At 37.5% G+C, this 232935-nt stretch overlaps 7 protein-coding genes across 13 annotated transcripts; 6 read left to right on the top strand and 1 right to left on the bottom strand.

Moving 5' to 3' along the window:
• The first annotated feature begins 16740 nt into the window (after nt 1–16740).
• Nucleotides 16741–82556, top strand: frmd4ba (FERM domain containing 4Ba). Of its 5 annotated transcripts, none has more exons than XM_069189355.1 (24): nt 40376–40869; nt 47907–47972; nt 48408–48502; nt 49518–49610; nt 50505–50589; nt 55245–55301; nt 55831–55853; nt 60830–60913; nt 62854–62919; nt 63473–63530; nt 64646–64732; nt 70346–70422; nt 70997–71135; nt 71793–71934; nt 72612–72745; nt 72878–72994; nt 73238–73466; nt 75667–75723; nt 76178–76322; nt 77125–77292; nt 77620–78404; nt 78660–78798; nt 79713–79940; nt 80924–81012. In XM_069189355.1, coding segments are annotated over exons 1-24 (3237 nt in total). In that variant the 5' UTR covers nt 40376–40707; the 3' UTR covers nt 80925–81012. The 5 variants fall into 5 exon arrangements, with proteins under 5 accessions (XP_015202756.2, XP_069045456.1, XP_015202755.2 ...); XM_015347269.2 differs by lacking the exon at nt 79713–79940 and adding an exon at nt 80250–80392 and having other exon boundaries at nt 40377–40869; XM_015347270.2 differs by lacking the exons at nt 40376–40869; nt 80924–81012 and adding an exon at nt 16741–17019 and having other exon boundaries at nt 79713–80341.
• A 2538-nt stretch (nt 82557–85094) lies between these two features.
• Nucleotides 85095–88369, top strand: lmod3 (leiomodin 3 (fetal)). Its single transcript, XM_015347109.2, has 3 exons — nt 85095–85556; nt 85907–87331; nt 87950–88369. Exons 1-3 carry the CDS (start codon nt 85266–85268, stop codon nt 87995–87997), a joined length of 1764 nt encoding a protein of 587 aa, XP_015202595.2. The 5' UTR covers nt 85095–85265; the 3' UTR covers nt 87998–88369.
• An 843-nt stretch (nt 88370–89212) lies between these two features.
• arl6ip5a (ADP-ribosylation factor-like 6 interacting protein 5a) lies at nt 89213–98463 on the bottom strand. Its single transcript, XM_006630617.3, has 3 exons — nt 98234–98463; nt 92345–92562; nt 89213–91601 (listed from the first exon to the last, which is right to left on the bottom strand). Exons 1-3 carry the CDS (start codon nt 98410–98412, stop codon nt 91426–91428), a joined length of 573 nt encoding a protein of 190 aa, XP_006630680.2. The 5' UTR covers nt 98413–98463; the 3' UTR covers nt 89213–91425.
• Nucleotides 98464–100319: 1856 nt separating this feature from the next.
• Nucleotides 100320–109122, top strand: uba3 (ubiquitin-like modifier activating enzyme 3). Of its 2 annotated transcripts, XM_006630618.3 has the most exons (18): nt 100358–100411; nt 100530–100568; nt 101715–101835; nt 102400–102480; nt 103092–103174; nt 104042–104122; nt 104317–104360; nt 104690–104754; nt 105310–105465; nt 105660–105762; nt 105995–106108; nt 106391–106444; nt 106784–106820; nt 107175–107256; nt 107636–107736; nt 107848–107911; nt 108296–108350; nt 108506–109122. In XM_006630618.3, the coding sequence occupies exons 1-18, from the start codon at nt 100392–100394 to the stop codon at nt 108592–108594; spliced, it is 1389 nt and encodes a 462-aa protein (XP_006630681.1). In that variant the 5' UTR covers nt 100358–100391; the 3' UTR covers nt 108595–109122. The 2 variants fall into 2 exon arrangements, with proteins under 2 accessions (XP_006630682.1, XP_006630681.1); XM_006630619.3 differs by lacking the exon at nt 100530–100568 and having other exon boundaries at nt 100320–100411.
• Nucleotides 109123–110599: 1477 nt separating this feature from the next.
• Nucleotides 110600–129561, top strand: tmf1 (TATA element modulatory factor 1). The gene is made up of 17 exons (XM_006630620.3): nt 110600–111078; nt 112393–113726; nt 114319–114422; nt 115204–115330; nt 116012–116117; nt 116686–116828; nt 120610–120776; nt 121967–122123; nt 122213–122305; nt 122565–122721; nt 124645–124837; nt 125222–125291; nt 125382–125474; nt 126571–126693; nt 126858–127010; nt 127588–127713; nt 127804–129561. The coding sequence occupies exons 1-17, from the start codon at nt 110943–110945 to the stop codon at nt 127942–127944; spliced, it is 3423 nt and encodes a 1140-aa protein (XP_006630683.2). The 5' UTR covers nt 110600–110942; the 3' UTR covers nt 127945–129561.
• Nucleotides 129562–131254: 1693 nt separating this feature from the next.
• eogt (EGF domain-specific O-linked N-acetylglucosamine (GlcNAc) transferase) lies at nt 131255–148403 on the top strand. The gene is made up of 16 exons (XM_006630647.3): nt 131255–131371; nt 132550–132815; nt 134016–134116; nt 134375–134483; nt 135019–135113; nt 135842–135946; nt 136143–136249; nt 136965–137068; nt 138708–138800; nt 138896–138967; nt 139793–139879; nt 140852–140920; nt 142152–142213; nt 143070–143189; nt 143466–143568; nt 143894–148403. Exons 2-16 carry the CDS (start codon nt 132612–132614, stop codon nt 144038–144040), a joined length of 1578 nt encoding a protein of 525 aa, XP_006630710.1. The 5' UTR covers nt 131255–131371; nt 132550–132611; the 3' UTR covers nt 144041–148403.
• An 8497-nt stretch (nt 148404–156900) lies between these two features.
• tafa4b (TAFA chemokine like family member 4b) lies at nt 156901–208610 on the top strand. 2 transcript variants are annotated; one of them, XM_069189354.1, is made up of 5 exons: nt 156901–157448; nt 171893–172022; nt 191487–191531; nt 204720–204844; nt 207810–208610. In XM_069189354.1, exons 2-5 carry the CDS (start codon nt 171908–171910, stop codon nt 207819–207821), a joined length of 297 nt encoding a protein of 98 aa, XP_069045455.1. In that variant the 5' UTR covers nt 156901–157448; nt 171893–171907; the 3' UTR covers nt 207822–208610. The 2 variants fall into 2 exon arrangements, with proteins under 2 accessions (XP_069045455.1, XP_015202582.1); XM_015347096.2 differs by having other exon boundaries at nt 191376–191531.
• Nucleotides 208611–232935: the final 24325 nt, after the last annotated feature.

Raw genomic sequence — 232935 nt, 5'->3', positions numbered from 1 at the left:
CAGATAATTTCGTTGTCAACCCGAACTGTTACTCGGGTACTGTTACGGTAATTAACCCTTGTTGTCTGAGGCTGTCTAATATCGTGTTAGCAAAGATTTTAGCATTTTGCATTAATTCTACCATTTGGCAAATTCAGAAACCCTGCCATGCTATATGTGCTGAAAGTGACAACCCGTGAAACGGTGAAAATCGTCATCGTCATCATAATCGTTCTTATTGGGCTGTTTGTGTGCTTGGACTACCATTAAAGTTCAGTGAAACAGAACTTTCACATTCCAGTTTAAGTAGATTTATTTTCAGTCCTCTGAATCCACTGCTCGAAGTGGGTCATGACCGCAAAACTGCGACTATCCAAAGCTTTAAGAAGTTCTTTATCTTCACAAATAATTATCATCTAATTACTTCATATTATTTTCAGACACATTTCATTTAAAAAAGGTTTCGTGATTATAGGATTGTTACTTATTTCGTTGTGTAGCTGCTGGCGGTGATAATTTTCCAAGTGCAGCAGGAGAAAACAGTATAACCACGTAAATATTACGAATGTAATAATTGAAAAAATAAAAAATAGGATATTTTACAGAAGTTAAAAACTTCAAAAGATAATTGAAATCAAGCAGAATATACTGTACGATTCTCTGGAATAGCTTTCCTTAATGGACTTACTAGTATGATTTAAGTGAGGTCGTACTTTACTTGCATTGAATAAGCAAAGTATAGCTGTCCTGAATGCTTCTGTTTATCCAATATATTATAGCCAAGGGGGAAAGGTAAATGTTAAATCTAAATGTAAATACCTGAAAATGTATTTAACATAACGTGAATTGCTATACTCAAAACCCTGCCGCCTACTGGTTTGACACGAAAACCAACTTCGATCTTTATGGGTTCTCTTCGGGTCAGATCGTGTAATATTCTATCCCTGCCAGAGGGTGGCATTACAACGCTTCTAAAAGGACTTCGACCTTTACAACCGCAAAACTAGTTATGGAGTGTTTTATATCGGCATGAGAAGAAATTAATTATTGGACTTTTATACAATACACAATTTGGGTAGAGGGTCAGCATTAATTTATCAAGTGCGAAAAATAAAGTCGTTCTAACACTTTTGTTTAATAAGATGTTTTTTCGGGACAAGAAAGAGCATGGTGAAATGTGATCCATAAATATAAGAAATATTACTAATTAAAAGGATGAACTTCTTTTATTGAGAAGGTTAAATCCAAGATATAAAAAAATATTTTTAAATATCGTGTAGGCAGACATTTTATAGTAAAACGGGGATTATTTGGTGTTTTGTGAGGTGTTATAGCTCATACAATATTGCATGTTGTTCTCATCCTTCAGTAGATAAATGTTTTTACTGTGGGCATCGAGCCACCTTCAATTCCCATCTTCAATTTCTTTCTGTGGAAACGCTGCCTAAGCGTTGGAGCTTAACCAGGATGTTAAACAGAGTCAGTGTTTATTTTCAGATTAAGTGTGTTACACCAAGCCTCCAGCAGTCTTTTCACTAATTCCATTTATGCAGCTGAGCCCTTGCCTGGAATGCTTTGTCTACATGTCCATCTACAGTAGTCTAGTCCTTGACCAGTCTTTGGTCAGTTGTGTTGATTACTTAGCACATAAAACATCTTTTTGGATTGTACACAAGAAACTAATTGCTGCATGCTCCATAGTTATGGTTATTTTAGTGTGTGCAGTATCTCATAGGCTTCTTGTTATTGTTGTTAATAAACCTTTGAGTTCTTCTGCGTAGTTCTGAGTTCTGGGTTGTTCCTGAGTTCATGTTCAATTGTACCATTTTAACAAGGTCATGAAAAACTGAATGTGAAGGTAAAGAAATGTAGATTTCTTTATCCAAAGAGTTTAACAGGGAAATTTTAATTTCTCATTCTTCTCCGGTGTTCTGCTCTGTTAACGAGTATGTGCTAACATGTGTTCCACAAAAGAGTGAGTTTGCTGAACATTATCCCAACAGCTCACAGCCTTTGTAAGCTGTAATTAACTCTGCTGTCAATACAACAGCACAATGCGTGAAGGTGAATAGCTATCATTCAGAACAAAATGTATTGACAAACCACAAGCTTGTCATTACACAGCTTGTATGCTGAGTTGAACTGTTTTGAATTGAAAATGAACATCAGAAAGGATTTATTATGAAGCGGTTACATTTTAAGAAATACTCAGTTGTTTGAAGTGCATATGAAAGGTTACAAATAAGAGATGGTCTGTCAGTACAACTTGCTTGTTTGGGTGCTAGAAGTTTAATATTCTGTCTATCTATAAGATGTGCATATACAGTATATTGTTTCATTAGATACATATAATTAGCAATTTTATACATTTTTCACTTTTATACACTTTTTGGGTGAGACAAATTCACATAATAGTGATGCAGCTACAATCAATCAGGAGTTCAATTAAAAAGATATTTACTGTATGTTTTGCCATACTCAATAAAACACTTCTTTCTTTCAATTAAACCAATGGAAAACTCTGCAGAGTGTGCACCTTGAATATGGCCAATATTTAATTTTTTTAATTGCACACAATTCAAATCTGACTCTCAGAGAGTCTGATTAACTCTGGCTGATGTCCACTTTGATTCTGCAGTCCAATGTCTTTTGACATGACTGTGCAGTCCAGCCAGGCTAGAAACTCAGATTCAGAGCTCATAGACTTTCTACTGGGCTCTAAAGAGGCCATAAAGAGTAAAAAAAATCCATGGTGCCACCTTCAATCACATGACATGGGAGCTGGTTCCAGACTCCCATAATTCTTTGTTACCTGTTTTAAGTCTTAAAATGACCTTAAAAATAATTTCTGTTCACGTTCTTGGTCCTCGTGTTGCCACCTCTTTGTGTGAAGTGTATTGTATTGTTGGTTGTTTCTGTTTTTACACCAAGACACCATATTACACTCCTTGTACTTGGCAAATAAAATGTTTCTAATTCTGCTGGTGCCCAGTGATGACTTAGTCAATAGCATTCAGGAATTTGAAGACCTTGTTAAAGTTTACAGAATCCTCTCTGTTCAAATCCAAAAAGATTCAATTAATACAGTCCTTTGATTAAGCCAGGTCCAACTTTATTGTTGTAAATCTTTATACAATGTATTTCCAGCACATCAACCTCATTGTGTGATGTAATAAAGCATTAAGTGTTTCAATTAAATGTAAATTTAAATCAACAAAGACCAAGAAAAGAAGTGGAAAAAATTATTAGTGTTGCATGGGTTACATTTAATGTGTAATCTTGAACAAATTCTAAATTATCTTTATGCAATCTGTAAAATTACACCAGATGGATTCTTACAACATCCATCCATGTATTTTCTAACCTCTTCTTCCAATTCAGGGTTATCCCGGCAAGTAACAGGTGCAAGGCAGGGAACACACTGGACGTTTACAGTGTAATAGAGAGGAAAGTGTTCTGGTTAAGTTGACAATGCATCATGTCACTGCTGACTTACAAGAACCGGAAACTGTTGTCTACAGGGTCAGTCTATCTCAGACCTAATATACATCGGGAAATGTGCCGATTTAAAGTTAAAGGACTCCAGTAGTGTTTTTTAATTCACTCTTTTTTACCTAATTCCAAACAAGCTTGAGAAAGTCCCTGGAATATTGGTTAGCTTGGCTCTTCTCAGCTCCTGAAGCTTTAGTACAGAGAAACAAAACAATAGGTCCATACACCAAACCCAGGGGTACAGAGCTGATTTGGAAATCATAATCTGTAAAAGAAGGATACTGGGATTTGTAGGCTTGACTCCAATATAAGCAGTCAGAGCATGCTGCTAGGGGTGACCAGTGCTTGCATTGAAAATGCTTTACAATAGAGCTCAGGGGTCTTGCTTTGACTTTTCCACAGCCAAGTGAAGCCCAAGAAATCTCTTATGAAGTTTGTAAAAGCACCCCAGTGAGCCATTTGTAATCAGAAGTGATAAGAGAAGAAAAATTAAGGCATCTCCAGTATGCATGTATCATGCGTGTAGTCACCTCAGCTGGACCCTTTCTCTTTATTTATTGGTGTTAAGTCCTGTTGGTGTTATTGGTGTTAAGTTTTTTCTCATTAGCAGTGTTTTTCTGGGTCCTGAGACCTTAACGATATTCGTCCAATATTTTAAGAAAATGAATAAAACTTCAGTTTTCAAATAAACTAAACTTGTTTTTCACCAGGTATGATAAAGAAGACACCCTCTAATAATTGTCTAAGCATTGTAAAGTCAATTTCACTTAGCAGTTCAGACAGGGTTATCATGAATGTAGAACAAGTAATATACTTTTCAGTGGACAAAAGTTTATAAGACAATTGGTCCTGATAATATAAGTGCATTAATCTACAACAAGAGAATTAGTTCCAACCAATTTTCTAGGTGTTTGTTGACTTGCATTCTATTCCTGTAGTTTAGAAAACCTCCCATATTATACCCATCCCTTAGAAAATCTGACCAAGAGAACACAATGATTTCAGCCCAGTTGCTCTTGTCAGTTTTAACTACATCATTGGAGAGGATCTTGGTTCAGAATCTCAGTCGGTCAGTGAATGGTTAACTTGATCCATATCAGTCTTATTATAAACAAGGGCAAAGCACAGAAGATACTGTAGTTACCCTCACTCACCTTATTTCAAAGTGTCTGCAAAACATACATATGCTACAGTAAGGTACTTTTCCTTAACTTTCCTTCTGCTTTTAACATAATCTGACAGGACATTTAATTAACAAAAATAATTCAATTACAGATTTATGATATTTTGGTACAATATATTCTTTACAAGAGGATTGCTGTGGGATAAACTTAATAATAAACTGTATTCTGAGGTAATAACTATGGAGCACACCAGGGATGTGTGAGTTCACCACTTCTCTTCACTGCTTATTCAAATGATTGTGTTGCCAGTGGACCAAGCCATTTCCTAATCAAATGTTCTGATGATTCCACTTTGCTTTCTCTGATGAATAATAATGATGACCCAACCCCAACTTGTATCAGTCTAAGTGCAGACCGTTTGGTTACATGGTGGGGCCAGAATGCCTTGATTTTAAAGAATAAACTGTCTTTGGACTTGAACAGGATGAATATCCTTCCCCAGTCATAATTCTTAATTAATAGATTAAGCACATTCCAGCCTATAAATATCGGAGAATATAGATGCTAATCTGTCTTGGACAGCACAGGTTGACTTTATTTATGATAAGCTACAACAGTGAATTTACTGTACTTTCTTTGCAGGTTTTGGGTTTGTGGTTCCAGTAGTCGGGATCTGTCCATGTTTTTAATTTCTGTACAAAATGTCATGCAGTGTGGAATAACCATGTGGTATAACAGTCTTTCTGTGCAACAAGAAGCCAAGATATCCAGACTCTTTATGATGTGTTCTAAGATAGTGAGGCAGCTACTCGTGCAAAACTTTCAAATTGCTTACATTAAGAGTCTGTCGAGACTAACTGTATCTCTGATCCCTCATGTGTTCTGCATGAAGAATACCAAATGATGCCTTCAACAGATGTTTTGAGAGTCCCTCCATCCAGACATAATAAAGTGATGAATTCCTTTATCCCACATTCAATCAAACTACTCAATAAAAGATTTAACAATAAAGGAGTAGTTATTAGTGGTTACATGCAAAAATGAAAGGGTGTTGTATAATAATAGGGGTTTAGGGTGATTATGGAGAAGTAAACTTTCAATTTCTGGTAATCTGTGTGGTGCATAATGACTATGTAAGGGTTGATGTATTTTATGTAATGTTATATCTTTAATGTAATGTTTATATGTACTGTTTGTATGTTTTAATAGGATTCTCTGTGTGTAAAACGTAGCTGCATGGATACAAAATATATTTCTGACAAATTAGACAATAAAGTGTTATCATATTGTATCTTATCTCCTTTTCCTTTCTGAATTCATTTGTTTGAAAACAACACTCCTTCCTTATTAGTGTAGTGCCGCATCCTTACGCCAAAGGTGACTGTGGGGGGAGATTCAGGTCAGATTCTAAATGCTTGGGCTGGAGGAGTTTCGGAGGTTCCTGGAGAAATGTGAGTGCTGAGGTCTGAGTTTGCTGGAGAAGCTCAAAGACAGAAAGGGTCGGAGCTCATGAGAGAGGCTCGAAGGTTGAAGGCACGACCTGTTGAGGGGTAGTTGGGATGGTGGTGGTGGACTGGACTGAAAGTGACCACTGCAGTCGGTCGTTGACCTTACACGATCAGGCACAGCTATAGCAGTCTTGCTGTGGACCAGCAAAGCTGAGGCAATAGCGGCAGAGATGGGCTTTTTGGCTTGCTTTTGGACCAGTGGAGCTGAAGTAGCCGCAGCACAGATGGGCTGCTGACTGTTAGTTGACTGCTGAGCTGTTGAGGTCTCTGTTTAACTGATGCAGAGACAGGTTGCTGGTGTGTTGTGGAGCAGTGGAGCTATAGAGGTCACCACAGGGTGTTGCGAAGATGACCTGCTGGCTTGCAGCTGACCGGCGGTGCTGTTGAATCCTTGGCAGACTGTGATCCTGTGGAGAACGCAGCAGGCCAGGGCGGGGATGGAAAATGGGTTGGACCCTGCTGTCCATGGGGACTGAGGAGACTTCTGGGGGGCCGACAGGCAGGCTGACAGCTGGCTTGCTGCAGACCAGTGTTGCTGTGAGAGCTGTGGCAGGCTGTGAAGCTGAAGAAACCACAGTAGACTGGTAAAGTTGAATAGACCACAGCAGGTAGATTCAGGAGAGACCGTTGTAATCATAGCTGAAGCAGACTGTCAGTGGGGGCAGCGACTGATCAACAGCCATCGACAGAGGCTGGCTACCGACTGGAGTAGTGACACTGGCAATCGCAGCAGAGGTTTGCTGCCAAGTGGGGTAGCGTCTGATGCAGTCATGGTGGAGGCTGGCTGTCGACTAGGGTTAATGACACTGGAAAAACACTCGATGTCTGAGGCGTAAACTAGTTCTGGGATCTGCAACACGTCCAACGGTGATTGTGCCAGTGTCGGTACTGCCACTGGTAGCCAAATGACCTTAATGACACTTCAAGATTAAATAGCCGATGAATGAATGAGTGATTGACTTCTTGAGTGGTAGAGTGAGCAGCTGCCCAAAAGGTGGCCCGACATCATACTTTGAGCCACGGGACAACAGTGGTTCCTTATGGGAATGTACCTGTCTCCTGCGGCAACCAGATTGCAAGCCTCTGTAGGCCCGGAATTATGCAATTTGATTCCCAAACTGTGGTATGCCAACCTCAGAATAACAATGCACCCACAATAATAGAAAGATACTCAGTTCTCCTTGCACCTTATATATCCTGAGCACATTCCCTCACTAACAGCACTTGTGCTCAATTAACTCAGGGCACACATCCCATTGTTCCCATTGAGGTCCATTGTTGCCTCACAGTGCCTGGGCCCTGGGTTCAATTCCTGGGGTGCTGTGGAGTTTGTACGATCTCTCCTTATTTGTGTGGTTTTCCTCTGTGTGCTCTGGTTTCCTCCCACAGCCTTTTACTCCCAAAGACATACTGATAGGTTAATTCGCTGCTGTAAAAAGTTGCCCTCATGTATGTGTTGATGTCTGTGTGTGCCCTGCAATGGACTGGTGTCCCTTACAGGGTGTATAACGCCTTGCACCCGGTACTTGTTGAAATAGGCTCTGGCCTTCCCCTGCAACTCTGTACTGGATAAAGCCATTTATGTAGATGTGCTGATAATGTTTTACTTTCTTATCATTACCATTAGTAACCTTTATCGATTGTCTACTAAATGAATGTCCTCTAAGATTCTCCTACATACTCTTAATATACCATATATGTTTCTGTAACAGTGTATTTTGTAAATGTCATGTCATGGATGCTGCACATTGGTGGTGGTGGAGGGGAGTTCCCATTACCTGTAAAGCGCTTTTAATGGAGTGTCCAGAAAAAGCGCTATATAAGTGTAAGCAATTCTTCTTCTTCTTCTTCTTCTTCTTCTTCTTCTTCTTCTTCTTCTTATAATTATTTGCCAAACCACTTTATACCATACAGTGTCATGGGAACCTGGAGCCCACCAGGCAAGCAACGAGCACAAGGCAGGGTACACCCTGGACGGGGCGCCAGTCCATCGCAGGGCAAGTCCAAGCCAATCATACATGGGGACAATCTGGGGGCCACTGTAAAGGGCAAGGGGGGGAATTTAGCCCAGACTCGGGATAACTTTCTACTCTTATCGTGAAATGCCCGGGGATCTTTAATGACCACTGAGAGTAAGGACCTCAGCTTAACTTCTCATCCAAAAGACGACGCCCACTACAATATAGTGTCCCTGCAACTATACTGGGGCATTAGGACCCACATAGACCACAAGGTGGGAACCCCCCATTGATCCCAATGACACCACTTCCAGCAGCATAGCCATAGCTTCCCAGGAGGTCTCCCATCCAGGTACTGACCAGACTCAACCCTGCTTACCTTTAACAGGTAGCCAGTTGAGAGCAGGGTGATATGGGTGCTGGCTTTTGTAAATGTAAAATATGAAATATAATCCCATGATGAAATGTATTGATATCAGTATAATTTATATATGTAATTATATTTAATTTTTTTCAAGGGTTTTGAAATTAACTTTATTTAACTGTTTATTCTCTGGTGTTTTGAAATTCTTGAGCATCAATGTCAGAATTAGAACAAAACAAGATTCACTTTAGTAGTAAAATATATGCTTACAGGAAAACAGGAATTTACTCAGAATGTTATCCTTTCTCCTCACGAAATGCTAACAAGGACAAAACTGTCTTCCATTCCTTTTTAGTTCCTTTTCAAGCATTAGTTCACTAAATCAGTACCTCCAGGCGCATTTTATGTTTGGCCTGTGGTCTCTTTTGTCTGAAAGATTTCTTATTGAAATTTTTTAAAAATATCTAGTCAACAAAGCAATAAAAGAGTGCACGCAACATTTTTTCTCTTCTATGACCCAGAAAAAAAAAACAAGGGCAACAACATAATTCTGGGAAGATTGACTACATACCCTACTGTAGCTACACCAAAATAGCAAAACTGGTCCTACAGTACCAATACAAATATCACTGAACAGTAATGAGTGCTTTCCACTGTATTAGACATTTAACAAAATGACCTATATTTTATGTCCAAACATAATGTTTTTCTGTGTACAAATCATACAGGTATTGTACAAAATAGAGAACAACATTTCCACTAAATGCTGTGTTTAAAACTTGTTGTATTTAGTAAAAAATAAGAATAGATTTTTACTGTACTGCATTTCAGTTCAGCTAGACAGCAGTAACAGCCTTGATGGTTTTCACAAGCTTTTGTTCTGAAAAAAAGATCATTTGCTACGTAACAATTACTTCTTAAAAATGGAAATGTCTTGTCTTAAATGGGAATAGTTACCCTTTTAAAAATAAAGCAGCTGTGAAAATGAAGGCAGAGATGGATGGATATTTACTTTTTTCATTTGCTCTGATGAAAACAAATTTCACAATGAGCTATGCAATTTTCAGACTTTCTACTGCATGAGGAAACAAATTGTTGCAGAAGAGGCATGGGTGTTTTTCATTTCCATCAAAAAAAGTGGAAGAGCTTTTTTATAATTGTAAAAAAAACATGCTTACTTTAAGACAGCAGCTCTTCTGATTCTTCTTTAAATGAAGATTGTCTTTTTCAGGCTGTTTATTGCAGCAATGATAAGACTCCTTTGTGTGTGCTATCATGAATGACTGTCATCTTTTCAAATTCTATGAATGTTTGAAGTTGATTTATGTGAAAATTCAATGCCTTCATTATATAGCAGTATATTAAAAAAATATGTTGCTATTTAAATGAAGTGCGCAAATTTCCTTTTGAGAAGAAAATAAGATATAAAACACAATTACTGAACACCACAGCGATTGGCAGGGTAGTTAAAGTTCTTATGGGAATTTGGTTACCATTCATGTCAGTTTCAGGAGGGATACACATTGACAGTAATCCACGACATCTGAAACTGAGCTGTAATTATCCTTTTCTGACAAGGAAGCGCTTGTCACTTTATCATAAGCTATGTTTCTGAAGATACAGTAACTCCTTGGTTTCTATCATTTTTACGCTATTCCCCATAATTCTTATTACAAAATCAACAAACTGTTACAATGGTAGATTTGACCAAATCTGTTTTCGCAGGTTTTGTACAGGCGTGCAGCAGTTTTCAAATAACTTGAAAATTGTATCTCAAAGCCTCAGAGTCTTCATTCATGTTTGATCATCTTTTCATTTTAATTTGGGGATAATTAAAATAATCAAACAAAAATAACAATACTCATTTTCACCCACATTCCCCTCCCCATATCCTCAAACCCTTTCCAGGTAGAAACATCCTCTGTGCACAATAGAGAAGACTCTAAGAATCAGCATCAAACAGCAGTAGTTAGGGGAATCATACTGTATTATCTTAAACAAGGTATTGAATGTGTTACACCTGTGCTGTCAGTAATGCCTACTTAAATTTCATTATATAATTTAAGATATAAAGACAATAATGTGCTAAAACTACCTTTTTATATAATGACAAAATATGTGCTGTGATGCTTTAGGTTACATTGTTCAGAGGCTGATTATAATAAGACTGTCATTAAATTCACTTAATATTTAAGTACAAAATATTTTACTTAATTAAAATCTAACAAAGTACAGCAGAAATATCTCTATATTGAAAGTTAAAAAAATATGAAACAGCACAATAACATTCATATAACACAATGATAAAAGCATTATAATACATTGTTTTTTAAATACATCATCATCTTAAGCATATGTTACATATTGTATATACTGTAACAAGTGTTGAACAAATGAAACTTAATCTACAATATCTAGTTGACCATGTTGGGTAATTGTTTTAGACATTTGAGGGGATATACTGTGTGTAACAGAAAAGTCTGGAATAAAGCATACCAATATCTGAGTGTCTTTCAGATTTCATTTGTTGAAACCTATACTAGATTAAAGTGAGACTTATTTTAACCTCTAGCAGAATTGCTTAATAATTTTAATTGCTGCTTTAAGCAGTATCTACTTAATGTATATTTAATCAGCTTTTTGGGAGACAAAGTCTGCAAGGCTGGTTTTAGGACAATATTAGTCATTATTCTCCTAGCACTCACTGAAGCTTTGCACTGGCACATTGATAAATCACCCAGTGAGTCTTTATCTGTTAACATGGATGTATTTTCCCTTGGGTTTGCTTGTCTGTGAAACACATACTTCACAAAGAGATTGTTTTTGTCTTCACAAATGCAAAACACAAGCGAAATCAAGAGCTAGTTCACAACATTTTAAATGTAATGTAAATCAGAATTTCTTTTTTTCTGAAAGACAGAAAATAAAAAAAACTATATTTCAAATGATATTAATTAATCCAAATATGATTTCAATATATTATTTGGTACTCCGTTAATGCAAATACATTCTTTTTAACATTTAAGACCTTTCTTAAAGTACTGTACCTCTATTAAATGTTATTGCAAATGTACTTTTAAATCAATAAGTGCGACCTAATTGATTGATATTAACGACAATCATTTTAACTGTTGTGTAGATTTTGCAGTCTGGGGAACTTCAGATGTATTGCGTCCAAGTTATTTTATGAATTGTGTATTTAAAGTGTCTGCTTTGGTCAAAACTGTATAAATCTATACATAATTTAGAAAACCTTTTAAAAAACAGTCTTTTAAAAGCAGACTGTTTAAAATTAACATATATATATATGTATCCTATACAATCTTAATTGTTTTGTGTTATATTTCAAATATTATTATATTAGATTATATAATTAGAGTAAATAAAATACTATACAGCGCTTTATTTTATCTTGACTTTGCTTCAAGTGCAAATTTAAATCTCCTACAGAGGAAGCAGAAATCCTTTCACAAAAGAAATTAAAAGCAAGCAAAAACAATTTTTAATACAAACCCTGAAAAAATTATCCAAGGCAGTGAAGGATTGACAAAGCTTTTTCCGATTTCCAACAGACTCAAAGCAAGATACTTAATATACAGTCTGTTTTGGGGAAGCCTGATGAGACATTCATTTATGGTTGGTGACAGAGACACCAGGAGCAGTGGGGGAGGGGATCATTCCCTTGGGTGAATCACTTAAGCTTTGAAGATGCCTTGGTGCTCCAAAAGCACCAAGCAGAATCCAACAATAACCTTCCATTTTGGTCTGAAATATCAAAACGGGCCTCCATTACAGTGGTTGGGAATTGTTTCAGATGGTATTTATTTAATTACTATATATTTAGAAATCATTCCACTGCCCAGCTTCTTGTTCCTTTGCCTTTCAAATGCTTTCTATTGTTCGGTCTATCTGCACTGAAAAGGGAACTCCCTTCCTTCCACTTTATTCTTTCCAGAACTTGGTTTATGAGATTTGCCCTGTTTTTTTTTAAAAAAAAACATCACTTACCTTTGAGAACACGCACAACCCCAAAACAGGGGTCTTAAATGAAACCTTTAGTAAGTATTTAAAAATTTCAGATGATGCTCTTAAACCAATTTAACTAATCTACATTTTGTGGGATGAAGGTTAATTTCTTCTGTACTATTACGGTACCTGGAGCAAATACTCTGTATAAACTATTGTCAAATACTTCAATTTGTGGCATTTAATTGTGTCTGGAATCTGATGCTTGAAAGTTCTTCTTTTTAAATTGATTTCTATTGCTCATGAAAAGCTTCTACCTGATTCTCATTAAGCAGAATATTAGTATTTAACACACGTCTGTTCATAACTCATGAATAAGTATCATATGTAGGAGATAGCAATTATCAATTCAGTGCCTGTCATTACCTTCCAATTGCAAGATCAGAAACAGAAATACATTAAAGATGGGCTAGGCACTGCACTGAAGCACCTCAAATTCAAGACAGCTGCCATTAGGATCTTTAGCTCTTTAAAAGAATTTGACAGTGATGAATAGATTAGGACTCCATCCTTATTGGTGTCAGTAAATACTGTATGTACAGGTATGTGGGAAATCTCAGGAAATATGATGGGTGTTCATTTACAAAAATATTGGCTATACTTTTTTAGAAAGACCAGTTTGGAGTCAGAAACAGGTACCGTATACATCATGCACTGGAACTGCACCTTTGATGTTTACATTTGCTGCCTAATCATTTTAAATCTCCAAGTAGGGGAGGAAGGCAGATATCAAAATGGAGAGTGAATATACATTGTGCTGTAAATTGCAAATGCAAAAGGGATTCGTTACTAACTCCCAGTTTTAGCAGCAAAAGCCACATCTTGGAAAATTGGAAAAAAAAACAACTGTGCATGTTACAATTTTCATTTATTTGGTGAATTGTAATTTTTAGATACAGTAATACAAATGTACGTTTGCACAACATACCAATTCTCCCTTTTAACTTCATAGAATATTTTACCTTTCAGACATCCCTTCTTCCTTCTTTGGGTTCTGTAGTTTTATAATGGTTCCTGATGGAATAACACCACAACTACAACCTGCCTTGCTGCTCATTCATGTGAAAAGTTGATTCATTCTAGCAAGAGGATCTCATTAATGCCATTCCAGCCTATAAATGAAGTAACAGCCATTTTATTGCCTTTGCAGTCTATAAGCAGCCTTTTGAAAATATTGATTGTAGAACCTGTTTCTTATTCCACATTTGTCTTGCCACACACTTCTGCTTTTTCTCGTAAAACTCTGCTTTGTCATGGGCATTCATACTCTCCAGTGTTTCATTTATCTACGTAGATGCTACACAGCTTCAACCACTTTGTCTTTTATGACAATGTAGAAGAAGGATTAAGGTGAAAACAAGCAAAAAATTGAATTCCAGTGCCGCGACTCAACAATTATAGAAGTCAGAGGGAAGAAGGCTTTCCTGAGTGCTCTGGTTTGTCACAGATTTTAATGCTCTAAATCAACATACATGAACATACAACCTGAAACTGAATCCATGTGAAGCTAGGCAGGTACTGGTACTGTATGTGCTTTGTGTTAGAAACGGTTATACTTGACCACTGCTCCTTCAACTGCTTATGTTTCATGATTGTATTTCTGATTAGGCTATATATTAATTTTCCATGTGTCTTATTAGAAATTCAGTGATCTCAGCATTGAACTCCGTGCTCATTTATTATCAGTCTCAGTGCAGAAAATAAATAGCTGCTTTCATCACACCTTTCCAGCTAGTAAGAACGGCACAAGCCTAGATAACGAGAATGGCTGAGATTGGCTACTCTTTCCTAGCAAGGCTTCTACCCAAACAATATCCTCAAAACATGTCAGCCAGTGCAGAATCCTTGTACTGTAGGTCAAAACAGTCTAGTCAGATCTATTTTCATGTTGCAAACAGGCCAATCAGATACAGTCTAGAAGGGAGGAAAAGACAGCTACACAAAGACCTCACCCACAAGGGTTACGAGAGGTAATGGAAGGCCTGAACAATGAGCTCGGGATTGACAACAAAGAAAACCAGTCTTTTGATTTGATTACCAATGGGCTGGGACATACTGTACTGTATGTGAAAAGCGAGGTAACAATGCAGAGGCAGATGTGAAGTGTGTAATCTGCATCTAACTGTTTTGTTTTTAAATGAATTGGACAGCAGTAGGTCTTTTCTGTATATATGCTTAGATGGGCCAGCACACACTATCGTTTTTCTCCAGATAAAGACACCCTGACATCAAAACATTAGTTACAAAATAACAAGGCATAGCTGGAAAACATTGCTGAGGAGGGTAAACCACTGCAAAGGAAAAGCAAAATGATGCATTCTTTGACACCAGCTGGGTCCTGATATGACTGCGGAAGCAGCAGATTTAAATTATACTCATTTGAGGTGGCAGAGTGGCATGTTGGCTCAGTGGTTGGCATCCTGGCCTCACAGCACCGGAGTCCTGGTTTCAGTTCTGGACCTGGAGTGCTATCTGGGGGGAGTTTGTATGTTCTCCAGTGTGTGTGTGTGTGTGTGTGTGTGTGGATGGGGGGGGGGGATTTCTCTGGGTGTTCTGGTTTTCTCCTACAGTCCAGATTCATACTGGTAAGCTTGGCTGTTAAACTTGCCCTAGTGTGAGTGTGTGTGCCCTGCAAAAGATTGTATCCTGCCTTGTTCCCATTGCTTGCTGAGATATGCTCCAGCTCACCCACGACTCTGTATTGGATGAAGTAGATAGATAATGAATGGATATACTGATTTGCCATCAATGTTGTGAAATAAATAATCCAACAACATCATGTTCATTTCACAGCACATTAGGATACAGAGCTGGGAGTAACACATGTTTGGTGAATCATTCAATCCCAATGAAAATGTCAGGTAATTGTTGTGTCAATCATTTTAAAATCTTACAAGTAATAGGTTTATTAAAATCTTGTTTGTTGTTATTAAAGGAAGTGGATAAGACAGCCTCAAGCTCAAATACATTCTTCATGTCATATGGCTCAAAACATGTGACCACAGTTCTACTGAAAATTAACCACAAGTCCCATTTGAATTCGGTAACAAAGAGACATCTGGAAGATGCAGATCTTCCTTGAAATCATTCTCAGCAGAGCCTTTGGGTGTAAATTATTTAAGACAAACAAGTTTCAATTTAAACACCAGTTTCACAGGTTGTGAACCATGGTGTAAAATGAATAGTACTAAGCATCTCTGATCTCTCAGGTCAGCGCTTGTAAGTTTTAAAAAGCCATCACTTAAATAGTAAACATATACTGTATCTAGAAAGGGCTATATTTTATTGTGAACTATATTTTAAAAATAAGGTGAGATAGTTGAAAAAATGAATATACTGTACATAAATTTAATGTATTGCATACACAAGCTGGAATTCAGAAAGAAAAACAAAACTTTTGACTTTTAACATTAAAAACGTTTCTAATTGTTATTTTTCTTTTGAAGAGGAAACGTGTCTGATCTTCAAGACTTCCTCTCAAAGCAGTGTTATCGACGGCAGCTCTGTGGATTCAGATAAACCTTCTCACGCTTTCTTTCACCAATAAAGAACCTTCAGTTTAAGAAAAAGATATCCTGGGGTTTTGACCATCCTGTAGGGCAGTGCGTCCCAGAACTGGTCCCAGGGGACCGCTGTGTCTGCTGGTTTTTTCTCCAGATGAGCTCCAATCTCCATCACTAATTGATGCCTTTAATTGATCTGCTAGCTTGTTTAGACTTTTGGTTAACTTGGTTCGACATTGAGTCCTGAGGTTTCACAATGACCTCACGTACAAGCGCGTTTCCATCTCCTTCACCTTAAAGAAATGTAAGTTGCCCGTCCTTAATTTATTTTCCAGTATTTCTGATAATGTAATAAAAGTTCTATTATTAATTATTTCCGACTAATTATCTATTAATAGGTGCCCACTTGGTGAACCCACTACACAATGTAGCGATTTTTTTTTTGCGCAGAGGTATATTTTGTTGCATTTCAGCCAACCTATTTTAACGAGGAGAGCGCACAAACCCAATAAATGGTACTGATATCAGTTTTAAAGCCCATTCAGCGTTTTAAGAGCCGAAGATAAACAGAAAACTGAAATCGATTATCCCGCGATAAGAACTCGGCTGACACACAAAAAACACAGTAATCCCCTCCGGTACCAGGCTTGGTAACCAGTGTTCCAGGTGCCCCATTTCCTTGTGTTCGTATTCACCAGCAGCCGGTTCATTGTGCAATAAGTGCGTTTTGGCACTGCCGACGGTGTCAGTAGTAGTAAAGTCACATTGGCAGCAGCAGCTGCAGAGGGAAATTGAATGATTCAGTAGTAGCTTGCAGGGAAGGAGCGAGGCGAAGGCGTGGTGCGATGCATGGCAGTGTGAGAGACTAGGCTATGCGGGCACAGACAGCTTCCTGACACAACAACAGACTCTCACCCTGGCTGGCCCGTGAGGAGGAGGTTTGCCTGGAGGGAAGGAGGAAGCACAGAAAGGGATTTGATAGGGTTTCACGGTGCGGGGAAAGACCTGCTGGAGACAGAAGAAAGACGAGAGCTTAAGTAAAGACAACGTCGGTGGTAAAGAAAGGTGAGGTTATAATGTTTATTCATACGTTTTAGCGGTGTTGCTCATTAAGTTACTACAAAAGACAAAAAATACACCGAGAAATCGCTGAAGGTGAGACGCTGGGGTAAGGCAGAATTGATTGAAATTGAAACAAATGCTCAATTTACTCATTTTTATTTTACAATATCTGTATTTTACTTTAATTAATCTTCTCCAGATTCCGCCTTGCACGTTTTGTACGGCAAATGTCCCGGAAGCCTGTATTTTATTGTTTTAAACAAAGAGGTCTAAAGTATCAATTCCGTCTCTACCCAGCAGCGTGAACTGATGCTGGTATACCGGTAGTGGTTTTTGACATTTCTAATTTATTTTTGGATCTATTCCGAACGTATCGAAGTTTGATATAATATTATTGCAATTTGATGCAGAATTTATTTTTGTGATTTCCTAAGAGCTGTTTTCCGTCATGTGCATTTCGTTATATTGAAAGACAAGATAGTACAAAGCAAAAGGATGTTATTGTATTAAAACTCCATAATACATGTACTGAATGTAGGATGTAGGGTATTTTATCGGTTAGGCTTTTATCCAAACAATCTCGAGTTTCAGCAGAACAGGTAGTTTGTGTATTAAGATGTGGTAGATCGATTGAACGTTAGGTATCTCATTTCTGGGTGGAGCAACTGTGGACTAATCCCACAGTATAGCATGTGCAAGACCTCCTGTCAGAGATCTCAAGTCCTGCTAATAAAAATGACACAGTAACATAGTTACCTCGTGTGCTCCGCGTTCATGTGTCGCAAGAGCAGCAAGGAGTAATCTTCCTACAGAACCAACAGTTTGCATTTAGAAATAAATAAATGTCGGTTGTCACCCAATACTGCCCTGTAGCTCTATTCCCTTGTCACCTTGTCAAGACTTTGGAGTCCAACCCAGATGTTGTTTCATAGGTTTGTTGTTGATGACGCACGAAAACTATTCTGACAGTTTTGTTTTTAATTTAGAAAATTATAAAATACTTTAGTAGCCATGAGGATATTAATTTGCGTTCCTCTCTAGGTCTCCGGAGGTGATCCTATTAATAAAAGACAAAGGAGTTAACTCGCTCTTAGCTAGGTCAGACATCAGACACGTTTCTATTCCCAGGCAAACTATACTCATTATTTATTTATCAAATTCGTCTACATGCATTAATTTAGACTTTTAATCAAAATATAAAAGTTCTTATTATATAAAAATATTATGTAAATAAAAAACCAAAATATTTACATACAGGTATGAGGTTATTGTCCAGCTTTTTCCCCTGTTTGGTGGCAACCACATTTTGATTTGAAGGTTTCATGCACGCATCTTTTGCCCCTGTTGAATTACAAAATGCTTATTTATTTAATTAATAATTAAATTGTATTTCCTAAATGTGAAAACACAATGCATAACAATGTAGCATGAAGACACAGTTAAATGGAGGAGAGGAACCCTAACAGATAAAGATCAGGATATATTGTATAGTCGTCTGCATTAAAACACTTCAGGCTCTGTGCATACCTGTATGTTGTTGTAATTAATATACCAGCTATGCTAGGCACACTATAGCTTAAAGAGAAGAAGAAACGGTATTATTTGTTTTGTAAAAGAAAACAATAGAAGTGCACTGTGGCAAAATAAGGACTGTGTTTACAAAAACAATACTGGTATTAGTCTCTGTCACTGATTATGTGTATTATACAACAGTGAAAATAGTTTGTTTTTAGGGCTGCTGGTCACAGGACGTGAGTTTACGCATGTGTGTTTCCCTTTAGGCACAGGTGATAAGTGTGGATTGGACACGTTAATTTAAGGATATAAGGACAAAATAAACACATTGTGGACATCTTTAAAATATCCGCAAAGTAAAACCAACTAAAAAACAAACAAACAATCTGCCCTCTGTCTGCCCAGCGTGATCTTACATCTGACTGTTAACATCCTGTTTCCTGGGGAAAACAAGCAAGTTAAGTCAAAAAGCAATTGAAAAGGACACTGAATATAACCCTCCCACGTTTCAGGTTATCAAATTGCATATTATTAACAGTTAATGTGACACCAACTTGGGGAATGTTGTGTAGATGGTGCAGACCTGCAATTAGGACAGTGGTGTAAAAACTGCCAGCACTCATATGTCCCACAGCTAACAACACTTCATCAAAATAAGACGCAGGTTAAACATTAAAATGTTGTGAAGTGTTAACTAAGGAAGCCCATTTGGAATGTTAATGCCTGTGAAATCCTATTAGACTTAATTTTGTAGCATTTGAAATAGTTGCAATATACAACTCTATACACATTTCCCAGTTATTTATATATGATTAAAATACAATGTAGTCCCATGGTGATTTTACCAGATTTGAATGCATAAAAAGAGACAGACACCCACAAAATTGATTTTAAAAAAGAAAAGAAAAGGCATCTCTGAAACTCAGTATTGTGTCGACTTTAGTCTGGGATGTTCACATGCTTTTAATGGGTCAGCAGTTCCAATTCAATAAAGCTCTTAACTGTCACAGAAAATTCCATCACTGGTATTCAACCAGCGTAAATGCAAGTTATTTGCCAATCACAGGACATTAATGGCTTTATCAATACAGTATGTTTTTTGAATCCAGCTAGTAATCTCTAGATACCTTGTCACCCATATAAAAATCACTATAATGTAGGACTAGCCTTTGTTCATTTCTGTAATAGTTCAAGACAATTGTTTTCAATGTTCTACGTTAAGTCTAATCAATTGCAGTCTACAACATTTGCTGTATAACTATATATAATAAAGCAATTTTATTTGGCAAAGATGATTTTTCTTTATATGTCTGTATTATAGGACTACAGGTCTGCATATACTGTATCTGTATTGGTCCTTTCAGGAGAGTTGGTCATTAAGAATTTGCATTTGGTGCTTTGCATATTGTTCCTTGATTCTGAAACAGAGATATCTATATTCCTGGTGTAAGAAACATGCAGGGTCCCTTTCAGTTCAGATTTCCCAATGACAGAATCAGGGCTGATGTAACTAAATGGAAGCTGTTCACACAACATCCTGAGACTTTAATGACAAAACACTGTGGGGGGAAAAAAACAACTTAAAAAACACCCCACAGCTCTTGAATTCAATGACCCAGTTCTTTTTTTCTAATTTTGTAACTTCTGGACTCAAAAAGGACTTTGTGGACTAGGCTATTTAAGTAATAGACACTTTTAAACCTTTTATTATTAAATTACAGTCTTGTGACATGTCTGATATGTTGGTGCTTCGTTAATTCATGTTTAACTTTCACAGACATCATTCCCAGGCCCTGACATTGCTTGTCTGTCCAGCAGTGACCGTCAATAATTGTGGGTCATCAGCAACCTGTGGGTTTTGTAGTAGAAATCAATTGTTAGTTCATGCAATTCTCTTTAGTTTTATAAGTGCCTGAAGGACTGTTATACAAGATTAAAGTGCCATAGATTTGCTGAAGCATATTTCACAAAGAATGATAGATTTAAGATAAAGTAATTTATTATATCATTATGTGGTGTACCCTAGAGTGGAGAATTACAAGAAGACAATACTAGAGAAGAAATTGAAAGATAAGGTAATAAATAGTATGATTAAAAAACGACATGGAGGGTTATATCCAGTGTATTGATATCACACTGATCATATAAAAATCATTGTTAGAAAACTGAGAATTTAGAAAATTTTAGAAAACAATACTGCACTGCCCAGGAACATTGTGGTCCTGAAATTTATTTGGGGGGCGAGAAGTATCTGACGCAGGTTTGAGCTTTCTATTGTGTTGCACGTGTAAACAGGAACTTCTCTGTCTACATTCTGTTTGCTGACATGGAAGCAGAGATTTACTTCAGCTCCATGCCTTTTCCTTTTCACAGTTCTTGTAATTGCAAATGAAATATTCCAGATAAATATTGCTATTATTATTAAGGAGATGTTTTCTGACATTCTCAAATTCGACACAAGTCAGAAAGGAAACCTCGATTCACCGCTGTTCAAAGCAAACAAATTTAGTTCCTGCTGCAAGGCCCTGAAAACAATTGGATCTGCTTTGAATATTTTAATTGTTTAAACAGATATATGCATGAATTCAGTCTCAGTTTTGTTTCCAGCATCTTAATGTTCTGATAAGTGGATTTTTGATTTAATCAATTGTCTGTAACAAAGAGGGAACAGAAAAATACAGTGGATTCCAAGGAGCTCTTTGTGTTAGTACAGAGGTTATACTGAATTAAAGTATCTCTGTTAGTAAAGCAGTCATAGGATTTGTAGCATTTGTCACCATCCTAGACATCCTGTGGCGTAAGAGGGGTAAGATAATAGCCGGCAATGATTCCCATTTCCTCTTATTCTATAAATATGTCGAGCCCTTGGTTTATGGAGGAACTCTATCGGTAGATGCATAGACAGTTATTTCACTGCTAGTTCTTAAGAACATTATTGATGGGTACTATATATTAAAGAGACAGTGCATTACATGGCCAAAACATTCAGAACCCCGTGTATACTGCATATTAATGTTTAACAAGCTAAACTTCAGGCACTATGGCGCAATGGTGAGCATTGCTGCCTCACAGGGCTGGGGTCCTGGGTTTGGTTCCAGACCCGGATATCATCTGTGTGGAGACTGTATGTTCCTTGTTTGTGTGGGTTTTTGCCGGGTGCTCCAGTTTCCTCGTACAGTCCAAAGACATGCTGGTATTGTTGGTTAATTGCCTTCTGGGAAAATTGGCCCTGCTACCCATCCAGGGTGCATCCTGCTCTGTGCCTGATAGGCTCCTGGTTCCCTGGCAACCCTGAATTGCATGAAGTGGTTAGAAAATGGATGGATGTTGAACTGCTGAATGCAACAGGAATGACCAGGATGTGGAAAGAATTTCACAAGATTCTGAAGCATTTGCAGCTCAGCCCAATTTAATTTGTCTAGCAGGATCACCTCTACCACAGGCTGTTCAGGGGGTAATGGTGTGTGAGATTGAACTGAATATTCTCCCAATTTCTCTGCAGTTAGAGATTGGGTGATACTCTGGCCTAATTATGTGACTGGAGTCTGTCTACATTCCTTAAGCAAGTATTGTCTGCCACTGAGAGAAAATGACCATATGACTGGGGTTTCCTAATATTTTAGCGGGCGAGTTTAGAAAGTATTTTTGTAATGCCAAACCAATAACAATAATTGTTTTATACAGTTATTATTAAAGTAATGAATTGTAAGTATTGACATTGTCATTGAATAATAGCTTCATTAAATTATACTTAGTTCCAAACAAGGGTGAAAATACTTAGCTTTATTAGAAATGTTACAAGATATGTGAAGTGGTTATTATTTTGTATATGTTGGAGTAGTTTAGCGTTTTTCAAATAAACTGTATTTTGATGTAAGGGCCTTATTGTTTCAAGAATCTCAAGAGTTCAATAATCTATAAGAGATAATAGTCTATAAAAAGGTTATTTTTCTTTCAATACCCAAACCCACATTAATGATTGGGTTCTGGCAGGCAACCTCCTTGCCATTTCTATTGAAACTAGTTGTAAAATATTTATAGCAGTAGGCTGCTTTTAACTCAGGCAGAGATAATTGCTCAAGCTGTCTGAGCAGTAGACCAGACTGGATCCTAGTGGAATAAGCTTTGCCAACAATAGGTGTGCAATTATTCATCTGCAGGTTGCTGTTACATCATCTCAACCGCCATTATTTCATGTGATACTGGAGCTTTTTCTTTCCAAGTGTGTTTCTGCCTTTCTGTATGTATCTGAAGCCTGCAAGATGGATTTAAAGTATTAGAATGTTGTGGCTCAGAAAAAGACAGACCTGTGCCAGCATGGCAGAGTTTTTTTAGTGTATCATCTATTATTAGTCTACAGTCGAAACGTAATTGAAAATTAGCCCCAAGTTAATTGCATAAAAATATATGCAGAGAAATATTTTGGCTTCTTTTGTGTTCGCCAAGCTTTTGCAGTTTTTACAAAGGAGGAGTACATATTTACTTGCAGCATTATTGTAAGAACCTTTTCATAAGTTAGATTTGTGAAACTTAAAAATGGGATAAAAATTCCTGTCACACCTACATTACAAGTCGACTTATTTCCGTATCCATTAGCATATTGTGTATTGAATTGTTTCTCAGCTAGTGCTTGGTTAAGTACATTCTGTTATGACTGAGCTTTTGAAAACTAAGAGCCATATTTCATTGTTCCATTTGTTTGCTGGCTCCAGTCGCTTTCCCATTTGCTGTATATCTCTCACGGATGATTAGACTTAATTTTCCCTTTACTATAGCTGAATGGGAATGCTAACTTTAACGAAATCTCCAAATTGCTACTTAAATGCTTCTATAGAACTAGAGAATAGTATTATGTCTTGTTGAAATACCATCTGTAAATTATACAGGGCTGAGAACACTTGTTCCCTTAGGTCTGGGAAATGTGAATAATCAATATTTCCGCATAGTTAAAACCTTGTGTGTTCTCTCAGAACCACAGATCAGACTGCATGGATCAGCCTTCCCAGATGCACTGGAAATGGCTTGCAGTGCGTCTGCTCACTGCAGCTGTTGCAGCATTGCAGGGGACTGAGCCAAAGCTCATTGTATCTCACTTTCTAGTAAAAAATACATTTGGATCACTTTCATTTTATGGATCACGTGTAGTGAGATCCTGTCCTCACTTGGCCTGAAAAAACAAAACAGTTTCAGCAGCATAGCTGTTCACATATTAAATAGGGTTTCACAACACTTTTTGTGATGATGTTCTCTGCTTTAAATTTACCTCTTAATTTTCATATGACCAATCTGCTTATTTCATTATTAATCCTAAAGTAATACACTAGGCTCATTTTGTCTGTCCTTGTATTTTGAATACTGCCATCACATCCTCTTATAATCTTCACCACTGAGAGTATTAAGTTCTTTGAGCTGTCAATCTTACAGACCTTTATGACCAAGAATTAATTTGTTTTTCAATAAAAGAGCATCGATATCCATTTGGTTGCATAGTAACCAGAAAGGCACACAATACTTCAAGACCTAAGAAGTGCAGTGTTGCAAGTGCCAATATACACAAGGGTAGAACTGTAACATAGCCCAGGATCTCAAATCTCCACTTTTCACTTTGTATACTTGTGGCTTATTTAATCACTCTTTCATGGCAAACCCTTCAGCTCAGCACTCACCCTTTGCATCAACATCTGCTCATTAGTACCTGTCCAGCCCTGAGGACTGCAGTGCTGGTGCTACAGGCTCCCTGCGGCTCTTAAAAAAAAAAAAAAAAAGTCAGCAGTCACCTTCAGCGGACATTGGAAATCCCTGTGTCCTGTGCTGTAAAAGGGAAGCATAAAGCAAAACCTTTTCTAAAAAACCATTAAAATCAGCTACTATTTATAAAAAGATTAAGATCACTTAAGTGGCCTTTCACGTTGTTACAGCCCAGTTTTGTGTTTTGTCATGTTAAGGTTGTATGGAATTCAACTCCTTTCAGTATCTGTTTAACCCAAGCAGAGCACTGGGCTCTTTACCTTTGCCTTTTTAATAGTTTCATTTATTCTGTGGAATTCCTTCGGTGGATGAATGTTAGATTAATGTGTCTGGATATAACATAGCCCTGCCTTTAAAAAGAATCCTAAATATATCAGCATACAGTACCTCCCTTGCTACCAGTGCCTCAAGGGAGAAAGTCTTTTCAGAATATTGCTTCTATTGAAGTTCTGCTAACAGGTGACCCTCATGGAATTTAAGACTGTATAGTATGATGCAGTTTTATTCCCCCAGAGAGACCTGTGGAAACAGTAGCATTAAGTGTTAAAAGTCTATGGTCTGTGGTTAATCCTGTAAGCAAAAGCTGCTTTGATAAGAAAAAAAAGAAATATGGATATTGTGGAGTGTTTAAATACTCAGCCACATTTAAATGTTTTCTGATGTTGACCATCTTGACAAAAACTATTACTGAATCTCATTGACATGAGATAGCAGGTATTACAGCAGGGTTAATACTTTCTTTAAGGAGGATGTGATGCACATTTCCTGGCAGGAAAGAGTCCTTCTCCCAGACCTCTCTCCCTTGAAGTTAATTTCCTCCTAAAGGTTTACTGGTTTTGAAACTTGTTCCTGCTTCTGGTACTCCAAAAAGTAGCGGTCCTTCTCTTGTTGTTCTCCTGTGTGTCCAGATTATTTGTAAGGACTACGATGAATCAGGAAGGATTTGTTTTGTTTGCTAGGAATGTTTTTTTTCCTCACTCGCTTGCAAGACTGCAACAAAAAATACAAAGGAAGTTCCCTTCATTCATTCATCCATTATGAGAAAAGTGCTTATTCCTGATTAGGTTTTTGACCACACAGCGCTTATTAAGTTCCTTTCTCCTACAATTTCATATTACACTCCCTGGAAATACAGTATGGAGAGGTTCTGTGTTGTGGTATTTTATAGCTCAGCAGAAATGAAGTACAGTATGTCACTCATACACAATAGGTATAATTTTATCTATTAAAGAAAAAATTGCACCAGGAACTCCATCGATCTCCAGCTTAATATTGAAGACCTACAGAAAGATGGAAAACAGCTTAGTATTTGAGAAATGGCCCCATATAAAGGTATTGCAGTATGTCATGTTCTAAGAGAATTGTATAGGTCACCACAGTGAAATCCTGGAAAATACATTGTAAAGCATAGAGTAGCTTGGAAAAGCATGAAAAAAAACTGCAGAAAAGGCTGGCAGAGCAGAGTAAATCATAGGAAAAAATATTTCTGGGGGAAAAACAGACACCCTTGGAAATGTGTTGTGGTAAACTTTCAATAGGGGTTGCACTGTCAAACAAGAAAGTAACATGAAGTTGGCTCTTGTTTTGTTTTCCGTGATGCTTCAGTGGGAACCTTTGTGAAGCTCAACAGAAGGATATTGGATTTTATCCAAAACAAATTCCAGGCTGCTTGTAAATCAGGCATGTGATGAACAGGTTTCTAGCACTTGTGTTGGATGACTGGAGCGTGGTGAGACAATGTCAACAGAAACAATGGACTGAGATCAATAAACCCATCTTGGTGGCAGATTAAAGCAAGTGTATTTGAGAAAACAATTATGCTAAGAACAGTCGCTTGGAAAACAAGTTCAGGGAGAGACATGCAAATTAGAAGGTGGGTCAATTCTGGACTTTTTTGCATATATTTCTTATGTTGATTTGGTTGTAAAAGCACTTGTACAAGACCGCTTGCTAGTCACACTGTTATGAAATATGAATTTAAGTTAATAAAAGAGTGCTTCTCTTTTCTTATTTACTTATATTGACACAATATATATTGACTGGCCAAATTATATCAAATGAAAAAACAAATGTGCTTTCTGTTTAAGAACATAAGAAAGGTTACAAATGAGAAGACGGCCTGTCTGGCCCCTTTAGTAGTTTGTAGCTTGTTGATCCAAAGATCTCATTTAGCCATTTTTTAAAGGAAACCAAAGTATCAGCATATCTTGTTCTGTACTCCAACAACACTTGGGTCTCTCCTATGCTCATTTTTAAAAGTACTTCCATGTGGTTTTCAGTTGTGTCCACTGGTTCGTGTTTCACTGTTTGTTTTGAAGATGAGCACTGCATTGACTTTTAAGGAGCTCCTAATGAAGGTTGAGGAAAAGGATAGATTCCTATACTTGCAAATCACCGGCTCTTTCAGATATAAAGATGGGCTTTAAACCAATGTTTCCCATCATTCATCATGGTAACATCTCCCAGTGCTTCCTTTCCAATGCAGCCTCTCTTTGAATTATTGTAAGACATGTCTGACATCCTTTTCTGGCCTAACTAACCAAGTGAATTAAAGACAAAGGTCTCAAATACATGCTCTTTCTCTATAAAAGTCTTCTTCTTTATTAGCCATATACAATTTCTTGCATTAGGAGTTTGTCTTTTCACATAACCCAGCTTGCTCTACATGAGACACACAAGCATACAGATGGGCAGAGAGAAGCTTGGGGTCAGAGCGCAGGGTCAGCCATTTATATGGCACACCTGGAGCAGTTGGGGTTAAGAATCTTGCTCAGGGGCTCAACAGAGTAGGATTCCTCTGCTGGTCACGGGACTTGAACCGGTAACCTTCCAGCCACAGGCACAGATCCTTAGCCACAGTGCCACCGCTCCGCCCTGTTGTTCTCATTATTGACTCTATTGTCTTTACAGTCTGGTCATAACCTTACTGTACACTTTAAACACAGGACCAGTGAGAGTTGCAGATTTTTCCATCATTTTTTTTTTAATCACATGTGGTAAAAGTTCAGCTTACTGTCTGTTATAATGTACTTAATGAAAAGTGGAACTTAAAGTCTCTGATTTCTTAAAACAGAACTGTTAGCTGCAAGAACTGGCGATCTCTCAGTGGAGCTCTGTGGAATCATTTAAGCTGCAGTTTTATTTATACTGTGTGCAAGATTCAGTAGGCTTTAAATTTGCAAATTACAAAAGCCCTAAACCTTGCATTCTTTGCAAAGCTTATTTCAAAGGGACAGATTTTGTGCAAATAATAAGTGATGTGTTTTTGAAGTTGTGTGCATTTGTTTCCTTTGAGGTACAGCTGTTGCATATGCTGTATACATTGTCTTTTCCTGTCCACAGGCTGGCTGAAGGCTAAAAGTGGTGACATATGTACAATCAGCTCTAATTTTCAATCCCAGCCTTAATTGATAGTTAAAAGGGGAAGCATTTTCCCTTTGTTTTACTTAATTATGTCTGTTTCACAGAGCTTGACAGACAACTGCTTGAGAGTCAGATCCCTTTACTTCTTTTCCTCTGGATCTGTGTTTTTGTGTGACCCCAGCAGGGATGAATTGTGCACTTAATAATCCCTCCATCAATTTTCTAACCACTTAATCCAATACAGGGCTTCAGGGGAGAACAGTTCCTTACCTTGGCAAGCAACAGGCACAAAGCAGAATACACTCTCATTGGAATGCCGGTCCATCTCAGACACACACAACCTCAAGCAATTTTTCAGAAGCCAACTATCCTAGCAGTATGTCTTTGGACTGTAGGAGGAAACCTACAGGAGAAAAACCCATGTGAACACAGGGAAAACATACAAATACCACGCCTGTCCTTTGTTTTTTTTAGGTTCTGTCAATAATTTGATAAGCAATCTGAAACTATCTCCTCTTCCGCCGTTTTACTTCTTTCTTCTCCTAAGGCTGGTAGGCATTGCTGTAGTGCCATACAGGGAACAGGAAGACCGAGAGGAATTGGGAAGGTGAGTCGGCTTTGAAGAAGACTGCTCAGTTAGCACTGCTTGTTTTATTTTTAGCACTTGGACTTATTGTTTAAAGAAATATGGCACAAAAAATGAAAGCTACGGAGAAATATCTGGATAATTAATGGATTATGTGAAGTTGTTTTATTGTCGCCATTAAGCGATATCTGAGATACCAACATGTAAAAAGCCAAATCCATTATATTTGTAGTTGCTGTCCACAGAATAAATCTTACACAAAGGGAAAAAATGACTTTGAAAAACAAGGACAATTCTCCCAAGTAAGGTCATTTTACAGTTCTGCTATGAAGCCTTTCCTGCAATAGTGTGCTTTCTTACTTGTTAAATGTCCTAATAATATTAATGTTCTATGTATTTGTCCAAAGAAATTAAAGTATTGTTTTTAATATATCTTTTTAATATTGAAAATAAGCAGTTTAGAATTGAAGTGGCTTTTGAATTTGTCCACATACCTTTTACTGACCACTGCCCATCTTGCTCAGATTAGAAAGCATTCCATTTTCAGTAATTGGCTTTATCAATATGGAATGGCAGGCATGGGGAGACTACTAGAATAAAAACCACAAGTGAGAGCCTAACATTGCAGCCGCTACCCTATAACATTTCAGGGCTGTCAGCAGGCAACAGAAGACATGCTTCTCCAAACAGCTGCTTCCCTGTCACTTCCAAACCCAATATGGTGCTGAAGTTCTTTATCACTGTGCCAGTAAATGTAATGTTTTTTTGTGTGCATAGAAGTGTCATAATATTCTGTCAGTGCTTTGATACAGAGATGCGGGATTCTGACAGGATGACCGTTCTATATAATGTATGTTTATGCAAAGAAATAACTGCTTTGCTGTAAGACTCTCTGACTCAATTCCTGAAAAGCCTTGTCATCTTTGGTTTTTGTTCAACCTGAGTGCTCAGTTACGTAGTCTACTAAATTAACTGCATATTGTAATGCTTCTAGCCAAGCTCCAAGGTGTTTTATAGATCACTTTACTTTATTCAAAATATTCACTTTTTTACTTAAATTATCTTAAGTAAAATCCAATATATTCTTGAGAAAATAATTCAATAATTTACTATTTATGCATAAGAATAATAACAAAATCCTCATCATATACAGTATTATCCAAAGCTGACTTTCACATTGTGCAGACTACATCAATATGAGTTCAAGGTGTTGTATTTAAGGCAACAGGAATATGTAACAAAGTCCTATAAATAATTTATTAAGGAAAACGTTTAGCAGCAGCAATGATAATATCAATGCAACTGGTTCCAAGAATTTAAAATGCTGCACGTTTATATCTTTAATGCAACAGAAGCAATTTTTTATTCATGTTTTCTGTCTACATGAAATTAATGTAAATGTAATGCTCCTGGGATTGAAAGCAAGGGAGATTGTAACCTGAGGTAACAGACTATTTTTATGGGTTATCAAGTGTTTAACACATTGCATTAAAGGAGACATACAGTATGTGTATAATGTTCTGTATAAATGTAAAAGAAAATTGCTGGCATCTCTCCTTTATCATCGTCCTTGCAACATGAAACAAGCAAAACAGCGTTCATGTATTCTGAATCCATTTCATGTTCTCTTAGGGATATTTTACACACGCAGAAGATAATTCTCTTTTGTTTGTTAACTTTATGGTCGCTAGGTGGTGCAGTGGTTAGCAATGCTGTCTCGTAGTGCTGGGGCTCTGGGTTCGATTCCTGGGGTTAGGCTTATGTTTGTATGTTTTTCTCCTATCTGCTTGGGTTTTCCTCGGGGGCTCCAGTTTCCTCCTTCTAAACACAGTCAAGACATACTGGTAGGTTAATTGGCTTCTGGGAAAAAATACTGTGAGAGTGTGTGTTTGTGTGTGCCCTGCAGTGGACTGGCATTTCATCCAGGGTGTATCCTGCCTTGTACCAGTTGCTTGCTTGGATAGACACTGGCTGCCCTGCGACCCTGTATTGAATAAAGCAGTTACAAAATGGATAATAAATGTTAGCATGAACAATTGCGTAAGTGTTTTTATCATAAAAAAACAGTAACAACAGACAAAAACTGTACGGGAGCACATTGTTTTAGAAGTGATAAAAAGCATTAAACTAAGCTGGATAAAAATTGTGATTTCCTTTTAATTGTAACAGTGAAATACACTTCCCCCTAGTGGTACTTACTTAGAAATCACAAAGAGGGCTGTAGTTCATCTGAATTCTGTATAAAGTCTATCTTCTGTCACTGTCTTCCGTGCAAAGAAATTGCTAGTCTTAATTTCATTTGTCCTCATTTAAAATGCTTGTTTTGAGCATTTTGCATCTAAAAGGTTTTAGGTTCTACCTCTTTATACACAATGATTGTGTTTAAAAAATCAGTTACAGCGTTTTTCAATAACTATTCCAGTACATCAGTTGTTATTTTTACAAAAATCACAGGAACCATGAAATCAATTAAACTGCTTTCTTAGAGTTTTCTAAAAGAATCGGTGTAATTTAGCTGCATTTCAGAAATAATTTCATAAACAGAAATGTGTTCTTTTTGTAGTTTTTCTATGTTAGCTAGTATAGAATGCAAAAGAAAGCAGTAACAAAAAGTTGGGCAATTTAGCTCAGATTCTTCATACATTTTTTTACTTCAGGGGAAAAAAATATTTTTCACCTCAAAATGCAAAATCAGGATAATTTCCAATGTGGAGTTTGGAAACATTTGGAATAATGTGACACATTGTCCCAATACATTTGCAGTACATTTTCATCCTACTGATGGGGGGAAAAAAGAAACGCAAAACCTCTTCCTCCACACTCTGGCCCTCCCGTCTGCGTGGAACAGGCTGAAGAGTGACTCATCTGTGAAGGGGACCTGACGCCACTGCTGATGAATCCATCGCAGCCTCTGTCTGGCCCAGGCCAGTCGGGTGTGATGACTAGGACCTCTGACAGGTTGCCTTGCTCTAAGACCAGCAGCATGGAGCCTTACTCTCCTGTCACTGATGCGGGCATTGTGTCTGCCGGCAGTTTCGGCAGCAGTACAGGTGGCCGATCTGAAACGATCTCTCAGATGGACCAGTCTGATGTGTATGGTCCCTGCTCTGGTGTGGTCACTGGAAGGTGACCGGATCTTGGACGGTCATCTATCCTGCCGGTCTGCTGAAACCTTCTCTGCAGTTGGGACACAGTGGAGTGGCTTACTCCATAGTGTCTGGCAATGCTGGCACATGACATACCTGCCTGCAGCATGCTAATGGCCTACTCCCTTGCTTCTGGTGACATTCGAGGCATTATAGAAGGCACAGAAAATTGTGGCCTTTTTCCTGCAGTGACTTATGCTTTGAATTAAGGCCTTTTTAAAGGTGACCTGATCAGGCATTGTTTCACCTGGACCTCGTTGGGTAAAAGTGCACCTAACAAGCTTTCGTGTGATTGGCAAGTTGCAATGCCTCACTGCACAAGCTGTATTGCTGGTCAGAGGACTTAAAACAAATTGACAACATTTTGTGAAAGTACTTAAGCTATAACTATAGTATTCTCATTCCATAAAAAGTTGCCTTTCTTTTATCCATCAGTATAGTATCTTCTGTATAATGTTAGAGATCCTTGTCCCAAGAAAATAAATGTGTGCAGTTGAGATGACAAAGGGATGCAGGAGAGGAGGTGGACATTTCCCCAGAGATGACATCCCCTGCCAACACCCAGAATATGGAAAAAAAATTATCTTACCAACACACAGGTGTGAAAAAGACCTCCTTTCCCTTATAAGGGGAAAATAACCAAGAGACCCCTGGAAGCTGCCAGCTCTTTATACCTGTTCTGAGGAATGGAGTTCTAGTCATGGAAATTAAGGTGATTTCAGTTGGGGGCTCTGTGTTATTAACAGGATCTGGGACCTTTGCATCTATGACCCAGGGCTGTTGTATGTAGATTTCCCCTACATATGTTAAAGAATGTTGAATCTGAATGATACTTTTATTTCCTCCTTTCTTCTGGTGATAAAATGAGTATTAGTTATTTTGCTAGGCTTTCAAACTTTGGTTGTACTGTGGTTTATCAGAACTGATAAAAAACTATTCTGGATTGGGACTGTCGGGATGATTCTTCATCTTGTCGTCACACAGTAGAAAGAGAAATCAGATGTCTAGGTTTCCAAAAACTGAGTTGCTAAACCAACTGAAGATGACTGAAGACCAGTGTTAGAGGGGATCTGAAATTGTATATACCTGTTCATAAGCTTCATGTTTTATATATACCATATACTTAATTTCAAATTCAAGATATCAACATATTAACGATACTGGGCAATTTGTTCCTCATTTAAAGAGTATTGCTCTCTAATGCAAAGCAATGTGCATTGTAACTTAGTGAGTTACATGTGGTCTTGTTTTCAGTTTCATGTATATGTCCTAACCACAATATAAACTTTTCATGGTAGATAAACCACAAGGATCTTGTGGGTTAAATGAAGGTTTCACCCTATGCTGCTGAATGTATTCCAGCTGTGCCCCCTGGTGATTACATTCCTTCTTTCCTTTTCCAGCTGTGATTAAAAGGGCTCTGTTGGGTGAAAAAATGGATAGTTATCTCATTATAGGTTTGGATGTGGTGAAGATCATGTTCATGTTTGCTCAGCAGATCAAATAAAATGTGGGTTGCTTATACCTTAGAATTTTACTTCAAGTGTGAATCACCTAGAATAATAGAAAATATGCAGTATATAAGAAAGCAAAAAGCCAGTTCTGGCATTTGTCTTCTTGTGTGTCCTCAGCTGTGAAATGAAGCATTCTGTGCAATGTGGAAATATTCCACAAAATCCGATTTTCTCTTTACATTCGATTGATTATGAAATCTTTGGAATTAATGTTAGGAGTATAATTTAGAATACAGACTCGAATGTGAACTTAAGTTTTGTCATTGCTAGTATGGTCCTCATTAGTTTTATTACTTTTGTTTTTGCCATTTTTGTCATTTCCTCTACATCACTAGGAAAGCAAGTTCTTTCTTGCGTTTCTGCTCAATGCCTGAGAGCTTTTTACAGTAGAAAGGGTAACTCATGATGTCACGGTGAGATTTTAGAGATTTGCAACAGTGGCAACCGTCCGAGTGGCATCTGTCAGTTATTCATTAATATGTAAGCTTGTTGAATTGTCGACTGCCCTGCAGAGGGGTGAAGACCATTCATCCCCAATGTTGGGTTATGCTTGACATTTTTCTTTAGTAACAAATGAATAGACTACTCTTGGTGGAAAAACCTGTGAATGAAGAGAATTTTAGCGTATCCAATGTGCCTTCTCAAAAGCAAGGTTCATGGAGATATGTTCTTAAGATGATTTGTTTTCAACATTTTCCCTCAAATCTGATTAAATGACACCCGAAATGAAATCATGTGATGACAATAAAGGAAAATATATGCTAGGAATTGCCATTTGAAACCCTTTTTCAAAGATTTTCTGTATAATGAATATTTGCCTCAGTTTTATACATCATCCTCCACCTCACTCACATATCTTTTTTTACATTTCATTGACCAGAAATATTTTAACCTACACCATATAATGTGGAATGGTAACAACATGAATTCTGCATTTCATTGCCTTAACTTTTATATTTTAGTCTGGTTCAGGATTTAAAGCACATATTGAACTGGTCTGAAGACACTGTTGTTTTAATTCATATAAGTTACAACCTGGTACCTTTAGCTAATTTGTTCTTGGAGATCTTTTCACATATCAGAGTTTATAGTGCTTTCTAGGTTCTATTGATTAAAGTCAAGGTTATTATAGTCATTGGGTATTTGTTTTTTTCAAATGTCATTCTCTATATACTGTATAACCAATATCAATATAAACACAAGTGCTAATACTGATGTTGGTTATATTAAGTATATTGTATTGAGCCAATGAATATTTTCAGCCCTGCTATATTTAATATTTCATTTTCTATTAGCTTTAATTTCTCCTTTCCTTTGTGACCCAGTACAAGAAGTTATTTGTAGCCTGGATGCGTTCTTGAAGAAGCAGCTTGTTTCTGGCACGAGGAGCATCATGAAGGATTCCCATTATTGAATTTAAGCTCCATGTATGACCTTAGGAGTGCCTTGGGGCAATCTAATGTAGTTATTAGTTTCTGTGTCTCTCAAGTGCATTTAAACCTTGGACATAAATTGCATTAGTTCTGAAAGGTTGTATAGATTTTGTTAGCTGTAGTTTTTTTTAGCTCCATTGAGGAAATTATTAAAACACGATTACAGCCCCATGTTACTGGGGTAGCATTTTGAATTTTTATTTAGGCAGCATTTATATTCTAAAGATATAAAGGTAGCGCAGAAAGGTGGAGCCGTGATTAGCATTGCTGCGTAGCTCTGGGGTCTTGAGGTTCAATTCTGGACCTGGGGTGCTATCTTTGTAGAGTTCATATGTTCTCCCCTTGCCAGTGTGGTATTCCTCCAGGTGCTCCAGTTTCCTCCTGGAGTCCAAAACCATACTGGTACTGGCTTCTCTCATGAATGTGTGTGTCTGCATCCGGATTTTCGCCTGTTGTTTGCTGGGATAGGCTCCAGTCCCCCTTCGACCCTGAATTGCAAATGGATGGATTTTAGAAAATGGATGGAAATATGAAGGTATTTAAAATTTTTGTGGAAACATTTTCTTATTTTTTTCCCCACTAATTGTACTCTGGCAAATTTAATTAGCTTTCTATTGACGGGTATTTATGACCATAACCTGCTAGTGTCTCTCACAGCTGTTCTGGTTATTATTACTGCCCTGTAATTAAAGAAATTGTCTGTATGTCTGTACTGTACTGTAATGAGCAGTACTGTATATCTTAGCTTAGTTAAGATCTAATTTGTTTTTCTCTGAGGAGCTAAAATAAGAATTGCTGAATCTTTTGTTTTACCAGATAAGTCATTTGAGAACAAATTCTAATTTTCTTTGGCCCTTTTATACAGCAAGGCACTAAATGGATCAATCTGAGTGACATACTTTGTTCAAAAGCACCGCAGCACCTCATCCTAGATTTGAACCGATTACCTTCTGGGACAGAGTATTAACTGTTCCAAATTATAACTTTTAACTATGGTACTGTATTTATTGTAGTCTGTAATAATCATTGGGAAAGTATTAAATTATTATTAGTATTATATTCGTAAAGAACTAATGCCAATCTGTAGGTTGGTAAAGAATTTAGATTAGCTTATCAGCCTAGTTAATAATACGTTATTGTGGTTCACAAGGGTTGTTTGAGATCTGATTGTTTTTTTAAAACTACCATCTGTTAATGTTAGTGTTTAATACGGCTTCAGTGTATTCCTTTATCCTAAAAGGCAAATTTCATCATAAATAGGAAGTTGCGAACATCATCTACTAAGAAATCATGAACATTCAATTTTAGACTAATTCACAGCCTTTAAGTTATTTAAGTTAAAAGTTGTACCTAGTCATTTTCATTTTTGAAAAGCTCTTCTAGCAGCAGATTTGCACACAAAAATGGACCTGATGACATCACAAAAGTTTGCTTTTATGAAATTGTGCCGTACTATTGTAAATTTACACTGTTTTTGCCATGCCACTAACATTAAAGGTGGTAATTAGCTTCTGTGACATTCTTTAAAAGGGTATGCTTATTCTGAGTGATGACATGCTGTAAGATTTAATGCACACTGTTCCTGCTCTTCTGTAAACATGACAGGCATTCAATGCATCAGATGACTGTATGATTACACATACTCATGACTGATACATTTACAGTCATTGAATTCCCCAGGAGAGGCAAATGCTCTTGTTTCACGTTTGAAATGATCCCAATTTAATACACAGTGCACACTAGAAGATCTGCTTTCTTTTGTGTAAGAATGTAAATGCATGAAGGGTTTAACGTGCTGTCATTATTGCCCTTGTATATCATGAGAACATATTTAAGGACCGGAGTAGTCATTTCTAGTCCTGTAAGGATACATGCCTTCCACTTCAGCCCTAGGTTATTTCTGCTAGATACCAGCTTGACATTGTGATCTGAAGTTACCTACTGCGTCTGATGGATGGCAGCTTCCAAGCCTGGAGCTGTACACCTCTGGTGTTTGGCCCAGCCTTGGCTGCAGGCACATGACCTTAAGGACTCGGGTTTCGTTGATCTCAGATAAACTCAGAATTTGACTTTCAAAAAACAGAACTTTCTGTTCTAACACTTGTCACAAATTTGCCATCATGCATGAACAAAGGATACTTTTCGACGTTCATTCTAGCTTTAAAACTTTTTATAGCTTCTTAAGCACCAGGTGCAATTTGGAAACTTAAGGGATGTTTATAAGCAAATAGGACCTGACAATGACGAAAAGACAAAGTACAACCTTGGCAGACTGGGAGCCCAAGGGGAAGAGAAACAAGTGAATTTCCACAGTTCCTTTCTTAACCTTAACCTTATAAAAAATGGAGGCCTGGAATTAATCTTTTATGATGTGCTGCAGATTACGCAGGTTCTGAATGATTGTTTTCTTTGTAAACTCCCTGAGGTGGAATGCCTCTTCTATTTTAACTCTGCTTCTCACATGCACACTCTGTCGAGCAAACGTGCAATTATAGTGGCTCTGCAGGCACAAGAGTCATTTAGTTGCCATTGTAGATGTTCAGAGTTGTGGCCACCCCTTACTTCTTTTTCCCTTTCTAAGAAGAGAGTAGATCTTGTGGATCTAAGTCCTGCTTTGCTTAGCTCCTTTACATCAAAAAGTGCTGAGGTTGTGTTTTATTGTACATAAGCCATTACTTTCAACAAGAGCTGAAGAGCTTTTGGTGCAGCTGTCTACATGTATTGATCTAGCTGTCGTACCACAGCTAGGATTAACATTGATTTTTGACTTCAGGATGTCTGTTAAGAAAGTAAGGCCTTTTTCTGATATGGAATATTTTAAATATGTTAACTGTTTAGCCTCTTGCACTCCTTGTAACTGTTATTGTCAGTAATATAATTTTTATATTTTTGTATTTAATATAGTCACCCTGTATTTTAAAAAGTGATTAACACATATATACTGTTGTGGTTACAATTTTAATGGCTGTGCTTTATTTTTGTGAAGACATTTCGTTAGCATGTCAGTTTTGTCTTGTAAACACAAAACATACTTGTAACACAGTATTTTTACTCCATATGACATAAAACGAAATATGGCAATATAGATGAGTCAGGCACATGCCGAATTTTCTCACTTTTATGTGACTATTTAGGAACAGTATATCGACTGACAGTGAGAAAACTACTAATGTTTTTGTTATGAAATTGTCTGGTGAATGCAATCACTTAACAGTTTATGGGGTCTACAGTGCCAATAAAAAGATTGTGAACCCTCAAATTCTTATGGGAATTAAAATTTCTTACCCTTGTTTAATTACAGCCATGTCTTCTTAAGTAACCAAAGGGGTTTATATATAGGGTCAGGATAGACCTAAGAGGATTTAGGATTGCCAGGAGAATATTGTGTCTTAACTATTTCAATATACAAGCTACTTTTAAACTTGTTTTCTTTCTGAAAAACAGAGCATGTACTTTCCATTATTTTTCTTTTGTGTGTGCTTCAACTTTTTTATAACCTTTGGTGGAAAACCTGCCAACATATATAGAAAATGATCTAGATGAAGAGGCTATTCAGCTCATTCATGCTCGATAAGTTCCTGTAGTTAATCGATCTCTTCAACCTTATGTTGTAGGAGATATTTCTGTCTATGCATCAGTGAACTGTTGCATTAAAAAAAAACATCTAGTGTTGTTAAGTATAAATACACCTCACACTCTTTTGGGGGCAATGTCAGGGATTCTTTCTTTATTTAATAGAAGATTTAACTTGTGGCCCTTCAGAATGAATGGATTTCATTCTCTCTATTAGAGCTCTCAGTTTTTCAGCTTTTCAGTTTACACATACGTCCTCTCTTCCTGTACTATATTTGACTTCTATTCTTTGCATTCCTTTCAGAGTTTAGACTAGTTCAGACTTAGTGACAAACAACAGGATATTGTTTCCAGATGATACTGTATGTTGCCTAACATAACTATTGTAAGGCCTTGTTCTTGTTTTTTTTTTTTGCTCTCTCTCAATTGTTATTGTTGTTTTGTCCAATACGTTTTTTTGACAACGTGGCTTTCAGCGGAGCAGACGGAACTGTCTTTTCCGAAACCGTGACCTTGGGCGGAGTGTTTGCATACTCTCCTCCAACATCTTCCACATCACACTGTTTTCTCCATATGGATTTATGCAAAAAAGGCTGGAAAAATTTTTCAAACCAGGAATGTTTTCCTCATAAAATGGACTATAAAATGAACATAGTGAAATGCAAGATTTTTGCTTCCTTTTGTTGTATGTTTTTAACAATACAAGGAAGAGATCATTAAGAAAAGAAGAGAGGTTATAAATGAGAGGAGGACATTGGACCTGTTTGTCAGTTACTAGTTAATTGTTCCAAGGAGCTCATCTAGCTTTTACTTCAAAGAAGCCAGGGTATTAGCTTCAGTAACATGGCTGGGTAGCTTGTTCTATACACCCACAAGCCTTTGGGTAAAGAGGAACCTCCTCTTCTCAAATTTAAAAGTACTTCCACATAAATCCATTAGTGCCTGAGTGGAGCACAAATGCCATTAAAACATGTCACTTCTCATTTAACACCTTTCTGAAATATTTTTGCTGTTTACCCATACTGGGTGGGCTTATCCCTTCAAGCATCTCTGGGATCCTGACAAACAGTCACCTCGAAAATTGTGTGCTCAAAATATTTGTTTTATTAGCTTTGCCTTTAGGTTTGTTTCTTAATAATTGCTTCAGCAGATGTATTTTTGTGTAGTTCTTGCTGGTTGCCATATTCAAAGACAAAAATACTAAAACTGCATTTCGGACTCTTTTTAACAGGTTCGAGCTTTAACTCATTTTGAAATATATTTCTTTAAGCCAGTTATTTTTCTTGTGAATGTGATGACTAATCACTCTATCTTGTGGCACCTTGGTTGCAAAACCAATTCCTATAATTCGGAGTCTGCGGGCTATGCTGTGTACATTGCCTTTAGCCAGCTGTGACAGGTATTCCCTGACTGGCTGGATTGGGTTAACAATCTTTTGGTTGGGTAGCTCCCAACCATATTGCTGTTGCATACTGCCACAACTCTTTGTGAAAAGAATTACCTCCTGTTCTCGTTTTAAATGCATTTCTCTGTAGTTTCCACATTTGCCCTCTGGTTCATATGAATGCTCACAAGTTGCTTTAATATCACCAAATTATTATTTAGTTCTCAAAAATCTGAAAAAAAAACTAAAATCCCTGTAAATCTGACGGCCTGACAGTGCACTTCTCAGAGGATGAGAGTAAGTTGGCCTCATCTCTCCTCTTCTGCTGCAAGGGATGTAGCAGAGCATTAAGCTGATTAAGGGCTAGCGATTCCAAGCCGGGGAGGAGTGAAAGGCACAGAATAACATGTGATTAAAAATAAAAAATAACCCAACAAATTGTCATTAGTAACTGTTTTGCTATACTTTAGTTTTCCAGCAGTAACTGTTGACGTGGTGTCCCATTAGTCATAGAACTTCACCCTAAAGCCACAGACTTTCTGTTAATTAAAAGGGCCCTTATGTAGTTTTATAATGGAATAAGAAGGTTGGAGAGAAAAGCAGAAGCCACTCAGGAAACTACAAGCCTCAGAAGGAAAAAAAAACACACAAATTACCCTTCAAGACCAGACAATTATCAGCAGCCAGCTCAAATCTAAATCTTAGGAACAACAGATTTCTGGTTAAAATAGAGCAACTAAAGATTCCCCGAAGAATGAATGGAGACTGTGTACCACCTTTCTGCCTCATATCATTATTTTCAAGAAAAGAGACGTGGTATGCTTCAAACCTGTTTTGTATTGAGGATGTTTTAATTAAAACATATGGGATTTTTCTGTGGTGTCAGCAGTCGTACAGTCGATGAAACGATTAGGATTTTGTGAGCAAGATCCATTGATTGGAAGAAAAGACACAGGAGCAGTCTCCTTTCAGTCTCTTTGGAGGTAGTTATAAAATCTTTTCGAGAGCAGACCCTGCCTATATGCTGAGAGTTGGCAGGAAGCGGAGAAATTGCTGGGAATTAAATTGAAGGAGCCAGCAAGCTCGAAGCAGCACAGGCGGCAGCCAGAGCTGGGACTTTTGACAGAAGCTTGTGTTAAGTGGGCAGGGAGGACTGGAGCTCGACTGGGGACTACCGGACAGGGCTGAGCCCACAGCAGCGCTTGGCCAGCCTTCAGGCACGCTTAATGGGAGTGAGGGGGCCGTTTTTGGATGCGGCCCAGGAGGCATGCTGAAAGAGGAGTTTGTGTGACCCTGGCTTCATACACCACCCTGGCTTTCCCTTAAAAGAGATTCAGGCGGGCCGCTGCTGCAATTACATCAGCTGCGAGAGGAACCCCAGGTTTCTTTCTGGGAAGGCGATGGCAGTGTGAAAACTCCAAGACAAGCGATGGCCTCAGGTTTTATGTGTGGGGTCGAGGATTTGCTGATCAGCGGCAGCCAGTTTGTCTGGGACCTCACGATCACAACCCTGAGGAAATGGTACATGGAGAGAGTGAGGCGCTGCCAGCAGATTGTGCGGACGTGGTGCAGACTGGGGGAGGTTTACCAGGTATAACGACTGGCACGGGGTCCGTTTCTTTTACCTTGGGATGTTTCTCCCAATGCCAGTGGAGTGATGCTGGTAATGATGCTAGAGTACTTTGAGCCTTGCCATTAATTAACATTAATTAACCTTCCTAATTGCTCCATTTAGAATGAAATGTGGAATAGTCTTAACAACAGACTTTTTGAATATTGCTTGAAACAACTTGGATTTAAGATGAGAATATAGCCATTTTTTCTTACAAAGTTATAATGGGAAAGGCTACAAAGTATTAATTGCATTTAACCCTGGCTCTTTATACCTAAAGATATATGTGTTTAACCCATTCATTTCTGTATATTTTTGTGACTTTGAACTGGAACGGGTGCCTAATCTGAATGTGCCGTAGGTACCTTCTTCTTTCACCCCATGCTTGATCTCTTGCTTGTTTCCTGAGCTTGTGGAGTGTTCCTGGCGATCTTTTACGCCGTTCATTTTCCCTGAGAAAAATTCCAGCTGCAGCTTCTCGTGAAAAGGTCCCTTTGTGTCAGGAGAGTGGAGTCGAGGAAGGTGTATTAACACAGCACAAGCTCCTGTATTTGCCACTTCATGAGGGGTTCTGGGGGTGCCAAGGTACACCCCCCATGTCCGCTGTGTGGTGATTTGCTATGAATAGTCTTTCTGGAAGATATTCACTTTAGAATAAGTACCTAGTATGACAATGATGACAATCAAAGTGTAGCAGTTCTTTTTTTGTGAAGTGAGACTTTTAGAGAGACGTAATTCCCTGGGTTCAAATCCCTTAGTTTAGGGGGCAGTCTTTTGCCATTGGAGTTTTGTCTGAGACAGGGGTTCAAACTCTAGGTCTCACCACGGGTGCTACTGTGGTTCCACTGAGTGGATCAGTGCTAGTCAGTCACTTTGGGATGCTGATGAGTCAAAGATGTAAAGTGTAATAGTATCCATTGTGGTGAATGAGACCCCTCATGTTGACTTATCTCCCTTAGTCTCTCAGGACTGCTCCAATCTCTTCCTTCTATTGCAGTAGCTACAAAAAACAGATTAGCTGCATGGTTGATAGTTGACAACTTTTTCTTTACGTTTGTTGTGGCTTAAGTCAAGAGTTTAACACCTTGTCAATGCCTTGAGATAGTGCTATATGACTTTGTTATGGACGGTGAGGTTTGGCATCTTGGAGCTGTACCCGAGACCCAGGGTCTAAAAGCTTACACCAGGCAGGGACTAGAGCAACAGAGAAATCTGTCTAATTAACACAAGAAGATGTTCAATAGCTGGAGATCACCATTAACACAGATTACACACTTTGTTCTTCATCTGTGTCAGTGCGCAGTTCTGTGGATGACAAGCAGTAGTCATCCTAAATTAATTTTGAATCTAATTTTGTAATCATCGTCAAGTCTATTGCATCTTGGAGAGAGAAAAATGATCATGAAAGCTTGTAATGAAAAGATGCTTAGAGCTGAATCCAATACACTAGCCTATATTCTTCTTAATCCATTTCTGCTACAGAATATACTTCAGACACCACAAAATATATAATCCCATCAACTCCTGTAGTATGAATCTGTTTATTCAATCTTTATTCATTGCTTGTGCCACCGATGGGATTTCCATTGTGCCAAATACTGCAGCCTTTTCCTGCAGCCTTCAGTTCTTGAACACAGCACATTGCCTTCCCAGACAGGTTGTATGCTTAGTGCTGAAATGATCTAATAAGCACTGTACGTTTTAGTTCTGTACCTGATGCTGATAAACAGATAAACTGTTTTGCTTTTTCATTGGGCTCAGTCCATGTAGAAAGAGTTATTAAATGGACCCCTGTATAGTTAAATAAATAGTTTGCCTGTTTCAGTCCTGCTGTTTCCATATTGGTCACCTTGTGTCTGAAACTATTCTGATCAAATAGCCCATTTCAGGGCATGTCAGGAAGCCAGTTCAGCTTTACAGCTGCCAGTGGGGATCTGTACAGCAGGTATGATTTCCTCTGATCACCTAGACCTTTAGATCAGTCAATGTGGTACAATAGGTTTACTGCACGTCTTTCCTAGCCCAGGTGGGATTAAAAAAATAATTGTTATAAAAGCATAGAAATAGACAAAAATTAGAAGAACTGGACAGATTTAAGAGAACAGAAGCCACTTCAACATAAAAATGAATTTATGTTTTGTCTCAAACTGGAGAGGGTGTTTTCATATTAATCTTGTAAAAAACGCCTGGAACAGAAGGCGTTCTGTGACACATGGAACTCGTTAGTAAGCAGTTTGAGCAGCCTTTTGATCTGCACTCTTGTTTGGTTTGAAACAGAGCATGGAAATTGGGCTCCGTCAGAGATTTCAAAAAGACCAATGGGATGCTCAAAACAAATAACTCCCCGTACAAGGTTTTTTTTTCAGATTTTCACAGTATGTTTCTCTTGTCACTAGCTGTCTATTAGTGTTCGAGTGTCTTTCAAAGTGTTTTGTTCTGCTAGTGTGAAACTTTGTCCCATAGACAAAATTAAAAGGGAAACATTCTGTTTACTATGTCTTGATTTAGAAATGTCTTGACAGAAAGCAGTGTACATTGATGATTTGAAACATGATCTGTACCTCATCTGTACATGTGCCTAATGCACATGTACCTAATATCAAAATATCAAGAGGGAGCCTAATATCCTCAGGGTCAGAGAATTACGCAACTGTGTGCTATTGTCTAGAAAGGTTAATAACTAGACCCGATGCCAGTAAGTGACCTGTGTGGTGACACAGGAGCTCTCTGCTCCCTAGGTCACGTCTCAACAAGCATGGTGTTAAGAGAGACTACTTTTGAAGTGCATACTCTTTTTACAAACCTTTAAACCGATGCATTGTCTTCTCCATTGACTTTAAAGATCACATGGCACTATCTCAAAGCATTGACAGGGTGTTAAACTCTTGACTTAAGCCACAACAAACGTAAAGAAAAGTTGTCAACTATCAACCATGCAGCTAATCTGTTTTTGTAGCATGTAATCTTTTTTTCAGCTTATGAAATGACTTTGATAAATACACACATAGTGTATACTCATAACCTACTTCTAGCTTTACCTGGTTATTACATTCATAGTCTAAAAAGGTAGATTGCTGACAATTTTGATCCTCTTACAGTGCCAATGGCATTAGTAAAAGCCATTTGCTGTAAAATGCTTAAGAGGGATCAAGGCTCCTGTCTGCTTTTATTTATGGATTCTCAGTGTCTCTGGTTGTAGTTTTCTTTTTGCCCAAATGGCTTTGCTATTTTTTTAGACACACAAAATATTTCATTTTCTTGACCACACTGGAGAGATCTCAAACTGGAAATCATGTGAGAGGCCATATCAGAGCTGTTGATATGTGAAGATCGATACACATGCCACTTGTTCATTATACTACCGTATGTGTTGTGTAGGGAACAGATCACAGTTTAACAGGAGCTTTAACCCTCATTTGTATGGTGTAGAGTATAGCCAAGGTAGGGTAAGCTTTTAAAATGGAAATGGGCAACTTAAAAGTGTTTTTTAATAGGTAGGTTTAAAGAAGGTTAAGTTGCATAGTGACCTTGTGGCAGTTACTGTAGGTGATGGTGTTAGTGGCGTTGACCTAGTCAAAGGGCAATGCCTCTCAGTGGCAAATCAAATGCTGAACAGCTTAATGTGAACACAAACAAGGAACATCCTGGAGAGAGCTTTCCACATGTGGAAAATGTTACCATTGAGTGAAGGCACTGGTTCAAGCAGAATGTTTTGTTTTGAGAGATGCTGAGGGAAACAGTGAATGACGAGCAGAGAGGAGACAAGACCTTTAAGTCTAGTCTGTTGCTTTTTCCATAAGGAAAAGTCCATTTTTTTTCAAAAAAGCTGACCACCCCTAAATAATTCCCACAGCACATAAAATCAATGGAGGTTTCTATACAGTATACGTTATACTGTATGATTATGTTTGTGTAACAATGAAGCATTATGGGTTATGAACAGTACCACACGTAGAGAACCCCAAAATCTCTTTAGGAGTTACTATAGCAACTAATCCCTTTTTAGACTATGGATTTTGTGTAATTAACGAGTTCCAGTAATACTCTCTATTAAGAAGGATTAAATATAATCCAATGGATATACTTCTTTGTGCAGTTGCCCCAAGGTTAGTCGTGTAATTGCTTTTTTCATCAAAAGAGACCTTAAGTATGAGACTTTTTTATTTTATCTTGTATAGTAGTATTTCAAGAATTTATCAGTACAAAACCAAGAGTATCAGTACAAAAAACAACACTGATGCAGTTGTACTATTATTATAATGTTTCTGAATGTTCATTTTGGTAAAACGTATTGCTGTGTCCTAATTGCCACAATGACGCTAGCTTAATGTGAGACTGGAGTTTGCATCTGTTTACTTCTATAAATGTATAGTACATCAGGAGTCTGACAATCGACAATCTGGGTTTCTGATGTCAGTACCCATATATCCTTTGTTGTCAGGCTTTCTAATTTGGTATAAAATGCAACTGTGAAGAAAAAACAAAGACAATCACTATTAATGAGTTTGTCTGAGGAGGTCAGCTGGTATGATGAATGTGCTAAATTAAAGGCTGTTGGGAAAAGAATACAGTGATTAGATAAAAGGAATGGGTAGCTCAACGACTCTGCTCTTAATCAGATGCATTACTGTTCCTAAAGAGAAAAATACGCACATCCAATTAAATATCCCAGCATCTAATTTACTGTATATTCTGGAGCACACACACATCTGATGTGGTGTGCATTGTACATGACACACAGGCAGCAAAACAGTATGTTCTTCTGTCAAAATTAGGTCACTGTGCATTATACTTCAGCTACTCCAGATGGGTGTTTATTTCTGGATGGGGCCCCTGTACTGCTTTTTAAGGTCACCATAACGCTAAAACGTCTTTGTCTTGGATATGCACCTGGGAGGAAACTGGAGGAAAATGAGGAGAAACATTAAACACCACAAAGGGTTAGCTATACAGTATATGTGTAGGAGCTCACAAGCTTATTGAAATGGCAGGAAAAAATGAATGGTTATTGAATGAGTGGTTGCTGGAAGAATGGTTGTTTTAAATTATACTCCCAAGAATAGCGGGTGCATTGTGAACAAAATGCCATGCTTCATTCAGAAAAGAGTTTTTGTTTTAGTGTTTGTCTATTTTTACACACAACAATCTCTAAACATTTCTATTCATGTCATTGTTTTCCCATTGTTGTGTCGAAATTATTCAATGGTACAAATTGAATGTGTTGCAAAAAGACTGCAGTTCAGGCTAACTAACATGTCTGTTTGCTTATTAAATAAAGGAAGACGTTTTTGCAAATATTTCAGGGCAGTGCAGTTTCGTGACAGTAACAATAAACATCTTGTGGTTTACAGAAAGTTATAATTACATTAGTGGGTGAAAAATCCCAAAAACAAAATAAAAATTGTATTAAACTACAATTATATTATAGTTCTGGAGAAAGCAACAATGTTCCAGCACGTTGTTGTCAGCACACCCATAGTAGTTATTTTTATTATATAGTACAGTTGTAGCTGGTGTTCCGTAAGATAACTTTTTTTCATCGCTGCATAAGTATAGCCAGACCACTTGGCACTCAAATGCACTTTAATGTTTTCCATCAAGAAATGAAAATACACACTTTAAACCATGTTCCTGAGGAGCTCCTTGTGCATCAACATTCAATTCGTGAACTGCAGGCTTCATTTGAGAAATGAGAGCCTATTAAACAAAGGAATGAAAATGAGTCTGGGCTTCAGTAGGAAGAGAATTATTTTTATTCTTCCTACCACTTCCTCTTTGCGTTTGGCAAACTTTGCTTTTTAAAGTGCAAGATTAGTTTAAAACAGTGGTGTACTAATCCAGTAGTGTCTTTCATTAGGTTTTCATTTCTGCTGAGCTGGTCTACCTAATGATATTAATAAATGACATTAATTTAAGAGATCTAGTAAGATCTATCAAACTATAAATGCACACCTCTGGGAGCATAACAATACCTGTAAAAAGGTAAAGGTACAGTCCATACCAGAACCACAGGAGATCATCAGGCCAGAGATTTTCCTGGTTTCTGTAGTGTTAAAGAGACTAGAGAGCATGTAACTCTCCCCAGGACTGGACACTGGTACCTCACATTGATCACCCACAGCAATGCTGATTCTCATTTATCATTCCCATCTGGGTGGACTGGAGCAAATGGGTAAAGTCTGCGGTAGTGTAGTTTTTCATTCAAAGTTGGTTACATGAGGTGACACAGAAAAGTGAAGATCATTATGGCAACAACTGAAGACCTAAAAGCAATAATACAAAGTGAAAAACAAAAGACAAAAAATACTTGGTGTGGGCAAAAGAGTTGTGGAGTCAAGAAAAGCAAGAATATTCTCTGGAGGTGCTGTAAAAATGAGAGGTGTCAGCAGACAAAATATGAATGCAGTTAGTTAACATTAGCATGCTTTTTCATGAGTCAGAATTCTTCTAGAATTACTGGAACTCAAACTATTTTGAATAAATTGATCATCCTAAGTAGGAGCATTGATATACTGTATTAAGTGTCAAACAGTGTAATTTTCCCATTGTGGAGAAACAAAGGTGGATAAAGAGGTTGAAAATATTTTAGTGTCTTAAAACCAAAACCTTAAGAAATGTACGCTGTGTGTCTAGATTAACATGTAAGGTGTATGCCTGTTTCCACATAAAATTGTTAAAATTTGTCTTGGGTGTTGAAGAGAAGCAACAGACTGAAAACACAAACACACACCTGGTAAACTGATGACACTGCCAGCAGTTATCATTTCTGTTAGAGGCTTAAAAATCCATTTTCTTTATCTTGTGAGCTCAAGATGGAAGTAATTATTTTTACAGGAAGTGAAATGTGCAGATATATAGACTTTAGAAATTTATGAGCTTGAGGACAGGGGAGTCCTAATCATTCTCTATACGTTCATGGTTTTTTAATGTTCTGGTTGGTGAAATTCAATATTCTGAATATGCATAGAAAGCTCTATGAGTCACGCCCTTATTGACATGCTGCTCCTGTGTTGCAGATGACAGAAGGCAGGCTCTGCCAGGTACACCTCTTGGATGAGAGAAAGCTGGAATTGCTTGTTCAGGTGAGCTGTGCTGCCTGCCCTCACATTCCTCTGAGCATAAATGTTTCAGTAGTTACTTGCCTTGAACCTTGAGATTCTTACAGAGGGTATGTGCACACTTGTAATTACAATTAATTGCCACTGCATTTAAGAATATTGTTTGTGCATAACAGCCTGCTATAATAAAGGATTATCCTAAGATATCACACTTTCATTTGAAAATACATTAGTTCAACTGCTTGCAAATCCTAGGGAAAATGTCCTTAATTCAGCTTCTAAAATGCAAGAGTAAATTTTCAAATAAAGGTTTAAAATCTCAAGTGGTCAGCCTTACAAGGAGACTAGCAAATCAATTACCTGAAAATGTCAAAGAAAAAAAGTAGATTCAAGGGTCAGAGGTTTTCCATCTTCATAAGACCTTTCACATTTCAATTTGTGTTGCTCTTGTTTGTTCAGCCAAAGTTGTTGGCAAGGGAACTGCTGGATCTGGTTTCATCCCATTTTAACCTCAAGGAAAAGGAATACTTTGGAATAACCTATATTGATGACACGTAAGTAAACTGCTAAGAAAAACTGTGGACTTTGGTTAAGAATGTTGTTTATGTAAATAATATAGTTTGGCTTCTGAGAATGAGGTATAAAACTACTACAAAGGATTATACTATCTTGTCTTTACTCTAAAAGACAGACACAGTTATAAATTCCAAAATGGATGCCAGCGAGCAAATGCTTTTCTAAAATTGTAATCTTACTGCTTGAAATAGGGAACATAGTATATAGCTTGAAGAACATAGATGAACACTTTTTGTGGAGGACACACCTCCAGCTCTGGAAACAGGTTTGAAATATGCATGCACCTGGGGTTACTCATCATGCTCCAGAAACGCACAGAAAACGTGTCTGTTTCGCTTGAAACGGGTGGAGTGTTGTGCGGCTCCACGGTACAGCTCTGAAATCAGGCTGAAGCTGGTTTCGCAGGACTGCTCCTTTTCCGGTCTTCGGAACATTCTTTTCCTAGTAGTAATGATTTTGGCGAGGATTTTCTGTGTGGTACATTCTTACGTACAAAAATAGTACAGAAATGGTTTCCGACGGTTTTGGAAAAGGTGATTTTGTCATGCTGAAACCAGATGATTACAAAAAAAAATGTTTTTGCAATCCACAACTGCTATGTATTTATGTGTATGTACAATTAGATGTCCGACCTTGGCTTAAAATTGTGAAGGACAAAGAATTGTGTATAAACCTACAAATATTGAACAGGTGGACAGAAAGAATATAATATACAGAAATGTCTTTCAGTTGCTCTAGGGGATAGGTAAGGTGTAATCTGTGTTATACACCTATAGCAAAATATGGAACCCAGTCCTTGTGATCGTTTGTGATTGTTTATTGGTAGAACAAGTTTAAAAAAGTACTGACTGGGGCAACATATCCATATACATATCCCTGCTTTTACTGTAATAAACCTAATTTTTAACATGACTTAATAGTTTCTCCTTAACTTGATCCCCTACATAAAATGTAAGACTTCTGACAGGAAGTGTTTCCCTTCTCTTTTCCCAGTGGCCAATGTAACTGGCTGCAGCTGGATCGCAGAGTACTAGACCATGATTTTTCGAAGAAACCAGGGCCTGTTGCCTTGAAATTTCTGGTCAGGTAAGGGTTTCTGTCAGTTTCCTTAATTCCTTAAGTATGGTAGATCTCATTTCAAAGGTCAATTCAGATGGACTGACTTGTAAATGTTAAAATAGGAGCCCCCTGTAGGCAGGTCAGAGGTACAGTAAAAACAGTCCCAGACCCAAATAAAGATATCAGCAGTTTTAAGGCACATGTTAGTGTTAAAGGAACCCTCTTCCAGGTTACAGACCACTGATTGTATGTGATGTATTCTCCAGTGGGGTGCGCTAAAGAGTCAGTAGTCATCAAAATTCTGCGCTGGAAGTACTCCTTGAGAATCAACTTTCAGAAATTATATTTGAGCACTGCAGAAAGTCTGGAAGTGTCTAAGCTCTTTCATCTATCTATATATATATATGTCCTGGGAAGTTGACCCACGTAACGCTGAACAAACATTAGAGCAAACAGAAGGTGGCATTTTTCTCCCTTAACATTAAGAAATCAGAAATGGGAAAAATAGTGTAATCTTTTACTTCTCATACAGTCATGTTCTAAATGTACACAAGCAATTATGGAAGGTAAAGCTATGTAGGTAGAAATATACTTTTCTGTTCAAGTGGAGGTAAACCATAAGGAACAATTTATATTTTTACTAATAAAATTGAAGTGAATCAATAGAAATGGCATACACTTGTATTCATTAAACATTTGGTTGTTTCACACTTTTTAATATTATGGGTTTAGGTGATAATGGAAAAGCAAAGAAAATTTTATTTTGAGTAGCGTATGCAGGAAGAAAAGTAAAAATGCTTTCTGTTCAATTGGATTTAAGCTTGGACCTTTTCCAAGTTTAAGTCTGAAATTAAGCAGCAAAACTATTTTTTGGATCATTAAAATGGATCAAGTTAAAGTGCCTGTATGTTCTTTCTACAGGTTTTACATTGAGAGTATATCTTTCTTAAAAGAAAACATTACCGTCGAGTTATTTTTTCTGAACGCGAAATCATCCATCTGCAATGTAAGTATTTGGGTACTGTATATCAATATTACCATATTGTTTTATTTTGATTGAACCAGTTTAAACATTATTCTGCATACTAGAACTGATATGTTATTCCTGTTTGAAGGGGGTCAGTTGATATTATAAACACAGCATGTAGGAAAGACCATGATAAATAATTCTGTGACACATTTACTGTACGGGTTACATGGTGGCACAATAGTTACCATTACTGCCTTAAAGTGCTTGGGCCGTGTTTTCAATTCCTGAGGTGCTATCTGAGTGGAATATGTATGTTCTCCCTGTGTTTGCATGGGTTTCCTCTGGGTGTTCCTTCACACATTCCAGTAACATACTGGTAGGATAATTGTCTTCTGATTGTCCCTGGTTTGTGTGCTTGTCTGTATCTGTGTGCCCTGTGGTAGACTGGCATCTCATCCAGGTTGCTGCTCTGAACCCGTTACGTGCTGGGATAGGCTCTAGTTCTCCTGTGACCCTGCATTTGATAACGCAGTTGGATAACTTTATTAGAACACACTGTGGTGTGGACACAGTCAAGAGTAGTAAAGCACAATGAAAACATGTAAATGTTATAGGAAACCACAGCAAACCTTTGGTGAAACTAAGGTCAAAGAGTAAAATGCTGTAGTATGTTTGCAAAGGTAAACTTTAAGGATAGGCTGCAAACTAGATAAAAACATCTGCAATTTGCCTGCCAAAAGCAATTTTCAAATCCATATTAGATGGCAGCTTTACCCAGTGTTGTTTTTAAAATTGTTTAGATTTAGCAAAATTTGTTTTGCTAAAACAAAATTTTTTAGAGTTGCAAATGGAAAGATTTTGGTGTAAGGTACAGAATAGCAATGGACAAATTGAATGTTTTGCTTTTCATTGCGGAACAATCAAAAATTCCTAATATTAGTGAAATACACCAAATTATAGGCTCTACAAAAACCTCATGACCATGACTATTTTAAATCAGCTTTTATTGTTTCTAATTCTTCGACTTAGTCATTTATAAATTCAGGCTTGGTTGGTTCCAGTGTGGTTATGGTGTTTAATTAAGTGATTTTTGTGTTTTTACAGTGTCATGTAAACTGAAAGTTATATCTTGGTGAACTTTATGTACAAGATAAAGTTTAAAAATAGCATAGCAGGGCTGTGTTCTTAGTTGACCACTTGTTCCGTTCCATTCAAGTACTCTTGCAGTCACTACTCCGTCTAACTTATTCAACAACAGATATTTAGATAGATTATATAAAGTTTGGGTTTACTTGCAGAAAGAGAAACCATAAAGAAAGTATCCAAAGGTCGTTCTTGTGAGAGAGTTAGTTTTAATCAGACAAGTAGATCAGAACCGCTGTTGAAAGTTAAAAAGAAAATAACTTAAGGACAAAAATACTTTATGCTTTCCAGAGGTCAGATCCCTCCAAAAAAGGCATGTTATGCCAAAAACAGTTTGTGGTCGGAGAGCTCCTTTGTGCACATGGCATTTACAGAAGACAGCCGTTAAAAGCTAAAGAGCAGTTTTAGTTTGAAGACTGGCTGTCCTCCAGCTCTAACGGACTGCAAAGGCATTGCGGTGTGACTGTTTAAACTTCTGAAATCTTGCAAGAAAGTATCCTGATATTCGTTTGCACTTGAACTGGAAAAACACTGCATTACAATTATATTGGGACATCATTGAACAATCTGTTTGTTTCTTTATGTGCTGAAATTTTGTACCCTAAAATGTCAAGCAATGGCTACATTCTACCTATAAAATATATTACATTGTTTAGTCGAATGTTCAAAAATGTCTTCTGATTGACCTCTGGAACTTATTTAAAACAATGAAAGTGTTAACCGTAGCTATGAATTAACACTATGTACTAAAATTCAGAAATCTGTAATTCTGTCTTAAACTCTAGGTTTTTAGGAGTCCCCACAATTACGAGTCCCACCTCTAATACAATATTGTTGCATCTTTCCTGTTACTGAAAGTCAAGCTCAGGCTTCCAAATATGCACCCTAATTAAAACAGAAGGAAACTTGTCTCTTCTGAGGAAGCTATTCAGCTGTTATACTGTACACTTGGCTGTTTTCCTGTGGAACTCAATATAGACACCTGGAAAAGACATGCCTGGTAACACTTAATGGTAGCCATATGGAAACATGTACAGTGTGGCTGTTTTACGTAACTCACAAATGTCTGTTTTCCACGTTTTTTTTAATAGATTATAAAGCAGGAAAAATAATAAGCTCCAAACATCCTATAACTCTGATATATTATCTTTACACTGTCTTAGAGATTTTATTTTAACTGGGCTACAATGTTTCAAGTCCTATTGTAATCAGTTGTTGTAACATTACTTCCTGAAAAGATATGTGGGATTTAATTCGTCTTTATGTATTCACTTATGAATATTTCCAAAATCATTGGTTGCTACAGTTTAAGTCACATCTCTTTTAAATGCAATTTGAGCAGGAATGTGAAAAGAAACTAAAATAAAAATTGTAATGCTTGAAATTGAATGCATACTTTCAGAATATACTCACAAAGCCCAGTAATGTGATTGCTATGAAGACACAATTTATGGATGTGTTTGGCCTTTACCAGTATGGTTTGAGCGACAACTACTTGACCACATGGATGAGAGAATCAAACTGATGGAGGGTTAGGTGGAGTTGAAGGGTGTTCAATAATGGCCAGTAGCATTGTTACCACCTGTAAGCCTGATCTCATCAGTTTGCAGAAGCTAAATTAGTCTGGTCCTAGTCAGTATGGGATTTAAGACACTTTAAAAAATAGGTTGTTGTCATATGTATTGATAGACCAGTAGGGGCCACCCTCCCCTTTGGAGCAGATAATCTAAATGCCCCAGTATGGAGACACTTTCAGATGAGACTTGTTTTGTTACATTAAGACTACCTGATTGTTAAAGATCCAATGGCATTGTATGCATGAGTAGGGGTGTTAATACAGCCTTTTTTTTAAACAAGTGTTGGCATCAAGAATATTTTCTGGGTAACTTGTTCCAGACTCCAACAACTGTTTGTGTAATGAAACAACTTATGTTCTTGCACTTCCCCTTATTTTCCACGTTTCACTAATTCTGAAAAAATGCCTCCTGCCATTGTGTTTTTTTTAATACTTGAAATGGGTTGTCTCATAGTCCTCTTTGTTGAAGACTGTAGATATAGTAAATTTAGTCTATCAAGAGTAGCTTGCTCTTTGTCTTCTTTCAGATCAATATCTGTGTTGTGTCTTGGTAACCAAAATTTAAAATGTTCTAGTTGAGATCTTGCTAGTGTACAATTTTAATGTCTATTAATTTAAATTCTGTGCTTTAACTATATGTATATACTAATATTCTTTGTATTGCTTTCTCACGTTATCTAGAAGATAAAAATATCATAAAGATTTTTTTTAAAGATGTATCTTCTTCAGGCTCAGCGTTTTCCCATGTAATATTGGTACAGCAGTTCGTATTTTCTACCTGCATTTAAGTTATTTTATAGCAAACTTTTCTATTTCTATATTAGAGGGAACCGATAAACGGATTGGTTAGAAACTCCAAGAAATCTATATCCTAAGAACAATTAATCATAAAAAATAGTACTTTTATTGCCATGTTATATTAAACTGGATTAGAATGCCTTGAGAAACAGGCGAGTCATAGTCCATACTACTAGTTCAAATATGTTATTTTTTTATTGGACATAATTTTTTTAAAGCTATTTAAAATTAACTGGTCAACTTTGTAAAGCACGTTTATTTAAAAGGCAACATAAGTGCTCTATACGTAAAAATGGCAGCTCAGTTACAATTATTTTCAATTCTACATGCGTATTTTAAAATAATTCAACATAAAACGCGTTTATTTGAGGTAGTTAATGCTTAGTTGTATACGTATAGAATTGATGCAAAGTTAGGGAACTTTATTCGCCCCCATGGAAATACCGGTCACGTTTTTTTACATGTTTATCAGAGCCTACTCTCAGCAGGACTCCATGTCTATAGTCTCCGCTCCACTGTCAGGGTCTTTAGCCTGGTTAATGACCCCCCACAGACTTGACGCAGATGGTGAGGTCTGGGCGGTGTGGTGGCAGGACTCAGACGTCCATGAAATGACCTACGAAGTCCCTCGTTTTGAACTTCCCGCAAATAATAGAAATTCTCTTCAACAACAGATAGCTTGTAAAACATAAAATGCACGTAGATTAAAATTTCACAGCTGGAGCCTTCGCTCTTTAAAAAGATGCCAGTGTTGAAGTACGCAATGGCGATAAAGGGGAGGAATGTTATCTGGACTGCGCTTTGAGAGTGAGTGCTGCGAAACCTGCTAGGTTAGGACAAACCAAGTTGTAAACTAGTGGGGGATTATAGAGTCGGTAAAAAGAACTTGAACGTTTTCGTTAAAATGCTACTTCTCGATGCAATTTTGTAGCCATATTTGAATTGCCTTTTCAACACGTCGAGTGAAGCAGTGTCCTTTAAATTAAACACGGGCGCTCCCCCCCCCCCTGTTTTTGTGCTTATGGTAGGGTCTGAAGTGGAGTAGAACCTGTCGGTACGGGCTAAGTGACTGATTCAGGCTGTTCTGGAGTTGTGTTCTTAAACTTGGCACACCCAAAGTTTTCGCATTTTCTTCTAATTACTGATTTTTTCCCCACCTTCTAACGGTGCACAGGGAGACATAGAAGTGGAAAGTGAAGATGTTTTCAAATTAGCAGCTTACACCTTGCAGGTAAGTGCCCTGTTCCGTGTTTCATTCTTGAAATTATGTTGCTTAGACAGGAGGAGTCGTTAACTCCAGTTTCCAGCAAGTAATAGTATTGTGGATTTAAGAGATTTTAAATCCCCGAGAATTATTTTCTTGATTTTACTTGCATAGGTACTTTTTTTGGTTGCATTGTAGATTGACAATGTTTTCCTGCTTGAAAAAAGTTTTTTAACCGCTCGTAAATCACTAAATGGGTTAAAGTGGTTTTGCATTTTGTTGTATTCTCTTTATCAGACAGCATTTACTAAATCTCCATAATGCTGTTTGCACCGGCGAATTAATTTCAGAGGATAATCCTCTAGCAGTCTGGTGTGTTCTTTTTACAGCGGTGCTTAGAACATAGCTTCTCTGTTCTGTTCCAGCTTCTTTAACAATTATATACCATTATATAGGATTCTCAAACTGTGTGGAACCCTTGAAAGAAGTTGTAGTCTTAGAATCTATTGATTTTCTCATTGTATTTTCTGTAGTGACTTTTTTCTTCTTCTTGCAGGAAGCTAAAGGAGACTATACAAGGTAAGATTGTGATGTGTATTTAGTTTAAGTGAAGAGGAACTTGGCTCCAAGTTCTACAATTGTTGTAAGGGAGGGCTGGTTGGTGTGGGCGGTGATTAGTTGCTAATCATGTATGTGAAAGTGCAAACACCGCTAAGTGATTGTACGTGGTGTCCAGCTTGCGAAAGACCGGTTTTACAAGTGCGAGCGCTCGTGTTCTTGGGCTCGTTTTTGGAAAGTGGTGCCATGGCACAAGAAATGTTTCCGGCGTCATGCAATGAGATACTGACAGCTACAGTGTGACGGAACAAGTCAAGATTTATTCCAGGCTGAAAAGAAAAGAAACAATGTTTCGGAACACACCCGAAGAAGGCTCCACAGCCGAAACGTTGAGTTTCTTCTCTTTTCATCATGGAATGAAACTTTACTTGTTCCATTGCAGCCTACGCATGGTGACGCAGCTACCTACTTAACTGCTACAGTGTGAAAGTTGGTGTGGGGATTTGTACAGCCAGCGGCAGCCCCGCAAATGATCCAGTAATGTATGCAAAAGAAGATAAAAGTTTGTCAGCTGCTTGCTGCGGACATCAATGCGGTTCTTTCTTCTGTGGCTGCCCTTTCTGGGCCTCACCCTCCAATACATACACTTGACCTGACAGTTGAATTGAAGCCGGTGCGTGGGGGTATATGCAGCTAACCGCTGTTTAAATCGGCCTAAGCAGTCTGGAGACAGCACCAAGTTTTTTTTACCTTCATTTCTCTGCCGCCGCATGTTACACTGGGTCATTTTGTTTTCGAACCTGAGTAAATGAATTAAACAGTTCTTTTAAATGCAGGAAATGGGAAGAAAAAGTATTTAGTGTTGTGTAGTAGGGAGGATAGTACACTGTAAAACTTTTTTTTTTTCATTTTTCCACACGGAGGTTTCCTTGACAGTGTCTGACTGTTCTCTGAGGCTTACCTGGAAAGGGTTGATTTGTGAGGGTTGTTGTCTTTCATGTGGTTTAAGTGTTCATTTTTTTTCAGTAACGTAGATCAATTCTATCAGAGAACATCTCTCATCTCAAAAGACACAGCTCATGAAGTTACAGCAACAACCATTTATTCTACCCATATTTTAAAATGTGCACACAAATTCAGAATTTAATAATTGTCAACTGCCCTGCTGTACATCAGTGCGGTTAAGACACCTGCTGTGGATTCTGTGTTCTGTTCTTTTGACGCTATTTAAGTTAGTTTTCCACATGGAAAAATATGAGCTGTTATGGGGAAAAAAAACAAGACAGGTTTTTGACATCAGATGTGTGAAGGAATCCCAGGTTATTGGGGGAAGAAAGAAAATCTAGAAAAAAAAGTTGCTTGCTATTGATACTCATCAAATTATCATGTTAACAAATTACTGATAATTGTTCCTCCTTCTGATCAGTATTGCATGTACCTCCCTCACGCAAAATAGCACAAAAAAGCCAAGAATCCTGTAAGAAAATCTTTACATACCTAATGATTAATGGAAGGAAACCATGCAGTAGCAGTTTTCCCAAATTGCTGTTGCAATCTGAAAAAATAGAGATAATTTAAATGTTTTGTCACACAGAGAAGAAAAACAAATACATTTAACATGAAGGGTGTTAGCATATCTGTACCTTAAAGGTCACATGTGGTCTTTTGTGTTCTTTGAGGAGATAAACTTTACCTTTTAGTTGCAGAATCAGGATATTGTGTAATGTTGACCACAGGGCTTATACAGTAGATGGCCATTCATCTCTATTTTTCTCTGACCAATGGAGTTCACAAGTCTTGTAATAAATGTGTGATTGTTGGCACGCTCACTGGAAATGCACTGAAGTACAGAGATTAGGTGTGTGGGAGTTTGGATCATAGGATCCCAGCTATGTGCTGTAATTAAAAATCACAGTACCCTGGAAAGGGCTGTTACTTGCAGAATTCATTTGATTTTTTCCCATCAGAAGAGTTGTCTGTCTTGTTCTGAGTCAGTGGATAAGTGTTAGAGTTTGTTCTTTCCAACACACACATTATACCTTTTAAGATATATTTAAAGCACCCCTGATCTTCTTTATCTTAAGAACCTGCCATTTAAATCTATGTCCACTAATTATTCATTTGTTTGCTGCATTTATCCAAGGCTCTTAACGGGTACTGTATATCCATAAACAAAATAAAAGACAATATAGAAGTCAACTGAGGAAACCAGTTCATTAATATTCCAAGAATAAATGTATAATTTCTTACAAGAACCTTTATAAGGGAAAAGAAAACTATATGCAGTGGACTATGTATGTGACAAAATCTGGTAGCATTGTATATAAAATGTTATTGTTAAAATGATAACAAAACCAGCACTTTTAAGCTTTTAAAGCAGTTCTTTGATAGGGCATTTTATTTTATATTAGCATAAGATATTAGCATTGCCTTACTTAATAGTTCACCCACCAGACTGTGAGTATTTCATTAGGTCAAAGGACATAGACTTGCTACAGTAATATTCCACAGTGGGGGAGGCCTTTGTTGTAGTTAAATAGCTGACGCATTGCTTTCATACACTTGCCAGTGGGCTGAAAAGATAACCACAGGCAGCTGCAGCATAACGCAGATATGGTAATGAATTCCAGATAGCTGACAGGCAGACACTAAAAATGCCGCTGATCATCACAGAGTGGAGACACTCTGAAATTGTAAAATAAGGTTTACTTAATTGAACCCACTGAACTACAATAACAAATTCGTAAACCCTGTGCTAAACACTGAGAGGCAGTATAGGTAGTCAGTGATTAATTGAGATTATTTATACCATCTTCTGTCTTATGTACACAATTATAGTAGAAAACTTCAATTTTGAGGCTTAATAACTGAAGTTAAGGTTGCCTTACAAGCTATGAAACTCCTCTCACATTGTGATTGGATGTTACCTACTGTGCTTAATGAACTAAGTTACTTGTAAAGTTATGTTTATTTTCAAAATTGCAAAATGTCTATCTTTGCTGTTTATTGTGGTTTTCATTACTATTTTAATTCATAATTAATGTAATGAGTTAATAGGGAACTAAATGTTTACTCTGGTCTATCTGTTCTTCTTTATTGAAACACTTAATACATATTGACTGTTCCTGTCGTCAAAACAGTGGTTCCTTCCACTAAACAACGATGAAGAGTTTTATCCGAGCACAGTTGTGCTTTACATGTCTACAGTAGGCACTATCTGTGTGGTTGTTCTGTGTGCACACATCAGCAACAAAAACCCACTCACAGAAAGTCTATTTTTATTTTTTGCAGATATTATAAACACTTTTGATGGACACTTCACATTTTATTAAATTCAGTTCTCCACCAGGTGATAAGGTTTTCAGTCACATCTAGCTCTTTTATTCTATGCAAATTAAGCAAAATATACTCTTCAGATTATTACCATAGTTTCAGGCCTTTGTTGGGAAAATGTTCCAAGCTTTCAAAAGTTAAAACATACAGCAGAGCAATAGTTAAATCTTTTTGCTATAGGCGATATTGTGATTTATGACACCTTTTATCAGTCAGTGATTCTGAAGCTCTTTAGGTGGACTGTACCAATAAATCTGTGTTCTTTTTTTGATGGAAGACAAAAGCCACTTTACTTCCCTTTTATTCAGAAAGTCACTGTTAACTCATCTCAGATATTGACCTCTATTTATTTTGGTGTGATATTTGACTTGCAGTGTTTTAGCACTACCTGTTTATCTGACTTGTGCTTAGTATTGTGTTTACTGACATAATAAGTAATTGTTCATGTAGTTTGTAATGCAATGCAAATAAAAAGCTTAAAAAAATTAATTTAAATTAAAATATTTAAAGCTTAATGTCTAATATACAGAGGAATTACATTGTTTTTTGTGGTGTTTGAGTGCCAATTAACTAGTTTCTGAAATTCCCTGCCTTTTGTGGCAATGAGTGCATTTACAGTTTACTAGTAGAGCCCTGCAAAATGAAGAACTTTAGTTTTGCAAATGTAGCTGAAGGCTCTCGAGTAAAGCATCAACATGTTTAAGCAAATTAATTGTTGAGATGAAAATATCTAAAGATCTATGAAACAATGTTGGTAAGAGGTAAAAATGAACCGCAGACATTTCAACAAGAATCTACAAGATGAGGGATTAAGTCAGACGAAAGTTATGCTTTTTCCTTTCTATGTGTATTGTTGGTTTGCCCAGACTTAAGAAAGTTCCCCCCAAACCAGCTTTGCATTACCTAGTTTATATAACCACAGCTGTAGACATCAGTGTTGTGAATTCAATACACAATAGACTTCTGCATGCCAGGCGCAAACCACATTCTTGAGGTTTAGTAAGGTCCATATTTGATGTCTTTCTTCCTTGTGAAACAAATCATAATCCAGACAGTATATAATTGTATTTAAATAATTTAATAAGAATGTACATTTATTTTGATCACAATATTTTTAAATAGGTTAAAGCTTTTGTACACTTGCATTGTAAACAATTCTACAAATAAGTTAAAATCATTTTTGATTCTGTTGTGGTTACTTTCTTTATGGAAATTTGCATGTCACAGTGTAAAAAAGTCAGGCTTTGTTTAATGCAATTAATATGTCGTTAATGTTTTTGAGATCTTCTGTTGCTATTACATAAAATATAAGTGACAGGTTTAAGTTCCCAAAACAGGTGTGGGTGTAGTGGGTCCCAAACTGTATGCAGGGTGCTTTGGGTTGAAAAGAGCTTTATTCGAAATAGAAATTATTATTATTGCTGAGATCATTAATAATGATAATGTAATAATAAACATATATAAAACACTGTATAATTGTCTGATACAGGGGGTGGCCTATGTCAAACATCTGTGTTTTAGTTGCCAATTTTACCAGCTAGAATCAAATGCATGAAATGATAACTGTAAATGTCACAGTATTGTTGTTTCCCTAGGTATCGGCTTAATGAACAAGTCAGAGAGGTGTCTTTTTGTCCTTTCATCTGTTAATGTTTTAATTTCAGTGACGAATGTACAAGAACTGACCTCAAGAAACTCCCTACTCTGCCTACCAAAGTCCTTAAGGAACACCCTTCTCTTGCTTACTGGTAGGTACTGTACATTGTACAGGTTAAAGTTTCATTTTAGTATCTTATCTTTCTGCAATAAGGAACAGGTGACAAATGGGAGGAGGCCATTAAAGCTGAGTTAGCTGGGTTGCTTGAATAAAACATTCCTTCCAAATGGTTTATGCATTTGGTGCAAATATAGTGATATTCGGGAGCCCCTTAATTACTGGTTGCAACTAAGACACACTCAATGGTGAAAATATTATGAATCCTCCACAATATACTGTATTTACCTGACTATAATTCACCCCCAGAAATATGGTCTTTGGAAATTGAGAAAAGAACCTGATAAAGCACAAGTTGCTTTTTCTGAATAAAATGGTAGAAATGAAAAAAAATAGTTTTTAAATAAAGAAAAATGGTGAGGCATTTAAAAGATAAAATGTTATTGTCCGGCTAAACAGCATGCTTTCTTCCTCTAAAACTCTTGTTACTTCCCTTTTCAACCGAGAGTTCTTCCCTCATCCCTCTCTATCGTCTTATGCTCGTCCACTCCAGACTGCCATCGAGTATGATGATTCCCATGCTGTTCAGCACACAGGATCACCTCTTTCTTGAACACAAACGCATACTGTGATGTCTTGTTCATTTTGTATAACTAAAAATGAATCAAAGTTTTTTGTCTTTTCATCACAACATGCCTGACCTAAGCAAAATGGCAGTCTGTTACAGTAAACACACTTCAACACCATTCTCTCTCTGGCGGTAAATGTCAATAACTAGATTAACTTCTGAATCTTTTTTTAACTTGTATTCAGATATAAGCCACAGACTAACTATCACTTTGAAATTTGGTGTGTTTTATATTTAGGTAAATATGGTACCTTCTGTGAGCCCTTCTTCCCACACGATTGCCTTCAGTTGAGGTTTTGATAAGGATTAATGGTGTGTGGGACTGAACTTCACATTTCTGTCAGTTTCACCAGTCTTCAGCAGAAGAGACAGGGTTTTTTCTGGCCATGGAGGATCTGTCTACTGCACCTCAATCCAGCCACCTCTTGTCTGCCTCTAAGCGTATCTAGCTACAGTATTTGGCTGATGGTCCTAGTATTATGTGCAGTGAGTGTGTGCAAACATAAATGTTTGAAGTGAAGAAATTTCGTATGCTTTTACCAGTAGTCACAATTGAAAGTTTCACATGTATGTAAATAAAATAAGAAAATCTGTGAAAAAATACAATAGAGTAAATTTTCAGCATTTGCAAACAAAAGCTTTTCACATGGTGATTTCCCGTTACATAGAACCATGCTCATGAAACATCCTCATATTTGTTTTAAAAAGCAAGCTTTTAGATTTTTGGTTCCTCTGGGCTTATAGTGCCTTAACTTCACTAAATGTTACTGAATGTGAGCCTGCTTATCAAGAAAACTGCTGAATAGAGACAATGTGATTGATGTCCTGGCCTTACACGCTGAATAAAGTCACTCATAGAAGCACTATGTTTATTACAGATGATTCTATGATTTTTTTCTATGGTGTCTCTAGCTGTTAGGACACTGTTTGCATTATCTGCTCTGCCCTTCAGAGTTTATTAAAGAGGCTTCATGTGATACCGTTTTGCTGGTGAGCTAAATAGATGCACTCTGATTGTTATCTGTCTGATTCTCTGGAAATTAATATAGATCGAGCAGGATCGATAAGTAGTTTGGAACTGGGAGCTGATTTTATTTTTTCAATCAGCATCTGCAGGATGCGCATAGGCTGTGTTGTGGAAGAAAAGGAGGCAGAAGAACAGGCAAATATGATAAACTACTGGGATGGTGAGCCAGGCTGTGTTTTCTTGATGGTTAGGCATGAGAAGTATCTGTTAGGCAGAGTCTCTCATTAATCAAAATCTCCTTCTTTGTTACAGAAGTTATTTGGCATACTGCAGTTTTTTATCATGCTAGTTACTCTTTCTTTGTTCCATCTGTTTGCAGTGAAGACAGAGTGATAGAGCATTATAAGAAGCTGAAGGGTATCACTCGAGGACAAGCCATTGTGAAGTAAGTAAGAAAGTCTTAATGCAGTATTTATTGTATGGTTCTTGTTTTTTGTTATCACATATTTCAGTCAGATTCTTATTTGAGGCTCATATTTCCAACATTAAACCTGCAATAATTTTTGAATTACATGAATTATGCGATAGTCAATAATTTAGCAAATTGCTCTTGATCAAATTGCATTTGTTCTGGAAGAGTGTAGTTAGTGCAGCTTTCACATCTGTGAACAGTAAAAATGGAAAGTATTGCTATGGAAAGATAGCACCCGATTTGCAATTATACTAGCAAAGGTTGAACAGGGGTCAAAAGGGCTTATAAACTTTGATCTTGAAGTAATAGACAGTCACATCCTCTGCGCTACACCATAAAATATAAATTCTGTTGCTGTTACCAATGGTGAGCAGATGCATTCAAATGAAGACCATGCACATATAATTCACTTCATATAGGTGCCACACATGTTTACTTAATGCACAGTTAAATTCTGTATTATGTTAATTCAGTATCAAATTCTTTAACTATGAAAACATTAATATTTGTCCTCTGTTTTTACAAGGTATTTAACTCTAGTGGAATCTCTTCCTACATATGGTGTTCATTATTATGAAGTAAAGGTAAGATTACGTTGTACATTTTGTTGGTAGGTTTAAAGTGCAGTGTTGGAGAAGCCGGGTTTAACGATTTCAGTTTTCTTAATTAAATCCATACATGTTAAAATGGCCTAGAATAAATACCTATTAAATAAGAAGCTTCAAGCTCATTCTTTCCTGTTGACATCTTATGTTCATAACCTCTGGCTAAATTTCCACTCATATGTGTTAAAGCAAGTTAACAAATTCTTGCTTGTAAGGTTAAAGATATCTTAAAGCAACAGAATAGTTTCAGCAACATTCTTTGTTTTGGGAACTGTGTTCTAGATCTCATACTGCCTTATCGTTCACTATAATGATCAAATCATCTCTATGGACCCAGTCTTTTTCTGTGCATTTATCCCCCTCTGAGACAATGTTCATTGGTCCTCAAGGACTTGCATTGCTCAGCATTTCATTCTTCTTTAAACTAAGTTGCCCTCAAAAGTGGCTCCATTAAAGACGCCTTGAAGAAATATATGGGTCAGTGGAATTGTGCCCTTCATCTGTCTCCGCAGAATATATTGCTCAAAGCAAGGCAGTAGAAAAGGGAGATACACTGAGTTTCCTAATGTCTTCTGGACATGCCTCCTCATTGAGCTAAGCTATACTTCTGCATACTTCTAGAAGGAGCAGGTGATAGATCTAGTTAGCAGTCAATTTGTGCGCATTTGGGGGTGGGGGAACAAAACATGTGCCTTAATACCCTTTATCTACTCCAGGGGTGAGCCTTGCTGGCTCTGGAATGCTGGTAGGGCTGCACATTTTCTAGGTCTTTTCAAAGCAGCAGCACCTGAAGAGCTTAGAGAAGCTGTTGAACTGGTCCCATTAAGCCTAGTGATGAGCTGCATTGGAATGAAAACCCAGAGAGACACCGGCCCTCCAGGATCAGAATTATTCACCCCTGATCTACTCTATGAGCAATAGTCAGTTGTTCTGCGTTTTGACATAACATTATTCTAAAGTGATGACATGGGAAAGACTGAATTTTATTTTATAACCTATACAGATGGTTTGTTTTCTCCGATCTTCCAGACTTTATGTACTTTCTTGCTTAAAGTTATGTGGGAGTTACTGAAAACGGAGTCTTTGTTTCATAGGACAAACAGGGAATTCCTTGGTGGCTTGGAATCAGTTACAAAGGAATAGGCCAATACGACTTGCAGGACAAAGTCAAACCAAGAAAGGTAAAACCATTAACTTTTTCTTTGTACTTTTTGTGTGCTGTTTGCTTATACATATTATATTTGATACTTGAATATGAATGTGTATATTTTTTCCATATATTGGGAAGAACATGATAAATATCACAAAATATTGCACTCTTTTTTAGCAATTCTTGTAATTGAAGTATCAAGTGTAGCTTTTATAATCCTCTATCTCTTCATGAAATTCTTTAAGACAAGAATGATGGATCGTAAGTGTAACATTTTAAAATTTTTAGTGATAATCTTAAACAATTTGAATTAATAATGCTCCTTCTATCTGCAACTGTATAAACAGTTGTCATCTGATGAATAGTTATACTCATTTCTTTTCCTGCAAAGCTCACAAGGCCTGTATGTAGTAGATTTCTCTGCCTTGCACTCAGTGTGCTAATTTAATTATGCAACGCTGTATGTCACTCTGTGTGGATTTCTCACGGAGAAGAAACAACTGATCAGGTAATAAAACACAATTATGTTGACAGGGAGCTGAAAGGTGGGGTGGAGAACTAGAAGCTGTTCATGATTGTCTGCATTCTCAAGTTGTCTTTTGTATGAATGACATCTGAACTCGAATGTGGGTGCAGTCTTTTCAGTGTATTTTGATGAGTACTGCATGTTATCCATTGTATGAAATGATGACTTGAAATTTTAAGTTTTGGAACAATGGAATAATGACTCCTACTATATTTGAAAGTGTTTTTTTTTAAGTATAACGCTACACAAATTAAAGTTAAATATTCTATTAACTGCTGAAACTTTACTTAGTTTGATTACATTTGTGGGTCTTTGGAACTAAACAGGCAGCAATGTGAGACTGTGTTTATTTTGGACATTTAAAACTGCAGTGCATTGCAGGGTTTTTTCCTAGTGTTGCTGCACGAAAGTTACATGGTTGCTGAAATTACCGGTGTAGGGACTTGACAGCATAGTTGTAATACTGGCATTGAGGAAACATTCATACATGAATGAATCATTGGAAGACGCTTACTGATTCGTGTTGTAATCTGTTCCCTTTCTGTCAGGGTTCCCCCTCTGCCACTCCGTCAGGTGTGTCTCTGTCATACTTCCCTGTTTGACATATCGAATGTCAACAGTGTCCTTTAAGGTGGTTTTGTTACTAGTGGGTAACATTAGCTTAGTCATTTTTTTCCAGTAGCCATTTACCGTATATCCTGCTTGAAGCCCAAAGAGTTTTTTTTTTCCTGTCTGCACGTGTTGCCGATGAGGTGATACCTACAGATAAGTGAAGAGTTCTTTATTATTGCCCTGTCAATTCAGTACTACCTTAAACGTTTTTCTGCTAATACTGTACAAGTATTGCGTCATCAGCAGATACAGGAGGCCTCCTTGCCTTTTTATAGGCAGCAGGTACTTTCACAGCGGGGACAGGAGGGCAAAGGAATTTAACCCTCCTAACCGTCTCTCCCAGCTCCTGTACAGTAGGTTGGCCCTGCTCTGGATTAAACTGCTGAAACGGTGCATCTCATTCCTGAGATGTATGATGTTGTGTTTTCTTCTTCTCATTTAATTGGCTCCCGATCCTTTTTCTTCAATCAGCAGTTAACAGTGATAAAGCAAACCTGAAGTCTTAAAATATTCTTTTACATTCTCCTTCTATTGGTGCATTTGAAAAAGCTTTAGGTTTAACAAATTTAATGTCACATTGCTTAAAAAGAATTGAAATGCAACATAAACATTTGATTGGCTGATACAGGGGTTGAATAATACAATAAATGATTAAAGGTCCTTCATTTCCTTTATACATATTGGAGCTTTCACAATGAAAAGATGTTTTATGGTGTATGACATAAACAGATGGAAGACCCCATCTTGACCGTAGTTTTCAGTGAACTGTGTAGTTACAGACACGGTTCTGTGAGTAACTTGAGGTTGGGTGAATACCCAACTTAGGTGTAGCAGACTTTTGAGTCACCGCCTTTCACAGACATCCTGTGCTCTGTGATTGCTCACTGAATCAATAATAACTACAACTGGAGTTGAAAAAGCACAGCTTGTACAGGCACCTGTACTGAGCAGGAGTAATACTGTATTTTGTAAAACCCTCAGGTCTTGTTCATGTTCAAAAAGTTCATGTTTTGAAGTTATTTTTATGGAAATGTTCAGAAACATGTAACGTAAAATTTATTTTTAAGCAGTATATTTCTTTCCCTTATCCTTTTGAACTTATATTAGCATTTATGTAAGAGAAGACTGTGTAACTATAATTACTGGAAAAACCCATGAAATAAAAATATTCAGTTCCTTTAGTATAATTGAATTGTGCAGCTTCCTGGTTGAGGTCTTTGGTGTAGAAAGTGTCTTTGTTCATTAAGCTCTTTCATCCAGCTAAGACACCTTTTCCCAGTTTTAGTGTGCTCTTGTGGTGGGAGATATGACACCTCCAGGTTCTTTAGTCTGCTGGTGAATCTTTAATCATCCACTGGCTGCTGATTCTCCTCAGACTTGCTGAAGGAGTCTTTATGGCTTTGAATACTTGAGGTATTCAAACAAAGGTAAACAGTCAGCCAGCTGGAGATAAGTGTCATGTTACACCACATTTACTTTGTATATGCTGCTTACTGGGAATTTACCTTTTTCTTAAACTGACAGAAATATGTTTGGCTTCTGCTCCGTTTTATTTTAAACAGATGTTAGTGGTAAGATTGAGGGCTTCCTTCCATCATTGCCCTTTTGTTACTGTACTGTACACTGTTAAGGTTGACTCAGACTTGAACTGCCTTGCGGTTTGAAACGGCAGCACTGGTCAGGCAGAAAGTGTTCCAACTTCAGTTCACCTTTTTTCATTTCATTTCCATGTTGTTGGGTTCTGGGAAAAATCATGCTTCTAAAAATAAATTGCTAGTCTTCTTTACTGCTATCAAAAATGAGTACTAATTGGCATTCTGAACAATAATTATAATGGTCCCAAATTTTTGAATTCACTCAAAAGACAGTTCAGGTTCAAATGGATTGTCGTTGTCATTCATGTCCATAACAGATATGTCAAGTAGTTTATACTTGAAAACGAAGACTGAATAGTAGTCACACAGTCTTATGAAATTTATCATGAATTTCTTAATCAAATAATATAATCTAAACAGATGAACCGTGAAGAATATATAGATTATATGCTGTATATAAAATATTTTAATATATGTAATATTGCTCGAGTTTGGATCCTAACAGTAAATGATCCATATCCATGGAAAATTATTATTTTATAAGCATTCCATTAATATTTAGTGTTTAAATGTGTATTGGTGAAATGATCTTCACAATTACCCATTCTCATTTCTTGTCCTTTTATTTAATTGTGATGTGCTTTTCTGCAGCACCTGGACTATTTTTGTCCCTTCCAGTCTGCTACTTGCAACCAGTATCAATAATCAATATTTTGATCCTGTTGTCAATTATAAAATTGGGGAGCTGATTGACAAATACATTTGCTGCAGAATGGATAGAATACCCCAGGTTGAAGGGTTAATGGAAGGTTTGAGTGTTGTATTTTATCGGATTCCTCAAAGATCAGTTCTATTGTCCTTTTGCACATGACTGGAAACAGACAAAAGTTTCCATTTGACAATAATTAAGCAATATGTAGTTTGAGACCTGCACTCCTTTAAGAACTGATTTGCCCAGTGGGCTCCTGATTAATGATTACTCAGAAGTAGTAGATGCCAGAAATATTTGTGTTGTGAGGTAGAGGACGGGTTGAACAACATGGGGTATTGAGCCATCCTTAAAAAAACAAGGAAATAATCAAAGCATACCTGGGCTGAGAACACAAAAAAGAAAACTATATAATGGAAAAGAAAAAGTACACAGTTTTTTTTTATCTAGAGACAATATAAAAGAAACCTGCATCGAGCCTGACCTGTTCTTCTTGTTTGCTGGTGACAGAAGTATGTGAGAGCTGAAGGTTTGGAGCCACATTAAGTTTGTACGATTTGTTTTTCACATATGTTAAAAAATAGTTTATTTCCTGCAATTAAGTGGACATTTTGGTAGCCGGTCGGCTGAGATTTTTATTCTAGTGTGGCCAAGGTTGGTTAGAGCAGGGCAGGCCTATTTGTGGTGTCTGATGTCAGAGACAGTAGGCAGTGGGCAGGACTACAGCAGCGGAGTGAAACTTCTGCTGCACCTTTAGGCTGTCTGAAACCAGACAAGGGAGTATTGTTTGAGGAAGCCACGCTCCTGTGGGAAACTATTCTGTGGATTTTAATCTGTCCTTGCTGTTACACTCAGGACATGGTAGGCAGAAAAATTGGATTTGGTAAGTAGCTGGATAAACGCATTTGCATTTATGTTTGCAAATTTATCTAAAACTGTGGCTTGGACATGTTTTCAATATTATAAAAATATATAGATAAGTGGGAAATGTTTTATTGTGTTTTGAGATATTAATGACTGTGGGTAGTACTTGTAGTATATATAGTGTACATAGTTTTTATTTATCTAAGCAAAGTGAAACAGTTAAAATGGAAAATTGCCTGAAAAAGAAACCTACACGATTTTGGGTTAGTGTGACAGGTGTTGTGTGTGTATATATATAATAAGGAATGCAGAAATTAAAACTTTCATAAATAATTGCTTTTTTTGCATTTTAAAGAAATTAAATCCAGTGCAGTAAACCAGGGAAAGGAATATACTGGATTTCTTAGTAATTATTATTTTAAAAGAAAAAACATAATGTTCTCTGTATTTAATGACTGAGCTCTACTTAATGTTAGGTTGGTTTGAAGAATGACTTGTCCATTCAGTACACTTCTCATCTTTTTAACCTCTAGTTTCACCTTTGGAACTGTGTTATTGTTGCAGTGTATACAGCACTGAGCGTTTTGGTAAAACTTCTTAACCATTTTCTTAGGTAATCGAAGATGTGATCTGTTTGTACATTTGAAAAATGTTTTCTCAGTGAGGAAATGATTTAACTGGTGCTGTGAAAGAGGCTAAAAACTAGCCTTATTATTATGTATTGGACAGCTTTCTCACCTCATTATTTGCATTGTCCCTCCAGGCGAAATGTAATGAGGGTGACATATTAGCACACAGGAGTTCTAGATTTGACAGAGGTTTAGTTTAGTTTCACAGCGATTTTAGAAAATGGGAACTGTGCTGTTTAAGCTCCTCTGTTCTTTTAGAAATTAGATGATGGTGTGGGTTGACAAACAGTATTTTTTTTATCAAAGTTTGAGAATCATCCAACCACTTGATCGTTCATTTGAAATTACTTATGCGGCAGGCTGCGCAGTGTGTCAAATGCAGAGTGCCTCAAGGACGTATTGGTTTGAGATGTGTCTGATATCCCGAAGATACAGTACACCTAAGTTTTCTTCTAATACCGGAGGACCAAAAGGGAGCGGAATGTTCTCTTCTGCTTTTCCAGTGGATAGAAGGGATTTTTGCGCTTTTTTCTTATCCTGAAAAGGCCTTGCTGATAAAGAGTCATCTCTTCGAAGGATTTGGTAGGAAATGGAAATAAGATATCACATTTTTCTAGGCAGTTCCAAAACAGCAGGCAGTGTCAGTATTGCTGTTAATGATTCAAGTCACCTAATTGTGTCATTCCATGTCTTGTTTTCTGTCTCATAGTTGTACCAGTGGAAGCAACTAGAGAACCTGTACTTTCGTGAAAAGAAATTTGCCGTTGAGGTTAACGACCCCCATAGGTAAGACCAAGTATGGTGATGAACATTAGACGAGACTTTATCACGGACACCCACTTGAACATTTATGTGGAAAGCTTTCGAAATCAATAAACCTAGTTTTATGTTCCTCATGATTTGCTGGCTAGACATATTCCAGTACTACATAAAAATAATATAAATGCAGAAGGGTAGGAACTTCTCAGGCTGCCGCTAGCTGTTTATTCTTGCAACAAGAATCTAATGTTTTGACCAAATGTATTGTGCTGACTGGTCACAAATATACTACATTTTTTTCTTTCCCCATGTCCAGGGAACATTATGAATGAACAGCATGTTCACATATCAGTAAATTGAGCTTGTGAAAATAGAGAACACATGAGGACTTGTAAATCTTCCACTGCTCTATTGATGTAGTTAGTTCCTCTTTGTGAATTAGATCCTTCAGATGACTACAATTGTGCACAGTTTTTTTACTGTAAAACTGGATTATACTCTTCCTGGATTCCACTGTTTGTTTTTAAAAGACTTTGCTGGGTAAAAATGCTGTTAGTTAAATTTACAGCTTGAGCAAGTTTTTTTTCTTCTTTTCCTTCAGAAGAACAGTTTCTAAACGTACTTTTGGACAGACAGGACTGGTGATCCACACATGGTATGCAAGCCATTCTGTGATTAAGACCATCTGGGTGATGGCAATCAGTCAACATCAGTTTTACTTGGACAGAAAGCAGAGCAAAGTAAGTTACCAAACCCTTGGGCTTATCTAGTCTCACGACTAATACAAAGGGTTTCATTTTAAAGGATAAAGAATTTTCACAGATATATCCTCATAGACAGCATCTGGGCATTTCCATCTCTTTTTAAATCTATCCATTTATTTAAGTTATTTATATTCTGTGTTTTTTTTAGTTGCAAATATTGGAAAGTTAGGAGTTTGGTTTCATATGCTAATACGGTAAATTGGGACTGCTTATGCTGGTCCAGATGGGCTGGGGTGTCTGCAGATTTTCCAGGTCTCTGAATGATCACATTAGGAGCTGGGTTACAATGAAAACTTGTAAATACTGGCCATTCATGACCAGGATTGCACAGCCACGCTATTAATGCTTCAGACTCCCCTTTCTAACACATTTTGTTTTAGAAATTTGATATCTTACATGAATCATACATTTTTGGACCTGATAGACTGTACTGGGAAACAGGTAGTATGTAAGGGCTCTACCAAGAATGCGTAGCATGTAGAAAAGTGAGATTATGAAAATTCCAGCAATCGTTTTGAAAATATTCCAGTAAAATGATACTATTGAGATAGGAGGAGGCTGAAGTGGGCTATCCTAGTTTAAGATATTCCCATGAGTGAAATTTGATGGTAAGTTTACTTTTTCTTGTAAAAGGCAAAAATACCAACAGCAAGAAGTTTGGGGGATATTGCCATGGACCTGACTGACACAGGAGCACCAAAGATGTCAAAACTAGGACACATTGAAGGCAAAAATCCACTCATCATGGCCAGCAATGGGAGTCTTGTGTCCTCAGGTAGCTGTCTTTCTGTACTATTAACACAGCTAAAATTAAAAATTCTCATGACAAATTAATGTTCTTTGGGACATTGTTTTAACAAGACAACTCAACAGCTTTGTCTGAAACATCATAAAAATCTAAACTGCAGTGGGAAGCATTCTAGAATTTGTGAGATCAGTCATTTGTTTTCTCTTTCCTTTTGGTTGGAATGGAATGTTAATCTTTCGAAAAATAAAATGTCTGTATGATATGCCTGAATTACTGTTAATTCTTTAACTGCTGCTGTGCTTTTCCACATTTACATGAATCATTCATATAGTGTTTAATTATATGATGTAGAAGGTACATACAGAGTATGAGTCATTATGTGTTATTTGAACATGTCCTATGTTCTGCTGCGGTGAATCTTTCTGGCTTTATGTGGAATCTTAGATAATTCTGATCCCCTTCGTGACTAAACATCACTTTTGCAAGTAACTGAACCCAAGCTTCAGGAAAACCATTTCGAGCCTAGATTTAAACTCATGCATTTTAAGCTGCCTTAAGAAACATTTCAACGAATGCGAAACAGTAACTGGAGACTGAAAGGAGTGTGAAAACAGTAATGAATTCTTAAGTAGTCATGTGCTAAATGAATGATTCCTGAAAATTAAAACAAAATCATGCTGAGAAAAGCTAAATTTATGTTTCAGGGTCTCAGGACTCCGAGGTCAGTGAAGACCAAAAGAAAGAGAAGATATGCGAGCTGAAAAAGAAAGAGAAAGATTTACAGGATGTGCTGGCTCAGAAATTAGAAGAATTGAAGAAGATATGCTTGAGAGAAGCTGTAAGTATACATATAAGCTTTTTAAATACATATTTGATGCAGACAAATATAAGATGACAATCTGGATAATATTTGAAGGTGATTAAAGGAAATCTTGAATTGGTGAAGTTGACTTTTAAATGTTTCTTTAAGGAACTGACTGGCAGGCTGCCGAAAGAGTACCCCTTATCTGCGGGGGAAAAGGCCCCCCGTGTACGAAGAAGAGTGGGCACGGCTTTCAAACTGGACGACCTTTTTCCTTATGATGAGGTTTGTGCAGAATGTAACAGGAGATGTAAAATATCTCAGGTCCTGATTCATGTCAAGATATCTACAATGTTTTTGTTTGGTATGGTCTTGAGTATGTGGGCTGGGGGAGAAGAGTATTCTCTCTCCATTTCTTGTGGAAACCCGGATCCTTAAAAGAATGTTTGCAATTAAGAGGTGGCGAGTGAATTTCTTAAGTCAACTGTGTGTTTACTTTAAATTCACTCGAGACGCTGGTGCTTTCAGGATCCCTATCTGCAGAACCTGGAGAGCAGGTTTGCCCTGCAGCAGAAGATTGTAGAAGCTGCCAAGAAGCTGGCCAGTGAGACCGAACTATGCAAAACTGTGAAGAAAAAGAGAAAACAAAACTGTCTCGATGCACTGAGAAGACTGCAGGAGATAGAAGATGAAATCAATGATTACAGAATCAAAAGTGGCAAGAGGCCTACGCATAGAGCATCTCTGGTCATGGCAGGTAAGAGTGGCTGCACACACTCTGGGAGAACATTAGTTTATGCCATTGGGTTAACATGAAAGGCTTTATCTCTGTTTTAAATAATTTTTAAGTCAGAAGTTGTTGTGTTCTGTTTTGCCTGAACTTGTCATGACAGTAAGCTTTAAGTTTTTTTTTTAAATTGGGATTTGCCTCCCAATCCCAGATCTCCTAGATCCCTCCTATATCCGTCAATTTACATCCACCATGCTTTGTACTTAAACATGCAAATTCTGTCTTCACGGGTTACTTGTTGGAGGATGTTGGTGTAATTTCTCCTCCTTTGGCCTTCATGATAGTTGCTACCTTTTTTGCTAAGGTTTAACAGGGTATTGAGATTATTAGTTTTGGGCTCTGAATGAAAAATTACCATGGTACCATCAATGATCCTGAAGTTTATTATGTTTTATCTACTTTTAAATTAGAACTCAGAATTCTACTCAGACGTATTAGCTGTTAATAAGTAGTGTGACACACCTTTACGGCTGGAAAAATAAATTGAGCTAGTCTTCACAATAAATTTAATATACTGGTAGTATTTTAGATATTTCAGTACTCATGCACATGCCTGCTATTATCCTTGATAACTGAAATTTTACAACATCAAATAATAAATGCATTCTTATTAAGTTTGTGTATTCATTTTCAGATGAATACATATTCATTTTATGAAAGCTGCCATGTTTTTTTAATTAGTAATATATGGGGCTACAGGGGAATACTATTTAGAAACCAAGACTAATCTTTTTTTTTTTTTACTGGTGTAAGCTGTGAAAACACCTTTTTAAGTGTGAACTCACCATTCACTACTGCCACCATTCTTAGTTTAAGTGCTTCAGAATATGTTTTTGTAATTTATTAAAATGATAAAATAAAGTTGCATATCTTACATTTTAGGAGTATTTTAAAACATGCAGTAGAAATTGACAGGTTCAGATTTCCCTTTCACATTTCCTTTTAGAACACGTTAATTTATATTAATATATTTTTGGATGTAAAATTTTTATATAAAATATAAACTACAGTATATGAAAAATCTACATGTCTATATCTGTTTATTGTGTATATACATTAAATATAAAATTCTGTGGTATCTACAGTACATGCAGCCTTTTAAATATGTGCTTCAGCAGTTATGTGATAGGTTTCCATTTATATAATAGTAGATTATATAAACATATTTATGACTTTACATTAATTTAAACCTTTTAAAAATATATCAGTTATACAAATTTTTTCTGTCTAGAAAAAACAGTTGCATTATAATGCTTTATAACTTTGGTATCAGGGTAGTGTAAAGAGCACATGGTAAGGGACTATCAAAGTGCACACCTCTTCAAGAGCAAATAATAATAATAAACTTTATTTTATATAGGGCCTTTAAAGGTGGCTTCTCAAAGCGCTTTACAGGATGACAATAACAATAAATAAGAAGACTACAACAATAAATAAGAAAATTTCACAAGACAGGACACAATTATAATTACAACAATACAACGATAACAATAGATAACAAATCTTGACCTACAGCTGATGTACTCATGGGCACATCTGGGTAGCTTACCTTAACCTGAATAACAGCTTAAAACCAGTCAGAGATCAGGAACTAGATCATAATGACAGTGACTCTGCTAAACAGCCTACATATACGGACAGTTTTTAGATTAATATTAAGAAGTGCTATCTGCAGGTGTGGATATTACAAGCTTATACTTTTTTATAAGGTGGTTTAGGCACTTATGTTCATTTTACACTGATGGTTCATATTACAGTTAATCATAGTTGTGCAAGAAAGCATTTTCTGGATAAAACCCAGAATGTGAACTGTCATATACTGTTTGCTTGAGTTGCCACTTGATATTTATATAGAGACTATTAACAAAGTTCAGTTTTTATGCTTCATTCAATTAATGTAGTTAGTTGAAAAGAAGAGTAGTCTATCAATTGAAATCAGTAATCCTACTGTATTTGGGTATTTAAAGGTCTACACAGTACATTGCTACTTGCAGACGTAGTTGAATATAAGCCCACGTACATGTAAATTTTCTTTTTTTAAATTACCTGTGCTTGGAGTTCTGGTTACGAAACAGGAAAAGGAGTTTTGAGTTTTGGAAGCATGCCCATCTAGCTTTGTATTGTGTATGTTTGCTATGCTCACAGTCTGTTTCCATTATTTTTTCAGATGATGTGATGCGTTCTGAGTGCAGTTCCTTGTCTGACAGCCTTACACTCGATGATGGTAATGTAGAAAAGCTTTTTTGTGTTTTTGTGGTACTTTGAACTTTCCAATAAATTAAGTACTGAATCGATCCTGAATTGCTCCATTAACCTTGGTGTTGAAAACTAAGTTTTTTGCTGGAGCAAAGACTTGCAGTGTCATAAAATCCAGAGACATCCCCTGCACTAGCCTGTACTGCTTACATTCCTGAAATCATATCCAGCCAACACCTACTACTGTACATCCTTAAAATCAAGACGTGTGCACAGAACATTGAAACTTCAGACAGTGAATAAAGATGACAAGCCAAAAAACTTTGTTTTCCTTGACCCTCAGATTTGATTAAGGATGAATGATTATGAGGAGTAACATATCGATCTAGGAAGTGCGCAGAGACACCTATCAGTATTGGTGCCTGTACCTCCAGTCTTTAGGACAGAATTTTCTGAAAGTGTTCTGCTTTGTTTTATGCCAGATGATTCTGCTGGGGCTCAGAGAGCCCGGTCATGCTCTGTTCAGTACTCACCCCGGCCCAGTCCCCCTCAGTCTCTGGGGATCGAATATGAGCCTGAGGGAAGAGCATCCTCCAGTGACCAACACCATGACAAAGGCACCACCAGGCAAGACCCTTTTCGTGGTTCAGGCACCTCCTGAGATATCACAATTTCTTTCAGGGAGAATAAAAACACTGTTTAGTTAGATGGGAATCTTTTTTTTTTTTTTAGCGCTGTAAAAACAGTGCTCAGTATGAGCCTATAAGGAATGGCACACCACCTTAGTGCCAGTTGTCTGACTTCTGCACAGCAAAAGAAAAACATACACCTGCTTTTTAGGTGTTTTAAAAAATGTTCCTGAAAATGGTTTGAGAATGTCTGACTTGAGACTTAATAGTAATGTTTTTTAACATTATTAAAAAAGCCTTGATTTCATTTGAGAACACAATAATGTGTTTAATCTCAAATTCTGCAAGTTAATCTTTTGCATTTAATGTTCTGTTTACTTAATAATACATCTTTTCTGCATATCTGCATCAGGACAGGTTCCAAATAGCTGTATAAATGTTTTATTCCAGGAATTGAATATCTAAAATACTATCTGCCATGTTTATTTTCAGGTGAAATCAGTATAACTTTGAGAAGAGTATGCATTAATCTCATGGCACTGCGTGAGTAGGGGCACTGGCCTTTTTAACCTGGCTATATTTCACATTGGGCCTCCCCAGACTTTGTACAAGTCAAAGCAATTGTGGATGAAAAGCGTGAGACAGAAAGATGTTATAACAGCAGCACGCTTAAAATGCATCTTACAAGAAAAACTACCTTATAAACATCTGTTTTTGTCTTTTGTTTGCTGATTAGTGTTGCCTGTAAGAAAATGGCCTGTCAGTGTGTAAATAGCCTGTATTTGTTGTATCGTTTGCAGGTTGAATTACAGTGACATCATTCAGGACTCCCTATCTTATGATCACAGAGAAGCCTTATCGACACACAGCAGCCCTTACAAAATTCCAGCAAGGCAGCCTCGTGACGCGAGGAGCATGCCACCAACACCAGTCATGACACGCAATGCCTACAGCAGCAGTCAGCTCAGGTGAGCAGCTCCAACACACCGATTTCCAAGTTTAAATAGGACGGGTAGTGGCAGAAAGGGTTCTGGAAGTATGGCACTTACACCTGTGAAATGCAGTCCACATTCTCATCCAAGAAGACAACAAAAAGGTTTTAATCTCAAGAAAATGTGGCTCAGCAGTATTGAAAAGTCACAACAAAGTCAGTTATTTTCTGTTAATAAGTTTCACAAAGTGAACTAGTATAAAAATAGTATTCTCAGAGCTACCTGAAATACTTCCATTTGCAGTTAGCCGGATAGGTATGTGGAAGACAAAGCAGTCAGTCCTGTTTTTTGTTCCCTTTTCAGGTCTGAAGGGACACCCCAGCACTTTAGGCAACGCAGTGGGAGCTTGGAATCTCAGACGCTCCTCCTTTCAGATGCCGAGCCGGAAAAGACGATATTTCCTCTCTCACCGGCCAAGAGGAGCAACAGCACCGAGGTCCTGGACGATGGGTCGTCGTACACCAGCCAGTCCAGTGTGGAGTACGGCACAAACAGCCAGCCACACCCGCAGTACCGCACAGTGGACTCTCGCACCAGGGACCGGCGGCGGCACAAGAAGCCCATCTATGCAAACACAGGGAGCATGCCCAATCTTGCCCAGAATGACTCCAGGTATTGCGGGTACCCAGCCCGACCGCATCCGACTTCCACCGCCTACTATGTCACGGGCTACCCAGCTTATACCGACCCTGACCCCTACTCCAACGGACCCTACATGTACGAGAACGAATCCGAGGGTCATTACAACGTGAATCCCTCGTACCGCATGTCGAACTATTGTGGACACGAAAGACAGTGCCGTTACTTTGAGGACGAGACGGACAGCCTCTCCCAAAACCCCTACGCAACCTTCAGACCTCCCAGGAGCAGACCAGGTGCTAAAAACGAACAAATAACTAAAAACATCCAGAAGGCACTGGTGGCCGAGCACCTCCGTGGTTGGTACCACCGTAACACTGGGCACAGGGACCAGGGACGCAGCCTGCTGGCAGGCTACGACTATGACAGAGGATCACAGCAAAGTCTAGGCTACCCCACTATGCATGTTCCTTTCTGCCACACCAGTAGGGCGCCATCATATTCTTCAGGTAAAGACCGTCTACCATTTATAGTCATTATAAGGGAAAGCTATTACATTCTCTTGCATTGCAGTGCTGTACCTTTTCATTTTTAACTGCCTAAAGGCTATGCTTGCCTTAACAAGCAAAGTTAAATGAGATTTGTTTTCAGTGGAAGATTAATAGCAGCACCTTTTAAAGTGCATATTTCTGAAGCCTGAATGTTTTAAACCAATGTTCCGCTGTTTGATTTTACCCCATTGTAAAATGTGTTTTTTATCGCAGTTTCTTCGGCTGCCAGCTCAGCAAACTGGCGCAGTCACCTGGCAGTAGGCCTCACTGAGAGTGATGCCCTGTTTTCTGATCGTCAGCCGTACCCCAGCTCTTACAGCACTGCCTGCACCCCCACCCCGACCCACAACAGGTGAGGAATGAGCACAGACACTGCTGTTCTTGATGTAAATTCAGAAAGAGAACCTCGTTCTAATCCTTGAAGCCTTTTAACCACTTTGTAATTTTCCACCCTTTTCTGGAACTACTTTAAAGCACCGTTTCTCAACCTGTGTACTGCAGAGATGTTTGGACTTTTCATTTTGGGGAATTCCCATCTGAGAAAAATAAAAAAGATTAAACTGTTTTTATATAACAGGTTTTGTGGAGTAACCAAAGCGTCAAGCTGCTCGTTCTGTGTACACATGTGAGACAGAAAACTGTTTACATGGGAAACGTGTGTGATGTTGAGTTTAGGTGTTCAAGTTTGACAGGCATACAAGACAAAAATATCTGAGAGAGACTGACCAAAAGCTCTGGGTTTCACTGTCATCAGTTCCTGTCAGGATAAGTCAACTTCTAGGCAAAGTCAAATTAAACATTGAAATAAAGTTTAATCATAATATTAAAAACACGCTCAGGCCTGTGATGTGATTGTGTGGAGGAAAGTGTGATACACATCTAGATTGTCGTTTCTGGAAGTGTACTATGGGATGGGTAGGGTTGAGAAACACTGGTTTAAAGTAACTCAGACCTTTAGATCTATGACCACTGAGATCTATTTCCTATGCCAACTCTGGGCGACCGCAACATTTCATCACCCAAACATCAATCCATATCAGCTTTCTTAAAAAAAAAAAACAGCCTGCTATGAGGGACACATGAAGTATCTCCAGTGTTCTGGATTCCACTGCACTTTCTGTGCCCTGTATTGAATTATAATCCAATCAACTCTTTTTACATCAGCTTTAATAAAAGGCTGAAGTGGAACCTATTTGTTTATGTAGCATATGAAATGTGTTCAGGCTGCTTCTTATGATGTTTTCTTTAATGCCCCTTTTCTTATAGCTCTAGATCCTGCCTCTACTCAGCTGGCTCTTATGGTGCTGAGCGACAGCAGTGCTGTTCCTTTGTCTGTGGTCCAGTTAGCCCCTCTTCCTCTTCCACCCTGTCATTCCTCTCTTCCTCCTCCGCATGCTATCAGACAGAGTCCCAGGTTTCTGTCCTTGAGCGGCAGCACATCTGCAGAAATGAGACCATTATTAAATACTCTCATGTTAAGTTTAACCACCAGTAGTAAGTAACATCATATGGTGTGTAGGGGGGGGGGGTGTTTGTGTGTGTGATTTTCTGGACTGTTTTTTTTAACCATGGGTTGCCTTCTGAAGTGAATAGGTGTGGTAAGTAGGAACTATAATGTTTTTCTCCCAGAAAATGAACTGTAACTGCACGTTTTTTTAGGTCTATATTATAAGACCTAAATATTCCACTACTATTTCCAAGGAAACATTCAGAGGTCACATTTCTTTTGTGTGCTTTGTACAAAGCAATACCTTATGGTATTTTACTCACTGTCAAACATAATTGTAAACTTCTTGCGTGCAGATATCCCGCTGTGTATATGTCAAGGAGATATGATAAGATGATGATGTGTGCTCCAGGATCAGTAGGGATGTTTGGTCCTGTTGCTTCCAGTTGTACTACAGAAGAGAATTAACAACTAATCAATAAGACTACATACACAAAGGGTGAGCCAAAACAGCAAAATGAACAGTGATTCTACAACAAAAAAAAAATGCTTTGGCTTGAATTGCTTTCAGTTTAAAAAAATGGTGGTGGGATTGCTTTCTAAGCAAGTGTTATTTTTTTTTAAATGCTGGGCATTTTTATCGTGAGGAAAAAATGTGACCCCTGCATATTTGATTGGACGAAGTGCTTGGCTTTTCGCAATGCAAAAGTGTGTACTGCATCTTTTTTAGTATGTAAATTTAACCTTGTGTTGCACAGAACACTGCACAAAACGGTTAAGCAACCGTCAAGCTTTTATGATAACATGTTTTAACTTGGCTGTTCTATTGTGTGAAATGTGCTGCATATTTCATTGTGTGTTCAACACCTTTTCATCCAAGAGGCTGACATTTTTTTAGTTATTGCAACATATGGTTAAATTTGAGGAAAGGAGTGTTCTTATGTTGAAAAAGGCATGCATGCTCTCTCTCCTGCCTTACAAGGAGATGGGATGATCTTGTTGTGATTGACTCTTCAGTGCTGTTTTTCAGATCCTACATAGATGTGAACCAAATGGAAAACGCCATGAGCAGCCAAATGGAAAACAGCTTAGATCCTGAAGACCAGATGTTGTACTGGCACGAGGATTCCAAGCCTGGAACAATAGTTTAGTCACCAGCAAGGAACTGTTTTGTGATCATGTTGGATGAAACTTCATGTGCCTTGGATGACTTTATTTTCCAACAAGGATTTCCAAAAAAGTATTCCAAGAGATGGGAGGTCTACCTGTGAAATGAGAAAGCTCTGCAAAGATATCTTACAAAATTCTTGCACAAGCATATCTTATGCAGATGTCCAGTAAGACATTGGCCCGAGAAAAGCTTGCTTTGGACTTGTGTATCAATGGCACTTGGTTTAAGTACAGAAGAGCACTCCAAAGATACTGTCATTATGTTGTAGTAAATGTGCTGTGAACAGCAACAAAATAACTATAGAAAATAAGGAATGATAACTTCCTTGTCAGTCAAGCGTACTGGAATCCTGAAGGAGCTTTTCTTACAATAGGTACTAAAAAAAATTCAGGACCCTGTTGAAATGAAGGATTGACTCTAACTGGAAATTAAGTTTTAGGATATTTTGTACCGATCTTTTGGTTATAAGAACTAAAGGAACTTTTATTAGAACTGAAATGCTGATGTAATTTTATACAGCTACTGAGGTGAATTGGGATTATTTTATTTTGGCAGTTACCAGTTTTAATGTGTACTCTGACTACATATGAGTTTTTAAAACTTTTGTGTATTAAAGTGCACAACATGAATGGTTACCTCAGTTTTCCACTGAATGGATGCATTGTACAATATTTTTTAAAACCATATTTTTGCAAAAATAAACATTTGCATCCTTTTTTGTTTGTCTGATGCACACAAGATTTCAACAAGTTGCAAGATTTTTGCATTATTACAAAAGCCATAGAGCTAAATACCAGTATTTTTAAAATTATATCCAAGAAAACGTGGTGTGTTTTGCTGAAGCAAAACATTGAGCCTTCCCCACTCGGTATTCGCAATAAATATTAAATATTATCATATATATATAATTATAATACTTACCTGGCAATAAATATCACCAGGTAACACCTTCTGAAAGAAATCCCTTTGCAACTGCAATCCAAGCCTTTTTTTCCAGATTATTTTGCTCATGAGGGCTATCCTACCTCTTTATTTTGAAGAAAGTATTCTTTCTTTGAACTTCAACTGGATATCCTAGTTCCTTAGCTTAAACAGTAATGAAACAACACTAGGCCTGTTTTTTTAAGCAGTTATTGCATTCCATGCTGGACTCCATGGACAGGTGCTCTACTTCCTCCCAAGAGAAGGAATGTGTACGTAATTGTCAATAACGTATATAGATTGTATTTGGTTTTCTTTATTTGTGAGCATTTTTATTATGTGGTTTACAAAGCATGTAATATATAGTAAGCCATCTAATTTGGTAAGCTGGTTCTTGGTTGTTTTAATAAAACCTGCATTTGAATTAAAAAATGGATCTTCAAAAGAATATGCCATTAATTTATTCTTTTGCATATTTGTACAGCATTCTTTTAAACACTTTGTCTACTTTTACCTGTTATATATGACCTGTTTTTGAACAGGATGTCAATAAAAAAAGTATGAAATGAAATCCTCATTGTTGTATGTCCCAGAAATGCACATGATCATAAATTGACATTTAAAAAAAACATTCCCTCAGTTATTTTCCGTTCTTACAAATTTAGCTGATCTACCTTCACTCTTGTTGCAACATGCTCAGTGTGTCAAAGTGCTATACCTGCTTTCTGTTAGAAGGAACTGTCAGTTTGGCGATGTTCTCTTTAATTGGGTTTTTTTCAAACATACATAAGTGACTTGAAGTACTGTTTTAGCCTTATCAATAATGCTGTGTATACAAGAGAGATTGTATCCATTTCCATGTGTTTGTGGTGGTAATGTAGGTAATCTTTAATTTCATTAGAAAATAATTTAGAACGAAAGCATTGATGGCTTTAAACCCCAACCAAATAAATTATGTCACCTATATTTGTCAACAATCCTCAAAGCAGTCTCTGGTAATTTGGGTGGACTCTTGACAAGTAAGAACAGTCAAATGAAGATTCCCACTGAATGCATTAGTTAAAATGTCTGTTTTGAGTGAGAAACTGAAATATCTATTACAGGTTTTTCAACCTTTTCTGGTTAGTGGATCCATTTTCAAGAAACATTCCCTCACATTAAACATTAAATCAAACTCAAACTTATTAGAATGTTAAAAATAATTTAAGAACAGATCTGCATGCTAAGAGTGACAGTAAGCTCTGTGAAAGTGTAGATTGTGCACTGTAGTACCATAAAATGGGGATAAAGCATTTGCCTTTCTCTGGAGACTCTTATATTGCCAGCAGCCATATCACTCTGCAAGTCAATACTGGCAACCCAGTGAAGCTAAGCGGGTGTGAGCCTGGTGAGTACCTGGATGGGAGACCTCCTGGGAAAAACTAAGGTTGCTGCTGGAAGAGGTGTGAGTGGGGCCAGCAGGGGGCACTCACCCTGCAGTCCATGTGGGTCCTAATACCCCAGTATAGTGACAGGGACACTATACTGTAAACAGGCACCGTCCTTTGGATGAGACGTAAAACGGAGGTCCTGATCTGTGGTCATTAAAAATCCCAAGGCGTTTCTTGAAAAGAGTAGGGGTGTAATTTCCCATTGGCCCTTACCAATCATGGCCTCCTAATAATCCCCTTCTATGAATTGGCTTCATTACTCTGCTCTCCTCCCCACTGATAGCTGATGTGTGGTGAGTGTTCTGGTGCACTATGGTTGCTGTCGCATCATCCAGGTGGATGCTGCACATTGGTGGTGGTGGAGGGGAGTCCTCATTACCTGTAAAGTGCTTTGAGTGGAGTGTCCAGAAAAGCGCTATATAAGTGTAAGCAATTATTATTATTATTATTATATTGCCTTATATTAGATAAATCTCTTTTGCAGATACACATGTACATAGTTTTCAGCCAGGAGTGCTGGACTCCCGGAGTTCTCCAGAGGGGATGTTTATTGCTTAGGTGTTTCACTCTTGCTCAAAATATACTGAAGGCCATTTGAAGCTTTCTTAAATATAGCTTTTTAAATTTTGTTCCCCCCATAAACTCAATCACCCTGCTCCTTTCCTTCATGTGCATGACCCCATTGTTTGTTGTTAGCTCATATTGCACATGGATGTCATGATTGAATGTAGTTCAGACCATTGTTTTGGGTTGCAGTGCTAAGATCAGGGAAGAGTGGCAGCTGTCCTGTGGGCAGTGTCAGTGCTGTTTCTCATCCGGGGGTGTTGCCCAGCCCATTTTCTTATCAATGGATTATTTTAGCCACCAAGTGGAAGCAACAGAGTCATAGAAAAGGTGCATTTGTAAATGTAATGGATCTCCAGTGTTCAGTTAGATTAACCCATTAATACTGATAGCAGCCCTTTGTCCTTCTTACAGACCTTAAACTCTGAAACTGCATAGTAAATGTCAAGGCATGTTTAAACCAGCTCAATTTGGATTATTCAGTCCCATGAAAGTCCATTTTCAGGGGGAAGCCCTGACAATTATTGTTTTGTAAGGTTAAATTGCACTCCTGAAAAGAGGCTTGGGAAAGATGTGATATTGATGCCGGAATGATGTGACGAGCTAGGCAGTCATGCAGAAGGGAAGCTTTTGGCCTGGTGAGTCAGAATGTTCTTTCCTTTCTTTTCCGTCATTTTTCCGAAACCAGCCAGGCAGATTTGCGGAGTAAACGGGACATCCCAGGATGCAGCATGACTCTCGCACCCACTTGGAGAGCTCTAGCTCATTTCCTCCTCATTAAAGTATGAATGGCCCACACAAGTTATTGACGAGTGTTTGGTCAAGTCACACTCAGACATTTTCTGCAGATCCAGACTGGTTACCATTTTCAGGATTATTAAAGAGACACAGCAGGATTATTTGAACATTTACAAGGCTTGTGCTCTGCAGCAACGCAAGTTGAAGTCTGCAGAGTTTTACAGGCTGGAGTCTGATCCAGATTTCCAAATGCACACCTGCTGCTATCAGTATTACTGCTTTGAACAGTCACAGCTGCTACAGAAATATCAAGAAGGCTGGTACAGCTGACACAAGCTTCTGAAAAAAGAATATGTTAGTAGCTCTCCTACATGTGGCATAAATACCTCCCACTGTCATTTCGAGGTTTAAATTAGAACAAGTGAGAAGTGGGGGGACGCTGCTCTCCCACTTGAACCTTGATTAAAACCAAATTAAAAATCTCTTGCTGTATTTTCTAGAGTTCCAGCTATTTAGCCACTCTTTCATAAATCCAAGCTGATCTCACAATGTCAGATCGCAACCAGAACTCTGACCAAGAGTCCTACGGAGGAGAAATTGATGAAGATGAGATCCTAGCTAATCTTTCTCCTGAAGAATTGAAACAGCTTCAGAATGAAATGGAAGTTATCGCTCCGGATGAAGAGGTACCAGTTGGGATGAGACAAAAGGACCAGACTGAGAAACCCCCAACTGGGTCCTTTGACCACAGGTCTCTAGTTGATTATTTGTACTGGCAGAAGGAGTCAAACCGAATGCTGGAGGAGGAAAGGGTGCCCACTACTCTTCTACCGAGCAAGGTGAGCTATTTTGTTAACAGTGATCATAGGATGACAAAGTATAATACTGTACTAAAAAGTCAGCAATAACTGCATTGTTAGACTCTTATCACCCAAATATCCTGTTCATTTAAGTATGATCTTGTGGAATCTAAGTTAAAATATGTATTTTTGCATGAGCCATAAAAATCACAAATGTCTATATTTTTAAATATACTTGCAGGCTAGAAGCTGGACCTGTTACGCGGCACATATAAGGTCTTACACATTCACACTATTTTTTTGCAAGAAAATATCGAAAATACATTATTTTGTGTGATGTCTTGATATGCTTACTAGTTGCATCATTATATCTATTTTTAAATTGTCAGAGAAATACAAGAGAAGACCATGACAATGAAGGTGTAGCAGATAAAAAAGAAATAGAGTGCTATAAAGAATATGTAAAAGTGTGTGACAAGGAAGAAGATGTTAATGATATTCACAAAGACATGCAGAGATGTTCAGTGAAACCTGGTGAAACGTCTGCCTGTGTTACTAATAAAGCTCAGGAAAATATGAAAAGCAAGAAACCAACAGCTCGGTCATCAGAGTGCCCTGTGGTAGGCAGAAAGACAGAGGATCAATGTTTCAAAACAAAGGAAAAAAGATCAGAAATATCCAAGAGTGTGCAAACCAATGGACTCCATTCCAATTCAGAGATTTCAGCCCCTGAGACAAAGTCAATGAAGAAGAGCAGTGAGGAAACAGGTACAGCAGATGAAGTCCCTGAGAAAGAAGAGAAGAAAATTTCCAAACTCAAAATCCCAAACAAGCTGACGGCCGGTGGTAATTTCATTAAGCTAACAGCCAGGCCTTCGGGAAATGAAACCAATTTGGAAAAAACCCTGGAGAAGATCCGAAAAAATAGCCCTGAGATCAAAGACGTCAATCTGAACAACATTGAAAACATTCCTAAAGAAATGCTTTTAGATTATGTCGATGCGCTGAAAAAGAACAAGCACGTTGTGACCTTCAGCATAGCCAATACCGGGGCCGATGAGAATGTGGCCTTTGCTTTGGCGAACATGATGCGTGAAAACAGGAGCATCACCACTCTCAACATTGAATCCAACTTCATCACAGGCAAAGGCATAATTGCCATCATGAGGTGCTTGCAGTTCAATGAAACGCTGACTGAGCTAAGGTTCCACAACCAGAGACACATGCTGGGTCACCATGCTGAGATGGAGATGTCCAGGCTACTCAAGGCAAACAACACTTTGCTTAAGATGGGCTATCATTTTGAGTTACCGGGCCCACGGATGGTGGTAACTAACCTGCTGACCAGGAATCTCGACCGGCAGCGTCAGAAAAGGATGGAAGAGCAAAGGCAGCAGCAGATGAAAGAGCAGGAGCAGACGATGTCTTTGTTTCAGAACAGTTTGGAGATCCCACCTGGCCTATGGGAGATGTTGGGAGGCTACCTTCCCACCGCTCCACCTACAGGTGCGTCTCCAGACCCACCCCAAGCACCCCTGCCCCTCCTGCAAATGAAGCGCAGACGTGAGTCCAACCCACAGACGCAGCACAACACCCAGCAGGCTAACCTGCTGCGGGAGGTGAAACTGAAAAAGACTCCGAAGCGGAGAGATGGAGCCCATGCACTGGACCTGAGCGAGAAAGCCAATCTTAAGGATGTGATAAAGACTCTGAAGCCTGTCCCCAGGAGACGGGAGCCCCCGAAGGTTGAACTAACGCCTCGAGATCAGCTACTTAACGACATTCGTCAGAGCAATGTGGCTTATCTCAAACCGGTAAGCTTACGGGGGGGTTCACTGATGAGCAAAGACGTGAATGACCAATCATTTTGTATAGCAGCTGAATTAATCATCTTTGTGAATAAAAAGCATAAAAGGGAAATATATAGAATAAAAAGGAACTTCTGAAATATTGGCATTGTTAGGTGTTCTCAAGCCAACCCTTTCAGCGGCTTTAATCACAGATACATGTACAAGTAACAGAATCAATGTTCAAATTGTGCCGAGATTCTTTTCAAATTGAACTAAATGGTACGCTTTAATAAATGTCATTTTTAAAGTATGCCTAGAAGCATGCATAGAGGAAATGTTAAAAAACAGTGATAAGAGAATATTTTAAATATTCGCCAGAAGTGAACAGGAAGTTTTGCATTTATTCCTGACAAATTTTAATTTTTTATGTTGAGTCCATTTCGATCACTTTAACAAAACAAAACATTCCAACTGCATTTTTCCCAAGCGATTTCTGAATGGTTGTGTTAAAACAGACTTTCATGACGTTGCATGCTGCGCGTTCACAGATAGCCGAGTCACCTTGGATAAGAATGGTGACTGAAGAAAGCTCCTATTTAAATCCACATTAATTATGTTTCCTTCTGGATTCTTCCTGCATAGGTCCCTTTACCTAAAGAACTGGAGTCACAAGAAACCATGCTTTTTTGAAGGAGCTACTGTTTATATCAGTGGTGAAGAGTGTGGGAACAAAGGTCTTCCAGTATCTGCACTGAACCCGTTGAAAGACTTTGACAATTATTGCCTGCAAATCCATGTATACGTTTTCATTTTGGATAGTGCAATTTGCCTTCTTATTCTTCAGGAATCAGTAAAGGAAAAATACTGCAAGAAACGTGTCCACTTTTAACAAAAGCTTAGGCAATGAACTTAACAGTGATGCTCCATGAAACATTGAATTTAGCATGCAAGTTTCTTTCATGCAAACATAAGAAAATGTTTCATTTTTTATGTTAATGCCTTTTGTAAAGTGTAAGGATTGAAATCCGATATAAAATGATATAAAATCTCTCTCTCCTTAAATGCCTAGTTTTCTTGGGGGGGTGAGAGGACATTTCATAGGTAAAGCAGAAACCTATGTTAAAACATTAAACACTTTGCAGGTCAAGAATTCCTGAAATATAAACTGGCGTCATGGGTTCGTGTCAGAGACTTACAGCACCTTCTAGTAGCACAATTTCCTAGAAGACGGTATAACTTCCAGGTCTGTCTTGCTTCTGTATTGCTAATTTGAAACTCTGTCCCTGGGTAGTAGTAGTCAGTAGTCTTTCACTTAACAAAGCTGTTGACCTCAACATGTTCAGCTGTTTTATGCAAACCCCTTAAACTTCAGGGATACTTAAAGAAAACAAAAACAGAAATTTGACTGGTGCTAAACATATCTGGGTACTGTTCTGTGGAATAAAGACTTAAAGACTTGGAGTTCCCCCACTGATCCAAATAGGGAATTAAGACATAGTAGCTAATACACATATTCTTCCTAAAATAAGTATCCATAAATCTGTTACACAGAGCACAAAAACAACCTCGGTTAAGTGTCTCATTCAAAGGGCAGCACAGTGCTTGCCGTTACATTTTGGCAAAGAAAAGGAAGAGTCCCTCTTAATGAATCATTAAGGGGCGTCTTTTCCAAGTACCATTAAGACAAAATGCTGATGCATGAATAAGCTCCCTTCACAACCCTCTACATCTGAAACAGATCTGAACTGTGTAATATTTCTGAATCCCTCTGTAAAACCTGCAAAAAAAGGTGGATTTTTTTTTACAAAGTAAAAAACAACCTGGAGACCACGCACACAGTGAAAATTTGATATCTGCGGTTGAAAATTTTGTTTTAAAAAAAAGCAGTGAACTTGAGCACATGGCATGATTTTAATTTTTATTAGCATGGAAAAATGAATGGATAGCTTTCCAGTTAATGCATTCCTTAATATTTAGTTAACAATTGAAATTAATTGCATAAAATCAAACTTCAAACTTCTTACTTTGACAAACCACTATGCTCTTGTCTATTTCAGCTTTCTCACTTCATTAAAGCAGCATGATGTACAGCTACATGACATACCCAGAGAATTTTCATATGAAGACAATTAGGCTGACATCCATAATACTGTTATTTGTGCTTCCGAGAAAGGAAAGTGTCTTGATAGCTGCAAATTGAAGCCTGTGTCTTTTACATAAGGTGCATTTACTTATTTGGTATGAACAGAAACGTGAATAGTACTCATGTGTACATGGATCATTTTTGAGAGATGACACCATTAGCTCCAAAAGGGAAGTGATGGAAACTAGACATTGGCCACTCTGACCTAACAACATAATAGCAATATGTACTTCAAAATATGTTTTCTTAAGATGATAAAAGATTAATAATGGAGGCAGTTGCAGACAGTGCAAAACAAGGACAAAGGTACCCAACAATGAACAACTATAATCTGCTCCTGAACTTTTAGAAACTATACAGAGAAATACAGCCTTGTATCCCCTCCTTAGATCACTAACCTTCCATGTTCACTTGGGGTTTGGGATTTGAAATTGTGCACCACCCATAAACTGGAATCAGATTTCTTCTGGTATTTGTCTGAAGACTAAACCTCCTCCCACCTGCCTACTAACAATAGAATAGACTAGCTGATGCCATTAGCTGAAGCCAATAAAGTTTATGAAAATGTGAGAGACAAAACATTTATAACTAAAGGAACAAGTAATAGGTTTATTCCATGGTGAAAAAAAGAAGAAAGAAAACAACATTTCAGGTGTGAGCACCTACCTGAAGAAGGCTCTATGGCCGAAACATTGCGTTTTCTTTCTTCTTTTTTCAGCATGGAATAAACCTATTACTTCTTCCTTTGCAGCCTACGCATGCTGACACAGCTACCCACCTGAACTACATTTAAAACTAAATATGTAGTTGCTATTATACATTTAAAAAAAAGGTCTTTATCTGTCTGACAGTGGTTTGGCCAATCCCTGCTGTAAACAGAGCCCTTAGGTTAAGTGAATTACAAAGACTGCAAAGTTGCAGACACTGATCAAACACTTCCATCATTTCAGTGAAGAAAAGAGAAATAAAGATTAACCGACATTTTTTCAAGCAATTGTGTTTTTATATTTTGGAGTTAGTTGTGATTTGATTTGGTACCTTTTATTTGGTGATGGGGCAAGTATGACGGAATCTTCCCCCCCCCCAATCTTTTAAACATTCAAACCTGAAAGCCCTGAATAAGATATACTCATTAAAAAATTATTGAACAACAGGAATAGAAAATGCTGCTTTTGGTGATATACTTGTCCCACTACATAGATATCATCGGAGACAGTAAGGCTGCTGTTTAATCTTTTTCAGGGTTTTAAACTAAAGTATTACTACAAGTGTTGTTTTGGAAAAATGCCCCAGCTGGAAATGTGGTGCTTCTGAGGTAGTGCATCAATGTAATTTTATCTCACTCAGGAAATACACAGCACGTATAGCTGTGAAAATTCTAAAAATAGCTACCGAATAAAGGAAAACTTCTAATAGTGCATTAAACAGGTACAAGTCAGGCATGTTGTGAATATTTCTGCTTAGATTTATTTCACACTAATGCATTTCCCTTCACTGATCTTTTTAGTCTTTTCCTTAACAGAACCTAGAGGACAAGGATTCAACCTTGACTGGTTTCTATTGCGCATGAGTTGATACTGTTGGTGTGGGTCTCCTGAAAGTGAGGATGCTGAATGCATCTTAATATTTTCCCTTCAAGTAAGCTTTTGAGAACGCTTCCCTTAAAAAAATATGAAACTGAGATGCACACAAAATACAGAGGATTGTTTTCCAAAATAAAGCCTTTTCCCTTTCTTCTTTTTACTTAAGGAAAATGGCGATATGAGGAATGTGGGTTTTTATCCACTTAAAAAAATACAAGGATTGCACATTGTTTTTTTACTTAGTTTTTCAGTCTATAGGAAAATAGTTTTTTTGGAGTATTTGGCTGTTCTAGTAATCACAGGCTACCACATAGCACTGTTTCCTCTTTGTTAGGGGACAGAGGGACAAGATAAGCAGTGCAGTGCTGTCTGGAACATATCAGGGGTTGGTTTTACTCTTTCACTTTGCTGGCCAGGAAATCCGTGATTTTGTTGAGGTTTTCTTCTTGTTGCCCCAGAGCGTCCAGAATAACCCCCATCGGTGACTTCTTCAGCCCCGCTCCTTCCAGCTTATTCTCTAGCTTATTCTTCACGTTGCGTAGTCTCAATGACGCGTGGACAAACATCACTGAAATAAGAGATTTTCAGTTGCTTTAATCAGGCAGGAGAATTTTCCACATGCAGAATTCCACTGTGAGGTCATGTTTGAAGAGGTGGAAACATTAAAAGCTGAATTAAAAAAACCCATTACTTTTTTTAGGAGTTTCAGACTGTACATACATTTAGAAAATGTATATACATACCATATGCACCATATATTTTTGGAATATAATACCCCTTGCATTAACACTCATGTTTAAAGTGTACAGAAGCCTGCTGGGCTATAGTTATTCTGCCTGATGCAGAAACAGCCTTTTCTGTGTTGTTGAGGTCGGCCTCCTTAGCAACCAGTAAACAAAAGCTTGCTATCATGCGGTTAACACCTTAGGAGGGGCTGAGGTAGCAGGGTTTAGTGTTCAACGGCACTATCAATTACTTCAGTCAGCCCTGGGTCCAGAGATATATTTGTTAAAGGCCTGTCCTTTTTCTAACAGGTACTGTAATTTCTGGAAAACAACTTTGTGTCTTCCAGGATGATAAATCTTCATCAAAACTGTGAATTGCGTGCATATTATAGAAGCCTTCGAGGCTTTAAATGACAGATGTAACCTTTTCCATGATATATTTATGGAACAATAGCAAAAACAATTATATATATCAGAGGAACTGGAAGATTAAGCCATGTAGGCAGTTATAACAAGAAAATATAAAAACCTTGGTGGATCAAAATGCATTCATTTGCCAGGAAATTATAAGGAGAGAGAAACTTACAGAGCAGGGGGAAAGTGATGCCGAAAATGAACACCATCACACCTCCGAAGAGGGATATGAGGAAATAGCTAGCGCCCAGTACGCCAATTACAAACAAAGATGGGTTCTGCTTCTTGAAGTTCTTGATCACGGCTCTGTTATCAGCTGCCCACACAGAACCAACGAATACCAAAGCCACTACCGCTCCTCCTAGGATCATGGACACAGGGTTCAGAAATCTGTATAACAAGACACAGCAAACAACAATCTCAGCAACAACTATAGAAAATCAACTTAACATATGAACTAGGCTGCATTCCTACAAACAGAGCCTAAACACACCTAAGTGCCACATTCCCTTTCAGTGACACAAAGGCAGGTGTTCTTTTCTTCTGTTTTTTTTTTTAATTCGTAGCTCCATCTGCTGACCAAACATTGCTAATACACTACAGATCAGGATGGAATGTTTTATTCCAGGCAACTGAGTTTTTCAAAGCTTTTGTTCTCAGTACTGTCCTGGTGATAATGCTTTAACCACATTTTAAACAAAGTTTCCCTTGCTGGCATTTACCAATGTCAGACATAAGCATCTTGCACACGGTGTGTTTTACAGTATTTTCTGTGGATATTCTGAACCTTGTTGTAATTAAACAATTGTTAGAAAATGAATTTCCCCACTACAGTAAAGTCAGACACGCAGTACTATCAGATATACAAGCATTGCTATTTTGCTATCCTAAACTAAAAAAACCCCCCCTCACTCTTCAACTACAAAAGATCACTGCATTTTCATGTACATAGAAGTGGCCAATTTTTTAACGACTTCATGTACATAGACCTTTTGTTCTGCTTTGAAGGTTCATCTCTCCAGACAGATGCCAAAATATAGCAGCACCTGTTACTTCTCCAAGGTAATCACATTTTATTTTATCTGCGGTAGCAGCTGATATAATTGGAGGCTGTACAGGACCCCTGCTGCCTGTGGCTACCATGTGTCATCACAACCCCACTGCCAAATTCTATATTTAGAGAAACTGACTCCAAGTTTCCAATCTGGAAAAAAAACAAACAATACTGCCACAGCTTGAACCGTACAGGCTGACTCACTTAAAATACACTGCATTTGCTTTCTCCATTCAAGCGATCTCCAGTGTCTGGAAGTGAATGCTCAACGACTAGACATGACAGCATCACTACTCAGCACCTCTGTATCTCAACAAGCTGGAGAAAGCCTTACAGTACATCTGCGAGTATAGTACAGAATGTCCTTACTGCGTGAACAATACAGAACAGTATTTAGTACAAAAAAAGATAAATGTAGAATTTTGGACAACACCTGTTTAGTCACCAGGCTGTTGTATGAGATTTTAAATGGTGGAACATCATGACTTGATGTCCAAATTTTAGTTTTGAAACACAAAGGTAATGATTAATGCTGCCACACCGAAACCTATAACACAGTATATACCGTACTTCACAGTAGAAATGAAACCAGGGATTTCATGTAAAGGACTACATTAGATATTTAGGGATTTTGTGGATATTTTAGGGACCAAGATATTTTATGGATTTCAAATTTAAATTCTTAGTTAAGTTTGAAGGGACAATGTGGAAAGTGATTTCCCATACTTACTCTACGCTTGCACAATTATAGTATGGGACAAAAAAGTAACAAAACTTGAATGCACAGCATGTTGTTTTCATCTTTATCATTTCAGCCAAACATTTTTATTAAGGGGCGATATATTAAATTTGTACATTGTACCAGTAAGACACATGTTTCATTTTGATCACCACAATAACAACTAAGATATTGCTGCTCTGTTATCCACCCAGAGAAGAGAAACAAGGTCCATTATCAGGCTCAAACCACACTGCCAGGCTAAAGGAACTACATATGTTTAGCTCTGAACAGAGACACTATAAGGGGACTAGATTCAAGTATTCAATGTCCTCTGAGACATAGGCAAAATCAACCCAGTGGACAGCCATGTTGCTGAAGGTGATACCCTACTTCAAATCCCTACCTCACATCAATTAGCTACAACCTACCAAACAGACCAGACAGACCACAGAACTTATCAATTGTAACATTTTTAAGTCATGTTTTTGAAAACCAAATGATTTAGACTTGCCTCTTGTTATCTGTGAACTTTATGTTCTTATTATACCAGCTGCTATATCTCTCTGCAATGGGAAAGCTAAGGTTGCTGCTGGAAGAGGTGTTAGTGAGGCCAGTAGGGGGCATTCACCCTGTGGTCCGTGTGGGTCCTAATGCCCCAGTATAGTGACGGGGACACTCTACTGTAAAAAGGGGCATCTCGGATGAGATGTAAAACATCTGTAAAAAATGGCCTCCTAATAATCCCCATCTATGTATTGGCTTCTGCTCTCTCCTCCCCACTGACAGCTGGTGTGTGGTGAGTGTACTGGTGTACTTAGGCTGCCGTTGCATCATTCAGGTGAGGGCTACACACTGGTGTTGTAGGGGAGTCCCCATTACAAGTGCTTTAAGGAATTTATTATTATTGCATAGTGGCACAGTAGTTAGCACTGCTGCCTTGGAGTGCTGGGGTTTGATTGCTAGGCTATCTCTGTGGAGTTTGTATGTTCTCCCTATGTGGGCTTCCTCTAGGTGCTCCAGTTTCCTCCCACAGTCCAATAAGATACTGGTACTGTAGGTTAATTAGCCTCTGGTAAAGCCGGCCCTGGTGCAAGTGTGTGCTTGTGCCAGCGAGTGCCCTGTAGGGGACTGGTGTCCTGTTCAGGGTGTATCCTGTCTTGTGCCTGCTGCTTGCAGGGATAGGCTCTGGCTCCACCAGGATCCTGGATTGGATAAAGCAGTTAGAAAATGGATGGATGTTCTAATTACAGTACATTATGAACACTTAAGTGTAATTTGATTAAATATTAAATGAATAGCTTTAAAATACATAGCACTGCTGTGAGGTTTGAACATTACTGTTACTTAAGGTTTCTTACATGTCTCTTTTGAACTACATTTCCATTAGTGTGTATAATTGATTTCAGGGTAAAGATGATATGATAAAGCTTGAGCAGTCTTGTACATTCTCAAAAGCATCTACAACCTTTTTTGGCTATTTTTTACTATTTATAATGTGTTGCGTTATATCACTAAATATTGGTATTTGGTTTTGGTGTTGTTTCAATTCATACGTACAGTGCAGTGTAAAAGTATCCCGATTTTCTCCATGTTTGCAAAATTTTTACACTGAATGTTTTCAGGTCTTCAACCAAAATCTAATATTAGATAAAGGGTACCTGAGTGAACAAATAACACATTTTTTTTTACTTATTTCGTTTATTTAATGAACAATGTTATCCAACACCAAATTTCACTGTGTGAAAAATTGCTCCCTAGTTAAATCAACCCAATTAAAGAGATAATTTAGAGTCGGCTGATTGAATACAGCCACTGTATAAACCTCACTTACTGTATTTTGAGTCTTACCATCAGAGTCAAGTTGCCAGCACAAAGATTCAATAAGCATATTATGCCACGATCAAAGGAAATTCCTGAAGACATCAGAAAAAAGTCTGGAAAGGGTTACAAAGCCATTTCTAAGGCTCTGGGACTTCACCGAACCACAGTGAGAGCTATAATCTCCAAATGGAGAACACCTGGAACAGTAGTGAGTCTTCCCAGGAGGGCAAGCCTGCCAAACCTTCTCCAAGGGCACAGCATAAAATCATCCAAGAAGTCTCAAGGGATCCTAAAAAAACATCCAAAGAACTGCAGGCATCTCTTGCCTCAGCTAAGTTCAGTGTTCAACACTCCACAATCAGAAAGAGACTGATTCAAAAATGGGCAAAATGGGCAAAAATGGGCTTCATGGGAGAGTAGCAAGGCAGAAACCGCTGCTAACCAAGAAGAACATAAATGCTCATCTCTCATTTGCCAAGAAGCACCTGGATGAGCCCCAAGCCTTTTAGGAGAATGTTCTATGGGCAGATGAGTCAAAAGTGGAACTTTTTGGACAACATGGGTCCCACTATGTCTGGCATAAAGCAAACACAGCATTCCACAGTACGAACATCATACCAACAGTCAAACATGGTGGTGCTAGTGTGATGGTGTGGGGATGCTTTGCTGCCTCAGGACCTGGACGACTTGCCATAATTAAAGAGAAGTGTGAATTCGGCTCTGTATCAGAAAATTCTTAAGGAGAATGTCCAGTCATCCGTCCGTGAACTGAAGCTGAAGTGTAGTTGGGTCATGTAACAAGACAATGATCCAAATACAAAAGCAAGTCCACATCAGAATGGTTCAAAAGAAACTAAATTAAAGTTTTGGAGTGGCCATCAAAGTCCAGACCTAATCCCAATAGAGATGCTGTGGCAGGACCTGAAACAGACAGTTGATGCTGAAAAAAACCTACCAATGTTTCTGAATTAAAACAGTTCTGTAAGGAAGAGTGGGCTAAAATTGCTCCACAGCAATGTGAATGACTGATATTGAATTATAGGAAGTGTTTGGTTGCAGTTATTGCAGCTAAAGGTGGTGCAACCAGTCATTATTTACTTTTTTACTCACACAGGGGATATGGGTGTTGGATAACTGTGTTTATTAAATGAATGAAATAATAATAAAAAAAATGTTACTTGTTCACTCAGGTTCCCTTGATCAAATATTAGATTTTGTCTAAAGATCTGAAAACATCTAGTGTGACAAATATACAATAATAGAGGAAATTGTGGATATTTTTTCACGGCATTGTATATATTTACCTTTAAGGAGTATGTCCCTCTTTCCAGTGAATTAACAGTAGTATGTTTGGCAAGATAAAGGTAAAAGGTCGGAGATGTGTTGTTGATAGTAGCGTTTAGCATCATAAAATTATTTTAAAAAGTACTTCATTTTTATAGAAAAGTTAAAGAGAAGCCCCCGCCACCCTGAAATGGAAGAAGCGGTTATAAAATGGGCGGGCGACAGTTAACAGTAGCAAATAACCCCCCACATCTGGCTATTTTTATCGAGACGGTGCCGTCTTCCTCCTGTTTTACTGATACTTGCGATTCCAAGTTCCACACGGGACGAAAACTTAAAACATCTATGTTCTGTATGTTAAAGGACAGACAGAACTGTATGTTAAAGTATGATAAAAATATCATATGATAAATATCATGTACAGTACATTGTGGAACGCCCACACATCGTCTATTTGTTAAAAGTACTATTACGTTTTATGCCCGCATTGACAGCAAAACATTTCTACACACACTGACACGTATACAGATCTCTCTAATACATAATTGCATGTCAAACTAGGAAAATGGCAACTTTTGAACAAGTTGCACTGTTAATATACTGTTATTAGAAACGACGTTTCCAGTTCTATTGCTTTGCCTCAGACCTCGCATTCCTGAGCGCAGCCCCTGAAATCGACTGTGCCTATTACAAGGCATCATATAAATTATTACAATACTACCATTACACACACCCCAGCACTCTGTATAATGGATTGCATCAACAACTCTGTTTGCACGTCGCAAACTTTGAGCAAGGTGCAGGGTGTTGGAGGAACTTAAGTATCTCGGATGTCCTTTTCTGGACGAGCTGCACAACATTGAATTCCGCATCAGAACACTACAATTTTAAAGTTGTCGCATGGCCCTAAATTCGCATCCGGTTTAACATTCAAACCTGTCAATCAGAAATAGAACGCGTTAACAAATTTAACAGGCTCACTAATGTACAGTACTGTAATTACTGAACGCTAAAAATGTTCATAAACATTAAATTAAGAAACGCCGTGAAACAACCGTCTCAATTACAGCTGGCATCATAAAGAATCGTGCACAGAAGAAAAAAATGCAGTTTTGGAAAAGGGTGGGGAGAATATGACTAACAGCGGACTAAGTGTTGCCAAGTCTTCAAAGGCTACTTACCCAACGATCAAAAACACGACAATGGCCATTGCAAAGTAATTGGTCTGATAGTAGAGCAAATTGCTGACGACTCTGTTGTTCCATTTTGCTAAGTTACCCACGTCAGGTTTTGCAAAGCGATCTGAACCGGGAAGAAAGTCGTCCCAGGGTCTGAGCGGTGCGAGCTCCATCCCAGCCATGATCGCAGCGGCGGTGGCTTGCAGGCTTCTGGGCTGGAGCGAGCATCAGCTGGTGCGCTAACGTCACGGGGCTGAGTGGGCAGGGTTGTCTGGTTCTCGCGATAAACAAACCTGTGCATCTCATCCAGAAGATACAAGATGCCCAGCTTCTCTGTAATAATAATAATAATAATAATAATAATAATAATAATAATAATAATAATAATGCAAAATATTTAAACTGGCGGTGGGTTTTAGACAGTGTACTGAAAACTGCATTAATGAAGCAGACGTTTACGTTACCCGGAATTAAAAAGTAAAGATCACAAAGAATTAGGGTAAATGGTCTTTTATCAAAGTTGCTATGTTCTGTGCTATTGCCCATCCTGTACATTCTGCATACTGACTGCTGTAGGTCTTTTGAGAAAAAAACAGGTGTTTAAGTCTGCTCCTAGACATGGGCCTGAAATGGAGTATTTTGTTGACTGGTGTAACAACTCCTGTCTTCAACTTAATGTATCAAAAACCAAAGGCATGATCATTGATTAAGAAAACAACCACCAGCTGCGAAACCAAAAGTTATCGAAGGTCTGAAACTGAATAGTCATATATTACTCTTATCTTGGCACTAGTGTTAATTACAAACTAACCTTTGAGAAAAACACATGCCATATGTAAGAAGACTCCACTCTATTAATTTGGGTGCTACAACTATCACTTTATCCCAAGGAACTTTCATTGAATTTGCCCTGTTCTCTGTGGTAGATTGATTTGGTAACCTTAATAAACACAATAAAATCAGACTGAGCAGGACAGTGTAGCTAAGGTAGCCAACAACATAATTGGTGGATGACAGCTACAGCTGTCAGACAACCAGGGACGGATTTTGTTGTTTGTAGGCTCTAGGCACTTTCACGCCGAAATGTGCAAAAAGAGGAGTATATGCCAATTGAATTACGTTGATTTACATGATGCACTTTAAACTATTCTAATGCTAAACCACGTGATTGATGGAGCGAGTTGAGCGACCATCACTCGATACTTCTAGTTTCTAGAACAGCCGCTAGATAGCGTAAGATTATTGATTGGGAGCACGTAGAGTCGATCACAAGCATATTGTTTCAGCTCATTTTTCATTAGTCACTAGTGTTTTCCACCTTCGTAGGCACTAAAAAGATTATAGGCCCCAGGTACTGTGCCTACAGTGCCTTGTGCGAAATGCGGCACTGCAGACATCTACATCAGACAAATAGTGTGTCTATCATGGACTGTCATTACTACCCCTTGTATAGTGAATTTGAGCTCCTTCCATCTGGGGACTGATTTAGACTCAAATGCAATAGAACTACATTATCTTTTAATCCAATGGCTAATAACTTGCTTAATTTGGACAATTGATTGTATATTTTATTTTACTTATATATATATTTTCTTATTTATTTATGAATTCATGTTGTATTACTGTACCTTGTTGTTTTTTACCAGACCATGAAGCAAATTTTCCATCTGGGGCAATAACAGTAAGTATCTCAAGAGTTCTGTATCTTAGATTTCTTCTTTTATTTAAGGTGATCTCAGATGTTTTCATATACTGTACATTGTAAGGAAAGGCAGGGTAAGACAAGGTGTGGTTGCTAGATCTTCTGGGTTTTATTCCACACTGGAGTGACTTTTGTGTGGAGTTTGGTTGTTCTCATACTTTTATTTTTCCAAGTGGGTTGCTTTCCTGTCACCTTCCAAAAAAAGCTGTCTAGGTTGACTGGCGTCTCTAAAATGTTCACAGAACGTTTTATGTCACGTATGATCGGGGTGACGCGAACATTGCCAGCAACAAAAATCTTTCTGATGCCGTATAAATCTTGAACTGGTTGGTTGGGGCTGGACTGTTGGCTTGAATTGGCTTGAAAAATCTTTCCATTGTGCTGTTTCAAATCTCCCTCCCTCAAACAGCTGCAGCTCCTAACCACCGCGGCATTGTGGGAGGAGACGGAGCAGGAAATATGGCGGATGTGGAGGAACCGTAAGTATCCGTGAAAGGAGAGGACAGAGAGATCTGCAAATTAGTGCTCATAATCTCATGTATTACCTGCTGAAAAAAAGAGAACACGATTGAACCTTCTTTTATTCTCTCTTTTTAGGGAGAAGAAAAGAAGGAGAGTAGAAGAGCAGACTGAGAAGTTAGTACTGAAATGCTAAAAATATATAAACTGCCAGCAGGTTTGAGGTTACACAGCGCACGGAGTAGTAGAGCATTAATGTGAAAATTCTTTTTTCCATTCGTTGACTGACACATTAATGTTTTGTCTATAAAAGGACGGAAAATTGAAATATTCTAAAATTTACAGTCGATTATAGTAAGGCCTCAGGCTGCTCAAATGTATCGCAGTTTATAGTCACGCTTATAGTAACTAGTTACATGTTTTTAATAACGTGTTCATAAGGAATTTTCACATCTTAATGTTGCGCTCGTTTCTTATTTCGACTGCTATTTAATTAACTCCATTCTTTTATAGAAACATTGCATATAAATTAAAATTATACAATAGCTGTAATACAGGCCTCTACCGATTTCTAATTGTGTTGTTTGGTTACATTGTTTTGTAAACTTTCAAAAGGGAATATATTAAACATAACGTGCTTGTTTTATCAGGATTGTGATAACGATGTTTAGGCTGGAATAGTAACTGTTACACCCCAACAGTTGTTATTGTGAATAGCATGTCAACCAGTAATATATCTGGAGAATTAATCAAAACGTACCAGACAGATAATTATTTCTATTAATTAAAAAGATTCTTAACCCTATTTATTGATAAACGTTCTTCTGGCAAATTTAGTTTCCTCTTGGTAACAGTAATGTCTTAAACAGACTTTATACATAATAAATAAGTTAAACAAGCGTAATTATGGTCAAATACCATCTTATTACAACCTCTGTTGTATTTTGCCAAAAAAAAAATGTACCTTAGGTGTGGTTACTGTGCGATTGGTCAATGTATGTAGGTACTTAAAGCTACATATTCTGAAGTTATTTGTGTCTGAAAGGATAATATATATTTTTATTTATGATATACCTACATTGACATTTGAAGTATTAAAAAAATGGTACAATAGTACAAATAAAGGTACAAGTTTAGATGTTTGACCAACAATGTACTGCGTACTCAAAAGCTAACAATACCAGTTAGCCTGTAAGTTAAAGTCTTTGCACACGCTGCCAACTTTGGTATTGTGTTTTCAAACTACAGGCATTGTGAGCACAGCAGACACGCAAGTTGTTTTCCAACTGATGTTTGTAGCTGAGTTCCTTGTGTTCTGTGCAGAATGGCTGTGGATGGTGGGTGTGGGGACAATGGAGACTGGGCAGGTCGCTGGAGCCATGTCAAGAAGTTTCTCGAGCGCTCAGGACCATTTACACACCCCGATTTTGAACCAAGCACTGACGTGAGACAACTCCACTTTCTCCAGTTGTGTTTTGTACTGGGGGGGAAAGGAAAGCACAGCAAACGAACCCCCACAAGCTTTAAAATGTTGAATGTTTTGAATTACATTTCTTAGAAAATGCAGTTGACAGTTTTGCATGATTTCCATCACATAGTTTTAGTTCCACCTATACACATAAATTCTACAAATGGCTTCATACTGTATTATAAATACGATGCCATGAATTTAATACAAAAATGTTTGCTAACTCGGTACCAATTGATCATATAGTTGATATCAGTTGAAAAGCAGCCATTTAATTTACTAATAAAATAGTAAAAATCCAGTACACATTGTGGTCTTTATTTCAGACTCTACTTCTGTTTTACAATGTAACATGTTTAACATGGTAAAGTTAAAAGAAATCAACACTTAAAAGTGATATTTCCATTTTCAGTTTTAAAATACATTTTTACTCTTTTAATTATGGTCAGGTACATATTGTCACCTGTTCTTTTTAGTTCTGTATGCCATTTGTGTGCGTATTCATAGTAACTCTTTTCTGGTTTTGTGTTTTAACTATAGTCACTCCAGTTTTTATTGGACACATGCAAGATACTAGTCATTGGAGCTGGAGGGCTTGGATGTGAACTTCTTAAAAATCTGGTATGATGCTGATTCTTTTTTTTAAAAAAAACTTTAGATCAGTGTAAACTGGTGTGAAGTTAAGATCTTGTGTGTTTCAATGGGCAGTCAAATGCTTTGCATTGTTCTTAGGGTGAAAAAATGCAGGGAGCTTTGAACGCTTTGAATTTTTTTCATGATGATTGTTTTCTCCTTGATGCTTCTGTTCATGAAATATTTCATCTGGGAGCACAAATGTTTTAGAATGACTTCCTGAACTGCGAAATGCACGTATTAAAATGCTTCTTGTACATTTTTTCCATTTCATGAAGTCTTTTGCATGAATGTTCTTCACTTATAACCGGAAATTATGTTAAAATTATATTTAGAGAATAGGAAAGAAAGTTGAACAAAATGTACCTAACATTCACATACTTCAAACAGTAATTGTCAAATATCTGTGTTTGATAGATTGTTTCTCTTTCAGTATGAATGTCCACGTGCAGGAAAGTTTGGATGAAAACTGTTGTTTTACAATTTAAGCATTGTTGATTGCACTGTACTTTTTTTTGGAATAAGTGACTACTTAAATAAAACGCTGTTGGCATTTGTAAACCTTTTATTCAGATCACTTTTTACCATTATGTTATCAGGCCCTGTCTGGCTTTCGCCATATTCATGTAGTTGACATGGATACCATCGATGTCTCAAATCTGAACAGGCAATTTTTATTCAGGTGAGCTGTGTTTGTTAAGAGCTCTTTTCAGTTCACTGATATAGTGTATTTTCACAGTTAAATAAATCACACATTCCAGACACTCTCTGCTCTTGCTGGCTTCTGCACACTGAAATTGGACATGAAATTCCCATAAAAATCAACAAAATATTGGGAGAGGTGTTCCTGTCCCAACAAAATCAACAAATTGTTGGGTTTTGTCCTGCTTTATTATGACAATATTCTGGTTATTGCTTTTAGGTCTTGCCCTTTTCATCTATATGTTATTTGTGAATCAAGTAATTTACAGAGAAAATGACAGGGGAAAGCTACAGAGGTGCGGACATGTGAGCCCTGAGTGATAAGTTAATAACAGTTAAGAAGATGGCTAAGTACAGACGTCTTACCGACACGTTTTAAATTTTAAGCAATTTTAACACCTCTGTAGGTTGTCCAACAACTTTTCTCACATCTACATAGATGTTTTGCAAATTCACTTTGTGGTAGCTGGGCAGTATCATGTATTCGCTCATTGATCTCATTCCTCTGAATCGCTTTGTATTTTTACTATTAAGCTGATTTGTCCAAGTCCTCTTACTGTCATCAGCGCCATGTGGTGCACCATCTGTGCTGGTCTGCTGTGGCTGATGGGCACAGTGTAACGAGCACAAGTGGTATTTTTGTTCTAAAGTTAAGCATATTTTGGGTAGCAGACTGCAACTGTGGTTATTGCTAATGTTTTTTGACATGATGAAACAGAATATTATTGATAGCATCAGGTGTCTTCTGTCAGTCTCCTCCCTTTCAACTAAGTTGATGTTAGTGTAAAAATTCAGATTCTGATAGTTTTCCTACCTGAACATTTTTTGCCTCCCAACATTTCCTCAGACCTAAAGATGTGGGGAGGCCGAAAGCAGAAGTGGCGGCAGAATTTATCAACAGTCGTATTCCAAGCTGTGGTGTTGTGCCGTATCCTTTACTTTCAGTTACAGTATGCCCTGAACAAAAGGAGCAGGGTGCACAGAACTCGATTATGGTAAAGAAAGGAAACATTAGTTAATGCAGGGTGATCCTGTAAATATCAGTAATAGCAAAAATGTCATTTTTGCATAGTGTGTAAAAAATTAACTCAAACCTGTTTCTAATTTCTTAACAACATGCAGATATTTTAAAAAAATACAAGATTTTGATGATTCATTTTACAGACGTAAGTCTTTCATTGTTTGAACACCTTAATAAAGCTGTTGCAGATTATATATAAGGAGGGTTGCAGTTTTAAATACTGAGGTTTATGCTCCAAAAACAATTTTGCCATCAAAACGCATTTTCCATCGACTGTTATACATAAGGTACATACAAAAAGAAGATTGCAAGTCATTGTTACAGCAGGGAAAACATTCCTTTTTGGAACTGGTCTTAATCCTCTTTGTAAAAGCTTGATCTGAGTTTTACATGTTTTTCAATTTGTGATACTGAGATATCGGGAAAATATAAAAAATTGAGTCTCACTTCCAATACTTATTTGTGTTTCCTCAGAATTTCATATAATTGTATGCGGCCTGGATTCAATCATTGCAAGGAGGTGGATAAATGGCATGCTGGTATTTGTCAATTTTTCATCATCATTGAAAACATTTTCATATTTTTAATATTCACAACATTTAGTTGTACCTAGTATTATACTTTTTTTTTCCTGTGAATTTTGATCTTCAATTTGACCTCATGAGTCAGATGTGATTTAATTTTGGAATTTTAATTAGGCAGGCGACAGTGCCGTAATGGTTATCATTGCTGCTTATCAGCGCTGGGGCCCAAGGTTCAATTCCTGGAATGCTATCTGCTTGATGTTTTTTATGTTCTCATGTTCACGTGGGTTTCCTCCGGGTGCTCTGGTTTCCTCCCATAGTCCAAAGACATACTGGTAGATTAATTGGCTTCTGGGAAAATTGGCCTTGGCATCCCATCCAGGATATTTCCTGCCTTGCACCTGTTGCTTGCTGGGATAGGCTCTTCTGTGACCCTGTAGAACCTGACTGGTTAGATAAATGGGTGGAAGGATTTTAATGAAGCACACTGGAACCAGTACATAGTAGTAAAGATCTAATAAGTGAGATCTGTAAGTTTCAGTTGCTCAAAACTGTTTACCTTCTCTTCAGATGTCACTCTTAAGCTATGAAGATGGTGTTCTGGATCCTAGCACCATTATCCCTCTTATTGATGGGGGAACAGAAGGCTTCAAAGGCAATGCGCGTGTGATATTACCTGGAATGACAGCATGTATTGATTGCACACTTGAACTTTATCCACCACAGGTACTCTCAATGGGTTTGTCCTTTTTAAAATTGCAAAGCAAATGCTGAGTAATTATGTTTTTCTTTTTAAAAATCAGTGTTTTGCATGAAGTTCAAGATCAAACTTTCTCAGACATGTAGAATGGAGGTGTCTGCTGTATTTGGTGCGAGGGTGGGATTTAATTGTTTTTCATTTTGTTTTTTTTCCTCCCCAGATCAATTTTCCCATGTGTACTATTGCAACCATGCCACGGTTACCAGAACATTGTATTGAATACGTCAGGATATTACAGTGGCCCAAAGACAAGCCATTTGGAGGTGAAGTTACGATTAACTTATTAAACTATCATCTATGTAAAAAAATTCCGTTCAGTGTTTTCTTTACTAATTATTAACTTGTAAATGCTTACCATTTTTTTTATTGTGTTTTGTTTTGTCCTGTTTAATATGAACAGCAACAACTCACTGGAAAATGTTGCTCACCTTATGAAAACTCTCCGTGTATTAATGCACAGTTGATGTGAACCGATTAAAAATGATTAATCTTTAGATGGAGTAGCTCTGGATGGTGATGACCCCGAACATATCCAGTGGGTGTTTCAGAAGTCTCTGGAAAGAGCAGCACAGTTTAATATTACTGGGGTTACATACAGACTTACACAAGGTAAGGACTGCTGGAGAGATTGGTACTCGGCTTGTCTTTAGTACAGTAACTAAAGTAGTGTGTAAGCTTAATACTATATTGTGTGTCCTGATTTCCTCAGCCCCCATTTCCACAACTTGAATATTTTATTTTGAGCATGGGGTATTGCTAAACAATAGGAGATTCATAAAATGTTTTAATATTCTCTTAAAACTTCATAAAACGTATTTTTTAAAACCATTCAGTGTAATTTTCTTTGATTTATGCAGTTCAGATGAAAGTTGCTCTTTTTTGTGTTTAAAGGTGTGGTGAAAAGAATCATCCCAGCTGTTGCCTCTACAAATGCTGTCATTGCTGGTAGGCATTGTGAAAATACTGACTGAAACTGTTTGCTTCAGTTACCGTGCATGGTTATATTATTAACTGAAGGCAATCTTAATTGTTTGAAGTGGAGTTCTTGTAACTGGAAGGTTGAGTTTTCAAATCTTGGCTGAGGCACTGCTGTTGGATACTTGAGGAATCTTCAGTAAAATGCCCAGCTGTATAAATGAGTACAGATATAAGACTTTTGATAAATAAATTCATCTAAATTAATATTTTGAGCATGTAAATAAACATGGTAATTTCAAAGAACTCAAATATAACTAATCTTTTGTATAGACTACTTTAAAGTAATGGAAACTTGTGTTGTTTCAGCTGCATGCGCTACTGAAGTTTTTAAAATAGCTTCCAGGTAAGCTTTTTCAAAGGTATTCTCATTTTATAGTCCCTAAAAATGAATAAATATGTATGTAGCTGTATTTCAACCATAAATATTTGATGCCGTTACTTTAATATTTGCTTTGTAAATAGTAGAGTGTTTCTACCATTTTAACTTAATTATTTTAAATATTAAATAAACATTATTTGCATTCTTCCCTACAATAGTAATGATTAATGTTTATATTGTATTATTAACAAGGATGGGTAAATGGAAGTTTTATTGTTAATAATAGAACCTTACAAAATCATCAATAATTCTGTTATTATAGCTGATAGTATTATTTTAAGACTTCTTGCATTTGACAATGTTTTTTCTTCATTATAGTGCATACATTCCTCTAAATAATTATCTGGTGTTTAATGATGTTGATGGTCTTTACACATACACTTTTGAAGCAGAAAGAAAGGTGAGCTTTTTTTTTTAATTCTTTTTCCTGTTTGTTTGGAGAAGGTTCAGAAAGCAGTAACCTGACTGAGCAGTGGAACAGCAGTGAGGCAGAATGGGAGAGAATGGGGAGGGCTTTAACAAATTGAGAGATTTGTGTTTCTGGATGGGCGTTATTCGTTATGAGCGTACTTACATGTTCTCAGAGGTGAAATGGCAGTTACATCCGATTTTCATGGTAATAGATTATTCAGACATACTTTGTTTTGTGCTACAGCTTCAGTGATACATTTAAGAATTAAAATAATCCTGTAAATGTTGCTGTACTGTAGATATTTTGTTTGTTTAAATATTGATGTGCTAATTATAATGTATAATGGAATTTTGTTAACCAAATCCAGGAAAACTGCTCAACCTGCAGCCTAGTGCCTCAGGAGCTGCTGTTCCCTTCATCTGCCAAGCTCCAGGAAGTGCTGGATTACCTGACTGAAAATGCATCTTTGTAAGTGAAGAGATACTGGTAGCGTGGTGCATATCTGTTGCTGTCAGTTGAGCAGTAATAGTGCACACGCTTACGACTGCTCTGATTTCTACTACTCTTGCAATGTTGTAGGCAAATGAAATCTCCAGCCATTACTGCAACTTTGGAAGGGAAGAACAAAACCCTTTATTTACAGGTGAGGTTTATGTTCCTGCATTTAAATGTGAGCCATGGAATCGCCTATTTTTATTTTCTCCATTTTATTTTTTACTATTTATTAGCAATAGTATTGTATTTGCTTCAACTGTTAAAATGTAAAAGCGAGAACTTGTATACTTTGAGAACTTGAGTGCCAGTCTTGCATTGCATCATGGCTGATCTTTGATCTGCCCTTAGATCTATTAGCTAAAGTATTAGAAGATGAAAGGTTGTAAACTAATTGATTGGATGTGTTGGATATTAAACAGGTTTAAATAAGCAATTTAACAGGAAAAAATCTGAGGAAATGTCTAGTATTTCTATCTGTAAATTAAATGAATATCTGTCTCTTTTTTTCAACACTTATGTTTTCTTGGTAAAGACTGTAGCCTCAATTGAAGAAAGGACAAGACCAAATCTTTCCAAGACGTTGAAAGGTGACGTAAAACCTTTTTTTATCATCATTAAATAAAGGCCTTTATCAGTGTGGTAGTCCTCCAACAACTTCAAACTGTGCAGTTTTATAATTCAGTAATTTATGGGTTTTTTTACGAAGTAATTGTGTTTTAACACTTTATTCATTTGTTCACAGAGTTGGGCCTGACTGATGGACAAGAGCTTGCTGTGGCAGATATCACCACCCCTCAAACAGTGTTATTTAAGCTACATTATACATCCTAATCAGGAACATGTAAGAGCTAAGAAACTAGTAAATAAGTGAATTTTAGAATAAATGTGAGAGAATCCGGCATATAACAGAGCAATTATCATTTTTAATAAGTGAAACTATTTAAGGCATTGCAAATTAATTTATGTAAATAAGCTAACTTTATAGTAGCTTCTAAAACAAAACCTTTTAAAAAGGATAATTTCAAGTTGGGTTCTAGATACAAGTTATAAGCCTAATTGATCAATTTTCTATATATGATGATTCTGATCTAACTCTGAGCAAGTTGTGGTTATTTTCTTTCTCATGTCTTAAAATATCCTCTGAAACTTGGCATTACCTAGTTGCAGCACTTATTTTATTCACTGTTGTCAAAAGAATGACCCTGTAACAGGACCAGGTTGGATAATAACATACCTATCACCTGCCTCCTTTACTTTTATGAGAACGTTGTGTATGTCATGTGTTTGTTGCGGTAATTTTGTTTTGGATGTATATTTATGGAAAATGTAATTAAAACATTTTGCTGAACAAATACTAAAGACATTGTTTCGAGATTCTTTAACTAAAACGTTTTTACTGTAAATGTGTTTGTGCTTTCCATCAAAAGTGCACATAGAAAATTATTTCCAGTCAAAATGGTGTGATTGTGCAAGATTCTGCCGTGCATTATTTTTAAGTGTGCATAACAAATGGGCTTGAGCACTATAGACTTGTGTGTGGTGTTACAAAGCCCAGTACTTTTTGTTACAGATTCTGCTGTTTTACAAGTTTCATAATTATACAGTATTTTTTATTATAATATCATATAATTATGAAATTATACATTTTTTATTTACTCCTGTGCTTGTTCAAACCAAAAAAATATCCATATACTATGGACTGTATAGCTAGATTTAAGTTGTTAATTTGGTATGGTATACACTGGTTCAATGAGCAGCAGACATTGATGTGCTGTACAGCACCATTTTTAATAGATGACACGCTATTCAGATTGTAATATACTGTAGGCCTACTCTCGTGGGTCTGAGAAAAGGATGTACCACTACAATACATGCTTTATTATGTTGTTCTTGAAAATAGATGAGAAATGTTCATCCTTATTACTATCATTAACAGATAATATTTTCTTTGAAGAGTTTTTTAGTGTATTTCTCAAATTTGTGCTGTTGAATTGGTCTTACCTACTGTATATGTGATGGTTAAAGCAACAAACATCATGCTAGTAAATGGGCTGGTATGATTTTAAATTTCAATATTCTTGGAAAAACTCACTTTTATTAAGTGAAGGATAAAAGAAATGCATGTAGGTATACCAAAGCTTAACTCTCGAGCTCCTTCATCTGTCTTCGACCTGAACTGCTGGAGAGAGGCCCCGTCTGAGGTGAAGGATGACAGACAAAAGAGGCAGCAAAAATGTTTAGTACTTGGAAAAGCTCCTGTATGTACTAGGGGATTGAGAAATGCACATATTGTATGCATGAGTTTGGGGGCATTGGAATATCCCATTTTCACCATCCCGTGTCTCTGAAGCATCGCTAACTGGTTCCTGTTGTTACATTACGCCAGTAAAATAACGTTCAATATTTTTTTCTTCCAGTGTTTTGTGTTTAACCTAAACGGTCCTCAAATGAGGAGGAAATAAGGGAGCTAGTTCGTGGTACAAAAAACCGCTAAGAAACACTGCTCTAGTGAAGCTCAAATCTCACCAAAGCCCTGTTAGCTCCGTATCAGATCTCAAAGATCCTCAGCTAAAACTGCACATACAACAGCTCCACCTAGACCGTCTTGTTACGAAAGCGATTTTGTTAATTACAATTTGTGATTTTGTATATATATGTACGTATTTAGCTTACGTAATTGTAAATTATACTCTTCTCTAAGCATCTGTGCAATTTTAAGATTTGTTATTACGGTTTCATTAACTCAGTTCTTACATATACAGAAAATAGGGCATACGTCTTCAGAAATTGGGGTAGGAAAGGAAATTACGTCTTTGACCGGCCGGATGCTGACGTCACCACAGGGTTTGTTTGGTGCTACGTGGAAAGGAAGTAGGAGTTGAAATTGTCAAAACAATTCGGTCATGCACTAATCAACGCATACCTTTCGAAAATATTGAATATTTATCTTGGGGTCTCACCACGGTTCTACTGAATTTGATCTTGGACATTGCATTTCGAAAATCCAAAGAATCAAACACAATGAGTATTTTCATGTATTTTCATGTTTAGCCTTTGGAGTTAGTGGAACGGCCTAGCTGTTGTAGAAGGCAAGAAAGTAAGTTGTTGTGATCCGTAGGGCTTCAAATCTGTAGGGTCGGGAGAGGGAGCATCTTACCGGGTTATAAATGTAGATAAATATGAGCTGGTTCAATGCCTCGCAGCTTTCCAGTTTTGCCAAACAGGCTCTGACAACAGCTCAGAAATCAATCGATCGGGTTTTGGACATCAAGGAGGAAGACCAGTGGGGGGACACTGTGCTGCCGTCCTACGATGGTAATTATGTTATCTTTTTTTTAATTTGTAGTGGTTGTTTATTCGTTTGCAGCAGCATCTGATGTAAGGTGAGAGAAATGTTAATCGATTCCCGTTCGAGAAGATTATTCCTAATGCATAATTCGTGCTAAGCGATTATGTAAATTATACAAGCGATGTATAGATTTTTAATTTCGGTGTTGACACTATGAGAAGTGGTTTTCGCGATCCCTGATTGTCGCGGATCCCTACTGCCCAATGTAATGTGTGTGCTGAAGCCTAGGACCTTTGCTAACAGTGGAACAGTTTTAGTATTGGGTGATGTCAATGACCAGGGTCACTGTAGTTGGGTCATTGTCATTAGATAAGACTGTTTCGTGGTTGAGAATTGACAATCGTCTCTCACTGAGAATATCGGAAGCAGTATTTCTGAAAACAAATGTTCTTTAGGCCAGTAAATACTTTAGAACGTTAAAAGATTTTCGTGAGTAAAAGCTAGGACAATTTATTTTTAGTGAACGCTGTGACACCCAAGCGTCCATTTAAACTATCTGGGGTTATTTGTGGTCCCAAGGCATTATGTTGAGTTTTCTAAAAACCTCTTGTGCTAGTTTCTTTTGTATTACTTGTGTTGTTGTCCTCCTGGGTTTCTTTTTGCATCTCTTTATGCAGTATAATGTTTAAGAGTTAGGACTAATTGCTCTGATTCAATGAACTATGAGAAATGGATGCTTCCTTAAGACAAATGTTAAGTTACAAATGAGATGAAACCAGTCGGCCCATCTTGCTTGGCTGGTAGGGTCTTATTGATCAGAGGTTCTTAACCAAACCTCTCTATCAGGATCCATGGTAGTCTGCTTGCTGTAATGTATTTGTTTTAGTCTCCCAATAAACCTCTGCATAAAGAGATGTTTTCAGTGCTACCTGCACATTCTCTTAATTTCCACAGGTCCTTTGACACATGTTTAGTCTTCTGATTGGCTTTGTCAATAAGAAACGTTTGCGTTTCAAATGCCTGTATCAAATATTGCTCCCTCTTTTCCTGATTAACGTGATTCGTTTAACCTTTCTGTGTGTGGTATTCCTTTATGGTCAAAGATGAACATTTTTGAGATATCATTTTTATTAATGTGGTGACCGAAATGACATTATATTGCAATTATATCATCAGTATATTTAACAATGTAAATACAACATCCCTTCTACAGTTTTCACCGTTTATCTGTAAAATCAGCATAGTTTCAGTGGCAAATAAATTAGCCAAGCAAAACAGAGGAAGGTCATTATCTTTTGGCATTTCATCAGACTGTTTTGTCGCTTGCACCCTTTTTCCAGATTTGCCTGGAAAGACATCTTTCTCCAGTGAGGGCTGGAGTACCTCGCAGTGGAATTCCCCGTTAGAAAAGTGCTCTCCGGCTGCTCCTGCATCCACAGAGGCCATCACCACTCCTGTCACGCGCACTGTAGTGGACGAATCTGAGAACTTCTTCAGTGCCTTTTTGCAACCAGCAGAGCCACAGAATGTGAAGAACAGCCAGGTCGTGTCCGTGCCTCCTGCCAAATCGCCCAGGCCCGAAGAAGAGAAGCCCAGGACTGTTGCGTCGAAGGAGAATTTAGATCCTCTCAAACCCGGTCCTGTTAAACCGGGGAAACTGGAAACAAAAAAGCCCGTAGCATCCAAACCTGTGAGCATCGAACTAGCAAAGCCTGCTGCGGCTGCTGATACTGGTGGTCACAAGCCAGATCCTGAAAGCTCTCTTCCGCAAAAGTCTACTCAAGAAACTGCTGTGTGTGTAACTGACGGAAAAAATCAAGTGGAGCTCTTAGATGGAACAGCTGCTGTTTCGGAAGTGACAAAGGCAGAGAAGTCTCCCTCCCTTTCGGGTGTCCCAGTTGAGGACGGTGTCGTCAATGGCAGCTGTGAGGGGACACCACCAGAAAGCCCTTCCAAACCTCACTTGCCTCCCTCAAAGGAGATGCTGTTGGAGTCGAAAGACCCCAAATCTGAAGACCGACAAAGCAATACACCTTCCCCCCCCGTGAGCACTTTCTCTTCGGGCACGTCGACCACCAGCGACATTGAAGTCCTGGACCACGAGAGCGTGCTTAGCGAAAGCTCTGCCAGCTCCAGGCAAGAGAACGCCGAGTCCAAAGCCGGCCTGCACCTGATGCAGACCTCCTTTCAGCTCCTGTCTGCTTCGGCCTGCGCCGACTTCCCGCGGCTCGACGACTACCAGAAGCTCACGGAGAGCTGCGGCTCTTCCGACGCCTTCGAGAGGATCGACTCGTTCAGCGTGCAGTCGCTCGACAGCCGGAGCGTCAGCGAGCTGAACTCGGACGACGAGCTGTCGGGTCGGGCCTGCACTCTGGCCTCCATTGCCACTGGGCCGGCTGCTCCACACGTGGCCCCGGCGGACCAGGACGAGCAGAGGAGTGAGGAAGAACTGATGGAAACCCCGAAGGACAAGTCGCTGGAAGACAGTGAAATGGAGGAGAGTGGCCGAAGCGCGACTCCGGTGAATTGTGAGCCGGCTGAAGAACTGGTGCACCCTGAAAGTGCTAGGGATGGCTCGTCCTCAGCGATGCACGTCAAAGAAACGGTCCCATTCCACCTGGCCAGCGAGGAAAAAAGTGAGGTTTCCAATTACCAGTTGCTCGAGCTGCAGAAGGTGATCATTTTATCTTCTTTGACCCTTAAATATGCAACCACGTCAGGCTTAACTTTTTGTTTAATTCCTCTGTTCATGCTGATATCTCAGTTCCTTAAAAAATAGCGTCTCCCTAAATTTTGAAAAATGGATGTTTGAGTTTTGAATAGAAAATAATTGTTGAACATCTGAGTTATATTTTGTTTCTCTCATCATCCATGATAAAAAAATGACCTTCTTTCTTGAGGCAGGAGAAAAGAGAGTCCAAATTTAGATAGCTTCCTCTTTCTTGTAGCTGTAAGATACTGGTGGCCAAAGGCCAGGTCCTGTAAGTTTTATTAAATGGTAATAATTGATTATAAAATCTAAAGTTTATATATTTTTTATAATTCATAATTAATATTTTGTGGACATTTCCTTTTTTAGATTATGAAATGGAATTGTGTTTTTGGTAACAAAATGAGCGTTAATCAGAGACCTAACTGCCTTGGTCCCAACATCATTTTCAGTTGGTTATAAACATCTCTCCAGTTTATTATAACTTTTATGTTTTATATGACAATAATACATACATATGTATTGGTACATTTAAGAAGTAGAAATCTCTTTTCAGACTATTGATGAGCTGACAAACAGACTTGAAAAGAGAGAAATCCAGCTGTTAGCTGTCAGTAAAGACAAAGCAAGATTGGAAGAGGAGCATGACAATCTTAAAGAGTAAGTGTTGATTTTCTTTAAATATTAGCTGTCTTTGGTCTTCTGCAGCGCAGATTTTGCCCTGAAGTTCAAACACGGCTCACTTTGTGCAGGTTTCAGGTTCAGGCAATTGTGCAGGTTTTGTCTGCACAATTGCAATTGCAATTTGCTGGGTGCTGCCAGTATTTGAGCTTGCCGGGTACTAGAATATTCTTAGACTATGAGCAGCAGTGCTCCCTGTCACTTGCTAGGGGGCAATGCTTGTGCAGTGATGTTACCAAGAGCTGTGTTACTCCTCCGATCAGTGGTGACTGTCTTGTAGGCACAAATAATTGCAGAGACAAGTCCATGGCCTGATTTCCCCTGTGCTGATAGAAGGCCTGTAATAATAATGCCAGGCTATATGAAAACTCTCAGTTTGGAGAGTATAAAGTAAAAAACATTAATCAACTAGGGGAAAAAATATTCTGTAATGCCTGATGTTGACAATGCATTAGGGAAGAAAATTAAATTTGGTAATGTTAACTACAAAATGTTTCAGCTTTTGAGTAATTTCTTTGAATCACAATAGAATTCAGCTAAGCAGGGAATTTCTAGGTTTGTTTGTGCTTTACAAGAAACTGAACATTTCTGGACAAAGGTCTTGTCAGTTTCCCCCTTTCCATTTACTATTGAAGGTGGTCAAAAAATATGCCAGCAATAACAATATGATTTTACCATTGTATTTAATGCCAGCGTTTAGAGAGCTGCTTGTCCCATCAGACATGTTCCAACAGCAGAGCCTTGCTGTCTGTGTTCACAGTGAAATGATCAGTCTGAAGGAAGAGAGCTCGGGCGTGCAGGCTCTGAAGGAAGAGTTCACTCAGCGGATTGCAGATGCAGAAAAGAAAGCGCAGTTAGCCTGTAAGGAACGAGATGCCATGAAAAAGGTAGAGGCATGAATGGACACCTGTTATAAAACCCCACTTTCTGCCATACTGTGGTTGCTGTAAATGAGACCATGGTGTTGCTTTTGCACAGGTTATACAGCATCGTGTAATCTGGCGTAAAATTGTGTTCTTAAATGACAGTAAATATTCTACACTGATATACTCGAGCTATATCGGCATAAATATGATAAATGCATAAATAAATGATTTGTAATAATTTATTCCATGCTGAAAAGAGAAGAAAGGAAACACAACATTTTGGCTGCTTACACCAGAGAAGAAGCACTTACATCCTCACAGCTGAAACGTTGTTTCCTTTCTTCTCTTTTCAGCATGGAATAAACCTATTACTTGTTCCTTTGCAGACTACGCATGCTGACACAGCTAGCCACCTAAATAAATGATTTATCAAGCTCAGATTGTGAAAAATGAATTCCCGCTGTTTTGAGTTTTGAGTGTCAATAGCTGAGGAATGGCTAGTTATTAACATTTGACAGTTCTATGCATTTTACAAATGTAAAGTTTAAAAACAATGTCTTTATGTTCCACATTCATTTGTGATGCATAGGATTCTGAAAGTACACTATTTGGTGTTAATATAATTCAGTTTACGGGCGCCAAGGGAATTGCAGATGTCATTCTCAAGAATCTGTCCTGCTTGTCTTGCAATTTCATAAACAGGACCTTAAAGCACTGAAAGAGGAACTGTCAATGAGACTGAACTCAAATGAGACTGCCGAGATAATGAGAGAAAAAGATGAACAAATCAAGGGCCTGCTAGAAGAAGGTGAGGTTCTCTAGAGGCAGACCTTATTTTGTGCGTGAACACCAGAAATTATGGTGGAATTTTAATTCCAGAACTCATGGGTATTGACCCATTGCACTGGCAGGTGAAGTGAGAGACGTCTCAATAGTGTGTTTGTAGGATGGAGAAAGGGGCAAAGTTTCATCCAGGGATGACATCAAAGCTCCTTTGTTTCACTGTAACCTCTAGCTTATTGAATAAGAATTGTTTAATTCTTGTGATTCCAAATTGTCTGCATATGGAAAGTAAAATACAATTAATAGTGATGGGCCATTCACATTAGAAATGCTGCTGTTGTTGTGTGTCTACATTCTAGAAGAATATACAGTGATATTTCATAACTTTTCATTATGCATGTTAACTAGTTTTTAAAGGTGACCTTCAATGTATTAGAAGCTAGATTGTATAAGTACATCCATCACATGAGAGCCAAAATTTTCATTTTGTGTGCAGGGCTTGTTTGCAGTAGCAGGTATTTGAAGTTATGTGCTTTGTGTTGATGTATTGTGAAGCATATAGAGAGAGACATCCAAACTGTCCCTGCTTTCAGGCGAAAAGCTTTCCAAGCAGCAGCTTCACAGCTCCAACATCATAAAGAAGCTGAGAACAAAGGAGAAGGAGAATGAAAACCTGACGATAAAGCAGAACAGAAGGATAAAGGAGCTCGAAGAGGAGCTGAGGCATCTACAGGAGGTTGGTAGGGTGGCGGCCAACATAGTGTTTTTGTTTTTACAACCATGGGGTGAACAAAAACATTTCACAAAGTGAATACAGCTCTTTGCAGCTTTAGGATTCCAGTAGAATTGGCTGCATCATGTACATTTCTAATTTTCTATTATTAGGATCAGGGGTGGGGAACGTCCGGCCCGCGAAATCATTTGGTCTGGCCCTGCCAAGGCAACCGCAGGTGTAAAGCCTGGCGATAAATCGATAATGATAATTATCGCGATATAATTTTCCTCGATATAATTTTAACAAAAGATCGATGAATGTTCATGCTTTACGCGTGGTACGTGCATGCGCACTACATAATACGTGAGTGCGCATACGTGTTGCAGACCGGGCAGCTAACAGATTTGTTTAATGTTTCTGCTGTTTGGCAAGTGATGTGTTCTTAAAATGAAGAGTTGTTTAATTCACCAATTAACTGTCTGGTTTCTTCAACTTTCACTCAGGAGAAAAAAATCTGCCTTTAAACTTGAAAGAAATAATGATTTGACATTTATCGTGATAATTATCGATATCAACTGATATGACATTTTTTATCGTGATAATGTTTTTGGCCATATCGCCCAGCCCTACGCAGGCGGGACTTGAAATTCAATAAATCTAGGAGCTTTTTTCATAGCAACATAAATTTATATTAAGTGAATCATAATAATAATGTTAATTTTGAGGGACAAGCAAAGAACGTCCATTATGGGATAGACAGGACACATACGAGTACATGACGGAACAGACACATGACGCATGCTTTTTGCCGGCTACCCGCGGCCCGTCTGCCTGTATTGCGGTGACTCAGAGGGCAGTCAGTGCCAGGCAGGCTGGAAGTGTACACGTTGCGAAAGTGTTAACACACTGTGTTTTACGAACTGCGGGATGAAGTCAAGCTGTTCATGGAGGTGACAGGGAAAACCTGTCACCAAAGAGAGGCAGTTCCAGCCATCACATTAGGGGTGAGTTAATTAAATGTTTGACCAAATATAGCAGGCTAATTTTTAAATTGATAATTTTGTATGGCCCGCGAATGATGTTATAAATATCCAAATGGCCCTTGGCAGAAAAAAGGTTCCCCACCCCTGATTTAGATGGATGAAATATAGAATATTTGATTTTTGTCAGGTGAAGTAACTTGTCTGCTTCTTTAGTGTCCATCTGAAAGCGTATACATTTTTGGCATCACCACAAAAAAACTACAAAAAACAAGTAATACTCAACATAAAATAAACACGCTAAGAACAAACAGTATAATGGTAGTGTAATGATTACACTTCCTATCATTACACTAATCTGATAGCTTCATTCATGAAACAATCACTAAGCAGCATTTAAATACCAATTACACAGGGAACAAAAGACTTCTTTTATACATTTTTCTTGGCCATAGGCATTCTCAAATATCACCCATGAAGGCAGCAAATGAAATGGAAATGAAGAGGGTGGGAGGTATCATCGGCAGTAAGCAGAGCTTTCCTTTGAACTGCAATATAATACAGTTTCTGTGGTCGACCAATTATTTTACTAGCAGTATTAACAATTCTGGTCAGTTTCCCCTAATACTAAGGCTATCATTTCACATCGGGATAGCAAAAGACTCACCTCAAACTCTTTCAGCTTGCTGATCAAAAATATGTGCTGACTAGCCTTCTTAAAATTGCAGTTGGTATTGTCTGCAAAATTTAAATGTACATCTATTACTAAACAACATTCCCATGTTTATTTGGTGTAGAGTTTCTTTCATGGGCTTTTTTGGAGTGATTTCAAGTTCAAGTTTATTATCATTATACTCATACACAGGTATATGGTATAACGAAATGCTATTTAGCAAGTAAGTAGTACAAAAAATAACAATACAATTGTATTAAGAAAAGAAAGATGGAGACAACAGGCATTGTGCAAAACAACAACAGGTAACAGGTAATGTGCAAAACTATACATCAACATAATGAAATAAAAGATACAAAACTATGGGGGGTGAACTTCTTGGTAGAGGGTCAAACTGTGTAGCTGGGGTGTGTGGGGTCTTGGATGATGCTTAGAGCTTTCCTCAAGCACCACCTGTCATAAATTACCTGGATGGATGGGAGAGCATCCCCAGTGATGGACTGAACAGTTTTCACCACCCACTGTATGGCTTTGCAGTCAGGAATACTGCAGGTGCAATACCAGATAGTGCATCTGTAAAAGTTAGTGAGTATCTGGGGAGATATCTTACCCTTCTTCAACCATCTTAGGAAGAACAGGCGCTGTTGTGCTTTCTTAATCAGACAAGTGGTGTTGAGAGTCCATTTGAGGTCCTCGGTGATATAGATGCCATGGAATTTGATGTTACTGACCTTTTGCACTTCTGTCCTGTTGATGTGGGTAGGGGCATGACCGCTTTGCAGTTTTCTGAAATCAACGATCAGCTCCTTGGTTTTGCTGAGGTTGAGGGTAAGGTTGTTGTCCTCACACTACGTTGTAAGGAGATTGACCTCCTCCCTGTAGGCCCTCTCATCATTGTCTGTGATCAGACCCACAACTGTGGTGTCATCGGCAAACTTGATGATGGAGTTGGTGTTATGTTTGGCCTTACAATCGCGGTTGTAAAGCAAATTAAGCAATGGACTAAGCACACAACCCTGGGGGACCCCAGTGTTCAGAGTTAGTGTGCTGGATGTGTGGTTTCCAAGTCTTGACAGCCTGGGGTCTGCCTGTCAGGAAGTCCAGAATCCAGTTGCAGAGGGTGGTGTCCAGACCCAGTGCACTGAGTCGATGAATAGTAGTCTTGCGTATGTGTTCTTTTTATCCAGATGGGATAGGGCTGTGTGTATGGTGATGGAGATTGCATCATTGGTGGATCTGTTGGGCCGGTAGGCAAATTGGAACGGGATCAGTGTGTCTGGAATGGTGTCCTTAATGTGCCCCATGACCAGCCTCTCGAAGCACTTCATGATAACAGGGGTTAGTGCCATCGGTCGGTAGTCATTAAGACATGTCACTGTGGTTTTCTTTGGTGTTGGGATGATGATGGTTGTCTTAAAGCAGGTGGGGACTACAGCTTGGGCCAGGAACATGTTGAAAATGTCTGCATAAACACCTGCCAGTTGATTGGCGCAGGCTCTGAAGACGCGACTGGGTATGGCATCAGGTCCTGCATCCTTGCGTGTGTTCACTTTTTGCAGAGATCTCCTCACCTCATCTGCAGACAGCGAGAGCACCTGGCCAGCTGCGGAGGGTGCAGCTCTGTTGACTGGTTCTGTGTTGCTGCCTTCCAACCGAGCATAAAACTGTTGAGCTCGTTAGGCAGGGAGGTATCATGGGCAGATGCAGAGATGTTCTTCCTTTTGTAGTCTGTGAGGGCCTGTATACCTTGCCACATGCTCCACATGCCACATTTCCACATTTCCTCCCACCTCTCAAAGCACTACTGGCTAGTTCAATTGGCATTTCTTAATGATTCTTGTGTGTGTGCCCTGCAATGGATTGGTGTCTGATACAGGATGTGGTTCTGACTTGTGCCCTCTGGTGTAGTGTAGTGTGAATAAGTGGCTTTCTATTAAACAATGGATGTTTTTTTTTAATCTTTAGAAATGCTGCCTTTTCAACATTTGCCGTTGTGCATCCTGAGATTCAAGAGATTATCGGCGTGAAATTCCTGTTGTAGGAGTTGGGAAGTAAAGACTTGCACAACTAAGCTTGTTTTAGTCTTAACGTGTCGAGGGGTAAAATCCTGGCGGAGGAATAATCCCAGATCTCCACTGTCTTGCTGCAGGTCCTGGATGGCAAAGAGGAGGTTGAGAAGCAGCATCGTGAAAACATCAAGAAGCTGAACAGCATGGTGGAGAAGCAGGAGAGGGAGCTGAGCCGGCTCCAGACGGACATCGAAGAGTTTCAGGAGAGGAGCCGCAGCCTCCAGGCAGCCCTTGACAGCTCCTACAAGTAAAGATTCACGTTTAGCAGCCGGCATCCTAGAATCCACCCAGTCTGTTTTCGCAGATGATTCTTCTTTATCAGAACCTTGTATTATATCACAGTTGTTCAGATATGAAATCAGAAAGATCCAGATGTTTAAATCTGAGCCTTTTAACTAGGGAAAGATTTTGAAGATGCTTGTTTTCAGAGTTTTGCCGACAGATCACTTCAGATTTTAATATGACATTAAAAACAACAGATGTTTCAAATTGAGTAGATTTTGTGCATTTCTAATGATGCTAATCCTGCTTGAAACCCCCCCAAAGACACCCTGAAAGCATGTTTTAGCTACATTCAGGAGTGAAGCTCATCTTGCTTTGTCACTGTGCAAGATTTTCACTGTTACTCATTCTTTGTTTATTGTAGTGAAGCATGAAGTGTTTCAAACTGTTTTTTTCAGTGGAATGCTATCACCTTTTTTTAATTAAACATTACTAATGGTCCTCGGTAAATACAAGAGTGTGGTCTGAGGTTGGCGTGTTGTCTGTTATTGGGCTGTGGTTTACATATCACTGGTGTGACACTTGTCACTAGCTGTCTGGTGCTGGGACTTCCCTGGAGCAAAATTTAGAAAAGTGCTACAAGGACACAGAGGGAGTTATTTGGCCATGATCATCCTGCAACTTGTTGGGTGCCTGTCGGTATACAGTGATAACAGGAAGAGACTTGCTGCTCCTTCAGTCTGCGCTGACTCTCCTGTCAGCCACTGTGGAGCCTGCAGCCTGTTAAAGGATGAATGATTCTAACAGGTGGGCATGTCAGAGGGGAATGTGCACCTGTCCTATTTTCTGCACAAGAATTAACTATTGGCTGATGGGCTCAATTAAATCCAAATTCTGAATAATATGGATATATAATGAAAAATAATTGGCAATTACACATTTTTTAAAAGGTTATGGTTAATCTTGGAAGCAAGCAATTGACAATTTTGTGCAAATAATTATCCGATACTCTTATCACTGCAAGAAAGAAGGTAACAAATGAAAAGTAAACATAAAAGATGAACTGTGCTAATACAGGCCATAGCTTGATGTAAGCCTTTTACAAGATGATTTGTTTAAGAACTATAGACCGAAAAAAAACCTTTTTTTAATTTTCATGGTTGCAAATTGCTCTTCATTTACAGGTCAGCTTTTTAATGTGTGCTTTGCTTTCAGGGAACTTGCAGAATTGCACAGAGCAAACGCTACAAGGGACAGTGAAGCACAGGAGGCTGCGCTGAGCCGGGAGATACAGGCCAAAGAGCAGCTCTCTCTTGCTCTGGAGAAGGCACAGGAAGAGTCCAGGACTCAGCAGGAGGCCTTAGCCCTTCAGGTGACTCGCGTCTTGTCTTCACGTTAACATTAGCTTGTAAAATATTTACAGACTACAGATCGTTACTCCTTTCCCATCTTCATCAACAGGTTGCAGACCTGAGGCTGGCATTACAGAGAGCTGAGCAGCAGCAGGCTAGAAAGGAGGACTACCTTCGTGAAGAGATCAGCGAATTGCAGCAGGTCAGGCAGCAGAGCGTAATAAATAAAATATAACAATTTTAAATTTAGTGTACATGCATGGTAATTTGAGTTCTCACTTGGGCATTGGTTCTTTTTTTACAATATGAACAAGTCATGTTCTGTTTTTCCTTAATGATGTACTGGTAACTTATGAAATGCTTTACGAATTGCCTCCATAATAAACCGGATTTTTCTGAGTTCAGGAACATTAAAATTGACAGCATTTCACAATCGCAGTCCTCTCTTTTGTCCGCTGTAGAGACTTCAAGCAGCAGAAACTCGGAACCAGGAGCTCAGCCAAAGTGTGACCTCAGCAACCAGACCACTGCTGCGGCAGATTGAAAACCTGCAGGCAACACTGGGGGCACAGACCTCCTCCTGGGAGAAACTGGAGAAAAACATCTCCGATAGACTAGGTGAGCAGAGCAACTACATGGAGTCGTGCATCTCAGTAGTTGTTCCACACTGGTTAAGCTTGCATGCCGTTTTCAAAATAGATATGTGTGTTCAGATTCTTACAAAAATCTTACAAAAAGGTATTCTTACAAAATAGGTGGCAGAGAGGTTAAATAAAATGTAAATGTATCCAAAAGGCAGGTAGCAATTTCAGGCATGTAAGTTTTTTCTCTGGCACACCTCTGAAAAAAGAAATCGGAGTCAAAACTCAGACAAATATTGATTGACGATGAACAACACAACTATATACAAAACATTGCACTATTTCCAAAACTCAGAGGCCTACGTTCTACAGACCCAGAAACCTGGCATGCTAGCCTACTAACCTGAAACTCCATGCAACACCTGTACAGGCAAAAAAGAGAAGAGAACTCTGCGTCCTAAATACAGTAATATGACTCAGCTCAAAATCTCCCTTCCTACAATAGTTATTCCCAAAAGTAAAGGGGCATCTGCCTCCGTTACATCACCAAACTGAAGAGATTTTAGTCTCAGGTTTCCACAATACAGAAAATCAGAATTTCATAAAACAAATAGGACAGTAGGCTCTCTTTAACAAGGTTAAATTATTTCACCAGTATCTGGTTCCAAGACTGATATGAACAAGGTGTTCTTGCACAAGCTTAGAGGAAGAGGATGGTGATGATATTCGTTCTTCTGATTCGTTTTCTGCCTTCTGTTTCACTCTGTGCCTGGTCAGCTGTCTTTGTCATTTTATTTTGTGTTTCTATAAAGACTTATGCGTTATCATCCACTTAATTAACCACAGTAAAACCCCAAATCCTCCTGATCATCTGTGTGTACCTGGCTCTCAACCTGCCTGCATCTGGACAAACACCTCAAATCATGTGCATCGGACTTTCTGTTTAGACCTTGAGTAGCGCAATAGGAGGTGGCCTACAAACATTACCAATTTTGTAACCCCCTCATACTTTGATGGTGACAGTATTTCATCATTACACTTTCCAGTATTCTGTTGTAATTACTTCATATCAGTGAAGCATCTTACAGTTTTTCTCAAGATTTTGTTCTGTTTGCTTGTAGTGTATTTGAATTTGTCTTCTTGTCTCATTTAGTAGTAGTTTTCCATTTTTAGCTGAAGTAGAAACTGGCTCACTTTTTCTTCAGCTAGTGCACTTCTAGTCTTATAAAACATAAATATCACAATTTGTCTTGCTGAAATACCACTTATTCTCTTCAAAATTAGCTGCAGGGTGAAATTTTAGCTCCTGGACAAAAGCAATTTGATTGCAATATACAGGAACATCAAAGGTTGGCAGGTGCGGTCTTGTCCAGGAAGATTCTAAAATCAAAATTCAGCAGATTATTTCTGAGCTTAATGTCTCCTTCTTGCCAAACCTCTCTCACCACACTACCTCATCATTTACTTCCACATTTAAAAGCAGAGGCTGTCTTCATTGTGAATAGAATGAAGCCGCTTCTCAAACTAGCCTTGATGTGATGTGTTTATTGTCATATGCACAAGCGTAATAAAATGCGTATTTGCATGTATGCCCCAATACAAAGAATAGAAGGACATTAAGGAAACGCCGAATACATGAACACAGAACAGCAGCAGCAACAACAAGTTTAATAACCTACATCAAAAAACACATCAGTGAGAGTGCTAGATCGTGTGAACTCAAAATGTCGCACCCTGAAGTGCAGCAGTTGCAGTTGGTCATCTTTGGGCCGAGCGGTGGCACTGTGGCTAAGGATCTGCGCCTGTGGCTGGCAAGAATCGTACTCCGTTGGGCCCCTGAGCGAAGCCTTTAACCCCAACTGCCTCAGGGGCGCCGTATGACCCTGCGCTCTGACCCCAAGCTTCTCTCCTGTGCGTCTCATGGGGTGTGTCTCATATCTTGTCTTGTCTCCTTGCGTAGTGGACGCACAGGCACAGCTGGCTGTTGCCGTGGAGAAAGAGCGGTCTGCTGCGGAGGACCTCCTCAGTTTCAAAGCCCAGCTGGCCTCTGTGGAGTCTCAGAACAGCCTTCTGCGTCAGGAGAAGGGCCGCTTGCAGGTTCTACTGGACTCTGAGAAATCCAAAAGAGAGAAACTAGAGGATGACAGCAGCAGGTATCGTGTCACTGCCATCTTTTTTAATGAAACTAAGTTGTTTGTTGTAACCCCTCATTGCCTTTGCATTGCTTTTCAGCTGGTGGTTGCCTACTAACATGATTTCATAGAGTCATTTTTTTTTCCCCCACAAACACTGTAGTGCAACTAACAGTTACATTTTTTAAAGTTAGAAGGCTTTGGTGCTTCATTTTAAAAGACGGACACATTTAAGTAGAATGGATGATCGTAGAATTAGCTCCATCAAGTTTTATTTGGACCTGATTCAAAGGCTAGTTTTTTATAGTTATAATAATTGCTCCCACGCATTGTGTATTTAGTAATCGCTTTTATCCTTTTTCTTTTTTTTTTTTGCTTTTCACGGCGTTCCTTTCATTTCCTTAGGGAGCACGCAGAGCTGCAGAACCTTAAAGGAGAGTATGCAAGAGCTCTTGAGGAGTACAAAAAGGAGAAGGTAGGAAACATTCCTGGCAGATACCTTCAGCTGTGAGCATTGCAGGAACATCTGCAAAATTATATCATCCTTGTCTCTGGCTCACTTTAGGTGCTTCTGAATAATCAGCTGGAAATGGAAAAAATGAAGGTCGAACAAGAAAAGAAAAAGTATTTCTTGGTGCAAGAAGCACTGAAAGAAAAGGTAATTTTTAGTGATGTTGTTTATTTTCCTATTAACTATAACTATTATACAGTTTTGGTTCTTACACAAAATACTGCTATTTACACCATCAGAATACTGCCAATGAATCAAATGTAGATCAGGGTAGATTCATTTGAGCTGTTTTGTGTTTATACTTGGGAACAGTCCATCCTGATGGATGGACATGAACTCTGTTCTGCTCTGTGGAACTGATTTTAAATCCCCCGGTTTCTCTTTATACCCTCTTTCCCCTGTCTGTAACAGAATGTTTTCTTTGGCTTAAAACTGCAAAGAAAACTGCATTTGTGGATTTCAGCATGGATATGACTGTCTTCTGTAGCTAACTCTTTCGTGGGAGTGTTTTTCTTGATTAAGAAGGATGCAGAAACCTTTAATGTCTGCCAGACCGTAACATATTTCATATTAAATGTTCCATTCTGTAAGTAGTAAAGGCTGTCATCCTTGTCCTTGCTATTTACAAAAAAGGAAACTAATTAGAGCATGGAAAGAGTTCAGTTGAAATTTAACGTGTATTCACTAATCCTTTGGACATGTAGCCAATTATTAAAGTTTTGATTTGACACAGCAGTATCTTTTTTGTATTGGTAAAACTGAGAAAATCTCAAATATTGAAAGAAAACATTGTACACAGAATATATGACATCATAATTAGTGTCAACACATGCTTGAACTGAATGGGCATGTGATTATTAATCTCACCTGACACCTTAACCTAATGGGACCATCACGTTCTTAAAGGAGCAAAAATGCACAATGTGGAGTGGTACTAACCTAAAGAAAAACAATAACTCAGTTCAGCAGTTGAATACAGAAATTATACATGAATATATCCAAGGTACATAAATTACAGTGCTGAGCTGAGATTCCACTCTAGTAATACAGTAAAGCAAAAGCACTTGAATACGAACCTCAGAAATCCCGGCAGTACCGGAGAAAATCCAAATCTTCAAGTGTAGAATCTTTGGTCTGCATGATGCTCAGAGAGTATGCTAATAGTGCAGAAATGTGAAGCAGACTGTGGTACTGGTACCAATTTGAAAGTGATGGTGTTCTGTTCTGAAAATGTTCTCAAAAGGAAAGAAAAGCCTATAGTCACCCAGTAGCAGACCCGAGTGCATCAGGCACCCCATCGCTCTCCCGCTCCAGCTCAATCAGTGGGGTTGACTTGGCTGGCTTGCAGAACTCCTTCTACTCGCAGGTATGGCACATGATGTACCTTTCCATTCAGTATGCATTTGCCAAATCTTTTTTTGCTGATCTAGAAGCATTTCCTGCTGTTTTTTAGCTAAATCTTGGAAGGCTGTTTGATAATTAAAAGGACTTTGGTTTCTCAAGGTGTTTTTAAATACAACCCTTCCACAGGATGATTCCTTCGATCACTCGTTTGGCACACTGACCATGTCTGCTAGTGGAAGCAATTTGTATGAAGCTGTGCGCATGGGGGCAGGCTCTAGCATTATTGAGAACCTGCAGTCTCAGCTCAAACTACGAGAAGGGGAGATCATGCAGCTTCAGGTATGTCTAATGATCTCCCGAAAAATACGTTTCACTTCCTCATTTCTGTTTCAGGACTCATGGTCTTTGTAATGCTAACTGATGGCCTTTAATCTATTTGCTTGTTTAGACTTTTGGTTTAATTGTTTTTTGCAGTCAGTACCCAGTTTTATAAAATACCCTACTTTTAACATATTGTTTCCAACACATTCAACATATAGAACTTAAAGCATTCTTTTCTCACCTTACATTTCAGGCAATGTGCCTGAAATGGGGGAGTTATGAATATCAGAAGTGGGTACAATATTAATACCATTTACAATTTTCATTCAAGAGTCAAAAGTAAATAAAAAATGATGCCTCTGAACAGAAATTTGAAATCCATTAGCTTGCAATAAGATCTTGTCTGGAGCAAAATCCATAAGAGACAGCGGTCTCCAGAGACCAGGGCTGGGAACCACTCCTTTAATTTTTAAATTGGTATTAATGTCAATTGTAATAAGTGTGTGGATTGACAAAAATGTGGTAATGTCAATAGAAAATGAAGAAAAGAGTGGTTTGTTGATAATGTTGAAGGTTTTTATTTCTTTTTCTCCAGCTTGAAATTTCAAACCTGGAAAAAACCAGGGCTGTTATGTCAGAGGAACTAGTAAAATTAACAAACCAAAATGACGAGCTGGAAGAAAAAGTGAAGGAGATCCCAAAGCTGCGATTGCAGCTCAGGGTAAGGAGTTTCTGCTGAGAGAAGACTCGTTAACGTTTACATCACACTGTCAAAAAACACATTTCACCAACTTCACCTGTCTTCCTCCAGGATCTGGACCAGAGGTACAACACCATCTTGCAGATGTATGGGGAGAAAGCAGAAGAAGCTGAAGAACTCCGACTTGACCTGGAAGATGTGAAGAATATGTACAAAACCCAAATTGATGAACTGTTGAAAACCAAGAAATAGACATGGCAGCCTTGCGTCTGAATCTCAAGTGTGAAGTTAAAAAAAAAAAACATTTCCTGTGCATGTACTGTATGAAGGGGGAAAGTGGATAGTTTGTAGTTCTGCAGAAGGATCAATGCATTTCTAACTCCTTTTACTTTAAAATAAGGTGGATTAAAACAAAAAAAATGTTTGTAGGAGTCCTCCAAATGTTGGATTTGAAACATTCCTCTTTGCTACATCTGTATTAACAAAAGCATAGAGGTGGTTACAGATGAAACCATAAACGTCATGAAATGTCTTGAAGAACAGTAGGTCTAGTCACTACATTTTAAACCTTTGAATTTATGCATATCATTGAAAAGAGAAGAAAAGAGCATTTTCTGTTTCCTGTTTTTTCCCCAACATGAGTTTTGTCACAGAATTGCATTCACACTACGGGACTTGTTGGTATTAGGTCAAGGCTGCCCAGTCCCAGTCCCATTCAATCTCATCTCTTAACAAGCTAGTTACTGGCTTAAATAGACCAATTTAGTAGATTCTTCTAGCTTTTCAAGTGCTGCTACTTTAAAGAGACCTAGATATTTCAGACCAGGACTGGACACCCCTGACATGCTTAATCTCATGATGTTCTGCTGCGATTATTTGTTTTTCCCAAACACATCTATGTTTTCTTTTCCTTTTTAAGGTTCCAGTATGTCTTTTCATTAATGTTGCACTTTTAAATATTTTTGTATTTGATATCTATTTAAAATATTTTATTAGGTTTTACTGAAGTGGTGCCATTCTTCAGAACAATTGAAGTTATTACCCTGCAGTTCTACAGCTTGCTCACTGTAATTTTTTATGGCTCGTACAGAAATGTGAAATCGGAGGGGATGCCTTTTGATTACGAGTTGGAAATGTCACTTTTTTCTGTTATCGTAATATAAATTAATATGTATGAAGCATGGGTCCAGACTTATAGTTGAAATTTATTTTGTGTTTAGTGTTCTATTTTTTACCATTTTAACTGCACACTTGACATTGCCTCTCTAGAGAAATAACAATTTGTGGTGGGTAAAATGCGCCTCTCTAGTTAAACTTACATGAACTCTCTTCAGGACCTGTACATCTCTAATGTATCTGGAGCTAAATGCATAACCCTTTATGGCCTAAATTGTTTTTTTTGTGTGTAAAAACGTAAGAAGTGCCCATATACACTTTGTATAACAGAGGTAAAAGATTTTGCATTTGGCCCTTTGGGACAAAAACTCTTGCTAGAGTTCTCGATTTTGCAGTCTTTGGGCATTAATATTGGTATTAGTCTGCAGCCCCGTTTGGTCAGAATCCCAAATTCAGAGTTCATAGACTAACAAGTTCCTGTAGACTGTAAAAAAGTTGGGAAAAAATCTGCTTTTACTTTGCAAGTCATGGCAATCTTAGAGCTTGTATTTAGATTAATCTAGAATTCATTCCGTCTGAAGCTGGAGTAAAAAGTGTAACATAATTAGCCACTAAAATATTTTCCTTTTTCTTCTGTACAGAAATACATTAATATATAACAATTTAACTTAACAGTGACTTTCTGGAGTTGCAAGGGTAAAATCAGCTGTATAGAAAATAAAATGAACATTTATATCCTTCTGGTGAATCTTCTGATCTGGTTTAATTTGTTGTATTATCTGGCACCATTGCTTATAAGACGTTTACTGTAGTACATTTTCAGTGAAGTTTAGAAATTATTTAAATTAATGTGTATTGAAATGGATTGCAACATTTAAAATTTATTCTAGCTGTAAATTGTAAATATGAACAATAAGAATTGATGGGATAAGGAAAATAAATTCTTTAACAAGTATAATGTGTGGATATGCTCGTGTTTTTCTAGGATTTCAGATAACTGCGTGATCTGCATTAAATATTGCTTTGTGTTATAATTTCAAGACGTGGGTATTACACACACAGGTGACTTGTGAAACTGAATATTTGTTGGGGCTTTCAAAAAGCGAGAGCTTTCAAATTAGATTTTTGGATGAACAGTGAAGTTCTGAATTCTGAAGGAGATTTGTTATATTTAACTTTTCTGATGTTTTCGAAGACCTGATATGGGGTATGTCTTGGTATTTTTTTGGTATTGTACTATTGTTTTACAACATGCAACTTAACTAATAATTAAAAGTTTAAATTAAATAATTTTAAGAGTTTATTATCACTATCATATAAAGTAAAGAAAAAAGACGTCCTAATTTACTGTTACGTGAAGACAGTTTGTTTAAGCGTTATTACGATATTAAACTAATTTTAATTAAAATACGTTTAACCTCTTTATGAAGCCGATCTATGCATAAAAAAGTTTTTTATTGTGCAACAGAGTGAATACAAATGGAATTGCAACCTATCAAATTTTGAATACTTTCGAAAAGGGAACTGGTAACATTAGTAGACGGTGTTTTCTTTAACAATGGCAGACTCGAAGGATGTACAGTAATACAAACGGGGAACTCGGAAAACCACCAGTATTATCTGTAAAGCTGGAATACTTTTATTTAAGAAAAAACAAACAAACGATATGAAACAATCTAAGGACATGAGGAACAAACTACACAAAACAGTAAGAAAATATCTGAACAATGAACAATGCCAAGGCCGTATATCTACCCAACATATTATTGAAAATGCGTTAGCATAAACCTTTCAAATAAACATTATAGCCATAAGATACCGTGAGCACATTTGTCCTTCAAAACGGTATGGTATTTATATGGAAGTCTCAAAAATACTTAACACATGAGATGTATTTATAAATTTAATCGTATTTTCTAAAGTTTTCAAAATGTGCAATTACATAAAGTTAATCCACTTCACCAGACAGACAAAAGTAAAATAAAGAAGTCTTTCAGAAGGAATACATTTCCACCATACAAACTTAAATACCACAATTGTACCAGCATCAGATACAGAAGAAAGACATGCAATATTGGATTGTATGTATGAATATTTCCTATCTATATTTGTAAATTAAATGTTGATTCCCTAAATTTTTAGTTTTAAAAGTACTGCAAATAAAAAAGTTTCCGTCTTAAATATAATTAATGAAATTAATGGCAACATTTTGTGTTTTGGCCTGGTATATTGTGCACTATATTAAATATACGAATATACAGTAAAGCTTTATTGTAATTGCTTTCAGTCTCTGTGTTAACAATTACCCTGATTACAACGTGTCAGTGTACACGACTATGCTTTTTAATTATGTCTAGTGTACGCTATGTCTTAACTGTAAGACCCTCAATGAGATGCATAGCTGGTCTCCACAGCGCCATCTGCTAACTAATATACCGGCGCCTGGTTTCCGGTTATGGCGACTTGCTCTTACAGTTACACCAAGTAACTGCATGGTGAGGGAAGAATGAAATACACAGGCGCCGCACGATATCAGCCTGAATGTATCTGCCACCTTGCGAATGTAAGTAACCTTGTAATATTGTAGCATGGCTAGACAGTCAAAGCTGCCTCTGTGCGCAGCCAGTTAGTGGGGCGGTTTTTACCGACGCATTAAACTCATTCTTAGCTAAAGAATGCACTGGTCAGGATTAGATTACCTACCGCATTAAACACATTTCAAAACATCCATATCATTCATTGTTAAATAGAATTCATCTAGTGTATCTAACTTAAGTTTTATTATATGTAAAAACAAGTATTATTCTTTCATTCTTTCAGAATAACATTTAATAAACGTCCTCATAATTTCAGAATACATCATCTGGGTCTGTCTGTGGTATCTGTGGTATTTGACAGCTGTTTTAACAATTGGTCACAGAAGTAAAATATATCAATTTGTTAATCACTGCGGAAAGTTTACTCCGTAAGCTTATAGCTTTTCTTTTGTGTCTGCTTGAAACAGCTGATAAAGAGGGCAGTGCCAAATCTAGTACTTCTGAATGTATAACTGCATTTATAGGTAACTTTGAAAACAAAGGGAAAAAATTCTGAAATACTCTGCTCTACGGCGAATACCAGTAGATGTTCCGGAAATTGTGTTTTTTTTTCATTGTAAAGGGAGGACGTTTTTGCTGCCCATGTGTCTATCTCTGCTAAACAGGATACCAGTTTTAATTTGAGTCACTTATTCACTCATCCAGGGAGCTGCTAAATAATCTAAACGAACGAGTTTTGATTTATTTTGAACGAAGTTTTGTTTTTCATCGCAGAGGTGAAAAGCACGGAATCAATGGGACTTCTTTGGTAGAAAAGACGTGTTAAGCATCATTTATAGCGAATAACAGTAGCGAAGTATTACCAATACGTCAGATTATATTAATATAAGGAAATGACTGTCTCACTGCTGGTGAATTATATCTAAATAGAAAATAATATAATACCATATATAAAATCTATATAGGTTTGATCTTTTGTTTCCCATTAATTAAGGCAATGAATATCGTGTAACACATCTACGATGAATATCAGTGGGAAAATCGTTTTCCAGCATTTGGGTTTGTATAGCTCAGTGGGCTCTTCAAGTAGTTGTTTTGTGGTGTTCGTTTTTTAAACTGCATATATTTTCAGTTTTTTGTGTAACCCTGATACCCTGATTGAACTCTGTACCCATTTCAAACTTCATCCTTTTTGTCTCTGCAGAAGTAGCTTCCCGTGAATTGCACTGCAGTGCAACTTCCCCATGAGATCTCTGTTAACTGACTATGCTGTTGCTGGTAGCGCTTGGTGCGGTCTTTGGTTGTACTGTGGTTGACACAGAGGACAACCGCTTTAACACGGAAGCGAGACTTTACAAACCGTTACTAAACTATAGCTTCTCTCTACCAGAAGAGCATATCCCCTATTTTTTATACAGTAATAAGAAAATCGCCAAAGTTTGCAAAGAGGATCCTCTTTGTCCATTTCAGGTAAGAATTTCTTCTTTTCGTTTTCAGAACTGAATGTAATTAGCTTTGTGTAGTCACTGTACCTTAACGCAGATTTCAATATTTAGTTCTGTAAAGCAACAAACTGATGTTCACATCATTAAAGGTAAAAGAAAATAATTACCTTTTACTTGTGTGAGATGGCATTTCTTCTTCTTTTCTTCTTCAGAAAACATGGTACAGTATAATAATACCTCTGATCTTGTTTTAGTTTACAAGCCCTCATTCTTTGTATGAGATGTTTTAGTATTTGCTGCACTGTTTTGGAAAATAAGATTTGTCAGAAATAGAAAATAATCAATTGTCAAAAAGAAACATTAAATAACATATCAATTAATATCTTAATTAAAATCGTCCAATTCTTATACTTTATTCCATATCACTGACAGTTGAGTGCAGTTTTGTCATGAAAATTAAACATAAAATGCTGCTAATTGGATATTTTATGATCTACTACTGACGTTAATTAGATGTTTAGCAAAAAACATTCCTATTATCTATTATTTTCTATTTGGATGTCAAGTCTTCTTTCCTACCTCACACAAGCTGGCTGTAGGAGTTTCTCAGAATGTTTCAGAAGTAGTTTTATGTAAATATTAAAGAATATGACACTTAAACCAAACCTAAATGGAACCTCTGGAATGGGAAGAGAGCACATAACTAAAAAAATACCACTACTGTATATATACTGTATATATAAAAAAGATTGAGTTGGTTTTGAAAAAAACAACTTTGTGTGGAAGTTGGATTTTGATTAAAGTAAAACATACGTCATTACTATGGGACAATGTAAAAGACCTGAACTTTGTTTTAAAGGCAGGGCTTTTATTAAATTATTTGGGAACATGTACATTTGGCATGGCTGTGTTTTCTGCATTCTTTCTGAAATATAAAATGGATAGCCCATTTGCACATTCCTGTTTGCTTCTGAAAATTGCTGCTAAACTGAGATTTATTTACAATTTCCCTACGGGATCAATAAAGTCTTATCTATCTATTTATCTTAACTATAAATTGCATGCAATAAGGATTGCCCAGCATGCATGTTATATTTAACTATGATCCACATGTTGTTAAGAATCTTTCCTTGAGGGAATCAAGGCAGGTCCATGTCTTCCATTTGCTCAGTTTTTTTGTGGAAAATGTTTTCTGCTTTCAAAAAGCCATCTGTTCGGCTAACAGGAATTCCTCAAGAACACTCAATCTTGCTGGGGATATGAACAGAACTGCTTGCCACAGCACAGGTTCAGCTATCCAGTGTGCTCCAGTATTGATTCAGGATGGTATGTTGTAAGCCGCCATTGAATTAAAGTTGCAGATTTAAGCTGAAGGTCACCATTTGTTACCATTTTAATTCCTTTCCATTTTGTGTGGTATATACAGTATTGTTAAAACTGTGGGTCCTTTTAATGTGCATGAAGCTCTCTGTATTGAGCTTAACCAAACAAGAACTGAAACTTGTGTTTCTGATGTCCAGTCTCAGGAGAGTGTCGAAAAACAGTCTCTTATCTCGCGACCTCACACTACCATTTTTTTAACAGGGCAAACTCTATTCAAGCAGCTCAGGACCTGTTTTGGAAACAAGCAGATTTTGGATATGTGCGAGAACGATTGGATGAAATGAAAAGCTTGTGTAAGCCTATCAAACCGGTAAGGTTTCTCATTCTACTTTTTGCTAAAAGAATGTTGATTTATGGGCAAGGGCAGTTGTTATGTGAAGAGGTATTGTGCAATTATAGGGGCCTAGGGTGATGTGGGGTGGGATGAACCTACAGGTTCTAGTAATTTATGTCTTTTATGTAATGTTGTATTTTTTAATGTAATGCTTATGTGTAGTGTTTGTGTGTTTTTGTAAGTCTCTTCGTGTAAGTCTCTTCAAAACAAATTCGTGAGAAATTAGACAACAAAGTACAGTATTAAAGCAGATTAGATTAACATCAAAATCACTGATTTTGAATCACTGATATTGTCAATGCTTGGGAATGTGAAGATCAAAAAGAAGTATGAGGGAGGGCTATCGGAGAGTGACTGTACTTCCAACAGCAAAAGTTGAGCAACAACACAGCAGAAGTGTTTTTGTACTGTACCCCAGTGTTTTGGAAATTGGCTTGATGGCATGACGAAGGGCTTGAAATTGAGAAGTATTTTGGGTAGTGCAATGTTATATTTGAATTTTTTCTTCCAGGGGGACTCTTCTCTGGTTTGCACTAGCTTTACAAGGTACTGCAGAGCTACCAATCTGTACCTGGATTTCAGGAACCCCAGAAGGGGCCCAGAGAGGTTGGTTTCCCCCTTCTGTATGAATATAGTGAGTTATGACAAGAAAAAAAAATCCAGAAAGATGTTTTAGGTATATATCTGCATTTGCAGACCAAAGTACTGGAAGTCTTCTATCTTAAACCTAAACATCTTAGTTAGCACTTGGAAGGAGGAGTAAAGACTAGAGTCTCAAGTAGCAATCTGTGTCATTGACAAGTATAAATCAATTTAAGTACCACCTTTTATTTCATTTTGTGGTAGAATTTAAAATAGTAAAAGTACACAGTGTATTGTATTTGGCAGGGGTGGTGAAGGGGGCCGCTCAGCTAAGTGGGTAAATCTCTGGTTTTGTAACTTGTGGGTTGTGGGTTCAAGTTCCTGCTGCTGACCCTGGTGTTGTTGCTACAGAAACCTAAATAAGCTCTGGCCTGATGAACTACTGTGGCTCAGATATGGAAATTAAATACACCGTATTTAGAACTGCTTGTAGTTTTTTCCGAAACAATCGTCTGGGACACTTATTGTTCTTAGGATTTTTAGATTCAGAAATCCTTAGAAAAGTATATCTGCAGTTGTAATAGGCAGTTACTATCTTGCATCTATGACCCTCAAGTCAAGAAATAGTGGCTGTTTGAAAGATAAAAAGAGATCCTGCTAGATGATGGTACTGTATGAGTGTTGATTCTAGCTTTTTATTATGTAGTCCTGGTTAATTTCTGTATGTTCATATTTTTTGGTACACTTTTCAGATATAAAGAAGATTTTTTCCAGGAGGGTGAGGTAGGTGGACACTGTAACCTGAATAAGGAAGACTTATTATCTGAAGGCCAACATAAGAGCCCTTTGCAGTCATGGTGAGTTTCTGAATTTGCTCAAACCTCCTAATCTGTGTTTTATTTCTTGGTAAAATTCCATGTTTATTTTGGAAGTTTTTTTCGTGAGAATCACTTAGATTATGATGATTTAGAATTTTGGACCCTTATTTACAAAGATATGTGGAATTTTTAAATTGATCTCAAATGAAATAGTACATTATTCCATTTGTCTTAGGTTTGCAGAATTGCAGAGTTATACACAACTGAACTTTCATCCGATAAATGATGGCAAGTGTGATCTTATCATTGAAAAACCTACCATCTTCATGAAACTAGATGCTGGTAAGCATTTCTGTTTCGCTTTCATTCATTTGTAATTTTTGAGAAGAAAAAGCACCATGTAGTGAAAAACAAAGGCTTAAAAGGTGATTTATATATAAACAAACACCTATGATATTTTCATATTTGCTCAGGAAGTGAGGTGTGGCTTAGTGTAGTGGACTCTGGACTCATGACTGGTGGGTTGTGGGTTTGAGTCCCTGTTGCAGACACTGCTATTATGCCTTGAGTGATGTACCCCAGTTTCGCCAGCATTGCTGTGGCATAACTCCTACATTACTCTGTTCTCCACTCCACTGATAGCTGATGTACATATGAGTATGGTGTATGGTGTATGTATGGTGAGTATATTGGCGCACCTTTGGCTGCTGTTGCATCATCCAGGTGAGGGCTACACATTGGTGGTGGTGGAGAGGAGTTCCAATTACCTGTAAAGCACTTTTGAGTGGAGTGTCGAGAAAAACACTACATAAATGTAAGGAATTATTTATTTAATGTTCTACCAATGTAGGGGGGTAATCACATGCTCTCTAGTCCATTTAACAGTACAGGCAATGGTTCTGGTATGGACTTCACTTTTGTACCTTTACTCAGGTACTGAAAAGTGTTATTTTGTATTATCTACTCAATATATAGAATGATGTGCTTCATTCTAGTATCCTGTAATTTTAGGAATAATGGCATGGTTTTAACTTTAAAACGTTTTGCGTCTTCGTAGGGGTCAACATGTATCATCACTTCTGCGATTTTGTCAACCTCTACATATCCCAGCACATCAACAATTCCTTCAGTAAAGATGTGAACATTGTCATGTGGGATACGGTGAGCATTTAATCTCTGAGCCCTGAATAACAAGACCCGAGCTTTGCGTGGCAGTCATTGCAATGTTGACATGAAAACCCCCTTTGTGTGTGTGGATCTCAAACTTAAAAAATCCAGCGCAATTACTGGTGGCTGAGTTCTTCTAATGATGATGTGAGGGCCTGATGAAGAAGCGGATGGAAAAGCTAGCTGATGATTATTTCAATTAATAATTGTTGTCCTTGTTCTTAAGGAAGCAGAGTAATTCAAATTCAAAGCACATTATTGGCATGACTGATTAATTACAGTGTTGCCAAAGAAATAACAATTAGCAAAAACATCTATAGACATTTAAAATAAAACATATTATTATTACATATGATGCAGTTTTGTTATGTCTTTTTGATGAGGAGGAAAGAAAATTGATACTTTTAACTATTTGCTTTTTAGCATAGTAGGTATGTCTCTGGGCTGGCATTTATTATATTTGATATATTTTTTCGCAGGCCAGTTCTATTGTTCTCTGATGTGTGGTGCAAGCAAGCAAGCTGTAAACTGGCTGTTGTGTCAGAATTAGGAGCTGCTCTGGAAAGCCAAATTTCTAGAGTAAGACTGGAAAACAAATGCAAGAATCTTTCCACATTCCTCTTTTTCTTTCCTGACTTTCTTTTCTCAGATCTATGCGGCTTTTGTAGTACACAGTGCAACACGAGCTACAATATGTTACTAAATGTATTATATAAAAATAAAAAAAGGTTTTCTGAAACAAATATGAAGCTAAGAGCTTTGCCATTTTATCTCACAAGAAACCGTATCCTGTGAATTGTTTCTCTCCCTCTTTTGTTTTTAAGACATAGGAAGGAGGCAGAGAAGGGAAATGGAAGTTCCTTTCATCTGGGAAACAATGTGTGTGAAAATGCAGAGCTGATCAGTTTACAATGGGCAGCTTTTACATCAAGGAAGCTTGTAGTTCTTCCACAAGGCACTCTTAACATAAGAGTGGCAATCAATAACAATACCTTTGTAACAGTACCTCTGTCTTCTTCCTCCTATTCATATTTTTTGTGCTTTTAATGGGGCTAGCAAGATTGATGCTTGTACAAGCAGATTTTTTATTTCCGAAAGAAATTAAAATAAAAACTACTCTTGCTTAGAACAAGAACAGAGTAATTGTGTGATTACATTTCTGTCAATATGCTGTTCCTGAAAAGTAAACTGATATACCGTATAACATCTTACCTCATAAAGCTGGTTTTAAACTGTGATGTTTTATTTTAAAGGTTTCTCAGACCTCTATGATAAAAGGAAAATATGAAATGTCAAAAAGAAAAAAGCTACTTCTGTTTTACTTTGCCAGATAGAATGTACCGTGATTATTTATTTTATTGAAAATGTATCCCTGCTCTTCTTTGTGTCTGTCTGCTCAACAAGTCACTTAACATAAATGAAACTTTTATTCACTTTTATTTTAATTTTACAACTATAAAGATAATTTTTTTAGGTGATATATTTTGAGAGGGAGAGGGTACATTATAGGTAGCAAAATGCTCATGTTTTCTTGTTAGCAGCTGTGTTCACTATTGGGAAATTACTAGCACAATATACAGGGAGATGGTCCCTTGTAATTAAGGTCTTTTCAACTTCTTGTCTTTTCCTGCAGAGTTCATATGGATATGGTGATTTATTCAGTGACATGTGGAAAGCCTTTACTGATTATGAAATCATACATCTTAAAATGTTTGACTCTAAAAGGGTAAGGGACATTTTTATTTATTTAATTCCCTGCCATTTCTTGTATTGTTGTAACTTAAAAATGTTAATATATATTTTATCTCACATTTTCAACAGGTTTGTTTCAGGGATGCAGTTTTTGCTCTGCTCCCTCGGATGAGATATGGTCTATTTTACAACACCCCTTTAGTAAGTATCTCTTACTTCAGGAATAACCAAATATCTGTGTAACCTCTAAGGAGTTCATGGTAGTATGTACACTGCACAACTGTATTACTCAAAACATGTTACTTGCCTGTCAGTTCTAATTTACTTTTTCACTGGGGTCATTGGAATGAAGGACTGATCATGTTGTTTGTTTTATCAAATTCTGTTAACGTTTTTAAATATAAAAATGTTGTTTATTAGTAGGTAACAGTAAATACTGGGAGTTTTGCTTTCTCATGTTACTTACCCATCTCTGTTGTGTTTTCAAGATTGCAACATGTACAGTACACCTCTGGTTGGTATAACAAATAAATAATTATTACACGTATTTATACTTAGAGCACTTTTTTGGACACTTGAGTGATGGGTGCTACACATTGCCTTTTTCTTTTCACCCCACTGTATAACAATATAATTTGTATTTATTTGGAAAGCAACTACAGTAATATTGTTGCTTTTCTATAAAACTACCATTATAGTCTTGCCTATATGTTAGAATTCAGTTAACAGTGAAATGTCCCCATTTATATGATCTGTTTTCTAGTTTTAGCTTGTTTAAGTATGACACTTCAAGTAGTTGGCCTTGAAAGGTTCTACATAAAACAAACTTTGATTGCTTGAATAGGTCTTTGTGTAGCTCAAAATCCACATGGTAGTATTTGTAACTTGTTTGGTTGAGGCTATCTATAGAAGCTCCAGGTCATGATGTTGTCTGACCCTGTTGTTCACATAACTTTCATGTGCTAAACTACTGCATTGATTGTTGTTGTGCTGGGTTGACATTTGACATCTTTGTTTGAACTGCAGGTCTCTGATTGCTACAGCACAGGGCTTTTCAGGGCTTTTTCCCAGCATGTTCTACACAGGCTGCATATCACCCAGGAAGAGTCCAAGGTAAGGTTACAGCCAGAGATTGAAAAGGTTGTGATTTGTTTTATGGCTAATGCACAATTTTATAGCACCTAATTAGGTTTGGCCTTTATGGGGGAAAAATATTTCAGAAAAACCCTGGCTGCATATTCACAGTTCCCTGTAAAATTGTCAACACCTGTTACTTAGAAATTGTCCTGCATTTACAATCTCTTTACTGCAGATTGTTTTGCAAACTCCTGGCACTGATCTCCCTTTCAATATTGCATTAAAACCATGGTCACTTTTCATCACCCTAATTTGATTATTTTTGGTATTTACAATTCTCATGTGCAGTTATATTGTGGAGAAAATTCTCTTCTGTGTAAAGTGAGATAGACCTTTCTTTGAAAAGTGTAATGTTTGCTTGTTAAGGCTTACATTTCTGAATGTTTCAGTCTGAGTGCATTATACTTAAAGATTTCCTAACAGTTTCTACAGAAGGCATTCGTTAATTCTGAAGCCTTATTTTCCACACCATTCACTTTCAGACAGCAGACGAACAGTTATCTTTCCTTTAAATCATTGTGGTGAGCTAAATAAATCCATCTGACTGTGCCGGATAATTCAGTGCATCCAGCAACACAGTTATCATAAAAAAATCTGAAAAATCCAAAGACACGCTGAAAAGGTTAATTGACATCTTCAGAATACTAACACATATCTCCTGTACTGTACCATGAACTGATGGGTCTAGTCTTATGTTCCATCTTATTACTGTGTTCTGAGGATAAAGAGGATGCTAAAAGTGGATGAATTAATGGATCTGAAAGGTTCTTTAACAGCCAAAATATTCGTCCATGTGGGTCACATTACCACATCAAAGTGTTCTTCCACAGAACATGCACTAGAGGGCACTGTTGCATAACTAGCGAGACTGAGCCCTGCTTGAGCAGGTTGGGATTCTTGTGGCTCTGGGGGTTGAATAATGTTTTACTTGCCTTACTTTGGTTTCAGGAAAGGAAAATTCGTGTCACCCTTTTAGTACGCAGCACAGAGTACCGTAAAATTTTAAATCAGCATGAGGTGAGTAGTGCACTTTTCTTAAAAGAAAATACAGTACTTTAAAGTGGTACATGCATGCATTTGAGGGTATATAGAAATATGAACTCTAAATATGTGATGGGAAATACTGAGTTTGAAAGAACAACATCTGAAAAATAATTAGGTGCTTATGCTATATATCATGTAAACTTAAGCAGAGTGTATGGATAAAATCAGCAGCCATATCACCCTGCAACTCACAACTGGCAACCCACTGAAGCTAAGCAGGTGTGAGCCTGGTTAGTACCTGGATGGAAACCTCCTGGGAAAAACTAAGGTTGCTGCTGGAAGAGGTGTTAGTGGGGTCAGCAGGGGGTGCTCACCCTGTGGTCCAAGTGGGTCCTAATGCCCCAGTATAGTGATGGGGACACTAAGATAGATTTTAAGATAGGCTAGATAGATAGGCTTCCTCTCATTTATAAACCTTTTTAGTATTCAATTGAAAAAAAGGAGTGCAGCATTTACTATTGTTGTAACAGAAGAAATAAGGTTCTTGATCCCGAGATGAAGTAAAACAGATGAGTTTATTGCATGCAAGGAACAATAAAGCCGAAGTCTTGTTTCCCGCAAGAAACAACAAAACCAAAGTATTGTTCCCCGTACTGTTACAAACTTTTGGGTTATATACAGTTTTCTTCTCCGTTTCTGACGTCACTCGGTCTGATGGTAAAGAGGGGGGGTTCATGGTATTTGGCCAGTTTATGATGTTCTGGGCAAATGGTCAGTTTAACATTACACCCAGGGGGGTCCCTAGCTGGCATCTGCAATCCTTATCAGTTAACCCCCTTTCCTGCCATAAACCCCTGCTTGTGACTTGGAAGTCTAAACCCCCTACAGAAAAGATTAAATTTAAACCCCCGTCTTCACATCTTTCTTCACTATATTATTTTAAAATGCATTTCTAATTTTCAAAAGAAAAAGAGAAAAGAGAGATTAAAAACAGTTCTTTTTTGTCCAATGCCTGTTTAGGATTTGGTGATTTTGTCCTTAGGTTTGATGTAGTAAAGGTTTTGGTAGTATTGTAGAGGTTTGCCTTGTCTTTTCTTCAATGTTATACATTTGTTTTTAGAAAATTAAGATTTAGTGTCTGTCAGTTAAACAGGAATGACTAAAGATTTAAAGCACTAATGTAAACAATGTCAAAACTTTTCAAAATTAAAGTGCTTTTAGTTTTATCGATTACACTCACCGATTGTGTCCCTTTGTGTTTCAGCTGATAAGCGCACTGAAGACCATATCTTTATTTGAGATTAAACTAGTAGACTACAAATATAGGTAAGTAATGCCATTTTGCTGCAAAACTACATTAAAAACTTTAAAATTTAAAGTCCTGTGTTCAAAATCTTTTCAAATATTCACTTAAAGACATTTTTTTATTTAATTGACAGTTATCTTAGTCATATCTACCCAATGAGGGTAGCGCAGTGGCACAGTGGTTAACCTGCTGCCTTGCAGCTCTGGGGCTCTGGGGTCAGTACTGGAACTGGGGTGCTATCTGCATAGAGTTTGAATGTTCTTCTCATGTTCACCTGGGTTTCCTGCTCTAGTGAGTTAACTGGTGGGATAATTGGCTTTTGGGAAAATGGGCCCTGGTATAAGTGTGTGTCTATGTCTATGTATGGTGATGCACTGGTGTCCCATCCAGTATGTAGCCCGTCCTGGGCCTGTTGCTTTCTGGGATAGGCTCTGGTTCTCCTGCGACTTCTAATAAATTGTAAGAAGTGCCACCCTGTACCAGAGGTTCAGTGCCTATTGGAGGACAGGCTCAGCCTTCACTGGCAGCTCCAAATGCCTGTAGGCTTCCAGGAGGCCACAGGAGGTGTTGTCTCATTTAGAGTTGAAAGAGCCTATCAACTTACAACCTATCCGCAGCAGCGTTAAGTGATATTGATGCCACTTGGTGAATTCTGTTCACCGTCGGCCAGTGACATGACTCACTCTCGAACCTGCTGTCGTAGAGCTCAGCCTATACTCTCGCACATGCCTTTATCGGTTGAGCTTCTCAGGAGGCCCCCAAATGTTATTGATTTTAGCCAAGCTGATTCTGTCTTGTGGCCTTACAGAGGGTCTATGCCTTTTCTGCAAACATTCTGCAACAATAACTCAAGTGCTTTTGTTTTACAACCTGCAGGGAGATCTCTTTCTTGGATCAGGTTAAAATCACTCACAACTCGGATATTTTTATTGGCATCCATGGAGCTGGCCTTACGCACTTGCTGTTCCTCCCAGACTGGGCTGTTGTTTTCGAACTGTACGTAAGACATGCTCTTTTCCCGCAATAAAACCAGATATCGTCTCTTTTCCTATTTGCTCTTTTGTTCTTCTATATGATTTTTGTAAACATCTAGATTTTTGTCCATACTTCTTAACAAACAGACTTTTTTTTCAGCATCTGATGCGTGCCAGCATTTTGTAAGCAGCTGTAGAATTCTGCATAATTAAAGACAATTTACTCAGAACAGAAGAGTAAAGACTATTGTAATTGAAATCCCATAGTGGAAAATGACATGTGTTCTGTACATTGTAGTTATAACTGTCAGGATAAAAGCTGCTATCGAGACCTGGCCAGACTGCGTGGAATTCATTATATCACTTGGGAGAAGATGGACAAAGTTATTCCTCAAGACAAAGTAAGAAAATAATTATGTTATATTTCTCTTAAAACACAGCAGGATCACAACTGATGGCACACAGCATATGGATCTTATTCCCTTAAAAAATGCAATGCTTATTTATGTTTGTTTTATTGTCATATCATACTGTGACTTGCTTACATATTCCCTTTGAATTATTTTTTTACTAGTTGTAAAAAGATAAAACAATTTTCAATAGCACTTTCAGCTTCTGCAAATCACAGCTTTATATGGTACCTGGCCATGATTAAATACCAAAATTATGTATTCAAGAAAAGGGCAGTGTCAGGTGATTAAAGTGTTTTTTTACTCTTTTATACAGGGTCACCATCCTACACTGGGAGAACATCCGAAATTTACTAATTACTTCTTCGATGTTCAGGAGTTTATGCGCCTTGTTCTCCTAGCAGCAGAGCACGTGCAGCGTCACCCTGGGTGGCTGTCTAAACAAGATCACGACGAGCTGTAAGGGACGAAGGAAGAGAGTTGGAGTTATTTAAACAGGCACTTATGCATGTACACCCATTACACAGTGTACACACATGCACCTATAAACAGACCCAATTGGCTGCTAGTCTTGATAGTAGCTTATGAATGTCTGATGCAATGCACTCTTGTTTTGTTGTAATTTATGTGAGTCTGTGTGGAAGGGAGGTTGTGGGGACACTAGGAGGTGCTATTGTTTTTTAAAGGTAGGCCTATTGTAAAATTCTGAAGTTACGTGCAGCCCCGCCTAATTCAGCCCTTTTGGTTTAGTTTTATAGTACTTGTTCTAATTTATCTGACTTGACTGAAAAGGTTACTTTTGTTACCAGTGTTTTATTTATTACATACTGTAGTCTAACTGTTCTGAGGCAGCTTATTACGTTATTTTCAAGGTCCTTAAAGGTTATACTTTATCAACCCATACAAACCTTCCATTGAAGACTTCAAAGGCTATAGTTCTTGTCATCATTTTCCTGACCTTGAGAAATAACACTATAACAGGATTTGGAAGTTATTTAAACCAAAAATTGGAACCCTGAGAAATGGAGGTGTATTGTACAACCCGTGACACATGCACACAATTCAGATGAACAGGAGAGCCTCAGTGTTCATTTCCATGCAGTTTCAACTGACTGTTTGAAAACCAAGGCTCAGCTTCTGTAGGCTTTTACCAGGATGTGACACTCTTGAGCTTTAAGGAGAGATGTCTGCATAGTAAATCTATCGATGTCACATCTCTTTAAAAAAAGACAAAAACACAGCAGTTATTAATCTCTGCATCACTGAAAAAAACGTGCCAGATTCTTATATATCTGTGCAGTTTCTTCTGTGCTACACAGCAGGTGGTGCTAAGAGTCTTATACCATGCCCAGCAGGAATGTTAAGGAATTTTGGGGGTCACACAGTGAAGCCAGTCTAATCCTCCTAGACAGTAATTTAAATAAAATCTACAGAACCTTAGACCTCATCATAGGCACAATTTTATATTACACTTTAAAACTTAAAGGGAAAGATGCTATATATGGAAAGTAATTCAATTCTCTTACCTAGAATACAAATAGCACATTGCTTTGCTTACATTTTACAATAATTTTTCATTTATAAGCACTGTTCAACTCAAAGATCTGTGCAAAAGGATATGCGTAGTCCATGTGTAATATATAGAAAAGGTGAAAGACAACAAAAGCACAGGAAATTGACCTAATAAAAATAGGAGTTAGACCAAATTAGACATTTTTAGCTTTACTGAAAAGATAGGTATTCAAGGTAGGTTTCAGCAGTGGACAGTGCCAGAAATTCCAGTGGTTTTGGTCAGTGAGCTCCATATGAGGAGTGCTGTACACAAGAAGGCTCTGTTGCCCACATGTGGAGCCTATACAGTTAGCTCTTTGGTAGAATGATATCAGCAGATCTCAGATTAAGTGTTGGACACTTGCAATAACCCCTAAGATAAGACCATCAGCCCTGAAGCTATACCATTTAGTCACTGGGGCGTTCATGAGCAGGAGCTTCTACATTTTACATGGAGCCAGTGCAGTTTACACAAGATTGAAGTTATACAGTGATAGCACAGTTTTAGTTAACATATGAGCTGAGGAATTCTGGACAAGATGCAGACCATTGAGTGCCTGAAAGATATCCCAGTAAATAAGATTTTTTTATGTTAATGCTGGAACATATCAGTATAACCTCAGTCTTGTTAAAGATTAGCTTAAGAAAGTTCTGTCATATCCATACCTTAATGCCAGAGTGACTCGTGTAAAATGCAGGAACTACAGCAGTGTTATCTCATTTGGTGATTAATCTAACCAGGTGGCAAAATGCAAATACTTATAAAGATCCCAAAACAAAACCCTGATCCCAAAACAGGGAACACCCTGAATAACAACATTAGAAAACAGCCAAAACTTTCAAACTTGCCCCTATTAGCCAAACAGGAGCCAAATGAAGTGCCAGTGATACCTAACTAATATTCTGTATTCTTCAGAAGGACACTATGATTGTACACTGTCAAAAGCTGCACTTAAGTATAAAAGGAGAAAACTATTAAGTGACCCAGAATCAAAAGCCATCATTAACTGCCTCAAGCAAGGGCTGTTTCAGTACTATGTTTGTGTCCAATCTCTGGCAGTGAAGATTGAAAGAATTCATCAAACGCAGAACAAAATTGAATTAGGCTGTTACTGCCTGATTCAGATTTGTGAAAATAGGAAGATTGGAAGGATACCACTGAAGTACTTCAGTGTGATAACAGCAGATTCTACACCTGCAGGTAAAAGACTAGATTTCAGATACTCTTCTGTGCTACAATGTGCACCAAATGGACAAAGAGCAGAGAAGCTAGATCTGTGTGGGGCACAGGAACAGGGTCCATAACCCAGGTAGCTGGGGGTCATTTGAGCTACGCATAAGCAATATCAATATCTGTAAAATGAGAGAAACTCATGTCAGCGCAAGTAGGAGAAGGTAGAGTTGCCATGACTGCAGGAGGTGAGGTCAGCGAGTGGTTATTAATATTGTGTATCCTGTTGTGAAAGAATTGCATGAATGTGTTACACTGTTCCGGAGGAGGAGAAAGAGCAGGCTTATTAACTGGTTTGACTATGTTATTGTTAATGAATAAAAGAACTGTAGGATCACTGTATTCTTAATTTACATGTACCTAGATTTATTAAGTGTCAATTTTATTTACAATTGTTGCAGGCAATACATTTCAGAAAATACATATTTTTGTTTCGTGTAAACTTTTATAATGAAACAGTGTTTCACAAGACATTTTGTGTTGAAGATGAGGATTTTATTCTGCTGTTTCATTTCAAGGCCCTTTCCAATTCAAATCACTAGACATCTGTATTGTATTGGTTTTGTATGTCACAAAATTCACTACTGAAATTTGGTGACTAAATTGGAATGCAAGATGGTATTAATGGAGTCTTATAAAACTCATGTTTCTAAACAATAATATTGATCATAATTTTCCTGAGAAATCAACTATATTAAGAGATTCAAACTACAGTATTTTATCCTTAGAAACAAACCAGTGCACAGATTCCTTTTAAAAATAGGTTCTACCCGCAAATTAGAAACTCATTATTTAATAAAACTATATATAATAAACCATCAAGTTTCCTGGTTTGTAATTTGCGTTGACAAAACCTTAAAGGTAAAAAAAGGTAAACAATTGAATATATTGTAATGCTTGATAGCTTACCTGTAAGTTAACACCTTGTTAATGTGTCTACTTGTAAAACACTTCTTGTATTTTCAACAATTGTGAACTTTCTTGATTGAGGGAACTACTTATTACTTGATATTTTTATTTTTTAAGGCATAGACAAAAGTTTTTATGATGTAGTGATGTTGAATTATGTATCTTGTTGTGAAAGAATTGTTTCTATAATGCTGACATCTTTATATAATGTTGATATTTCTTTCTTTTTGTCCCAAATTGTGTGAAACAAATCTTATAACAAGCATTGTACTTAATTGAACTGCAATTAATTACAATAACATGCAGTCACGGTTAAATAAAAGGCTTTTTAAAGAATACAGAGAGACTGCAGAATACATCAGCATAAATGCCTGCATGTTTTTCATTTTCTAAACATTTTCATGGAACAGTGGAGTTTTAAAGATGTTGCTTCTGTTATTGGGTTTAGGCTAATTCGGTTAGACAAGCCCTGAAATGTTAAAGAGCATACAGTAGCTATTACTGAAACCTTTATGTTTACCTCTTCATTTTGATTTATTTCGTTTATACAGTCATTTACAGTACATAAATGTGCAGATTCTTTCAAAACATAGTTTCTTTTTATCAGCTGTATAATTTTTATTTGTTTATATTTTTAAATCTACGAAAAGTAATTTTAATGCATTGTGCCGATTTTTTGGTTCATGCAAAAGTGTAATGTCTGAGCATACTGTATATTTCTTCTTAAAGGCTGTGCTGTTTTTTAATCCACCGAAACATTGCTTTTCCTGTATGTTTCAAGTGGAGGTCCTTGTTATTTAAGTCAGCGTTTAAAAGTGATTCACTACTTCAAAAAGGGGGGGGCATCTCCTTTTGTGATACTTGAAATATATAATTTCTGACGTTTTATGTGGAGTTATGTTTAGCCTGTGTGATTATTTCAAAAAAGGTGTGAATTTACTTTTTAAGTCCATTATAAAAATTGTTCTCTTCATTTTCATGTATGTTCAGAGGAGTATTTATACTCGCAACATTATGAGAGCCACTCCATCATATTTCAACTTTTAAGGAGAATGTTTGTAAAGAACTCTTTTGTAAACACAATGCTTTTGAAAAATAAATGTTGGCAAGATCACAATAAAAAGTTTGAAATTCAGTTGTTTGACGAAATACATTGGTGATTAAACTGAAGGTCATCACAAAACCTCAGGAGAAGAACCACAACAATTCATGCAAATCATGAGTGCTCTGGGCCTTTGTGTCATTAGCTCCCAGTGCTTGTCACTCTGAGACCTCTCCACCATCCCTAGCAACTCTTCAGTTTAAAATAGTGTTTCCGAATTCCTCATCTATGTAGACGTAGATGTTCTTCATAGACGTCATCCCTCAATCCAAATGATCAAGCATATCCATAAATGGTCTTTCTTTATTACACCCACATTATTGGTTCTTGTCAGTATCTTCTGAATGTAAATAATCTCCACTCAAAAGGTATAGTGCTTTGTCTTCAATCCATCAATTTTCCAGCTGCTTCATCCAATTCAGGGTCAGACGGGGGCCAGAGCCTAACCCTGCAAACAAGTGCAAGGCAGGATACACAGGGGACACCAGTCTATTGTACAGTAGGTCACACACTCATACCAGGGCCAGCTTCTCTAGAAAACAACTAATGTACTAGTATGTCTTTTGACTGTGAGAGGAAACCCACACAAACACAGCAAGAAGATACAAACTCCATACAGGTAGTACCCTGGAATTGAAATTGAATCTGGAACTGAACTCAGCACCCCAGTGCTGCAAAACAGCAATGCTCACCACTATCCCTCCATGCCATTCTTGTGTTCCATCTTATTTCTTCTAATTCTAACACAATAGTAGATGATACATCATTTTTATTTTTTACATTTTTTAAAAAACATCTACATTATTAGAGGGAATGGAGTTTGTAGTACCATTTATTCCAACCTTGTAGACATTACACCTCCTCTTTTAGATGGTGACAGTTCGGTTCTGAGTTACTGCCAATTTCTGACAACAGCAGTTTGCCTAATGTTTCACATTGCTGGAAAAATAGCATATTGCTTAAAACAAAAGGGCAGAGGATCAAGTCTTTTATTACCAGCGCTATAAATCTCGGTGACCTCATTAAACGCAGGACTTCTGTGCACATTCTACTACTAATATCTCTCCACTAGATGTCAGTAAAGGCCTATATATTGTTAAAGGTTTGTCAGAAAAATGGATACAGATACAGAGATGCCTCATTTGCCAAGTGACACAGAGTCCACCAGACATTTGCCTCAGTGCTGCAGACAACTCAATATTTTAATGGAAAACCCTTTTTTAGAGTTAGCGTATCTGACTTAATTTGTGTACGTGTATTATCAGAACGTGTTATCATTTAGGATTTAATTATACTTCATATAACTAGTGTCAGTTCTCCATGTGTTAGTATTTGAAAGTATGTCTAACTAGCACCAAGGCACCACTTTATCAAGCAAGCTGTCTCATGATGACCTGTGCTCAGTACCTACGTGACCCCATGGCTCAGAGCCGATGTGGTGGAAACAAGACATCCTTGGAATACAGCTGCTTGTGATACAGTGAGTACTGAATATTTCCATAGCACATTTGCTGTCCAGTACATAATCCAGAGCTAATTACTGTCAAAATATCTGAAATAACATAACGGAGAACCAAAAACAAAATATCAGTTTAAGTTTCCCAAAATGGATTCTCATAGAGTGTAATCTAAAGTTATAGATGTACTGTATATATTCATGAAATGAAATTCAGCACACTTTTTTGATTTTTTGATAACCTTTGTCACCCCTTCGTAGTCCTTAGAATTTAAGATTCAATATTACTGTATATACTGTTTTAGACTCATCAAATATATATAAAGAAATCACCTGGGTCGATATCCAGTGAAAGCAAACCACTCTTAAGTGCATCAATGTATCAGGCTGTAGTATTTTCTTTGTGATGGATAAAACAAAATCCAAAATGAATATAATATCTTATATATAGATGCAACATTAAAATCAGGGTTATGAAATGAGAATTTGAAATTTTCATGTAATTTGCTTAACTGTGTTTTCTAACCTACTGTTTGCTAACAGGAAGGTGTACTTCAAACATGAAGCAGAAAAACTGTCTACATTTCCCTTTTTTCTCATAAAACTGCCCTGTGCATGTGTGGTGACAGACCAGGCGGGCATTTGTATCTGATAAACTGGCCTCAACTGTAAACAGGATTAGAGGTTGTGAAATGGTTTGAGATGGACTTTGATTGCCTTAACTGCATCCTGCCGTTCTTCTTAAATGCGAAGGAAACAATTAAAAGTTAAAAAATGAACATCTTGAGACTGTGAAATCAATCAACCTTACATCTGGTGAAGGAATACAATGCCACCGACACAAAGTTAGACCTGGTTTATGCATTAAGGTTTATTGAAAAGTGAAATCTACCCTGTTATCATAGATCCCACTATTTTACTCTGTATTCATGTCAGCTGTTGTAGTCCACATGTACTGTGTGTGGAATCCCTTATGCTGTATGCTGAAAATACATAAACCATCCATCTATTTTCCAACTGATTTATCAAATACAGGGACACAGGGGTGCTGGAATCTATCTCAGCAAGCAACAGGCTATAGGATACAGACATGCACACAGTCACACCAGGGCCAATTTTCCCAGAAGCCAGTTAACTTACGAGTATTTCTTTGGACTTTGGGACAAAACACACATTAACATGGGAGAACATATAAACTTCACACAGAGTTGAACCCACAGTCTCAGCATTGAGCGCCAGCAATGCTAGCCACTGTGCCATCATGACGCCTGTAGAGCCTCTAGTGATAGTTTATTGTGCATTAAGCAACTTTGCTATGCAGCCTGAGGTGTGCAGTGATATACCCAGATGAGGTGCTTGTTCATTAAGTCTTCAAATTTTCTGTGTTTACAAGAAACTGCTCTGAGCCATTTTGAACTGGATATGAGTACAGAAATCCATTGCAATGCACAGACTCAGATAATTGAATAGTGGTCTGGAAGCACAGCACTAGCTTTTCCCTTTATTACAGTGAAAAGTGAAGTGTGTGTAGCATGTGAATTTAAGTAGCTTTTTCTTTTTTTGCTAAGATTGAAGTTTTTTTTTTTAAAACGGCTTTCTTCATGAGTGAATAATCTTGTATTCAATTCAATGTAATTTTCATTATGCTTTTATGCAAAGTCATTAATCAGTCACATTTATTATTGTGCATGTGCTGTTTGGGTAACATTATTAGTATACAGCATTATCATCTTTAAGGGTTATGCTCTGCCAAGTTTTTTTCAAGAACGTTACATACAGTGTATAATTCAAATTCAACAATCACATGCAAAATAATCACATTGTGCCATTAAATTCTTCCAGTACCTTTGTAACAAGAGAAGTAGAATTCTTTGTAAGGATGTATAAAGTACATCTCAGTAAGGCATTTTGCTTCATATATATTAGATTAATCAATATCTAAAAAAAAGTTACTATCAGTTTCCTCTCCAGCTAAAGAGTTGCTCTGAAGAGTGCAGTGAACATTATTTATAAGTATTTTTCCTCATTAAAAGCTGCTTCAGAAGAGTCAATGTGGGTGAAGCCAAGCTGCATTTCTTTTGGTATTTGTGTCCTTAGCTTTGAGTAATTGCTTGCCCTTTTAACTGTAAGATGTCTCACTGTGCAAATGCAGCATATCAGACAGCACTTTTTTATTTATTGTATGCATCTTGTTTGCAGAGTCCAGTTGAAGATTTTGTCCACCTGCTTCTCTTTTTTTTCTCTTTCCTCAGATGGCCCTAACCTAATTTAACTTCCAAAGGAAGGATTTCTCACCACTCAACAAAATAAATCAATTATGATATACTCATCTTGCCTTACAGTTTGAAAACAGATCTTCCAGTACAAGAGGCCTTTAATATAGCTCCGTGAGCATTCTTTGAGGGTAAATATGGAAATATTGATCAAATAAAAAATAATATTTTCCACATTATGACCAGATATCACCATAATATTTTCACTGTGGGAACAATTATAGAGTGAAATAGTCCCAGCAGGATTTTTGTTGCTCAATCTTTCTAGGAGAAAACACCCATGAACATTCCTTTCCTGTACTCAGATTTTCCTTATTCAGCAATACACTGGATATGTGAAAGACATTGCATTGGATTTTCTTGTGGGTAAAATTATACAAGGCTTTGGAAAATGTATGGATGCCTGGGCAATGGAAATAAACATTTGTCACTGTTATGGTTCTCTATATTTATATTTCATTTGGTCATGAAAATGATTAAGTGGGATAATTCAGATATTTTTCAATTAAAAAAACAGATCTAAAACTAAGATGCTTTACACATACTGCAAAAATAAAGTTGTGACTAACACTTTGCCACAGAAAGTGCAATAAATCTCATTCTAGACCCTTTTCATGCCTGTCTGCAAAGTGAGATGAAAGGATATTTTTGTTGTTATTGTCTGTGGGCACAAAACCCATGGCAAGGAGAGGAGAGATGCAGTAACAGCTACTGTTTAAGTTCAATGTAAAGTAAGCAGAATGGGCAGCAAATTAGGATTAGTCCTTCAGTGACTTTTCATGAAGTCCACCATAAGCAGTTGAACGTGTGGCCTTTTTTTTAACTTCAGCTCTTCTTGACACATATATCCTGGTTATTCTATGGGCAAATACTTTTTGTTCATGAGGTTTTGATTACAGTAAAATGGACACATGTAAAAAAAATGATTTCATTCTGTTTTCCCTGTTTTGCACTGTCCAAGGTGCTGAACCCACACTATTTTAATCTTACTGCTGGTGGCTTGCAAGCCACTTATGAGAAATACAGCTATAAAATCTTCAAAAGACTTGCAGTGTAAGGCCACTTGTCTTATCTCCATTTCTGTATTCACGACTGGCTCCATCTGACTCATTGTAAGCACTGAGACTGAACCTTAACAATAATGTCTCATCTGCTCAGCCCACCTACGTATACATGAGGACAGAAAACACCCGCTTCATAAATATGACTTGGAGTTTGACCTGGGAAAAGCAATCCTGACTTTACTTTGGGACAAAAAAAAGATATTTAAATACACATTGCTTATACTGGCCTGGATAAGCTACATATGTTCATCTTATCTATTCAAAGCAGAAGCCTTAAGCTGAATATATTAAGAGAAGGAAAATGCTTGAAACTGTAACCTTTTTTTTATTGGCAAAGTCTTATGACCATCATTTGCTCATAATAGACTATTTTATTGCAACATTTTATTTCCCAAAAGTTGCAAGGTTCCTCGTTTATTTTATATGTTTCCTTAAGGACATATTTTTGTCTGCTGATGCTGAATGACTGCTGAAATTAACAGTGATTGGCTGGTTGTGAAGCAATTCACAATCAGGACTGACAAGTGCAACAGACAGAAGAAAGAGAGAAGATGAGCAATCCACTTTTACAGTTTAGGCCAGAATTTCCCTGCTGGTAAACTGTGGGCATATCACTGATCTAATTAATTAACTATGAAGAAAGCAGTTTGCCCACAGGGAAAATAAAGACTTAGTCTTTAACTTGTGAGCTTATGAGTTTCAGGTATTTCGTAGTATATACGGAACATTAAATGAAGTGAAGAGAGCTCTAACCTGGTTCATTGCAATATTTTTCCCATGAATGCACTTGCCTTATTCAAGTAGCTCACCACAAAAGGCACTTGCAAAATGTATTTCCACTTCATGCTTTCAGTTAATGCATTGCCTGTTTATTCTTTTGAGACTGAGAAATGGAGTGGATTTCTCTTGAAGACTGTTTTCAGACCAAATGTACATCTAAATGCTATTCTAGCTAATAGTGCCCTTAAAACTAGTTATAAAAAGTCCAGCATTGGTCTTCACAAGGTTGTTTGTGATAAATATTTTATTAGGTAAAGATCTGGACAGAAAGGGGGGTTTAATGTTGGAAATAAATCTCAATGTGGGATTTAATGTACAGTCATGGAGAACTTAACTGTTTTGGAGAGCTATTCCTTTCTTTTAATGAGCAGATTAGTATTACAATGTTGTTCTGAAAGGCCATTGATGTTCATGTTTTAAACCTCATGCAGACAACTAATTTTCTTCACATGTGTTTTTACACATGAATGAAAAACATGAACATTGCTTATGGGGGATCTATGAAAACCTTTAATGTATACAGTATACTGTACGTATCAATACATTATTTGAACAGGAACTTGATTGTGCTTCACATAAATTATTTTTACCAAGATTTCACTTGGTTTAAACAAGCTAATGTTAGTTTTTACAATTGTAAGATCCTTGTCTTGTTACATTTTATTAGCAGTACTGCTTTATTTGTTCAATACAAAAGCTAAACTTCAGTGGAAAATAAGTATATAGGAAGAACCTTTCCATTGTGTATCTATCTGACCAGAAATATTACTAAATTATTCTCCAAACCTACCTACAAGATAAAAGTGGTTTGAGACCTAGTAAATTTATTCATTTCAACATTTCTCTTAGAAACTCCTGTGCTGTCATTTGCAATGCTTCTGGGGTCCATTTGCTAAACTGTTTATCTTGAAAAAATGTTGTAATACCTTCTGGGAGTCTGAGCTAGATAAAACAGTTTACACAGCTGTTTTGGATAAATACTTGTGTAAATAAATTATAAAAAGTGAAACGTTGAGTTCAGTCACTGTACTAATGGCTTTGTTCAGTTTATGTACAGTAACAAACTGCATCAGTACTCTTTTGTATTATAGTTCCTATTTACAGGGCTTTACTACTTGTGCTTTTGAAAAAAATGCACATTCCTCACAGCCAGATGAAGCAGACAGCACTCAGAAAAGCAATGATCTAGTGTCCCATTTATATTCACCCCATGTCTTTCAGAATCTAGTTACTGGATTAGGTGCTGGGTGATGTTTTTGTATTTAGTTACATGACACGCTTTTCACAATCTTGTGAAACAATGAAAGAATGTGCATTTTTACAGTTTTCTTTTCTATTCATGTGAGATTGCTTTTTTAACACTTTAATTGATTTTAATTCATTTAGGACAGTTAAGATAGTATAAAGTATATAACAGCACTGACATTGCTAATGATTGTATTTCACACACTATCAAAATAAAGCCAGTAAAAAATACATATTTGTAAATTTAGGGAAAATTGAAGAGAATCTTGATGTGACACTGTCCAAATTATTTTTGATCTAAAGAGATTTGCTTAACATATTACAAGGTATTGAATTTGTAAATATTTCATTCTTTCCTTTCATTAATTCCTAGACCAAAACAAGACAATGACTCAAGTATTTAATGAAGGTCTGTGTCTGATGATATCTCTTACAAGTCAACTTCATATGCAACAAATTATTCATTTTATTGATTTTAAGACTGATATACCTTAAGAAAGAAAATTTGCAGATAGTAAACATCACTATCTCCAGACAATATATAAAATGGAAGACTGACGAGTTTAGAAACATTAACACACACACACACACTGTTAGGGTACCTAAATAGAAACCAACAAACATGTTACTAACTAAATATGACAATGTGAGTAAAACACCAATGAGAGCAAAACCTCGTGGTTTACAAACATGGGGTAAACATCTGTAGTTTGCTTTGCTGTAGTAATGAATGAAATCCTGGTTAAAGAAGGAACAGATGGTTTTTGATGACGTTTTTTTAATGTCCGGAAAAATATTCCCACTTGATTCCCAAGCGGAGACCGTGCGCTGAACACTGGTTTACAGAGCTGCTTGTTCCTAATACATCGTTGTAGGCTCTGTCAGGTGTGCTGCTCACATAAGTATCTGTAAAATCAGTGTGCTGACCGTTCGGTGACACCACAAACTGGATACTCGCAGTATTCCGAGGCGGATGGAATAGAACGAATTTCATGAAACATTTTTGGAATGTGGTCGTCAAACAATTCCAGAAGAGTTTTTTTTTTGGTTGTTAGTTTGAATCATGTATAAGTAAACGGAATCATCATTCACAGAACAAGCGAGAGCTACAGTAAATACAGTCTATTTGATCTGCAACAAATTTGGTATTATAATATTTAAACGGTCTGGTTTTAACCATTATTTTAATAGCGAAGCAATGAGGATCTTATTACTCTTTATGTGTTTTACTTGGCATAGTTTATAATTTTTACTTTTGACCAGTCTTATTTTCATTATACAAAGCAAATCTAGCACGATACCATCTTTGGGGAAAACAAACATTTATACGCGAGGGTTAATCTCTTTATAACATTGCAGTTCCTTTTTGTTTTAATCTCTACTCGATGTATTGTACATCTTCCTTCTTAATCCATGGATTATTTGTATACTGTAGATGTTTTGCTTTTGGGAAGTTACTTTGTTTCCTTGCCACGCGTACTGTACATATGCACTGTAATGCGAAAGTACTCGCACCCTTTTCACATATTTTCTTAAAGACGGTATTAAAAATAAAGTAAACTGCGATGTCATGAAAGCAGATGAAGTATATCAGCCAGATACTAATGAGCGATGACATCACTGAACAGGTTTGAAATATGGCAACGGGGCGGGAGCTCTGCACGTGTTCTGAATAGGGAGGGCAGGTTCACTTTCCCCCTGTCAAACCGCTCGCAGATGGCGAGGAGTGCGGGGTGTGCTACTACGGTTTCAAACATGACCATTACTCAGCTTCCCCTAAGATAGAGCGGATCTCAGAATTAGAGTTGGAGGAAAAGACACCTGCCAGTAACGGTCTACACGACCCCGGGACATCAGTCAAAGCATTTCTTATCTCCATTATAGGCTCTAATTCTGTCGTTGCTTGGATGTATTCACTTTGCGACTTTCTCCCCTTTTTTGTGGATTTAGTTTGTTTCGTGGAGGCCGCGCTATAATGACCAGAAGGTGTGCGCTACCTACTTTTATGAAATAAAGAAAGCGCCGATTTCGGACATTTAAGCTCCTGCAGTTCTAGCCTTGCTGCCGCTTACAGAGGCGGTAATCGGGACGCCTGCAGTTCTTGGCCCTTATCCGCGATGGACTGGCAGGGTATGGCGTTACCCCGAAGACCTAAATTGAAATTAATGGCCTGAATAAAAAGTGACTTACTACCGTGACACTTCTGGATGCTAAAGTTGTCTTAGTGCAAATGAGAATGACTTCAATTTGATTAACCCAGGTAAGGTGATGTATAGCATACTTATTTAATTATTGGTTAATCTATTGCTGAATGCCTGCTTTTTTATTTTTCAGAGGTGCGCTTCTGGCTTGGAGGTTCTAGCGCGTAAGCAACATTGATTGGCGATTATGCTTGTTTGGCTGAAAGGATTTGCAGTGTCTGAAACAGCACCTTCAGGCAACCGAATGTGCAATGCCGCTTTTGAATTAACATGATTTTAGAAAACTTAAAGTACCACGCTGAATGAGGTTTAATGTTCCATTCTTGCACTACAAGAACGGCAGACTAATTTCACTGAATTGGGCTTCATACGAGCAATTAAATCGTAGCTACTACTCCCTGCTAAAATCGCAGCTAATTCACAAATAGTGACTTAAAATTCTAAGAGGTGTCTCTGGTTTTCCAAAAACATCGAAGGCAAGACTGTCTTTTTTCAGTGCACTAACTGCTTAAAATTCCTTCCAACTCGCGGGATTGTATTTGTAAAAGGAATGAAGTACAGCGGGTTTAAGTTCTCCAGCTGCCGAGAGCCAGACGCACTGTTACTGTAGGATATGTACAGAAGAAAGTAAGAGGAGTGCCTCGGCGAGACACTGGGACATTGATTGTTGCAGAGGGTTAAACAGACAATCGTTCGGGGTTCGGTACGCCTGAACTTCTATTGAGTGGTCTACAGCCTTGATCCGCTGATGAAGCTGTTCTTTACTTGGTTTTAATCACGTTGTATGGATTGTCATTGAGCAGGAGATCCAACGAATAAAATGCCTTAGAGGTAACACAAAGGTTTCGAACACAATAGGTATTGAGATAGCCATTGCCCTGGGAGAAACATAATGGATGAGTTGATAACAGCACACTATACTGTACGTTACTTTTTCTTCTCAGCTACACAATAACGCCATCGCTATTTTTAGTAAATCATTTCTGCCAGTTTAACTCATTCTTGATAAAGTGATCAGGTGTATTTTAACTATATCCGCCATGCTGGGTCTAGTTCTTACTAAATATCCGCTGTTCGAAAAGTTTGAAGTATTGTGTTATTGTCTTTCTCACTCTTATGGAAAAACCCAAAATAAAACCAAAGCACACAGCCCGTAAAACGCAAGCATTCCTGACCATGAACTTATTTCACGCTACGATATAATGGTTTAAAAAGAAGAAAGGGGTATCTTCTCTGTGGAAGGATTTTGCTGACTTAATTCTCATTGACGGGCACAATTTCAGTGTAACAGAACTGTTAATCCTGCAGAGATGACTTTACCACTTTCAAATACTCCAGCAGGACCTCTACCCTTTAACAGGGTGCCTGACGGCTGCAATTTCCCTTTGAGGTTTGCTTTGAATAAAAAAAAAGGCTTCCCCAAATACTTGAAACAGCTGCCGCTGGTCTTTTAACAAATTTCACTGCCCTTGTTTCGGTCAGACTGAGATTTAACGCTGATATTAACTGAGACTAGATAGTGCGTGCCAGCGCATATTTTCAAAGAGCTAGGAAATTAGTAGCTGTGAGAGGAAATTCTTTTTTGCTACATTAGTCATACTTATTTCATGGTACACCGTTCCCCCTCCCCCGGTTGATGAAATATTTTTAAACGAATTATCATGAAGACCAATGTATATTTCTGACAATTCTGATAATTCAGATGAAATCTGCCTTTCATTGTGCACAATTTAAAAAAGGCTCCAGAGCTAACAGGTCTAAGAATGGGTCATGTTTTTTCATTGGTATTAGTAGCTTTATGCTGGGCTTCTGTGATTGATATGTCAAGGTTACAAGGCAGAACCTTACTGAATTGAAGCACTAGAGTCATGTATCTGTAATGAAAATTTAAAGCCATATTCCTGGAGCTCCTGACAGTCATTTTATTATTACACCGAATTGTTATTTGGAATAATGCAGCTGTGACACTGTGTGTAATCTCTGAGTAGTCTGCTTTTCATATCAGAGATAGTGTGCCCTGTCAGGTACAGCGAGGACAAATATTTCCGCCTTCTCCATTTCAAAGCAACTAAAGGAGCTATTAGACATTAAGATTAAACTATTAAACACCCAGAGCACATACTTCACTGAATTCACTTATTTTAAAAAGCCTTTTAATGTCCTTCCTCTGGATATTGCAATCTTAGATTGCCTTTTTCACAGAGTTGTTGGCTCAGTATATTATTGTGATTATGTGGTGTTCTGGAGCTCATTCTGTATTTTATTTTTTCACAGACTGTAACTTTCCTCAGTAAGATAGAATGAGCAAGAAAAATGTTTATTGTGTGTGGGGAAAACGAAGTTTGTACATTTCAAGGACTCTGATGGCCTTCCCAACAAAACCCGCATTTGTAAAATAAGCAAGAATGCCTTAGACCCCAAATCGACTGCATGAATTAACCCATATGTGCAATGCTCAGTATTATAAAACTAATTTTGCAACAGATTCTATTAGTAGTTTGTACAACATTATGTATGCCTGTGACAGCTTCTCACTTTGGTGAATTTTCTTGGTACATTTACTTATAGACTTTGATGGAGACCAGATGGTGTCGAAGAAATGTTTGCCTCACTTGATTCTCTTGACAAGCATTTCACTCATGAAATTTGGAAAAAAAAGATTGGATTTTGCAGCAGTGTTTTTTCCCCACACTGTATCCTGAATAAAATCAAATTTTTATTATTAGCTTTGCCAGCTGGTCATATTGGACAGACTGTGGTTTTTCAAAACAGGCTTGTTTATCTCATTTTATTTTTTATGGCTTTGCACACTTTGGTGAGTTTATTATACAACATTAGTGTGTACTTAATTTTTGTTTTTGTTGTTTCTCAGAGCAAAGCTAAACCTTTCTGAGGGCGCACCTAATATGATCGATATGGAAGTTGAGCTTCTCCTCTAAATTTGTTTGTGGAAGAATTAGTAAAAGGCTGCTCTAGCACTCCAGAAAGAATATAATTCAGATTCCAGGGTGATATTTTCACGTCAAAAGAAGAAGGCTCAGCCACTCGATCATATGTAATCCATAAGTATGGACTGCATAAAACCTTATAGTTAGTGAAATTTAATGTTTCATTTAAGGCTGACCTTTTCTGTATTTCTGGAAATGTCACTATAATCGGTCTTCGTGCAAAAATGGCAAACTAATATAAAAACAGTCTAAAACCTGATGGAACTTCCCTTTGACATTGAAATGCATCGTAACCCATTTGTCTGAAAGCTGTAGCCGTTTCTCAACAGTAAGAAATGTGAATTCAGATCTTGAACATTCAGAAAGCACTTGGCCATTAACATCAATGAGAGGGTTAAAGAACTGGTAGTTGTTGGCTGATGGGTTGCATCTGTGGGTAAAGATGTTCAAGAGACGCAGATAAAAATTAATTCACGTATTGACAGCTCTGACACGTCTCAGTGACTTTATAAAATTAACAATTGATCAGTCTTTTTGGGCACTACTCCTTTGCATGCACCACACGTTCTGTCATTAATATAATTACAGGGTAGAAGGCTTCGAAGATGATCATTAGCAGCAAGAGGCCTAAGATAATCAAGATGTTAATTCATTCCTTGTGTGGGTGTTATGATGGGTCTGGGGGAAAATTCAGTCCACTTTTACCATGATTCATATTGATTGTCGCAATCCATAAATAAACACGATTTAACAAGGTTATGGATGGGTGATCTGATAATCCCACTGTATTTGTCAGCAGAAAAGATTTGGGGATTAACCAGGCTTCTTCTGAAACCCACCACTGAAAGAGACATTTATTAAAGTATCAATGAAAACCAACAGAATATAAGATAATGCTTGTTTACTCACAGTTAATCTCCACTTTGCAATTAATGATGCAAATTTATCATTACAAGAGTTTGTGTTTTTCACTCCATTTGCGTTGGGTTCCTCATCCATTTTTTTTTCAGATAGGATAAAGAAATTAAATAAAAATTGGCAGGCATTTAGATGAATGATGACTAATAACCATTTTGGGTTCTGAAAATGGGTTATTCCAACATGGATTAGACTCTTGGTTTGAAAGGTGTTCTTGTACTGTATATAGCATCCGGTGAAATAATCTCCCTTTCAGTGCACACACACACAGAATGTGTCCTAAATTCAAAATAAACGTACAGTAATTACACCAAACCACCCTCAGTGAAACAGTGATTTTGATTTTGTTCATGATATGATACCAAGCTGAAGGCAATACTATTATGATGAGTCTTTTCTGATGCACAGCAGTTCTCCAGTAAACGGAAAGCGCAGCTGGACTGTTATGAGAAAGCTACCGTATCTGTTTTCAGCATTATTAATAGCATGGCACACAATGGAAATAAAAAGGGTCTGCTTAGCAGCAGGTTTAGCCTGAATCCATTTCATGGTCAGGCTCAAGGAGGACTTTGAAAAGCAGCGTAAAAAAGTTCAGCGTGTTCCATTCTTTGACCCCAATTACACTCTGCTTTATACTAATTATTTTAATCAGCTCCATGATTTATTGTGCCCAGATTGATCTCTTCTGAAGAGGCACTGAAGTTTCTGGAAACAAAAGAAGTCTTTCAAATTGTTGTTGGGGTTTGGTTTGTACAAATTATCTGCCTTTCATAGGTCTTCTGTATAGGCCCGGGAGGAGACTTGAATGCATCTTACTTGGGATAGGTTTTCTATTGAAAAACAGGAAATATACAGAGTAACACGTACATAAGTTATTGGGTGGCATTTGCTTTGTGTTCACTCTTGTAACTGTCAAAGTTTAAATTTATAAATCATAAACATTTGTCCCCTAATTATATATACCTAGGGTTCGAATAAATCAGTACTACAACTTATGTTCCTGCAGAGATTTATACAACATGTAAAGTAACAGTAGTAACTTTATAGTAGTAACAAATTCAGATTATGTCATAATTTATCAGCACAGTGCTTTGTTCCTCTCTTTACAATGGGAGACCTGTTAAGTGATGTTGTTTCCTTAAATCCCACAAATATATTTTGTTGTCAAAACTGGATATGGATCAGTTCTAACCAAAACAACAGAAAAAGTTATGTTATGTCTTCAGTTTAAATGGGATGTTTTCAGATTCAAATGCCTTGGAGATGTTATTATTAAAATAAAAAAACTCATTAAATTCTTCATAGCATGTATGGATTTTAACTAAACAGAATTATTTTGTATCATTTTAAGTTATGAAGAAAAAATGTGGAAAGTCATCAGCTTTTTTATTTTTTTAGCTTTACAGTTGTGAAATCTAGAATTAAGCAGGTGATGTAAGTTTAGGACAAGCCTTCAGACTCATGATTTTACTTTCAGATGTTTTACATTCCAAATTAAAATGCTGTACATAATAATTCTGTTTGGAACTGAAGACCTTGTGTAATGGGTACTTATGCACATTCTATAGATGGTAATATGGGCATACAGTAGATTTAAGCACTTTGTCCACTTGTGTCCAGAGCTGTATTAATTAGTTTTGTAGTAAGGAAACCTCATACCCAATTAGAGGGCTGATCAGTGTTGTATATGGAGAGGACATGCTTTAGTAATTAACAAGACCTCATGAGATGCATAGATTAAAAAAAAATGCTTATTCTCATTGCAATATGTAACAAATGCAGTTGTTATGTTGTGCCACCAGGGACCACTGTCTACAACAGTTAAACTAAAATAACTTATAGGATAGCGGTGCAGCATTCGAGAATGGTCTTGACCATTAAACTGATGTCTGCCCAAGACCTACATACTGGACTTCCTGACTTTGATCTATGCTGATGAAAATCTAGGTTTTCATCATGTATTTGTTAGATTACAAAGTCTTAAAGTTTCAAACCTGATAATATCTGTATCAGATCTAGGATCTAAAAATGGTGTGCAAGTATATGATTTCCTGTTAGTTCTATTTTTTTTCCTTAATTTTATTGAGCCTTTAGAGCTATTTAAAGAGTACTTAAAGCAACTGTGGATATTGGTCTTTCTCCATGATATTGGCATTGACTCTGGAGACCTTTGCCAAGTGGAAAAAAGATTTTATCAGTTGGTAATGTGCTATGACTATTAAGCCTACTAACAACCACATAAACAAAGTGAGCTGAAGAATGGCTTTTTGTTGCTACAGGTAGTTGTGGTTTGGAATTGGGGGCACAATTTTGTATTTTCCTTTATTGGTTTTATAGCTTTAAAAATAACAATCACGATTTGCATTACTGTAGTACATCTCATGTCCTGTAGAATCAAAAACCTGGGCCCAAACCTGTCAGCATGAGGCTTTAAAACATTTAAAAAAGCATAGCCACAGAAAGGGCAGCAGTGTGGGGCAGCAGTTAAAGTTCTAGGTTTGTAACTGGAAAGTTGGGGGTTCACACCCCAGCTGAGATGCTGCTGTTGTACCTTTTAAAAAAAATACTCCACCTGAATTGCTCCAGTAAAACACCACCTGTATAAGTCAGCGCAAATCTAAGTTCCAGTAGATAGACGAGTCAGCCAAATTAAAAATTTGCTCTCTTACCAATTGTAAATATTACTTTTAATTTTGAGTCATAATACCAGAAGCAAAATCTACTGTCGATGTGAGATTGTCTTAGCTCATGTTGGCACTCTTATTATCTCTGGTTTTCCAAAAGGAAAGCAGTTTGAACTAACCATAGCTGCAGGATAGGACTTTAAAATATTCATCTGCAAATATAAATATGTACAGTACCGGGCTTGAGTCATACATAAATTACCAGACTCCAGAATTGCACCAGCGGCCTACTGCTTGCTGTAGAGATGTATGAAAACAGCATGCTGTAATGGCTTCATTGAAAAGCTAGACAAACGTGGATGAAGCTGTGCCTTTGCATTGAATTTATATCATAGACTTCGAATATTATTTTTCAGCCTCATTTAAAACATGAAGTATTTGAGTAATTGCAAAGTTAACAGATTTTTCTCTTTCTAGAGCTAACATTTTTTTTCTATCCAAATTTGTTTGATAAAAAGTGGAAAAAAGTGAAACATACAGTATATACACACTCAGTGGCCAGAATATTAGGAACTCTCATTCAAATAAATAGAATCTCTCAGTAAATGGAAATATGTGGTTGGTTTAAAGAGAATTAGACATTCCCTTCCCTGGCTAGGACAATCCCTTGATTTCAGTCTTATTGAAAACTAGTAAAACCAGCATTGTAGCCGCACATACCATTACCCTCACTGGGACGTGAGATCATCCTACTCAATGATTGTGATGGAACTGGTCTCCAAGTATTGCAAAACCTTGTGGAATCTATGCCACATCCCGTTCAAGGATTCCTAATTTCTGAACTATTTGACATCTAGCTGAGCTATAGGTCATCATTTACTATGATTGATGTTGTGAGCAATGGGTTCAATGTCTGGATCATTCAAGACTTTGACTCCTGGAGGATCAAATTAACAAATTTATGTTCATGTTCATTTAACAATTACATGATATGTACTATTTTTTTATACTGCTAAAGGCAACAGTCCTGCTGAGGCAGCAGTGAAGCGTAGTTTTCAGGGCTCTGAGGCCATGCCTAGAAAGCTAGAGGTGCAAATTCCTAATGGGTTAGTGCTATTGTAGCCTTGGAACTTCACTTAGACTGCTCAAGTAAAGTTACCCACTATATACCACTTTATACAATTTATGTACAAAAATGCATAAAGTAATACATAACCCTTGGAGAAAAGCTTCAGCCAGAAGCTTATTATTATAAATAATAATCATATACTCCCTGGTGGACACTGCAGAATACTGAATTTTAAAACACCTGGACAACATCATTACAATCTGTATGGCTGGCACCAGAAGAGGCATTTTGAGATACTGTAAGTCAGAAAGCTTCAGTGGCTCTAGAAAATGAGCTATCCTCTTTCTCATTGGTGGCTATGATAATGACAGTGGCTAAGAAATATTTGAATGGTACAGGATTTAACCTGTGAAGTTTGAATCTTAAGCATTCGGTGTTGAAGTCTCTTTTCCTGGGGCTCTTGATAGTGGGTTTGGCCTGGTTCAAATTTTGTAGTGGCAAGCTTTTCATAGTGGTCAAGTGAGGTGTGGTTTTAGCAGGATTTATTTCCAGCTCCAAACTCGAGATATCTGGAGCCTCCTTGATGAGTAATTTACGAATGGCATCAGGCAGACACTGGGAATTTCAGTCAGGTAGTTCTTCTTGAACTTTTACCGAGCTTTGCTCTCTCTGGCCATTCATCTATTTTAAACCTTATGATTGTCTTATGGCACAGTTTAGGTTGAGATGAGGTCCTTGTATTTCACCTCCAAATATTGGAGGCTGTGTTTCTGTCTTGGTATGTCAAAACAATTTCTATAGCAGCATGGATATGGAAAATACAGGTGACATTCCAAAAGTTAATTCCAAAGAATTCAGTCCTTGTATGTGTTCCAGAAAAGGATCTTCACCTCAAGCAATAGCACATGTTTTCATGAACCCAGACCAATCTACAACTCAACTCCTTGACTTGACTTAAATGAGAAATTTTAAAGTCAAATTGGACTAACAATTATTAATTGTATTATTCCCTGAATATAAGGGAAACATTGGTTTCATTATGGTGTACGCAGATTAGGCTGTTGTCCGAATTGTGTATTATGATAAATCTTTGAATGAACAAAAAATGAAAACCAATGAAAAAGCTTATTAAAAAGCATAACAATATCTTAGTTCAGGTGGGTAGCTGCATCAGCATGCATACGCTGTTTTCTTTCTTCTGTTTTCAGCATGGAATAAACCTATTTCTTGTTCCTAAAAATATCTTAGGATGACTCTGGCTTTAACATCCTATTTATTTGTGCTTTAACATTTTTAAAAATGTACAGTTGTTTTATGACTCCAATTGTCTGAGATAAATATTCAGTTTTACCTTTAAGCATTTGGACAAATTATATGGTAATTCGTCAATCTATTTTAATCAAACACTGTATATGGTTTATGTACAATAGGAATATTCAGTATGGTATTTTCCAAAATCTCAGTTGCACCAAATCACAATGCATTCATGAACAATTGACTTAATGGAGTTTTCTGTGCAACAGCTGATTCCAATCCCAATAATAATGAAGGCTGTGGAAAAGAAGCTCCAGTGAACAGAACTGGTTTACTGAACATTTCTCTCCAAAGCATTGAAAAATGTACCACCAGAGGGCAGTGAGATTACATATAATGAAATATACTGTTCACACAATGTACTTTGCAGTTTTCCTACAGTATATAGATTTAAATTGAGAATTCCATTAAGCATGTAAACTAGATATTTTTAATATTTTGGCTCTGTGTTTCTTCTGTATAACATTAAAGGATATGTCTTCTGAGTTTAATAAATGTTTAATTTTGAGAAGTGACAATTAAATACATAAGGCTTTAATAAAGATATGGCATTAGTATTATGTTCTTTTTGAATAATTTGTTTTAGATGTTTAAATGCTATTTTTGGTGTTACACATTTACTTCATTGTCTTGCATGAATATACCCTGTTCCTGTAATGCATAAAGGATTGGACTTTCCTTATTAATTCATGTTTTTCTTTCATAAGATACCTGTGCAATGAAATGATGCAAATATGTTTAATGAAGTTTTAGTAAAAATTACTATAGTTAGATGAACTTTAGCAGTAGGAGTTAGAAATGAATGTTGATGTGTACTTATTAAACATTTGTTAATTGCTAAGTGATTTATTCCTCTAACCTCCAAACTCCTTAATGGATTTTTCATTTCTGCACCTTGTCAACTCTCAGCATGTAGGTGAATAGGAGCTTTTAGCAACCTGAGTAATTAAATTTATTAGATCCTCAACAGTAATTAGTAAAACAAAATCTATACAGTAGATGTTGAGTTTGTGGCCTGTTATTGACTAAATTTATCTTTGGGTTTATAAAGAATAGAATCTGCTGTGTTTATTTACTGTATCCAGGAGAATAAGATTTTTCTATGTGTCAGGAATTGGGAGGAAAATTGAGACACAATTTTTAAAAAAGAATCCAAAGAACAGTGTAATTTTATGTATTTTCAGGACGTTTATTGGTTAAAATATTAACGTATCATTTGCATTATAAAAGTGTTCAAATATTTCCAAAGTAGTTTTGATAACTTGATAGAGATACATAGTTATTTTTTAATCTTTGAGTGTCTTGTCACTGATTTCTTTATATAAAATTGGTCTCCTCCACCACAACAGTTGTCTGCTACCTTTTGCGCTATAGCAAATAGCCATTCCTGTCTGTAAATGGTAACCAAAGTGGTTATCTCATAAGGTGGAATAATATTATTGTCTTCCTCTCCTAACAGTTGCATTTATATCTGTAGTTTGAATGGTGATGACAGTTTTACTTGTATTTTCTTTTTCTTTTACACAGAAATGTATCAGACCAATTTTGAATGTGGAAGTGAGCAGGCACTATAAAAAGACAGTAGAAAACATAAGTTGTTTTCAACGTCTGTTTTAATCTATTTGATTTGTTTCAGAAGATTTGAAAAATACCGAACGTGCTTTTTAAGTCCGAGAAATGAAGTCCATTTTTAACTCGCCTAGAACGTACTTCTGTACTTTAAAAGGCAAGATTTAAAATGTCTATGGCAGATAATTACTATGGTTAACACCTGTCTTTGAGCCCTAGTTCATTGCTGGTTGTGTTTTGGATTCTTGGTCTTCATATTATAGTTTGCAGCATGCAACCAAAGTCTGGGTCAGCAGTATCTGGTGGAAAAAAAAACAGTTGTTGTTTTTCAGCAGTTAGCCCAGTGCTTTGGCCACAGGGAAATAGCTTCCTTAGACAATTATTCTAAATGAGACCCCATGGAACCTTCCACTGAGTGTGACTGTTCTAGACCTATCAGTTGGTGTTCTTTTATTCTTTGTAGGGTTTGATGTTGGAAAGGGATCAGGTTGTGCCTGAGGGTAGGTGAAAGCAGAGTAAACAATAAATCTAACAGTTCTGTGACACTCCGAATCAATAGCCTCAATTCATACTGTAACTTTATTATTTTTTTGACATGAGCATTTTCCAGGGATTTCTTTAGCACCTCCTTCGATGAAATGGCATTTGTTTGTGCCAATGTGTTGTGCTCGAAACAGAAGGACAGAATATGAAGCTGTAATGTGCTAAGGAAATGTTTAATTGTGTCCTGTGCTGCTTGAGCTTTGAGTGACGTAAATCACAGATAGGTCTAGGTATTTAAAAAAAATGTATTTTCAAATCCTTTTAGGTCGCTCTTTAGTGTGAGGTAGCACACAAAATGCTAATTTCATTTAGCAATCAGGATGCAAGCCTAGAAGTGAAGAATAAACAGAAATAAAGGATAGGGATAGAAGGGTAAGAGCATATCGCCTGTGATACCTAACCTCTTCTTCACACTTATTACAAAATTTATATACCTTGAAATGTAGAAATCCATAGCTTCAGTCTCCAACATTCTTTAGTTTTCCCTTTCTAATGTACCTTTACAGCCTTGTTTCTTTGTCTGTTTTGTTTCCTGATGCCTCTCTTAATATTTAATGAATTATTTTAGTATCTTCCATTTCTGGGGTATGAGGTCACCAAAGTGCCAAAGCAATGGAAAAAAAGAAAAATAAAACCATTGGAATGGTACATTTGTAAAAGCAAGTTGGGGAAGAGGAAAGGAAGGCGCTGACTCTTCACCTTTTATTTTGCATCTGTTCACATGAGAATACAATAAAGTGGATGTTTTTAAGAGTACAATATTTGTATGTTTCTATTCAAAATGTTTAATGAACTGATGTGCAGTAGGCTTAGTTTCCGGCTTTGAATTCAACCTGCTACACAGGCTCACGTTGACTTTGATCGTGCCTACCAGAGCTTTGCAAGGGACGCTACAAAGTATTTCACAGTTAACAAAATAAACGGGAATTCTCCTCTGGGTCCTTTCCCTGTTTCGCTATCTGGTGGTTCCACACCAGTGGGAAAAGGATGTAAACTCATCTTGTCATCTAGCTCTAACTCTGGAGCTTGCCAGAGCCGAACAGCATGGCAAGCGATCTAGTGATGTGTTTAACTGCTTCCCTGTCCGAAGTCCGAAGCTTGCCAAAGGAGTCAACCCCATTAATTCACTCTGAGGGCAAAAGCTTTACACGACCCTGCATGCCCAGCATGCAGGGCCACAGAGCTGTAGAAGACCCACCTCTGTTATTATGTCTTCTTATTAGGTAACATTGATTCCTTATCTGAGAGCACTGCTGTGTTTCTTCTAGTGGTCTTCGCTTTACAAACCAGATATCATGCAAGTGTTACTGAGAGCAAGGAGGAAATTAATTCTTTCTTGTAGTGGCATTTCTGACAAAAAAATATGATTCTTTGGCAACTTTTTGGTTTTCTCTGTAGTGAGCTTTGCCATCTTTGTTTTAGCTCCAAGTGAGCCCTATTTTCTTGCTTACGACCACAGAGAGTTCTGGTGTTTTCTGTGGATCTCTCTTCTATGTCAGTTTTTATTTTGTATATCGTTTCTTCCTTCTGACCCTTACAAACTACCTGTACTACTATTTAGACAAAATCGTGTTTTGTTTATGTATATACAAAACTTGAGACCTGACAGTAAAATTCTAGTTTGATTGACACAGAACTATAGAGAACAGACTACAGCAGGACATTTCACCCAGTGCCATTGTCTGAAAACCAAGGTTTCGAGTTATGTATTGCCTCCAGCATAAAACATTGGATGTTTTTTAATTATATGCACTTCAGGCACACATTTTCATTCACCCCTCTGGTCTGCTCAGCAAAGCTGTACACTGTGTCTCTCTGCTTCAGAAATAGTAGTGGAATTAAACACCCACAGCAGTGTTTCCACGTTGTAGTCAGATCAAATCAGACTTAAGAAGCTAAGTAAAGGCTGGGCCTGGTCACTACTGGGATGGGGGTATTAAAAAAAAAACAGGTTTCTGCTGTAAATGGTGTTGGTTAACCAGTAGGTGGTGATCTTTCCTCTGAACCTGCATTTCTGAATCAATTACTTTATACTATATGTTGATCAGGGACACTGTGCTGTAAAATGTGCCATTCTTTCGTATGAGACATTAAACTAAGGTCCCGATTATGAGCACATTTATGAAAGATACCATGGCAATGAGTGTACGAGTAAGGGTATTAATCCCTGTGTGCTGCTGTCTGAGTTCCACTTTAATCTTACAGTCTGGCCTCTCAAAAATGTCTCCCTTAATTCAGATGGTGGAGTGTTTTCTCGCTTTTCCACCAGTTGTACTGTGCGGTGTAGAAGCAGGTGCAAAATAGCATCATGCATCACCAACAGGGTGTGGATCTTCAGATGGATGAAGCAGGTCTCTTCCTGAATGTGAAGTGATTTAGAATAAAGGCAGTACAAGCTGTTATTATTAATTGTTATAGCATTGTGGCAGCCCATGAAGATGAACCAAAGTGAAAACACTTTGTCTGGTTTGATATGACAAGCCGGTTATTTGCAGTGCAGAGACTGAACCATTTCACTAATAGAAGGTTTAATTCTCTGCCTAGACGAACATGTAAAATTGCTTTTTGTTAACTAAGGCCTGTGTTGATTTCCAGCTGTGAAAACTCAATAGCATGGATAGCATTCCACCTGCAGCAACTGTGAAGTGCAAATCCTAAGAATTTACAGTTGATAAATTTACAAATCGAAGGGGTTCGTTTGACCCTTCCCTTCTGTTTTTCAGTAACTAATTAATCCAAGGATCTCATCTGGTTGTTTCTTGATAGAAGTCAGGGTATTAGTTTCAGTGACATGGCTTTGAAGCTTGTGACATACTTCCACAACGTTTTGTGTAAAGAAATACCTCTTGTTCTTGATTTTAAATGCACTTTGTCTTAGTTTCTACTTGTGCCTTTCGACTGCGTTTCAGTGATGTTTTACGACTCATTGCAGATGATTATGTTTCTAATGTTCTGATGGAAATTAAATGATGCTGGTATTCTTGTCACAAGGTATCTGGAGAAAAAAAAGTCTCAGGGGTGTCAGTAGGTCATTAGTTATTTTTCTCCTCTGAAGGTACACAGCCTTTGGAAGTCCGTTTCTTTTCTCAGGGCTTGTTCCTTTCATCTGGGGTTTGTTGAGATTTCTGGTGTGATCATTCAGGTAATCTTCAAAAACAAGATTAACTCAAATGCAGAAATCATCTTCTTCCAATATTTTGTCATGATCTCTGGGTTTAATGTTCCTAGAGAACATTTAGCCTTTGCTAAAGTTTGATAGGACAACGTCATGCTTGTGTTAAAGACATTTGTTTGGAAAGCAGACTAGGCAAAATTAAAAAAAAAAAACATTCAACTGCATTCTATCCAAAGATAAATTCATTAATTGCCATTTTTCAGTTTCTTTTATATTCTGAGCTGTTGGCCATCTGTTAGTGCTTTAAAAACATCTTTGTAGTCAGCTGTTTTTTTTCCCCAACATGTGTACACATTTCCTTTCTTGGCTTTCCTCTAACTTTGTGTTTTCTTATTCCTGCCAGTGTTTGCTCTTCAGGATGAAATTGTGCAGCAGGTCACTCCTGCCAATTCAAGGGCTCCTCCTGGTCTATATGATAATGCTGTGCTGCACGCTGATGTCCGCCACAAACCACCATCCCAGAGGGCAGACAGGTAAGTCTCTTCCCACTGGGCAGATACTTCAGGGGCCAATTAATATCTCAGAGCCTGTTTTCTGCTGCGCTAATTTACCAAGGTGTATAGTTCTCTTTCAGTGTATGTTTACAGCATATTCCATTAATGAACAAAGTGGAATTATTGATGAGAAATAAAAGACCATCTTGGGTTTTCTCTGGAAAGAAATTGGCTCTGTATCTGTGACTTTATACAAATCGTTTTGTGTGCCAGTAAGTTCAGACATTATGTAAAGCAGAATTGCTGTAATTTGAGCAATCGGAGGAGGGGAGATCGTATGGACAAGAGGGAGAAGGAAGCAGCTAGCAGCTAGCAGCTGGAAACTCAGTAGTAACAACAGCTGTTACAGATGAGGGTGTTTGTGTGGCATGTTTACGGTGGCTGTGGTCAGATTTCCCAGTGTGATTTCCCAGACTTCATTAGTCGCTTTCTGATGAAAATTAAAACAAATAAAAGCTAAAAAGTGTTATAAGCACCACTTTAAAAATCTCTGAAAACTACTGGAATAATAAGGGCATAAATATGTATGGTTTTAGGTAATAGAACAGACCCCCCCCAGAAAAAAGCAGCATCACAGCTGAAATGAAGCTCACTGCTTGGGTCTAATTGGTACCCACAAGCTAACTAATTCTGATTTGCATAATTCATCGTGTGTTTTTCCCTGGTGGACATGAGATGACCAATACACTGTAAAATATTTAAAATATCAGAAGGCCAAGCACTAGAAATTTTCCCTGCATCATTAATTACATCCTTGATATACTTTAGGTACTTCTTAATATCAATATATTAATATTTTTATTTTTCCTTTTGTCTAACAAGGTGACCTTCACCAGTTCTTAAATGCCTGCAGCATTTTAGTTTATGTGACTACTGCTGTGACTTTTCTTTGAAGAGGTGATTTTTCTAGAGAAGAGAATTTTGCAAATGATACAAAACTACCAATTTCTCTTTCGTCGTCTGAATTTCCTTCGAAGGTCATAATTTAGTGTTGAATTGAAACTGATTTTGCAAAAAAAAAAAAGATTTAACAGTCCCTACAAAGAAACCCTTTATATACACACACTGATTGAATTTTTTACCAATTACACAAAACTTTTATTTCCTTAAAAACTCGTCTATTATTCTAAACCTATATTGTCAGGGTAAATGTCAGTGAAATTTACGTTTTTACTTGCATGTCTTAATACATAATTCCACTAGGTGGCTCCAAAGCACATAATATCTTTCATTTTACAGTAAACGGCAATTGTTAATTGCAATGTCTTTTAATGTTCTGCGCATTTCCCTATTTTATTCACTGCTTCTATTTATCTTTTACTTCGAATTCCTGAGGAATTGTTAGTACTAATGACAATTGATAAACCAAATCCCCTTGATTTCTAAAATGAACACAAAAACGAAGACAAAATTGATCCTCAATGGGAATAAAGATTTAAAATATTGGGAATAATTATCATCTTCTAATAAGGTTCACTTCCTTAAAATGAGACGCAGCTCTTCTTTATTTTAAATAAATAATCCTCTATTTTTTCTCCTGTTTGGCCCTATAATTTACATGCTAGTACTATGCTCAGGAAAAGAGGGTTTGTTTAAATAGGTGACAACTTTTTTACTGATTCATTTGTATAAGGGAAAAAAGAGTACCAACAAAATCTGGATTGTGTGTAAAAGAGATTTGTATTTCTCTTTTGTTCTTACTGTGGGATAAACTGCTGATAAAAGGCTTTTGGAATGATGAACATTACCCCAAACAACCAGGACACAACAGCTTCTATCTGCCATTACATCTCAACCACTGTAAACAAAGTGTGAATGCTGTGGGCTCACAGACGCCTCCACAGGTCATTATCTGCCTGTTTAGGTCCTTTAAAATTTGTCACAACTCTTATAAAATAAAACCAGTTTGAAGGTCTCGGGGCATAGGTGATGGAAAAATGCCAATTTACGAACTGCAATTGCTGTAACAGAGTGCCTGTGGCAGAATAATCTTTGATTATCGATTGATTTTGTCTCTGGGTGTCAGGAGTTGAATGTCAAAGCGCCAGAACATCTCTGCTGTTATCATCCTCTCTAGCTTCTCTTTTAATCAGCTCTGGTACAAGTTTGGCAATGAGTCTTGCTCTGACCACTAAAGAAAATAAGCAGACATGCAAAAAGGATGTTGCTGGTGTAAATTCAATAAATCCCATTTTTAGAGTCCCACACAAAGCGCCGAGTAGAGACAGTGATCCATCTGAAAGTATCATATATCATGCTTTTATGATGATCACTTGGATTATTGTTCTTTATAAATGAGAACGTTTCTGCTGAATGGCTTGGAGTCTCATTTCTACTTACAAATGTTCAGGTTCCCCAATATCAATCTCAGTGGCGCATGGCTGAAATCTGCACATTTCTATGTCGGCAAGGTGACCTTTTCCCAAACTGCCAAGAGGGAAATATTGCGATACAGAAAAACAAATTGGATGAAACATCCTTTTGTAAGAGCAGAATAGATTGCTGCTACCTCCGTAAACTGTTATTGAACTTTCTGAATTTATGTTCTATCTGAATACCTGATAGCTGCATTTGGATCATGCATTGTTTTAATTACGCCTGTATCACAGCTTGCATTTACATTGCTCGAAACAAAGGATGGCAATTCCTGCATCATTAATCCTCATTTAGAACAGAACCAGCCAAGTACTTTTAAAAATCTACTTATACTATTATGCTTGACCGTATGTCAAAACAGAATCGACAAGTATTAAGTACTAAACTGCAAATATCAGGCTTCCTTATCCCTAACAAACATGCCTGAGAAGTCACAGAGGGTGGATTTTATGAGGAAGAGATTTGCGTGTAAATGAGGCTACGGTTTAGAGCTATTCAGCCGTGAGAACAACCTGTTAGATTTGCATAAATCTGATGATTTGGGCGATTCAGGGTGTTAAATTGAGATAATGTCAGGCTGATTGATGAGGCGCAGGGGACATGACAGTTCGCGAGGAAAAAAGCGAGCAAAATAATTTGCGGCGGAGACAGCATCTCATGATGTTGTTTAGTGCTTGATAAGAAGACAGAGGAACAGAAATCTGATCTAAATTACTGGGAGATGAAAAAGGATGAAATAAATAGGCTCGCTCTAGTGATTACATCCCTTCTTAAATGTGAGTTGCTTATTAAATATTGCACTCCCATGGAAGAAATAAATAAATGCTTTGCCGTTTGCAAGCTCATCCCCCAATAAATCTTTATCTAGTCTCAGAACTGCAGAGTTGCACTCAGCAGTTGGGTTACTCTGCAACACGTGGCGACTTATTTTAGTTTTTTTTAAATAAATGTTACAAGAAAAATGTAACTTCCGAACGCAATGGCTTAGCAATTTTTTTACCTGCATTTTTATTTAGTCACCAGCCTGCTTGTATCTCGATACGTCACTAGAGTTGACAATGTTCTCAGACTGACAAATGTAGAATGTCTGGCTTGCAAAGCAGGCAAGTCACTTATCGACAAGAAGAAGATATGGCTTTTGATGATTAATTATACAATGTTTCACCCCCCCAGCATCTGTCTGACTACATAAACTGCAGCAATGCTTCATGAGCTCAAAGTAAAAAAAAGCTGACGTTTGATACTTGAATCAAAGCATTTAAGTCAAGCTTGAAATTTCATTTAATCACACCTGTATTTTACGAGCTATAAGGGCACATAACTGTTGTACAGGAAGTTGAAAAGGTATTCAAAAGTCACTTTAATTTGGGGAATGAGTGTTACAGCTACGTTTTTCTTAAACTGTTTTTCATAAGGACTTTAAAAGAAAGGCTGATTACTGATGAGCAAAACGTATTCACAAACACAGAGACACAATATAATACTATTCCTCCCATCTCCAGTAACAGAATATTACTTCCATCTCTGGTGAATGAAGCGGAGCCTAGATTCAGATGTTAATCTCTGGACTTCCTGATTAGATGTGGTGTTGTGAGATATTGGTAATTCCGATTCTTGGTTTTGGTATTTCAGCTGCCAGTTAAGCCCTACAATCTCCGGTGACCAGAACGAAGTCAGTACTGGGCAGAGTAGAGACTGCACTGGGCTAGGTGAGAACAGAGACGTTCTTGTTAAAAGGGAACCTCAGCAGGTTCTGTTTCTTCAGGCCTACTGGGAGTGAAAAGAAATGACTGGGCTGACAGCACATAGATTTGTGTGATGTTGTGAATGTCCCTCAATGAACAGAGAATAAATGTAGTTATTTGGAATTAAAAAAAGAAATGGTATGAGTGATGATGTACTTAAATTGCTATATTAACAGTAGCTGCTTGAGATATTACATTATCTTAAGCACACCTTAAGCAATAATTAACATCCCAGTGAGATTTAATGCCTACTTGTTGTGATGATTTATCCATATTAATGTCAAGGCAGTGAATGATTTTGTAACGGCTGGCTCCTAATGATAGAGATAATTTGCCCTAGTGGATGGTTTAGTTTTTGCTTCTGGTTATTTTGATTGTCAATTAGTAATAATAATTTATTTCACACTTTAATTTTCTATTAGAAGTCAGTAGAAAATTAAAGTTTGCTAGGTACCCCAAGTGGAGTTTAGCCAGGACGCTAAAGTGAATGCTTCTGCAATTACAGGGCTGTGGAATCTTTAATGAATGGATGTGTAGTCAGGGCCTTAGTTTAAGAAAAGATAAGATCACTTTATTAGCCATATACAATTTCTTGCATTAGGAATTTGTCTTTTTTGCATACCCCAACTGGCTCTCCATGAGACACAGGCACACAGATAAGGGAGAGAGAAGCTTGGGGTCAGAGTGCAGGGTCAGCCATTTATACGGCACCCCTGAAGCAGCTGGGGTTAAGGGCCTTGCTCAGGGGTCTAACAGAGTAGGATTCCTCTGCCGGCTGCGGAATTTGAAGAGGCAACCTTCCAGCCACAGATCCTTAGTCACAGTGCCACCACTCAACCCTAACTTCTCATATGAAGCATGGCTCTTGATATGGCACAGTGTCACTGCTCATACAGGGGCATTAGTTTTGAATATCTGGTCCCAAGACACCAAAGAGCACCGCCTACTGGTCTAGTAATTCTACATAGCAATGGCTAGGGTTCCTTTAGATGTGTTCCATCCTACAGCACATTCCACTGACAATTGCAATCCTTGCTTAGCTTCCAAGATCAGGATACAAGATGGTACAAAATGACAGGAGTACAATTTTGAGCTGAATGGTGTACTGTTTGTTAGCTCTTTGTGACTGAGAATGAAGCACAGTAATTAAGGATCATAGTTAGACTGGAAGACAATAAAGGAATAAACATATTCCAGGAATTACTGTCTCAGAAATGTAGCCTCAGGTAATTGAGAATAGAACATACACTGTTTTATCAAGAGTTATAAATTTATTTTATTTCTTATCTGGAATACTGTACATCTGCATTCTCTGGTTGTTTTCCCTTACATACTGCCCTACCAAATTATTAGAGAATACCCTGGTGTGTCAGTTAATCTCAGCGGCATCTATGTCTTTCATTTATTTCTGTCTGAAGCACATCATGGCATACATTTGTTTTTCTCCATCTACCTGTCTGTAAACCTTCGAGGCTGTCTGAATTTATGCACCGGAGCCATGTGCACCAACGGTTACAGTATGCCTTTGGTGAGCTCATTTACATGATCTTTCTTCCCTAAAGCACAGCACATTAAGAAAAGGCCTGGTCTGCTGCTACTTTACAGTCTTCAGGGCATATGATGTGCTGGGACAACTTCCCTTACTTTTGACATGAGAGATCACTTCTATAAAATATAACATCCTCTAATATCTTAGATGGGCAATGCATTTTACCATCCATCTGTACATTTTCTAATGTCTTCTTCCAATTCAGGATCACGGTGGAGCTGGAGCTATCCCGGCTAGCATTGGGCGCATTGCACCCCAGATCCCCAGCGCTCAAAGTCCATAATGCTAACCACTGAGCCACTGTGCTGCCAATGCACTTCATTTCAGTCTCAGTTTCCATGCTATACAGGTGAAAGACTTATGGAACTTATCTACAGTATGTATTAGATAAGGGGTATTTGTAGACTATTTTCTGTAAAATGTCTCTTTCCTTTCCGGTTCCCTTTGCACTAGTGGTTTGACACTTTATTTTTTCATTGCAGATAAATTGCCGCTGGTGCTGCACAACTGCAGAACTTTCCCCTCCTTGTCTTGTTAGCACTCAATTTAATTCAATTTTGATTTTCATTAGTTTCATTCCTCAGCTTAAGCAGTTGTTTTGTGCTGTTGATTGTAAATATTCTTGCTTGCCTGCAGTTTATAGCTGTCCAAGTGAATTGGAGAATGTATGAAACTGAACTGATTTTGAGGTGTCAGCATATAGGTTATTAAATGTGATCTACTGTAAATTGGTATCATGCACTGTCAGTGAGTGTGTGACTGTTCCTTTCTTATCACTAACAGTTCAAAAGGCTTGTGCCCCTAGTGACCTAATTATGTCACTGGAAAGTAGCTCAACTCTGTACTCTGGCAGCATTGCTATGAGAAATACCGGAATCTAACATGCAAAGGCCTTTTTTTACAGTATATGACCTCAGTTTTTTATATTAATCCAGCAGATTTTAACGCTGGTACAAGTTCTAATTGGAAGCCCTTGTGAGTGCAATAATATTAGTTCATGAATAGAGTTTTATACATGGAAAAAAACAGTGTTATCCCTCAGTGATTCAGACCCTTATATAGTGTAAGTAAAGCTGATATAAAAGCAGTTTTCATTATTAATATAACTGAATATTAAAATAACTATTAGAACTATTTTCAATGGTAAAATCTGAACGATGTTATCTTCCACATTTTGGTGTATAATAACTTAATTACAATCTTAGATTGTTGTTTAAGTATTCTGTTTCAGTAAAACCATTCAGTGTGTGCATTACAAGAACATTTACATTTGTCTCTTTGATCAATTATTAAGAGGCCATTACAATATTCCGCTTGGATACTGGTCTCCTGTGCATGTCATATGGATATTGGGATAGGGCTCTTTCAAGTGTCTACAGTGGAAAAAAAATTCTTCACACTCATGGAAAATTACATTTTAAAGGAGACACTAAGAGAGTATTTTGGCAAGGGAACATGAAGGTTACTAAGAGATACAAATATTTTTATGATATAAATACTAAAACACTTTTGATTTCTGAAACCAAATTAAACCATGAAACATCTTTATGTAATTTATATTTTACAGCATCTATCATGGTGGTATTTAAAAATAAAATTTGGGATTTAATACTGAGAGCTCTTGACAGTACATTTTCTGTAAAGACTACACTCCAGAAAGCTCATCTTCTTAAAACTACAATGTTCTACAACTGATTTTTGAACTGGTATCAATCAATATTGACACTTGAACCTTTTGCAACCTTTGTCTAAAAGAAAGGACTTTTAGTCTTTTTAGCTATGACAGCTCATTTTACCACTGCTATAATGACTTAAATGCTTGTATCTTCACTGGAGGCCTGATCTATAACTCCAGTTTTTGACTTCAATAAACTTTCATGCATTGTTATTAAACAGAGAATGAGATGGTGATCTATTTGTCATAAAAAGATTAGCTGTACTCATGAAAAGATTAATGGCTTTGAATTTTCAGCAATGAAAGAAAATCTACTGCAGTTCTGTTTTCGATTCACAGGTTTACCTGAACCACAGGTTATTAATATTGGTTCTTGCTCCTGGACTTTTAACGATCTGTGTGAACTCAATTAGTATATTTGGTCAACTCAGCCAGTTTAACACTTTTGAAAGGTCTTCAGTAGTTAATGATTTAAAGAGATCTGAACAACCTACAGGATGTGGCCCACAAAAACTCACTCCAGATAACCTATCCATGGTAAAGAGTGTGTTGGTAGTTGAATTTTCAATCCAAGAAGATATTTTTATGCAGGAAATGTGACGTACTTTGTTGAAATGTGATTGAAATACAGGCTGTGAAGAAGTGTATTTAAGTCCAAGAAAAGGCAGTGTTTCTTTACACAACCTACTGTTGGAATCTGGAACAATCTGGAACTACATTGCTGGCACTCATTCATTGGCAGGTGATGGCCAGGGGAGGTTGTACTGGCAATGAATCAAGCTAGCTGGGATGAATGGCTTGCTTTTGGTTGGGAAGAACAACATCTTCTCTTATAGGGATTGCTACCTCTGAGTTTATGTCATACCTTACTGGTGTATTTTGATGTTCATGGCCAGTTACTGCAGCTCATTCAGCTGTGTTTCCCAAAGAACAAATGTGGCTCAAACTTTACTGCCTGTCATAACCTGTTCCAGTTTTAGGTGTTTATATATGAATCTGTCATGTCTGACATTCCTGGGGAGGGAAAAAAAAACATTGATTATTCCTTAATTGTTTCAGCATGTTTGTGTCTCAGGGATGCTAAATGGGTTCTGGCAATATTGTATTTCAGAGATTCACCAGGTGCATGCTGCTGCTGATGGCACCCTTTTTAGAAGAGCTATGAATCAGAGGAGCTACGCTGGTCTCTGTGGACAGATATTGTTTTCTTACCACTAAGGATTTACTGGCCCTACTGTTCAGCTTACAAAATAAGACCAGTACTAATAGTAAATAGTATCAAGCAGTACTAATCATTGATCTTTCAGACCATTTTTGTTTTTTAATAGAATGCCAGATTTAGCGTGAAGTATTGCAGTCTGGTTTAGGTATGTTCCTAATGTTTTAAACATGGAAATGTCATTTGTTAGTACTGGTGGGTAGAAAGAGAGTGAGGTCCGATCACATTAGAAATGAGCAATAAGTCGATCTGTTACTGCAGTGCAATGGCGGTTACAAGCTCTCTCCAGTTAGGGATTTCATTTGCTCTTCACAAAATAAGTTGCAAATTGTCCTTTGCTGGATTGGCATTGATGAATATGATGCTGTGCATGCTGATGAAGTTTCACCTTAGCCTCCCTGATCCCACTCCGCTTCAGTGTGAACGGCCCAGATGAAGATAGTCGGTGCTGGTAAAGGGAGTGGGCTGTGGCCAGTGTGAAAACTTTTGACAACTAAAAAAGAAAATGGAAATGTGAAAGACTTTCACTTTGCTGCTCATAAGATGCGGTTTGTGTTTGTGACAGGAAGCATCCTTTCTTTGGCGCATCCCTAGCCTAAATCTATGTTCCTTGCTCATTTGCGCACGATAACCTTAGACCCTCTCCCGATCTAATACATATCTCCGAAGAAAAGGAGAAAATATATTTCAAACAGCCTTTCTCTTATCACCACAAAGCACTCGCAACAATATTTGTATTCACTGGCACTTTGTCCTTAGTTGTTTCCACAGTTCTAGGGTCCTTTCCCCTGGCTTGAATCCTGCTTTATTTTCTAAAACTGCATTTAAATGCAAATTTTTGAACCTCCCTCACTACCACTGCCACCTTTAATGGAATCAGAAATATTCTTTGTGGTAGAAACTGCTGCCTTGATGCCCGGGAGAAAAAGAGATTACGATTGTTAGCCCCAGATGATAATGTCATATTTTGTCAGCCAAAAGAAGGAAAACATAGTAAATTCTCCACATAGCATAGTTTGTTTTTTAAATTGTTAAGTTATAGTCAAGAAATAATGGGATTTTTACCCTGTCTAACTGGACTAGAAGGATCTTCTCTCTGATAGTTTTTCATTTTTTAAACAAAATGCCAAGAATATCCCTTTCAAAATGAGAAACTCTTGAAAGAGATGTTCAGTTGCTTTTGTTTAAAATAACTCTTATTTAGCTACAGGACACTTCTTGTAATCCTGTGTTAGTTGCTGCATAAAAGAATGACTAAATCAGAAAAAGGAATAAAATGAAGAAAAAGTATGGAATTAGAAAGTCATGTAAAATAGATATTGAAATAATTTGGTCCTAGATGTACTTACGGAATCTGAAATACTCAAAGGCTCAACACTGAAACCTGAATTTTTAGCTTTACATTCAAGTTGTAGGTGGACCTGCTCAATGTTTTTGAAGTAGAAACCATTTTCACATCCAAATTCACAGATTGCACAGCAGCTACTTTCATAAAAACACATTTTTTTAATTTAAATAAAACTCTAAACACTAAAATTGTCACTGAACAGTCAATTAGTTACAGTCTTCGTTCTGTTTGTATAAATATGGTTCCTATACAGTACAGTATTGTTTAAAAAGATGGTAGAACTTAATGCTTCTGTGAAAAAGTTATTAGTTGACACTGTGATAATGACCTTTATAAGGAGGAAGTAGCACGTTTAGCATTTCTAAGGTCTTTTTATTTATCCTTTGTGCTTAAACTGATAAAGATAGGCCAATATCTCTGCAGTGCAGCACATACCATCCAGCTTTATGTAATGTATTTCTGCTGAACCGTGCTGTTTTTCATTTTATGGTAGGTTTACACATACAACAGAATGCTTAACCACACTGGAGACAGCTAGGTTAAAGGGTAATCCATGACCGCTATGTATAGCAGAGTAGATAAGACTGTAAACTGCTGGGATGAGAAGACAGAGGGATCAGAAAGAAATGCTGCTTTTAGTCCGTGGGATCAGCAAAATGGCTTTACTGAGAGAAACGGCAAACAAACTTTAAATCACAGTGTAAGAAAAAGATCATACCTTCACCAAAACAAAACCTTTCAGGAGGGAAGATGATGGATTAGGCCTGTTTGCAGACGACTGGAGTAGTGGTGTTGCATTAGACAGGCAGAATTATATATAAAAAAGAATGTTTTCTCCAGCTAATTTTAAAACAGTTACAAATCTTCAGTTGACAGAATGTCTGCCCAGGAATTATAAACTTGTGTGCTGGAATTATGGGATAGCTGTGAGTTGGTCTCTACCATTTGGTTTAAGACCCAAATGAGGACACATCATTATGATCATCATACTGTTTTACTTATAAGTGTTTTTCAAGAAACTTCAAAGTAAAACTGCACATGTAATGTGCATAGTAGAAGAAAAAGGAGACCATAAAAGACAGCCATAACAAATTGACCCTCTAAACCAATATTCAAGCTAAATTACACTTTAAAAGCTTTAGGAAGCCTGCAGAGGACTAAATCTGCAAATCCAGATTAAGAGTTGGCCTATACATTTAATAAATCCTTAAGAAAAGTTGAAGTATTCAGAGTCTCGCATTGTACTTGAGCAGGAAAAACCCATTCTAAATTTCACAGACAGCTGGTGCAATAAAGAGGTAGGGGGTTAATAGAGGGTATATATAGTTACAGAACTGTGGACATACTGTACTGAAGTCTCTTCAGTATCTTAGGAAATATCCCACTGAGCAAAGCATTACAGTAGTCTAATTGTGATACTTTGATCATTATTTCATCATCGCATCATCAAGGTGGATGCTACACATTGGTGGTGGTGGAGGGGAGTTTCCATTACCTGTAAAGCGCTTTGAGTGGAGTGTCCAGAAAAGCGCTATATAAGTGTAAGCAATTATTATTATTATTATTATTATTATCATACTGCAAGAGCGAGGGTTTCAACTGTGTAGTGTTATGCAGATGATCCCAACATGATCTTCAAATGGTGGCATAGGATCAAAAGTGACACCAAGGTTGCTACCTTCTGTTAATTGTTTAATTTCAGCACCGTAACCAACACTGATGTCACCAACATAGTGGATCTTACCACAGTAATAAAAGATTTATTGTGAGCATATCTTGTATATGTTGGACAGAAGCCGTTAAAGTAACGCTGCAGTAGTATTGATGTGGTAATGTAAATCTAACCATAGCAGTGAAATGCAAAGCAATGATGGCAAATGGCAACATACAGTATAAACACTAACTAGTAAAGAGAGAACAGAGACAGGACCCTGAGCAAGTAAAACAAAGTCAAATTAAAAGATTTTCGAGATTTGTGTGGTTCTGTGGTTCCTGGTAGCGAAATAGGAACTGTTAGCAGTGATAAACCTATGATGATCATCTATGCAATGCATGAGGACGTTTTTGTTGACCATATCAAAAGTTGCACTTAATTCTGGAAGGAGAAGAAGTGATCAACAGTCTGAAGCTGTCAGTAAATTAACCACTGTACCTTAACAAACAGTAAAATGGTTTAAAAAGGTGCAAAGATTAGTTCGCAATTGAGCTGCTCACTGCACACTCTTAAGTATAACAAATATTGCAGTGTCTTTGCACCTAAGGTAAGTGTACATGTGAAATTCACTTGCTGCATGTAATAATGTCTGAATTTTCTGGTGTTTGTTCTACCAGCTACCAGCACTTGGAACATTGTAGCAAACCTGAAAAGTGTATTTGCAAAAAACTGGAAAGAATGACGACTTTTGGCCAGTGTAAAGATTATAATCTGTTTCATATTTGAGGAGTTTAATTAATTAATAGTGACCATAATAAAGAAATGTAATAATAAAGAAACTATAGACAATAAAAATACCAAGTTACAACTGACACAGAGGAAGGGTAGTAGTTATATAGTATACTTTAAAAGGGTCACTGTGTTTAAGTCCTCTTTGAGGATAATAGGGGTCAAATAAAAAATAAAGTGGCCTATAAAATAGGCTGCTTAAATAAAATGGACTACTTCAATAAAGCGGACTCAGGGATTTGTGGAAAACCCAAAAGTAAACATTAATTAAGCACACCTGTAAATTCTCACCTTGGGGGGCTTAGTATTGCAACTGAAAGATCTCAAATATTCCCCGGGTTTCTATAAAGGGCTATGTTCTCTGTTCCAGTTCTGAAGAAAAAGAACAAGAAAATTGCTTTTCTGTGCAATGAGAAAATGGCCTCACCGCATGGGAACGTGCATCCCCTTTCATGTGGCTTGGCAAGAAAAAATATGAAGTCCCCATCTCAATGTCCTTAGACAGACACCTCAAGGGGATTTTTAAGGGTTTTGATTTTGTTCTCAGGAGTTATCAATTTAAAAAGTTGCTAAGTGAAAAACTTTTATTCTAATTCCAGTGGGAAGCAGTGAGCATCGTCTTGCTCAATTACATTCTCATCAGCAACATTGACCAACAGCTGCTCAGGGTGATTGTAGTATTTCCCAAACTTAAATAAAAACATGTATTTAGTGTGGTTGGTTAAAACTGTTTAGAAAATCTATCTAGGTACATTTAAATGTTTGCAATATTTGGTTATTGTAAATAATGGTGGAAAACTGCATTTCCTTCTACCTGAACATAACACATGGAATCCTTCCGTGCTTGAGTACCTTGCTTCCAAAGATACTGTATGTTTTCAGTCCTCATATCTGATCATGCTCTGGTTCTGTACTTTTTGATTTGGTACTTAGTACTGGTGTTTTAACCCCTTTGTGCTTCAAACTGAGGCCTTTCTGAAGGTCTTACAAATTAACATTTGTCCTGGTCCAAAGTGACTCACATTTGTGCCGATTTATACGGCAGGGAATTTTACTGGAGCAATTGGAGTGAAGTACCCCACTCAAGGGTACAATAGCACTGCCCCACCTGGGATTTAAAACCACAATGCAGTGCTAGAAAAGAATTCCTGATGAGACAAGACAACTATGTCAACAATGAGCATGCTGAACATTTTGGCTTTGTACGTTACTTACTGTACACTAAAAACCCTAAAACAAGTGTCTAACTTCTACTGAGACAAGAATGTTGCACTCTAAACTTCAAAAGGTTAATAAAGTTATCCAAGACATTCATTCACATCATTACATTGCTGAAAGTGGCATAGATTTAGCACGATCAAAGGAATCCTTAAACCCATTGGAACTGCTTCAGTTATCAACTGAACAGGCTAATTGTTTGATGCTCCTGTAAACTTTGCAGGAGTTAAAGGCAGCTGCTCAACATATGTAGAAGTGTAGATCTGGTTTTGATGGCTTCCACCCCTGGAGTTGGTAGTAAAACCTTGTCCCTCTTAATGTTAAATGTTTACATAGTTTGACTTTCATAGGTATCAAAGATACACTCTAACTTTGCTTTTTCTTAAATACAAACGTGTTACGGTACTCTAGATGTTGACTGTTATCACTATTAAATGCAGATGTAAAAGTATTTACAGACAATGCATTGACACACCCAAAGTAGTTATTTACGGGCTGCTCTAGAAAGTGTTGAATTCACTTTATCAATATTGCTTTTCTTATGGAAAGAAGGACAGCTAGATTAAATGTAATTACAGCAGAATCCATGTGTGTTTGTTGTGTTTTGCAGTTTTGTTTAAAAAATGAATACAAATGCATGAGTACAACCCTGAGAAAAAGTACAAATTCTAATGAACTATCCAGGAATAATTCACTGACGTTGTTCATAAAATATACATGAAAAGATTAAATATGTTGAGTATTTTTTTTTAATGTTTGGGGAGTAAACCAATCATGTATCAGGTAAGAATTGTACATATATTGCTCATTAGTTCAGGTGGGTAGCTGTGTCAGCATGCGTAGGCTGCGAAGGAACAAGTCATAATAATAATAATAATAATAATAATAATAATAATAATAATAATAATAATAATAATAATAATAATAATAATAATTGCTTACACTTATATAGCGCTTTCCTGGAACCTCCACTCAAAGCGCTTTACAGGTAATGGGGACTCCCCACCACCACCAATGTGCAGCATCCACCTGGATGATGCAATGGCAGCCATAGTGCGCCAGAACACTCACCACACATCACCTATCACTGGGGAGGAGACCAGAGTAATGAAGCCAATTCATAGATTCATAGGCCATGATTGGTAAGGACCTATTGTGGTCCCCATCACTATACTGGGGCATAAGGACCCACATTGACTGCAGGGTGAGCGCCCCCTGCTGGCCCCACTAACACCTCTTCCAGCAGCAAACTTTTTTCCAGGAAGTCTTTTATCCAGGTACTGATCAGGCTCACACCTGCTTAGCTTCAGTGGGTTTCCAGTTGTGAGGTGCCCTGGTATAGTGGTAGGGACACTATACTGTAGAGGGCGCTGTCTTTCAGATGAAACGTCAAACCCAGGTCCTGACTCTCAGCGGTCATTAAAGATCCCTGGGCTTTTCTTGATAAGAGTAGAGAGTTATCCTGGTGTCCGGACCAAATTTCCCCCCTCGGCCTTTACCATGTCCTCCAAATTGTCCCTACGATGGACTAGCCCTCCGTTAAGGGTGTACCTTGCCTTGTGCTCATTACTTGCCAGGTAGGCTCCGGCAACACCATATGGTATAAAGTGGATTGGCGAATGACATGACAAAGTTTGTTTCATAATAATCATAATCTTTTTAATAAAACAAAGTTGAAGTGGCACTTTTTCTTGTTTTATATTTTTACTGTTGATGCTTAGAGGCATACATTGATTATACAAGTCAGAGTAATAGAATAATAAATTGAGTGTTTCTTTAAGTTATAGGTCAGTTGTCAGTCAGATGTTAGTCATTCCAGAGGGTTATTTCCCTGGTTTTGTTGAAGACCTAAACAATTAAACTTCAGAAGTCATGAATATAATCACAGATAATGTTGATCTTCCAGGTGGGAGAGGAAATATGAACTTAATCCATCCTTCTCTACATTTGAATTAACTGCTATCAAACAAACATCCACAAGCTCATAGGATCCTTTAGAGCTAAAACAGATTGTATCCATAGGGATTTGTACATTCTTTTTAATAACTTCATAATCATCAACACAGAAAAAAACATTTTTCATAGTTACAATATAACATTGAACAAAGATGCAATGTAATTTAAAGTAAAAAATATCAGTCAAATGTTGAATTTCTATAATGTCTTTCAGATGTGAATGTGTTTTCTTAGTGAAAGTGATTCTTTAATGATCATGGCTATGCTGTTAAACACTTCATTATTCAAAGTTTATCATGGTGAGATTCATGAACTACTCTCCAGCCTATGTGTTGATTAATGTTTTACCTGATATGTGTCCTTCCTGAAAGGAATTGCTTGTGTAGTTAAGCCATGACGTTATTTGTTGAAGTTAAAATAAAATGAATCTTTAACATGTAAAAAATGTAAAAAAAACTCATTTGAAATCTGGATGATGCTACAAAAATTTAAGGAGAAGGAACTGAAAAATAGATCTGTCCAATTTTACTTTTCTTTAATTTCATGTACACAGTGTGAGTCCTTGACTGTTCCAAGAAGCACAGTAGCAGGATGCATTGATGTGATGTATTACATTGAAAAAGTTAATTGTGTAAGGAATTACGTTTAAAATTAACACCATCTAGAAGGAAGTTAATTTAATAGAATATTGAATCTTATTATTACTGTGTAAAGTAATGCTGAATTTATTAATTTAAGTATTTCTGAATTTCTTTGGACAAATTACTTAACTTGTAAAACAAATGGAAAACATAAATTAAATGGGGATAACATCTTACTGAATATTGTGTGTACTTATATCACTTTTAGAAAGGTTCCTGGTTCACAACCGTAGTCTGAAGAAAAATAGCTGTACCTCCAAATTCTAATATTGTGAATATTGTTTGTACTGATTAATTCTTACAAGACAAACAGCAGCAGTCTTACAAGACATTGCATCTTATGTAAGGTTTTAACTCCCTTTTGGTAACAAATGACAATGCTTGTGTGTTCCATTTTCTGAAAGCATTAACTTGACAGTTCTAATGAAGATATCTTGGATAGCTCATTGAAGTTTCTAAACTTCATTAAACAGAATAGCATTTCTTTTTCTAAGATATTATCGCTCTGATGATTGTATTCTATAAATGCTGTCACAAATCATCCTCTATCTTAACAGTCCCATCTCTCACTTTTAATCTTCATATGCACTGAGAAGTATTGATCAGAGATTGTTATCAATACTAAGTCCTTGACTCAAAGTTCTGTTGTGTTTTTGTCTCCTTTTACTATGTTTAGACATTGTTACAGTACATGCTTTCTTAAAGCTTCCAGAATAACCATCCAAACTTGGAAGTGGTCTTCTGTACTGCTACCTATTTTATTTAGCCTCATTGCTTAAAAGGTTCACTAAAGTTCTATTCCTCCTCTGTTTAGTAATCACAAGAAGAATTCCATTCATTTTCTTTTCTTCAGAATAATTAATTGAAACTATTTCAGCAAACATTTTGAGTAGAAAGGCTGTGTAATATTCCAAGACTTACCCCAGTGTAAACATCCGAATTCCATCCGAATTCTACTGGGAAAAGGTATGAATAATTGTTGGCCAAGCATGTGGATTTTATTAGGCTCTTTACAGTAACTTTAAAGTCTTGTATTATGGAGGTGCTTTCACAATTTGTACATCAACCCCAGAAAATGGCAGCTCTTCGGTCTTTATGACTTTCTGGGCTTGGAAATATCTAACTCATCTTCATTTTTGAAAATACATAATGTTCTGCCTCTGTACCACAATTTGTTTCATGGCATTTAGTCTCCTGAAAATCCTATTGCTCAAATAGTCTTATTTAAAGTGCACAAACGGAAATATGAAAGACCTATTTCCCATTATATATACATAGCTTTTCTGCCCGGGGAGTGTGAGTAGAATACAAATTGAATTGCTATGGCTGGCATTTCTCCAGCTGCTTGTTAAATGTTGCCATGCTCATAAAATATGTATTGTTTCTTCTGTGTTATCAAGAGGTTTATTATGTCTTAGAGAATTTGGGGAGGAAACTGGATTTAAAAAAAGATTTTCTGCAAAATCTATAGAACCTATTTGTACAAAAGTCTAAACAGGAAGCAATGTGCATTTAATTTGTTAAACATTATTTATGAAAAGTGCAGCAAAGGTTTAAAGTAAACATTTGTTTTTATGAGAGGGAACTCAAGAGGCCTGAGTACTTGTTCAGGATTAAGAGACAATCCTGTGTGAAAGCATTCAAACGTACCATTCGCAGTGGGTTCTAGATGCATTCAAGTTCCAAATTTTTGTGGATCATTTAAGAGATACAAATTAGGCATCACAGCTGACTGGTGTTCCTAACACCTAATTTTTCATTTCTGCAAGAGCATTTTGAACAGTTCTAAAGGCTCAAAATGTGACGTACAAATTGCACCTTGTTGTCAGTATGACTTCCCTTGCAAATATGTGAGGTACAGGTGCAATGTACTCTATAATTGGAACATTCAATTTTTCAGCCCTCCTGCCTTCATTCTCTTGCCACTCTGTAACTCCACAAATGCTTTGTGTTCATCTTTGCCCATGCTGCTGGTTGCTGTCTCCCTCTCCCTTCTTCTGTGGCTCCCCCTGGGGGAGAACCACCTTTCTGCAGGGATCAGGAATTCATCATTCGCTGGCCAACTTCCAGCATCTTGTAAAACTCCCCTGGTGCGACTGCATCTCTAGTTCGTTCAATCTGTCTCACGGCCTGGACAATATATAAAGTGATACCACCAGCGCGGCTTCCCATTGCCACAGTTCACAGCATGAGCACTTGTTGCATTTACTGTTGTGCTGTGAGCTCCCCTTTCAGGCCTTGCTGCTTATTGGCTGCTTATTGGCTGTTGCCGCTGTTTTAGTGAAGAGTTTATTGTCATTTGCACAAGTGCAATGAAATGCTTATGTACAGTATGCTCCTATCCGTAGACATCAAGAAAATACCAAAAAAAAACAGCAGCAAAAACAACAAGTTAAATAACATACATCTTATAGAAAAAAAAACACTGTATTTCTGTTTTGCACTGTATTTCTGCTTCACTGTGTAACTTACGATTATGGAGTCTCCTGCAATTAGTGCACTGACATATTGAACTTTTTAGCTTTGCTGCTGTTGCTAGATTATGGTGTGCTAACTTTTCTTTTTCCTTCTCAGATTTCCTTATAAACTGTAGTTCACCTCATGCTGATGTGACAGCCAAATAGATACTGTAAATAGTAGTATGAAATCACTATAGCCCTGCAGACTGCCATATTATGCAGTAGCATTTCATTCAATATGAACAAGTAATAGGTTTATTCCATGCTGAAAAGAGAAGAAAGAAAACACAACGTTTCGGCCGTGGAGCCTTCTTCAGGTGTGATTTTTTATTCAATATGATCAATTCATTTTATGCTAATGTGTAATTTCAAATAAGGAATTTATACCCATTCTCCTATTGTAGCTGCAAAACCTCCTTGAAATCACAGGCCTTTTCCACTAATTATTTTTTTGTCCATTTAAGGCCTCCATTTCAGTCCTTTTTTATTGGTTTAGAACTGCCTTCAAAACCAAAAGGCTTTTTGGCTCTGCAAATATAAGTTATATATTCAAACCCCACTGAAGAATTTCTTCATAGGATAATTCTTTTTCCTCAGCTTGAGAGGGAGAGCGAGGTATTAGCACTGGCTAGCTTATAGCTGGAAAAGCAGGAGCTTTTGAAACAGAGAAATGAGACTGATAGGATTTTTTTTTCTGTTGCAGTTCATCACCAAGTGAAGCAGGGGACATGTGAAGTTGTTGCAATACACCGATGCTGCAACAAAAACAAGATAGAGGAGCGTTCTCAGACAGTCAAATGTTCCTGTTTTCCAGGACAAGTGGCAGGAACAACAAGAGCACAGCCTTCATGTGTAGAAGGTAACTGTTTTTTCTTGTTCTTTAACACGTTGTCACATCTGCCCTTCCAGGTGGCTCAATCAGTGAAGGCGGTTGGGAGCACAAGTTGATCTATGTGGTTCAGACATCATTGTTTTGGGCCTGGGGATATCAGAAGCTGATTATGTCTGGGATTCCTCCAAGTAGAGCTGCTATGTTGCTGCTAAATGTCTATGCACTGCCAGGGTATCATGAAGAGTATCATGAAGAGGCACCTGTGCATTTGCAGTGCTTGTCGTGAATGGATTTACCCTCTCCTCTCAGCACTTACTCTGCTGTGGGATCTCTGGAGCTCACTGTATAAAAAATATCAGTTGTCTCTGACATGAAAACAGTCCTTATCCTTCCTGCACTGGAATGATGGTTGCTGTGGTACACTGAGTTGCTTAAAGATTAATACCCTGTGGAGAGAGGAGGGATATAAAAAATGCAATTTTGAAAGAAAAAGCTTTATTGCACACATTTAGAAACCAAATCAAAAGGACTTAATGCACTACATACCTCTACACAGTATGACTCCCAAAGTTCCTTGTGAAATGTCCTCTTTTTTTTACAGCTTTAAATTAATACACTTACTTAAATGCAGTTTTACTGTACTTCTAACCTCCTGTAGTGCTCTTCTGTAAATTGTTCTCATTTTAAGTAACTTTTGCCATGGAGATGCGATATTGCCTTGAGTCACCTAACACCTGTACATGACTAACCTAACAAGACTGGGAGAATTCCATACTAAAGCATGTACAGTAATATTGTATTGAAGAGATCTTATTGCTGTTATTTTTATTATTCTCTTCTCAGTTCATTGCCTTAATGGGAAGGGCAAAAGATATGCAACACTTGAGTCTGTTGGGTGGATCTTCACTTGGAAGCATAAAATGAAATCCATAATCTTTCAAAAGAACTGGAATTGTATTTTCCTCATAGCAGCATGGATTTCAAGCATGTGTTTGTTTTGAGAGTCACTCCCCCTCCTTTTTGGAGTAGTTAGTTCAAAATAAAACTGAATGACAGAATAGTAATCATTGCATTTCAGTTCATTTTGGTTGGCCTTCTTTCTAAATTACCTAAGTAAAGATCTGCTAATGTTTGCCTATGGAGATTTGAACCTGGTACTTTCAAATCTCCAATGTATCTTGCGGATGCAACCAAACAAATCTTACTATAGTCAAAACAATTGGAAAGTGGTTTTAGAACAAAAAAGTAAACGTCAAGCTTTTTACATTCAAATTACATGAAAGTGTGACTACTTTTTCATTTCAAAATCATGCTCAAATGTGCAATCATGTGAAAGGTCATGGATGGCAGTCTTTAAGTAAAACCTTGCCTTTTGATAAAAGACGGCTCTTTTTAACACACCGTACCACCCATAGATTCTTGGAGAAGATTAGGAGAAGCAACTTTAAGCTTGTTTGTTACATTTATCTTTTATAATGGTGTTGGGAGTACTAACAATTTCTAAATATGTTATTGCCTGATTTTATGGTTTGTCAGTGCACAAATCTATGGATAAAGAGTGTAAATTTCTTATTGTATAAGAACAAGTCATTCATGTGAAGAAATCAGGATCTTGTGCTGTGGATCCTTGTATGAGTCACAATTAAAGTGAGTCTGGTTCAGCTCCTTCTTCAGTTCCCTCTGGTCTGCAGTTCATGATCTTTAATTGCACGCAAATCGGCACAGTTATCTTTCTGTTCTCTCGAGATGGCAATACTCAAGTAGCAATTTCGGTTAGAAACCGGAGAAAACATTTGAACACTGCAGACTTTATTCACCAAACGTTTACATCCAATTTAGCATTAACAGCATTTTTATTCTCTATCAAGAAATAGAAGTGGACATCTAATTTTTTCTAGATAGTACTTTTATACAGATCTCTCAAACTATTTACCTTGATTCTGCTTTGAAACTTCTGCAAATGTTTTTTTTTTTTTGGTTTCATGATTGATGGTGTAAATTGGAAAGTGGTGGTAACACATTTCAGTAGCTAATTTCAAACTGTAATTTGTCAAATGTTAAGTGACACCAAAACACCCCGTCTTTTGACTGCTAGAAGGCTATAAGGGCATTTGCAGTACAATAATATGGGAAGAAAACTAAGGCTTGATTCAATCGACATGTGGCCTGCCAGGACTCAGGATTTTATTATGAATTTTATATAAATAGCAAGTGTTTAAGTCGATCAAGACCTAATCTGAGGTCTCCTCCAAAACCTCCACATAAGTGAGTTTATTTCAGTAATCTTTACTGTTAATACTATATTATTAGATACTATTTCAAAACATTATTTTCTAAGTTATTACACAAGAACATAAAAGTAGAAATAGAGGAGGCCATTCAGCCAATCTAACCCATTTGTTTCTTCAACAAAACCAGGGATCCAGCTTCAATAACATGGTTGGGTATCTTGTTCCCTACTCCCAGAGCCCATTGCAAAAATTCAGTTTACACTAGCCTTGTTAGCAATGTGTGGTTTCCAGATAATTGGGAGAAAATATTAAATACTTCAAAGAGGAAATAAATTGTTTCAGTATGAGTCTGGTGATTCAAGGTAAATTGTAAATAACATTTCTTCATACTTTTACAAGTGGAGTTTAGAAGAAGAATTTAGTAGCAAGAGGTACAGTACATGTCCATTTGAAGAATGAGAAGATTTGTACAGTGACCTTGTTTTAAAAGCATAGGGTTACATTCAGTATGTTAAGTAGAATGCTTAAACACAACTAATCAGGGTCAGAAGCATGCTATCCATTTTTATTTTGTTTATTCTTTGCATTCTTCACTAGGGCTAAAACCGATTTAACCTGCTATGCATTATACAGTCAATACCTGTCTAAATGAGGTCATTTCAAGCTTTATGGCACAGGGTTGAGTTTTCTAGCTTAATCCAATTTAAAGCCATAAATAGATTTAAATTGGTATCTACAGTACGAGTTTTCTGTATTCAGAATTGGCTGATTCAGCTGATGCAGTACATTGTAAATCACCTTACATTTTACTTCATGCTACGTGGCACAACCCCAGTGATGACTACAATTACAATTATTTTTGTAGACCAATTAAACCTACTGGTGTGTTTAGGGATTGGATGTTACTAAATCATTCTTGAAAGAGATGGATGTTAGTAGTTTTACAGTGAGGTCTAGTGAATAGGACTGTTCAATGTTAGTGGGGCTTCAGATGGTGAATCCTCTTTTGGAAGTCAGCGGGCTTCTTCACCCTTGCTCCTACAGTTGAACTAATCAAATCAATTCATGATATGTAGCACTGCGCATCACTACAATCTCTTTAAATGTTAATAACCTTAGGGCTGCTGCTCAGAGATTCATCACCTAGAGTACAAAAATTCCATAAGTGGCCTACATATAGTGCATGCAAGTCTTGCACTACTAAGCATGCTTAGTATGTATGGAAATTGTGTAAATGCATAGTCCAATATGATCCTGTGCTGATCATTGATGGAAAGCATACACATATACTGTACATATGCATGGGTATACAGAGCCCTTTCAGTCTCAAATACACTAAAAGTGACCTGTAGATTATATAATGACACATCATCATCATCAGGTGTGAAACAGAAGGAACATGGTCATGGCCTGTTATTATCTGGTCCTGTGCATGGCCTGACACAGAAGGTCATTCATTAGGCTGTTTATACTACAGTTGTGGAAAATCTGAAACATTTACTGGTCTGGGGTATGTGAAATGCTCATTTTAATATTGGTGAGTGTGTGTTGAAACACTTGAACAATTGTTTAGTTCTTGTTTCATTTATTGCTCAACTGAGATATCTGTTTTACTGCATTACATCCTTAAAAAATGTACTGTATGTCTTGGGCAGAACCTCTGAAAAAGTCAGAGCTAGTACTGTATCACATCTGTCCAGACTGTCTGAAATGCTTCTTGGCCAAGAGACTGCAAGAGTTGCAATAATAAGGTTGTCCACATGATGTCAGAAACATTTCAACAAAACAAACAAACACCTTAGAGGTTTCTGGGTATAGAATGCTCTGCTATACTAAAAAAAAACTGAGAAGAGCTTAGCTGCAGTGATTCTCCATGGTCAGTCTCCCTTCAATCCTGTGTGCCATTTTCTTAAGTGCATAAAATATCAAATGAATGTACTGTAAATGCTGCATGGAATTAAACTGCATCATGTTAAACACCCACAGAAGCATACATAATGCCCTGTGTGATGTTCCTAAATAGTCTTCTGTACCAGGCTCTGCTGTGTCTTTTTATTACTTTTTAACATCAAAATATTTTCCAAAATGTGATTTTCTGGATTGCATGTGTGAAAATAAACATTAGTCAGAAAGTTCAGATATTACATAATGTGTCAGTCTTGGACGCAACCTTTGTTCTGACACAATCAGTGACATTTGTCAGTGTTCCAGCAGACCCATAAATTCCACTAGACTAAATTTGAAACCCCATATCTGACATTTTGCGCATGTTACCTCCAGAAGCTCATTAGCAAAGTGATTCAGCTTCCCCAAGATTAGATCACAGCCATTGCATTGCTTGTAACTATGTATAACCTATTTTTCTGTTGGCTATAATTGGATCTTAAGAGTTTCCTTTTGTTGCAAAGAGGATTTAGTAAAGAGTGCTTTGTGTCTCAAATGACATTTTTGTTAAACTCATGTTTCTCAAAACAGTAAGAGGACAAATTGCATTGGATTAGCTTTGTGGAGACAGCTGGAGAAGATGTCTATTTCATTGGATGTGGACGTTTTTTTTTCAATTATTTAACACATCCAAGTTTTCTTTTGAATAGTGTTGACCAAGGCAAGAGGCACACCCATAAGTTATGTGATAGAAAAATAAAGATCTTCTTGTGTCTCATATGTTCAGGATGATGGTCATTTCCTTTTGGGCCTGTGGATGGCAGCTGTTTCATTCTACGGTTTTTGGCAGAAATAGTTAGATGTGCACTTTCATTCATTCAGAAAACTCACTGATGGCAGCCATAACAGTATGTAAAACTACATATTGAGAACAGGGGTGGCTGTGGTTGGAAGGCATGGTTAGGCTGTGGTCCCTCATAGCAGCAGCGACAGCAGATCTGCAGGAACATTGCTAGTAACTGATCACAGCGAAGATGGCCATTTCCCATGAGGGCCTGATGAATGGCTACACAAGCATTTTACTCACAGGCGTTCCAGAATGACAACACTTCAGTCGTGTTTTTCTGTTGTTTTCTTTTTCTGATGCTGTTGTTTAAATAGACACAAAAATCCATTCTCTTTAAAAAGAGCTGTCTAGTACATCATTAAGTGCACTCAACTCCACTGGGGAAGTCCTTGCCCATTAAATTTCCTTAAAGATTTTCCCTTTTAGAAGCCACAAATGTGGCTGCGTTTTTTAAAATGGTGTAATGATAAGTTCAGTGGTGCGGAGCTTCAAAATATGTCCTCACAGCATGTCTGCACAGGCCATCAGAGCTAGGCAACCAGCAGGGTGTTTATGTAAAAACACAGGGTGTTTAAAACACTGTTCTATAAATTAACATTAACATTTTCTTTTTTGCTAATCAGCATCATACAAGTTTGAAAATAATTTGCATATTTTCATCTTATGATAAACAACTATTCATTGAGCAATATGTGGAACTATAATTTGTGTTATTGTAGTTTTATTTAAATGATGTACTTAAACTTTGTGTTAATTATGTGTTTATATATAATTGTTCACTTACACATCAATTATACGTATGCAATACAAATCTCAACAAAATCTACACATATGTGTGTGTTTATGGCTCTGAACCTGCAGTTACACACTCTTTTCAGCGTGTGCAATCTCTGGCTGTTATCAGGGAGCTTAGTCCACTCCCACAGTGAAGACAGTTCATGTCTGAAAGGGTTTTGAGGGTGCCTGAGCTGTACTAAAGACTGGAGATCAAAGATGCTAATAACAAGTGACGTATCAACTTCTTTGTGCCTGTAGTTTCAAAGTTTCAAAGGGGCTGTACCAACAGTCCATGATGATTTTGTATGACCATGAGAGTTTGTTTAAAGTAAGATACTTTCTGTTCTTTAGTCTCTTTAGTCTCTCTAGTCCTTATAGCCATTTAATATTTAATGGGGAGATGTATGTCATGAATGAACATTATTACAAAAAAAAAGCTGGCAAATTGGTTTGAGCATAGAACTGCTTTGGGTGCACTGGCTACAGAGAAACAAGTAAAGGTTAACTCCATACTAACAATTGTCAGACCTGAAGAATGCTTAACAGCCAGGTGTTTTTTAAGTTGTATTTTTTAACATGTAATTAACTTTTACCCGTTCCTGTGGTAACAATTTGCTGTCTATTCAAGTACAGGTCATTATGAAGTAATTGTAGTTTTTTTCTGTATATGAACTACAATTATTTGACTGTTAATATTGATATTTATTAACTCAGAGCAAATAGAGTTAATATTTGCTATTAATATTTGTTCTGAGTTAATATAATCTATGCTTAAAGCACTATCTGAACCTTATATAGGTTAATATCCGAAGAGTTCTTAAAAATTCCTGAAATTACATACATACTGTACAGTATTTGACATGAGGTGAAGGATTGAAAGATAATGTTAGAAATTCCATAATAATATATAAATATCCATCCATCCTTCCCTTTCCTAACTTCCCTAACTTCTTTATGCAATTAAGGGTCATGGGGGAGACAGAACAAGCAATAGGCTCAAGGCAGGATATAGATGCCAGTCCATCATAGGGCATACACAGACACAGACAGGGATACACTCACACCAGGACCAGGTTTCCACAAGCCAGTTAACTTACCAGTATGTGTTTGTATTCTGGGAGGAACAAAAGGTGCCCAGAGGAAAGCACCCTAGGAATTGAACTCAGGGCCTCAGCGCAGTGAGGCAGCAGTGCTGGCCACTGATCCACAGTGCCGCTCAATATAAATTTAATAATAATAATAATAATAATAATAATAATAATAATAATAATAATAATAATAATAATAATTGCTTACACCAATAATTGCTTTCTGGACACTCCACTCAAAGCGCTCTACAGGTAATGGGGACCCCTGCACTACCACCACCAATGTGCAGCATCCACCTGGATGATGCTACGACAGCCATAGTGCGCCAGAACGCTCACCACACACCAGATATCAGTGGGGAGGAGAGCAGAGTAATGTAGCCAATTCAAAGAGGGGGATTATTAAGAGGCCATGATTGGTAAACGCCAATGTAAAATTTGGCCAGGACGCCGGGGTTACACCCCTACTCTTTTCGAGAAGCGCCCTGGGATTTTTAATGACCACAGTCAGGACCTCGGTTTTACGTCTCATCCGTAGGACGGCGCCTGTGTTCCCGTCACTATACTGGGGCATTAGGACCCACATGGACTGCAGGGTGAGTGCCCCCTGCTGGCCCCAATTATGTTGAAAACGGCACAAATAGATAAATTAATTACAGCACTATGGTTAGAGGAAGCATTTTTTTTAAATCCCAGTAGGAGGCCAAGTTCCACAATATAAACCAAGAGTGATAGTGAGAACACAGAGGCTAATACAACACTGGAAGGTAAAAAGGAAAAGGATGCTTGAGCTGTGAAGCCTTCTTCAGGTGTGTGAAGAACCTAATTAAAGTCCCACACCTGAAGCATTTTGTGGAATTAAACTCTCACATGTTTCTTTGCAGCTCACACAGTAACACAGATCTCCACTCTAGCTGCTCAAGAAGAAAGACCGTTTGATTACTGTATGAGCTACTGTAATTTTGTATTCTCTTTTATGAGGTTAACTTTGAAACAATGTGTGCTTGCATGCTCAGTGTTAGTACTGGCTCACTTCATTTATCCATCCAATGTGGAATGTACAGATATCGAGCCTTGGTTGTCCTTACGAGAGAGATTTACAGTACCTGAAAGGGGACTACTCACATTTTCATTTCTTACATGTGGTGTTACATGCTCTATTGTGGAATGTACCATTATTTTCCTCTGTATCAGATACAGTCTAGGATGCCTAAAGCCGTAGCTCAGAGGAGTGGAAAGGAGTGGAAAGAGTGACAGCCTTCCTTGTGAAGGGATGAGTTTCTGACTGTCAGAACACTTTTCTCTCCCACCAGTGACTGCTACTGAAGTCAACATCTAGATTACAGATGAATGTTAAGGAGGGCACCTTCATCCTGTGATGACTAAATGTTCAGTAATTCTAATTGATCATTTATAGATTAAAACATGTTTAAAGGGAGAAATTCCGTTGGCTCCCTTAAGGAAAAACTACTGTTGCAGGTTATTGCATCTTTTACCACTTATTCAATTTTGAGGGGGATGGAGGGGGTCTATCCAGTCTTTTTTTCTTTCCCAATTCCTCTTAGAAATATTTTGCTTTCAGGGAGGTAGAGATGTCCATATTTGCCAAGTACATGAGATTTAGGGAGTGAATTGTGCAAGTCTACACCAGAGTGTGTGTCTCATGCTTAATTTGCAAGGCTTGACATATCTGACTATAATCCCTTCACGTTTCTGTCAGGCACGCCTTTGTCTCCTGAACAGAATAGAATCTGGTGGCTGACGGACAATAATGAAAACGCAAAAGAACTGCTGTGTTATTGGAGCATCCTGCAACTGTCCTCATAGCTTTAAGGATCTTTAAGAGTCAAAATTGCATTTCTCAGTAGTGTATGGCTTTAGAAAACACTATTTTCTTTTTGTAATTTTAAAGAGTCATTATTTCTGTACAAATAAAATAGACTTCATAGATTCATGGAGGTACCTGAATCAGGGTCCACATATAAAAACTGAGAGATAAGAGGAGAATGAAACATTTTTTAAACACCATTGCAGTGTGACGTACTACTTGTGTGTGAACTGTAAATGTTGTGAGGATGACCGAACTGGCCTCTTCTGGTAAGAGTGTGCAATAGCAACAAAAGTAGAAAATCAACAATACCAGCTTCACTAATGGCTCTGACTCATACAGTACAATGCTTAGTTAAGGGGCCATCTGTGACAGACCTCTGAAGCATCACACCAGATGTCCAGAGTGTCATTTTATTTTCCTTTAACTAGCAAATACTGTATAACATTGAAATTGCCGCATGGGTGTGCAAGAGGGGTGCACTAATACATACTGGGAAAGCAAGAACATTCTGACCATCATTTACTCTTCACAGGTTGCCCAGTTTGTGCCAGTGGAGATCACTGTTTGGCTCGTGTGAAAAAAAACACAATCCAAGGCAGGGAGGTGGAAAAGATTTCCCATATTTGGATTTTTGGTGTGATGATAAAGTCTAATGCAGATAGAGCAGAGAAAAGGATCTGTACAGTGTAAGCTGGGGAACAGTTCCTGAGCTTGGTTAAATAGTAGGGTGTAGATCCAGTAAAAATGGCCTGTGTGACTCATTCTACTTGATCAAGCTGAAATTCAGCTCCAAGCCAGTTACCGATGAAACTTTAATATGAGTTGCTATCTCTGTACAGTTGTTCTGGTAGTTACTCCCATTCTGTCACCACTGGCTTCTTGCCTATACACCCAATATACATTTTCCAATCCTGAGAGGGAATTGACTCCCTGCCCCCTTGCATTTGCAATTGAACTGTGTTACTGAATGACAGTTTACTGGTGGATGGCTGGATTTGCTGATGGCAGTTGGGGGAAGAAGAGCTGATAAGGTATTTCTTGAAGTAGAGCATTTTTTTCTTACACAAGCTGTCTGCTGTAAGGCACATCTTTGTCCAGGAAGGATTCGATAAAGTGTCATAAAAATTCTCTGTGGTTTACTTTAACTAACCGTGATTTTTGTTTGCAAATTCACGGCTCTGGATATACAAACTGCTTATTACTTGGGATTGTAATTCCAAAGCTTGGCTCATTCGGAAGATGTTCCTGTAGTGCTTACCAGATAGCTTTTTTGCTCAGATGAATAGTCTCTTGAGCCAATTCTTCTCTTGGTGAATTAAAGGCTTCATTCTTAAGCAGTGCCTTAATTTTTTTTTGCAGGAAACCTTTTAAATCAATCTATGTTTTAAAAGGTTGAAGGCTTTGATTTGTCTAGGTATTGCTCCTACTAGAAACCAGCCTAATAAGTGTAGGGCAGCAGGGGCAGCAGTGCGGAGTCATGGTGAGAGGCTCTGTTCTCAGGACCAGAGGTTCAGTGGGTTACATCCCAGGTGGGGCATTGCTGTTGTACGTACCTTTGAGCATGGCATTTCACACAAATTGCAGCTGGATAAATGGGTACTCACCAAGCCATCATTGCAAATGAAAATTTATTCTCAGGTGATTTAGCTGGTAAAATGTAGGATTTTAAAAATACAGTACTATACAATCTGTTAAGTGACCAGAGATCATTTCCTGACTGTCCACTCACTTGTTCACATGGAGATTATTCAGAGCTCCTCCTACTATCTCTGGCCTGTTAATTTTAGTTTCCCCATGTATTTATTTCCACAGTTTTATTAATATTTTCTAAAATCCATTTTTATGCAATTTATTTCATGTTTTGTTTGCATGGTTTGTTTAAATCTTCAGTTTTTTTAGCTTATGATCTACAGAATGCTAAATGATTTATTTTTTATGTTTTATATTATTTTATGTAAAATATTAAACTGATTTCTTCAAAGATTTAATTCCATCTTTAATGCCATATAAATTAACTACATTTTGTCTTTCCGTTGCCCTTCACTGTCTAGACTGAAACCCTCATGGGAGGAAGATCTTAACTTTGATCTTGTAGATGATGAATGAGACTCCATTCTCTTCTGTTTGAGCAAACCAGGGGCTATACAGCTTAGAATTTTGCTTTGCATTCTTCAGTTCAAAGTTATGTTAGCTGAAATCTCATTGGGCTTCAGTATAAACATATGGTGCAAACATGTAGTGGCAAATTCCTGTCTTGTTGCTAAGTTCGGCTATGTGTTCTGTTACTGTATTCACCTACAGTTCAGTATAATTATTTAAATGGCGGTAATATCCAAACATGTGATGTTCACTCTTGCTTTCCTTCAAAATGTTTTCCTTTTTGATAAAATACACTCCTATCTGTTTTAATGGAACACCGCTTTTTTGTTAAATACGTTTCCATGTCATACTGTATTAACAGATGGTCAAGCAAGATTTTGCATGTGCACTTTCAGTAACTTGTTGTGAAATAAGCTGTGGATAAGTATAATGAACAGATTCTTGGAAGAAAAATACAAGGTTAGAGATTACAGGATCAGTTGTATCTTCAAATGTCATCAATCTAAATCTGAAATAGGGGTAGCATGGTGATTAGTGCTGTTATTTCCACTCAGTTTCAGAATCTTGAGCTGAATTACAGTCTTGGGGGGGATCTCCGATGAGTTTCATGTTCTTCCCATGCTTGCTGTATGTGTAGATTTCTTTTGGGATGCCTTGGTTTCTGCCACATCCAAAACACATTCCAGCAAGTCTGTTCTAAATGGTCTCTTGGTCCTTAGCCTTGGGATGACTGGTGTCCTGAGCTGGGGGAGAGAAGTCATGTGTTCTCTGTCCTGATTTCACTCTGTGTGCTTCCAGGAGGGGTTTCTGATAGTGGAAGAGTGAAAAAATCTACAAACAGCCTGGATGAAAGGTTATAGGTTCATATCCCAGATGGAGCACTGCTGGTGTTGCTCTGGTAAAATGTCCTGTATAGACATAGTTTTATGTCACTCTGGATATGTCACGATCACAAACCCCCCCTCTTAAGGGCGCTCCAGCCCTTTCTCGTTCTGCCTCATTCCCCGCACCTGTTCCTTATTCAGTTCACCCTTAAAAGCCAGACGCTCACTTCAATCAAGGCTCTACATTGACTCCCGGTTCATGTGAGCCCGGGTCCTGATATGTCTGGCTCCGTTATGTTTTTAACTTTCTGTTCCTGTTCCCCCCACCGGTCCCGACCCGGTTCCCGTTTTTAATCTCCTGGATGGATCACCTGGTCATGGACTTATGCTTGTGTTTTGGATTCCCTGTTTGGACTTCTTCCTGGATTGTTTGCCCTGGCCTCATTCCCCCTGGACACCTGTGCACCAAGGACATGCCCCCTGTCTCCATTTCCGTCTCCTGCATGACTTTTCCCCCAGTGTTTCCTCACTACTCCAGATTGTGTCGTCTGCATAGGGCCCGGAAAGAACTGCTCGTGACAGGATAAAAACATCAGCTACTGTACATGAATGAAAAATAACATTGGATTGAAGAACAATAAATATAAAAATCGAGTTTGCATTTCAGTGACTTTTTATTTTTGTGTCATGCTTTTAAGAAAAGGTGTTTTTATATAATTGTTCATAATTTAGTTTTGGATTTTCTTCCAATTCATCTTTTTTTTTGCTTTTATGAAATGCCCAGTAAACTAGCATGCATGTCTTTGGGAATAGCAGGAAACTACCGTGCCTGTCTGAAAATCCACATGAATATGAGGAAAAGGTTTAAAATCCATATAAAGAGAAGCCCAGTATGGAATCAATGACCCAAGAGCTGTGAGGAATTAGCTTCCAAATATTATTTTATTAAAATATCCTTAAAAAGAGAAAAAAGGAAAGCTGATGTTTTTTTAATTGGATTCCTTCCATTACTGTTTCTGTCAAGAAATGCATTTATGATCTTTAAGTTTCCAGACAGCAAAAACTTTGACATCTTTCTTGTGCCTCAAAATAACTGAAATGCCAATACTGTAGTAACATTTTCAGGCTGACACATTACTTTTCATTTCTTTCTCACTGACCTTAAGAAAAAACTGGAAAGTGAAGTTCAGCTTATTTTTGTGGACATTTCCAGAATGAGACAAAATATAATTATTTTGCAAAAGAACAAATATAAAAATGTCAATTACAAAAATAAAAATGAATTACAAATGAATGCAAGAGAGGTTATGAATGACAGGAAGCCACTCAGACCAGCTAGTCCCTTTGGTAGTTATTTGTTCATCAAAGGGTTTCATTCAGCTCTTTCCTGAAAGAAGCCAGGGTATCCACTTCACTTACATGGGTAGACAGCTTGTTCCATACTCCCACAACCCTTTCTGTAAAGAAGTGCCTCCTGTTTTCAGTTTTAAATTCACTTCCACATAAGTTCCACTTGGCCCCCAGTTTGTGTTTCTCAAACACACTCATGCCATTGACACAGAAAATCTTTGAGTGTGATGACTTGTTTGTGCGGTGTGGAGAATTCATCTGATCAGTGTTCTCCATGTGTTAGCTTCCATAGTGCTGCAGAAGTGGTGGTGTCAGATGCACCCCTGTCTGGATGGAGAGGAGTGTAAAGTGCTTCCAGATCTCACTGGGTGGTCCTGTAGCACTGGGAACAAGGTCAAGACAACGAAGGTAAGAGCTAGGTGATGGAGAATAGTGCTATAGTGTTTGCTAGCTTTTCTTGTCATGTTCAAGATGTATTGACATTTATTTTAAAAGTATCATATATCATTCTGTGTTCAGTTACCATTTTTTGAAATTAAAATGACACATTTCCACAAGATCACAGGAGATATTTTAAATCATTTGATCATTTCTGTGTCTATTAGCAGCATTATGCTATAGCAAAAGTCTGAATGAATCCCTCATTTGTTTTATTCTTACAGATTGGACTTCTCACAGTTTCAATTTATTACCATTGTTATTGGCAATATTGTTATCATTAATTGTATTAAGCTAATGCCTTTTTCTTACATGGCTTATACCGAGAATATACAGAAAATTATAAATACATTTATAATATTATATTATAAATAAACTACAAAAACATGCAAAACCACAAGAATATAATCAAACGATAATGCAATAATGCAATAATTATTCATAATACAGTAATTTATGTTCAGATTTTAGTTGTGCTACAGATTTGTTTTACAAAATGCAGTGTCTTAAACTTGATGTTAACAAAGTACGCACACCTTCATTTTAAGTTCATCCTTGCACACACATTTAGTTGTGAGCTTTTGGAAAGAGTATGTAAGTTACAAATTAATGCCTTTATATAAAAATCTTTTATGATAATGGGCAATATAATTGAACAGAATTTCATCTCATGTTTGCAGCCTCACTGAGACCTGCTCTCAAAGCATTGAGAAAAAACTAATCAGGCGCACAAGCTTAAACAGTACAGTAAGCTTAATTTGTTAATCTTGTCAAAAGATGAAGCAGGCAAAATTAGATGTGAAAAGACATTTTGCTCACATGTAAACCAGAATTGTGTTGAACCCTAACAATTGTTATGTTAATTTGACTTTTTAAGTGTGAACAAGGCAGACATTGGAGGCAAATTGATCTAAATGAAGCCACTTCATGCCCCTTTGTTAGCTGTTGAACTATGAAAGTTAATATACAGGCCGTTAGCGAATTGTTAAATTGAGCAGGTGTAGTTTAATCGCAGGTGAAATATTAAAAACAGTTGTGAAGAGTACAAAACACTATAAGAGTAATTAAATGGAGAATAGTCTAACAGCTGAACATCTGTTGCATTAATTAAAATGCATTGAGGCTGCCAGGCCCATGGAGAGTTTAAAATTAAGGTTTCTAATTAAATTGGTAACAGTGTAGACAAAAATTAAGAATAAATAAAATATTCTATCTGATTTAATGATGCAGCCAAGTTTTCAATGGGTAAAGTTATCTTGATAATCCTATTTTGTAATACATGCTTTGCTGCTGAACCTATCAACAGCAGCGGGTTTCTGAATACTGAAAGTAAAAGATGTTTCACTGGATCAATGCGCATTCATTTTGTTTTCTAAGTGTGAAAGAAGAACAGTATTATATTTAGTTGTGCTTGGCAGATGTCACAGGAGATTCTCAAGATAAGGTTTAGTGCACTGTAACTTTCCTCCTGGTACATCTCTTGTGGTGACAGTGGCTTACCCCAAGGTTAGACGCTAATGTAAAATTCATCAACCATCATAATGGTTGGGTTTATTTAAGAAAACCTGCAGTGTGTGCTCAACATAGTTTTTAGAAAACCTTAGCTCTGTAGATGCATTCATTTATGATGATGTATTATGGTTTCAAAAAGGTGAATTTGATAGTCAGGGAAGGGGGTTGCACTATCATGTTCAAAAAGCAAAGAGAACCATTCAACTGCACTCTGTTCTATTCCATGTTCATTATTTAATTGCACCAAGCCAAGTACTGTAGATTAAATTAAACCACAAACTCCAGACCCAGTACTTTGTTTGCTAGAAGGAACAGACAGTCTCTGTGAAATTTGTAAATAAGTAATTTTTTGGTGGGTCAAAAGTTTTATAGTCTTTTTACAATGTTAAATGCGTATGACATGTCAATTATTAATTGTGTGTAAGAGTCAGGATATCAGACTCTTTTCTTTGCAATACCAGAATGAGCAAATGCTGTTCACTTACATGGCTTTGAGTGTTAAAAGAGTTGAGCAGCATTTAAAGCATCTAGCCATGTATCCCTGTCATAATGTATTAGGTACAAAAGTTTTATGACCCCCCACCTATTAAGGGTTTTATTTCTACTTTTTATCTGGATATGCAAGACACATCATTCAATAATGTTATTGTTCTCAATTCAGGCGACAAAGGGCTACCATTTATGCTTAGTGGTATTTTTTCAATTGAAAAAAACTAAAATTCCCAAATCTGATTTAGGGGTGTCTCCTCTTTCCTTTGTTTTTTTTCCCAGCTACGTTCTTAATCAGTAGCTAACTGATTTCTTTTTGCTGTTTAAAACATTTTTAATTCTGTGTTTAGCTCTGAATGGAAAATGTATTTGGTCTCAACCACTGTACTGATGTCTGAATATCAGACCTTCACTCGTTTCAGTGATTTCTGTGAAATATAACCTTGGCAGAGGAAGAAAGAGCTCATTGTGGGAGTGGTTGATGCATACTGGCTCCACCTGTCTGCTCATCATAACACTCTATGTCCTGACACTGTTGAAACAAGCTGCTTGAAGTTGGATATTTCCAAAATCAAGGATAGCGTGCACAAACAGCCAAATAATTGGTAGACTAATTAAAGGTACCAGTGATCAAAAGCTCAATTGGAATGAACACAGATAAGATAGATATGTGTTCCTCAGCGATGCCTCTCAATGGCCACACAACCCCCAGATTTATTAATAACTTTAACGATTACCTGCTGTAGACCCAAGGTAAGGGCCGAATTTATTTAGTTTTTTAGATTTACAGAAAACTGCACACTGAAATTAAAGCAAAAATAACACAAAGGAATTTATTTTGAAGCAGATTCGCCCTGCGTCCACTTCTGTTGTAGACTGTAACATGACAGTCTCTTAATTTTAATGTTGGTCTTTATTCACTTTCTTTTTTTAGGTGACACGGTAGCAACACAAATTGCTAACCAGCTAAGAAACCTAAGACTTGCTACCTAAAATTCTCTGAGTACAACAAAGGCAGTCGGCATGGCCGGGAGAAAACAGCCAACTAAACTACACAGGACGTTATTTAATTTGGGCCTGCAGAAGAAACTATCATATGAAGAAAGGCCAAGATGAATGAACAGTGCTAAAGATGGAAAGAAGCGGTGTGTAAAACACAACAAAGTGGGCCCAAAACAATAAAAGGCTCTAACTTGAATATACTATATACCACTGTACCCTTAAAGATGATAACTTTAATACAGTAACTACATTGTGGATGAAATGCAAATGCAGAGTATCTGGTATTGTTACTGAAAATTTCAGATGTAGGTTCATCCTCAAAATACCTTTAACATTTTTTCCTGTAAAACTTTGGATAATGTTGCACAGATTAGCATAGGAATTTAACCATTGAAAAGCTGATCTCACTTGACACTTGGATTTCAGCTTTCTGAGATACAAAGGCTTGTATTTGTAACCAAGGGAGCACACATGCATTTTGAAACAAATTATTGTTAAATTGCTCTTGTGCGTCAAGTTGTACCATGAAATGTTTTGAGAAAGTCATTTTGCAGTTCTAATTAAGGTTGCAGATAGGACCATAGCAAATATTGAGAATTCATGTAAGATATTTGCACTAGTTGAAAATGTTTTCAGATTTTTTTTTTAATTTTAGCTATTTCATGTCCTTTTGCTGTTAATGTTAATATGTCAAATTAAAAAAAAACATTTTATAAGATATTTGTTTCAGATGTCTGGGTAGAAATGTTGTTTTTTCCATCTTTTTATGTTAGTAAATCATGGTTGTTAAGCAACCAAAAAAAGTGTGGGAGCCTGTTTTTTTCTACTTTACAACTACTGTAAATGTTTTTTTTAGCAGTTCCAGTCCCAGTTTTACATAGTGCTTACTTTCAGCAAACATATCCACCCTCATTTAAAAATTAAATACATTGCATATCTGCTTACCTAAACAATGCTGTGAATATTTTCAGTTTTGGAACCTGAATTAGGAATGCAAGTTTGTCAAACATTTGTTTAAAATCTTTCCAGCAAAACATGGTTGATGATGATCCCAGTGTGATTTTCCATCCATCCATTTACTAAATGTATCTTCCAATTAAGGGTTGTGAGGGAGTTGGAGCCTATCATAGCAAGCAACAGGCAGAAGGCAGGGTGCACTCTGCGCGGGGTGTCTTTGTACTGTGGGAGGAAACCCTTCCGGAAACAGGGAGAACATACAACTCCACACAGACAGCATCCCAGGTGCAGAACTGAACCCAGGCTACCAGTGCTGTGAGGCAGCAAGGCTAATCACTGCACTACTGTGCCGGTCCAGTAGGAGTTTAACAAGATTAATAAATACATTACAAAGTAGAAAACCGAACTAAAACCTCTTGGTGTTTTATTTCATCCCGAAGAAGCAATTTTCCTCCCCGTGCTGAGTTTGTTTAGTTTTGCCATCTGTGTGTTAGCACTGTCGAAACCTTCAGATTTGATCCTCATGATGATGAATAATAGACTTCCTAATTTGAATATGATCATATGTAATGAATGGAATAAATATTTAATTCTCCGTTTTTCTTGGTAGCACTTTTGGGAATAAGGTATTCATACTCGACAGCAATCTTACTTTTGAAATTATGCATGCAATTCATCAGTTGTGTGAATTGGCTTATACTATACCAGGCTTTTAAAATATCTGTTATTTAATTTGCACCCTCTTATTATATACCACTTTGAAAAAGAAATATTAAATTACATTTAATATGAATTAAGTTTTAGGGTGACACAGTGGTACCATTGCTGGGGCCCTGGGTTCAATTTCTGGGGTATCATCTCTGTGGAGTTTGTATGATCTCCCTGTGTTCACAGGGTTTCCTCCGGGTTCTCTGGTTTCCTCCCTTAGTCCAATGACATACAGTACTGGTACTGTAGTTTAATTGGCTTCTGGGTAGATTTGCCCTAGTGTGAGTGTGTGTTTATGTACAGTATGTGTGTGCTTTGTGATGGACTGGCATCCAGTCCAGGGTGTATCACACCTTGTGCCTAATGCTTTCCCGGGATAGGCTCTAGGCCACTGGATAAGTGGTTCTTGAAAGTGATTATAATTAATTATTTAAAAATTAAAATCACTGTACCGAGTTTGCAGTCTTCTAAAAGTAAAAAATTTAGCTAGTCGGGAAGGTCTCTGAAATGGTAGGGAAATTAAATGCGAATAAATGGCTTTGAAGAAGACCAAAAATAGTTAAATCATCTAACCTCCCCCCCAAAAAAAAAGGTTGCAGAAAGTGTATACCAAAATCTAACTGTGATTATTATGTAACAGCTCTATGTATAAATGCAGAAAGTGCAGAGAGAATGTGTCATATAAGTCAGTCATTGTGCCTTCAACCAGACCAGAGAGTTCATTCGCTGAAATGGCAAGAGGGCTCTTCAAACCCACTGCTTTGTGAACTGTGATAAATCTATGGCTGGTGTGTTTTCTTTGCGAAGCTGGGCCCACTGGGGACGCCACTGATACTGGCAGCTCAAAACTCTCATTACTGAAACTCGATTCTGCTATTGGTCTCCAGAGATGAATGGCATCTTTTCAGACCCCTGCTTTCCTTAACATTTACAGCTCAAATCCTCATTCTCCAGTGGTCTTCCAGACACATAGATACCAAATGCCTCATGCCTTTATACACCACTGCATTTTTCATAATATTTTGATTTGTGCTATCTAAAATGATATGTGTCATGCAGTTTCTATGTCCAGTCCTGTTTCGCTGGGGCTGTTCATCACAGAAACAAAATTAATTTGTAATTATGTAAAGGTCAAAATACCCTGTAAATAAAATTCAGTTATTTTGGGCCAGTAATTTAAAATGTACATAAAAATGTCTGGACTGCTGCAACATTGGCAGATTTTATTCAGAATATTATAAATATTCTGACAACTTAATAACTTAGTATTAGCTAAAGTCATGGGTGGTTACCACAGAAATGTATGTAGTAATTATATCCTGGGTTTTGGCTACATACAGTATAAATCAGCTTTCAGTAATGCAAAAAAAGTTGGCTCTCAATGAACTGACACAGATGTTGAACTCTGGCTGCAGCATTGTTGTGTAGCTTTGGAGAGCAGCAGTTATCTCTGGGGAGAAATGACAGGGGCGAACCTGGTGCCCTGTGTCATCCTACAAGAATCTAAATTGGAGAATAGATGTTATAAGTCAATTCAAGACTAGTCCTTCATGTCTGAGGGTTATTAGAAGATAGCTGAGCTTTCAGAATCTTAAAGGAAAATTGGATATCCTAGATTGTCACTTGTTTCAGTGTGTTCAGCTTGAAACCGGACATTTGTATCACCTGTATAGTCTACTACTTCACTATGGAAGCTGCAGTTTTCCACCAATGCATTGATCTGTAGAACTAACACTTAAGATACCGCTGTACTACAGTGTGTAAAGTTTGCCAGCTAGAGCGATTTGGGCATTTAATAAAAGCATAGTGCAGAAATCAAACTAGCTTGACCTAAAAGAGCTCCCCTGACTGAAGACATTAAAAGGGTGACAGAAATGGGTGCCCTGAGTGGCGCGACCAGTAAAGACACTATCCCAGGTGCATGTTTAACTTTGTGATTGTGGCTCCAAACTTATAACGTTATAAGCTATGATTGAAGTACCTGAAGCAATGGTGTAAATCAACTGAGAGCCACAAAGGACAGAGAAGGATTAGTCATCCAGGCCTCCATTGACTCTTAGCAACACTGTGATCCCTGCGGCCTCCCGGTGCTCTTTCTGAAGGATTCTTTTTTTTTCCTCCAGTCATCGCAGACCCTTTGCTATGTGATGTGTTAAAAAAACAGAAACTTGAAGGTGGGCGAGTTGGAGGAGTTGACCTATGCATGTGCTTCCTCATTCTCCTGTGTGCAAGGTAGACCATGTACCTGGGTGGAGCAGTGGCTCTGTGGCTAAGGATCTGTTCCTGTGGCTGGAAGGTTGCTGGTTCAAATCCTGTAGCTGGCAGAGGAATCCTGCTCCATTGGGCCCCTGAGCAAGGCCCTTAACCCCAAATACTCTAGGGGCACTGTGCAATGGCTGACCCTGTGCTCTGACCCCATGCTTCTGTCTGTGTGTCTCACGGAGACCAAGTTGGGGTATGTGAAAAAGACAAATTTCTAATGCAAGAAATTGTATATGGCTAATAAAGTGGTCTTATCTCTTATCTTGTACTGTAGGTGCAGGGACAGGAAAAACAGAAGGACTGCTGATGATTACTGTGCAAAGCAGTCTGCTGGGCTCTTCTGATGTGTGCAGCTTCCTCACGCTTTTTGACATTTTTTATTTTGGGGTCATCATGTTAGCTTGCCCAAATGTGCACAGCCTTGCCGTGGTTTTAATCCAGCTGTTGGTAGAATGCATTTCTAAGGTTGAAAAGCTGACTGTGAAGGCCGGTTGATCTCTGTCAGCTTTTCAACCTTAGAAGTGCATTCTTCTAAGGTTGTGGAGGATCGTAGTCTAGACTATAGATAAAAGCAATGAAAATGAGTCCAACAAGATTCATTTACATTTGATCTTTCCAAGTTCCTCCTTGCCATTTGCAAAGTCTCTGCCGGTTTGTGCAAAATAAGTTATAAAGACCGCAAAGAGTAAGTGATTCACTGATGTTTTTGAGCCTCAACTAACTTTCCATTCTTGCAAGTTGATCAACGGGACACTAGACCAGCTACTCCACGCAGTGGTAGGATTACATTCACAGGACTTCAGGGTAATGATGATGAGATTTTCCCAGCTTTTTCACTCTTGATCTGAATCAAGAAACCTGAATCTTTGTGATCAGGATACCAGGGTCATCAAGAGGAGACCATAGCAGAAGACAACTGCGACCAGCCAGCCATGTCAAAATATGTCAAAATAAGTTACTAAACTTCAAAAATGTGTGCTACAGGTAAGAATTATTTTTTTAACTTCCTTATTGCACAAACAAATGATGCTTTGATGCGATTAAACAGACAAAATAAGATATAAATTTGATTAATTTTATAAATGGCCTGCCAATAATATTTCTTCTTCAGGTCAGCAGCCATTTTATCCCTCCCGATGCAGCAGTGTCAGTCATCCTTAAACTCTGAAAGGTTACTGGTGGCCATCTCAGTTTCTCCAAACAGCCTCCACACAGCACAAAATTCCAAAAATAAAGGACCACAGCAGTGACTTGGGAAAAAAGGGAAGGTAAATACAAATCATTCCTCATGCACACAGACTTACATACTATTTCTTCATGTAAAGGCTACAGCCTCACACCGTATTTGCCAACTAGCTACAGTTTCACAAGAAGGAAAGTAGCACATCCCCAGCAGTCTGCCCAGTGGCTGATCAGGGCTGTGTGTCAGTGCAACTAGGATTATATCAGTGCAATACAGGATATATACAGTAGTACCCAATACTAACATTATAATGTTTTCATTTTTTATTTCACCCTGTAAAAACATACACTTACCTGTATCATGATGCTGTAATCTGTACCGTGCTGTGGTTTTGTTTTACATCTGTTTAAATTATTTGTTTAAAGCTGTTAGATCTGTGTTGCCTTTCTTTTCTGCATCTGAATGAATAGCTGTGATGAGATGTTAATCATAGTGGACACCAAATAAATACTGCTGAAGGCATTTTAGCTTAGCTTGAAAAATGTTTCACCATTGTGTCGTCAAAAAGAAACATGACAAAACCAAAGTAAAACATAAAAAAGTTCAAAAAAAGTTTTGCTTCAATTTAAGAGTGTCTTTATCATGAAACGTTTCCCATTAGTTATGTCACAGTAAAGAAATCCATTGCAATCCTTGGCATTTTGTAGAATCCTGATCTATTAGGTTTGGGGAGAAAAAAATGGCACATTGTGTCATCTTTTGTTGGAATCAATTTGTATTTCCTACAGCAAACCTCAAACATAATTGAAATGTGCATTGGTAGCAAATTGAAAGTGGAATTGAATAGACATATCACTCATATAAAATGACAAACATTTTGCGTTTCTGCCTGGCCTACTGAAATATATTCTTATTTCAATGCTGTGCTTCTCATTTTCAGAGAATATCTTGGAAGACAGTCCAGCACTGGCATGTCAGGGTATAAACAGTTTGTGTAAACCTATAGTTTCATCATTACTCAGCGTTTATCTTTTTTGCATGGAAGGATTTATTTTTGCTAAACCTTAACATTATGCAACATCACTCGGAGCAACAAAAAACTCAAACTCAATTACTCAAGCTGCTTTAAAAATAGGGGAAACATTTCCAGCGCCATTGTATATCTCTGTTTCCCAGAAGCCACTAGCAGCCTAATTATTTAGTTTATTGTTTTAACATGTATTTCAATATTGTCATGGCACCTTATTAAATAATACACTCAGCTCACCTTTAGTAATGGTCCAAAGATTAATTATATTATTCATGCTTACTGCATGGCAGAAAAAATAAAGGCAAACAATCAAAAGCTTTTAATATTAATTTGTTCTTTCTGTGCAGAGTGATATTGACGTAGGACCAGCTAAACATTCATTATGCAGCTATTCTCGGAGCTGCTGCAGAGTACGCAGTCAAAGTCTGTTATCTCCCAAAAGCAATTAGTTACTAGAAGCTCTATTGACCTGAATGATTGTTTGAGTAGCCAGAAACATTAGCATGGCATCCTCCTCAGAGCTCGGGAGGCAGTGAAGGTGCCAATGTGACCACCGCTGATAAAAGAGTTTGTGAGATTTACACCCCCATTCCACCCCCCACCCCCTACCCCCCAACAAAAGCATGTTTACGAAGCATGGATGCTATGGCAGGAGAAACACATAAATATTAACATGACTCCATTAGCATGTCCAATAAGATTTGCCAGAAACCTGAAAATCATTTATTACAGCTGTTTGCAGAAAACAATTAAACTAATTTAAAATTCATTAAAAACTAGAAACAGGCCTAGCATGGCTGCGATATTCATCATTACATTTATTAGAGACGATCAGGTTTCAGACCAGGCTCATGGCCAGGCATGGTTGTAGGCTATGGAACATGGAGTTCAGAACAAATTAATTTTCCTGGATATCTCGAATCACTGATTCAGTTATTTCTGCTCATATATATATATAATGATTCAGCCTGCTTTTTTTCAGTTATTGTGAAATATGTATTCTAAGACCAAAAATCTTCAATCTTATATTCCCTCTGCAGTGTTGATCAATGAAGCTTTAAGGCAGTTCTTGGTAGAATGAAGCACATTCACTCTAACGCTCTGTTAGCTAGATTCTGATGATTTAATTCTAAATGTAATTAATTCATTCATTAAGCAGATGCCTTTATCCATTTCAACAAAGAGGGATTGCAATTTCACAGGTAGCTGTAACTAAAATACTTGCAGCATTAATAATAAAAATGTAGTACTCTATAAATTGTATAATGAGTAATATAATGGATGAAAAGAAGCAATATACTGTAATATGATAAAGATAAAAGTTATGATTAAAGCTTTTCCATTAAAATATGAAATTATAGATAGATGAGGTCAATGTTCAGCCCTGCTGATGAGGACTTGTAGGATTCAGGGTAGTCGGAGCTTAGGAGTCACAGGTGCAGTCTGCACAGATGAGTCTGGAGAAGGTGCTGAAAGGTATTCAGAGAATGCAGTTGGAATACAGTTTCTAAAGGGTGCTAGCTACATGCTACAGAGGGACAGATGAGTGAGGGCACAGCTGGACTCAACAAGAAAGAAGAGAAGCATCTTAAGGAGTCAATCAGGGCTCAGATACCAATCAAAATCCTATTATTGTATTACTTTTTTATAGAGCTCTTCATACTTAAAGGACCCCAAAGTGCCCTACATACAGTACTGTACTGCACAGGTAGTTGACGAAAAACTGGAAAAAAGCAAATATTATCCCGGCATGCTTAGCGTCATGTATAAAAATGATGGATGGCTTATAATTATGGATAGCATGCATGCCTGCAAGAGGAGATTTCAGTGACTTTGAGGGTAATTGTTGGGGCATGTTTATCAGGACTGTGAGTGACCAAGACAGCTAAAGATGCTGATTTTTCAAGTACAATGGTGTCTTAGATTATGTCAACATGGAGATCCAAGTGAAAAACATCATCAGCAAAGTGCAACACTGGACAGAAGTGCAAACTCCAGGCTCATGATATCTGTGCATGAAATCAAAGTGCAAGGTAAGACAGCTGAGCAACTGCAGATCAATTGACTGCAATTTTCAACCTGGGGCACAAGTAACTGGTTTCATCATAAATGCTTTGTCGAGAAATCAAGAGAACAGGATATCATAGTCAGCTTGCAGTGCACAAGTAACTCGTCACATCTAGCACAGCACATTTGTGAGCCCAGATATGCAAAGCACAAACATCATCCTTCATTATGTTCTCGCAAACTAGCACCTGCACGTGTCAATGGTGAACACTGCTTGATAGTACTGAGTGATCATTTTCATGCTATATTGCGGCATTTTTTCCCTGTCAGTGGCTTACAGGATGACAATGTCCCCATACCCTTTGGCTTGCTGAGGATTTAATGATCTATTATGTCCTTTTCAGTCACCAGATGAGGATGCAAATGTTTGAGGGGATAATCTGGAATGATGACGGAGACAGTGTTTTCCATTTTCATCAACCGTCTATGAGCTGATTGACTTTATCATGGAAAAATGGTGCCACATCCCTCCTGATGAATTCCAGACACTAGTAAACTCAATTTCACATTTCATAAAAGCTATACTAACCACACTTTTTGGCCTGTTAAATGATTTAAGATTAGTGCTTCCATATTTTGTTTGCAACCTATATATGAGAGGACCCACTCCATCCACCACTATAGTACTCAATTAATGTAGAACTTCAGTGAGGCCACACTATTCAAGCCCAGAGTGGAATGTAGCCAGAACTCTGGATTGACAGCACCTCATAATAATAATAATAATTGCTTACACTTATATAGCGCTTTTCTTGACACTCCACTCAAAGCTCTTTACAGGTAATGGGGACTCCCCTCCACCACCACCAATGTGCAGCATCCACCTGGATGATGTGACGGCAGCCATAGTGCACCAGAATGCTCACCACACATCAGCTATCAGTGGGGAGGAGAGCAGAGTAATGAAACCAATTCATAGATGGGGATTATTAGGAGGCCATGATTGGTAAGGGCCAATGGGAAATTTGGCCAGGACGCTGGGGTTACACCCCTACTCTTTCCGAGAAGTGCCCTGGGATTTTTAATGACCACAGAGAGTCAGAACCTCGGTTTTACGTCTCATCCTGTTCACAGTATAGTGTCCACATCACTACTCTGGGGCATTAGGACCCACATGGACCACAGGGTGAGTGCCCCCTGTTGGCCCCACTAACACCTCTTCCAGCAGCAACCTTAGTTTTTCCCAGGAGGTCTCCCATCCAGGTACTGACCAGGCTCACACCTGCTTAGCTTCAGTGGGCTGTCAGTTGGCAGAGCTCATAGAGCTCCATGCCATCTCTTACCATACTGGGACATTGGTTTGGAAATTCTGGCCCATTAGGAAGAGCGCCACCTACTTGTCTGTCTGCCCAAGTTACAGCATTTCTAATGGTTATCAATTCATACTGCACTGGCACCTCCTTATAATATGTCTGTCAATACTGTATCAACTGGTTTGAATCTTTATATCTACAGCGAAAAGATCAAGCTGTGTTCTTAAGAAAACAAGGAAAACAAGGTGTGGGAATTCAATAATCCTTTTTTTGCAAGCATTTGATTCCACTTTTAATCTTCTATGGGCTATAGAAATGAACAATAATTACTAAACATATTGACACCCTAATAAAAATAAGGCACTCACGTCTAACCAGTGGTATGAAGGTATGACCTTCTTTGAGGTGTCTTTTCTCTCTCATATCAGAGGCTTATCAGAGGCTGAATTACTAACACAATGTAACTATTAAACACCTTGATTTGGTTAATGAAATCTTAATTTCAGCAACACCCTTGCAGAGCTGCAAAACAGAATGATACTGCAGTATGGAAACAACCGTGTCTCGTTACCTACAGTATATATCTGACTGTTGATCCCTTCTTATTTAAAAGTACAAGGATTTAAATTAAAAAAGCAAAGCCCAATGAAGTAAGAGTTTGAGTATATTATGGAATAAATGTCTTTGAGGAATGAGTCTTTTGCAGGCAAAACAGATGAAACAATCCTGTATATACAATTATAAACCGTTGCATAGACCATACCTTGAGAGAGTATCCCAGATGGCATGACTTATACTGACACTCATAAATAAATATGAAAAGCTTTATATTGCCCTGTCATTCAACATAGCCTCCTGGCTTTTATAATTTTTTAGTAACATTTGCTGAGCATTTCTAATTTGAGGAAATGTGATTTACTGTCATAATATATTAGTGTCAAATGTGTAATATACCCAACATAAAAAAACACATCCTGAGGCAAAAACACTTTAAAATTGAGAAAACAGAAACAAAACACATGCAGAACACAGATTTATAGTAATAAATGCTAATAGTTTTAACAACCCATTTCATGTGTTGGTTAAGGCACACCACAGTAATAGCTGGAAAGGATTTGGGAGCTATTTTTACCTAAATGCAGATGTCTGTGACACAAGCCGGGAGAGAGCAGAGGCAACATAAAATTGCAAAAATGCCAAACAGTATCAACAAGAAAACAGAATGACATTTGAAAGTGAATCCAGAATAAGTCAGCTTCCATTCCAAACCCTGCATGAGAAAAAAAAAAGTGTTCTTTGTGGCACGGTTATCCCTGGTGCAGAAACAAAACTATTTGTAGTGATACAGGTCTCATAGTGTATGAAGAGACTGTGACAATGCTGTCCATTCTTCAGGACTCTTAAGTAAAAAGCCAACTTTTTGGTGAAGCAGATTAAATGCTTGTGCAGGCTGTGTTGGATTGGGCACTCAGCCTCTAGAGCTGGAGGGAGTTGGTGGCTCATATCTGGGGGTGTGAGTGCAAGTGCTACAATAGAAGATGAAAAGGTCTTCACGTTGTCCCACATACTGGTTTTTAATGCCTGTTGAAGATACATTTTCCAGGACTTTAGAAATTGATGATTTAATGGCAACATATCCAATCTGCTGAATGGGGACTCTCCATCCATAAGCAAATGTTTACCATTTGATAACAACAAAATGACAAAATGGTTAAAAGATTCTTACGTAGATGTGATAATGTGGTAAAGCCCAGGCTGTATTCACACCAAAAAACGAAGAACAAAGAATAAATTAAGGTCACCTTCCCTAAACTGTTTCATGTCTAGACTTAAAACCTTCTTCTTTGGAAACGCCTTTACTTAACTGCTTCTGTTATATACTCGTTTGCTCCTACCATAATCAGTATGCCCATGTGCTATCTCCTTTCGTTGCATATTTTCTTTGTGTATATTTTGGATTTTTTGTTGTTGTTGTCGTTCTGCAAAGTGCTTTGAGAAGTCACCTTTAAAGGCACTATTTAAAATAAAGTTTGTTATTAAAATAAAAGGGGGAGGGGGTGCTTTTGTTTTCCAGGGCTGACCAATGGATTTGTCCAGGCCTTACTGTTTTGAAACATTTTGGTAGGGCAGTGTATGAAACCCTCAATGGTTTCAGGGCTGAGTCACAGTGCTACTGACTTTTCTGTGGGAGGTCAATGTACCCATACCTGTTAACATATTTATACTTGACCTTCTGTGCTGAGGATACACACATGACAGATGTCCTGTCAAAGCACACATCTCTCGGTGCAAGTACTCCCACAGATGTTATCAGATAGAGATCCAAAGGGAAACAAACATTTTAACTTGCTTTGTTACCTTGTAAATAGGAACTTTTTAACAAAAGACTGAGGTAAATTATTTATGGTTTGTAACCAGATCTTGCTTTGAGGGATTCGTACGCATTGATTCTGGCTGTGAGAAACAAAATGCAGTGGGCTCACTTTTCCTGTGGAGAAGTGTTATTCATCTGCCTCGTATTTTGTTTTTACTTTTCTTTTTTCTCAGCTGTCTCACCAAGACTTCATAGCAGCCACAAACTAACCTGGCACAGAAATGAGCAGCCAGTGAACGACAGAAAAACAAAAGAGCAGATGGTACAAGAGAGAAAAGAAAACCCCTGAGCCAACCAGACCTTTATGTAGGCATTCCAAGCAGCCACATCTCTGACACCTAGAGCAGACACTAAGAAAACGGATTTTCCTGCAGGCTTTGTCGAATCCAGCAAAGAAGTCTGAAGCTCTATTTAAGAGAATAAAAAGCACGGTTAATTTTTGACAGGATCTATTTGGGAGGTTTTTGCTTTTTGAAGAAAAAAAAAGACTAGAAAAGAAGGATACTTTGCCGACATGAGACAATGTTGCCAAAATGTAGTAAGCAGTATTGAAAACAAACAAAAATATATTCATATTGAAAATACAGACCTTACAAGGCAGTGAATGTTCATTTCTGTGACCAGAAACAGAAACATACAATCAAAATGAAAGACTAGATACAGTATATCAATTTACATTATACTGTTTCTACTTACTTGACTTACTTTCACTCTGCTCTTTTTTAGAGTTCATAGATATGTTTTGAATGTTACTTCTGTAAGAGAGTTATTACTGTAAGTATGTGCAGAACCATCTCCTCAGCCAAATCCTGGTGAAGAAACCCAGGGCATCCCTTTCACCACTGTCTAGTTTTGGAGAAAGCAGCCATCCTTAACAGAGATCAAAGCATGGGCAAATAACATGGTTATTTTGCCTTTCAGCAGGTAATCACTATGAAGCCATTCATGCTGTTACTGAATGAATATCAAGACATAATCCATTTTCTTGGATCAGGGTCATCTTTAAAAATCTTTAGCAATCATCAGTGTATGAGTCGGACCCGTATTTGGCCTCTGGCCTATTATTGTGCTTTCTACATGACAAAATGCACTGAGTGAGCTGACAATACCATTCTTTAAACATCTAGTCCAAAAAAAGAAAAAAATAATGGTACCGTACATCATGATGGATGAAGTATAGTAACGCTGTGAAATTGATATTCAAGAAATTAACAGCCTGATTTTTTTTTCTTTTCCACAGTAACAGAAGTTGTAAAACTTGTATAGTTTCATTATGTTACTGGTCTTGAAAAAAAAACACTAACCAAGGTATTGTATGATGTTTGATATATTCTATTAAATGTAGTTTATGAGTTATAAAGGATTTTCACATTTACTGTGCCTCTAAGAGTTTCCCCTATTATTTAACATATTGCTACACTTTAGCACTTTTATGGAAATGTATTGCTACTGTGATCCTCGTCGTTTTTGCAAAATTTACCATTTTGTAGCTGAGAGCCATGTCCTCTGGTGTGTCACCTGGCCATCAGTTTTAATGTGGCACGACACCCGTCTAAGATAATTTGTGTAACCTCTATATCTAAGGTCTCAAAAATATCTTCAATTTAAGCACTGGAAATCAGTGTCACCAGTTCGCAACATCAACATAATGAGATGTCATAAAAGGTCTAGAACTCAGGCTATAAGAAAAGCACTCAGCTGCAAATTTCTGAGCTATCTTCTTCAAGTTGTGATACGACATCATCATCCCATGAGGACTTGGCTCCACAATCAACATTATTAGGGTTATACACATGGTAGATAAAACATTCTTTCAATGGCTTGTGACCTGCTAAATCTGAAGCTGTAGCAGAGATATTGAGATATAACAATTTCATAAACACTGGGAGAAAAAACACAGGAAACACGTTAAACATGTTAAGACTAAATTTGTAGTGCTTGCCAGGCCATTATACAGTAAGTATCCTAATCTACAGAAAACTTTTCAGAATTTCCAGTTCTCTGCCTTTTATTTTTGGTACATTTTTTTTTTACAAATGGAACAGTCAATTTATAGTAAATATTATATGCAGTCTTAAAATACTTTGGGATACCTGTTGTATATGTCTTTTCTGAATATTTTGAAGGCAAACATAAATCTTTAGTTTTAGTATTTCTCAAAAAGTATAGTTGGGCCACACATTTGTTTCAGTAGTTTGTAGGTTTCATACTCTAGGTTTCACACTTCACAAGTCTTTGAGCGGGGTTGAGTACTGAGAATTAAAAATGGCCTGTGCTATGCCAATTCTTTTTCAGGAAAGCCATGCATTGTAATAGAAACAACTACACATGCTCCATAAATCATAACCTTATTGCTGTTTCACCTATTTATGATATACTGTATTTCATATTTTATTCATATTCAGTGGTGAATTTAGGTTACTAATTTAGCAAGACTGTTGATTCTTCTTCTCCAAAGATGCACAGTATCTTTATCAAAAAATTTGTCCAACCTAAATTCTGGTGCAAAAGCTAAATTAAAAATTAAAAATGGACAATAGACTTCTTGTGTTATGGTGATAATATACAGTTTACAGTAACTAGGCCTGTTATATTGTTAATGAAATGCATTAACTAAATAAAATATGTGTTATTTATCCCCAGTCAGTTTATTTTCATACTATATACTGTATAAACTGTATATTAATCTGGTAAGTACCTGTTGCCAAAATTAGGTGCACACCTAAAGTGAAGTCTAAAAAGAAAGTAACAACCAAGTGCAAGAAGGTACTAAAATCACACTTGTCCCATATGCAAAGGCAACATACAGTTTATTGCAAAAAAACGTCACATTGTATTAGTGTTTGTTTTCTTCTGGATAAATTCAGATTGCTCGTATGGGAAATAGGCCACAGGACTTTTTTGAATAATATTCAGAGAGGTGTCGTTGCCATTTCAGCCAAACTTTAACTGATAGTCATGCACTCTGCACCTTAGGTGAGCTTTTCAAGTGTGAGGAATGTGATGGAGATTAGGTTTTTACTGAGGAAGGGTCTGATGAGGAGGTGCAAATTCCTTATGTTTTCAGATCATGTACAGTAAGTGTTCATTTATGAGACTGAGACGAAGCATGCCCCTAGTGTTCTCACCGTGAATAATTTAAATTAAAACTAGAGGGCTTGCTGAAAGGTAACTGACATTGGTTTAATTAAAAGCCACTGCTTTCTATATTACCTCGACTTTGAATTCCTCTGTGACGTGTGAGAACACACTGAGCTCTTCATTCTATATGTAATTAGACTTGGTAATCTAGCTGTCCTGTTTGCTTGGTAAACCCTGCTAATGATAAATGCAGTTGACTTATGGAGTCCTGACTGTACTTCAAACAGTGCTACTGGATGTAGTCCATATCAATTAGCCAGGGTGTAGCAATACATCATTCAGTTGCTGCAGTTTCACAGTTGCTTTCGACAGAAGCTTGTTTTTAGTGCAACCACTGGATGTCTCTACCTTCATTCATAAGAATGTTATGAAAAGTAACTAGTTTGCTTTCTTTTCATTCGTTGCTCACAGAAATGAAAGAGATTAAGTATTTAATAAATTTTGTAGAATGCAATGCATTTTTCCTTCTGGAAATTGTCAGCTCCCATCTGCAGGCTTTATAGGGCAAGAAACCTATTCTAGAAAAGAGATTTAATCTTTGCAAACAGGGACTGAAGAAGCTGTTCTGCTGAAGTTCTGCCTATATATGCTATTGATTTACGATATGAAATCCAGTTCTCTAGTTCACACGCAATTGGTTCTTAAGGGACGGCCACATTTGAGCATATTTCTGAGCTGTTACACCCAAATTCACACACAGCAAATTCCAATTATACAGACTCATTTATATTTTGTTTGGAAAAATGCCTGACATATGACATTCAATCCGTTTCTGTCCTGTCCTCCACGCCAGCTTCACACAGCATTTGACCAGATGCTCAGAGTTCCTCATAATGCCAGTTGCCTAAGGAGCTTAAAGAGTTGTTCATTAGAGTTCAGGTATGCTGAATCTCAGAGTTTTTTTTATTTGAGTTTTTCAATCTCACTGCAGTACAGAATGACAAAGATGGAAATAAAATTGCTTCCAGACATGAATATCACTTTATAACAAGACAATGAAGGTCTTTTCTGGGCCTGATATCTACAGTATGGAGCACTTTCTGTTGACATGGACTTACCATGTTTTTTTAACTACATGAGCTTTGACTGTCTCCTGATGAAAAGCTGTGGGATTAAGGTAAAACCTGATTTTACAATGATGTGACCAGGACACCTGTACCATCTCCAAATCAAATTTGAAAAAGTCACGGGAGCCATCATATCAAGAGACCTTATGGAAATGTGCAATACGCTTTATAGAAGCCAAAGAAGTGCTTATGAATTACTGCTCTCTGTTTTACAGAACAGAATCAATCTTAATTTTCTCTGCTGCTTTCACATTCACTTTTGTTTTCCTTGTATAAAGTATATGTATTATGCATTAAGAATGAAAGTGTTATGTTCAGTTCTGACAAAAAGAAAAATGGTCCACCACAATCAAAAATGTAATTTGACAATGAATGAATTAAATTTCTATTATAAATAAAGTCGATTGGAGCAGCATTTCAAAATGCTTCCAAATACAAATATAACATTCATTCTAGAGATACATATGCATGCTATATGTTATACTGTACATGTGCTGGTTTCTATAACTGGTATTTTACAATGGCCTTTATTGTGAGTTCATCATTGTTGAATAATTGTTTCAGCGCTTAAAGCTTTCAATTTTATATTTTTCTTTAAAACCCAAACATAAAGCACACTGTTTACTCATGGTGTTAGTGTTCATATTAAATGTTTGCATACTGTTAACAAGTAAAAACATCTGAAGCAAAGCTGAGGAAAAAAACCAAATGGAAAGGAAGCTGAGCAGTTTATGTTATGTGAGAATGCTATTGCAGTTTTGCACATTGGCAATTTAACAACGTAATGTAATGTTTACTCCCAAGAATATTTTTTTTCAGACAACCCCAACAACTTTCTATGCAAACGTTTGAGCTTAACTTATTCAATAGCTGTTTTGTGATTTATTTTTTATTTGTTAACAATCAACATTAACAAAACTGTGACAGGAGTATTGTACATCCATATATTTAAAAACAAGCCCTGTGTACCCTCAGAAGACACATTTTGACTTGAACTCTATTGCAGTAATTAAACATCAGTTTCTTTTTCTGTTCTTTGTTCATAAAGAGATGGAAAAAAATGACAATTTAACATATAGTAGAGGATTTTTCTATTGCAACAAACTAGAGACTACAAAAAGAAAACATAATTCGAATTTTGGGGTCGGAATTGGATTAAATGAATTTAACAGTTGTTGAGATCCATCCATTTTATTAACTGCTTCATCTAATTTAGATTCCTGGGGGAGCAGTGCAAGGGTGCAAGGCAGGATATACCCTGGATAGGACAGCAGTCCATTGCAGGGCAGACACACACACTCATACTGTACCTAGGACCAATCTTCCCTTTGGAATGTGGGAGGAAACTGGAGCACCCAGAAGAAACCCATGCGAGCACAGCAAGAACATATAAACTCCACACAGATAGCTCCCTAGATCCGGAATTGGTTCCAGGATCCCAGCACTGCGAGGAAGAAACGCTAACCACTGCACCAAAATTCTGCTCTTGTTCAGATATCTTTCAGTGGAAATTAAAATAATTGAGAAAAGGAATTATTACTGGTGAAGAAATTATCATAATAAATGTCAGCAATAAAGGGAGACTACACATTAACCACCCGTATAATTATTAATTAATTAGAGGTTTAACTAGGCACATGAACACTGAGCTGATATTGTATAGGAAGCAGAATGAAAAACCTAATCTAAATAACCTTCTTCCTGTGTTTAGTAAGCAAAACTACAAATGTAATAAAGGAATATATACATATATAACATACATAAGTGAATGTAAATTATGTACAATGCTTTTAACTCAAGTCCAACCTGTGAATTGGGAGAGTAAGTTTAGTAACAATGTAAAGCCCAGATTTTAATTTAATTCACAGTATTTATTCTCCACAATCAAACATTATATCTGCCTTCATTTTTTCCCTCTCTCTTTTCCTGTCCTGTATTTGCAGTAGTGTGTACACATAAGGAAATTGCTTTCCAAGAACTCCCAGCTGGAAACAGGAGCTCTAAATGTAACACCATATCCAGCTCTCACTTTTGCTAGATATTTTAACACAATTAACTTTTTCTGCAAAGGCCGTCTCTGGAGGATTCCATTTTGTAATAAGCTCATACGCACAAAAGAGGTTATTAGGCCCATCATTTGGTTCCTAGACCAAAGGATGTCAGGGTACTACATTCAACAACATGGCTAGGCACCTTGTTCTATAATCCTACATCTGTTTGAATATAAAAGTGCCTTCTCTTCACAGTTCTGAATAGAACTACACCTTAGCTTTCCTGCGTGCTTGCTTATTCTTTTTATACATTGATCCTGAAGAAAACTGCTGGGTTGACTTTGTCGATGTCTTGGAGGATTTTGAATACTTGAATAAAGTACAGCTGAAAATCTAGATTGATTGAATGGACTTGTGAGGATGTGAAAACCAGGATGTTCCATTTCTCAATTGCTTTATGATATCAGGACAAAAAAGTTTTGTGTGGCACATCTAGAATAAATGGGCTGGTTAAAAAGTCATCTTATAGTATTTTTTCGCTTGTTACGTTAATGCATTACATTCAGAATTAACTGTCTGAAGTGCTATAGAAATAAAAAAAATTGCTACATTTCCTAGTGTTTTGTTTTTGAGAAAGTTCTCTCTTCACATTCATTTTTCATATGTGTGTAAACATGCACCACCATTCTGCCTTTGTTTAGATGTGTTTTGGTGGAAATTAAAATGAAACTGAGAAGATGAATAGAAATACTTAATGATAGTGGCTTTTGTAGTTTTCACTTACATGACAATGAAGTTTGTAAAACATTTGCTTTAATAACAGTTGTTTCATCTTTGCACTCTGAATAGCAAACTCTGATATTGTTACTAGTGTGCAATTAAATGGTGTGTTACTCTAATAGCTACTGTACAGAAATATTTATTCTTTACCTATGTCTTGCTGATAAGGTATTTCCTAATGTAAATTCTTCAGCTCATGATAAAAAACTTCAGAATTCATTATCCATTACTAACAATCTCTAAAGTCTGTGTTTAAAAATGAATGTTAATTATATTTTCTACAAAAGTGTGAATGCAATTATAGAAGAAATTTACATTTAAATGGATTTTGTGCCTAAAGAACACAACATTTAACCATATACTGTATCCTCTGCTTTGAATACATGATTTATTATCACAATACCTGATTAAAAAGCAACCAGTAGGCATTGTGTTGGACACAGATGCAAATACTTTATTTACTTTATTAATGTCTAATGAGCAGTAAATACAATACATTTGCAATTTGTGGTAATAACTACCTTATAATGCTTTGTTTGCTAGGTATGAATAATTTATTAGGAGCTTGTTGCTAACAGGTAAGTGGGTAATAATTGCTTAATAGCCAGGTGAGGCTTCAAAGAAAATGTTACAGAACTTTTATGTAGGTCCATATCAATGCCTGAAGTTTGCAAAATTTATTAGCTATGAGAAGTATTGTTAATTCCCTACTAGTGGATGATCATACTGAAAGGGAAGACCTTTTCAAATTATGAAGAATGTGCTTTCAATGTCTATACCCCATAGCATGGTAGCAATTGAGAAGGAACAGATTTCACAATTAACCTTTAAAGAAATTATAATGGCATGCCAGTTTTTAACAACACTGCCAAGGACTGTCAGGATATTTATGAGACACAAAACACCAGGGAGGATTAAATGTTTTATTAAAAACTTAACTGAATGTATGTCACTCAGAAACTATGACTTGAGTGTCTGTTACTGGTTAATAAAAACAACTCAGATAAAAAGAGGTTAGGAGAAGAATGAATTTGCTTTAGATTAAGACTTGAAGATTCATTAGTGACAGCTTAATTACAAACTATCACATTGCTAATTACATTACAAATTACTAATACACTTAAATCTAACAATAAAAGTATTGAGAATTTAACAGTGACCTGGTTGTTTATCTACAGTATGTATTACTGAGATCAGTTTAGGAATGTGACACAGAGAAGCTAATTTTTTAACATTAAAAAATATTTTTTCAATTAATGTTTTGCTATTGCAGTAAAAGTAAGAATAATCCTCATTTTATGTTAATTCAGTAAAGTTGTGATGCAAGTTGTATTCTGATTAATTGCATTAGGAGGATTGTAAATTTTAAAGAAATTCAAGTACAGTAGGTTATCCTGTACTCTCTACATAGAAGAAATCCTATATAGATCTGTTGTACATCAGATCTATGGGGTGTCTAGATTAAAACAACCACATTCTCTCACAGTGGTTGTGGGTCAGTGACAGTTGCGTGTTGGAAAGTCATCTTAAAAAAAAATTAAATCGTTGAATATTACCAACCTGCAGTCTTATAGGGGCAGAGCGGTGGCACTGTGGCTAAGAATCTGCACCTGTGGCTGGAAGGTTGCCAATTCAAATTCTGCAGCCAGCAAAGGAATCCTACTCCTAGATCTTGATCTTGTTCTCACCACATCTCAGAAGCTACTGTAAGTAAGGTTGGGCCTTATCAGTAATGGGATGGTGGCCTGGTTGCTTATCTGGTTGTGATCAGTGAAGGGATGGTGACCTGGTTGCTATGGGAAAAGTACTGTAGGTTGCTGAATTTCCCTCTTATTCCCTGGTGTCCAGTATGTAGACCATGGGAGGTGGCATCCTTCAGAGGAGACATTGAACTGACCTACAGTAGTTCTGAAAACTTGGTAATTAAAGATCCCGGCCATTATACAGTATATGATACCACTCATACATGTAAGGATATTAACCCTAGTGTCCTGTCTAAATCCTGCTCTGGGTGTAAACAACCTGGCCTCTTTAAAATTTAATTAATTTGGTGAAGTAGTTTCCACTTCAATACCCAATTTACTGTATAATGGAGGTTCCGGTGCATAATGGTTCATGCTGCACTTTAGTGGTGGATGGAGAGGAGTGAGTCTCCTCCTATTTACGTACAGGATGTGAAACACCTGAGATCTAAGGTGCTGTAAAAATGTAACTAAATAATATTATAATTATTTGAGATTTTTAAAGAAATTTTTCACACAAGGGGTTTTCCTATGATACCTGTTGAAGATGTTGTGGAATTTGTGAATAAAAACAAACAAAAATACTGTGTTCAATAATAGAAAGATACATAAAAGCTTGTACTATTTATCTTAGTTCGCAGTATTTCAGCCTTGAAGAGTTGCATATTGTTTAGTATTGAATATTTTCTTGGTTGATATTGTAGCATACTTGTAGGTCATCACAGGGATAAGCCTTGGGACTTTATGAGTTCTGATCAACCTAAAATGTGTTGAAGTAAAGGTTTATTCCTTGCTGAAAAGAGTAGAAAATAAATTACGTCCGTGGAGATACCCGGAGAAGGCTCCACAGCCGAAATGTTGCTTCTTTCTTCTCTTTTCAGCAAGGAATAAACCTTTACTTGTTCCTTTGCAGCCTACGCTGCTGACACAGCTACCTTCTGTACTTAAAATTTGTGCATCCCATTGAAAATTCGTGTTTATTTCCTCACACTCTGAAGTGAGATACTTCTATATTTTTAGCTTACAAATATTACATATTACAGATAGTTCACCCTAATGGAGGTAATAACGAATAAAGTTTGGGAGGGATGACAACAACCACATTGAATCAGACTCAGCTGTGAGTAATCTGAAATTTCTCCTGATGTCATTTCCTCCCCTAAAACATTGTAAATACTTTAGGTAAACTTTATCTCACATACTGTATGTCTTCACAATTATCTTGCCATTTTATTTTTACAAAATTTTCATTATGCATTGTATTCCTAGACTGAATCATTGACCTTTATGAATATACATTCATATTACATCTTTGCTATATCTTTTAAGATTAGGTTTTTGAAAACTTAAAAGACTGGGCCTCCATGTTGCAATGAATCAGCAATTAAACACATTGCCTTACAAAAGTATTAACACCCTTGCACCGTTTCCATATTTTGCCTCTCTAATGCTTGCAGTCAACATTTTGATGCAGCAATTAATATTTGTTACCTGTAAATACAGCACACAACCTATTCAACACATTAACAGAAAAAAAATTAAGTACTGTAATTAAAATTGAATTAATATGAAAGAAAAATGAACGTCATGATTGTATATAGTATATAATAACTCATGATTGTATTGTTTGAAAGTATATAAAATACTTTTAAATAAAATATTTTATTAAAGACACTTTGCTGTGGCAAACCTAAAATAATTTGGGTGAACAAAAGTACCTTATGAACCACACAATTAGTTGACAATTAGCACAAAAAGCTCTGTGTTCAATAACGTGACTCTCTGTAAGATACCTCACTCTAGAGAAATATTCAACCATGAAGACCAAGGCACTTTCACAACAGTTCAGGGATAAAGTTGTACTGTATAAAGGTGGATTGGGAGAAGGGTATAAACACCTCTCAAAAGACTTAATATCTGGTGGACGTCACCCTAACTATCTGTCCTACCAAATTGAGCAGCTTGGCAAGGAGGAAACTGGTTAGGGATGTCACTGTGAGGCTAAGAGTGACTTTACAAATGTCCAGTCCCACATGGGATTTGCAACGAAGTGAAATTATAAATATGTGGCAAACGATTCGATTCTGTGGTCAGATATGACAAATTTGAGTTTTCTGGTCTAAAGACAAAGCACTACATCAAACACAAACCCAACAATGCATGACTCAGTCAGTCCAGGCTCCCGTGAAGTTTAGTTCAGTACCCTCTGCAGATGGTATAATCCGGAAGTAAGTGGGGAAGGACAACAGGGGTAGGTACAGCAGGATTAGGATGGGCCTGACAGACATGGGGGTGTGACAACGGTGATCCAGTGCTCGGGGGGCGTGACGCTGGCAAACAAGTTCAGACAGTACAAGCAGACAATCGGGGCGCAGTCCAAAGTCCAATGGGTGATCCATCCAAGACGAGACAAACAAGGTTAAAATCCTGAACGGGATCTGGAACAGGGAATAAAACCAAAGTAATGAGCTCCGAACCCCGGACTCAGATGGTCAGGATGCCGTGATGAAGCTGGTGCCGTTGGGTCTCTCCTGGACCCCCTGGTACGTGGGCTTCTGGGCGTCGGTCTTCCAATGCTAAGCCAGGAATAGCGAGAGCACCAAGCTTAAATTGTGGCAGACTAAACAGGGGGCAGGTGCACACAATCAACTAAAATACGAAAGGGATGGAGTGCCCTTAAGAGGAGGGATGACGATCTTGACAGTCAGCACCATTCCTTCTTTCAAGCATGTTGGGGCAGTATTGCTATAGTTCTTCTTCTCATCAGCAGGGAACTGGGAAGCTTGTCAAGCCTGATGGGAAACAAAGTACAGTTTTCTGTCCAGCTGGACTCTTTATGATCAAGCTCATCATTTACTTCAGTGGGCAGTTTAACAGCTTCTGCTACCTGTTCAGGTGCTGATATTTTAAAGATACCTGAAAAACCTGCAGACCTTCTAGGACCAGAATGGAAAACCTCTGTTTTCAAGAAAAAGAAACAGGCAGTGATTTCACACATGATTAATCTCATTAACCCATAACTTACTCCCTTTACATTTTGTATTTATTCTGTATAGGAATTTGATCAATCAAGCCACCTAGATGCTTTGACTTGGTCACCAGCCAGATTTTAACTTTGTTTAGACTATGTTTAACAGTATAAGGTTCTTGTAACAGTTCAGTTGCAAGTAAGCTTACTCATACAGTTTATAAACTTGTGTCACACTCTGCTTCTCAGGACAGTAGGTTATAATTTACTGTAAATGTTTTTATGGTACACACACATTCTCAGCAGGGATGGGTTTTTATTTTTTGCTGTGCAAAGTTTTTGTCAAATCTGCACTTAGTAAGCCGATATGAGCTTTGTTTTTTTCAGTCTTTTAAAATTTTCTTGCAGTATCAAGATGTACTTATCTAGGTGTTAAGAAAAAGTAGCAAGGACCCTATGCAGAAAACCAGGGTGATCTCCAAAGGCATAGTCGATACAACAATCTGAGGTCCGAAAGCTGGAGGTAGACAAGCCAGAACAAGAACTAAAGTACCAAAACCAGGAGACGTTCTGTAGTCGAGAACAAACCAAGCAGTAAGTGTTAGCAAGAATTACAGTCGCTCTAGCCAGGAAAAACCCAAATACTGAGCACAGGGGAGAGAGTGAAGCAGCATTAAATAGGCTGGGGTAAATGGGGTAATTGCGAACTGTGCTGGAATGCGAGGTGGGATGATGAGTCGTCCAGGGGCGTGGGGTAACACTAGGGGCTTGTTGTTATTGTGGATTGGGCTTTTTGATTGAATTATTATTATCAATGAACTCTTGGAGACACTTGTGTTGAACTTTTGCTGCATGAAACCTGGCAGCATTGCATATAAATAGGTGACTGTATGATAGCAGTCAGGTGTGCAACAGGTTTACAGTTCCTCTTGCTGAGTATGGACTTGCTAAACTACTTACAGATTTTCCTTTCTTCTATGTCTTTTAGCAGTTCATTTAGAATGACCTATAAATCCTGATGGGATCTCAATAAGGTCATGTCTTCCGTAAGGTGTTGTTCCAGACACAAGTAACATAACCAGCAGCCTTATCACCCTGTAACTCACAACTGACAACCCACTGAAGCTTAGCAGGTGTGAGCCTGGTCAGTACCTGGATGGGAGACTTCTGGGGAAAAACTAAGGTTGCTGCTGGAAGAGGTGTTAGTGGGCCCAGCAGGAGGCGCTCACCCTGCGGTCCATGTGGGTCCATGACGGGGACACTATACTGTAAACAGGCACCGTCCTTCGGATGAGATGTAAAACCGAGGGCCTGACTCTCTGTGGTCATTAAAAATCCCAGGGTGTTTCTCGAAAAGAGTAGGGGTATAACCCCGGCTTCCTGGCCAAATTTCCCATTGGCCCTTACCAATCATGGCCTCCTAATAATCCCCATCTATGAATTGTCTTTATTACTCTGCTCTCCTCACCATTAATAGATGATGTGTGATGAGTGTTCTGGCACACTATGGCTGCCGTCGCATCATCCAGGTGGAT

This window comes from Lepisosteus oculatus, chromosome 4, assembly GCF_040954835.1.
Source record: "Lepisosteus oculatus isolate fLepOcu1 chromosome 4, fLepOcu1.hap2, whole genome shotgun sequence".
Lineage (NCBI taxonomy): Eukaryota > Metazoa > Chordata > Actinopteri > Semionotiformes > Lepisosteidae > Lepisosteus > Lepisosteus oculatus.
The sequence above is the reverse complement of the archived record's forward strand: the minus strand, read 5'-3'. Positions and strand labels throughout refer to the sequence as shown.

What these genes read in the sequence shown, in the direction of transcription:
- uba3 (XM_006630618.3), top strand. Translation starts at nt 100,392, where the DNA reads ATGGCGGATGTGGAGGAACC. An exon ending in CCAAGCTGTGGTGTTGTGCC is followed by an intron (nt 104,123 to 104,316) that starts GTATCCTTTACT and finishes AACAACATGCAG; the next exon opens with ATATTTTAAAAAAATACAAG. An exon ending in TACAAATGCTGTCATTGCTG is followed by an intron (nt 106,445 to 106,783) that starts GTAGGCATTGTG and finishes GTGTTGTTTCAG; the next exon opens with CTGCATGCGCTACTGAAGTT.
- lmod3 (XM_015347109.2), top strand. Translation starts at nt 85,266, where the DNA reads ATGTCAGATCGCAACCAGAACTCTGACCAAGAGTCCTACGGAGGAGAA. An exon ending in CTACTCTTCTACCGAGCAAG is followed by an intron (nt 85,557 to 85,906) that starts GTGAGCTATTTT and finishes TTAAATTGTCAG; the next exon opens with AGAAATACAAGAGAAGACCA. An exon ending in ATGTGGCTTATCTCAAACCG is followed by an intron (nt 87,332 to 87,949) that starts GTAAGCTTACGG and finishes CTTCCTGCATAG; the next exon opens with GTCCCTTTACCTAAAGAACT.
- eogt (XM_006630647.3), top strand. Translation starts at nt 132,612, where the DNA reads ATGCTGTTGCTGGTAGCGCTTGGTGCGGTCTTTGGTTGTACTGTGGTT. An exon ending in AAGAGCCCTTTGCAGTCATG is followed by an intron (nt 135,947 to 136,142) that starts GTGAGTTTCTGA and finishes CATTTGTCTTAG; the next exon opens with GTTTGCAGAATTGCAGAGTT. An exon ending in TGGGCTGTTGTTTTCGAACT is followed by an intron (nt 143,190 to 143,465) that starts GTACGTAAGACA and finishes TGTACATTGTAG; the next exon opens with TTATAACTGTCAGGATAAAA.
- frmd4ba (XM_069189355.1), top strand. Translation starts at nt 40,708, where the DNA reads ATGGCCTCAGGTTTTATGTGTGGGGTCGAGGATTTGCTGATCAGCGGC. An exon ending in GCCTTGAAATTTCTGGTCAG is followed by an intron (nt 49,611 to 50,504) that starts GTAAGGGTTTCT and finishes TTCTTTCTACAG; the next exon opens with GTTTTACATTGAGAGTATAT. An exon ending in ACAAAGTCAAACCAAGAAAG is followed by an intron (nt 64,733 to 70,345) that starts GTAAAACCATTA and finishes TCTGTCTCATAG; the next exon opens with TTGTACCAGTGGAAGCAACT.
- tmf1 (XM_006630620.3), top strand. Translation starts at nt 110,943, where the DNA reads ATGAGCTGGTTCAATGCCTCGCAGCTTTCCAGTTTTGCCAAACAGGCT. An exon ending in AACGAGATGCCATGAAAAAG is followed by an intron (nt 115,331 to 116,011) that starts GTAGAGGCATGA and finishes TTTCATAAACAG; the next exon opens with GACCTTAAAGCACTGAAAGA. An exon ending in AGATCAGCGAATTGCAGCAG is followed by an intron (nt 122,306 to 122,564) that starts GTCAGGCAGCAG and finishes TGTCCGCTGTAG; the next exon opens with AGACTTCAAGCAGCAGAAAC.
- tafa4b (XM_015347096.2), top strand. Translation starts at nt 171,908, where the DNA reads ATGAAATTGTGCAGCAGGTCACTCCTGCCAATTCAAGGGCTCCTCCTG. An exon ending in CCATCCCAGAGGGCAGACAG is followed by an intron (nt 172,023 to 191,375) that starts GTAAGTCTCTTC and finishes TTTCTGTTGCAG; the next exon opens with TTCATCACCAAGTGAAGCAG. An exon ending in ACAGCCTTCATGTGTAGAAG is followed by an intron (nt 191,532 to 204,719) that starts GTAACTGTTTTT and finishes TCCATGTGTTAG; the next exon opens with CTTCCATAGTGCTGCAGAAG.
- arl6ip5a (XM_006630617.3), bottom strand. Translation starts at nt 98,412, where the DNA reads ATGGCTGGGATGGAGCTCGCACCGCTCAGACCCTGGGACGACTTTCTT. An exon ending in GTCGTGTTTTTGATCGTTGG is followed by an intron (nt 92,563 to 98,233) that starts GTAAGTAGCCTT and finishes CTTGTTATACAG; the next exon opens with ATTTCTGAACCCTGTGTCCA. An exon ending in CATCACTTTCCCCCTGCTCT is followed by an intron (nt 91,602 to 92,344) that starts GTAAGTTTCTCT and finishes CTCTTATTTCAG; the next exon opens with TGATGTTTGTCCACGCGTCA.